The 240238-nt window shown below is 38.0% G+C and overlaps 2 protein-coding genes across 2 annotated transcripts; both read left to right on the top strand.

Annotated features, from left to right (window-relative positions):
• Positions 1–31522: 31522 nt before the first annotated feature.
• MYO3B (myosin IIIB) lies at positions 31523–200032 on the top strand. The gene is made up of 35 exons (XM_036386692.2): positions 31523–31533; positions 32743–32926; positions 34368–34502; positions 37688–37792; positions 38056–38155; positions 41659–41735; positions 53875–54020; positions 74947–75012; positions 86165–86320; positions 96439–96535; positions 97415–97531; positions 98357–98461; positions 100596–100679; positions 101349–101551; positions 101914–102012; positions 102617–102731; positions 103121–103247; positions 103391–103601; positions 104670–104817; positions 105054–105207; positions 107672–107760; positions 109281–109405; positions 123326–123410; positions 126491–126511; positions 127534–127611; positions 129552–129757; positions 138379–138490; positions 139577–139739; positions 140432–140512; positions 149187–149307; positions 156244–156307; positions 157191–157329; positions 197608–197714; positions 198089–198135; positions 199400–200032. The coding sequence occupies exons 1-35, from the start codon at positions 31523–31525 to the stop codon at positions 199530–199532; spliced, it is 4011 nt and encodes a 1336-aa protein (XP_036242585.1). The 3' UTR covers positions 199533–200032.
• A 20070-nt stretch (positions 200033–220102) lies between these two features.
• On the top strand, positions 220103–222407 carry SP5 (Sp5 transcription factor). The gene is made up of 2 exons (XM_036386862.2): positions 220103–220325; positions 220877–222407. The coding sequence occupies exons 1-2, from the start codon at positions 220275–220277 to the stop codon at positions 221927–221929; spliced, it is 1104 nt and encodes a 367-aa protein (XP_036242755.1). The 5' UTR covers positions 220103–220274; the 3' UTR covers positions 221930–222407.
• The last annotated feature ends 17831 nt before the right edge of the window (positions 222408–240238 follow it).

Raw genomic sequence — 240238 nt, 5'->3', positions numbered from 1 at the left:
CCAGTATTGCTGCTGCAAACTACTAAAGTTAAATTGTTGCATTGAGAAACTACTTTTGAGAAAACTGCTTGATCTTTTCTGTCAAGTCTTATTCTGGAATAACGATTACTTCAATTTGATGAATGTAATATTTATGTACTAAGTTTTTTCTTTTCCTTTGACCTTTGAGAGATTTGGTGGAACGGTCTTCTTTTGGCCTTGACCTTTGGATAACAGCATCTTTCCTTTTTCAGTGGTGGCCTGAATTTTTTTATTACTATTTTCATCACCCCTGCAATAGGAATCTTGTATAATCACAGTATTTCACAAGGAAATTACATTTTTCTTTTAAAAACAGGATATTTTCCTACAGTATCCCAGAAATGTTATTCTTTACTTCAGAATCCCATGAGATCAGTTCATGTTGTGTGCATAGCTGCCAGGGGACACTTGAGTTTTGTGGTGATTTTGATATAATTTCTATCTGATTTTCATCTAACCCAGATGAACAGGACAGATGCTGCTGTCCTGTTTTTCAATTTCTTTTCTCAGAGGTGGGGGCAGTGATGAATGGAGCCTGTCTGACTATTAGCATAGATGAGAATGAAATTATGCTGTTTGCAAAGAAACCCACAGGAATGACCTGAGCCAATGTGTGGAGGTTCACAGTTCTGAATTTCCAAGCACAGGAGATAAGGAAGTGCATGTAATCAGAGAAGGCTGGCTCTGTGTGACAATTTGTGTTGAGTTTGGTTTTGTTTGAGTGAGATTGCTCACTGCAGTCAGTGAGATCTGTACTGCTGGGCTGGTGGATGTCTCCTTTTGGTAGGGCACAGTGCCCAAAGCCCCTGCTTGCGTGTTGTCTCAGATGGGCAGTAGTTCCCCTGCAAATTCTCTTACACTGAGAGGCTGCTGTGAGTTCAGCCTTGTAGCTTACCCTGCTTCTTCTCCGACTGCAATCTCTAATACATTTCCCATTATAGGATACTTCTGACTCATTACTGCTAAGTTTTTTAATAATTTTAATTGAAAACAATTATGCTGGACTTATTCCTCATAGAAGGGTTTATTTTTTAATGTTATAACAAAACCAAGCAAGATAACTTTCAGAGATTAGAGCTGGAAAAAAACCAAGTATTCTTCATGCCCAATACTGAGAAAAGTATATATAATTCAAATATTTACTGTCCTTACATTTTGGCCTTAAATGTGGTGACCAGATATGCACAGGTCACATTTGAATGTAGAACACAAGTGCGTACTAAAGCATTGGCCAAATCAGAACAACATGTTCTCAGGGATTACTTGTAATACTGGCAAATACCTAAAGTAGATAATGAGCCTTTGTTTTTCAGGTGTCAAGGAATATACTTTGCACCTTGCAGTTGAAGCCACTAATACAGTTTGAAAAGTTACTTTCCTTCTGTTTCCTTGAAAGACTGGAGCTCTCCTTTCTTTCATGCCTTTGTTGTCTCCATGTTGTATATGAAACTGCTTTGTGTAGTACTGCACAACAAAAGAAGCCTAGACCAGCTGGAGAGCCCTCTGCAACTGTACAGCAATACTTTGTGAATAAATTGCATTTTCTCAGGGTACTAGAGATAGCTGGGGGTGCAGCTTGAACGTTAGTTTGTAGAGAGACTGGCTGCTTTCGTGCTGGTCATTTTAGATTTGTCACATATCAGCTTTGAAAATTTAAAATTAACATTGCATTTTTTCCAAGTATCTCCGCAGGCCCTAAAAGAAACTGCCTTTGTTCTAGGATAATTTCCCATTGTTCTCTAGAGAGTTTAGTATGGAACTGGTGTTTTAATCTCAGCTCTGCAACAAGGTACTTGGTGACAATGCTGGTGTAAACATACACATCATATAAAATACAGATATGTAGGTTTTGTTAAACTAAGATCTTCAGGACAGCTGAAGTCACTGTTAGGTATTGTTTCCTTTAGGTTTTCTAGCTGTCTGCTTTAACCTGCTTGTTTTGTCTCAACTTGTAAGCTCCTTTATCCAACAGGAACACCTCCTGTTTGGAACAGTAAGTCCTCTCTGTTGTAATGTTAGATCAACTGGTATTCGAGAAAATCCAGGTAGTAGGGTCTTCCATCATCAATAAATTTAAATGTGCACCCAGGACTTAATTGAGATACGGCCCTTTCATGTTGATGCTTTTTGCATTTTTTCAAACTGCTGCCTTCAACCTCAAATATCCCTCCTCACCTAGGTATGTTGGCAGTAATCAAAATCAACAGGAAACTAAAATGGGATTGTTTCCCATAATCAGACATGATTCTGGACAGAATAATACCTCTTCAATATCTCTATATCACCTTTTTTGTCCTGCCAAAAGCTGTTAGCTCAAGAAATAAGTACTTTCTGAGAGTTAAAGAAGCTTATTGCCTTTCAATACCTAGTGCAGTATTTGTATGACTAATAATCACAGCAGGTGACTGATGTGATTCAAATAACCTTCAGATACCTGGCTATTCAGAAATAGGTCACACTTCCACTTTCTCCCGACTTGGATTGGGTATTTTAGTTACATAACTTAACAGGAAGACTTCTTACAGAACATTTCCCTTATACAAGAATATTTAAAAATAAAAAAATTAGAAGGATGCTATTTTAGCAACACTTAATTCACAGACTGGTGTTCTTTCTCTTTTAATCCTGGGCAAAATTAGGGACTATTCATCAGATTACTGCATGTAGTTTTACAATTCCAGTCTAAACAAACAAGTAAGAAATCCACAGCAATCTGAAGCTAAGGTACTACAGCAGCAGTGCTCTTTTGTGGGAGAATATTTCCAAGAATGCTGCAGTATGTTTTTTTCACTGTATATTGCAGGGCTGTGTGCATCTTGTCCTCTGAAACATATGTCAAGAGACATGTTATGTGTGTGAATAGCAAGGTGGTTCCCTAGCAACAATAAATAGAAGAAAACTCAGCCCATTCAAGTGATTTACCTTGGTAAGTGTGTGGTAGCAAAGATGGATTTTGAATACTAAGGGAACTCATTAGCTGGAAGAAGAAAAGCAGCAAATAAAGAACAGTAGATACATCTTATCCAGCACTCCTATTGTGTACAGCATAATTGGGAATTTGCATAAGATATTCTTAATGTGAAATATCATCTCATTTTACTCTTTTCTCAGCAGCTTTTAATTTTCTGTACTAAAAGGGGGGGTAAAATGTTGCCTGTGGGAAAATGTAAGGAGAAGGTACTTTGGTTATTTGTATAAATTCACCTTCCAACTTCTTATTAATGTCCTGTGTGCTCAGACTGAGCATTGAGTGATACAGGACACTCGGTTGCTCAGATGTTCATCCACTAAGGGTAAAGGCATAGATTTAAATGTAACAACAGGCACATGGTGTGACTCATGGGGATGGTCCATCCAGACCTAAGAGTTGGACTCCGTGATCTTTGTGGGTCCCTCCCAAGCAGGATATTTTGTCAAAATGATTAAAAAATAATAATTAGCTATGAGATGTAATGGCACTCCCAGTTACACTACTGCTGCCTCTGTGAAGAAAGCTTCACAAAGAAGAGTAAGGATTACTCTTGGGAGCATCACTCCCAGCTCTGTAGAATAAAGAGAAATTTTATAGTATTTGGGTAATGTTACAGAATCACAGCATCACTGAGTTGGAAGAGACCTTCAACATCATCGAGTCCCACCCATGTGCTAACATCTCAACTGAACTGTGGAACCAAGTGCCACTTCCAGTCTTTTTTTAAACACATCCAGGGACGGTGACTCCACCACATCCCCAGGGAGACCATTTCAGTACTTTATCACTCTGTGTAAAAAACATTTTCCTCACATCCAACCTATATTTTCCTTGGTGCAGCTTAGGACTCTGTCCTCTTGTTCTGTCAGTTGCTGCCTGGAGAAAGAGACCAACCCCACCTTCTAGGGGAATAGAATATAAGCAAATAAAGATAGTCTAGAAAGTAATCTTACCCCTAAGGAGTTGCAGCTGGGCCAATTATCAAAGATTAGGAACAGGCCTGACTTTAACAGGCCACAGCTGTAACCAATGAGAAGAAGAGTGCTATAAAAGAGTGGTTTGGTGGTTGAAAAGGGAGCTGGAGCCAGTTAGCTGTTTTGTGAAGAAGAAAAAGTCAGCTCCCTGAGGAGCTGCCCATGAAAAACACTGAGAAGGTATGAAACTTTTGATAAGGAGACAACAGTATGGAACCCCTACAATAAGATGACAACACTACCTGACTACAACAACCTTTCAGGAAGTTGTAGAGAGTGATAAGGTCACCTCTGAGTCTCCTCCAGGCTAAACAACCCCAGCTCCCCCAGTTGTTCTTCATAGGGGGTACATGTTGCCAGCTAGACTCTGTGGCTATTGCTATCTAGAGTATTCACTGTGTAGGTTCTTCTGTATGTATTTTTGTTGTTGGCTTTTAAAGTCCTTTGAGTCACCTTCATCTGGAGTTTAGTTGGAATGAATCCAGTATAATTGTAAGTCACTTTAGCTCAGCAATACTATTTACATTTCACTGCTATCCTTCCACCAGGCGTTCCATCTCCCCCCTTCTGTTTCCTGGTGTCTGCCCGAGGTCTGCAGTCTGTGCTTGTGATTTGTAAGGGCTGGACTATGGTTATGCACCTTGCACTTCAGTCTTGGCTAGAACTGTTACATTATTGACCTGCTTCTCTGCTCTTTCCTGATGCAAGTGTATTTACTCTTCAGTGCTGGGCTGTTGCCTGTGTAGTTTTGAGTTTTGCTGTACTTCTGTAGCTGTTGGCTTCTTTAAATTATCTTTGCATATATGCATAAAGCGCCAATATTTTTCTCACTGCTTCCATTGATTTCAGAGATGTGGTGGAACCCACTCCTACACTAACATTGCTGATCATTTCCTTCACTACTGAAGAAGTTTTGAATAGAAGTTTTCTCCTTTTCAGTCCCCTTTACTGTTTTTTGCTTTGATCTATGCAGTAAAACTCAGTTGCTTTGCCCTTTCTGTCTTCAGTATTCAGGTAATGCAGTAGTTTCCTATTCTAGTTTTCTTCTCTTTTGAAATAGTAGAAGAAAAAATCCTGATGTCTCAGCTAGGGCAACAGTCTTTGTGTGCAGGTATGCACAGACTCATTAAAGGCAGATAATGCCATTTCAGATGTCAGTTTAAAAACATAACTGCCACAAGACCTTGGCTACCAAACCTCTTGCACAGTTTGTTTTCCTCAAAATGGTGGCAACCTTTAAACAAAGTGCATTTGCATTTATTTTAAAGCTAAAAAAGGAAAACTGGAGCAGCACCTGTGTGCATTTTAGAACATTTCATTTAATAATAGCTTTTCATCTTTTGGCATCTAGCCATGACCATATAAATGACACATGCTCTAATTTTCTAATGCAGTCTAAAGTAAGGCTAGGAAGGACTTGGATTAGTGCAGCAATTGTATAACAGTTCTATCAATAATTTTTTCAGTATGCATCCCATGTCACTCATATCTTCCCCTCGAGTTCAGTCTTCCACCTTGATTTTTTCCCCTGCTTTTGCAACATCTGTGAGGTTAGTTTTGGCATGTTTTGGTCCTTTGCACTGCACCTCATGTAATCCCAGGCTATTTTCTTGTAGTCACTAAGTGTCCCGATCTTCTGGGTTTTTCGGTTTTTTTTTGAATTGCATTTCATTTTATCATCTCTCCTTTCTGGAGTGTTTGTAAGGCTTTCTTTTCTGTTTGGCATGATTTTGTTTCCCTTCCTGGAAGTTCAGCTGTACTTACAAAGCCACTACAATGCAAATGGCTGCATCATGGAAGAGCACTGTGGGTTTGGAAATGCAGTATGGGATATAAGCATGGCACTTGTGTCACTGCAATCCAGTTTAGTCACCCATTGCCACTGTACCTGGACTGTAAATGGTTATGTTGAACAGGCTGGCAGAGTTTGGAAACACGATTCTAGCTGGACGGCAAGGGCCTAGTGAAAAGGGAATAAAAAGCCATCAGCATCAGAACAAAATAAGTAGGTACATGAAGATAAAGAAAATTATTAAACAAAGAGTTTTGTAACAACTCACAAAGGTCTAGATTGCATGAGCCAAAATTATGTAGCAATAAATGAGGAAATTTGTATGGTTCAAAAACTAACATAAGAATCTGGGAGAAATGTGGGAATAACTAGAGTTTCTGGATTTGATTATCAAGGAATATATATATACACATATATATATATATATAGCACTCCTTTTTTTTTTTTTTTTAATTTATGAAGATTACTTACAGCGTACTTGTTAAATGCAGATGAGAATGACAACCGTGTTTGAAGCGGTACCGGAGGCTGTGCAGTGAGTCAGCCCTTGTTGGAGCTGATGGATAGAGCAGCCGCTCTCTGTAACACTGAACGAGGCAGGCCATGGTCATGGTGGGCTGGCAAAGGGCAAAGAGAACTGGTGCAGGGAGCTGAGTGTGAGGGAGTCCCCGTGATGTGTTCGCTTGGAAAGGGCATCGGCATATCGAGCAAAAGAATAACCTCCCGGTTTTCTAAGATTTTTTGTAAACAAAGAAAAGTGTCAAAAGAGAAATACATACCTGCATTTCTTCTCATCAATCAACCTGAAAATTGGGTATGACCGAACTCAATTCAGTCAAATAGGTACAAAAGGAGAAGCCCAAGGACGGGAGTTAACCCCGTCCTCACGCCTTAACAGGAAGAAATGCTTTCTAAAACCGTTTCCTTCACCAGGACTCATTTCTCAGAGCACAGACGGAGCTGCGCTCGCAATTCATTGTTTTCCACAATGAAGTGAATGGACAGAGGGGACTGAGACGTTTACTCCCGGCGATGCTGCTAGCTATGCCTACCTACGCATCGCACTTATTTCCATCAAAGATCACTGCACCTTTCCTTTCCTTTCCCTTCCCTTCCCTTCCCTTCCCTTCCTTTCCCTTCCCTTCCCTTCTCCCGGGCCCCTCTCCGGAGCCCCGGGCCGCGCCCGCCCTGAGGGGCCGGCACGCGCCGCCCCACGGGGCCGAGCGCCGCCCCCGCCGCAGCTCACTCAGCGCGGGGCCGCTGCCGCCTCAACTCGGCCCGGCGGGCGAGCGGCGCTGCCCGCGTCCTCAGCCGTGCCGAGCTAGAGAGAACATTGTCTCTCTCAGGTGCGCCCAGCTCCGCGAGCTCTCCGGCCTTGCGGGGCCGTCCCGCCGCCAGTTGGGGTGGGAGTCGCGCCTCAGCCGAGAGGGGCTTCGAAATGGCGTTCGCCATTCGCCTTGCGGTCCTCTGGCCCTCAGAGCCGGACAGGGGTTGTCACCTCTCTAGCGAGTCGCTATTGGCAGGGCTTAGTGTCGCCGGGAGCCGGTCTTGGCCCCAGCGAAGTCTGCTCTCAGCCCCGCGGACTTAGGCGTGGAGGGAGGTGGCCTCAGCCCCGCTGAGCTGGGTTCTGGGCTCTCTGGGGACACGGGCGGCGCCTTGGGAGCGCCGCTGCTGAGGCTGTGCGAGTACCCCGCCTCCGGGGGGGCCGACCAGCTGTACCTGTTTTTCCAAAATCATAGGTGAGGAATGCTCAGGAAAAAAAAAATCTCCATGATTATAAATGGCAGAAGATACTACAAGGCAAGAAGTAGGCGTGACACGGGATTCAGGCCCATCGGGACAAGGCCATGAATAACTGAAGAAAAGTTTCTGTAAGTTCCCTAAATAGATCTAGCTCTAGTGTATAGTATTTCCTTAAGCGACCTATAGTAACTAGTGGACCATAATATACATTGCAAATACTATGATAACACTTGATAAATTCATATAAGCAAATCTTCCTCCTGGATGCATACAGGTATGCAATTATTAGCTAAAGAAAGGAAAGGTACCGTTATCCATAGGCACGCAGTCTGAGATAAGGCTAACTTAAAATGTCTTCCCATTTATTTCTCTGAAGTGGTGCATTTAGTTTTGTGAATACAAAATTGTTTTTAGTTTTCATTTTTAAAAGCCAGATTTTCTTACTTCATCTGCCCCTTCAAAAGCTGCACTCTGGAATTTCAATTTCATTGCACTGGAAACCAAGGATCAGTGTTTTGACGTTTTCTGCAGTTATTATGTGGAAAATTACGTTCTTGTACAGAAATTTCAGTTAGTGTGATGTATAGTAATGGAGGTCACTGTCAGCAAGTTAGATGCAGTAACTGAGTTTTTTTCTGTCAAAAGCTATAAATTGTTTCTTAACCTACTGTGGAGTCTTGCAGAATATGCTCTGAAAACACATAAAATCCTTTTTCAAGACCCTTTTTATATTCCCAAATTGAAGTCCAGCTCATTCTTATGTCAAATTCAAATTGTAATGCAGTTAATATTCCAGCTTTATATAATTTATTCCTTCAAATGTTAATCCAAGTTGGTGTTAATTATTGACATTGTAACACAAAAATGAAAATAGAGTTCACCCAAGTTTTATTCAAACAATAAAAATGGCTTGAACCAGGCAGAGCTATTTTTCCTTTGGGCTAAGATTTTCATATAGTAATCTGGCTAGGAGTCAAGGTGGATATAGATTTCTAAAAGCCATTTCAGACCCTTTTAAAAATGGAAGTCAGTTTAAGAGCAAATGGATTGTTTTAGAAAAAGGGAGTATATGAACTTCTGTGCTGACATGTGCTGCTTGGTGGTGTTCATGGTTAGGAAGCAGTGGGAACATTATCTGCAGCGCTGTGTGTGTGTGCATTGGAGAGGGGGCCACTGGGAGATTCCTTCCTCAGCCTTACATGCTGCCCTGTTGGGGTATGTGCAGAGTAAGTAAATCTCCCAGTACCATCCAAAATCCTTCATGTGAAGAAATATTGTATCTATAGTATTGACTTTCTAACTGCAGAGGAGAGGATTTAGTTAGCAGTGCTGAGGCTATTTGGTTGCTTTAAGAGCTTGCAGGACTGGTTTTGCAGTGCTTTTGCCAAATGCTTTCTCAATAAAAAGTTCATTGGACAAAGACAATGATTCTTGCTGTGCTAATGCCTGGAGAGGCTCACTAACAGGGGACTCCTGAGTGCAGGCTGTCTGGGGAGGAGAAACATTTTGTGTTACAAAGACAGAAGTTACTGTCATTACCAGCCTTCTGGCCGCTGAGAAACTGGAGAAGAAGAGGGTAATGAATTAAGTGCTGATGCACTGTGCCATGCTGTGAGAGTAATCAAAGAACATTTGTGTACAGGAAGGGGGTTTGAAGTCCTGAAAGTTATCATGAGGGTTTACTTTTGTTCTGCCTAAAGATTTGGTTTTTGTTGTTTGGGGTTTTTTTAACCTAGCCCTAGTTTTAAGTTATCATCTGAACACACTTAGTGAGATACATTCTGTGCCTGTAGCTTCTCTTTCATTAGTTTTTCCAAACTTACTGCCCCTAGAAGTGAATTCTCATGATCCAAGAAAATACAAGGGAGGAGTATGGATCAGTAACAGAAAAGGAGAAGGAGGAAAAAAGCCTCATACAAACCCTGAGCATAACTGGTCAGATGAACACTAAACTTTTTTTGTCCAGTCTACAGCTGAACTTCAGTAATGTAGAGAGCCAGGGAGCAGAGGGATGTCTTGGGCTTGATTGCTCTAGGGAAGTTGGGAATGCTCTGCACCTGCAGGAAGAATCAGCACTTCATTCAGTAGGAATTGTTCTTTTTGTTTCTGTTCTAATTTTCGTGAGTTTAAATTGAACTGTACTGCAGCAGAATAAACAACAATAAACAAGCAATAAACTGACTTTCCATTTTTAAAAGGGTCTGAGATGGCTTTTAGAAATCTATATCCGCCTTGACTCCTAGCCAGATTACTATATGGGGCTGGCAATCATCCAGGACACAAGTTCAGAGTGGCATTTTTTGTAAAGACTCCTGTGTTACATGTGAAAATATGGAGGCATATTCCTCGTAGTGCTAACCTGAGGAATCCAGCACCAGGACTCACTTGCTGTGATGGATTCTGTCTCTGCTGCTTGATAAAGCCATGTTGCTCCTGAAATGTGGAGGGGTGATAGGAAGAAGGTAAGGGAGCTGCAGCAGGAAAATCTAAAAGGACACAGTGAGGGTGATGTCACCTGGGGGGTTACAGTGTACAGCTGAGGGAAACATCCATTCCTCTGTGGACAGTGGGGTGACTGCTCTTCAGTAGAAATGGAGATGGATAAATAAAATGCATCAAATCAATCTTCTGCTAGTTCCTTCCTAACTTGTTCTGCTTTTCATAAATCTTTCACATCTCTGCACATGCCTTGTTTTGAGAGTTGAACATGTGACATAAATAGTGAAGAAACACAGCACCACATCAGAAATCTGGAAAATAATTTGAGAAACTTTTGTTGTTTATTTGTGCAAAATCGCTGCAAGGAATTTTTCCCTCTCTGGGAAAGAGAACTTCTCTGAATAATGCATTGTGTAGGGCCATACATGCTTCCCTGTTGCCAAAGCTGAAAAGCTGTATGGCAGTAGCTAGAATGACACTGCTCTGGGATAAATGACTGCCAGTGTAAGGCTGAGCTTCTTCATCTGAGTGCTATACAGTAGGGAAAAGCTCTGCTGAACACAGCTAAGAATTGGCCTGTGGTGAGGGGGGAGGAAGTACAGCATTTTTCATTTGCTGCTGGTGGTGCTTTGTAAGGAACAAGTTGTGTCATAGCTTCTTGCTGACTGGTCCTCTTTCCCTCCACCCCTCATCTAGTTTCTTCCTTAGACATGGCCTCTATCCTGCTGGGTGGAGAGGGAGTACTGACACTGTATGTGGAAAAAGGAGACATTGGCAGAACTACATGGATGAAAACAGTGGACTAAGCTAATTTTACAATATTTCTTATGAAATAGATGAAAATTGAGGAAAATTTATTCATGTCCTGAAGCATGGTAGCATACTGACTGTGGAGAGAGGTGCATTCAGTACAATGGGGAGTGTGGAATATGTTCAGCCCGCTTGAAATAACAGCATAATTACTGCTATCAGTCTCTTCAGCTGTTTTCCTAATATTTTGCATGGACTTTTTATTTGTTTGTTTTGCTTTGACCTTTCTCACATCACATACACTTTCCGAAGTTTACAAGAAAATTTCATCTCCTTCAGTCTCATGGCACTTCTGTGGCAGAAATAATAGCGATTCATTTGTCCCTCTGATTCACAGAGCAATGCTTGCAGTAACCCCTGGAGATTTCTGTAGTTTGCAAACTGAAACACTTGAAAGGGATATAATTTCCAGAGGGGTCAGTGTTCATGGCTGAAAGCTTCAACAATATATTAAGCTGGGCATTTTGATGGAAAAAAAAAAAAGATTACTTGTATTTAATCTGAGCAGAATTACTATTCTCACATTGTGTGCAATGACTGAAAATAGTGTATTAAATAGCAAGGTTGACTCTATAAAGCAGATAGTATCTCTGTTAATAAACACATGCTTCCTGCCTTGTATGTACCTGGAACTAATATTAATCTCTGTAATTCAGGAACTAATTGTTCATCTTCCTTTGTGTCTAAAGGTGGGAATCTGCCACTCTACTTTTGGCTGCCTGTGATTCAAACCTGTAGGGAGTTGAGATTAAGGTATAAGAAAGAAAGGTGAATTCCAGTTAAGGGGAAATATTTAAGTAAGGAAGTTAAATCTCTTGATTCCAGTTTCCCAGAGGCACCATGCAGACAAAGACTTTCTTTTCTGAGTGATGCTCCCCTCCCGGCCTCATATGCTGGTCCTATTTTCTCATTGTTGTGAATGTCAGTTTAAATGTCCAACTTCCATGTGGATATTCACATATTCACATTTGTGTACTTAAGATGAGTCCTGTGTCTCCCATCCCTAGAATTAGGAACCTAACCTTTAGATGGAACAGTATGAAGTGGCTGGACAGATAATGTAATTTTCTGAATGCTGTGCTAATCATTAGTGTCTTCTTCATGGCATTGAAAGTGATAATAAGAATTCTGCAGAACAGAATACAGAGGAACTAGAAAATTCTCTCTTGAGAGGATAACTTGGTCTCAATATCTCCTTTTGTCCTGGCAAGGTTTCTTATGTTGGTTGGTACTTTATAGTTGCTATCAGCACTATCCAAAGACACAAAGTTATGTGAAAGAAGTTCCAGCCTTTGCCTAGATATCTATAGCTTTCATTCCTGCTGTGCTGTGCCATGTTAAAAGTTAATTGGATGACCTAATTTTAAACCTGAAATAGAGTATGAACCTAGAGATGGTATCAGTGCAGTTGTAAGTTGCTTGAAGAGCACATCTACAATGTTTGGTACAAAAAGCTGGAGGCCAAAATAGAGTGTTGGAAGCACATTAGCAATTAATGACTGAAAAGAGAGGTGACCAGTGGAGTGGGAATGTTTACAACCACCATATAATAAAAATCAGATATTTCTATTATAGTCAAATTCTACATTGTGAGAGACTGGTAAGAAGACAGTTTAGGGGAGTGTGTTCACCCTTCCCCTGCATTACAGCAAAACACCATCCTGCTTCTTTCCGTGTGCCATTTACTGTTCAAAATAGATCAACTGAGCTAAGTTTCCTTTACAAACTAACTCAGACTGTAAGCTTTGTATTTCTGTTTCATTCATCGTGTGCTTTTAAGGCCTCCTCGTGTTCTTGTTAATAATTCAGCCTTTGCCTATTCTAGGTTTATTGCTCAGAGAGACAGTACATTTTGCTGCTTGAGCATATGGCTAACAGGAGCTATGTCAGGTAAGGAATTCAACCTTTACTTTTTCACCTATTCTCTTTTGTTGTTAGTCAGCTTTGGAATAAAATTATAATGCAGTCAGGTTTGTAACAACTACTAGCTTGGGTAGCCTGTTACTTTGAAATATCTGGAAAAACGCCAGAGATCTCAAGTGTCTTGAAGACTGTCAAGCCTTGGCTTTTTCTGTTTCTTGTTGCAACAGATGAGAACACAGCAAGTCCTGAAGCAAACCAGTTTAGGTAAGAAAGTTTTTAAATGTCATCATCTGTGGCACCCTGGAGAAAAACTAAATGTGTTGTTCTGACTTGCTTCCACAAAATAGACAAGTTCTTGTCTCATTCTGCTAACAAGTCATAATTGTCTTAGAGATGTCAGCTGGTAGCTGGGGACTGTTTCTCTGCTTGGAGTTGTATTTATTAATTTGTTTTTTGTTTTTGTTTCTCATGTAATGAAATTAAGCTAATGAGCCAGGCAAAACAGCTGATTCCTAATTTCATCTTAATGCCAAGAACACTGTGAAAGTTATGGAGAACATGTAATTAAATCTAACAGTTACTGACAGTTGTTGCTTTGCATTGAGGCTTTCATACTTTCCTGTATGCCCATACTTTTCTGTAACAGCCCAGCTATACTTGATAGGTTGCACTAGAGGTGTAATTCCATTTCTGAACACTCCCTGAGGGTAGAACTGCCCATGCAATTTTGGGCTTTTTCAGCCCTTCTCTTTCTAGTGCTGTTCAGAAACTACTTGCTGAAGTGAGACTTTTGAACTGAGTGGTATGGGGCATGATGAAATACAAATCTCTGTGACTGCTAAAATTCCTAGGTATGGTTTTTAGCTAACTCTAGTCTCACCTCTGAAAGGAAATTCAGTGCTTGGTTTCTACAGGCCTTACCTGTTGTCTTCCTTCAGAAGAATGATTGTTATAAACCACACCTTAAAGGCTATTAGTTTTGACTTAAAGTTTGTAGTGTTGATAGTTATGATGTGGGGCAGTGCCTAAAGTATTGGAGGAGGAGTAAGCTTTTACAGCCTTGATACAATAAGAAAGGATGGATTGTGGAGAGTGCAGCCTGTACTGCTTTCATTATAACTCCAGTCTGAAGAATTGACTCATGGTATACCTTTTCCTGCTTGGGTTCTTTGCCAAAGAAATAAAATGGTAGCTTTCTTTCTCATCAGGATTCATGGCCCTGTCAGTGTCAACCTATTGTGAAATGAAACCTGGGGATTTCATTATCAAAAATTTCTAAAAGCAGAATCAGTTCACTGAAAATATTAATGCTGTAGGTAACAATTTCCAGCTAAGGATTTGCATATTGTGTTAGCTCTTTTTGAAGAAGCCCAAAGTTCTTCCATGTATGTGTATAGTAACAGTAGTAGCTCTTTTTAAGTCGTTGTGATAATGGAGCTAATGACAGGACAGTTGGCACTGTCGCGCTGAGGTGATCTTCACCCTTGCAAGACAAAATCTAGTTAGATTAGCACAATTTTTGCAGAGATACACAGTTATCCATGTGTATGAAAGATTTGACTCCTGTTAGCTAGCAGATGCCTGTGTCCTTGACAAAGCTGTTTTTGCAAGATACATATATCTATAGAATGCACAGTGATTTCTAGTATATGTCACAGCTGCTTCTCCAAAATGCTTTGTGACTTGAAAACATATAAATGTTTTTTGGGGGCTGTGTGGAGGATCTTGTGGAGTGCAGTGATGGTACCTTTACTGTGAAGGCTCCTCTAAGGCCAAGGTGAATCAGATTGTCATAGTACCAAGTAAATCTTCTACTCTATCCTTGACACAGTTCCGACTCTACGATGGAGGCTGTACTGACCTTGTACAGTATGCAGATATGCCTTACCTTGGCTGTCTTCCCAGCCTTTCCTCTTTCTTACATTTGGACCCAGGTCTCAAATAGAGCTCTTAAACTGCATTCCTGCATCTCCTTGTTCCAGGTGTTCTATCTTCTACTTGTGACTTTAAGGAGATAGAAGTTTTTTGGAGAACAGTTCTTTAGGAGGACTCTGTGTCACTTATAAGCAGCATATTGTAAATGTTTTGGTAAAGGCTTTATAATATCCTACAGTGGGGGAGATATCTTGCAAAGGGGAGGTCACTTGTTTTACCATGGGCAGCTTAAGTACATCTATAAGCAGATACTAAATAGAGATTTGAGATTTATATGGAAATGATGTGTTGTATGTAAAAATAGATAGAAGGTAAAGGCATCTCTGGCACTTTTTTGTGGATAATAAAGGAAAATGTAGAAATATTTAAGGGACATTTTCTCATGGCACTGAAATCTGAAACAACAGAAAATGCTGCTTAAAACAGTTTGGAAGAATGCTGTCTCCACTCATGATTTCCTGGGTAGGTACAGAACTAGAACAGTGGTCCTGATCCCAAAGGGAATCTTGTCTTTGCATTTGACTGCTTCTTGGAAAAACAAAAATCCCATCCACTGTTTTGTTTCCTAAATACTTCCCTGCACAAGTAGAATTTACCGAACTCTTCCAGGTGAAAAGTTTCCTGATTTCTAGTGTTCTGTGCTGCTTCTTCCCTCAGCTTAGGCATTGTGCAAATGTGACAGCAAGAGGGAAAAGGTTCATGGTAATTCACTGTAAGAATAATTTGTTCTATTAGTCTTTACTGACCAATGCTGTTGAGAGTTGTAAATCTCGTCCATGGTCCTCGTCTTCTACTATTCTCTGTTACTCAGCCTGGCATGAACAGAGGGGTAGAAATGAACTGTGATTAATTTGGGCCTGAAAGACAGACGGGACAAACATTTTCAGTAACCCCCTCTCTCCTCTCTTTCTCCCTCTCTCTTTCACTCTCCTTTTTTTATTGTTTGTAAGTATGTACAGAATATATACAAAATTTTAACAAAAGTAAGAATTACTAGGAACAAGAAAAAATGGAAATGGAGAAGTAGCTTAGTGTGGGGCAGTGATTTTCAGAGTAAAGGTTTCCTATAGGACTAAGGTATCCTGAAGGTCAGTCCTCTGAACGTACCAATACTCTGGCTGATGGTAGAAAATTATTTTCATGAAATGCTTAGCAGCTCACTGTAGATTTTGCAGAATCTGTCATCCTACTGAGGCATTTGTTTTAAAAACATTTTTAAACCATGTTATTCCATATAGGTGAGGTTTTTTTATTCAGAAAAAAAAAATTGTTGCAAAATTTCCTGTCCTGGTTACTGCGTACTTTTTAATACGTTAACAAGTATTAAAGGTATATGCAGAGCAGATGCTGTCTTCAAGTTTCTGATCTGTAAATAGGTTACTGGACAGTTTGGATGTTGTAAATGAGTAAAATTCACTGACCCTCTCTCTGCCATGGGACAATTCTGTCATGTTGTGGTATGTCCATACAACTTGTCACTGAGCTGTTTGATACATCATTCTGTTTGCTCTACAGAATTGGTATAAAGTCTGTTCGGAAAGAAAAAAAAAAGCAGCCCTATTTCTGATACTGAAAGAATGCAAATATTGCCTTTGATTGCAGTTTTCCTGAATAAAGCAGGAGGAGTTGTAAAACATGTAGAGTGGGATAGCCTTTTCCATGTCTCCTGGTGTATTTTTTACACTGTTATTTTAAACCTACTGGAAGGATGAATGATAGATGCGATTAATTCCAATTCACTTGAAAGAAGAGGGCATGTTTGCTGCACATCTTGTTGGCTCCTCTTGTTCTCTCATCATTTCTGTCAGTTGTTACATGAATGATCTTTATAACTTGTGTTTAGCCTGTGGAATGGACATAAAGACCTGTCAGACTACCTTTTCCAATATATTTTCTTCTGAGGAAACAAATCTAACGTAAATGTCATCTGTGGTATGAGCAACTGCAGCAGATGGAGCATAGAATTAATGGTTCTGAGAGGCCAGCCAGGAGAGATGATGAGATAAGTACAGTAGATATAGTGCATAATTCAGAAAACTTCCTGTGATTAAAAACGAATTCAAGGAAAAAGAGTGTATCTTCAAAAGTCAAGAGTATTTAAAAATCACTATATCTTTTTTAGTTTTGGAAAATCGTTGAAAATCATTTGCTACTATATTAATGAGGAAAATTCCCCATTAGTTAAATTAAAAGGATATTTTTCAGCTGTTGATCTTGATTGTTTTGTAATGAACATTTTATACATGCCAAAAGGTAAGCAGTTTGCTTATAAGCTATATCTAGTATGATGCTTCATAGTTTGTGGTGAAACACTGTCTTAGTGAAGAATGATTATAAAACTAAACTGATTGCTGTATTGAACACCATGTGTATTGTCATTAAATGAGGAGGAAGGACTGGTGTTAGATTAAGTGACTTGAATTTAACAACTCCTAAGATGTAGGAAAGTGATGTTAGTGCAACTCCCTTGCTGATATGTTTGTTTTATAGCTCCAGAAGTAATTTATATGCTGGCAGAAGGTGTGGAGGCTCTGCAGAAGTCAGCTAATGATAAATTAAAGAAATATGTTGGTGATTCATATAAGACTTAAGTTGCTTCTCACTAGGGATAGTTTGACCTCTTTCCAGTTTCAAGAGTGAAGGACTATGGTGACTGATTGTAATAATAGATATTGTAATACAGAGAAACTAACTGATTTATTAGCTGGGCAAAAGGTGGTAATATGGTGATTTCTGATGGCTTAAGGTTGCTCAGCTGGGAACTTCACAGAATTCAGCAGCATTCGCAAGAAAATGTGTTTGGTTTCATGTTCCCTCATAGCAACAGATTGGCTGCTGTGAAAAGAGCACCTGTTGACTAATCTGCCAAAAGGCCTTTGGAATAGAAAATTCATCTGCTGTCTGAGCTGGAAAGTGAGTGAGCTCTTTGTGACAGGCTGAAAGACTGAGTATGAAATATATACGAGGAACACCTGAGAATGCAATTTTGTGTATGTGTTAAATCAGATAAAGTGCTTTCCCCATAAAAAGTTGTGGTGAAGAATCCATGCCCTACTTCCCCCTGCTTAAATTAAGGTCATTTTTCCACATGTAAAAATTCTGTGTCCAGGGCCACAACTTTTGATCTCTGACTAGTTCCACAAGAACTGAAATGGAAAAACCAGCGTTTTAGGCTTCAAGGTTATACTGTGGACAAGAAGGCTGCAATGATTCCATATCCTCAAGGTATGGTTTTTGATACAACTGTCTTAAAGTTTTGTTGCATTTGCCTCCCCATGCTGTGATGTAGCTTTTATTCTTTATTTAATCTGATTTTTATGATCTTAATGATACATCTGGAAACATGTAGAAAATATAGTGGTAGCTTGAAGTTTTAATGGTGAAAAACTACTGTAAGTTTTGGGTGATGCACGTATATAAACTTTATTTTTCTACCTGAAAATATGGAGTCATCTTTCTAAGTAAATTTTAAATGTATCTAGTATTGTGTTGTACAGGAAAAGGAAATTATTAGGAGTGGTTCAGGAGACATTCAGAATTAAACGAAGGAAAGATATTTGCTTGTCCTTTACAGACAGAAGTGAGAAGGCTGTATTCCTCCTTGTTAAAGTCTTGATGACAAATGAGTATGAATATTTCATGAGGCAGAAGAATACTTTGTTAGCATTAAAACTTGATCTTACTCTTGCATGAATTCCAGAGACATAAAAATCAGAATAATTTTATCATTTCTGGCAAAGACTAATTTTGTTAAATAATACATACTGAATTGCCAGGATTCTATAGGAGCTGTCTATTTAATAGAAGAAAGAAAATTATTAAATTTGAAATTAAGTTTTAGCAAAGATAATTTCTTTAAAAGCTATCTCTGAAATAAAGTTCTACTTTACAGTGTGGTTTTTGTGTAATTAAATATTGGTTGTCTAAATTATTATTTAACTAAGAACAGAATGTTCTTATGGCCTCAAATGCTTGCTTATTCTGTGTGAAGGAGGAAAAGAAAAAAATACAAAAAGGAGTTTGCTTGCTTTAAAATATTTGCATAACAATTTCTGGACTACATTCCTTTTTATTTCAACAAATGTTTTCTATAGAAACAGTGTTACCATGAGGAATGGACAATAAACATTTGTTTAAGAGTCTGTGAACCCTAACAGTTATAACCAGATAATGCTGTAGCATGTGCACCTTCATTTGTCTCCTTTTTTAGAAGATGAAAATAGTAATCATGAGAAAAATGTATCTGGCTCATGTGTTAATCAGGCTCTTTGGTCTCACTGGTTTTGTGTCTTGATACACAGATCTGTAGATCTGCAGGACTCACTACAGAGAGAGAAAAGTGTGCAAGCTTTTGCATGCTCTGAGGGAGGCTAGCAGGAAAAAGGCTTGAGTAAAGTACCAGGGGGCACTCTGCAGTGTGGGCTGGGCTGCCCTGGGAGGGCACATGAGCCAGGAGCCATGGGTGCCAGTGGCCACACTTAGCTGGGGCGTCCTGTAGGGACCACAGGCAGGCATGGGGTCAGGGATGGCAGCCAGTCAGCTGACAGTGCAGTGACGGGCAGCCCGTGTGGGGAAGCAAGGCAGACTCCAGGTCTGTTGGGAAGATCAAGTCCATGGGTTAGTGCCTGGATCTGGATGAATGGGGTACATGCTTGGGCAGAGACATGGCTGTAGGATAGCCTGGACAGTGACCAAGGACAATAGCCTCTGGTTAAATGCAGCTTCCATGAGAAGTAAATGCCCTGACACTGCAAGCTTTTGCAAAATAGCTGGGCATTATTCTGGGTTCATTGTTGTAGTTGATAAACTACATGCAGTTTTACATGCAGCTTTTTGCTTCAGTCAGAGCTCACATGCCTGTCTGCTGCAGGTCTGTTTTCTCCTAATGTTTTGAATTCATGAACACCTTCGTTATGTCAAAGTACAGCCCACTCAAGACTGGAGTCCTTCTGGCTGACTTCAGTTGCTAACACAATCTAATAGCCTTGTCAAGGATTAATTCTGGATTTTGCAGTATTTTCCTTAAGTTTTCTACCAGTGACCTATTTAAATTTAAAATTTGCATGATCATCTCTTCATCTTTTGACAGTCACATTCTTTAAGTGTTTTCTTTGTACATGTAGTGAAACTCAAATCTGTAATGGATTTTGTTTTTATGTGGAGTACCTTATGGCTTCTGATTTTGTGACTTTGCACTGTACTTCCTTTCTGCACCTGAATTAGCAAATACATCCACTGCTTTAGAATCTGTCATCTGAAAGATTTTTTCTTTCTTTTTCACTGACAATCAGTAGTTGAAGGTACAGAATGAACTGTGGCTTACATCTCCTCATTTTTTCTTCTACATTTTTTATTCCAGAAATCTAGGAGGCCTGTGAATAATTTCTGAAATAACTGTAGATTTGAGGTCCTTGAAAGAGTTATTGTTCAGAGAACAAGTCCAGCAGAATGTAGCTTTCCCTAACCTGTCTCTGTCAGATGGGTTGGTTTTTTCTCCCTAAAGCTAAGACACAAATTTGCAGTTTCAAAATCATTATTCATTTGTGGCTGGCCTTTCTCAGTAGTGATGAGAGCAAAGCAGCATGGGTAGTCTGGAATGTTGTTCCCTAATGTTTGCAGTAGTACCTTTGCTTTGTTACAGCATCCTTCAAAAATAGGATTGCATGCTAAACCACTGACTTCAGCAACATTCATTATTATCACATGCAGCTTCTGTTAAAAGACTTGTTTAACTATGAGACACATCTTGATTCCGTTTATGTGTGTACACAAATGTGTAAAAAGTAAATGTTACCATTTAGATAGGTTTTTTTTTTCCCTTGAGGTTTAGCCATTTTCCAGCTAATGTTATCCTTCACAATGGACTAATAGATTGTAAGAATTTGAGCCAAATGAGAATAATAAAAAAGCCAAATGAGACTTTTCACATGAGACTTAAAGCAGTCAACTTCTCCAGAAGGTGAAAAGCAGTTATTTGATGGACAACAGATTACTGCCTTCTTAGATAAATGATTGTAGTGTGTGCTTTAGAAAGTGCAGACATAGGTGAATTGCCCAAGAGACAGGGATGGATTATGAAGGGGGATATGACTCTGAATGGATGCAGACTTTTTTTTTTTCCTTCCAATTTTCTATTCTCTTTTGACTTTACAAACCTTGTCTTGTCTTACTATGAATGCAGTAAATAAACTCTTTTTCTAGCTGTTTATGTTGACCTGTTTTGGGTGTGGGGTGATACCAGTACAGCCAACTAACTTGAAGGAATTTGTGTCTGTAGACTTGCAGTCCATAGGTGGTACTGAACTACCTTCAGGCATCCAGCAACCCAAAATATTTCTTAGATGCTGTAAAGATAGTGGAGTTGCACAGGTCAATGGACAAACCAATAACTCCTTGTCTGAGATATTTCCATTGCTGAAGAGGAATCTCTCTGTAATGCTAGTGAGAAGCCCAGGGGTTGCAAAGGAGTATGGTTAGAGGATATTACCACTCGTTTTACCAATTGGAAGAACAGAGAGACAAGTGAGAATTTTTTTCTGGAATACACACAGAAATATTGATACCTTAGCCCATTGCTGTACCATGCTTTCAGGAGCAGGTTTCTTCCACCTCCTGTTGCTTCACACATAGTGGTTGTCTTCACTAATGAAAAAGTTGAGCAGACTGTAAGGTCCCCATGCCTCTGAGATAACATCCCATTTTAGAATTACTTCAGTTTTCATTAGTGAATTAACTGAACATATAAATATTTAAGACTGTCTTAGGTGTCTATTACTACAGGAAATAAATAATTCATTATAGAGAATTACCTTTGTAAAATTGTCAACACAAGGATATAAATCAGATATGGCAATTTCCAAAAATGCAGCACAATATATTGTTTTTGCTGAAACACCCTCAAGAGAATATCTTGTTGATGCAAGCATTGTTTTTCTAAGCTGGGTAACAAACCTTCCATTATGTGAGGAGTAGGGATGGGAGAAAGTCCATTTACAGAAATGAGTATGGTAAAAATACATTGACAGCTGGGACAATTCAAGGAATCTATATACAATATGTAATTTCTGTTTGACATTGGGAAGGTTTTTGTGTAAATCTGTCAGACTACAAGCATCATTTTGAATGTGGTTTTATTTGCCTTATTTGATATGCTTCTGCTTCTGTAGATTGGTTGAAATAAACTTTGCACCTGCCAAAAGCCAGAGGAAAAAAGAACAAAAGTAAAACAAATAGGAAAAATTAAATTTTGATGACTGAGTGGCATTAAATAAAGGATTCAATACTCAGTGTGACAAATCAATTATCAAACTTTAAACTTAAAGTGGGATGCTGAAATTCAGTGGGAGGTTTTGGTCACATAGTGTGTTTGAAGAGGAATGATGTAGCAAGGCAGGGCAGAAGATTAGAGGAAGGGGATTCTTATCAGCCATTTTGAAGGAAAATCAGCCTCTCTTTTCACAAAAAGCCAGCATGCTGCAGAGATCAGGAGGAGGGATTTAGAAAAGAAGAGCAAATATGTTTCAGAGTAAATGACACAAGCTTGAAATGAGGGACTGGGAGCTCCTGGTTATAGTAAAAAGCTGAAAGAGTTTGAGATGTCAGGAAGCTGAGATTGACAAGTCAAAACAAGATATCTGTTGTTTTTATTGTTTATGTTCCTTGCAATAGCTGAAGGGGTTTTCAGAAACCCTGTGAAGTCTATGCATATATTTATTTCACTTCACACATATGTTTAAAAATACCCTTGCTGTGGAGCTGAGAGGGTTTCAAGGCATGAGAGAAGAAGCTGCCAGCATGGCTCTGTGGCTAACTGAGATAGTCTACAAAGTCACACGTCTGATGAGAGTAGCCAAAATGTACCTGCTTGGAGCTTCAAGGGACACTTAGAGCAAACCACGGGGCTGCCTCTGCACTGGCACCTGGCAACAGCTGATGAGACTTCTGACAGGGCTGTTGCAGTGGGACATTGCTGTAATGTGTAGAGTTGTAGCTTGGGATGTCTGTGTAGGAGATACCTTTCAATGCAAGGTATTACTGTTGGAAGGTACTAGTTTGTCCAATTTGTAAATAGAACCTGAAGAATCATATAAATACGATTTCTGCAGTACAGGAGTGAGTTCTAGTCAAGAATTCTCTGAACTCTTAGGATTGTATTTGAAATGCAGGCTCTGTTTGTAATGCTATCTTGTAAAAGGAGCATCCTCATTGCACCATATCACTCACACTATATAAAGATATCCTTCTTAATTGGATCAAATTGGATCATGTCAGTTTCTGTTTTGCTGATCTTGCTTTTATGGTGCTTCAAACTTTGTTCTTTTAGCAGGTACTCCCTGCATAAACAGTAAGTTAGGAACTAGGGCTGTTTGCAAAGGGTGTCCTTACTAAAGGGGAAATGACCCACTGTCATATGAAGTGATAGAAAATGGCTGAAGGTGAAACATTGTTAAATATGTAATACAGTAGATCCTGTTTCATATTGTCTGTGCAATCTAATCTACTTTTAATCTGCCTTAACTGGTAGTTCAGTGCTGCTTGTGGTGACATACAACTATTTATCTCTTCTCTTTTTCTGTTTTTTTGAAGGGTATCACAAAATATTTTTCGAGTTCTGAAACTTCACAGTACTGAACACAGAGCTGTTATATAAACTGAACAGTATGTGTAAAAGAAAACTAAATAGCTGCTAATGAACTGCTGAAGGCTGATTATTCTAGGTCACAGTTACTGTACCCAGTGTGTGATACAGCATTCTTACCCGTCATATTTTCTCTTTGTAAATTAAGTTAAGGAATTCTCTTAAGTTTCTTCCAGACCATCTGCAGCAACCCAAGAGTTAATTTGGGGGAGAGGCTAGTTTGGTACTTTATTCTGTGTTTAAATTCTATTCTGGAAGTTCATGGACAATTTTGTTGTTATGAAATTGTTTCTCTTCAAGATCTCAGCTCTTGGAGGCATTAATCTCCTTCAAATCCCCTGAATCAGTAGGAATTGAAATTGATTAGTGCTCCTCAGTATGAAACAGCTGACAGGAGCAAGCTCTGAGAATTTTTGCTCCTGTTGGTATTGGCATCTATTGTTTCTCCTGGGGTGCTTGTATCTTTTCACTTAATAGGATAGCTGAGTATTTTGGGGATGTGTTTCTGTATTAGTGGACATCAGGCCTAAATGTCAATTGTGTAGACTTGTGTGATAAAGATAAATCAGATCTTTCGTATTGATGACCATATATCAGAATGTGTAGTAAAGTGGATCAAGGTCTAAATTACTCTTCAAAATTATAAGGTCAGACATTGTACTGGATTACTATCTGAGAGAATTGGAAAATTGCAGCAATATTATTTAGTATTCCCATTGTAGAAATGCATAAGCCAGGAAGATAAGAAAAGGTCCACCAGTAGTTATATCAGTATGTTAAGACACTGTTCTTCTTGCTTTATCTTAATATTAACAGGTGGTAAGGTCTCTTTCGGGTTCAGATCAGAACAAAAAGAAAAGTTGGTTTTGTAACTCTGTGTAGAATAAAGCATTATTTAATAACATACACAGGTATAACAGCTCTGAGTTGCTTCTGTGTTTATCACTCTCTGTCTTTTTTTATCTGTACCCCCAAAATCCTAACTGATTTTCAAGTTCACTGTGAGCAGCAGTGGGTACTGGCATTGTCCAGCTACCTTTAGACAGTCAAGAATCACAGAATATGCTGAGTTGGAAGGGACCCACACGATCATTGTGTCCAGCTCCTGGCCCTCCAGAGCACCATCCCCAAGAGTCACACCATGTGCCTGAGAGCATTGTCCAAATGCTTCTTGTACTCTGTCAAGCTTGGTGCTGTGACCACTTCCATGGGGACCCTGACCACCTGTTGTGAAAGATCTTTTCCTGATGTCCAACCTAAACCTCTCCTGACACAACTTCAGGCCATTCCCTTGGCTCCTGTCCCTGGTCACCAAGAGAAGAGATCAGTGCTGCCCCTCCTCTTCCCCTCACAAGGAAGTTGTAGACCTGTGATGTGGTCTCCCCTCAGTCTGTTCTGCAGGCTGAACAGGCCAAGTGACCTCAGCAGCTCATACAGCTCCCCCTCAAGGCCTTCACCATCTTCATTGTGCTTCTTTGGACATTTCTCTCTAGTTTAATACCTTACATTGTGGTGGCTAAAACCTCACACAGAACTGGAGGTGAGGCAGCCCCAGAGCAGAGTGAGACAGTCCCTCCCTTGCCCAGCTGGTGATGCTATGCCTGATGCCCACAGGACACACCCGACCCTCCTGGCTGCCAGGGCACTGCTGCCTCACATCCAGCTTGCCAGTGAGCAGGACCCCCAGGTCCCTGTGGCACTGCTCTCCAGCACCTCATTCCCCAGTCTGTACAGCCAGGGTTGCCCAAGCCCAGGTGCAGAATCCAGCACTTTCCCTTGCTAAACTTTATATGATTGATAATTGCCCAGCCTTCTAATTTGTTGATGCCTCTCTGCAGGGCCTCCCTGACTCTGAGGGAGTCAGCAGCTCTTCCCAGTTTTGTATCATCTGCAAACTTGCTTAGTATCCCAGTCCTGCCTCTTGTCTGGGAAGATGTCAAGCCAATTGCTTTGTGGTTTTGCCTTGGTCTTTGTTACAGAATTCAATGTACATGGCTATAGGCCCAGAAAGCATAACCTAAATAATACATTTATAATTTATTAAACTTAATTCTATAGAGCTTCTTCTGATAACTGCTCCTTGAAGATAGCTGCTGAAATTAGTTTAAAATAATGGATTCTATCTCATATGCCTGTTATTATTTTTGAAGACTGTTAGAGGAGAGAAATTATGCAAATTGGTGTCACACTAGGCTACTTCACACAAGCTGGTAATGCATAACAACTAGCTCACTGATGAAAATGCTTCATCCTAAGCAAGAAGTCATTGTCAGCACTAAGGGAGATTCTTCATATCATGATTAATAGTTTATTATTTTTCTTATGGATAAAAGAGTATCTCTTCTTATTAAAATCTGCATTAGAATAAAACTGCTGTAAAATAAATACTGGAGAATTATGGTGATGAATTAGGATTGATTGCATTATACAATTAAGGTATATTGTGAAACAATAGGAAGATCCCTTCAAAATATTAAGTAGTTATTGCTCACTCTGTGTGAATGACGAAGTGGCTTTAATTCTTCAGCTCCTGCTTGTAAAAGACTTGTTAAATAGATCAAGCTCAGTATCAATTAGTGTCACAACGATCTTTAGCATTAATGAAGTGAAGCTGTTAGGATTGGACCAATTTATTTGTAGCTCCATGACTGCATCTTAAGCTAACAGATACTACACACACTACTGTTGTCTAATACTGGGCATGAAAACCAGTGCATGGAACACAGTTCTGTGCAGCACTGACTGAAACAAGCTCTCCCTGTGAGGAAGCTGTCTTGGTGCTGAAGAATTCTGATATGCTTAGCAGGACAGAAATCCAATATAAGATAAGCTGGTTTCAGAAAATAGGTCACTAATGTAAGGTTGCAGTTATTTTCTTCCAAAGTTTATCCTACATCTGTCTTAGATTTCTTCTTCCTTGTCCGTGCACAAAGCTTATCAAACTTTCTGATTAACACTGCAGTGAAGAGCCTGGTTTTGGTCTGTGGGTCGCCATTCTATTGCAGCCCTTCATCCTTCCATTTTAGCACTAACACATGCATTTTGTTTGCCCTGGTAAATTGCTACCAAAGGAGGCAGAGAAAACCTTCTCAGGTATTGATTTTTCATGCATGGGGAGCGTACCTGGTAGCCACCTGATCTGCCATCTGCAGTTATAACTGAATGGGGTCATAGGATTATAAGCTTTAGTTTAGTGCTGAGTTCACAGCCTGAGATGGAACTGATGTGTTAGATGTTAGTTATTTGTAACTGCTTTAGTGTATTTAGCTTGTTGGAATTCTATTTCAATAGCTAATGTGAATAGCATTTCTGCAATAGGTGCACCAGTGATCAGAACTGATTGTTTGAGCTGTTCTTCTTAACAGGCTTTTAGATATTTGGATCTGGTCTTGGAAAATAATTTCTGCTTAATAATGTTTAATTAATTTAATAATAATGCTAAATTACTAGATACAGGATTTTATTCAGCATTTGGTCCTTGGAGTTGAAGATACGGAACTGATTAATTAGCATTCAAATAAATGTAATGTATTGTAGCTCTGTGTGAATGATCAGGGACTTTATTTTCAATGGTATTCAAAATTTCAAGTTTTTGTTGATTTCTGTTTTGTGACTCAGCAATGGAGTCAGGAGTTCCTCCTGATCTGACACAGTCCTGCTGAAAAGACTGAAAATGCACACCCAGTCAGAAGATTGCAGGGGAGCTGCTCAGGGCCAAAGCTGTACTTCACCTTTACCTTTATGCATCCTGGATCTGTTTGTTTATGAAACTGGCTGGTCAGGATAATGTATTCACCCCTTACCCTGAGTAGTTTGATTATATGGACAATACAAAAATGATCAAACGTTATTGGACAAAGGTTAAGGTTGCTCTCATAAGGGCCCAACACGAGTTTACTTACAAACATTTGTAATGCAGCACATTATTATGCAATGAATCTAAATGAAAACATGTACTGAATTGTCTGGACTAGGCACATATATATTTCTGACCATACATTTTCCAGGATATTAATGAAGAGTTTTCTGGTTTAGATTCAAATATTTGATCCAAAAATTTGAGTTAAGGTTATGATTTTAGAAGCACCTTCACTTCAGAACTGATTTAGGAGTGGTGGTGTGAAATTTTTACCATTTGACTAGGGTGTTCTTTGTTCTCTTTATTCTTAGAGAACTAGGTGACATTTAGATTTCTGTGCCACAATGGACAGTAGCTACTTTTGTGGTCAGATTATTATGGTTGATACTAGGAATGTGGTTGTGATTAATACTGTGATGAACTGGAAGCAGACAAGACAAGGGAGCAAGTAATCACGATGCTTTCATCAGAGCTGGCATCCAGACACAATCCATTGCCCCCAGTTATTGCTCAGCTCTGGCCCTGTGGCTAATACTGCAGGTCTAAAAGCCTGGAGTATCTAATCCATCCATACAAAGGAACCAAAAGAAAAGAAAATAGTGAAGATACTCCTGAATTTAAAGGACTTTATGTAGACAAAGAGAATGTATGTAAGCACAGATAATAAAAACTTCAAGTTAGAATATGTGGAGAGAACATGTATTCCCACTTATGTTCTCTCCATTTCCGATTTGAACACCCAGAGTTGATTTCATGGCTTGTGTATTCAAGTGAGACTTGTTCTGTGAACTGAATTTAGCTGGAGTGTTCTCGGAGATCTACCTTTCATCTATATATAGCAGCAGTTCTATTCTGGTTGTGTTGTTCTGTGCCTTATGTTTGCCTAGCGAAAATATGTGATCAGCTACAGTATGGTTCTCTTTTTGTTTATAAGTTTTATAGCATCAATAATAGCTTTTGAACATGCTTTTATCCTTCTCCTTCATCTTCTTTCATCATTAACTTTCATCTCAAAAAAACTATCCACAGCACATTCTGCAGTCTCTCTTTCTGGGTCCAACTGAGAACAGTTATAGGATGGTATCTTCATAGATTTTTTTTTTGTATGCTTAATTTCAAGATATTGACATTCTCTTTGTTTTAATGTAGCCAGTGAGAAATAGCAGGAGGAGAGTAGCAGAGGATGCTGTTCTGACTATTGATTTTCTTGTTGGTTCATTAATTCCTCTAACTATTGCTTCTGAGGTAGTTGTCTGTCTACTAGCCAACAGAATAGGGTGTGTCATGGCTAGGTGAGGCTGTAGCTAACAATGTCAACTTTAGCTTCTGAATTCTTCTGCCAGGGAGTTACAATTTAGTGTCCTGGGACCAATACTGAGTTCTCTGCAAAGAGTGAAATACCTTACTTTTGAATATGTCATTGTTACTCTTCCACAGTGCGCTTACACTGCATTTACTGAAGCCAGCTGTTTCATGAGAGAGACAAGAGGGCAAAGACAAATGGCGCATTGCAGAGAGGAGCCCTGTCCATGCATTATTTGTGTGGAAGCAGTGTTTTCACTACTTTCACTAGTATTGGCTGGTATTGCTATCATGTCCCTCCCAGCTATAAGAGAACTCAAGACTGTCTAGTACTGTGTATTATGATTGTTAGAAAGCACCAGGCTGAAGTGAGACTCTTACTAATTCTAAAATCTCTATAGATAATGCCTCTTGCTGTAAGTAGAAGAGGGTGCATTTTGGAATGCAGAAGGGATTCACTGTTGTGTGTAGGAGTTGAGTGAAGTGGTAGTGAAAATAGAACAATAATTGTGAAGCTGTTTCTCTGGCTTGTGAGTCCCTTTTCTTCCTGTAATTTTTGAGGAAGAGAGCTGTGATAATAAATTTGCAAGGAAAAGTTGCTGATTTTATTCCAGTTGTAATTATTTTATTAACAATATCTGCATGTTGAATATGGAGTTTGGAATTTTTTGTTTTGCTTTCACAGCCTAGGCACGAGTATCACAGTAGAACTTCTGGGACACCATGTATTTTTCTAGATGGCTTTTCTGAGGCTGTTTAGAGCCATGGAATACAGTTGAAAGGCTGTGGTTCACAGATAGAAAAGTGATTTGTGCACTGTCTGTAATCTGTACTTTTTTTTATGATATCCTATATCTTATATGATGTACATAATACATGTAGTCTCTTTATCATGGGGATACTGTTAAGGGATGATAATATCCAGTCATTGATTCTAATGTTGATCTTCAAGAGAAATATTTTATTTAAAAGTAGAAAAATGTTGCTTGCACATTTTCCTGACTGCCATTTAAGTTAGTCTGTCATGCCTGGTCTGATTTAATTTGTTCTGACAGTAAAGGTTTACAAAATAGAAGAAGTCAGGTGTTATGAGAGAATCATGAAATTTACTTGGATGGGGAATATCTCTTTTCATGGATAAAAGAAAGAAACGGTGTCAGTGGCTGAAGCCTATTAATAAATATTTATCTAATCCTATTATTTGTCTTTGTTGGTCAGCTTTTTCAAGATTTAAGTTACTATCTCTTAGAAGAAAAAATCATGCTCTTTGTCCCTCAGAGCAGCTTGAGTAGACTCCATCAGGTTGGCCTTGTGCTCTCATTCTGTCTTTACCCAAGTGTGCAAAACGTAGAGCACTAGGGGTTTGTTGATGGCATGTAGTCCTGCCTCAAATTGCATAAACATGTGCAGTCCCAAATAGCTTTGTGTAGCATGTTCCCTAGCCAGTAGAGTTAATTGCCAAAGTGTAGTTTTTCAGCATCTGGTGTTGTCTATTTTGCTTGCCTAGAAGAAACAAATTTAACTACTGAGAAGTTTTCTATAACTGATGGCAGAAATATTTGTAATTGGTAGGTCTCTAATATGTTGAGGCTTCTTCTGGGGAGGGTACTGCTGAGTTTTTTACAGCTAGAAGCCAATCTTTGTACATCATTTATTTCAAAGCCCAGAGCTATGTGAGGGGAGTAAAAGGAGAAGTTTTTTCATAAATTTCAGGTGCAATATTTTAGTGTTTAGGTCTTCTGAATGTGTGGTCGTTGCAGAAGTGGTTGGGTTCATACATAACTTTTCACTGTATAAATAAAAAGTGAATGGCAGCCTTTGTTAAAACAGGATGTTTTAATTTCTGAAGCTTAACAAATCAGGAAATAGAAAAAGAAAAGCACAAACTTACTTCACAACTTCAGCCATTCCCCATAATGTTTACATTTTGTGGTGGTTTCAGGTTTTTTAAATCCAGATTTTACATTATTGAAGATATAGCAGATACTGTTCTTTTGCTTTTTCGTACTGTAAAATAATGACTTCTGTTGTAGGAATGCAATGATGTCTTAGATGCAAAAGGTATTTTACTGATGACAGGTGTAGAGCCTTATTTAGATAGATATTACTTGATTTCAAGAGGAGCTTGTTTTGGTTTAAGCAGGCTTATGGTACAAATTTCACATCTCTGATTCCAAGTAATGCATAAATATGCCATCTGTAAATGCTGCCATGTTATCACAATGCACTAAAATGCTCAGAAAAATTTTTCTTCAGTCATCCATCATGATTCCATCTGTAAAAATTTTGCATTAGATTTTATTTTGCCAACATTTTCTTCTGGTAGAAAGAAATGTTAATGTAAATGAAATGTTTGTAAATGAAATTAAATGTTTGGATATACCATCTAAAGGGTTATAATTTTCAGAACCAAGAGCAAGCAATGACATCAGATTCTTTCTTTTTTTAAGGAAAGATGTATTTATGCACAACAATTGCTTTGAGGGACACATCATAATATGGTGTTGATACAAAGAGTGCCATGCATAATTTTCTGGCAAATCTCTGTGATAGGGTACATAGTTACAGAGATCTTATTTTCAATCTGTCTTTGTTTTCCTTGTAAGGTTGTATCAAAGCTATTTCCAGTCTATTCTCTTCTCTTTCTTTGCACATGAATGTCTTTAGCATTTTACTTAAAGCATTAAAACCATGTGTTCAATACCTTGTTGTGTTGCTTTTTTTGTGAGACGCAACTGTTCCCATCTTTGTGTTCTCCACCACACCCACCCTGCAAGCAAACCTTGTTTTTGAGGTTGGCTTATCAGGAGCTCCATATCTGTAGCTGCAGTTTCAATGCATGTAGTACAGTCTGTTCACTGATTTCAGAGAAGTCTTTCAGCTCACCTCCTTCTCTGTTTATGTGTTCAGAATACTGTTCTTTATTTGCAGCATGCTGGATTGGATCAAATATTGAGGAACTGTCTAATAACTTGCACTATTATAGCAGATAAATTATAACGATTCTGGCTTTTTTTTTTTAAACTTACTCCCTTTTTTTTCTTCTTTTTTTTGGCCTTCTTTTGGTGAAGAGACCAAAGCAGTTTCATACATTATTTGGCATCAGCTTTGGTGCAAATACAGGTTTACCAAGGAGGGAAGTAGAGGTTTTCTCTGGTTATCACTGATGCTAGAAATGGTGAAGAGGTAAGACAGCAAGTTTTAAAAATTATTTCAGGCAGATCTGCAGCTATCAGGTGTGCTTAGAAAGAAATGGCTCAAACCTTAAAGTGTAAGTGTATGTTTGAGGGGCTTGTTGGTCCATCTCCAAAGATTGGGAACTTTTGCAGTCAGTGATGGTGTTGCCTTCAGTTGCCTTTGTCACTGTCACACTCTTATGATCGGACACACTTGGACTTTATATCTCCTGGTTAAGCACACAGATAGCTAATATACCTACTGACAGCCACCAAATGGGCAAAAAATTTTCTTTCTCAGAGAAGCCATCAACCAGTGAGCTTCTCTAATAATGATTAATATGGGAAAGTTAAGTTAATACCATCTTAAATTTTATCTTTCCTTTCTATTATTCCAGTTCGGGACAAGATGAACTACTATTGCTTTACATGAAATCCTAAAATGGTACTGCCATTTTTGTAATTTCCAGAACTTGCCATATATGTAATTCCAGGGTGAAAAGGCACCCTTTGCAGTGGTCCATTCAGGAGTATCTGGGGAAACAAGTCCCCTCACCTGAAGATCTTGTGAGGTGTTTAGCCAGTGTAACAGACCATAGCACTCTCTGACATACAGAGAGCCAAGTGCAGTTGTTGAGAAACAGCCCAACAGTGATAGATCACCCCCGTGATGTCCCTGTTGCTCATTTACAAGTTGGCTTGTACTTTGATACCAACCAGCCAAGTCTTAACTTTTGTTAGCTGTATGTAGCCCTGTTTTATATATATCAGATATTATGAGGCTGTACCTACTGAATGCCTGTCTGGCAATCTCCAGGGGGCATTACACAAATTTATGGAAAAACCCTGACATGGCTTTTTAAAACCAGAAATAGGACCTCATTTAATGAGCTGTGTTAATTCAGTTGTGTAAAATGTCCATTGAAAGGTGTGCAGTAGAGGGCGGGTAGATTTTGTCAGAAGTTGTTAAAATGTGTTTAGAATGGTGCTGCGTATGGGACAATGTTTGAAGCAAATTATACACTAAGGAAAGAGAAGCAGTCTCCAGTGTTTTCTTTCCATTGAGTGATCTTACATTTCTGTCTGGTTTTCATTTGTGATTCTATCTGTGTTTCTTCCTTAATTAGGACAATATTTGATTTCTTTATCATATGATGCCTTCTTTAGTACCAAGTTACTTAGGGCTTCCCACTGTATGTATGTCTGCTTTATTTTCCAGGAAGCCATTGTATGGATTGTTTCAATATAATTCCAGTATGATTGGACTAGAATCATTAGCTGATCCCTCAGATACCTGGGAAATTATAGAGACTATTGGGAAAGGCACTTATGGTAAAGTCTATAAGGTTGCTAATAAGAAAGATGGAAGCTTGGCAGCAGTAAAGATTCTGGATCCTGTCAGTGTAAGTAAAAAATGTTAAACTGTAACTTCAATGTTAATTTAAAAGAATTCTTAAACTTGAAATGTAAATCAAATGTGTAACATATTGAGAGCATCCAGAAGGGAACAGTTTTACAGAATGCATTTACAGAGGAGTTTAGTACCAGCAATGGAATGGCAACTTAGAATTTCATAATCTTATCTGAGGACAGCATTTGCCTAGTTTCTGTTTTAGATCCATGTAATTCTTCTGCTACAAATTTAGTTATCTTTGCTTGGAGCATGCAAATCATGAGGAATGCCACAGAGGCATTCCTCATAGGGCCCACTGTAGCAGGGAAAATACAAGATGCAGTTAATCTTAATGTTCTTGTTTTATTCTGTGTACTCCCTAAGAGAATTAATTTTCACATCATAGAAACATTGTGAACTTTATGATATTTTACAGTTACCTTTTATAAGCAGATAATAGTGTGAGGCAATAATTAAGATAAAAAGAGAAGCGGACATCCCAGATCCTCAGAGGTAGTTCTGTGCCAGCTCTGGTTTTAGTGGGTATTAAATGCCTAGCTTCCCATGAGAACCAAGGCCCTAGTTTTCAATGGAAAATTTAACTGACAGCTGTTAGGTTGGATCAAGCTGGAGTTTGATCATGATAGCTGGGCTAAAATATTTACTAAAAAATGTTATGTTTCTGTCATCAACCACGACTGAAATTTATTGTGGTTTTCTCTTGTATGGATCTGAGGAAGGTACAGGCTTAAATTTTCTAATAGCTAAGTCTGTGCAGAAATGAGGGAAGTTTGAGCACTTAAGCACTGTTCTGAGTTGTGGCCTGTGTGCTGGTATAAACATTATTTTGTGACTGTCACAGAATTCTTTCATTAACAAGTACCTAGTAACCTTTTCTTATTTCATGGGTGGTTGTTTTGTATCTCTTTGATTGTTTCTGGTGTATGTCATTCATCATGAGACATATTTGGTTTTATTGATGGCCCCTTTGAGGCTTAGTGAAATGGTTCTCTGTTTAGTCCTATCTGATGACCGTAGAAAAAGGAATAAATCAACGGTTCATGTATTTAAGTTTAGCTCACATGTTAAAAACATGCATGATTAAAAACAGGTTAAAAGTCATACATGTGTAAATTTCTTACTTACACAACTGAGCAGAGTTAATTATAATTTTTAATTTTCTTATTAAGTATATTATGTACAGGAAGAATTCTTGAAGAACAACTGCTTGATTTACACAGGCTTTACTTTTTTATATATAAGAGCACAATTGTCACAATTCTGTATGCATTACATGTCCAGTATAGTGTACTTTTAGCTGCATTAAAGTAAAACTATTTAAAAGTACAAACTAAGAAAAATTAGTTCATTTTATCCATGACAGTTTGTTCTTGCTTTATTTGGAGTCACTGTCTTTATATGTTCTGTATGTTTGTTTTTTTTTTATTTAGGATGTAGATGAAGAAATTGAAGCTGAATATAATATTTTGCAGTTTCTTCCCAATCATCCTAATGTTGTTAGATTTTATGGAATGTTTTACAAAGCAGATCAATATGTGGGAGGACAGCTCTGGCTAGTACTTGAGGTAAAAACATTTTGACAATATTACATCTTACCTTAGCATATGTGGTTGGATTTTTGTTTGTTATTGCTAAAAGAGTCACAGGCTTTCATGATTTTCTGATAGGATGGTGTGTCCTAGCCTACTGTTGAAAATCACGTCCAAACTTCAAAATGTGTTTAATCAGAAATGGTCTTGCATTTAATTTCTGTTTGAGTTGCTAAATTCTGCCTCCAAAATAAGCAGCTCTTTTTTTTTCTTGTTAGAGGAAACATTAGATAAGACATTTATTTAAACTTTTTGGAGAACTCAAGCATTTGAGAGGAGTGCAAAGGATTATGAAGTAGTGATGTGGAGGGTAGTTAACAAATAAGCTGCCTACTGCAAAAGTGAACAGAGAAAGTGTAATGGGAAAGTCTGTTTTATGGTAATTTTAAACCAAGGGCTGGTTGTTGTTGGAAACCTAGCAACAGAAATGCCTTCTATTCACTCTTCTTTTTCAGTGCCAATCAGTACTCTTACAATGTCAAATGTATTTTGGTGGTCTTGTTTCCTCCAAAGTTAGGTGACTGCCAAAGGTGGTTGTAAAATGAGGATTTCTTTCTAGGCTTAATTGATGCAGAACTCTGCACAGGCAAACCATTCAAGCATTTCTTTCTTTCATAACTACACTGGTAAAAGCTAGGACTCACTTTTTAATTATTGATTGTTTTAAAAATTGCACTCCCCATTTTTCAATGGGGAATCTTTATTTCCACTACAACTTGTGGAATCCCAACAGAATATCCAACTTTTATGTACTGGAGCAATATGTAGCTTGAATAACAACTTTTGAATGTGTTTCCTCTTAAATTTCAGTAACTGTTGAAAAGTGACCTTAGTATTTTTGATTTGGTGTTGGTTTTTTTATATGCGTGCTGTCTTTGTGTTGAGTTTGGGCTTGGTTTCCTTTGTGTTTTCTTTTTTAATAAAAGAGTCTTGTGCCAAAGATCAAGTGCCAAATGACAGAATTTTATGGAACAAAATCCTCGTATACTCTGAAATAAAACTTAATGTAGAATTTGAACAAGTTGTAAGTGTGTGTACTTTATCAGTGTGCATTTCAGGTGGCTTTTGGTACACATAATCCAGATTTTGGAAGAAATTTGACATTATTAAAAATGTGTTTTCCTTATATGGAAGAATTTATCGGACAACCCAAACTATTCCTTGCCTTGGAATTTACAGCATATTTATCCATGCATAACAGTGACTTGTGATATTATAAATTAATGACTCATTTTCAGTAAAAGGGAATATACAAAGTATTCAGTCTTTGATCCCTAAGTCTTTGATGAAATAAAGTTATTTGATGTGTGACTTCCAAAATTTGTAATAAAAAGATGGATTTTTTTTTCCTTTAGGCACAATTTTGCCATGTTTACTCAGTACAAGCAGGAACTTAATTTGATAAATGCTTGTGATGAGGAAGGGTGGCAAAAGTGACAAAAAGGGTGACAAAAATACCTTAAGTATTTTTATGATGATGCAAGTCTTGGACAAATGTAAAGCAAACTTCTCAACTTTTTCATATAAATGTGCATCTCTCCACCTATTGAAGTATTACCATTAGGTGTAAAGTGGTAATGAAAGTTTCAGATTCATTCTGTTCAAAGTCTTTGCTGAGTTTCAAGAATAGTGGCACAGCTGCAGTAGTGTTTGTGGGATCTATTTTTGAGTCAGGCATTCATTTACCATATCCTACCAAACAGCTGTCAGTCTGTATTATTTTTCAATTGCAACCAGCTTGGGTTTTTTGTTTAAGTTTAGGCATACTTTTATATATTTTATGAGTATTTTATAGGCTAGAGATAAATTTAGTATAGTCTGTCTAAACAGAAGATTTAATGCAATGGAAGCAATACAAGGAAAACTTTAGCTTAATGAGTTGTCAGCAAATGGTTAACCATGGGAAGAATAACATGCAGTTTCATGTAAATACATCAAATTTCATTTGATAGTTGATACTGACTTGAATGCTCCCACAAATTTATGAAATATAAGAAAAACATTCCCTGCTAATGAATCAAAAAATAAGGCCAAATTCCTACTGAACTTGTCAATATTTTAAGTGATGAAATTTTGCTTCAAGGTCCTTTTCCATTTACTCAAACTTCTAGTCTAGTGAAATTTTTTTGATGCAAGGGGAAGTTAGTAGTAAGGTAAGGAAAGTATTAGCATATAACAGAAATTAGTGGTTGAATTCATAGACATTCATTCATAAAAGTTATTTGAAAGATGCAAATCTTGAGAGTTTGTATAACTTCATACTATTTTCCTGATTTATGCTGTGGTATTTTAAACTGATAATGTTAAATTAACTTGTGTTGCAATGCATGTGATTCTCTGGCAGGAACATTGGTAAGGGTGCTGGCCACAAAACCAGCATAGATGAGAAAATTCAGCAAAAGAAAGGCAGTCAATTCTCCCATCTTTTCTTTTTTGGTCAAACAATTGTGAATATCAAGGTAATTAAAGGAAAGAGAGAGGAGGAAGGATGGATATCAATACCTGCTTAGAATGGTATGGACAGTAAACTTAAGGTGTGGATGAGAACATGTTTTCAAAGATTCTAATTTTATCTTTTCTCCTCCTCTTTTGATGTTTAGGAGCCAATTAGTAGAAAATGCTTGCAAGAAGCTGCTTCTCTAGATTAGAATGTTTCTCTCTTGTTGACAGTATATGGCATCAAATCTGAGTATAGATATATGGCTTCTATCTATTTTATATTGCCTGCCATCAGGAGCATTGATGGAGTGAAAGTTTAAAATGACCAATTTGTTGCTTCCCAGTTATCAAGAGCATCAATCTTTTCTGTCTGGCCTTTGCACAGAAGGATTTTTTCAAAAAGACAATGCACGTATTGTGAAAATACTCAAATAATCTAAATTGGATTTATGAATCCTCTTTTGAGATACGGTCTTGTTCGTATTATTGTTATCTTTTTTGTTGCATTTTATAAATTGCACTTTACAATTTTCTGTTTTCTCTTCCCTCCCCTTACTCAGGCTGCTGTGATTTATATTAACATCACCAATAAAAGGAGTTGTGTTGTTCCCTGACTTGTGTCGTAGCACAGTTTTGCATGGTAGGTGTTTATAGCCTAAACAAATATATTGAGTAACTGAGGACTTGCTTTTTTCCCCTCCTCACAACTCCCCCCTTTCCAGCTGTGCAACGGAGGTTCTGTCACAGAGCTTGTCAAAGGCCTGCTGAAGTGTGGCCGAAGACTGGATGAAGCTGTCATCTCATACATCTTATATGGGGCTCTCTTGGTAAGGATCTTCATTGGGCTTGCAATGACAGCAGAGGCTGCAATTCACATACTGCATACATACATTCTCCATTTATAGAGTGTGGGAATGGGAACAATATTACATGGGCTGTTACAACAGCAGGGCTTGTATAAAGGCATGTCATCCAGTGGACAGCTGTTTCTGTAGAGTGTGTGCAGATTTTCTTCATTACATTCCCTAATAGCAGGGTAATTGTTTTTAAATAAGGGAATAAACTTATTTTTGTTACTGCTGGTATATAGGGCCTTCAGCATTTACACAATAACCGGATCATTCATCGTGATGTGAAAGGGAACAACATTCTCCTGACAACAGAAGGTGGAGTCAAGCTCGTTGACTTTGGTAATGACCACTTCCCCTTTGTTTTCTTGATACATGCAGTTTAGCCAAAGGCTCTGTTCACTTTCCCCTGGGAAGGCAGAATGTCACAGCGAGACTTTTTCAGAAGCATACTCAGAATTATTTTAAGAAGGAAAAATGCACAAAGAACCTGATTAGAGCAAGCATAAAACTTCTAACTAAAAATCAGTAATAGAGTTTTAATTTTTAAAAGCTTAAACATAATTTAATAATTTTTAAAATTCTGAAGCTAGCATTTTATTTACAAAGCTCTTTTGCATTTTAGAAGAAACGTCAGTTTCAGGGCAGTTGTCCTCCTAATTTAAATTTAGATATTCTGTCTTTTGCATATGAAAAGGAAACATTCTTTCTGAAATGGTTTTGATAGCCTTAAGCATATTTTTTCCCCTCTGAGCAGAAGGTAAAATAGTCCCTTGGGTCCAAAACCCAACATCCATTTAATTAGTGATGATTGCTCTTAGATTTGAGCATTACCAGTCTGGATATGTCATAAGAAACGAGAGAGAGAAAGGGAGAGAGGGTAGAAAGGCACTTGGCAATGGGTTTAAAGTCAGTTCAAATTTTATTCCTTTGAATGTGCACTTAGAAAAAAAAATAAACAAAACTTTTGCCCCTCAGATATGTATGCAAGGGAGTGGACAATTTTATTAAAAGTAACAGAAGCAGATCATTAGTAATATGATTTATTAATGAAACCATATAATGCATGAGGTAATGACCACTGAAAATAGTGAATGAATGATATGTTTGTTTAGCAGTGCATGAAGGTAAAGAAAAATGCTCACAAAATGAGAGTAGGGTAGAATGATACGTCAAAAAAATCTGCAAATAATATTTTTTAAAAATCCTAAAATCCTAAATTTATGCAGTGGAAAGAAAATTGTGTACTGGTGATGTCATGGTATTATAAATTTAACACACATATGTATTGAAGATGCTAAAGTAAGTTGTCACATAAGAGATTCCTTAGTATCTACTAGGGACCAAATTTCATTATTTGAATTATAAAGGCAGCAATTAAAATAGTGCTAGGAGAAACTTATCACCTGAAGCAAAACTTGGAGTGAGTCCCTGACCTAATAGAAGAGAGGAAGATCCCTTCTCATTTGGGGGAATTTTGGCAGCCTAATCTTTGTTTTTACTCCATTATGGGAAAAGTTAGCTTTTCTCCCCAGAGCAAAATGTTTTTATCAGATGTATTAAAGGCCTTAAAGACAGGCCAGTGTGCTCCACCCCCAAGTGGCACATTCAGTGAAACTGAGACTCCCAATCTTTCTGGTGTCCCATGGGTCTCTGAGTCTATATTTAGGTTTCAGGGGTTTTCTCTTACTTTTTATGTTAGGACAGTAGCACTAGAAAATTGCAACAAATGAGAGGCTCAGAAAAAAAATGAGACTTAAATCTCAAGTGTTCCCTACTGCTTAACAGTTAGGAAATGCCAAGAAATGCCAATATATCCATGGGCTTTCTGACTAAAGAAGTATCAGGTGCCAAGCTTTTATTAAGTTGCTCTTTTTTCTGTCTTAGTCCACTGCTATAGCCACAGAACCATCTCTGGGAGTTAGGACTGAGTCACAGGTGATACTGTTTGTAGAACTGTTTTGTCTCATTTTTTTGCAGAAAGTAGAAGATAAATAGTGAAATTCCAAGGAATTCAGGAAGGGAAGGGACTCGCAGTTGAGACAGTTGAATAACGTCAAATTGGAGATTATTCTTCTTCTGCTGGAGGGTCGCTTACATCAAACTCAGTTCCTCATTTTCCCAATAGTCAGTTTGAAACATCTTGTCCTGCTTTGCAGAAGAACTGTGTGTTCTTGAACTGCAGCTGAGATCTGTTATAGCTGTAGTTGAGGCTTGTGGAATGCCTGACAACTGAAAGATCTCAGATTAAGTACCCAAACACAGTGGATGCTTTGGATATTTTTAGGTTAATCCCTGGAACTAATAATCCTCTGCCATTTTTGTGGGAATGTTAAGTAGATTTGTTGCTTGGTGAGTGGGGAAGGAAATATGTCAAAAGAAAAAGAAAATAATTAAATTTAGTATAGGATTGGATATATTAAATAAGAAATGAGAATTCAAGTCAATGGGGTTAAAAAATTAAATTAGACCTATTCAGTGAATGTTATTCATTCAGTCGAGAGAATGAGGCACAATCTTGATTTTAAAAAAGCTGCTTCATATTCAAGGCTGTACATATGGATATTAGGTCATAGAGAGGGTTACACAGATATCTTTAATTGAGGCTTTTCTTTACTGGATGACTTTTTCAACATAACACACATTTCTTCCCTCAACTGCTGTCAACAGCATAATATATTTGAATAAATGATGGTCACAGTAAATTGACCTAAAATGTCTGCAACTTATCATTCATTTGTGCTCATGCTCACCCTCTCTCAGCTCTGGTATTCTGCACTGTTTTGGAATATCCCTAGATAGCAGCTGTGAATTAAGGTGGCTGCAGATAGATCACAGTGAAATGAACAGAAGCTTGTTGTATGTGCTAGCTGTTAACTGTTTCCCAGTGGTAGTCACAAAATCACTGAAGACTTGCAATTACGCTGAAAAATTAAAAACAAATATAAAATTGAATTTTGGAATCAGAAATCAAACAATTTAACTTATGAGTCTAATTTTTTTTATTTATTGGCAGCAGTCAATGCATGTTACATGTGTTTCTGCTCATTTTTGTCTCTGGGTAATGCCAAAAGAGCAAGCAACTGTGGCTTTTGTTTTAAAAAATGTTAAAGCAAAATGTATTTCTAAGTTATTATTGGCTTTGTGTCACCTCATTGGAATGCTACTGAACTGAACTCATTCAATTATATATTGACCAGAGCAGAGAAGATTTGCTGTCAAAGTTCATTCTGATTTGTTAACATTGTTTGATTGCACTCTAGTTCATTCTTTTGGTTCTTTTTTTTTTTCAGTTGTGCTTCAGTAGGTCCAGCCCCAGTCAGCAAAGCTCTGAAGCTAATGTTTTGTTTTAAGTATGTGTTTAATTCCCTAAGTACAAGCTGCAGTGTGAGCTTGAGCTTCTGAACTTTTCTCATTAGGGAAAGATTTAAGCAGATGCATAAGTGTTTTGTTGAACTAATGAACAAATTCCCAGTTTGTGATCTTCAAGCAGTACATTTCTGAAACAGAAGTTTTAAAGTCAAGTTGTAATTTTAATATTTCCCATTTATACTTACGAAAACAGCAGAAAGAAATCTGGGATATTTATGTGACAATGGAATTTTTGATTCTGAATAAAAGGGCTTCAAACTGAGAGTCATTAAAAAAAAACCAAAAAACCAACTCTGATAAACTCTGAAGAAGACAGCAAGCTGAAATCAATCAAACAAATAATTTACACCTACTTTGGCCAGGTATTCTGCAGCTGTGCTCAGGTTTGGGTTTTGTTTTCCAGATACTTAAAATAAACTTAGTGAAATGACAGTGAATTTGAAGCCAAGTTTCTTTGCTCTATGTTGTTGCAGGTGTTTCAGCCCAGCTCACCAGCACAAGGCTGCGTAGAAACACCTCAGTGGGAACCCCCTTTTGGATGGCACCTGAGGTAGGCAAATGTGCCTGTCTGGCTTCTCTCCATTCGTGGCAATACACACTTTGTTGCCACTTCCCCATGGTAGGAGGGATCTTTTCTTCCCTCTATTATGGCTGTCTTTCTGCTTTACATCTTGTCCTCTGTTCAGTAAAAGTAATATACTATTAGAGTATACAAAAATGGATTTCTAATAATCATTATTTTCTTCTCTGTAGGGTTTCCATAAAATTACAGGAAATCTACAAATAAGCAAGGGTCCTAAGAATGTTACAACTTTCCAGTTGAATATTGTATATTTTGGGGTGCTTGTCTGTGATGTAAATACAGACTGGGGGGAGAAGGAGGAATTCCTTCTTTCCAGTCTTGCTATAGTCTGGCACACTGCAAAACCCTGACTGACCGGTGTGTTCTTTAACCTTAATCATTATCTGGAGCCTTTAAAATTAGACACAGGGGCTTAAAAATTGATAAAGACACATCAATTTAAAAATTGATAAAATATACAGGTAGCTTAGCCCATTTTCAAGTATCTTACAGAATTTTACATATTACTATCCAGACATAACCCTTTGCCTTCTATTTCATGAAGCTCTAAAAAGTTTTAACACACTGTTGAACAAAAGCTTGTACTTTACCAAAGTAAAGTTTGTTCAACAATGTGTTTTACCTTTACAAGATATCAATCTTTGCACTCCCTGCTTTAAGGAGCACAAAGTACTTCTGAGAGATATGGATTGTGAAATTTAAAAACAAGGATTGAAACAGGAGTTGTCTGTAAGTTGTTCAGCCTTTGGAACAGAACAAGCCTCTTTTCTGGTAATTTTGGGGAATTTGGGATGGAATTTATCTATTACAAATGCACACTGGTCTATTTCTGTAGGTTGAAGAGTTAAAAGTATTGTGCAAACATTCATTTTAAAACATTTCATAATTTTTATGCATCTGTTTTTGTTGCTAAGGAAGGCTGATTATAGCTGAGCAGAGAAAATACACTGCAGTAAGGGGTCTAAAATTGATCTTGCACAGTCTCACAAAGGGTGGTTGATATTTCACCATCTCCATAACAACCAGTTTACGTCACAAAGGAGACACAAGATACCTTAGAAACCACTGTGAAAGCATTATTTATGGAATCACCTTGGTTGGAGACATTTCTAAAATGAGACCTCTATAAAATACTTCTCTAGATAATAATGGACATATTATGAAAGATTTTCTTGAACATGGATTATAATAGGTTATTTTCGTGGTACTGTTTTGCTTGAATAATTGCCATCAAGGGCAGTAATTGTACCAAATTTATTTTCCCTGTCATGTGGAACGTATTTATTCTTGTGGCAGAAAGCCAGAGAGATAAGCAGATATTTTGATCTGAAAAATTTTGACATTACACATGTAATCAAGGTATGTTATGTACATGGCATGTCAAACAGGATCAGGTGTATTTGAATTCTTCCTGTTTTGAAAAGATCTCTTGAAAGAACCAACTCAGTAGCATAACCATAGTAACCCATATTACATTTCCATGCCTGTGTGAGACACACCAGGCTCCATAGGTGTGCCAATCTGCACAACAGCTGTAAGGTGCTTAGATATCCATTATGCTGTTGTTGGAATGGCTTTTAAATGACAGGTTGCATAACATGCTTGCCCAAGTCACTGCAGTTGCTCATATAAATGACAGGTTTTGAGTGATGTGCAGGATGCATGCAATTTATTTTATTTCTGGGGAGATCGTTCTGGTACTTTTAAAATATGCACCCAAATTTTTATGTGAAAGATGGAAGATTAGGACTGCAATAAAATGAAAAGAAAATGAAAAGTTATGCTTGGGTAACAGTTTATTAGGAAGAGTGTTTTCTAGATGAGGTTGTGGTGAGATCAGTAATACGCTAGAATGGCACTTAACTCAGTTTTTTGCACTCATTTATAATAAATCTTCCTGCCTAAAGGTTTTTGACAGAGGATAGAATTTATTTCAAACCCCAAAATATCATAAAATAACTGAACAGGAATGAAATGTTACTAATCAGAGAAATAAAAAACATGAAGGATTTTTTTTAAATTGTCTTCATCTACATGTGAAACATAGGTACCTCAGTCAATGCATAAGGTAATCATGGGATCTCATGTGGCAATGAGAAGGATGGATTTAATCTGAAAGGGGAGTGAAGAGGGGAGATGAAAAGCTTGTCTTGGAGGAAGAGACTACAGTAGTGTTTCAGAGTAGAATAAAGCTGACAGGAAATATTGTGCAGTGTAAACCCCAAGAAAATAAAACCTGGAGAAGAATGATGCAGGATGTTTGAGGCTGACAAATAGGAATAACTGGATATAAGCAGGAGACAAACACACTGAAAACTGGAATCACTAGATCAACCTGGGTCACAAATGGTCTATAAAATGAAGAAAACCACCTTTTAAGATTAAGTTTGCAAAATATTTCAAAGGGATTATATGGCATGGTACTTGAAATAGCAGAAGCCCATAGGAAAATAGCACTGTGTGAGGGTGGTGTAAGGAAGGTGTTCAACTCAATGTTCTTACTGGCAGCATTGAAAGTAACAGCTTAACTGCTTAATATTTGAGTGACTCAAGCATCTTGGCTCCTTTTTTTTGATGACTCTGAGGCTTGCTTAGCAGTATCAGGACAAAAAAGATCTGTCCTTGAGCATTTGTTTTGAGCAGAGCTTGTGATTCACAAAAATTTTGCTGAAAAATGAAAATACAGGTAAAAATTAGGCTGTGAGGAAGCAACAGAGAGTGTGACAAGGATAAGTCAGTTTGAGAGCAGCTTTAAAATAGACTCACTGAAAATGAATAATATTTTTTTACCCTAATTAATATTTTTTCATGCTTACAAATGTAGACTCTCAGAAACTGAAACACTGAATACAAGCATACCAATAAAAGATAAATAAGGCAGGATAGTTGTTAGTATGTTTAAAGCTGCCTGTTATCAAACATTTAAGTTACCTAAAATCTGCTTCTGTTGTGCTGAAATAAATTGTATTATGTGCTAGCAGGATGAATCAGATTTGAGGCTTTTGTACTCAACTGCCTTAACATCTGTGGTTTTAAGCATTAACATGTCTTGTTTTCAACTTCCAGTGCACAACTGAACAAAACCTAGTTCAAGCAGAATTTCAGATTTCTTTTTCCACACATATGAGTAGATTATCATGATCTAGATGAAAACTTGACTCTTGAAACAAACTCAGAATGTCACAGACTAGCAGGGTTACAGACTCAAGTAGGTGGAAAAGACCTCTGAGATCATTGAGACCAGCCAATGACCAAATATTATGTCAACTAGACCAGGGCACTGAGTGCCACATGCCAGTCTTCCCTTAAGCACTTCTGGGGATTGTGCCTCCACCACCTCCCTGGGCAGTCCATGTTTCATGTTTATGTTTAATCACCCTTGCTGTGAAGAAATTCTTCCTAATGTCCAACCTAAACTGTCCCTGTCACAGTTTAAGACTATGACCTCTTGTCCTGGTTGAGATTGCCTTGAAAAAGAAGCTGCCCCCCACCTGGCTACACCTCCTTCCAGCAAGTTGTGGAGAGTGATGAGCCTCCTCTTCTCCAAGCTAAACACCCCCAGCTCCCTCAGCTGCTCCTCGTGGGATTTGTGCTCCACAGCCTTCACCAGCTTCAGTGCCCTTCTCTGGACCTGTTCCAGCACCTCAATGTCCTTTCTGAACTGAGGTGCCCAGGACTGGACACAGCACCCAAGGTGCGACCTCACCAGTGCTGAGTACAGGACAGTCATTGCCCCTGGCCCTTTTGGCCACACTATTCCTGATACAGGCCAGGATTGCCCCTGGCTTTCTTGGCCACCTGGGCACACACTGGTTTGTGTTCAGCTGCTGTTGACCAGCACCCCCACATCTTTTCCCACTGGGCCACTTTCCAATCATTCTGCTTCCATCCTGTAGTGCTGCATGCTCAATCCCCTTAATCAGCTCATCAGTAAAGATATTAAACAGGACTGGGCCCAGCACTGATCCCTGGAGGACACCACAAGTGAGCAGACACCCACTGGCTGCAGCACTGTTCTCCACCACTCTCTGGGCCCAGCCATCCAGCCAGTTCTTGATCCAGCAAAGAGTACTCCTGGCCAAGCCCTGTGCTGCCAGCTTTTCCAGGAGTGTGCTCTTGGAGATTGTGTCAAAGGACCATCTAGTCCAGGTAAACAGCATCCACAGCCTTTTCCTACCCACCAGGCAGATCATGTGGCCAAAAAAGGAGGTCAGGTTTATCAGGCAGGGCCTGCCCTTCCTGCTGGCTGGATAGGATCCCTTGCTTGTCCTATGTATGCCATGTGATCACACTCAAGATGATGTGCTCCATGTAGAGATATATGTACATGTTTGGCCCAAATTTAGTTTTAAGAATGGAAATAGAACAAGATACTTGAAGTCAGAAAGAACTGGAGAGATGCTGAAGATTATTTAAAATTGCAGGGTATATGCTGTTATAGTTTACTGATAACTGCTAAAACTTACACCGGTGAATGTATATTTATATTTTAAAAGGAACATAATTAAAACATAGTTGATCATTTGAAGGATTAGGTGTTGAAATATGACACATGAGTAGGAAAGGCTGTGATATTCTGGTAAAGATATACGAATTCTGTAATAATGAGTTAACCAGAGGTAAAATCTTGGGTCTATTTTCCTATTTTCAGAGATATTTCAGATGTCACAGTATTATTTAAAGCTGTTTCAACTCTGTGTTTTGAATATTTGTTACTGTGCTGGCAGGAGGTAACAATGATCAGTAAGATTGCCCCAGACACAGTTTCCCTTTCTTCTGCTGAATCAAGGCATTCTCCTGGGATAAAATTCAGTACATCTGAGGATCAGAATAAATTTCCAAAGTGTTAGAACAGTAGGTGAATAGCTTAAATTGCCTTTCTTTTCCCAATGTTCCTTTGTGTTCTTTTTAAACTTTAAATCTGATCATGTGTGTGTGAAATAAGTCTAATCCTGAAACAATGAATAATATTTGCATTGTTTCAGTGCAAAGTTGTTTGTCTGCATAGTATAATGAAAAACTAACAAAACTAGCTGGTAAAAAAGCACCCCAATAAGTGACTTGCATTAATATAGTTTAAAAACATACAAAAGAAAAATTCAGTTTTGCAAAAACCTCGCATCAACTTTTCTTCTGAAGCCAATATTTATTACAATAAGGGCTGTATTCAGGTCTTAGAATTTGGGAAAAATTAATTTAATTGTAAATATATTTAATGTGTAGTTTAAATACTGACTTTGGAAAACAGCATAGAAAAGATAATCCCATCACTAACCTGGGCTTATTGAATGATAGAATCATAGGTTTGGGTTGGAAGGGACCTGAAAGATCATATCTTTCCAAGTCCCCTGCCCTAGGAAGGGACACCTTCCACTCGACCGGGTTGCTCAGAGCCCCATCCAACCTGACCTTAGACACTTCCAGGGATGGGGCATCCACAGTTTCTGTGGGCAACCTGTTCCAGTGCCTCACCACCCTCACAGTAAAGAATTTTTTCCTAATCTAAAGCTACTCTCTCTCAGTTTGAATCCATTCCCTCATAATCTGTCATGCTATGCTCTTGTAAAAAGTCTCTCTCCATCTTTGCTTTCATGTTTTTAATTAACTCTAAACAGGTACAGTGATGCATTCCCATGAAGCCATTTAGTATAGTCTCATCTTCTCATATTTCAGCCTATTCTGTTTGTTAGCCCATGCTTACATCAAGAGATTCAAGGTCAATTTGCTAAAATTAGCTTTTCCATATGCACATCTTCACTATACTTTTAATTGCCACCTAAGCAAGGAGTTTTGTGCATGCTGATTTATAATGAACTGTAAGAATCTGCCACTTAGTTTAAATAGGATATAGATTTCAAGAATGGATATACCCTTACTTTTCTGTCTGAAAGCCATTTGAAAACAGTTGTACAGTGGAAAAGTATGCTTATTTTGTGATAAATAGTATTACACCTTCTCTAGTAAGGAAAGTTTTGAAAATATTTTAGTATCTTCTGTGAAAGTATAATAACAATTCTTGTATACCTAATAATAAGAGATAGATTATTAAATTAGCTCTTATTACAGTTTTTCAGTTTTATGGTCTTTTTACCTTGTAAATTACAGTACATGAGATAAGATTGAAAGCATAATTTAAAAACAAAACCCCCAAACAACTGTCCTCAGAATAAAACTTTACTGATAGAAACAAATCTGCTGCTGCTTTTATAGAACTTTTATAGAATCTGGCATCATGATTAATCAACAGTGAAATATTTAAAGATTCCACACATTTAAAGGGTAAAAATAATAAATACAATAAATAAATGTTAAAGTTGAAGGTAAGTAGCATTAAATAATTTGCCATGTAGGTGATACTATATTAAGCCTAGGGTGAAAAGGAATTTCCCTCATGACATACATTATGAAATTCCATCCTGGTTTTTGGGAGGTTAAGGTGCTGGGACACTGCAGTGTACTGGCAATTATTTTTAGGAAATACTAGCTGTCCTCTCAAAATGCAGCACTGCATTTGAGTGCAGAGCTGTGCTTCACGTGGAACTAGGAATAGGCATGCCAGAGAGGAACTGCAGAAGTGTAAGTGTGGGAAGGCATGGGGGAAGAGTGGGAACAGTTGCTCTAAATAGATAGGGCAAGAATGCATGGATGAACTGAGGGACATAGAAGTGATGTGATTTGCTTGAGAACTTAGAGCAGGTCAGTGGCAGAATGTGGGGTAGAATTAAGTCTCTAAATGGCTGCACATGGTTGAAATGCCTGTGACTCTGAGATGCCACCTTCTGAGAGTGACAGATGATTTTAAAATAGATTTCTTTTTCTGAATACAGATTTTTATTTCTTCAAAGAAATGAAGGAAATTGCCTTTACTCTCCTGGTTTTTCCCCTGCTTTCTTCTTTTCTGTGACTCTCAAACTGCAGCTTTAACAAACTGCTATAGTAAGGAGTTATACTGAAGTTACTTAAAGTCCATAACAAAAGCAGTGGATTTAGAAGTCTGAAATGGAATACAGCGGTTTCAAACTTTAAAGGACATTACATACAAGAGGGGCAGAGAGCACAGCAGGACAGCACCAGCAAGCTCTCCCTCAAAAGCAGGATCTAGCAGGATACATCCCCTCCTTTGCCTCCAGGAGAGCTGACCTCCACCTGGGCTAGCGTGGAAGTGAAAAGTACATGGCAGCTGGAGGAAACCTCAGGGAACACTGCCAGTAGCATTGATGACATAGCCGTAGTCTGGTGAAGGGGTGTGGAGGAGTTGCTTCTATTTTGTTTCAACAGCTATGGAGGGATTGTAAAGCTTTCATGTAGGGTGTTTAAAGATTTAAAAGACAAATCAAAACAACAAGCCCAAAACATCAGAGAAAATCAGTTCAATACCACGTGGGTCTGCACTGAGTTGCCTGCATGAAATACGTTTACTTAGGAGGGTGGAGGAGGAGGAGGTCTTAGTTTTTGCTTTCTGTGTGAAAGACCATTTGAAAATCTGTGTGAGGTGTGTAGTATATATACTTACTAGTCAGGAGTACATCTCTAGATCAGAAGCAAAATGTGCCAGTTGTATTATTATGAGTAGTATTGAGTTTGTAATGGTCTCATAGTATAAAGGCAAGATTTCTGTGCTTGAAAGCCTGTTTTTCCTTACTATATCATGTGGTCCAATAAAAGGTATTATGTTTCCCTACAAATGTAGCCTGTTGCCAGAGCAGTCTAATGGTCTCAGGAATATTTCCCTTGGGTGAGTTAAAAATAAAAATGGATTACTCACAGCTGGTAAAATTTGACTGCTTGACATGTAATTAATTTACAATAAATCAATATTAATTGTGATAACTACTTATAGAACTTGTTTTAAATGTTATTTACTACTTATTTTGGAAAAAATTATAACAATGAAATAATTTTCTGATATACTATGGAAACATTTGTATAATGTTACAAAATAAGCAACTGAAATCCAAATAAGAAAATGCAGGAATATGGAACCAATTTCAATCACAAAATTGCTTTTTATTCAATATATGAATGTGCTTGAAGAGTGGGAGGGAAAGAGGAAGTGATGGAGAGATAGAGATAGATAGTATCATTTTGGTTTGTCTAGTTCGGTATCCCCCAGTGCTGCTATGTGCTATCACGAAAGGCTTTTTTGGTTTTGGTACATAGGAGTTAGAAGAATATTTAATATTCTATTTCCAATGTAAACAAATGAAGTTGGGTTGTGTAGTGTCGGATGGAGCCCAGAAGTTCCGTGGGTTGATTTCACGTGACTGGCACAGCTGGCAGTCTTGTTTTCCTTGCAGCAAGGGTGCCAGCTTAGTGCCCCGTTCATTTTCCCTGTGCAGTGCTTCTCAGCAGCGCTCACAGCCACGTACGCTGCTTGCCTGGCTCTGTCAGCCGAGGCAGCCCCGCCTCGCCCCGCAGCTGCCGCGCTGCTGGCTCCAGGCTCCTTCCCGCGGGGTCAGCAGCGCTGGTTGTGCAGCACTCCTCTCCAGGTAGCACATCGGCACTGCTGTTGTTAGCAGCTCTGCTTTGTATTTACTGAGGCAAAGTGAAAGTAAGTTCACTTCTAATAATTCTGGGTAAACTTTAAAGGGTTTGATGTATTTTGCTTCACCTGAACATGTGTGTAGCTTCCTCTCTCTGTGCAAGTCAGTATGACCACTGTCCAAATAACAGGTAGTTCTTTGTATTAACTGTTTTCCTTCTTCTGAATCCACCTTTGATCTGCTGCTGCACTTGCTGAAGTTCAGAGAAATATTTATATTGATTTCAGAACAGGCAGAATTATATCCTTGAATATAAAATTTTCTTGTCAAGATATGTCATCTTGTCTGTCTCTGAATTTTTGTGTTTCTGTACAACTTATAAATTACACAGAATGCCTAGGCATTGACTTCTCTAAATTCCCTCCACTTAGTGTGACTGATTAGTTTATGTACAATTTTTCCAGACCTGTGAATTCCCTATCCCCTCATTCTGTACCATTTTGACCCTCAGCATAATTAGTGTTGACAACCACTTTCTGTTTCTCTGTCTGGTGTTTGAGTGCTTTTCAACCTACAGCAGTATGACTGGGCATGAAATCGTGATGAAATTACAACTAAAACAAAAGATGACAGCCTGTCTCCTTAGCAACCCAGGCCACTGTGTGCATGCAGCCAGCCCATGCTGAAGTGAAAGACTTGGTGTTTATTCCTGTGATGTTTTCTAGCAAATCTCAAGATTAGCTACATCATCCTCTGAGGCTTTGCCATGAACAAAATGTTTGCAGCAAAGCAAACTGTGTCTTCTGTTTCACTTTTACAAGCAGGGGAGGATTTTGCTGGATACCAAATTGGTAAAAATGTGCTGTCATTGCACAAGGAAAGAAAGGGAGAAGCATGTTCTGCAGTTTCAGATCATGTCTTCTGGGCTCTCTTTCTTCATACCCCACTGGGCAGAGCAGGCCTCAGCAGTGCTGAGTGGTACTCTCAGCTCCAAAACTCCAATGAAAAGTAGAGATGTTTCAAAAAAAAAGCGTCTCTGAGTTCCTGATAGAGACAGGAATATAAAGAAAGATAAGTCAGTAGCCCCTTTTGGTTTTGTCTCTTAGAGATTTTTGCTCTGCAGGGAGTAGCAATAGTTTTCAAGGAAATACAGGACTAGGGCATTCCTGAGGACTTGGCTGGCTTGGAAACTGTGACTTAAAGAACACTCTCTTCTTCACATTGCAAGAGAGTATGCTCTGCTACACTCTCTTGTCAACACATTAAGCAAACTGTTTATGCACACCTTTCATCAAGGAAAAAACTGAAAATTTTGATTTGTGTTTTAAAAATTGAAGTTAGTCGCATCTGCCTTTCTCCAAGGGGTACATAAATTGGCAAGATTCTAATAATAAGTTCCACAGAAATTAAATACTCGTTTCAAACCAAAGTGATTGTTACATGCATGTACATTCTGCATGTTGGGTGAAGACAGTGGTTAATTTTGTATCTCTTCTGTGAGGCTCATCTCACTATTGTCAAGCTAATGGTCTAAAACATGCTGGTTCATATGGTCCACTGGCTGAATGTCTTTTATAAAAGAATATATATTAAGGGGAATATTTTTTCTAAAATAATCACCATAGCCTCTATAATAGAATGGAGGAGAATCTAATGGTGTCCAATTCCCCTAGGTTAGAATGGCAGTATTTTGCCATAGTGTCATTATACTGCCATGTACTAGAGGTGTATCGGTTAGGTGTGGAGCAGAAGACACAAAGATGTGTTATACAGTCCTTTCTCTTTGGTAGGTAATACATTGTGAAGATGAAAAAAGCTCTAAGACTTACTAGTGTAGTTTGTTAAACTTTGTAAGACCAAGATATACAGCAAAGTTTGTCATTGTCCTGTAGTTAGAAGCAATTGTGATGTGCTTATAAGGAAAGATCATGATATCTTTGAATAGGGGAGACCAGCTATGTGTGTGGCATTGCTGATGAAGAGAAGGGAGGTGGAGAAATGATCTTTGTGTGACAATTTTGAAAAACACCAGATTAACTAACAAAGCTCTGCCTCTTCAAGTTGAAGGAAAAAATATTGGAATCCTATTTTGTGGTCATGACTTTCATTTTTCCCCTTTCTCTGGAATACTAACTGAAAAAAATGAGGAGAAGGAGTGATCTTAACACTTGTCAAAACATTGATAAAAAATTTGGAAGCATCTTCATTTTTCTTGACTGATTTGCCCTATGAAAAGAAAAGGAATTAACTGATGTGCAACTTTAATGCAAACCTCCCCCACCCCCAAACATTTCAGTATTATTTTAACTGTGTTCAACACCCTGATTTCTGTTCTGATAAAATAAATGATGAGTGCACTACAGTGGGGTCATGAGTCCCAAATAAGAGACAGAATTTCTATGGGCATGTTGGATAGAATCACTACCAGGGTCAGGAATGCCTTTGTTAGGTGCAGTTTATGGAGAAAGTAACTAAGAGCTTAAGATTGAATCAGCAGCTTCTCCAGGAAAGGTTTTCTTATAACAGGTGACTCTGCCAGCAGCTACTCACGTTGCTGACTTGCATGTTGCAATCTGTGCAAAGTGTTGTTCCAAGCTGAAGCCCGACCACAGGAATGGAGAAGTAATACAGAAGTTAAAAAAATATAAAATCTCTTCTGGAGCATAGGTACAGCCACCCTAGGACATGTTATTTTTATCTTAAGTACAAATGATTAAAGATACTTTATAAACTTCCATGGTTTTTCTCATAGCTTTTACTAGCAATGTGCCAGGATCCAACAAATTATTTTAAAGTAATTGTTTAATTGATGAGATTTGGGAAGACAAACTTGAGACACAATTCCAAATCACAATAAAATTACAATTTTATTGCAGTGAAGCTGCAATTTTTGTCTCATCCTTTTGTAAATATAAGGGCTAAATTTAAACTTTGATTTGAATCTGGCATTTAGATTCAGCTGACATGAATAGTTAGTGTATTAGAACATGATCACTGAGTTGGCCAGAAGTGTGCATTAAGTCTGTGATGTAAAACAGTTCTGATATCCAAGGAGAGATTCCTGCCTGCTTCCATTTTTCTTAGACAAGGTACATGGTTTTCTACCTAAGATTTTTTTAAACTACTCAAATGCAGTAATACAAAACAAAATGGAAAACAAACAAACAACAACGAAAAAGGGCAGAAATTTCTGATGGAATATCCTTATCTAAAAACCAGCTGTGCAAATCAGTCTATCCTCATGAATAGTCATGGAAGTTAATAAGAATAACAGCAATAGGGTTCTCTGCTTTTATAATAGGTCCCTGTAAGTCATTCTTTCAAAAAAGAATTTATTATTGATGTTCTTTGTATAGATATTTGAAGCATCCCGTGGAGCTTAATGTATTTTTTTAAAAAAAGAGAGAGATTGTTTTTAAAGAAAACAAACAAAGAGAAGTTCTAATTTGCTGTTACCTTTTTGTGATGTTTCTTTTGTCTGGTATATACAGGCAAAAATGATAGGGATTTGATAGCTGCATAGCATTTTAGACATGACTCAAAAAAGTACTTTCATGCTATATTGGATGACACGAGTTACAAATTAGATTAAAGCGTTGCTTTCTCTGCTTCTCCTCTGATAGGTCATTGCTTGTGAGCAGCAGTATGACTACTCATATGATGCTCGATGTGACGTGTGGTCCTTGGGAATAACAGCTATTGAACTGGGGGATGGAGACCCTCCTTTATTTGACATGCATCCGGTGAAAACCCTTTTTAAAATTCCAAGGTATGGCACTAGATGGCTCTCTTCACTCACTAGTTTGTTCAAAGGCAGTCTACTCAAAGGAGAACTATTTGACAATTTTTTTGCTTAAAATCCTGCGAATCTCTTCTACAAAAAGACAATAAAAATCTGTAATGTTAAAGGTTTTTTTTCAGTCTGTCTTCTACAATAATTTTTATTTAGAACTCCTTGAAATTATAAAGACTTATTTATTTTATTCTAATCTTAGAATATAAAATCATATAATATCCAGGTACCTTCCTTCCAACAGAACTTTTCTTACCTACTGCTGATGAAAACGTTTATTTCAAATGGAGAAGCCAACATTTGTTTATTTAACATTATTTGTTAAATAATGTTTTCAAATATTATTCCTTAGCCTTGGGCTTGTTTTACTGTAAAAGAAAAACATACAATTTTGACAGTGCTATGAAGCAGTCTGGCAGCAAACTGTAGTCATAATTTATTTTCTCCTTTACCTGAGGATGTTAAAATTTGAAGATTTGGATTGTCATCCATGGACAATCCAATATGAATTATATTAGATTAGCTTTGAAAAAGGGATATAAATTCCTTTCTATATATAGTCATATGTAAATTATCTGTATTATTTCATACTGTCTATATTTGATTTCATTTGTTTTCATTTCACTGAGTCTTCCTGAATAAGTGAGATTGACAGTGTGAACTAGAGTTTAGCAACAGAACAGTTGTAATAATAGAGGAAATATAGAAATTGTCCATCATTGATTAGGCTGGCATGTACTGGTGTTTTCCACATTTTGGCTAATGAAGAATCACCACTTACCTAACAGTTTAAAACCTTCAGCAATACAAGTATTTGACCTTTTGTTATCTACACAGTTATCATAGGCTTTTAAAATTTCATCTGATTGCAATTTGCATTTCTGATTAAGTCTATTTATATGCAGATGCAGTTGTGCTGAGTTCTGGCTCATACAGTTATCTCCTTCTCCCCAGCTCAGACATGAGCTACCACCACTCTCCAAAATTATTTATCCTGAAGCAGCAGTTATCTTCTTGCCTTTTCATGAGTGTAAAACGTATCTGGGCACTTAAAGGCAAGGGAGGCTTCAGATTACTAAAACAGTATTAAAAATTTTTATCAGTGCTCAAAACCATTTAAGAGGACGGAAGTGATACCAAAAGTAAGAGCAAGCAATAGGAAGATACAAAAAAAGAGAGCATGTAGAGTCTTTGATTTCTGTCTACAGATTACCTATTTCTCTATGTGCTGTTGCATCTCTGTATGACATAGTAAAACAAAGGTGAATTATCTATCTGATTAATCAAATAATGTGTACATTTACCAAATAGAATAGCATCATTTTTAAAGTTGAGATATTTTCCTCTGCTGTGCATTATATGAGCTTTGGCCCTGCTGCTTCTAACTATACATTCTTATTAGATGATGTGAACTATGATGAGTGTTGGATGGCATAAGAAATGTCTGTGTGTGTTTCTGTAGACTTCTTCCATTCTCAAATGGTCAAGTTTCCATGTCAGCTTAGTCATTTAGTCTCACTTTTTTTCTAGTGAGAGGCAATTGTGCTTTTAGCCTTGGCATTGAATTTCAACATAGTGAGCAGCAGAGCTAGACCTTAGTCTTAAATAAGTTTAATGTAAATCAATGAGTCTTTACTTCGACTTTATAGGATTTGAATCAACCATTAGATGAATAGTTTTGTACTGGCCGTCAGAGCAGTTGGATACCCTCAAGATCTTTGGAGATATCTTCTTGTGCAGAACTCAAGTCAAGGACTTCTGTTAAACTTAACTGCTTCCAGGTTCACGTCTGCGTTATGTAATTTGGACCAGGCATTGTGGGAAGAGAAGGTGTCTTATGCCCATTTAAATTCAGATTTTCTATCATTGGGTCAAGCAACATAAAATGTGATTGGGGACTGAATTTATCTCAACAAAATATCTTATTTATAGAGGACAGGTGAACCCTCAGAAATCACCAAGTACTTCAACTTGGCCATAAGAAAGGTGATGCCACTGTGCTGCACTTCCCTCAAAGCCTGACTAGTGTTTCACAACAGGAGATGCTGCCTGCTAAGTGTTTTTGAAAACATAATGGTTTTTTTAAGATATCTAAGTATTAGCTTCATACTTTTGATAATATGGCCTGAGCTGTGAACCAGATGTTTAAGCAACTTCCCATGGTTAAACTTTTCTTGTCCTACAAAATTTGTCTGCAGCAAATACCCAATAGCAAAAGTGGAGTGAAAAGGAAAATGTTAGTTAATTTTTAAGTTAGATGTTTCATTAGACTCTGGACCTTATTTCTATGTATGTTATGTAGGTTTAGAAGAGCAGGGGATACAAGTTCCTGGACTAATGCAGGTATAAAAAACCTCTTTCATTCATGAACATTTTGTTGTATGAAGGTGCAGTATCTTAGAAACAGTTGTGATAGCACATGCATGGGATTTTTCTTAAAACTAATGAGAAGGAGCCATTATCTTAGAGCAAATGTTAAGGTTCTGTTTTGCAGTAATGCACATATTTTCTCTCATCAAAATGGATTCTTGGCTCTAACTAATAAATCTCCTGAAAAGGGACCTCCAGTGCCTAGAGATGAGATAAATCATACTGCGAAGATACTGAACCATGAAATTATTCTGTTAACGTGTCATCTGCCTAGAATATATTTTCAAATCTCCAACAGAAGGGTCTAAATTATGAAAGGAAGGTGGCCTAGCAAAGTTGGTAATTTGGGAGTTGATACTTTTAACCTCTTCCATCTGCTGTCACTACTTAGGTGTGTCGGTTTTGGCAAAAATATTACAAAATAAAAGATTCTCAAATACCATTACACCTAAGCTTTTTAAAGTAAAATAGGTCCATAAATTCTTCAAACGGTGTTATCTTGTGAAAAATATTACATCATCTCAGTACTATCTCTTAGGGTATCACGACAAATCACAGCCAGTTGATTGAAATTTTGAAAAGTAATGGCTATAAAAAATCATGTGGCAAAGAGGAGATAAAGATGGCATGTTGTAGTCTGAAAAGGGTAGTTGGAGTGTATGTACTAGTATAAAGTGAGGATTTCAGATCATGTTGCAAAGATCCTGCTTTTCAGGATTTGTCTCTTTATATATAGTCTTTTTTACAGGGACATGGTAAAGAGCAATTTTTCTAGGTTACCCTAAGAGCTAACACTAACAGGAATTAACCCAAATTCTTCACTCATGTCTATCACTCAAGTGTTCTTCTGAGAGCAGTGGAAGGCACCTGTTTTAAAATTGATTGGTGATAAAAAAATGGCTATTTGATTTTCTAACTCACAAAATCTGAGAAATTTCATTTAAAATTATTATGCTTCATTAATTCATGTTAAATAGCCAGGAGTGAAATGGAATTGAGCTTGTGAGTAGTCATTGAATGGTGCAGTTCTTAACCTGTGTTGTACTGTGTTGAGACTTACAGCTCTTGGGAGTACTTATTAGTTTGAATTTACTGATGCTTGACTGTTTCAGCAGCTGATCTGCATCCAGCAGGATCAAACCACCTCCTACCCCATTGCAACTTCAGCTTCACGGTAGTTTGTAAATAGGCAGTATCTTCATACTTTCTGTGCCACCATACACTCACCTGTTATGTTGGTAAATAAACTCCAAAGAAGTTCTTCAAGAGTACTCGGTTACAGTCATTTTTAAGGTATGATCATGTCAAGAGAGAATAGACAATAGAATATAATTTCAGTAGATAGAGTGACTGTGATACAGCCCATTGCACCTTTACCTTGCTTTGGTGTGTACCTGTGAGGCATCTGGTGTACTGCAGGTAGTGTCATCCATCTGGGCAGCTAAGATCCATTGTGGGGACATTTGAAATACTAACATTTTCTAGCACAGCCTTTCATATTGCAGCCTCTCATATTCCAACTTTTCTGTAATTTTGCCATCTGCATTGGTATTGACATGATCGTGATATATCATGTAGCATACACTTTTATTGCTGCTGCTTGGAATGGTAAAGAAACATAAGCGTGTGTTGTAGGAGAATGTAGCTGAGAGTTGGTTGTTTTTGTAAAACAAAATCCAAAAGAATTAATACTATTTTAGTTACTTAATATGAAGTGTTTAAAGTAATTAAAGGAATAAGCTGAAAATAGTCTTATGGTAAATAATTTGACATCACGAATAGAAGTTTCAGAGCACAATGTTGTTTATTTCTGAATAGGAATGTGAAGTGTAGTTGCAGCAATGTGACTAACCGACTTCAGAAGACCAGATTCTGCCTATGGTTATAGGTAGGGCATCGTGGTGTCTGTAAAAGCTATGTTTAATTGTCTGAGGAATAAGCTGATTTTGAAACAATATGTTATTGGATCCCAATTATTTTGTGATTATGGTTTTACAGAAAATTCTAAATAATAAAAATGTAAGGTGACATGTTACATTTAGTGATGAGAACTAAATGTCCTTGGGATTCTCCTTAGTTGGTATATGAATAGTAAAGCAGTTCAAGAATAGTCTATCTCTAGCTGGAAAAAAAGGGATGGGTCTGTGACTAGGCATTGGAAAGACCACTACTAATTCTTCAGGAGGTTACAGACTTGTCATACAATCTCAACCCAGGGAAATATGACTAGATTTTCAAAATTATTTAAGTCCCCAAATGTGTTGTTGGCTAGCTAGTGGAATTTCCAAGAAGCTCTTTGTGTTTTATTTCTGTTACAATGCTTTAAATCTCCATTCTGTGTTTATTTTTCACTGGTTTCACAGCAAGTGAAGCATTGATATGTTTTTGAAAATGTCAGAAAGTCTGTGTGCTTGGCTGTATTTTCTTCCATAGAATCGCAGAATGGTTGAGGTTGGAGAGATGTCTGGAGGTCATTTTGTCCAGCTGTCCTGCTCAACCTGAGTTATCTGTAGCAGATTGCCCAGGACAGTGTCCATGCAGCTTTGAATATCTGCAAGGATGGAGACTCCCATCTTGTCTGGGCAACCTGTGCCAGTTCTCAGTCAGACTTACAATGAAAAAATATTTCCTGATGTTCAGGCTGAACCTTCTGTGTTTCAGTGTGCACACATCAACTCTTGCCCTGTCATCTGGGCACCACTGAAAAGAGCCTGACTCAGTTTTCTTTACACTCTCTCTTCATGTATTTCTACATTGATAATACCCATTTTGAGCTTTCTCTTTTCTGTGCTAAACCATCCTGCCTGTCTCAACCTCTCCTGATGTGAGAGATGCCCCAGTCCCCTGATCAATCTCAGTGACTGCTTGCTGGACTGTCTCCAGTAGCTTTGTGCCTCTCTGCTACTGGGGAGGCCAGAACTGGACAGTGCTCTGCATGTGGCCTCAGCAGGGCTGGTAGGAAGGCAGGGTCACCTGTCTGAGCCCACTGCCCACCCCCCTCCTAAGGCAGCCCAGGGTTCCAGCAGCCTTTGTTACCCCGAGGGCACAGAACTGGCTGATGTTCACCCCAGTGTCCACTGGAGCCTCCAGTTCCTGTGGTGCAAGGCTGCTTTCCTGGTGATCAGCCCCCAGAAAGTGCTGCAGGGCTCTGCACTGCTTTTGCTGAACTTCTGAGGTTCCTGTTTGCTGTATCTCCAGCCTGTCCTTCCCTTTGGATGGCAGCACAACCCTGTGGTGTATCAGCCATTCCTCACAGGTGGGAACATGAGCAAGCTTGCTGAGGGTGCACTCTGTCTCATCATTAATGAAGATGCTGAATGGGACTGGACCATTTTTACCCCTGCAGTACACCTCTAGTGGTGGAGGTAGGGATGTGGGTGTTTGTATGATTTGGCAGTACATGTGTTAAGTCCACAGAGAAACAGTTTTGTGCTAAGAGGACAATGTATTTTAGTATTGTTACTGTCACTGTTCCAGAGTATGCAGCAGTGCCAAAAGCCTTCAGGGCAAGGGCTCTGCCCTTATAAGGATGTGCAGGACTTACTCATTACTAATTCATTCTTAACAGGTATGTGAATTGATAAAACATCCAATGCATCCTTGGGTTTAAATATCAGATTCAAATAGATTTGTGCCAGGGTTTAACAGAGTAATGAGTACCTTGTAGTACTTTTACCTTCATTATATCATCTTTATTTAAGAAGCAGAGAGCAATTTCTAAGACTGTTCCAAGCATGCATCTATAACTGGGCTTTTAAGTCTGGCAGTAGATCTAGAAATTGAAGTGTATGCAGTTAGCAGCTATATCATAGCAAAATGGGGTCTGTTTTCCATTTACCTTATGACATTTTAATATATTTGAGAAAGTGGTAGAATATTACAAGTATTTTTATATATTACATAAGACAATAGGGAATTAGCCCTAAAATTAAATCATCTTGGTGCAATTTCTCTCCTTTCCTTCCTTTAACTGTCCAGTTATCACATAACTTATCTACAACTGCCTGTTTCTCATTGATTTTGTCTTTCTCTTCCTTTTTGTAAGTCATTTACAGATAGAATTTGATTTTGCAAGTGCACTCTTTGTTCATATGTATTCATAGCCTAATTTCAGCAAGTAATTCTAATTTGTGCTCTGTGCCTTGCTGTTGAATAGTCTGTTGTAAGCATTTACTGTTTTAGCTATTAAGGAGGACTTTGCCTGCACAGTATGTTTCTGATTTTTGATTCATTAAGAGTCTCTCCTCCAACTGGCTTCCTCATGAATAGAAGGGTACTGTTTTATAGGTATGTTCTTTGGTGCTTATTTAAAAGAGGCTGTTTCACCAAACATTTCCTGCCAGTATAGTTGTTCTAGAACACAGAAGAGCTAAAATGTATGCAGCTGAAATGAGTTCATCAAGAAACTTGAATAATTGTGAAAATAAATGTGCTCAGCTCTCAACCATTTTCTGAGCAAGTAAAAAATAATCTCTTCTGATGCTCTGTGTTACTCTCCATGCTGCACTCAACTGCCTCTAAACCCTAGGTAGAAGCTGAGATGCCTGACAGATGTTTTTAGTGACTCCATATGCAGTTAATTTTGTGCATTAAATGCACATAAACTGTTTTAGTCATCCAGTTTCTAAAGTAAATTATTACTTTTCAAAATCCATTGCATAAGTAATAACAGACTGCTAAGATACTGTGTATGCCATTTTGTTTTGCTCTAGTGGAAAATTTCTTGCTGACAAGGTCAAGCCTTGCAGTCTGAGAGCAATCATGTGATGAAAGGCACATCCAGCAGGAGGAGAGGTGGGAGATGGACATCTACAGTTGTCTCCTTCAGAAGTGAGGATTTGAAATATGTTTCAGTCAGATTTAGGGGATAGAGCTGACCTAGCAAGTCTTGCTTTTATTATTGTAGACTAAAATTATGTTTGTTTTAGTGTACTTTGAAAACTGCTCCCTGTTTCTTGACAGGACTGCAGTAGTTAACAGCATTGTCTGTAGTTGTCTTTTGGCAGTAATACTGTCAGTGTAATCCTTACACAGAGTATATACTGATTTTTAAGGAGATTCATGCTGTGGTGCACAGTAAAGTGGAGGTTGCAATGGAGAAGATGTAGCATGGCTGCTTTTTTATTTCTAGTGCAGCAAAATACTTGTGCTCTGCATTTAAAATGAGTTTGAAGATTGTGAGAAAATCTCACAACCAATTTTCCACTATTTACCCCAGGGAATAGCATACTTTCAGGTAGATAGCTCACATGTAATATTGCATTGCCCTGAGACATTTAATCTTCAGGTATTTTTTTATGATTGATTGATATACATTGTTATAGAGATAGATTTCTTAGGATAAAATAATTAAGATAGTCTAGGAGTCAAGTTGCTCAGCAAACAACTAGGTAGCTATATTTTCAACATATAAGCCTACATTGTTACCATAGGTTGCTGAGAGGCTGCTGATGCTTAATAGATAAGGTTTAGATAGATTACCTGCAGTACTAAACAATTTACTGGGTACAGAAAATGGGCTTCAAATACAGTCTAGAAATGAAACATCACAATTATTTTAGGTACTCTGTAACCTTGGAAACAATTGGGAGCAGTGACATCAGCAACAATTATGTGCTATTTTGTCTTCAGTTTATCACCAAGGTAACCAGAGCAGGTTTCCCTGCTTGAAATTTTAAGAATGTCATAGTCTGGTATTAAGTGAACATTCATGAAGCAGACTACTTAGGGTCTGTTAAAATTGCACTCTGCTTCCATTTTAAAATGATCCTTCAGGATTTAAATTGTGTGAACTCCTGTGGGTTTTTGTGTGTTTTTCCTTTCCCCTCCCCTTTTTTTTCCTATGAAACAGCTGCAAGCAAATAAAGCCTTAGTTACTGTGCTAAATTCTCTAAATACTGGAAAGAAGGAAAATTTATTTCCTTATTGATTCCTTTTTGTGGCCCCCAAATGCCAAGTATTGCAGCTGCATACAAAGGCTGCAAATAGCATGATGTTATTTTTGGGCATGGGATTTACCCACAGTGGAGGACACATGTTGTTCCTACACTGAACTTCCTTGAGGGGAGCTCTGCATTAAAGTCTAGTTTCACAAGAGACTTGTATTCAGTGCTGCCAGAGGAAAATACTGGATGAGTTACACTTCCTGGCTATCAAACATCCATAGTCTGCCTACCTCACCTTGTGGCTGTGCCACATGATAACCATCTTCATGCTTTAGTCCAGAGAGGTGTTTGGTTTTTTGCAGTGGATTTGGAAAAGGTGATGTTTGAATTAAAGTTTTGTTGCATGGCAGAAAACCTGTACTCCCCTTTTTAATTGCTTTCTGATTGGACAGTTCTGTGGTGTCAGAGCTGTAATGCTGACTGGCAAGTTACTCAGACCATACAGTCTCTTGTGTGTGTGACTAAATTTTAGTGAGAGGCATTTATAGGAAATGGTGATAAAGCTTATCTGTCAGTCATGAAGGAAAAAGAGGAGACTGCAAAAAAGTTGCTTTTTTTGGAAGTTTGGAACAGTGTCTTGGTTGAAAGTCATATCAAAGCTATAAATTTTCATTCATAAAACTTTAATATTTTGCCTACGATGTCTTACCTTGTCAAACATCTTTTTTTTTTTTCATATGTCTTTATCCCTAGATTGCTGCCCATGCAAAACACAGCCTCGTGTTCTGTTGAGTTATTGTTCATTTAACAGGTGGTTTTGCAGGGCCCTTGGTGTACAGGCAACTTCTTGTACTTGTGCCTTGGAAATACAAGTTAGAACTTAATGTTTGAAGGAAAGATATAAAATTCTGTTCTGGTTTGTAGTGCAGTCCTAAAGAAGTGAAACATCACTACATGCCATTAGCCTTGTGGGGTTCCAAAATAAGCTTTATAGCCTATGTTTAATATTGGAGTTCAGTAGCCCACATCATTTATAATGAATTGAGCCAAGTAAATGAAATTAGATTTTTGCATGAACAAAAGATAATCTCTTCACATAGTTTGGTATTGCTGAGTGAATAAGACACCTTGTACATTTGGCAGTTCCAGAGACTTTCATGGGAGGTAGTTGAAAAACAGATGCCTTTTCTCTATTCAAAATAGAATATTGATGTTCATTTTATAAAGGAATTAATTCACTGGCTGATAGAAGCAGAAGAACACGAAAGTGAACTTTTTAGGTACTAGCTACATTCTAGCAAGATTGTAATTATCCTTAGGATCATAATGAATGTGTGTTGGTTATCTTTTTGTAATAAAAAGACCAAATGCATATGTGCTTTGCTCTCTGAAGTAATTTTCAGAAATATGCAATAAAAAGCAATTTTTATTTGCAAACATATTTGGTGAAAAGGAGCTGGGCATTGAAAGGTATTGATTTACTCGTTGCATTTATCAGTTTGATTAATGTTAAGATTTTATGCAGTATATTTAATAATTACTCAAGATTAGTGCAGTAATAATGCACTACACATACATGCACATTTACTATTAACAATTAGCAGCTTATATTTCTTTCCTATCAGAGATATAGTCATAAGTTAGAACTCATAAAATTTTTAAAGAAATATTTATTGGAATAGGCATTGGTCATAAATCTTTATAACTCCAGTATTCAGGTAGTAATAATGATTTTAGTGGGTTTATTTCATGATCATGAAATGCCGTTTAGATTTCTCTTGTACTGCAGCTTCTCCCAAGAGTTCCTACAGGAGGTGCAAGTTTCCACAACTGGCATGAGGCCAAGGAAAAACTCCCTGGCAAGGCTCTAGGTACTGCATTCTCTGCAGAGAGGCCACATTTTACATGTGAACAAACTGGAATGTAGTCAGATTAAATGACTTTGCAATGCTAGGTTCACAAATGTTACAGTACTGTTGGAAGAAATAGCAAGCAGGGAATGGAGAAAGGAAATAGAAGAGGGGGAAAATGGTAAATAATGATGAAGGCCTGGTGCAATGGTCTGTAAGTTGGTTCTGTGCTGATTCAGTATTTATATATGGCTAAATCTGATCTTGGGAGGGTAGGGATACAAAGCAATGGCCATGTTCAAGGGCTGGGTTTCAAAGTGCTGACTTCCATGATAACTGAAGAGTCCCTACTGAAAATTGACTGAAAATGAATTTGAAGTGTGACGACCTGAGAAAATAAAGCCTTGAGAAACCTGAGCTGAGCTCATAAATAGTCCTGCTTTGAGCAGGAGGTTGGAATAGAGACCTTCTGAGGTCCTTTTCAGCCTGTGTTAGTCTGTGCTGTGGGGAAAAATGTTCACTTCACCCATATAGGGGTTTCAGGAGGAATTTAAGTAGTAAACAGGATAGTTTACTTACTTAGCCTGTCTGAATAAACAATTACTGGAATAATTTGTCTATTGTTGCTAGTAACCATTAAAAATTTGCATTGAAAGCATACAGATATAAAGGTATAAAAGGTTTGAAGACTGAAAAAAACCTGGTAAAACTTATCAAAACCAAGTGAATTTTCCAAGGCACATGTAATTTTTTTGCAGAGGTCTATATTTGCTTTATTGAAAAAGTGTCAGCATTTTCATAGTGTATCCAAAAAAAAGTTAAAGGTAACTTGAACATGGCCCTGCTTATCTCTAAGATCTTAGATCTCTAAGATATAAAGTAGATATCTAAGATCTTGAAGACTGGCATTTTAATCTACCTGGCAAATGAATGTTGAGATCCCATGAATAAGAGCTGTGTTTAAAAAAAAAAGAGAGAAAGGTATGTCTGTGAGAACAGAGCAAGCAACGAAGCAATTCTTGTGCTCCTGGAAAGGGAGCACTCACTTTTCTTTCTGTGCAAACCTTTCTTCAGTAGCTTGGACAGCGACAGGAGAAAGGAACATTTCTGCTTTTGAGTGAGTTGGTATCTCTGCTTTGGCATCCAGCACCACAGTCTCTGAGAGCATTAGGAAAAAAATAGTAGTAACATCTTTCATCTTTCTACTTGGCTGACTGAAGGGATTGACTTTATGCAGTTTAGTTCAGTTAATATAGCTAAATTGTGACTGCTAGGTTTCTTCGTTCCCAGTATAGTTATATCAGATTCCCTCTTATCAGACTGTTCACATATTAGTACAAGTGCTGGATAAAGATGTCTTGAATTACAATAAGGTAGATTCATTGGGCAAGTTGATGATCCATGATCTGTTGCCAGCTCACAAACATGTGAGACTTTTAGAGCAGGCAGCATCTGCTTGAACTGTCTGGGGTCACAAAATGAACAAAAAAGTCTTAAATTGCAACAAAACCAGAGATCTGAGTTTATGGAAGTATAATTTTCTTCTTTGTTTAGCCATTCTGTGTGTTATTTAAAATTGAGTGCTCATGTCATGTTAAAAAGTATGTAATCACCTTAGTTACTCATAATTAATTACTGAGAGGAAATTCAGAAGGAAGAAAGAATTGTGTTCTATCTTATACCCTCTATTTTTATTGTAGTTGTATTTGTACTTGTCTATCCTATATTTGCCTTTGGGGATTTTGGTTTGTTTGTCTTTATCATCTTTTTTGTCCCTCATTTTTACTTTTTGCTCTTCTCACTTTGTTAGTACTTTGATATTTTTCCCAATCTTGGCATTGTCTTTTTCCTTTTGCCAAGGTGCTGCTTCCCATCTTCAAAATGTTCCCTTGTCCTGTGTCTGTTATTCACCATTGCTTCTTTCAATTATTCATTTTCTCTGAATTCTTAAACTTATCTGGGAGATACTTCTTTTCAGAGCTTACCATAGAATATTCACCATGAGGTGAAGATTAAATCTTGCATTAAATAAAAAAATCACCCCTCTTGGTCTTCATGTGTTCCGTGATATTTTAATCGATCAGTTCTGTAGTGGTTGTTTTGGTCTCTTCTTGCATCACCAATTGCTCTGCTACACCTTACATCCATCAGTAGCAGCTCTTACCTTCCATGTGGTTGAGCTACCTTATCCTTTCCTAGATTCCCCAGCTTACATGAGTCAATATTTTCCCCAAGATATTTTCCATGGCCTGTCCAACTGTTTCAAGAAGCACATGAGTTTTAAATTAGCATCTTTACAGGTTTATTGGGATTCAGTCTTACTGTATTATTGTCATTTAATTCTGCCTAAGAGAGGGTTTATTGGAATTGCAGTCATGGGACCTTTTTGGTAATGAATAATTTTTTCATGTTTCTCATGCTATGTTTATTAGTCTCACCCTCGATATAATGTACAGGTATTCCTAAGCCTTACAGGTTGGGTTTTTTTCAAACAGACAAAATTTAACTATTTTAGAATAAAGCTTATTGGATGGAATAGGAGAGGGAACAAATAAATTTCATTCCACATCCAGTCCTCTTGCTCAGAAGACATATTCCCTTAAATGATAATTCCTTTTTTAAAAAAATTGTACTCTTACACATCTTGCACATTTCTTTAGGTTTCAGCATTTATTCAGTCTATTGCTTCAGAATATTTATAATGATCCTCCTAATGGTCCATTGGAAATGCGCCACCTTGAACTAATGTATTACTTCTGCAAGTGTTTATTTCTGAACTAGACTGGTAGAGCTATCAGAATAATACCAGTTCATACAATACTAAGCTGAAAAACGTAATAAAGTTTGAGTCATAACAGACAAAGATCCTTAATTCCTTTGAAAGTGCAGGGTTTAAGTGCTTGCTTTTGCTGAGTGTAATGATTGAATGGCATGTTCAGTACCAGTCACATCAATCGTGGTAATAAACTTCTTTTATGGGGTTACTGTTAGGTTTATTTGTACTTCTGTAGAGCCTCAACTAAGAAAATGCTTGTCTTTGTGAAATGGAAGGAGAAGAAGGTGTCTTCCTCTTTGAAAGTAAGAGTCACCATGGCATGACAGGGCCTTTGCTCTCCTTTGCCCTCCTGGGCAGAGGGAGATCTCAGCAGGAGCACAGGACTGTGGTACACTGTTCTGTGGCAGACTCCAAATGGTCTAGTTCTTCCCTTGGCAATCTTCCTATGCTTACAAGAAACAGTTTGTAGCATCCCTCTGTGTCTTTCTTGAGCCAACTTTTAGCTTTCCAAGAGTGGATCTGCTTCACTGGGCAGGGCTTTCAGGCAGGTCCCACTCACTCCACTGGCTAATGTACAGTGGGAGTGTGAAATACGCACAGTTCAGGAATTGTCCTTAGAAATTTGTCGGTGGGATTTTCACTTTAAGATGTAAGAAGATATTTTACTTCTCCATAAATTTCTACAAATATGCTGTGTAATTGCAGTATTTTAATATTCCAGCTACAGGAGTGTAGTGTCTAGACACCACCATATGTATTTCAGTCAGGCACAGAAGTATTGCTGTCCTATTTTCATTTCTTTGGCAACTGACATTCTACTGCTTTGCAAATTCACAGAGCAATGATTTTAATAGAAAAGCAAAATACTACATTGCACTAAAGATGAGAACTGGTTATAAATAAAAATTGTTACTATCACTTCCCCTGTTTCAATTGCTCTTAATTTGCTTGTGCCTCTTTAACTCTCTGAAACTTCTGTGAATAAATGAGATAACAAAGCATAATTATAAGTCAATTATGCTGAATTTTTGGTTGGAAGCTTGACCACTGGAATGCAAAGCTGTATGTTTTCCCCTCCGTCCAAAAATATTTCTGAAATGAAACACTTGTTTCTGTCTCAGTGAAGCCAGAAACTGAAACTGGAAACTGAAGAATAAATGACAGAAATAAATGATGCCATGTCAGGTTCTGAAAAAGGCTAATGAAACCTTGCAGATGCCAAATCTGACTGAAACCAGTGGCCTGTGAATTGCAGTGTTCGGGGGAAAAAGTCAAAGATAATCCAGATGTTCCCAAGCAGAACACTTTGCAATACTTTTTCATCTATTTCTTTCTGTTTTTATGGACTAAAAAAATTACATGACTGAGATTTGGTTTGATACATTTTCTGAAGGTCATTATTTGACCTTCAAGATAATTTAGAGTGCTTAGCACATTTTTCTGTCTGTACTCATTACTTTAAAGATGGTGTTTATCAGATACATAGCATTTTGAATCACAGATTGTTCCTGTGATGGAGGTTTCTTAGAAAGCCTCTTTTGACAGCCTGTTTTTAGTCTTCCTGAAGCACCTCTCTTTTGGCAATGCATAAAGTGAATCTTGACAGTCAAAAGGAGATTGTGCCTAATTCTGGAACTGACTACCTTTTACCATTTATTTTTGCTCATTATTTTTCTGCCTGATGAACTATTATTAGCAGGAGACTTGTGAATAAATTTTGATTTAAATGTGCTTTAAAGAGCTAGTTGATATTTTGTTCATTGGTGGGTTTGAATTTGTTTTGCAGCTTATCCCATATTTCATTGTTAATCTGCTAAGTCACCTACTTAGTGGCAACAAAATTAATAGTCATGTAAAAACATAAGCAAAAAGAAGCAAATGTGTTATAGATTACATAGCCATCATTCTCTTCTGAGAGAGGGAAAAACAGATAACCAGTCTGGTTTTTACTAGATCAGGAGCCTGTATTACAAAAAAAAGCAAAAAAACCAAAGCCAAAAAAGTGTGTTACTACCCTTGACCTTTCCAGGTAATTAGAATCCTGCAGTCTATTTAACTTTCAATTCAATATAAATTCCTCATATGCTGTTGGATTGAGTCCAGACTTCTGTAACTGTGTATAGCCTATGGAAAATTCCAGTGAAGGGGGAATATCAGATAACTCTGTTTCTGTAATTAAAAGATAGTAAAATACTTAAGCAAGGAGAATATTTTTGTTTCAGTAATGAGGCAGCAATGTCTTGTGTTCCACTTGGTTTTAACCAATTCTTTTCCCTCAGTAGATTTTGGTCTTGGTTTAAAACAGCACAGCCTTGCTAGAATTAAGGTGCTTAAACATTATTTGAATAGATATATATGGCTTTGATAATTCTAGAAGAGAGGTTGTAAGTTAACACTTTTGTATTAGATATTTACAGAAGAAAAGGAGTCCTCAGAGAAGAGGGGGGGAGGGAGAGTGAGAAAGGAGATGAGAGTGTTTAGAAGTGAATCAGTTGCTGGTGAAAAGGTGTCTGGAGAGCAAACTCAGCAGGAGCATACTCCTTCTTGCCCCTTTCCTCCAATCTTCCCCTAGGATGTACTGCATCTTTCATTTTCAGAGAACAAAGATAATTTTACCAGTGTTTCCTAGGGGCTCAGGAAAGGGACATTACTGGAAGACTTTCCAGTCTAGTAAGGACCTCTAATGGCTGTCCATTATTGGTTGCTCAAGCTGGCAGTGATGAAATAAAAAATAGAAATCTGAGGGCAGTCAAAAGAGATTTCAGGGCCTTGAGACATGATTGAAGGATCAGGAGCACAGATAGTGATTTTGTGAATCCTTCCAGTAACAAGGAATAATATTGATAAGAATAGGCAGATCCATCAGGTCAATGCATGGCTCTGAGACTGGTTTAATTGGAAAAAATGTGAGTTTATTGACCATGGGATGATCTGTTCAACACCTTGTCTACTATCACCTGAGGGGATATGCCTCTCTCAAAGGGGAAGAAAAGAGCTCTAGCAGAGGAGCTAGCAAGGACTCATTGACTGAACTTTAGCTTGAAAGAGGGAAAAGGAAAATACCAGTGATGAGTGATGGGATGGTGGGCCAAAACTCGGGAAAATGAGTAATCATGGGATCCCTCAATCTGCTTCATGAGACATTGGCTACAAAGTACAGCAGTGAAATGTTTCTAGACTGGTGCACTTTGGATCCCCCTAGACTACTCAGCTGGCAGACAATTGCACTGATCTGGAGCTATTTTGCTGCAGTCTCGTGCTTCTGATATAGCTTCCAGTTTTGTTGTAAATCCTGTGTTCTTTCTGATCTCCTGGTCTCTTGAGCCAATTGCTGCTGTGGCTCCCAGCCATGGAGGCTCCATTTAACAGCATTCAGATTGGTGATATCTTTCCACTAAGCAACCTAAAGCAACTTCAAAGGCCTGCCTCTATATACAGGGATGATTTTGTACTGATTCTCCACTTCTCCAAGTTTCTACAGTTTCTATCTTAACTTCACAGAGCTGATAACAGTACCCTGCTTCCTGCTGAGTGGACTTTGGTGAAATATATTAATGGAAGTCAGTTGAACTTCAGTGGACTTTAGTAGGAGACAGATGAATAGGAGAGTGTTTAGGGTCTGAAATTTTCTTTCAGATCAGTGAACGCCTCTTATTAATTTGAATGGGCCACAAACCAAGTGTATCAGGAAATCTTCTGAGCTCTTTTGAGAATTACCTGGTTATTTTTGGAGGATTACACAAGGTGGAGAGTCCTGCTCTGGAGTGGCAGGACTTTAAACTTGTAGGAGAATTTATATGGTATTAATTATTGTCAATTATTCATGTATTTTAATAAAATAATCCTTTTTCTTTTGTAAGGAAATCTTATTCACTTAGTGTTTTGAAATATGCCCAAAAAGTGTATTTTTATGTAAAAACTAGCTCTGTATAAACCTAGGAAACTGTCAACAGAACTGTAGTCTCTTCAGCTGGCTAGAAGAATAGTTCAGCTTATGGGGGGTGGTGATTGTCAGAGCCTGTAATGGTGACAGGTGTTGGTTATTCATCTGCTAATTTCTCATTAGAAACAATGTGGTGGGTTGATCAGTTGCAGTTTGGTAATTGGAGGCACTGTCGTGATTTCTGTTGGTAAAATTTATGAATGTGTTTACTGAAGTACTTTAAAAATAGTAGATGTGTTTTCAGTTTTTAAAATTTTATAATAAATGGAAATATTTCTTTTTTCTCATTATCAACAAATATTTATTATCCATGATCTGTAATTAGGTTCACAGTTTAACCTGTAAAGGATGAGTGGTGCTCACTGGACTGCATCATTTGCCTTACTGTGGTAAAATGACCAATTTTGCCTCACCAGCTGTGACTTTGGAGGCACTGACTTTGGAGCCAGTTTGAATGATGGGAACACATAAAGCTGTATAGATTAAAATATTTCCAGCGTACAGCTGTGTGTGTATCAGTCAGAATTCAGCGGCAGTTCTTGCTTGATAAGCTTGCCAATGTCTTCTTGTCCTTAGAAGGAGCATTGTTCCCCTGTATGGGTGTCTTGTACAGTCTCAACCCTGCTTTCTTTGCTGAAGCAAAACTCTCAGTGAAAAACAGCATTAGTGTGACCGTGGAGAGCACTGAATACAAGGATAGAAAAACTACTCACAAGGGCAGTGATTAGAGTAAGGAAATAGAGCATGTAGTTCTGTGACTAATTAGGAATTATAGAAAGAACTAAAGGAAAAAAGACAAAGTTGGGAAATAAATGGTTGATTACTCATCTTGCATCAAAAGAGGGCATTTTCAAAAGACAAACCCAATTATAGCTGCTTTTCCCAATAATATTCCTATCTACGTCTCACAATTTCCATCAAATATGATAGAAAATAAGACTGTATTGTGCTTGAGCTTGTGGCAAAAATGATTGAAAGATTGCATGCAGAGTGTTCTAATTTTACATTAAAAAAGTAGATTAAGTTATGTCAGCAAATTAATGAGAAGTAGGTTTTTAGTTTTTCTATGAATGTGTTTTGAGTGCTGCAGAAATAGTCAGGTGTTGACGAAATGCAATGATGTTGGCTGGTGCAAGTACACAAAAGCCACAAAACTCCAAATAATAGAATTAACACAGTCTGGAATCCAAAATGGCCCTAGTTTGATCCTTGAGCTGAAGTGATCAGGTAAATGTTGTTTCTCTGTGGTTTAGCATCTGATGATGCAAATGAGTTGTTTTACCTTTCTCTTTAATGAAATATGACTCAGGATATGAATTGGAGGGATCTTAATGGTTTATTAATTTCAAACTGCAAAAGACCGGGTGTGCTTATGGAAAAAGTTTAGAGTTACCTTTACATTTCTGCCTTTTCCTATTACCCTAGAACTTAGAGTCTTTACTGCAGAAGTGCCCCTCCAGAGGTGCCATGGAAGCAGTGGTGTTTTCTGGGATCACCACAAAACAGTTGCTAGTGTCTTAGGCAAAGCAAAGGTAGGAAGCTGATGTCCTTATACCTCTTTTTGGAAATCATTTATTCACGTGATACCAGAAAAGGATACACTGATTTTTTACTTTGTAGTTAAAGTAATGCTTTTCACCAAGGGAAACCAGTGTAATTACAGATGCTAATGAATTAAGGTTCTGACTTTATCAGCTTAATTTTGCACATGGAGTACCTGAAACATGAATTTTTAGTTGTCTAGGTACAGAGTTGAATGGTTTTGCTACAAAAGCACTAAGAATAACATAGTATCTTCTATCAACAAATACAAAAGTATCAAGATAACATCTGTAGTTACTCCTTCCTTGGTTGTGTTGATTTGGGTCAGCCAAAGAGAGTAGCTATCAGTGAGAGCTTAGTAGTTCAGTAATTTGTTAGATAAAAAATGTTCTGTATGGTTAAAAAATGGCTTTCTCCATTAATCATTAACCTGCAAATGACAAACTGTATTTCCTAAATGACATGTCCTCTGCTGACCTGTTCTTCCATGATGAAATCCCACTTGTTTCCATCATAACATCTGCAACTAATGTAAAGTATCTCTGCATCTTTTTTCAGAAAGTTCCTTGGGAAATTGTTAACAAAGCCTCCAAACCCATCTGCTTTTTTGTCAGCACTATTGTTACCATCTGGAAAACCTTTTGGAACATTGTAAATAGAAAAGGCAAAACTGTATACTTCATTAATAGTAATTGAGCTTTTGAAAAAGCAAATTGCTTTGCAATGAAATTCAAAACTTCACTGTAAATATTCAGTAGACAGTGCTAGTATAATTCTAAAAGGAAATACACTGTACTTCACAGCATAATAGAAGCTGGTTGTTCATCAGAATCCAGATGTCTGATAGAGTACCACTCCTTTAATGTAAAGACTGAAACATACAGTAACCCCAGCTGGCTGTTTCTTAAAACTCTTTGCAGTGGTCACATATGTGGGATGTCTGGGCTTATAACCATTTTTATTATAGAAAAAAAGATGTTTTTAAAGTTTACCTTTCTTTGATATAGGATTTTTTTTTTCTAGAAGTATACCTAGAATAGTCTTTTTTTTTTTTTATGCTGGTAAAAAAGTCACATTCTGTGATGTGCATAAACATATGAGCCTGGTGAAGGGGAGGCAACCATGAAGTGTTATTGTCATTGAAAATAACCAATGATATATTTTTTTCTTTAATAACACATTTGCTAAGTAATACACATCTCAGACTTTCTGGATTTCTTCACTTCATGAAGAAAATTCCTTTAGTCTTCTGAAGCAAAAGAGAAAGGTAATAAGATAGTAATTTCAGCAAACTTGTCATGCTGCAGTGCAATTTTTTGGCTGAATTTGTTTTGAAAAAATGCAGATGAACAAAATGGTCTATCTATTACAAAGCCATGTAGCAGGTTTTTTTTAACCAATTTGCTTGCATTTTTAGAGTAATTGTTCAATGTAGCTCATTTTTCGATGAATATGCATGAAAAGCTCCTGACTATTGAGCAAATCAGCACTAATTTATGTTGCTTATGCTGTTTTCCTTTTTGTTTTGTGAGATGTTTCCAAGCAATGCTATTCTGTGGAATGTGGCCACAGTATAAATGATGTGATTTGTTATATAATCCACAGTATTATTATGTGTTTCTGTTGTGGAAGAAGTCTTACTGTGATTGTTTTTCCCTGCCAGTTCAGTAATATGTGACCCTCAAATGCAGCAAAAGATAGATCATTAAGGTTTCATCAGAGACCTCTGCAAGTTTAATCTTAAAATGTTCAATTAGGCTTCAGTACTTAGCAAATTTTAAGGTGCTGAGGAAACCTCTGGAGGATAACATGGTAGAATATAATATATGATTTTATGAACGATTCCTGCTGTAAGTTGGTCCTCCTAAATTTGAGCCTCTTAAAATTTGGTTCACTTAATATAACCTGTAGGTTTTGCTTTGTATGTTTATGTAATTAAATTGTAAGGTAAAAATCAGGAAGGAAAGGAATTTTGTGTCAAATGGAATACCATGGAATGTATTAGAGTTGAAAAATTATTTTTACAAAGGCTGTCTTACTATTTAATATAAAACTACTGTCTGCTGGATGTCAGTTTAAAATTAGCATCTATTTTTAACAGCTCTAGAGTTTACAGTGTCATTCAAACTGAATACAGATTGAAAGCCAGACTGAAAATCCTACAGGTCGTTCTTATCCATACTTTAAAAGTTTTGATCAGAATAAGTGATCTTGGGCAAAGGGTTAAAGTAGTTTGATGGCTAGGTTAATATTGCATTTTCAGTCAGGCTGAATTGAAAGGGACAGGTTGGGAAGTACACTGAGAGGTGTACTGACTACCAGCTTCAAAGGTGTTGACATAAAAGGAGAAGGACAAGAAAAGAGAGCTGCCAGTGAATAAGCAACAGCAAGAAAAAACCAACATGCATCTCAAGGCATCACAGAGACAATTTAACTGTTACTTTCTCAAGTATCATTTTCTCCCTGCTGGAACCAGGAGCATCTTTGATCTGTGAGATAACATTAACATTTTTAAATTCAAATCTTTGTTTTACAGAAACCCTCCACCTACTTTGCTACATCCTGAAAAATGGTGCAGAGGATTCAACCATTTCATTTCACAGTGAGTTTTTTTTCCTTTTAAAACAGCTTATTCAGCAAGACCTATGTGTGCCAATCTGAAAACAGAATTTTCTCATGGAGTTAGTGCTTTTGTAGGTTTTTGACTACAGTTTTCTTTTCATAATTCTAGACCATGCTTCACTTTTCAAAAGCTTTACAGCACAGTTTGATCTTCTTATATAATTTTCTTCATTTGAGTGTCTCTTGATTTTGATGGACCTGGAACAGATTTATAAAATATACGTGATTTCCTTGATAGTTTTCCATTGAAATTTTGTGTTGAGGAAAAAAAGGATTAGTGAAAATAACTACTGGTCAATTCAAAATAAGAATGTGAAAGATAAGAAGGAAAAGAAATGCCTTTTTTCCACTTCAGTAAGGTTCAGTTGGTTATATATATATATATATATATATATATATATATATATATATAGGCACTATATGTATTTAGTTGAGCATCAATAGTATGGAGAGCATGATGAATGCAGCTGTCCTCAAACTAAAATATGCAAATATGCTTTTGCTTTCATTTTTTCTTTTTACAGTGACACTAGGAAATCATGGTTTAGTAGTTGCTAGCATTGTATTCAAAAATCTTACTGCCACTTTTATGAGTGATTTTTAATATTCTTCAATATTTCATTGGAACCAATTACAGCCCATATTGTGTAATGTGGTGAATACTACTATAACATCACTTGTCAGTACTGACTTTTCAAGATAGGTTTGTAAATATGCACATCTGCATTTTGAATCTGTTCTGTTCCTTGGTGTATCCAATTACTTGCAGAGTACAATATCCCTACCTGATACTTTTTTCAAGTAGTTGTGTAGTAATGTCCTTCCATTTTAGAAGAAGTTGAAAATAAAAACACGAATGCAAATTCTATTAGTAGTCTGTGAAAAATGCTGTTCTTTACTATGCTGATCTTTAAGTAGACAGGAAGGTGAGATACAGTGTAATGTTTGACCTACAGAGGAAGGATGTTATTATTATTGCTGCAGTGTAACTCAGAATCTCTTCAGTGTAGGCAGCAGAAGTACATTCCTCTAGAGCAGGTTGATCCAAGTTCTGATTCTCCATAATGCATGTCCTTGTTTACACAGGGTAACATTGGCATCTATGGCAGATTCTGTGTTTAAGTACAAGGGTCACCAAGTGGTGGATAAATTTCATTCTGTATAAAAAAACATTGGTTGCATTGTATTTAAAGGCTGTAGTCTATATTCTGGGGGGGCCAGTACTAATGGATTATATTCCACTTGTGCTTTAGAAAATCACTGCACCTGGTAAATAAGATTGCATTCCTGTGTCAGGAACATTGTGCATTAACCTTCAGCATTGTTATGTAAGTTTTCCTTTCTTGGTGTCTTCCCTTTTAGAAGTCCCTGCTGAGCCTTGGAACAATACAAAAAACTCTGTGAAACATTTCTTAGCATTTGTTCAGTCATTTAGTTCAACATGCACTGGTCATAAAACAAGTCAGATGTTAATACTTTATGGCTAAACTTGTTTTTAATCTTTTCTGTTGAGGTTTTTTATATATTGAAATTGTATCTTATTAATCATATGGATTATTATTTACTTTTGCATAATTACTTCCTCATCATCAACTTTTGCAGGTTCTCAAGCCTTGCTTTTCATTTTTACGGTGATGTGCATGGTGAAGTAAGGAAATATGCTCATACATGGTTCTCTTACCATGGAGAAATGCAACAATTGTAATAAATATCCTGTGCTATAGCTGCCTTTAGGAGACTACTGAAATTGAATTCTCTCTGACACTGTTCTATTCTTGGGCATGTGTTAGTAAAGTTGTAACGATGCAGAGGTTACAGGATGTTTTTATGGAGGCTTAGATTTACATTAGTGGACTTTCTAGAAAAATTTAGATAATGAAACATTGGATCATACAACTGCAAACCTTTTAGCCATTACTGATAATTGGCTCATTTATATGCATTAGTTATGCATTTATTGATGCCTGCCTTGTGACAGCCTAGTTATGATAAATTAAAAGCAGTGATTGTATAAATTCCATAGTGCCTTTTGTCCATATGTTAGGACCTTGCCTGATGTTTCTGTCACCCTTGTGATGAGTGGTTAGCTTTTGAATAATTTCATTATCTACCTCCTTCTTGATGCTAACATCATTTGCATAACAAGCTTATCTGTTCACGTTGCAGGCCAGACCTGTGTTGACCAAAACTGAGCACGTAGCTTTGGCTAAGCTTTTGATTTCAGTTTGGTTTATGCAATAATTTTCTTCATGCTAAGATTGCCAAACCTGGTCACTGTAGCTTTTTTTCACCCCATTTTGCCATCCCTTGAAATGCCATTGTCTTGAGAGGCATTTTTTATAAGTGGTCTCTAACATATTCCAGTGATTTACAACATTCTTGAGCTGGAAGTTTCATTGTTGGTAAATCTTTAGGATGCTAAAATCATGATCATATATTTTTCAGGAATAAAGTCTATATTGTAAATTATGATACTATTACCCCAAGAGATGAAGATTTTGCAGCAGCATTTTAGTCAGATGCAATGTTTACAAAATCTGAACTGGGAGTGTGAAGATGGCTTTTAGCTTGGTGAATCTGATTCCATTCCCAGCTCTGTTGACCTCGACTTGAGATGAAGACTGTAATGTGTTGTTCCCATAAGAATTTTTACAATGAAGACAGGGAATCTGAGTTAGATATTTTGTTTTTAAAAAATACAGAGAAGACACAATTTCAGCTCTCACTTCTGGCAACAGCCTAGTTTTGCATTTGGTACCTACTAAGATAAAGGCAGCACATATATACTTTATTGATACAAGGTCAGTAAGTTCTGTGTATGTGTACTCATCTAAACTGCTGTGATTGTGTATGAAAATTTGGCTCTCCAGTCATCATGTGAGGTATAATTAATTATCTTTATTTTATCTATATATCAATAGGACTTATACCATATCTGTAAGACCATGTTAACTACCATGGCAGTGGCAAATAATTTTCTTGGCTTGACTGATCTTGAAGGATAAATAAGAGAGTTAATATGTTCTTGTAGCAGAAGAATGCAATACATTTATTTACATTACATCACAAAATGGTAATTTTAATTAAAATTAGTAGTGGTATCTCCAGAGACAGACATTTTCCTTTTAAATTTATTTAACCAATGATGAGCTATTATGGTTCTTTGAATTAATTAGTCATTCTTGAGCTGGAGGGGATTAAAGAATTAAGAAATTCAGGAAGTAATAAAGTCAAAATGTGAACTTAAGGATTTATGGTCATGTCTATCATCAGAATGTAACTTCTAGCAATGACATTGCAAATACAGTACAAAGATAATTTTTTGTCCTGATAAACTCACTTTTTTGTACTTAATTTAAACACAGCTTAGCCAGCTGAATTTCATGTTGATGAGTCTACACTGAGTTATTCACTTAATAGATCATCTAGATTATATAGGTTTTAAGTGGTCCATTTATATTTAACTTCTCTGAATACAGATAAAGTTTTTTCACAATTTAAGCAATTGTTTAGTGACATTCTGTTCATGTTACATAAAGAATATTTTACATTTCTTTCACTGAGAACATGATATGCATTTGACATAACTTATTAATTTCACAGTGTCTGGGAAGGCAGAGGTTTGCAAATGTCAAAAAGATACAGACTGGGATGTGTAAGGTTATCACCAAATCTGTACATTTTTGCATTTCATTCATTGATGTAGACTCTCAGAATCTGTCTGCAGATGAACTTGAAATACTGAATTAAAGTACCTGACAAAAGATCTCTGCCACTTTTGAACATTGCATGAAACATATGGATTTATACAGAGGAATGGACATATACAATGAATACAGTTATCTTCAAGTTTCTAATGAGTAGTTATAGTAAAAATCCTGCCTCAAATCAGCTACATGCTATAGTGTCAAAGTGGGATGGGTACCTCAGGGAGAATATCTGGTACACATGCAAAACATACTGTTTCTAATAAAAAGCTTCAGTTGTCCAAGGTTCTGAAGGGATTTTGTTTTTCTGGGCCTTGAAAGAGAGAGCAAAGAAACAGAGCAGACCCATTTCTGGTGAAAGGCTATTCATAAATTTCATCATTCAAGAAATAAGTGTATTGTGGTTTTGAGATTCTCCCTAGAGTTGTTCTGATTGTATTTCTGTTGTCACTGGTAAGATTTCAACAAGAACAATTGTCAGATCCATGTTAAAGATCTGCAAGAGGTGCAACTCCATAGAGTTTCTGTTGTTTGTTCTCTAAACCATGTATATGAGCCCAAAAAAATTGTAATGCTTACTCAGCCTAAACAAGGCTGGGAAACCTACTGTAAGTTTTGAAGATTTAGAAGAGGTAAAGGTATTTACTACACCTTATTTTACAATTTCAGAGCAATAGAATCTTTGTTATGTTTCAGATGTGTGCTCTAAATTATACTATATGGTACTTGATGTTGAACATTAAACTGAAAGAAGATTTATTAAGAAAAAAGGTGATGGTGACATTTCAGTGTTTGAGTATTTGTCTCATTCCTAGGGAGGATTAGTAATTTACAGCATTTGCTGCCAAAAGGCAGATCAATAATGTTACAGATGTGTTCTGACCATCAGAATTTACACCATGCATGTGATGATTGAGTTCTTTGTCATTAATTCCGGCTTTCATCCTGATATCTAATTGTATCAGAATGAACAGTAAAATCCTCATTATTTATCATGGGATGCTGTGCAAGACAGGAGACCTATTTAACCTACACACATATCCCTAGTGCCCAGCATTTACTTTCTACAAAGGGACAGCTATATATAGTCCTGAAGATAAGGTTATTTCTACCCTGTGAATCCTGCTGAATTAGGACTGAAAACAGAAATGCTGTTGGCAAAGCTGTCACAGTTTTTTAGTTCACTTTTGTGAATTAGTGACCTGCAGCAGTGGGGGTTGGACAGGCCTGCAAGTGGAAAGCAGGGAAGTGTCAGAGAAGCAGGCACATTCCTGCATCTTATTACAGATGTAGTTTATGAAATGTCTTCTCCACCTCTTGGCTGCATGTAACTGACCAGTGCCTGCCACAGCTACATGTGGTACAGAGGTAGAAGGAGCACTCAGATACTGAGCATTTTAAGCAGCTAAAATAATCTCAGAGATTATTTTTTCCTTCCTTGACTGGAAAGTTTCTGGCCTAGATGATCCTGCTTGTCAGTGTCTGTCCTCCCATTTCTCTAAGCAGGGGGAGTCCACCCATTTGAGGTCATGGTCTTGATTTCATTAATCTTGCATCATGAATCAACCTTGTAATGTAAGTAATCAGGTAAATATGGAGAATAAAAAAAAAAGTCTTAGAACCTAGACACCTCATTCTCCCTGCTTAAGAGAGAATGCTCCCTCCTTTCAAGAGGATATGACCCTACTCTTTCCTTTCTTCCTCTGGGAAATTTCCACTCTAGAACCTCAGCTGAACCATTCTAGAACTTCTCTATCTTTGAGGGCAGTCTGGTAACTGTATTTTCTGGGACTGGGATGAGAGTATCTTAGTATTTTAGGATGACCTGGAGTCTGGTTCAAGACCCTGGAAAGTTCTTTTATCCTAATAGCAGAGTCCTGGAAAGATTCCTCACCGCCAGACAGCAGGTACTTGTGCAAGGAGTGAAATAATATGTCGAGGGCAGGGGAGATTGGTCTAGAGCTGTGAGAGGAACAGGTGATGGGGAAAGCACCCTGATGAGACAGAGAGTGGCAGGGAGATAAGGACCAGAGGAGTGGCAGTGAGGACTTTACCTAACAGATAACAGTTGAACAGCACAGGGACTTTATATCACTGTTACCCAGAGGCTGTTGTGTGAATTCCCCAGCTCTAATGTAGTCTAATATACACAGTCATCATTTCTTCCAAATATTAACCTATGTGTCTTCCATGCATGTAGGTATTAAATAGGTGTTTGAAGTCTGGTTGGACATTGGGGTTATGAGACAAAATGACTTCCAGCAATATACTTCTAGCAGATAAGAAATCACAAGAAAATGTAGCATTTACAAAATGTACTAATTGAAAAAAACCAAAATGCTGGTGATAAATCATAGTGTAACTAAGATGTGAGAGTTGCAGCTACTTGATTTCTTTCTCTTTAAAGAAAGTACTTGGGGTCAAATAGATCATAATAGATCAAATGAAAGAGAATTTCTGAAAGAAAGAACTGCTGCTGCTCTACTTAGATTTCGCTGCAATAGTGAGTGATGCTAGTAATTATTTTTCTATTTTTGAACACACAGAAGACTTAGACCACCACTGCAGTTCTTATGAAATCTGTTTCTTTCCACTTATTCGTTAGTAAATATTAGCTCATGAATGCTGATAAATATCTCTCCTTCTGAGCCATCTGATTCGCTCCTCGTGAAATGGCTGTTTACACTGTCGAGACCCAGCAATTCCAACAATGTTATCATCCGAGTGCAAGCAGCCAGTGAATTTTTAGAGGCTGCCTCAGATGGGCCTGTGTGGATGGGAGGCTGCTCTTATCCTCTGCTAATAAATGCTTCATCTTTGCTTGTAATTGTGGCAGAATGGAAATGGTGCTTAGGAGCCTGGCTGTGAGATTGCAGCAAATGGCTGCAACCTATGTTTAATGTAGTGACGCTAATGAATTCTGAGAATTAATTTTCTGCTAAGAAAGCGTGATGGAAGATACTAGAATTTCCAATTAGATAATGGATTGACTTTCATCAAGGCAAACCTACAATTTTTGTTTCTTTTTTCAATCTCTGCTTGCTTAGCCTTTCTATTATTTTAGATCAAAAAAATAGGAGACTAAATGTGATACTTTCATCATACCTTATTTGAAACAAATCTTGTAGTAGATTTTCTAGTCAATTTGCTCCATTCAAACTAATGCACCACCTTTTTTTTTTTTTTTAATTTCCACGAGCCAAACAATTTGGCTGAATTTGCAGGTGCAGCACATTTACTGGTTTTATGAATAATTGCAGTATGGTTGATGTTTGACAGTGTCTGAGCTAACTGTCCAAACTGGTTTTAAATGAATGCTCAGATGAGAAGCTGAAGATGTTTTTTTTTTCTTTTTTCCTCAGAAGCAAGTCCTTCATTAATAGGGCTTTTTATGTTGTATTTCACTTGTACAACGCATTGATTTCAGAATATTTTGTGATGAGGGAAATTGTAAAAGCTGTTTTCTTACTGTACTCTTCCAAATGTTGACATTACTGAATGTTTATTACTTTTTGATTTCTTTTTTTCTGGCATATATGTTGGATACATCTTCTTCCTGAATTTACTGTCAAGTTTGAACTCAGACACTCATATAGTTAACTTTTCCACACATTATAATTCTATGTCAGAGTGCAGGTCATTAGAAAATGTTGTGATAATTCTCACCTTTGTGCAGGCTTTAGAATTGTAAGAGCTGATACTCTATATTTGTTTTTTTCTGAAGAGCATTATAGTGTCAATACTGCTTCTAGTAGGGGATGATGACACCTTATTGAACACCTGCAGTGACACCAGCAGTCTGATGCATCATTTTTCATTAGCACTTAGGTGGTGGCCCAAGAATTTTTATTTTACAGATGATGTTTACTAAGAACAGCAGCAGCAGCAGGCATTCGTGTTGCACTAAAAGCAACACAGTTGAACTGACAGTGTGTAGAAGCAGAATATCAATAGGCCTTTCCTACACAGAGAAGAATAAGGACAAAGGAATATGCACTAAGAAACATAAGGGCTATGTTTTCAGTGTCACATGACAGCTTTCCATCCTACATTCCATCACAGCAAGCCTGGTGAGACATCAAATTGGCGCTGAATATTTGAGTACAGACTGAGCCCTCAGTACCTACAGTGACTAAGCTGCAAGCTGTTTACTGCATTTGAAACCTAGCAAGGGCTAATTTCTAGAAGTGACTGTGTCAAAACTTCTGCTGTTTAGAGGCAAAGGAGGGTGTGTGCCTCATACACTTCAATTCCCTATGGCCAACCTGCTCTTTCTGCTGCTGTGTTTTTGTGACACTGCTGCTAGGAACTTGCCATTTGACTTGATGGATTAAACCAACTCCAAATGTTCATTCTCCTGTTAGTCTCTTCCCTGAAGCTGAAGTACTCGCAGATGAAGCTACAGACATGAATTTAAGCAGCTCTCCCTCAGCCTTGCACAGCTGTTAGTTACTAGCTCTCTGCTTTGGTGTGTCATCTCGTTAACCATCTGAAAGGACTCTGTTCTTCCCATGCAGGCACAGACTTGGCACAAGAAGAGGTGTGCTCTGTCTGAGCTTGGAACAGAGAGAGTTTGATCACAGAATCATGTTGATGTGTCTTGTGTCATTAACTTAGTCATCCTGCAATTTAACAAAGTTTTGGTCGTGTTTCAAGCGAAATCCTACGTGAACACAGACTGCAGCAATATCCTACTGCCAGAGGATGAAGGCTGCATTTAGATGAAACAATAGATAAACATTGGTTGTTGCAAAGGGGAAGCATGCACACAAAGTGAATGGTCAGTGGGGGATTGGTAGGATTATGGACAGAAGCAGAGATAATCTGAAAGATCTCCAAGACCACTTCCTTCACAGAACTTACCTGTGCTCATTAAAACATCTTCCAGATCTAAAAGCTCACATTTCAGGCATGCTACAAAGAAGCTAAGAACTTTTTTCTCCAAAGTGCCTCTTCTTGTTAGGCTTCCGCAATGAGTGCAGTATCCTGGACATTTTGATGTCTCACCTAGGGGCCATCTATATAGAAAAACTCTCATGCAACTTCTGCATCCTGTCTGTAGAGTGGTTTCGTGAGTATTCAGAGCTCAGAGAATTCATATTAATAACTGCAGGCCACCAGGTCTAAGATTTGTATGTTCTTCACACTTTTGATAAACACAAGATATCCTGTCTGGAACTGTGTAATTTTTTGAAGATAATCCATTTAAACTGAAAAGTTAGTGCCTTTTGTGATAGGACAAGAGGTAATGGTTTTAAGCAAAAAGAGAGTGGATTCAGACTAGATCTCAGAAGGACGCTTTTTGGGTTGAGGTGGAATACTGACAGAGCTTGGCAGATGCCCCATCCCTGGAAAGAGTCAAGGTCAAGTTGAACAGGGTTCTGAGCAACTTGATACAGTTCATGTCCCTGTGCATTGCAGGGGGTTTGAGCTACATGACCTTGAAAGGTCCCTTCCAACACAAGCTATCCATGATCCTATGATGCAGATTCACTTGGATTCAGTTATAGTACTGAAAAACTCTAGATGAAATCAAATTTAATAAGAACATTTATTTATTAACAATAAAAGATAAATACTGTAAAATTGGAATCATTGATAGAATGGTAAAAATCATGAGTGCATGAGCTTTTTCAGACTGAAATCTCCACTTCAGGTACTTGCCATCAATCTGTGAATTTGTGTAATGCATAGCACTTATTGTTTTGTACTCTTTTCCTCTGTCTTCCTGATTAATGTTGTCTTTCTTTTCAAATGCTTTTTTCCTTTTTCTCAGGAAACATGAATTTAAACAGGATTGGCATAGATTGTATTGTCTGTGTGGGTGTATTGACTTTTAAAACTCCCAGATTACAAGAAAGAAAAGGGGTAGGGAGATTGTCAGAACCTGTTCAAGGCTAATGATGGATCTTTTCCTGGAGGGGAAGGACTGGTATTTATAGCCTTGTGCCCAGAGGGGTGGAGATAAAGCAGGTGGTGTTGCTTTAGTGTTTCTATCAGGAGGCTACAGTTCCAGCCTATAGCAAAATTCACCAAAACAGTTCCAAAACTGGTAACACATTTTACAGACTTTCTTTTCTGGAATAGATGTACAGAACAGGTTAGTAAAATGATTTTCAGGAACCTAAAGTATTAAAGTTATGTTCAAATATATTTCCAGGATCATTTTAAGACTAGACTTTAGTCTTCAGTAAAGTCTTTGAGGTGAGGCTAAACTTTAATAACTTGCTAATGTGTTTGGTAGTATTTGAAATCAATTAATGTGTATGATTTTTTGTAATATAGTTTAAATTTTGTACATTGTTACTTTTATTACTAGAATATAAATTCTAAAAGGTATTGAAGTTTCACTGAACTTTTGGCTAAAATAATAGTCTTGATTTGTGATATTTGGCCCTGCAAGGGAAGTACTTAGGTACTTATTCAGCAAATATGAAAGGAAATTGTAAAGTATGTAATATGAATGCCTCTCATCAAATAAATTCATCTTGAGCTATAATTTGCTAAAATTATAGATACCAGAAGGGAGGTATATACTGAATTGCAGCACTTCTTTTTCACATTCTCAAATAATACCAATATCATTATTATTTGAGCAAGATGAATAGAATGATTTAATATTATTAATTAGAGGATACTTGAAAGAAGTCTTATCCTGTTGGATCATTCTTGTGTTTGAATGGTATTATTTCAGCTTTATTACGCAGAAAATAATTCAGCTTGACTGATGGCTTCTCCAAACTTAAATCTCAATTATATAAATAAGTATGGTACTTTATTTCTTTACTCATTACTAGTTCACCTGTACTGCACCAGTTCACAGAAAGAACTTTGGTACCATTTAATTCTGACTGATTCCTTTCTCTTCCAGACTGAATTGTGCAGGTTTGCAGAATTTTCTGTGATTCTTATGCTAACACTCATCATTGTGATATAGAATATATACCCATTGCATTCATTTTAAAACCAAAGCTGTATGTCAAATCTTTTTGAGCAGTGTTGTACCACAGGTTTCAGTTGGGATTTTCAGTAGGCTGAAATCCTACAGTTCATGGTCAACCTCTCATCAGAGAAGAGATAGAAAATTAAAATGAAGTATTGTCTATTCCTCTTAATTTTTATGTCTATTAACTGTACAGCTCTTACAGGATACAATGTCATTTTTTTCCTTTTATCTAGTGACAGTTAAAAAGAGAGATAAAATAAGCTCAACTTTTTAGCCTTTATACTAGTATTCTTGTGGAGTGCATTCACTTAGCTAAGTATTTTATGCCGGATTTATTGCAGTATGGAAGAGTCTTGTAACATATTAAGGAACTCAAATTTGTGGAAAAAGAAAACAGAGTGACAGCCACAGAGTAAGCTGACTCAATTCATGCTGTAATGATAACATCATTGTCTGAGACCCCTACTTCTCTGTTACAGGTGTCTAATCAAAGATTTTGAGCAGCGTCCTTCAGTCACCCATCTTTTGGAACATCCGTTTATTAAGCAAGTACACGGTAAAGACATGTCTTTGCAAAAACAGCTGGCTGAGCTCATCCAAGAACAGCAGCAGCTAGGCTCCATAGCCAAAACAAGGTACTGTACAAGGTCCTGTATGTAGCAATATTTATGCTGCAGCCCTCTCCTTCCCCACAGTTTTACTGGAAGCACAAATTGAAACTTTGGATGTGACTTTTACTGTTTCAAATGATCACATTAATGTGTTGAATGCCAATATAATTAGCAACAAGTGCTGCTTGCCTTGTGAATGTAAGAGTCGTGTTGTCCCTTTGATACATTTTAAAGCTAGTTTGATCAGCCATAATGCAACTTTCTTTGCCTTTCTTTCACCCACTGAACTCTGTTCTATAGTTGTTCTCATTTGGCTCAATCAGAAGGGTGTTGTTAATTCCAGAATGTTCTGATTTGTGGAAATAAATGTTGGCACAAAACATAGAATCATACTTTGGTAACAGATCTTTAAAAATACAACTGTGAGCATTCAAGTGACTACTAGAAAAAGTTAAGAAAAGAAAATTTTAAAGTTTGCTGTTTTATTAAATCCTATTAGTAAGAAGGCTGTTCAGTACTGAAAGTAGTAGTTTTGCCTGTAGTTTAATAGTAACTTCTATTTTTCCATTCAGCCCAATAATTAATTTTAAAATGTGCTTAAAAAGCAACACATATGTATCGGCAGGAGTGGCATCTTTTGAGGCTGACTGTAAATGTGTCTTAGTTTAGTTGTTGTCCAGAGGGTGGCAGAATTTCACTGTTTCAAAAGAGAATTAATGCAAATGAACATATTGTCCCAAGCTCAGCAATCATTCTGTAATATGAAATTCTAGAGTTACATAAGCTCTGGCCCATTATTATACATAACCACCGACTAATGTTGATGAAGTAAATTAGATGTTATGATTTAGAAGTCATAAACATGTATATACTTACATTCCAGAAATCTCTGTAGCTGAAATGCTAAAGGCCCAAAAAAAAAAAGTACAAGTTAAAGTAAGGGAATGATTGTTAAGTATAGTTTCAAGGTGGAGCTGACTTGTGTGGGTCGTGAGGTTTTTTTTGTTTGGTTTCGTGGGGTGTGTGTGTTTGTTCTTGTTGGTTTCTTCATTTGTTTTCTGGGAAAACACACCTGGGAATGCTCACTGTGGGTGGGAGTTATACCAGCATTACAGTAGAAGTTACAGCTTTATCTCATTTCCTAAGATTCCTTCCCCATATAGCACCTGACAGATCACATTGCCTACAGCTATGGCATGGCTGGCCCAAGAGTATAAGAATTTTTCCAGCTGTTGACCTGATTGCACATTTAGACAGAGTGAAATGATCCTTGTGCTAAGAGAAGCTCTGAAATGGATTTGTCATGGTATTCCAATACATTCTTCTGGGATTGAGCTCCATAATGTGGAGTGACAAAGAACCAAGACCACGCCAGCATTTCTTTCCTCAAGCCTTTTCATGTATTAACTGGGTATGCTCTGACAGACAAGCTTCTGCACATTAGACATGACTGGACTGTAAGAAGGATTTTGCTTCCCAGCACCCTAGTATGAATCAGTGCTCATCTAAGAAAGTTTAGCTCCTTGTCTGTCCTGTCACCACCTAACCCAGCTTAAATACTTTATTTTCAAACAAAAATCTTTCTGATTGTTTTAGCATTATACTATGGTATCCTTACTTCTGTGAAGCACCAGCCCACTGTGATGGGGTTGAGAGCATGCTCAGTGAGGACAAAAATCTACTTATTGTTTACCTCTGAAATCTACAACATATTGTTCAGTGTGATATTCTAAAGATTTTAAGCTTGATCAAATTGGTACAAATTTAATGAGATAGCAAAAGTACATCCCTGCAAAATATTAAGTCCGTGGGCCAGACAGTTGATGCTGGACTAGAAACATGAGATTATTACAAAAGAACCAACCACTACGAGCATCTAATTAGAATTTTCCCCAGAGGGTTGGCATAGCCTCATAACAGTAAAAAACTTGGCTCTGTAATAGGGCTATTGTACCCTCTAGAAAAATTTTTACCCATTAAAGGCCTTTAAAACCTTTGCAATGCATCTACAACATAATTTTCAATACAAAATTTGACATGCAGAAGAACATATGACCAGATGGTACTGTAAAAAATTTACTGGCATTCATTTGTTATATCTGTAGAAGTCATCTGAATGTATAGTCACCACTTCAAAGTAAATAAGGCCAATTCAAATCCATGTTAGGTAAAACTTTTCTATTACAACATTGAACATAGTGCATGTTTTTTGCTAGGCTTAACTTCAGTACATTTCTTCAGACCTCTGAACTAAAGGGGCTCTTTCTTGACCTTGAGCTCAAAGAAGTCTGTTAACACACATTTGTTGCTATCATCACTTTGTTGCTGATGAACATACTGTTGTTACTTTTCCATGAAGCAACTTACTAGAAAATTTTATATTCTGATTTCCTTAGGTTAAAAATTATTAATAAAAATAAAATGCTTATGCTGGTAAAAGACCACTTTTAAAATTAAAAATAACATTAACATTAACAATTCATCCTGTCTTTTTACTGAAAAGGATACTCTTTGAAACTTTTCCACTAGTTCTGTTTTTCCCTAAATCATTTTCATTGGTGAGGTGCAGATATCTTTGATCCTTAGGCAAATAGGTGTTTTTAGAAAACCCAGCTGGAATATCCCTCTTTCCACACTTGTGAGGAGGGAGAAGATTCTTTTTTTCATCTATTGGCATCTTTTACACTGAAATTCTTGTGTTTTGGCATTTCAGCATTAGCTTTCCACTCCTGCATTGCCTGTGTCTTACACTCTCATGAGGAAATGCTTGGTGAGAAAGTCTAATGTCACAGCTGTGTAAAGATGAGCCCTGGGTCTTTTCTTTCTTATCCACATCCCTTTTATAAGCTATCAGTTAACTGTATTCGTTTTCTAACAATACCAACGCATAAATTGCTAATTAGCATCAATGCACTGTCCATTAACAGCTTTGACATAGTAACAATTATATGAAGTTTAATTCTAAGAAATGTATTCAGTGTTAAGTAGTCCACTAGTTCTATTTTTATAGAAGTTCTTCAATCCTTGAAAAATAAAGGTTAGTACATCAGAATGTTGCTTCACATGTAGTCATTCCAGCCATGCAGAATTTTTCTTCCCCATCTATTCTAAAGTCAAATACAGAATTCTTTTTTAACACATGGATACTGACTTCTAGGTCATCGTGGGAGTCAAAGCAGTCTTATTTCTATCAATATGTAGCTGCCTCTAGGCAGGAAGCATTTCTTAAAATCAGGGAGGATGCTTTCACAGGATCTCATTCAGTTTTTTCCTATTTTTCCTTCTTTTTTTTTTTTTACTTTCATGCTTCTGTATTCACACAAATACTATAAGGTGGTTGTTCACATAGTGTCCTTATGCATAGAAACATTGTGAGAACAAGAAATATCATTCATTCCTAAAGACTTGTACCTCATGTAGCATAAAATTGGAGAACGGAGGAAAAAAGAAGGAATCTAGGTACAGCAAGGTACATTGCTGAACCTCAATGTTCTGTGCCAACAGAACAAGCAAACATTGGTCAGGAATGATAAGCAGAACTATAAATATGTTTTTGTTACAAAAATAATAATGAAGTGTTGATATACTCAGTGTGTCTGAGTGTGATTAATAATGTATTCTCTAGGTAAGAAGGGTACACAAGTCAATCTTACCACAAACTTGCTGTACTTCAGGGGTAGGTTCCTCAAGAATTCATGTGATTGCTTGTCATTAAAATGCCAAGAATGTTTAGGCACCTCCTGAATTTAATACAATATCATAGTAATGGTTGTGTTCTGTTCCTGATTCTCACTCTGATTTGCTGTGTAATCTCTGTTCTATCACTTGTCCTCAATATTTCTCTGTTCCTTTCACTTATGAAATGGTTATTAATAGTTTTACTTAATATATCATACGTATGGAAAAGAGCAGTTTGCTGAGGCAAGAACTTTGTCTTGTTCTATAAAGCCATACTGTACTGTACTGTTAGGTTGCTGCAAACCTGGTAATGAGGAGAAACATGTATAATGCCTGGAGCTCTAGCCATTTTTATATTCATTCTTCCTGCCCTAGAGCCTGGGGAATGCTCTAAGCAGAGATATGTTACAAATTATGGCTATTATTCATTCTCATTTAACAGTAAACATTTTCTTTGTGGAGATTATATTGTTGTTAAATAATGTTTGAGTGGGTTTGATAATCCATTAAGGGAGGTTATGAGAGAGCTGCTCACTTTCCAAATACACCTTTTGATCTCTTGAACTTATTAGTGTGGTTGGTTGTTTTTTTGATTCATAGTACAAGGGATTCCAATATACAGCCTGCTTAAGGAGAAAGTCAGAAGAGATTTAGTGTGTTTCCTAACATTGCTAAATTTTAAATGACTCTTTGTGCTGTCTACACTGGCAAAAAGCACTGCAAAAAGTGGGTATACTCTCTGGTGTTTGCTTATAAACATCAAATATTTTCCCCATATTTTTGTCCTCGTCAGGACTTTATCTCAAGCTGGCAAAGCCAGCAGCTGCTTCAGTGTTGAAAAAGTTGAAAAACAGATGTAAAAACTTTCAAAGCCTTTTAAGCTAGGAATTACACCAAGTTCCATAAATAATGTTTAAAAATACAATGGAGCTTGTCATGGAGACATTTAAAAGGGAAGCTCACTTGGAACCCTGTATTCTGTCTGTTGTCCCAGCCCTTCCTTGCATAAATTATGATGATAAAATCTTGTGTCCTTTAGGAAAACTTTCTCCAAAAAAAGTAACCTTTCCATTTTATTCCATAAAAAACAAAAAAAACCTGTTTCGTGGCTTGTGAGTAGAACTAATGGAAAACTCTAGAATTTTAAATCTTTAACTGAAGGCCTTGAAAAGTACTGACCATCAGCAAAAGGAAATGAAATTAAAATGTTCTGATTTTTTCTTTTCCCATTTGAATGTACCACAATTAAGACATTATCTACTTGTGCTCAGTCTTAAAATAACAGATTGCTCTGTCCAGAATAGCACATAGGAGAAAATCTAAAAAAGAAATGTCATAACAGTACATGAGATGGAGAAATTCAAGTGTAGTAACAGATCTATTAGCTGCCTTTTTACTGTGGTGGGGAAGCAGAACATGAGGGAGGAAAATACCTGATTAAAAGCTTAGAACTGGAGACAGGGAAGAGTCTTCACAGAATGCACTCTAAAACTTTTACTCTTGGTAATATTCTTTGAAGCTGTCTTTCAAAATTTTAGATATTGTGGGTTTCTTTGTGGCATTTGGCTGTTCCTTCAGAGGAGGTAATGTGGAGCATCTGTATGAATTGCAGTAGATAAATCTATATTAATTTTGAAGTAATAAAATATTTAATAATCACCATTTGACATCTACATTTATTCAGTTAGCTCTGTCTATCAAATGTCGCTGGAGGTGAAGTTGAGAAAAAACAGGGTCCTCTGTATTTCCTCAATAACCTAATGTTATTAACCTAACTTTAAAAGTTATATAATGATTTGATGTTTGACAGTTAATGTTGATCAAGCATTGAATAGTTTGGGTTTTATGGTTCAAAGTGGCAGCTTCCCAGTTATCAGCAGGTTTAAAGAGGCCAGCTTCAGACATGGCTTATTCTTCTCTTGGATGTTTTCCTGCAGAATAAGTATCTTATGCTCCTGTCTGTAAATAGGTGTCTTCATAGGAATCAGAAAAGACCTACTAACCTCTGGTTTCAGTTTTTAAAAGCATGAAAAAGCTTCAACACTTGCATGAATATGGTTTTAAACAAGCTTAAGGTAGACTATTAATAAGGAGTTCAGAGATTACAGGTTTGGCTGATTCTGGGTCAGTGTGCTATTGCTGGGTCACCATTTAGAGTTTTGTTTCTGTAGTGGGGAACAGACACTTGTGAAACCTTGCATTTTGAAGGGAAAAAAGCAAATCTGTACTTCGAGAAGAATCAAACTTCAAGAAGCCTTGGGAAAAAAGTAGAAAAGGGGGAAAAAAAAAGAAAAGAGCATTTAATATTTGAGAAGGGCAGGAATATTCAGGCTACCTTGTCAGATATTAGAATGACAGTACCATGTCTTGGCAGCTTCCCCCTTCTCGTGAACCAGCTGGATTGCAGCAGCAGTCCAAGGAAGTAATTCTTACTAGCAGATATCAAGCTTCTCTGCCAGCTCACATTTCGTTTTGAAAGCAATTAACAGCAAGGAACTTGATTGCATCCAGCCAGTAATTTTCTTTGGACTCAAAGATAATAACAGAAACAGAACAAAAAACAGTTCTCTGATGCTATACACAATGTAATTTAAGGCAATTCTTCCAGCCTTCTTCTATATGAATATTAGGCAAATGACTTTAAAACTCCTTTTTCTCCCTTTTAATATATTTTTTAAAAATCTCAAAGCTCCTGTAGCCCCCCAGAAGTGATCCTGTTCTGAGTATAGTGCATGTGTTTTTTACTGGAGGTTGTAAAATATAGCTGTAGCATTTATATTGTAATTAAGGCTGTGTTGGTGTCTCTATAATGACCTTGCTTCAGCAAATTACTTCAGGCTGAAACTTGATGTAAAGGAGCAAAATTAAGTCTTTGCAATGCATGGAAAGTAGTCTGTGTATCTCTGTGTGGCAGTATCACACTGTCCCCTTTTTTGTTTTTCATTGCATTGAGTATTTTTCTTGTAAATCTCAGGAATTAATTTTAAAATTGGCAATAATCTAAAGAAGACCAAATACAGAAATTGTACCTTTGTGAATCCTAGAAACAAACAGTAAACATAAATGCTTAACTGCACCAAGAGGCCAAAGTAAAGGCCACTTGCAAGGCCCTAAAGATGTTAGGGGTGGAGGAGCGAGATTAGGGAAGAAACTTCCCAAAGAGGGCAAAAATTCTTGGTCTGTGTTGCTTTGTTGCTTAGGTTGGACCTGCCAGCAAAATGACTTTTTGATCTAGAAGTCAGTGTGATCCAGCTAGCTTTTCTTTCCCCATCCCTTGGTAGCAGGATAGAGGAGTGTACAGCTATTTACAGTGTACTTCTACTACTCTAACTGGTTACTTTCTTTCAAACTATATCTTTACCACCAGAGGAACAAATGAATGCTTCCTGCCTTTTCATGAAATGGTTCTCTCAAGGGAGAAATGCTTCTTGCCTTTTGCTCCTCCTACAAAAACTGTCCCTTCCAGCTACTCCTGCATGATAAAATGGTAACAGGAGGGTGCTTCAGAGCACAGAGCCTTTTTCAACAGACAGTGCTCAGCACTAGATTTCTGGAATCAATCTAATGCTGCTCTTCAGGTCTCTTCTGACCCAAACCATCCTGTGATGCTCTAATAAAGTTAGGTACCTTGAGTGACTGGCCCTTTGCACCCTTTATGGCAGTTGTTTTGTTTTGGGAAGAGACTGCATCTTGCAGGGATTGCTTCAGAAAATTACTGGAAGCTTAGGGAAGATAACATAACATCTTTGGTTTCCCTTTTGCTTAGAGTTTGTACTTTTTATATATTGCCAGAAAGGAAAGGTAATTGAAAAAATGGCTGATAATTCTACTTTATTGTAGAATTATCTAATATATTTATTATTAATGCAATAAATATACTGATAGTTATTTCCCCAATTAAGAGTTTTTCCTTCTGCTTTTTAAGAATTTTTAATGTATTTATTAAAAGCAGATTGTCTTTCTGGTGTAAAATTGTGGAAATAATTAAAGGTTACTGTCTGGTTTTTTCCTTCCCACTCTATCAATGCACTGGAGGACATAGGGTCAGTAGAAAACTGATGAGGCCAGCAGGAGATTGGAAGCTAATGTGATGTTATGCTCCTAATATCCTCTTCTTAATCATGTACTTAGGAAAATGAGTTCAGTGCTGGAAAATATTTACACAAAGGTACATACGTTTTACTTGTATTTAATGCAGACCGGTTTCCTTATATATTTACATAGTTTTAAAAGGAACCCTTTCCAATAAAAAAAATTGATTCGTTTATCACTTAAGGTGAACAAACAGCAGGAGTTTAATACACAATCAGATAACAGATTAGGTTACAAAGCCATTCTTCAATTAGACATGCTTAGGTTTGAATGTGCCCTCTTCCCCCTCCTCCTTGCACCTCTGGTAGATGTGTCCCTACTTGCAGTTTGTTGCAATTCAGTATTGTGGCTATGATGTTTTGCTCCAGGAAGCAAAAGCTTCACAGATGAGTTATGTTAGCTAAAATGTCTAGCCATTGCTTTGTTAGTTACATCCTCATGAAGTAAAGCAACTTTTAAAATATTTCCTTCTTTTATAGACTGAAGGGTGCTCCCATCTCTAACTGATTTACATTGCTTACAACATTATTTTTCTATGCAGTAAAATAAGAGCTTGAATTCTGGTTTGAAAGGGAAACAACACTTAAAACCCATAGTAGTACATCATGCATTCTAACTCCTTTGAGGAGTTGGCTTGTCAGCAAAGTGTAATAATTTTGCATATAGTGACTCAGAAAAAAAAAAAAAGCCAAAAAGAACCCACAACCCAATACCTAATCAAAGACCAGAAAAGGGAAGATTTAACTGAATGGAATTTTCAACAAATTCAAATGGCCTCCATACTGCCCACGGGAAATAATACCACTATAACAATTTTTCTTTCATAGCTTCTAGTCTTCTTGTGTCCTTCTTTCATTGTTTCATATGTACAACAGAAAGCAAACCACCATCTGTGGGAATGTAGTGGGACTGTCAGCAAAACCTGCTGTCTTCCCACTGTTTTATTTCCTAGCTGACAAAACAGTTTGCATGATTTTATTTAGTTTCAATTCAAATAAACCGTTATCGTTTTCTAAAACTCATTGAGTAGCCAAAAGGAAATGAGGAAAATGAATAAAAATAGACAGAAAAGTATGATCATTTGATGTGACTCACAGTTACCAGGCAAGCTGTATTCATGACTAACACTCTTCTCCTTCCTCTGTATTAGAGGCTTTCCTTACAATAATTCTTCTGATGATGTAATAGCTCTTGGATATGAAAACATTCTCTTTACTGAATGAAAGCTGATTAGCTTGAAATATAGAAGCATACATAAAGGGAGAAAATGAAAATGCCTCAATGTTTATTTTTAAAAAAGGATTCCAAGAGCATATGAAGATATGATTAAGGAAACCTGCTACATCTTCATATTAACCTTGAACATTATATAGATAAACAAGTATTTCCTGCCAAGTTACAGTGCTGTTCTGTTACTGCTTGGTATAATATTTAGCCTTGTTTTGGGATGCCTGATCATGTGGCTCTTACTTTCTACATGGCAACCACTGCAAAAACAATCTGTCAAGGACTGTCATTGAGGATCAATGCTAAATGTTACACAGCAGGATGCAGACTGTATCTCTGTGGGTGTCCTTCTACTATGCTTTGATTATGTTTGTTGTAAAGAAAAGCAGAGTTGTGCTTACAGCATTCATATTTCACACCCTCTGTGCAAGACATGTTACAGCCTTTAATTTGTTCCCTTTCCAACGTGATGTGTTGTTTAAAAACATTACACCACAGTTTCAAAGATTCCTTCAGTATAATCTGATTATAAAGGGGTTATGTGACAGTTTGTCTCTGCTGCTTGTTGTGTGGCTTAAATCTCTGGAGACAAGCTGACTGAACATCCATACAATTTAGAGTCTGATGGCAGCTGTGGTTCAAAAACGTTGTTTTGGGCCACATCTAGGGTCATCTGAGGAGGCACTTTGGCATACATCAAGGTAACAGTAGGATTTTATCCTACTTACTGCTTCTTATATCTTCTTTAGATGACAGTACTATGGCTGGGCACGTGGGGGTAGCATTTAATTAAACTGAGTGGTAGTTTATTAACTTAGAGCAGGGAGGGAAGGGAAAAGAGGAAGAATTTTTTAGTTTACTGAGTGTGAGTAAAGGAGTAGTGAGTATATAAGTAGTAAATCTTTGCTGGACATGGATAAATAGATAGGGTTATATATTGTGAAAGAGAGAACAGATAGTACACCAGACAGCAAGCTGACCTATTGCTTTTATAAAAGGATTCTGCAAGCAAAATTCCACATTTCAGAGAGCAGGTCTGTGTTTGTGCATGACAAAAACATTCACCCAGGACTTCCCTTTGCATCTTAATGTTTCCTGTCTCTAATACACTTTCATAACCCTGGTGCTCTGCTAACAACTTCCAGGCATGAAAGAATACATACTAGAAGACCCTACCATGTGGACAGAGCTGACAAGTTCTCTCTAGATGATGATCTGGTAAATCTAGAAGTCCTCAATGAGGTACTGTATTGTCTGGGTATCAGCTTCTGACAACTGCATCTCACATTCTTGCCTATTTCTGCTTTTTAGGAATCTCTTAGCAGAATGAGAATATTTCCTTCTTGCAATCTTTTGTCCCTTCAAGGCAAAAGAATTCTCACGTGACTGATCTGCTGCCCTCACTTTGTTAATTTATATAGTTGCATAAAAGTAGGAGCAGTGAATACTATAATGTGGAAAAGCTTTATTATGAATGATGCTAGTTTAAATTATTTTTGTGAGTTTCCTAAAATGCCAAGTTCAGTCATAAAGATGTAGTTTTAAGTGATTTTTTCTAAAATAATTGATTTATATAGGATATCATATTATCTACTGCTTCTGGCTAAAAAATGACAAAACTATCCATTTTATATTTCACTGTATCAGCTATTTGCAAAGTATCTGTAAATTTTTGTGTTGATAATCCTTAAATAACATGTCAGCAAGAAAAAGGCATAATACTAAATTGTGCTATTGTCCTGTTCAAACAGTTTTACCACTACTTAAAATTTAATCCTTGAAAAATTATTATCCTTGTTTCATGGCCAAATAAAAAACAAATTAAATGGACATGTACTGTGAAGTGCAGCAATAATGTCTTACCACCATTTTCTCTTCAAAAGATTTACTTCTCAGGCTAATATAAGGAAATATTCTAATTTCCATTTAGGACTTGCCATTTAAGTTAGTTTTATGACATTAGCAAGAATTTTGAAAACATTTTATTTTGTGCGCTTGGCATTTAAAATATAATTAGAAACACAATAAGTATTTCTTAAACAATGATCTCAGTATATTTATAAAAGTCTTCCTAAGTGGGAAAATACTCTATAACTATCAAACTTTCTGTAATTTTCTCAGGATACCATTATCCATCAGCTGCAAAAACGTTATGCTGACTTACAGATTTATACTTATGTTGGAGACATTTTAATAGCCTTGAACCCCTTCCAGAATCTCAGCATTTATTCTCCCCAGGTAAGAGAAATTCCAAGCTGAAGATGGAAGTTGCTTTACATTTTATATTAACACCACTAGTTAAAATACTTAAGTGATGCTGGAAGTTAGGAGCACAGACTAAACCTCAGCCTTTTCTTTTTCCAGAACAGTGTGGCTAAAAATGTGGTTTGTTTTGTTTGTTAAATTTGGTTTCATTTGATTTTATTCACTTCTTGGAGGCACAAATTCCACATGAGGGACAAAGATTACCCCAGGCACAGCTGTGCCTCTTGCCTAGCATTTAGGGCTTTCTTCTTGGAAACAGAAGATGGTTATATGAACCTCCTCATCCTGAGGTTTTTGCTTGCTGAAGAATTGCTCTGACTGAGGCTTATTATACGTTCTGTGCCATCAGTTCTGCCTTAAAATAAGCAAATGAATCAAATGTTGTAAGCATGAGTTTAATTCCGTATATGAAGAGAGGCAGAGCTAGAAAGAACTTAGTCCCCATGGATGCCAAAATCAGGGCTTCAGATAGGGGACCAGAATTCAGATTCACTGTAAGTTTCTTTTGTATGAACTGGTTATCTCCTTGATTGAAGGCTTGTGTTTGAAATTCTCTTCCTTGTGATACAGTTCTCTTCATTGTCTTGTGTGGGAAACATCAGTGTTGTAATTTGTGTTCTGGAAATTGGGTAGTGCCAAGAATTACCACTCCTGTTCCAGCTGATTCGGTGGAAATTCTGTGGTATAACAGGCAACTCCTTTCTGTTGAACAGATGATAGTCACTGTCTTCTTCTCAGTTCTTAGTTATGTAGCTGAGTTGCATGTTTTGACTATTGTGTGTATTTCTTTGAATTTAGTTCTCCAAGCTTTACCATGGTGTGAAGCGTTCATCAAATCCACCCCACATATTTGCCTCTGCAGATGCTGCCTACCAAAGCATGGTTACATTCAGCAAGGATCAGGTAAGGATCTGTTCATTGTGGTTTAGGTTTTGTATTAATCATACTGCCACTGTGCTACAGGGCTGTGAATAATGTTAAGTTGTATTTTGGGAATTTTTTTCTTTAAGCATTTTATTCCTAAATCAGCAAAACCAGAGTAGAAATCTGGTCAGATTTGGGAGTTCTGAAGAGGACACAGTGATATGAAAGGGACTGAAAGGTCAAATTAGATGATGGAGGTACCTGACCAATATAGTTTCCTGGACACCCATGAAATTCTGGCTGTTGACTCCAGCAGCAAAGTATTGCTGCACATTCTGATTCTAGGTCTGTCTTGACTTAGGTATTTCAGTAATTTATACTTGTGCTAAATAGAGGGTTCTCAATGCCATAACAGATTAACAGAGTGTTAACCACTTTTCTGCTGCAAAAAGACACTAAATCACAGAAAATAGGAACCAGTAGCAAAATTTTTTTGTAAAATAAAGTATGGTTCTATTATAAATGTAATAAAGACAAAAATCCAATTATATAGCAATGATTTTAATGCGAATAAAATACCACGTGGTAGAAGATTTTACTACATTCTTAAGATTATAACTTCATACTCTTTCTAATTTGATGTGCTGTGTGTACAAGAATATTGAAGGCTGATAATTATTTTTGTTTATAAAATTCTCCTTATTTTACCCTGGACATCACACAATAATTAATAGAAAATGTTCTCTTAAAGTCACAAAACCAGAATAAAGTAATAAAAAGCCTGAAATCAGAAAATGCCAAGAAAGTAAGACAAATAAAAGAGGAATTGAAGAGGAATTGAAAATTGAAGAAGAATAAAAAGGGAGTTTTACTGTTATATGAAAGTACACTGGCCTGGGAGATGGGTAATACTTCTTTAATGACTTACGTGTTCTTTGATGGAGGTATTAAAGAAAACAAATACTCATGTTAGAGTAACTTACGTGAGAATTTGTTATCTGAGGAAAAATATTGGTCACCCTAGGACAGTTAGGTAGTGTAATCAATGTGGTACCAATTTCCTAGAGCAAAAATAACTGACAGGAAGCAAATAAATGAGCTGCAAATGTCATATCGCATACATTACGTAGAGTTGGTTCTTCTATCTGCTGTCAGACACCACAGGGTACCACCAAGTGACTGCTGCAGCTTTCAAACCTTTTCACAAAATTCAGTTCTATATGAAGGGGCATTGCAACAAGTATTTTAGGACCTTGTATCTTTTCCTAGCAAAGAATCTTGTGTATACACAGTATCATGCAAATAGTTTTTGGATGTTTGCAGAAAAACCTGTGAATCTATGCAACTGCTCAGTGTTAACGTTTTAATTATATGTCAGTTGATAATGTGCCTTAAGTAGAATAATATTTGTACTAGTGGTCTGTAGAATATATGGGGGGAAAAGGGTAAATAATAAATGCTGTTAGAATTCAAACTTTCCATGATCTGCATTCTTCAGTGTTCAGGTGGGAACTGGTTTTCAACTTCCATTTTGCCCATGAAGCATAACAGCAGAGAGAAGGAAACTGATTTAGACCATTCTAGGTAGCCTCTTAAGTCTGGAAGCCTTTTGAAGAGCCTATAAAATACCATGTGTTAGGGACTGCTGGCACAGGAAAAAGGTGGATATGTCCTCCCAGAATCACCCAGTGAACAATTGCACATTTTTTCTGAAATGTTTAGGTGTGCTAGTTTGCTGTTCTGGCTTGAATATCAGCATCACCTACAGAATAGCCTCTCTACACAAGACCTATTATTTAAGATTATTTTTCAGAACAAGCATTTGGACAGTGTGTCAAAACCAGCTGTACCCTGTGACTCATGTTAATTCACATGAAGTCAATGTAGTGAGCTCAGACATGGTCACTTGTTTCTGTGCTCTAGCCCTTCAAAATTCAGTCACTGCTTCTCACGTGGACCTTGGGATCGGGCATTGCAAGATGCATTTTAGTAATCCAGGGAATAAATTACTACACTGAGCCTTTGCTGATGTCTCCTTTCAGAAGGGAGTTGACCCTTCAAGTATTCTGTAGTTTTGGTACTAAACATGAAATAACAGGTAGGAATAGTAATAGAAGAAAAAAACAACCATATGGTGAACTATGCACTTAAATATTTTGGTTTTTGTGTTCAGTGCATTATCATCAGTGGAGAAAGTGGTGCTGGAAAGACAGAAAGTGCCCATCTGATCGTCCAACATTTGACCTTCTTGGGAAAGGTATTTCCTAGCCAATTATGTAAAATTATGAAGAAATCCTCCCAACTCTATTCCAATGTTCACTTTATTTAATCTTTAATACTTAAAGCTGTTCATGTGAATTGTCACCCTTGATTTAGGGACATAGTAATCATGCATGTGAGAGTATTGAATTAAGATCTGAGAGTGTGACTCACACCAAGCCAGTCAATAGTTTTTTAAAGAGAAGGTTCCAGATTCTGAGTGTTCAGTACCTGTAGGTATGTACAGTGTTTATCACATATAACATTATTTATACAATAAAGAATGAAAAATATTATTTTGGCTCTAATCTTAAATGATCTTACACATTTAAATGTTATGAGTAGTTCTATTAACACAAAATAATTGGAAAATTAACCATGTCACCTTAGCCCTGAGTAGGCATCTTTAGTCCACTGTGCTTTTGGTACTCTTAACTAATTGTAAAACAGGTCAAAGGTGGAACAATTGCAGAAAAAGAAGTTTGCTACCTTTGGGAGATTTTATCAATTTGTTAGACCTCCTATTGTATAAATAGAAAGGTTAGCACAGTACCTCGTTCCATACAAGCATGAGAAAAGAATTCTTTGCTTCTGGAGCAAGAATTGGATTGGGGGTAAGCATTATATTATCCTAATTATCCTTCTGATTTGTATCCCTTCTGTCAAGGCCAATAACCGTGCTTTGCGTGAGAAAATTCTCCAGGTGAATCCTCTGGTTGAAGCATTTGGGAATGCCTGCACTGCCATCAACGACAACTCAAGTCGCTTTGGAAAATATCTGGAAATGATGTTTACACCTACAGGAGCTGTAATGGGGGCAAAGATTTCTGAATATCTACTTGAAAAATCAAGGGTCATAAAACAGGCTGTGTAGGTATATTAATTGTCTGTCCTATAGCATTTATGTAATGTTTGAATTGATTTAATTATCAAAAATTCTGTGGTTTAGATACTTTTCTGTTCTAAAATAAAATCCTTTGTACCAGCGCTATGACAACAGAACGGTCCTGTTCTTTTGGAGTTAAAACCAGAGCAGCTTAATTCTTTGGGATAATGTTGTGTTCAGTGGGTTTTCTGTGTTTCACAGTTGCTAATCCTACACTACTAAAACAAGTGGGAGATTTGCTACCTTGCTTCAGTGAGCTCATGATAAGAACTACTTTTACATTTGTTGTACAAGATGCCACAAGAATAAACACAGATGCTTTAAAAGGACACTTTTTCTTTTCCAGGGGAGAAAAAAATTTCCATATATTTTATTATATTTATGCTGGCCTTTATCATCAGAAGAAACTTTCTGAATATAGACTTCCTGATAAAAAGCCCCCTAGGTAACTATTGCTCACTTGTTTTAACTGCTCATTGTAATTAGCTATTGATCAGCACTTGCTTTCAGTATGATGCCTTCAAATCTCTCTTAATCCTTCTCCATTCCTTAAGGATCTTTTTTAATCCTCCCAAGGTGGGAAGAAGATGGACACTAAGGCATTATATTATTTGCATTTGTTTGAGAAGTTGAACTATTAAAACAGAAGGAGGAAGAACCAAGCTCATTATGTAGATATTTTGTCATACTTTCAAATGCAGACAACCCTCCTTATGATTTCTTACTGTAATGCTTCAGGTTCAGGAAGAACCCAGAATATGATTTGGAGGTTTTTAATTGATGTTTGTACTTGCAGTGCATCTGGTCTGTACTGGGTGGGGGGGGGATGTGTGTGAAATGTTGGTAACATAATTAGACATTAACAAAGAATAATGCAGACGTTAATGCAACAGAAACAAAAGCTTCTTATGAATTAGCATCAAAATAGATCATTGAAAGTTATTGAGATAAATGTTGTTTCCAGTTACTGAGGTACTTGCATTTCAGTCACTGGAGCTTGTATTGGCATATGTGGTAGTGTGATGCCTTCTTTCTCTCACTCTATTTAGATATATTGATAATGAAACTGGAAGAGTAATGCATGATATTGTTACTAAAGATTCCTATGGAAGACAATTTGAAGCAATTCAGCATTGTTTTAGAATTATAGGATTTACTGATGAGGTAAGAGATTCAGTTGCTAAACCATTATTGACCTTATTTAGGAAAACCACTACTAGTGCTGCCCTCTGATTTTGTGGATGTACAAAATCTCTGTTAGAGATATTTGTTTAGAGCCACAAAATCTCTGTTATGACAGAAGTGAACAGTGAAAGCATAACTCCCCACTCAGAAGGCAAGACCAGCCTGAGGTCCCAGTTAGTCCTCAGGCAATTCTGTTGTGCTATTTGGTGTGTAAATAGAAGCTTACTTGAACTTGTAGAACTTGATCTCAGAGAAGGCTACAAGCTTTAATATCCATTCCAGTATCCATTTTTTTTTCCTTCATAGCCTAAATATGATGTGTGGATCTTGCTGAATTCCTTTAAAGTGCTTCTTGTCATCTTTTACAGGAAGTGTATTCAGTGTACAGAATACTGACTGGAATCTTAAATACTGGAAATATTGAGTTTGCTGCTATTTCTTCCCAACACCAAACAGATAAAAGTGAGGTTCCTAACCCAGAAGCCTTAGATAATGGTATATACCTTTCAACATTGTCAGTTCTGTATATGCAATTTGACTCTATTTGTGATAATCTCTAGCTCATGGTAGCAGTTGGTCAATGCTGGTGGTTTCCACCGCATAACCACAATTGTGTGTCTTTTTCCACTGTCTTTCAGCTGCTGCACTGCTAAGCATTGGGTCAGAAGAACTTCAAGAAGCCCTAACATCCCACTGCGTTGTGACGCGGGGTGAGACCATTATCCGGACGAACACGGTGGACAAAGCCGCGGACGTGCGGGATGCCATGTCCAAAGCGCTTTATGGGCGGCTCTTCAGCTGGATCGTAAACCGCATTAATACGCTGCTTCAGCCAGATAAAAATATATGGCAAGTTACACATCACTGAAGCATGTGTACTTACTGTGCACGTGTTGGATGGGTTCATCCATTTGTATATTTTTGATTTTGCAGAAAAAGTGCTGTGTTTATTTTGGCTAAGGCTTCAAAATGGCTTTCATGCTGTGAGACTGAATCCTGTTTCCAGGACATTAAGCCCATCATTTTCAAAGAGCTGAATAGAATTTAGCTACTGAAGTCAATGGAAATTGGGTGGTTGAAGTGCTGTCCACTTTTTAAAAAGATGCTTCCTATGTAATGAACATGAAAATCATACAAAAGGCTGATAAATAATTGAAGTACACTGAAAAAAATTCAGTACAGTCCTTACAGTCCCCCTGCTTTTGTAAGCAAGTAATAAATGCAGATTTCAGATAATTATTGTGCTGCTACTTGAGATGTGATTATTTTTAAATTTTTTACAATTACAGAAACATTATATTGCACATCCTTATGATTTCATTGCCAAGCACTGATCTGGCTGGTTTGATCTTTTGAAGTAGCTGTAGAGATTTTAGAAACAAGGAACCTCTCAGCAAATGTGAAAATGCCTTTGATCTGAGATCTCTACTTGCTACTTCACTATGTCATATAGATATATTCTCATCCATTTCATGCAGTTCTGGTAGTGACTGAATGTACTTGAGTTAGCACATGGACAGTCCAGCTTGTAGCAGCAGCAGATTTGGTAATTACCTTCTGAATGAGTGTGGCAAAAATGTACCATTAAACCTTGACACCTTTTCTCTGCCTGGAGGAGCAGACAGTAGATTTTATTTGGGATATGCCTACTGAAACCCCTTGTTTCAATATGGCTGCTAAGTGTCTGTTACTCTGTATCTATGATTTTTCTGTCTTCTTCATTTGCAAGAAGCAAGTGGAAAACAGAAGTCTTAGCAATGCTTTACAAATGCACAAGTTGTCTTAGGTTCAGACACACTTTTCCTCCTTGATTTTTGCAGCAGAGTGAATCATTTATACAATGTTAGTTTAGCAAATTTATTTTTCTTTTAACTTGGTGTTGCCCATAATGAATTTTTTTTGTATCTTCACATGCAGCAGTGCTGAAAGTGGGATGAATGTTGGGATACTAGACATATTTGGATTTGAGAACTTCGCAAGAAATTCTTTTGAACAGCTGTGCATAAATATTGCTAATGAACAGATCCAGTTTTACTTCAATCAACATATTTTTGCACTGGAGCAGGTAAATTCAACTCTGTTGAGGTCTAGCTGAATTCAGCATCCTACACCATAATCCTATTCAGGACTACTTTATAAAATGAGTATGTGATTTAAATGTGAGATAATGACATCGTTCTGTTGAAGCTGTGTAAATAATGTTGTTGAGGCCTATAGAGCATTGCTGTGCATCATAAATGCCCTAATGATGATGTTGCTTTTACTGTTTGGCTATTAAAATTGTGCTGGTGACTTTTGTAGATGGAATATCAGAGTGAGGGAATTGATGCCACTACCGTGGAGTATGAGGACAACCGTCCACTTCTAGATATGTTCCTTCAGAAACCCATGGGTCTCCTGTCTCTGCTAGATGAAGAAAGTCGATTTCCTCAGGCAACAGACCTAACTTTAGTTGGTATGTACAAGTAAACCTCTGGGAAAGGTCTGGGAAATGACAAATGCATATACAAATGCAATGTCATCTTTATTCAAGTTTTCCTATCCTAACTGTCCTGAGGCTGTGTCATTTCATTTCACGTTCTAAGTATATTTTTCACTGTGCTTCATCATTTTTTTCTGCTTACATGTTTTCTATCCTTTTGAAATTGGAAAAGTTGTCTGAAATATCAGGTGGCAAGGGCTTATTGTTTTTTTCACTGTTACAAGGAAATGTCCTGTGTCTTGTCCATGTATGTAGTATTAGTGTTGAAAATAAAATTTGGATTTCCCAGGTTCCTAGGCCCATGTTTATCCACTTAGAAAATACTGCTTCACTCCAGATTATCTCATAATACATAGGAAGTGTTATTTCTGGTGTGCCATCTGGCTGAGTATTTCCTTGTCTTCATACATATTTTACATAAATTTTGACAAATTTTGGTGCCAACTTTAAATACACAGCACATGCCATGTTTAAAGCTGTTGTGTTATTTACTAGCGCTGCATTTTTCCCTGTGATATGACACAGAGTTCCATTTCCGTCAATGGAATGTGCTGCAGAGACCCAAACAGTTAGAGAAAAACAACAGTTTCCAGTTAAATTGCACAACACATTTTTCACTGCTGCTAGGCTGAGCTGAAACTGGAATTCAGGTCACAGACAGAATGAGTACTATGGTTTTATTCTGCTGCTTGTCTTGGTTTGAAACACCGGTGTCTGCCAAGGTAGGCAGGAACCTCCTTGGGAGTGGAAAATATGACCTCTTTCTCTCTGAGTTATAATAATAACTTTGAAATTAAGGAGTTTTCAGGCAAAGCAATGGGAAAAGGAATAGCAGTTCTTTATTAATATATATATACGCATGTAGATATGTGTAACAAGACAAACAGGCAACACCTCTGGCAGCAGCAGCAGCAGCAGCGAACCGAACCGAACCGGACCGGACCGGACCCCCGGGGCCGCCTTCTCTGGGCTGCGGGCGCTTCCCGTCTCTGCAGTTCCGCTCCCGGCCGCCAGGGGCGCTGCTGGCTCCGGCCCGGCGGGGCGGCTGCGGTGATTCCCCTGCGCCGGCAGGGGGCGCTGTGGCGCGAGCTCGGCCGCCTCCCCCTCACGGGGTAATGGCGGCGGGCTGGATGGGGAGTTGGGCTACAGGGGCGGCGGCTGGGGCCCCAGGAGCGGGCACACTCCAGGGTGGACCTCCAACACTCCTCCTTTGTGTGCTAAAGTTGTCTGCCTCCCTGTCGGCTTTATAAATCGGTTAATACTGAATACTGAACTTCTACTTCCAGAGGTACTTTCCCTTGTCCAGTGCTGCTGCGCCTTACTGTTGATGTGTACGCAGCACAGCAGGCTCCCTCAAGCAGGCAGCAAAGTGGGATATTTTGCCCTGTCCACGTGTGCCAGACAATCATTAATTCCACAACTCCGTCCCAACCTCTAGAAATTCCAAACTTAGTTATTTTTGCTTTAAATACAAGCTCAATTAAGTGGTAATAGACAGAAAAACCTAACAAAAATGTTACTGGATTCTAACATTAGAAAAAATATTTTAATAATATTTTCTGATGTACAGAGCATGACAGAGAATTTTATCAACTGATTCTGGTCTCAGGTCTCAAGTTGCTTGTTCAGGTAAATTAGTATAAAAGCAAGCTTCACAGTATAAACACTAATTCTTACTAAAATGGGTTTCTTGGGATCCTGCTTCTTTCAAGGAATGTTTCCTTGTCTCAGCAGGTGGGAATTGCTACCTGGGCCTTCAGTGTTGGACAGAGAGTACTAATTTAATTACAAAACATTAAAGAGCCTACAAATATCACAGGGCCTAATAAGACATTTTTCCTAGAAACCCGTGTTCCTTCTTCTCTCAGCTCTTTAGGGGTAATCACAGGAAGCAGAAAGTCTCCTTAGAAGGTGTTTTATAGAGAAGCTTCCTTTTTTCTGTAGAAATCCAAAGGTACATGAGGTACAATTTCAGACTGAGCACATAAATATATCCTTAAAACCTGATGCACAAAGCTAAATGGATGCAGAAAGGAAGGTAGAGAAAATACAAATAGTAGGCATTTAAGTGACTGTGATCTATGCACAGTTTTGAGTGTACGTATGTATAAGAAATAAACTCACCCCAAAACCTGCATATACATAAGTAAATTCATTGAAAAATATGAGAAATCATCACATCTTCTCGTTAGGTCTTCCTGCTTAATATTTTTCCATGTACAAAAGCATCCACAGTGATTTTTAAAGACAGTCTTACTGGGCTAGTTGAAAATGAACTGTTCCATTCAGATGTGACAGCTTGGTATTTCTGAGCAATCTGATAATATGTGTTTATAGCAGTTCTGACTTCCTGAGCAGCAATTTAGCCAGCTAATTAGGATGAAGATTGTAGTTAATCACTCTGTCACTTAAATCAACATCTTTTCTCAATGTCTAGATAAGTTTGAAGATAACTTACGATGCAAATACTTCTGGAGACCAAAAGGAGTGGAACTATCATTTGGAATTCAGCACTATGCTGGAAAGGTAAGGTCATGTGATTTTTATTTAGTTCAGATAATAGTGGTATGGTCATCACTTGTTTTTATCTGAAATTTCTGCTTTGTGGTTCTTTTCCCTCATTTTAATAGAAAAAAATGATAAAGTTTATGCAAACATACACTCCACAAGGAAACTTTTATGTGTAGCAGTCGATTTTGGAGCCTACCCTTAGGGCTCTTGCACAGATTCTGTAGACAGTAAGCATCCTCTTTCTGCAGGAAACGTGGCCTCAGAAATGCCATTACTGCAGTCATTTCAAAGGAGGGACTCCATGGAGCCAGGGCAGGCTGTGTCCTTGCTAACAGCATGTGAATGCCACAGTAGTTCTGTGTGAGAGTCTCTTGCAGAGTGTCATGCAAAGTACATGCATGAAAAGCAGTGTAAACCAGTATCTGTTACAGAACTTAAAGTCCCTATAGAGTGCATTGGAAAGACTGAGACTTGCTAGTAGAGGTGTTTTCTTGTACTTTGTATCTTTTGTTCTCAGAGGTTCACATTCACCTATTACTTTATATGGAGAGTAACATTCCAGTTTTCACCATAACGTGAACTTTGCTTGCAGTTTCAGGCCCAAATATTTGTTCATAGACAAAATCAAAATATCCATGTTTTATATAGTTATCAATTAAGTCTTATCTCTGGATCATTATAAGATTCCAAAATTTTAAGATGTATTCCAGTAACTTTGTCTAGTTAAGAATAACTATTAAAATACACACAGTTTTAGTTAATTCTTTGTACGCACATGGCCAAATAATAAAATACAATAAAATAATAAAAACAATACTGGCCAGTTTTCTATTGCCAGAGAACATTCAATTTCAGTGTAAATTAATGGACTTCAGAGAAATTGGGCTAGAGGAGAGTATTGCAAGTGATAATAACACAGCTCTAAAAAATCATTGCAATTAAACAAAATGAAACACTGATTCTTATATTAATACAAATATCCAGTCATTAATTTCTAATCAAAATGGTTAAAATATTGAAATAGAGGAATGTTTTGTTGTCCTAATATGGTTTTCCGTGCCATGAGAAGCTGATTTAACGTACCTACATTGTGTCCAACTTATTACCATTCCTCCAGCAGGTCTACTTATAGATCACAGGTTTGATGCAGAGAACCAATAGAAAGTGACCACCTGGGAACCATTTCTCACATCACAAGTAAATGATCAGCTGAAGCTTTCATGAAGTATCTCGGTTGTATTGCATCATGCTTAGAATCGTTTGACATGGCCAAGCATAGCACAACAGGATTTAAGCCATTTAACCCAATTTGATGTGCAATGGCATTCTATGAATATAGATACTCTGTATAGCCAATTAGCATTCTGAACACACTGCTGTAGTTCACTTTTAAGACCTTTGCAGGTAATTCATTTGCTTGTCAGACCAAGCTAACTGGTCTCCTTGGTCATCCTGACCATTCACATTTTAAAGAACATAGCAAGTTTTAGGTAACCCTTTTCATCAAAATTTCTAATTCTGTTTTTCCACACCAGGTATTATATGATGCCTCTGCATTCCTTGAGAAGAACAGAGACACTCTTCCTGCTGACATAGTGGTGGTGTTGCGAACTTCAGAGAACAAACTTCTTCAGCAGCTGTTCTCTAGCCCATTAACAAAAACAGGGTATGTTCTGCACAGCTTTGCTGACATTGTAACTTCTTCAGCTACCTGTTCCTCTCAAACTCTTACTTGATTCTGGACAGGTTTTTTTCGATGATTTTATCATATCTTCTTTCAGAGTGTTTGTTCTCTGATTTCAAGATTTCATTTTCTTTCATGAATCTTGTGCAGCAAGATTCTTCCCTGACTCCAGAGAAAGGAAAATTATCAGATGTGTAGGGCAAGAGCTCATTCTCAGAGCAGGATAAAAATATGGGAGTTTCTAGTTCTTAGTCCTTTACTAAGATCAGTACCCAGTTGGTAGATTCTTGTGTACTGGGTCTTACAGTTCATAAATCATGTGATATAGATCAAGGTGTTTTGGAGGTAATATCCAGCTATTTAGAAGCACTGATGTAATACATAGTTTCTTACAAATTATAAAAGCCATATACTAATAGGCTAGAAGTAATTCTGTTGATTTAAAGCTTGTTGACTTTGACTTACATGAAAGTGCCAGATCTGTAGCTAAATAAAACAGGAAGATGAAGTTTGATTACTCCATGGATAGATACCAGAATGCCAGTACCATATGCAAATGATAGTTCTGCAGTATCCATGCAAACAAACCAGCAAATGAATACTTCTCTCAATACTTTTAAAGCATCTTTTTCATAATGGGTGAGAAAAGTATGTAATACTAAATCTAAATATCATGGATTGTACTAGATTGAAAAACTATTGTGAGCTAACATATGGAGATGAGGTTGAATGTTTAGATAGAAATACTTGGTAGATGCATTAGATAGTTCTGGGTAGGCTTACTGTACATTGGCTGTAGATGCAATCCTATGTCTGTGCAGCAGCTCTCTGCCTTGAATTTCTTGACTGTCAGTAACCCAGCTGTAGCCTCTGGTGATGCATATAACCTCTCTTGGCATTTCTGTGTAGAAAAAGAACATCTGGAGAAAAAATTATATTGAGCTTTTTTTGCACATGTAAAATTGATATCATAATAGATGTTTATATACTACAGAGGATAGGTTCCTGTTACAGGGTAATTCTTCCTGCAATTGAAAGGCTTTCGACTACCCCGCCTCAAATCACACTTTCAGAGGTCCTTGAGAAGTGAGGATCCAGTGAGGAATCTGCTTCTCCTTTCAGCTGTAATGAGTTTAGATGGAAGGGAATATAGTTTATGATGGAGGATTGGTATGTGCCCAAGTGGAGAACAAAGGATCTTTCTAAGTATTACTACTTTACATTTGAGTCTGTGTTAAATTGATAAAAGAGATTCTGATCAAGCAGAGCAAGAAAGAAAGCTCACACATGGTCAAATGTGTGTCCACACCCCTCTTTACAAGCTGTTTTACACCTTGGAGTTATTTTCAGAATGAAACCGATTAGGTGCTTTTTCCCAGTTATCAGTCCAAATTATTGCAAATATACTTTTTATTTTATTGCTATTTTTAAATTGGAATGCTGATGCCTTCATGCAAATTCATCTTTTTCTGGCCTTACAGAGTTACTTTCAGTAGCAGCAGCACTCAACTTGAGTGTTTTGCCTGAGATGCATAGAAGATTCAGTAAGATATACTTTTCATTGCAGTTAATGTAAAGTTACTGTTGTATTGCACTAAATAGTTTGTTTAGTTGTTGTTTTGCACTGGGTGATGGGAAATTTGTACTGAGTTACCATGCTGGTGTATTTTACCTACTCTTTTAGGTCTCTTACATTCCTTCCTTGTTCCCTATTTACAATCACTGAGTGCTTTCTCCCTCTATTTACCATTCTATGAAGAGCACACAGCAAGTTAGGTGTTTTCTGTATTTCTCAAGTTGGTACAGGACATCCTGATAAAAAAATTATTGTGCATGTGCTTCTATGCATGGTGTTATAAGAATAGCTTCAAGCTCTTAGATAATTTTTATTTTTTAAAAGCCTTTCTGATTTTGCTCTTTTTTTCCAGCTGTCTGATATAATTGACATTCACATTCTGTGTTGGGGCCTCTGTGTTCTAAAATCAGATTGTTGCCCGGTTTAGTTTTTGGCAGCTTGCAAGATAAATGAAAGGTTTGGCTGCGAACAGAAGGCATTGCTGGCAATGCTACTTCATCTGCTCAGTGAAGAAAGATAGTGCTATTCTTTTAACTTTCTACAAAGATGCTTTTGTAAACAAAAGAGTAGTGAGTGTGCATGTATCCCATTGTACTCTGTCCCTGTCTCTTAGCCCTCTTCCCTCCTCGCAACATGTGCTTCATTCCTAAAGAAAACCAGAAAAAATACAGATTAAGCTTCATAATCTTGGTACAGCTTTGGTCAATTACTGACTAATGCAAAAGTTAGTAATTTACATGGGAAGCCATATTCCATCTTTCCAGGTAACCCTGACTTGAAATGGGCTTTCTAGCAGTATGTGTGATATTCTGTTTGAAGATGAGTGAGAGCACACTCTCACATCTGCTGGCAGCAATCTCTGGAACGTGCAGCGGAGCTGGGTTTTGCCAAGCGCGGTCTCCCGTACGTGCTGCGGCCACTGGGTGGTGCTGTCCCAGAGGCGTGAGGGAATGCCAGACTGAAATCATGGGGCTGACAAGGACTGAAAATGTAGTTCTTTAAATACCAAAAAGAACAAAAAGATGCCTTTCCCACCCTGAGATGATCCTCTGTTTGAAGTATATTTATATAACTTTCATATCTTCCCCTGTCAAAAACTGAGAAGCATCAAGAAAATAAATACTAAAAAGCTAAATTCTTTTACTAATTTAAGATCATGTTAATCCTTGTAATTTATCAAGTACATTTATCCCTTTTCAACAAATGCTTCTATTTCACAGTAGCAGTTTTTGCAGTTTAAAGGGCCAGAAATTAACAGCAGGACATTAAATATACATTTGTAATAGTAATTTATTGTTAATAAAGTATGCAACTACTCATATGAGACATTGGAACTTAAACATTCTGGAACTAATTTTGTAGCATATACAGCTTGTTTTTCATCTTTCAGTGGAAATTTAGTCATGTTCAGTGTGTTCTGAAATCTGCACTTTCTAGGGACCTCTAACTTCAAAATTGAATGAATGTATTCTGATTTAACCTAACAGTTCTCCCATTTGCTTCCATATCTGTCACTTTTTTTCTATAGACAGAGCTTCTTGTGCTGCCACTACTATAGATGAATATGCATGTTCCCATTTAGATAGAATATATTCCTGATTATCTCTGGGTTTAGTTTATCACTGTTGCTGGTAAAGCATCCAAGAGAAAAGGAATCACATGAAGTAGAAAATAGAGTCCCCTTGTAAAAATAGAGGATTTTTGTTGGAAAAATTAAAGACAGCCTTGGTACCTTCACCATTGAGGAGTCAGACCATTTTGCTCACTGTCCTGATATTCAATAATTTTTGCAGCATCACCTGTAAGGGGGTACTGTTGGATTACTTGGGCAAAGCACCCCCGGGGGTTTTTGAGAGTCTATCTTTTTAGAAAAGCTGCAAGATCTTCTACTCTTGAAACACAATCTCTGCAGACTTTTGTCCTTGCCATGACTCACAGACCTTTAGAACTTTGAGAAAGTTACCATCTGCAGGGAGGGGAAAGGGAAATCCTTCCCACCAGAAGAGTAGAGACACTGCAAAACATCCTTGTCCTTGCTCTGAGGATCGGTAGGGGTTTTGCTTGGCTACAGAGAGGAAATACAAGCAACAGAAGAAATACTACAGCAACATTATACCTAATAATTTTAATAGCATTGGGTATTGCTCACGCATTAGGGTAATGGAGTATCCATTATATCCATTATATTATATATAAAAGTATATCATTGCTTAAAAACACTCCTTATATGTGGTGCCTATATATTTAATCATAAATATAATATATATTTAAATGTAAATATAATTCTCTGTCAAAGAGAATTGGGATGAGTGTTTTCACAACTGGGATGAAGGGTTTGGTTAGTCATGTTTTAACCAGGTAATTTTTTTGTCCAAAGTAGAATTTTTTCCAGACACAAGTTATTTATAATTCACCTGTTTAAAGGTCATTTCGCCTCCTCAATATTGATTTTTAGTCTGTATTCTTTCTGCCTTTGAGTCTCTAATCTCGCTTACAAACATTAGATGAAAAGTAATTATAAATAGTGTATGTTTGTTTACCAAAACAAACAACTAACGGACCATGTGCTAAGAGAAAATGTGAAAAAATGTTTCAGGTTAGCTTTATGCACACTAAAGAACAAAAGAACTATGGTCTTTTGCAAAATCATTTTAGAGGACTGCTTTTCACCACTTCTTGGTGACAAGAGTACTATCTTTAACTTGTGTGTAGTTTTTGTGTAACTGTGATAGCACATGACTCCTCATGACAAGTCAGAAACCAAAGGAAAGAGATTTTCTTGCATTTCAGTCCCATGAACAGGTACTACTGGGCATACATGGAGTGTAATCCTGGGAAGTCAAAATCATAGGTGCTTTGCCACTGTTTTCAGTAGAACCTGGTAGGTTTGAGCTGTCATGGTTGTCACTGTGCACTCCTGTTGAGCACAGGCCCTTGCTCTGGCAATATGTAGTGGTAGGTCTCTTGGTTTGGTGTGTGTCATTCACTGAAATACCGAATGTTTCCATTTGGATTTAGTGTATTTCTTCCTCTTATTTCCATACATCACAATAGGACCAAAGGCTCAAATACATTTTAATTTTACTAATTTATTCCACAATAAAATCTTCTTATAATGGTACTTTTGTGTTAGTATTTTCACCTTTAAGAGATCAGGCACTCTTAAGTCAAATGAATTGGAAACAAAATCATTGTAAATACAGTATCTCTACTTAAAAATTAATCAGAATTTATATTTTGTAAGAATCTTGGTAAAGTTTATGGAAGCTGTGTATTTCACTCAGGACATGGAGGCTTTCATACTTCTAACTGGTCTGTATGTTAAAAACACAAAAATAGTTTTTGCTCTGCTGCCAATGAGTTGTATGCAAAGAGAAGCTTTAAACCACAGCTGTGCAGTGTAACAGTCATGAACTTTACTGGGTTGCAGATGTGGGACATCAATAAACTCAGTTAATTGTAGCTTTACTGATTTTGGGAGGTAGAGTGATGAATAACTTTTTAGAGTTCTGCACTTGAGCTTTTTACAGCTCAGTGTTTATTTTTCTTCGTGTCCTAAGGTTTTGCATCATAGGACAAATGCAGTACAGATACTCATAAAACTTACTAGCAATAGGATCCAAAAAAATGCTCTGAAATAGCCCTAAAAATGGAACTCATCCAGAAACAGAGCCATCTATCAGATCAAAGTTAAGGTCTCAGTCCTGCTAAAGCTTTATATAAAGCATAACAATTATTTACTGTTGAGAATTACTCCCTATAAATAGTGTCAGTGAATCTCTGGAATTGCACATGGCAGTAAGCACAACAGCTGAGAATTGTCAAGTTAGATTTACCACAGCTATGTTTGTTAAAGGGTGTTACCCAAACAGAATTATGCTGGGTTTTAATCTGAGACTTCACAGATTATATTGTACTGAAAATGAGCAAGGGGGCATAGATTTTTTTTGTCTCAAAGTGCTTCAAATTGAATTCTAATAAAAGTAGAAGTGGACAAGTTTAAGAATTGATCTTAATTAATTTACTGATTTGATTTATAATAGATCAATCTCTCTAGAACAAATCTTGAGAATAGTAATTCTTTACCTTTTTCTCAGAAGAGATACCTTTCCCAATTTTCATGTTTGTGGCCTAACTTCTCAATCCTATAATAAACGTGATTTCCCAGTAGTGCATAGTAATTAATCTCAACACTGCATTGTATACTAATTAAATTCAAAATCTATTGATATTGAGGAAACAAAAGATACATCACATAAAAGATGTTACTGTTTTTAATATTAATGAGCAGACTGTGGTGTTTCACTGTAGACCATATACAGAATTTAAATAGAGAAATATTCAGAGAATTATACCATTGTTTTAATGAGTAGTTTACTTGACAGTTTTAATAGGCACTGTGTGCTGTAAGGCCAAACAAATTATGTCAAAGATGCTCAGTATGTCATTGGAAGCATTCAGTAGCTCTGAAGATCAAATCCTAGAAGAGCATTATTTTTAAATTTCCTAGTGAGTTTTCAGAGCAGATAACTTTCTTGAATATTCAGATAATCTTACTCATATGAATATCCATGATGTTTTTTGGTGTGTCCTTAACAAAGAATGTGCTTATATTTCCCACTCCTTCAAAATAATTGCATTAAGGGATTAATATATCTAAAGGATGAATGTAGTGGGTGGAAAATAAATCTCTGAGTCTGTGCTAGAGCTTGTATATTCATTTCAGAGTATTTCATGCAGTCTTACTATGATTTTGTACTTTTATCATTTTCTTTATTCCTTCACCTTACAGCAAGCTGTAAAGGCCAGTGCTTTACTGAACCAGCATAACATATTATTATTTGACTTTGTCTTCCTTACTCCAACCTGACTTGTCTTGATGCAGGAGTGGTTAATTGAGCTGCCTGGATAGCAGGTCACAGTGTGTGACAAAGCAAATGTGTTTGTGGATATTTGTATGAATGAGTATTTGTTTCATTAAGAGCAGAGATACAAATATAATTAATGTTTTGCTTTACCGCAGAAGTAACTGATTTTGTATCAACTGTGATAATACACAGAAGTGCTGACATCCAGGGGAGCAATGGTTCAGTTGAGAAGCCTTTGAGACTTGATTAAATTAGTCGTCAACATCAATAATGCCTGCATTTCAGAAATGGGAAGGTCTGGGACTTTCATAGAAGTTCTGTAACCTTGTTTCATCTTAAATTAACACTTTAAAAAGACAGTTCTTGCCTTGTAGTTTCAAAACCTGGTTTTGACTGTCTAGCCTTAGGATCTTGATGACTGGGGATAGTGATAGTCACAGAGGTCAAAGAAAATGTTCCATAATTTTTTCCATGTGCTTTCAGTTGCATCTTTACACCTGAGTTTTTGTCACTGAATTCATTAGGAATCTTCACTGGCTTGGTAGGATTTTGACCAGAGTGTGTATGTAGTGTGTTCAGCAGCTGGTCCAGAGTGATGGAATATACACTGTAAAATGTTTAAACATTGTATGGAGAATTAACATACTCTGGATATACAAGCGAAGGGCTAGAAATCCCAGTTCTTGACTTCCCCTGGATTCCTGCTTATTTCTGCTTATTTACTGTTGTTGTAGAAACTTACTTTGGCTTCAAGTTAAACTGGGTGCTATAAAGCTTTATAGATAGAAGAATAACTACTATGTTCTTCCAAATCATACTTTTGCTTTTCTGGATAAAGCAAATACGATTGGGGGAGGAGGATTTCTTACATAACATGCAAGAGGAAATATATCAACTACATAAAACAATGAGGGATACTAGAGCTGAATCCGACTGTGGGATAACTGTATTTCCAGCCTGTGTATGGTTTCAGAACTATTCTTCTACATACCTCGGGAAGAAGAAATAAACTTGTCCAGCCTGAGTAGATGTAAGTAGAACAAGGTTATTTTGACCAATAAAATCGGTGAAGAATTCCTCAACGATGAAGTTTCACAGAAAATTCACCTCTGTAGTTTTTTTCTAATCTAGTTACAGATGTGGTAGCAGGCCAATCTGCTGGGGTAGCACAAAACCTCGTATTGATGGAGGGGTACTGTCCTGACAGCAGCAGTGTTCTGTCCTGTCTGCTGTTCCCCAGAGAACTCAAGGTTTGTTGTACCGAGCTGATTGCATACAATAGCATCAAACTGTGCACTACAAGAGATATGTGAGGAAATTGCTAAGGACCATATCTGAAAGAAATGGCCCATGTCTTCTGACAACAAAGAAATCATAAAAAGCAGAGCCAATTTGTTCTCTAATGCAGGAGCTGGAAGCCTGACTGGATCAGGCTGTGACCAGCCTCTCTTCAGCCAGCCAGTTGGTCAGGTGTCCAGCTAGTCAGGCTACAGACCTGACTAAAGAAAATGGTGAACATGAAGCAGTAGAAAATTGCAATATTGTTTATGCAAGAATTTTTCCTTTTCCAAACGTTTAAAGTGTATTTTATTTTTGTCTAGGTGCAGCTTCAGGTAGTTAGCACTCACTGTAACTAGTGTGCCACTCTTGTCCTTAGTCCTGTGTTTGGACAGAGGTGCCCAACCTATGCCCTCCTGCCTGTGGCCAGATGGCAATCTAGTCCCTGCTCTGCCACTCTGTTTTCCAGAACCACATGATCATTCCTTGGCCTGTGGCTAGGAACCTTTTTATCATGTTGTCAGGCTGTACCATACGTGTTTTGCCTACTGTGTGTAAGTTTGGTCATGTCCCAGGACTATGAGAATCATATAAGGTTTCTTGTATGTCCTCTGACCACATACTGTGCCCAGGAGAATTCAGGACAGGTCTGTGTTTCAGTGAACATACTCCCAGTCAAGTTGATGAATGCACATTTGGTTCAATTTAGCTAGAAAATTTGGCATGTTGCTTAAAGCAGCAGTTAGTACTCAAGGTTGTGTTAGAAAAATACCTTGGGCAGTACCATTAACTAGTTTAATTAGTACCATAAATTGTTCTTCTTTAGTAAGTAAGGGTAAAAGTTAAGACCTTTCTTACTGACATCATACATTCACAGATCTATAGTATGTATAGATACTATGTATGTAGATATGTACAGAATACAGTAGGCAGTTTGACCTTCATTCCATCTCAGCTGCTGTCCGTGTCTCTGTTCCAATCTACAAGAAGCCTACTAACCCACTGTGTTGAAACAATACTTTAACATGGCAGTGTTGATGGTTACAAGCAAGGTTTTATTTGTTGCTGTAGACATGGTGCTGTGTATTTGCCAGTGTGTGCCTTCCTAATGTGGGAAGTGACCACTGAAGTGCCTGCAATGTGTGCAATAGAAAGCATGACAGCACTGAACTTATACTCAAGTTATCCAATCCTAGTCTAGCAATGTAAAGTTTTTAGTTATCTGTAAATATGATTGGTGTCTCCTTCATGCTAAAAAGACTAAAGAAATCCTTAATCTAAGTGAGAATCAGTATCATAATTCCTCAGTTCACTGTGGCATGGATTTTTCATTTCAAATAATCTGGGCCAAAAACACACATATTTTTTCTCCTGAAGCAAATATTCATAATTAGATTATTCCCAGGTGGGCTTCACTATTACTAAGCTTTTATGCTGATTAGATTCTGTTTGGTTATATGTATCTGATTTTGGAGATAATATTTCTTGATTTTATTTTGAATAGAAAGTAAAGTAATTGTCTTTTCAGAAGAAGCAGTAGTTGAGGTCTATCTTTTTTGATAGTTGTGCTCTACAGACAGTATTTTTATAAATACATTCTTGTGTAAAACGTAAAGTATATGAGAAAATTGGATTCTTTGCTTTTTTATTGCACAAGATTAGCTTAAATTACTTCAATGACTCTCAATGACTCAAAAGAGCAGAGTTTTGATAGACAGATTCAAATTAGTACTCAATAGAAAAAGTACATGTATTCATTTGTACTTGAGCTAAAAGCTTAGTCTTACAGTAGCAGAAGATGAAAATGCATTATGGAGATAAGCAGTCGACTTCCTTTGGCCAGATAAAATGTACTGAAAGGAAAGACAGAGAAGATTCTGAGTATGTCAAAGACATTGTCTGGCCCTGTACCTCTTCTGGAGTGTGAGTGCTTAGCTGTGATTAGAAGTAACCTCAATGAAATATGAATGCATTGTAGCATTTCTGACCATATTACACTGTATCTAAATGGTGTTTGAAGTAACCCCTCTTTATCTGAACTAGAAGCATGAAAGAAATTAATAAAATGTATGAGGATAAGGAAAGAGCTTGTACTTGCCCTCTATACAATAGTAATATCCCTGGTGCAACATGCACAGTAAGGTGACATTGTCATTAGGCTTTTTCTCTGTAAGTCATTTGCACTTTACAAACTGAATGTTGTATCAAAGCTTAACATATTTCTTACCTGGCATGCTCTTACTTTGGGAGGAGTGATCTCTATTGCAGGCATAACCAAAATGAGATTATAAATACAGTGCTGATACTGCTAATATTTGCTTGGTACTGCTTACAGAACCCATCACCTGAGAATAAATGAAGCACAAACCATAGGTAACATCAGAACATTCAGCCAGAGTGTGTACTTTTCCTTAATAGTGCATAAAGTCAACAGCCAGACCAGTCATTAATTCAACCAGATCACACAGTGAGTAACTACCAGGAATGCAAATGAGAAGCCAGGAATGCTGACTAGTCCTTTTTGAGATCTGGAGACCACTTCCAAAGTCCAAAAAGAAAAAAAACACATCTCTTCTTTGTGTGTGTTGTAAAGACTTTGAAAACTTGTTCTGCTTGGCTTTGCATAATAAAAGAGATGCAGTTCTTTGATAATATGGTCTTTCTCACCTAGCTGAAATGAGGCATCAGTGAAGAACATTTTTGCAGAGATGTGAGATCTTCTAAACAGCTTCACGACAAAGGGAGGTTTGCTGAGCATTGACACTAAGCTTAGCAAGGAGTGCATAGATTTTGTGCTGCTACTCCTTTTTCCCTTGAAAACTGTAAGACCATTTCACAAACTTTTGAAACTTCTCAAAGCATTAAAGAGAATGCTTTAACTTAATTCTTAACTTTATTGAACAGAGGCAAAAAAGAGAAACACAAGTTCTGCCTGACTCCTCCATTGTCACAATGAATCCCAGACCTTAGTCTCTGATCCATGTGCATAGGTAGGAGCCTTAATTGTTCAGATGAGCAGTCCCATTGAACTGAAGTGCATGTGAGTAAAATTAAACATGTACAAGTTTAAAAGATGAATCCTAATTTTAACCATTAACCATTCTTTCCCCCCCAAGAAAAAAACCAACAACAAAAAAGAAAAAAAAAAAAAAAAAAAAAAAAAACAAAACAAAACAACAAACCAAACCAAAAGCCAAAAATGAAATCTACAAAACATAAGACAATTTTGAGAGGGTTTTATATTACTTAGTTGGTCCATTTTATGGACTTGGATTTAATGTAGGTAGCATTTGGTCTGCAGGGGTGTAATTTGTATTTTGTCTAAAGTTTTGACTATATAATTGGTGTGAAGCTGGATTTCTGAAAAGCACAGTGCAATCTTTCACCCTTTAACCAGTTTAACCTTTCAAAGTACCCATGACAGTTCAAGCTACCCATGTTATTACCTATAACCATTTGTTTTTTAAATATTGATGCTTTTCACAAAGTGGATTAACATTTAATTATTTTTGGTGTGTTAAGGTATAAATTACCTTGTAATTGAAAATCAAACGCAGGGATAGGTGCCAAATTTTACTGACTGTGAACACCATGCTAACCCTGGGTGAAACATTTCTTATTATGTAGACTAATTTTCAAACCACATTAATTCTGTTCATTAGTTTTAATGGCTTACACATGTTAAGATTGGTAGTTACTTTTCCTGAGCATGAGCTACATGGGATAAGTAATTCAGAAATTTTTATTGAAGTATCATTTTGTGTTTCAGCTGAGAAAGAAAATCCTAGTAATATTTTTTCCATGGATTCAATGTAAAGCTAGAAGTTATTACATAGGAATTCACTTGACACATGAAATAAGCACTGGTAAGAGTCCATTCCTAGAAGGAAGTAACTACTGAACAAAGGCATGATAGGTAAAGCATTTCTTTTTTTAAGTGGGCACTGAACACTTTGGGGTTTTTTGTTTGTTTGTTTGGTGGTTGTTTGTTTGTTGGTTTTGGTTTTTTTGTTTTGGTTTGGTTTTTGTTTGTTTGTGAAGTCATTAAAGATTTGTGATTAATTAAAAGGTTTATTTATTTGCTTGGCTTACCAGATCAGAAACGTTTTGTTTTAGTTTTGCATGAGAAACTAAGGGAGACCTCGGGGGTATTAATTATGAACCCTAGAAACCTAATGCCAGCAGTGAGCGTGGTGAACCTTGAGCAGTTATAAAACCATTCTAAATTTTATTTCATTATAAGAGTTTTTAAAGTTTTTACAAAATGCAACGAAATTTTAGTAATTTTAAACAGTCTGATTCAAAGTCCTTTCTTCTTCCAACTCTCCTCTTTTATCATGTGTTATCTGTTTTTCAGTGCGAGATTTTTAAGCTTTAGACTTGCTAATCTGAAACTTAGACAAAAACAACCTTTCCAAGCTATTTTAGCCAAAAGAAAGGCCCCAAAGAGTAATTTCTAACATACAAAAATAACAAAATTGCAACTAGGAGAAAAATTATTTCACCATCTACTTGTTCATTAAAGTCCTCATTTTAACTTTGGAGAGATACATGTATTTACAGTATGTACCATGCATGTGCATCAATATTCCAGATTTCCCAAACAGTTGTGGTTCTCATTAGCATACACAGTATAACAGCCTGAAGCAGTTTCCAAAATAGTGGCCATACCTTGTGTTCTGGACCATGATTTAAACTGTCAGGTAACAGACGATGTTAGGTCTGGAAATGACATGCCAGTTTTGCAGTATTGTGTCAATACCAGTGCTAGCAGCTTAAAAGATAAATACTTCTTTAAATGAATTCAGAATGTTGGAATGAAGAGTGCTGTGTTTGAGTGCTGGCCTCCAGATTATTTTCGGGGGTTTGGTATTTTTCTTGTTCAGAGGAAAGTAAGAGCAAAAGTTCCGTTCAGTGTTACAGTGGTCACTGGATTTGCTCTGCTCTCTTAGGGAATTATTACCAGCGTTTGGGTTTCTTTACCGGCGATTTGGTGTTCTTGGTTTTTGTTTTTCCCATCGTGCCTCCTTACTAGTTATGTAATGCAGAGTTTAGCAAAACTCTGAAGACTGTTTGGAGTTACTGCCTTTCTGTAAAGCTAACAGCTAAACACCGGAGTTGGGAGTTGATGCAAACAAGTCATTTAGCATCTGAAAGAAGTGTTAACACTTTATTTACATTTAAATTAAAATAGACACTTATTTATGTGTTCTGGTTCTGAAAGGTGTGTGGTACATCTGCAGAGGCCTATTGTTTATTCATGCTGTAAATCCTTTGAAATGTGTTAAAATGCTTCCCACTCATTATAAAAATCCTGCCACCCATGGATTAGGGCTTTGATGTCACCAATCCTGCTTCAAAGGGTTCTTTCAATGCTATTAATCACAGTTTAGCCTCTGAAGATATAGCCAGAGAAAACATTTGGACATCTTGTGCTAGACTTGCTAAAACTTTGAAATATACAGAGTGTCTTGCATATGCAAGTCCGATATCACTTCCTCTCTCTTCTCCAAGGCTTTATTTTGAAAAGCTATTTTGTGATGACTTTGGCTTTCTAGAAGTACAGAAGAAAAAGTTTAGGACACGTCATACCTTACATTTTAAAGAAGGCACTAGTCTTTTGCTTGACACCACAATATATTTTTGCCAGGGAAATTGAGTCAGTCTTTAAAAACCCAGAGTCACAATAAGATTGAGAATTATATGTCAAAAGGTCAAAAAATGGTGCTGTCTTATCATTTTCTCATCTCTCTTGTTAGTTTGTGAGTTTAAGATACTGTCTTAACACTTGAGTATCCCTGTGATTTCATAGAAACAAGATTGATTCTGTAGTCTTTTTGCTCTTTGAAATCTCTCAATGAGTCACAGAGAAATTGATTACTAGTGATTGAGCTGTATGCCTTTGTGCTGTCATTGTTTTCATCAGCTCGGTAGCTAAGGTCAGTGACATACCACCTTATCACTGACTTTTTCCTCCCCTCTAAATCAACACTGCACTCTGTCATGCCTGTGCTGAATGCTCTGCAGGCACAATTGGTAATGAGAGGGGTGTGGAAGAAGTGTGGTGGTGTCTGCTATTTTTAGTACTATTGTACAAACTGATTTTACACAGTAAAAATTTTTCTCTTCGAAGCTTCTTGAATAGTTTTTGCAGTATGAATTTCTTTCTTTTTGAACAGGTAATTTGGCACAAGCAAGAGCCAGAGTGACAGCAGCATCTCGGTCTCTGCCTCCGCAGCTCAGTGCTGGGCGTATCAAGGTTAGTAGTGTTCCCTTTGAGGACAGGCAGTTGTTTATAAACAGCTGTGAGTATTGTGTACAACAGTATAAACAGCTGTGAGTATTGTGTACAACAGTGAGACTGTGTTCACAATACTTAGCTGACGTGGGTATAGAGTGAGGTTATTACCATATACGAGTCTGCCTTTACCACCAGTAACATGCACCTTGTCTTGGAGCATGGTTCCCAGTTTTAGTGATGACCCTATTGTAGAATTCAGTGAAGAATCAATTTACTAATCTTTAAACCTTTGGAGTGGAATCTGTTACATCAATATAAATATCAGTCCTTTTGTTCCAAAGGGGTCAAGGTTCTCCTCTAACAATTTTGATCTAGGAAGAGGTCTTACTAGGTAAAATTTGAATAGTGTATTTAACACTATGAAAGGCAAAATAATTTTTTTACAAAATATATATTTCTTTTTTATTCAACTTGAAAGTGAAAAACCAGGAGATGTTTGTGACTGGTAGATAACTGGAAAAACATTACTCAGCAAAACCACTATTCTGTAAAAAGAGCTGTAGAATTTAAATGCTGCTGAATTTTGCCATGAAAGTACATGGCATAACTGCAAAAAGATAGGATAATTTCATGGCAGTTAGTAGGATTACAACTGAGTACACTTAATTTGTGAGGAAACTGTTGTCACTTGAAGCTGATGGTATGTACACTCCCTCCCTGCTTCCTAAGTGGTACTTGTTAGAGTTACCTTAGTTAAGGTTTGGGGTTTTTTTCAAAGCAAACAGTAATAAATTTTTAAAATAAGAGTGGTAACAGCAACTGTTCAAAAGTCTACAAAATTTTATGTTTTGAGTTTTCTATTTCTTCGTGTTATCTTTTGGTACTTGGAGCTCAGGTTCAAACATCAGTGTGGTGATTTATGTTATCCAGATGTCTATATCCTTCACTGTACCTGCAAATACAGATGTGGATTTCAGACTATTATTTCCGGTCTGGTGTAAATACTTTCAGTGCTGAAGGGTGACCTTTCCAATTTTCTTGTGTCACATACACATTGTCTTCTACATCCAGCTATATTCAGCACAAGCTTTCTAAGCAGGCATTTTAGTGATACAGCAGGATTGAAATAGAGCAGTTCACTTCAACAGCTTTACTAAACACAGTCAGTTAATAAGTACTGTTTAAGTGGGCTTTACTCATCCTTCAAACTTTTTAAAAGGAGCTAAAAGAAAAGACATGCAGAAGTGCAACACAAGTCAGAAAATGTTAGTTTCAATACTTTTTAGATAAAATAAACTATTTCTTAGAATTTTGTAAAGCACCTAATTAAAACAATTTCAGGAAACATATTTTAAATTATTATTTTAGAATTTGCTTTAAAAATTCAAATGTAATAATTTTGTTTGGAAGTTTTTTTATCATTATTTAATTTAAGAGGGTTTTTTGCTTAACATATTTGTTGTTTTTATAGTATTTCATACCATGCCAGCAGCAGGTGTGGTCAATATGTAGAAAGTCATAATTTGGAGTGACTTCATAAGGTAACATAATGTCATAAATTGTTCTTTTAATATTGTTTCAAAACTATTAGAAGGAATCTTTTTAGTGATGAAACAGTTTGACTTTTGTAGGTCAGGCTGTTTTCCATTACAGTTGTAATTATATGAATTCATATTGTAGGTCACTATGGCTGTCATGTAAAAATGTGACTTAATAGTTGAAATATCTTCATTTTTGTTTAAAAAGAGAAGCTAGTGATTTAAAATATGAGGTACCATGACATACTTATTCTTAGATCATGACATTCTTTTTATTGCCTGTCACTTTCTAGCAAGCCAGTTGAGAGAAGGCCTATTGTCTGTTGTATGTGAGGTTGTTGCCCTGCCATAAAATTGTGTGGCTTCACAGACAAGCAGTGTTGTACATTAATTAGAGACAAAACTTCTTAAAAAGTCTTACAAGAAAATCCCCTCAGCTTCAGGCTCTATCAGAATTTTTCTGATGAAAACTTCAAACGTTCCTTGTCAAAAAGATTTGGAAATTTATTCTAGTGCTTACATATTGCAGAGATCTGAATTTACAACTTCATTCATAGGAAGAGAAATCTAACAATACTGCTTTCAGCCTAATTTCCTGAGAAAAATTGTTTTACATCTCCTCTGTGAGTGTTTTTGACCATCTGTCTTTCTGTGCATTCATTCCCTTTGCCGCCCCAAAAAACCTCAAACCAAAACAAAACTCTTTGGAGCCCAGCAGTTGTAAGCCATATTTGATAGAGTGGCAGTCCCAAGATAGCCAGATTCTACAGTTTTGGTGAAAAAAAGCAGCTATGAAAAGGAGATGATACTGCCCTTTATTGACCAGTAGATATATGAGATATGGATATAGGAGGCTGTGAGTGGTCAATCTCCAAAAACATCACTGAGTCTCTGCTTTTCTAGACAGAGAAGAATCCTATTTAAAACCTCATTTCCATTGGCATTTGGGCTCAGATCAGTCCTCAAGCTATTTGTTCTTGTTCTTTATTTAATCTTATTTAAAATTAAATTGTGTGTCTTTTAACATTAAATATTACCAGTTATTCTGAACTTGCGGTCAGTGTTCACTGTTATGGCTTGTGTCTTCTACCTGACATCTACTAGAGATTTAGATAACAGTTCTCAGAAACTAGATGTCTTTCCAAGATAATCCTGAAACATTCCCATATCCTTCCCCATGGGCATGCCTGCTGTTTTGATTAGTTCATTGATACTTACTTTGTCACAGAAACTCGTAAGATGTTTGATGTTACCTTTGCAGATAGGGCATTTTTCCTGGAATATATTACAGAGTGTTCTGTTAACAAGCTGCATCTCTCTTTTTTATTCTTTTTTTAATGTATACCAGTGCATGTATGCCACTCAGGGCCAGAACGTCACAGATTACAAAAACATATTGAAATTTTTATGGTCATCCTTATTGAGCTCTGTCTTCATTTGTGCCATCTGTGTTCTGAATCTTGACCTCACTAGATTTCTTTGGATTTCTTCCCCAACACAAAATCCATTTTTTTATCTATTATTACTTAGTGCTTCATTTCCTTTATATTTTGCATGCAGTCTCCTAAATACCTCCTGAAGGTAAGAGTCTCAGTTACTTTATTGAGAACTGTAATCTTTCAGCAATTATTTTAGTGTCCAGAAGAGTGTTTTAAAGTCAGTGAGAGTTAGAAATGATTGTGTGGAGCAAAGTCCGGGGAGTGTAGCACAGGTGCTGACAACAGCATTATCTGGTTTATACAAATGCCACCTGGTCAGAGCAGATGGTAAACTGCCACAAAGTAAGTGAATGCTAAAATGCTGTTAATGCTCCATGCAAACAGGATGCTGGTTAATTTTCTTTAATTTTGTTGGGCTGTAATGTAGCAACACAATCTGCTTGTTATGGATAACCACAGTTATACTCATTCATAAATTCTGGTTTCATTTTGATATGAACAGCTGTACTAACAATATAACTGAAATCTATAAGGAGCAGTATGTTCACTGTCCATGTATATCCTCTAAAAATAATTCTTCTGCAATGCTGAAAAAGTGGTGTGCTGTGGCAGTTTGGTAGGATAAGATTGCTGAGATTCTTGGCATCAAAATGGCAATATAAAGTAATTAATAGTAACCACAGTAGGAGAAGGGAACAGACTTAGATGTTCTGAGACTACCTACTTTGTTTGCCACTCATTATCCTACCATATTTTTTCCATACATGAGCAAAATGAGGCAGTTCAATTTACTTCCCAGCTATTACAAATATAACTCTTCTTATAGATACAAGTCCTGTTGGAGTTCATTGTAATGGCAATAAAAGGAATACCTTTTAGAAATCAGTTCCTAAAGTGTTGCAACTTGACAGCTGTTTCACTGGCTGAGTATTATACTATCATAAATCTAGAGTGCTCTTACACTATAAAAAAAATTCAAAATGCTTAGAGACCTCTCCAAAATCAGTGTGTGTCCTGCATCTTGCTATCTCTGATAAAGTATTCTGAAGTACTCACACCTGAAGGAATGACTATAACAAAAACTGAACCCAACTTTCATAGGCAAGGTGGGGTGGGTCTGCAGTGTTTCTGGAACAGTCCTAACACCAGAGTTTTGTCTTCCAGGTTGACACAATGGAGGTTATGCGGCATCCTGAGGAAACAACTAACATGAAGCGGCAAACTATGGCTTCCTATTTTAGGGTACAAAAGTTAAAATTAAAACAAGCATTTTGATAATAAGACCAATAGATATATGTAAAATATTTGTGGAAAAGTAAGATCAAAGAGCAATATCAGAGAAATTTTTTATTCTGTTACAAGGCCTCTGTAGATTCTAAACTTTTTTTTACTTTTTTCTCTTTGTTTCCTCTAACTTTGTTTCCTCTAACTTTTTTTATTATTATTATTATTATTATTATTATTATTATTATTATTATTATTATTATTATTATTATTATTATTATTATTATTTCATTGATTACATTGATAACAGAATCTAGAGCCTAGACTATTTTCTGTCTAAAATGCTAGAGGTCTAGAACAGGTCTCGTTATAAGCAGAACACCAATTTTGTGCAAATAAAACAGATGCTATCACTAAAGTCTTCAAATTTTCTCACAAGCTGAGGCATACATACCTTTAAAGATTAAGATTTTTCATTTATGCTAATAAGTAAAAAACAATCAATCTTTTGGAAGTACTATTGTAAATCATACAGGTTGCCATTTTATCAGTAGTAATCCTGTCTGAGGTAATGCACATTCTGCTCATGTGTTTATATCAAAGAGGCAAGAAAAGGGCATTGAGAATGTTGGAACTGGAAGCTTAGGAGTCAAGAAAGTGCTAGTCTGAGACTCTTGGTTATTGTTTTTTTCTTGCAATCATTGCAAAGTGGAAGTTTTCAGCAGTTGGGTCTTGGGCTGCACTTGTGCCATGCAGAATAGGGAAGTTCACAGAGTTGTGCTAACCAATGTGAGTCAAAGCTTCAAGCTGATCAAGTTGTTTTGTAGAATAGTGTAAGGAAGGATATAGAGGAAGCTGGTGTGTACTGAGATGTTGCCTCACTGTGCAGAGTGCAAGGACACTGACATTCAGACTTGTCATACAGGTGTGCACTTAGAGTGCTCTTGCACAGAACCACACAACCACACAAATTCCAGCTCTGTAGAAACTGTAAAAAGAAAAAAAAAGTGTAATGGGGGAGGGAGTGTGGAACTAGACTGTAATACACATGCAACCTGCAGCAAGGTGATGACAATCAGCTTGGAATTGTATCTGATTTTGAGACACATATGGTTATATGAGATTGAACATAGTTGACAACACATGCTTATTGTGCAACAGCTCAATGAGATGAGTATGGAGCAGGAGTATCAGTATTCAGAGGAGTCAGTGGAAAGAAATATATATGCTCTGATCAAACATTTTTCATTTCACTTTAAAATGAAACAGAGTAAATTGTTTTGTGTGTCTAGGGTGGATAGAAAAAGAAGTAATGGACCTACATTTCAGTGGCAAGATTTATGTTAGATGCTAAGAACTTTATGAATAGTCGTGATAATATAGCAGAACAGATTTCTAGGGAGACTGTGCACTTTATATTCTAAGTGATTCTGAAAAATTCATGTAACAGAGATGTACCTGAAATGTTGAAGATACATCTGGTGTTCTCTGTGGACAGAACACTGAACTGATGACTTCTTGCTACCCTTTCCTGGGTTCAAAAATTCATTTGCTGTGAATTTCAGTGATTGTTTCATGGTAAAGCTTGTATTTCTGTTGAGGATATCTGATCAATCAAATGTGTCTACAATAGAATTGTAGTTAGGACAATTTTCAACTTCATTTTTTTTTAATGGACATTCTTCAATTACAAAAATGTTATGTAAGGAGAAGAGAAAGGTGTAAAAAGTAAGAGGTCAGATTCAGAATATTTAATTTTTTTTACCAGTGAAAATTTTTAATAGGTTCCATGTTTCAGCTGAAATCCTAAAAATGAATAAAAAGGCAATGTAGATTAACATTACAGATTAAAATATAATCAAGCATTACAAAGTGTTTACAAATATGAATCTCCTGCTTAAGTCATTCCATTGCAGTTTTTTGTCAAGTATGTGCATCTTCTTTATTTTCCTCACTAGTATTCCCTCATGGATCTTTTATCCAAAATGGTTGTTGGACAGCCTCACTTTATCCGCTGCATTAAACCTAACGATGATCGAGAAGCGCTGATGTTCTCTCATGAGAGAGTTCTGCTGCAGCTGCGATACACTGGAATTCTGGAAACTGTCAAGATCCGTCAGAAAGGGTATTCTCATCGCATCCTCTTTGAGGAGTTTGTAAAAAGGTAAGACTTGTCTCATAGGGCTCTTTTCCTAATATTCTATTCAGTTATATACATTCTATGTTTAAATACAGAAAGTTCTACAAATGTTGTTCATAGGTGTGTGGTCTCAATGTCTAATGAGGACAGGGACTTTCAGAGATAAAGACTACAAGAGATATCTGATCTCTAATGGAAAACAGTCAGTGTGAAACCTGCAGTGAGCACAAGTAGCAAGCCTGTCCCCATGGTTCTCTCTGTAGAGGCAACAAATGGAAATTATGCATCCTGCTCAGATAATTCAAGGATTTTGGAAGGTCAGTGACCTTCAGCCATCATATGAAGCCTAAGGTGCACATGTGTAAGAATGAACTGATATGAAAGCTTCAGATTTAGCTTTGCAGAGTAATTTATCTTAGAGATATCATGAACAATAATCAGATCTCTGTTCACACTAGCCCTTCTCATGGCTGCTATTACTGGCTTTAATACATATTCTCAATCTCAAAAAGTTATACATTTTATTCAGGAAATGCTATTGTCTTTATGATGGCAATGCAGCTTCATGATAATTATGGTTTCCTCTATATTTTAAATGTTTTTGTGTAGTATTTACTGGTTTTCAATGTGTAGGACTGGTGATTCAACAATGAGCAGAAGCACTACCATTAACCATTTAGGCAACAGTAGGAGCAAGTAGTGAATGGCTAGATCATGGTGTGATATTTTTTGAACTGGATGTTGCTTATCCAGACAATATAGAATTAATGACTCTACTGAAAGCAAGTCATTAGTCTCACTTCAGTGCCTGATAAAGTTAGGAGAAGATTATTCTGGGAGGTATTGAAAAACACCTGAAAGACAGTGCAGTCACTGGTCACAGCCAGCACAGATAAGCCTTGCTTATCAAACCTGATTTCCTTTTATGACAAAGTAACCCACCTGGCTAACCTAAGGAAGAAGCCAGCTGATGTCATCCTCTTGGATTTCAGTAAGGCTGTTGATGCTGCCTCTCACAGGATCCTTCAGGACAAAATGGCCAGCACACAGCTGGATAAACCAGTCAGTGCAATGGGGGAGCAGCTGGCTCACACTTTGGGCACAAAAGGGTTATAGTGAATGGGGTGACATCAGACTGGTGTCCAGTCACTCACGGGGTTCCACAGGATTCCATTCTCAGCTGTGTGCTCCTCAACATCCTCATAAATGGCTTGGATGAAGGCTGGAAGTGATACTAAGCAGATGATGCAAAATGGGGAGGAGCTGTTGACTCCTTGAAGTCAGGAAGGGACTGCAGAGAGACCTTGACAAATTAGAGGGCTGGGCAACACCAACCATATAAAGTTCAGCTAGAGAAAGTGCCAGGTTCTCCACCTGGGATTGGGCAACCCTGGATGTACAGACACACTGGGGAATGAGGTGCTGGGGAGCAGTGCCACAGAGAGGGACCTGGGGGTCCTGCTCACTGGCAAGTTGGATGTGAAGCAGCAGTGCCCTGGCAGCCAGGAGGGCCAAGCATGTCCTGGGGGCATCAGGCCACAGTATGGCCAGCTGGGCAAGGGAGGGATTGTCCCGCTCTGCTCTGCTCTGGGGCTGCCTCACCTTGAATATTACATGCACAATATAAGGCATTAAAACTATACAGAAGTCCAAAAAGCACAGCAAAGATAGTGAAGGGCCTTGAAGGGGAGCCATATGAGGAGCAGCTGATGTCACTTGGTCTTTTGTGATCTTACTAATTTTAGTAAGGTCACACCATTCTAGAGCGCATTTAACAGATTAATTTTTGTGATTGTTAATAAATGTAATCAATTTGCAATATCCTGAAAGAGGCCGAAAGCAGAATTATTAACCACAACTTTTATTCAATTTACACGTAAGTGAACTAAGATTAACTCCACAGGAATTAGTGTAAATTGAGAGGAAATTAAGCCTTCTCTAATCAGGAGATCCTTTTCTTTCAAAAATGTGCTGAATTTGAGAACAACCTTGAAAACTAATGGTAATAAAACCAGCATTGACTGTAGCTTAACATTCCTGCAGATAAGAGCAAGTTGTGGTTAACATCTTGTCAATTACTCCCCAAGTTTTTAGTCTAACTTGATGTAATTTGTTAAGGAAAGAAAATCAGCACAAAAAGGGTAGGAGAGGGGAGTAGATTTAATTTCCACAACGGTAAAAGACTTCTAAGTTCAGAATATAAGTGAAAGGAGGAGGAGGGAAAGGAGATGTTCTTGCTCCTTTGTTCAGCTCATGCTTTATTTTAAAACAAATTCTATTCTTTTTTGCTCTTTCAAATAAAATCAAACAATATTTTATAAAGCTATCAGTGAAACAAGAAACATTTTTCCTCAACTTACAGCTATGACTAGTCAAGTGTTTTTAGGAACTAAGTAGTTGAATACATAAAAATGTTTGAGAAAACAGGTCAAATGCTAAACAGATTGGCACTTCTTTGTTCATAATCAAAAAGACATTAGGCAAGTATGAAGAAGAGTTTCAAAATGTCAGTAAATGTAAGGATATCAAAGATTTTTTTAAGCCAGCAAGTTAATTGGTATTTTGATCCTTTTGAGCAACGGAACAACAAAATGGATGAGCCAGCATTTTTTCTCCCTTGATGTTATTAAACAAATAGGTGTGCTTCTTATCTGCCTGTTCAATAATGCTGTTTTGTAAACTCTTAGCAGGAAATATGAGGACAAAACAATCAAAGGCAGGGAGCAGACCCATTCAGAGTTTATCAGGTGGGAGGTAAACAAAAGATAAAGCTCTGTCTAACGTTACTCTTTACTGTCTTCTGTTTTCATGCAGAGCAGATTATTTGCAAACCTGGATGTAGTTTATTGGGTTAAAAAACAGATGGTGAGGAGAAGGCTTAATTGTAACTCATTCACACAATGTTTCTTCAGCCAAGTATATTACCATCTGTTTTATGTATACAAATATACATATTCTTTTACTTAAAGTAGGAAAAATGTAATCTGCAGTCCCTGTAAACACTGTATCCCTGTCAAATCTTAGACGCTTCGTCTCCCTTGGCCCTGTCTTGCACCCCGTGACATCATGCATCTGTCTTATGTTTGCTGTGAAGCAACATGGCTTTCAGGCTGGAATCTGAGATTTTAGGTTCAGGTAATTAAGTTGATCAGTCAACCAGGTGTGCCTGCAATGTGGGGTCATGTGGTGACCATGCACTGCACAGCAGTTTAAAGGAGCTGTGCTTTCTCATGGGGACCTGTACTGAAGGTCCCACTGGAAGGAACACTCCTTGCTGAGTGCCCCTGGAGCTTCACATGACATGATGTGGTGTGCAGGTATGTCCTCACCACACAGCCCCCAGCTGGATCCTTCTTTCATGTTGCATGTTCTGTGCAGTGGCTTGGAAGATAAGGGACTCAGTAGGCTGATGGTACTAAATGGTGTCATACTTGTGTTGCTTCATCGGCTTATAGGAATGTGTTGAGAACTTTTGCACAAGTTTCATTTAAGGATTATCTTTTTTTCTTTCCTGCCTGTTTATGTTAGACATCAAAACTTTTGTACTGCATTAAGATGCAGGATAAACTTTTACTATAAGCCATTTACCTATTCCACAGTAGTCAGATGATCTCTGATCATACAGTCATGGCAATACCAGTGTTATTACTGTAACAGTGATCCCAGTGAGGCTGCTTCTGCTTTTTCAATCTCACAGGACAAATTTACATAAGGTCACTGTAAGTACACATGGTATACACAATTTCTAAACCACCAGTGTTAGATTTCTCATGACCACATAAAGTCTCATTGGCCTTGGTAAGTCACATTTTACATAGAGTGGAGCTAGGAATTAAAACTGGTCAAACATTACAAAATCCTGTAAAACATATAACCTCAGTAAGTGCTTTCTTCTAATGCCAAAAATTTGGTGGTGATACACTTGCTTATGCAAAATCAGGGAAGCACTGAATTAAATGAGAAGTCAACAGACTTGCTACAGATAAATTCTTTCTTTATAAATGATGCATTTTTAATGCAAGCCTACTCTTAACACTAAACTTGCACTATATCAAAGTTTGTAAGTGATTTCTGTAAACAAAATTTTAACATTGCCTGATACCTTGATTTTACTATTATTTATGGAAATGTTTATTTGTTTCAGTGGCTTTAAGATTTCACCAGATTTATAGAATGTTCCCATGCACTTTAACTATGGTGAACTACTGTACCTTCCATATACACTTTCTAGATGTTTCCCATTCACAAAACACTGGTAAGTGGTTGCAGGATGGAGATGATAGGAAAACATTAGGAGTGGAAAGTCTGCTAGCTGCTTATGAATAGATTATGCACATTGCACCAAATTAGGCTTTTCTGAGAGTATTTCTGATTCTGTATAGATGATTTACAGCGTAAGTGCTAGGTATCTGTTACTAAATATCAAGAGTATCTTAGATGTTGTATCATTTTTATTTATAATTTTTAATTTATACTCTTAATTATTTTTGTGAATTCAGATTTGAAAGTTTCTGTAAGAGGTGAGATACAACCAATACAAGTTAGAAATTTTTTGAAGTAATTTTACAGCTCTTGTAGTTCTAAAAAAAGTGTATTTTTTTTAAAGTTTCTGGTTCCAGGGCTGAGAAGGAACAAATAATTTCATGATTCTGAGAATCTTCCTACTGTTTGTGGTCTGGCTAGAAAGGAATTTTGTACTTCATGCTTTTCTCGTACCATTATCCATTATCCACCTCAGGTCATTACATTTTAGTACAAAGATTTGTTTTAAAGAGAAAAAGGGTTAATCATTACTGTTTTGAGTTAATTATGTAGAATGGATGCAGCCTTTAAGTCTGAAATGTGATGGGAACTTCAGTAAGAGACACTGGTATAGTAGTTAATGGTGCTGTTTAAATGCATTTTATGGAACAGTTCCACAGTTTAGCCTTTAGGGAGGGGTGGGAAATGGAACCATTTGTTTGCAGTCAGTTTATTTAGTCTGAAACCAGCAGCACTAAAATGCCTGGTCCCTAAACAGATAGTTAATGCATAGCATCTTCCTGACATTTTCCATATCTTTGCATACTTTGATGTCTCTAGCATTTAACCTTACTTCTGCACATCCTAGCTTTGCATTCTAAGGTTAAATTCAACTTTTAAAAAAATGTTGGTTTATTTCTAATGACTAGCAAGTACAGTTAATCCCATTTTAATATAAGTTTTTTCTGAAATAATATTCACATCCATGAAGAATAGTATGTATTGCAGAGTAAAAACCACTAGTTAAGAAATGCAGAATTCCAGAGTTTCATCAGGTTTGAGAAATCAGTTCTTCTGAGGGGAAATTACTTTCATCTTACTTAGTCTTACTGCTAGTGAGAATGATTAATCAAGTACTTTTAGGAAACATGTAGATGAGTGTGTGCCAGGTGTAGGAAATTTTCAAGCAGGATATATAACCAGGAAAAGGATATGTTTTACACAAGTATGTGTGTGTTTATGAAATAGCACATGAAGCATCATAAACATATATTTTTAAAATGACAGTAAAAGTATTGGTTTAATGTAGGACACTGAAATATTCCTGGCTGCCATATTTCATGCTGAAATAACAAGTGCAAATATAGAAATAAAAAGGTGGAGTTGTGAAATTTTCATCTCATCTGAAAACAAATGTGATTTCTAGCTCTACTTTCCAGAAAATAAGTTTCTGGTTTCTTGGTTAGAGTTGCAAGTAGCGGTCACTCTGCGATCTCTGCACAGTAGATTTACATAAATATGACAGAGATTAAATTAGACCAGTAAATCAAAATGAACAGTTGTATATATCCCAAAGCTTTTTTTCAGACCATTCTCTGCCATTTCACCATGTAGAGTATTTGTATGCTTTTGCCAGATACATAAGGGTGAAGCATTTTACCTTCCTCCAAAATTTTCCATAGGGTCCATTGCTGTACAAAGATTTTTAATTACATAAAATAATTGGATGACCCTGTGTGGCACACACTGTGCTGCCATACAATTATTCTGAGCACATAATGACAAACTCCTTGGGTGTCTGTAGTTATGTGATTCAGTCATGAAAACAGGCACTAAACCAAAGTGTTTACTTAAAAATACCCACAAAACACATGGATTTGAGCTTTGGAACACAAATCCGTAGACCCAATGCGGTGCAGAATGCACACTACAAAAGGAGTTCTGGAGGAGAAAGAATTAAAAATAAATAGCCAGTCTCATATTGGTAGTCCTTATCTCTGATGAGTACAGTCATTTCTGCCTTACTTTTCTTGGGGGAATGGCCTGAAGTTGTGCCAGGGGAGGCTTAGGTTGGATATCAGGAAAAAGTTCTTCACCCAGAGGGTGGCTGGGCACTGGAATGGGCTCCCCATGGAAATGGTCACAGCACCAAACCAGACAGAATTCAAGAAGCATTTGCCAGTGCTTTTGGGCACATTGTGTGACTCTTGGGGATGTCCTGTGCAAGGCCAAGAGTTGGACTTCATGATCCTTGTGGATGCCTTCCAACTCAGAATATTCTGTGATTCTATGACATAACTGGAAAGCAACAGTAATTATGTTTAAACAGGCACAGATGTCTTCTGTGCAGTAGTTGGATCAATCAAAATGTTTGGAAAATCACCATTTAGAGGAAGTTTTTAATAAATATTGAGAGACAGTATGTTTACATACAGAATCAGTAGTTATTCCCATGTAGTTACTACCATGGTTTTTAAAGTTCTTGTCATTCTGAATAGCTTGCTTTCTTAGACTGTAGATACATTTAAATTTATAAAAACATTTGTTAAAATAGGATTTGATAAGAAAAATAACCATTGTTTTATTTATGGGTTTTTGTGGAGCACCAAAGCGACTACAGTCTAGATCATGAAAGAGAGCTATTGGAGAGGGTACTATCTATGACAGATAATGAAGTTTGTCATGAACAAAATGGTGTAGTCAGGCAGGTAAATCACACAGTTCAAGAATACTTTTTACTCAGATATTTGTCACAAATAAGTTGACTTTTCAGTAAGTGGAATGCTAATGATAAGATTAAAGAATTATAAGATTTCCCTTGAATATTTTATTGCATCAGTGCTATCTAAAAACTGTTCCATGGGTGTAAAATTCCCATCAATAACTACCTTAAAAGATACAAGAACAACCAGCGTCACTTCCTGCCTGCCTTCCTTCCCTCCCTCCCTCCCTCCCATATGTGTAACTCACATGGCCATCTGAACTGGCTTTTGAAGCAAACAGCAATTTACTATGAGTGTAACTTCCCTCATGTATTTGTCAGCTATCTGTTGAAATTGTATGACGTCAAAAAATATTTGTGATCCATATATTTTAAATCTGAGTTTTATTAGTGCAACTTAGTACTGTTTGTTTTGTGAAAACTGGCATCATTAACTTCAGTAATAAGGTGGAGGAAATGTACTTTTTTTCTTTTGAATACACCATGTTTCTCCAAACCTACTAAAAGGCATGAGTTGATATTTTGGAGACTTGCCACATGTAGTGACTTTCATGTAGTGACTGATATTAAATGTAGTGACTTTCTCAACACCACATTGTTGAGAAAGTCACTACATTTAATATAACTCAGTAATACATAGTCTCTTATCATTATTCAGAGTTAGCAATGTCTCCAGTTGGTGAATATCTATGTCTCTGGTCCAGAACTTATTCCAGTACTTCTCACTTCAGATGTCATTTTGTTCCTGTTTGATCTTAACTGACTGTTTTAGTGGGTTTTTTCTTTCTTGTGACAACTAGAGCTAATATATAGAGATTAACTGGAACTAATAATTGAAAATCATACGATTCTGACTTAAAAAAAATAAAATATTGCAGAATTCTAAATTTTCTAATTGCTTCTCCATATTTTCTTGAATCTGTGTGGCTACAGAGGAATCTGTCTATGAGATCACTGATGACATTCTTTTCATGTTTTAAAGAACATCTGATCACTCTTCCCTATGCTAATAATTAGTAGAATGATTTGCTCAACCAGCCACCTCCTCTCAATCCTAATGTACATAGAGTAGAACCTTTAGAAGTATAGCTTAATACCAATACAACACATGGCAGTTAATAAGAGAGCTGAGGTGGCAGTTGCTAGCATCCAAATGTACTTGTGCCAAAATATCCTTAAATTTGTAAACTAACTGACACATGTTCTAGCTGTTACTTAACATAATTGTTTGCAAGTAGGTTTCCTTAAATACTATAAAACCAGTCTTCATAAATGCATAATGGCTTTATAGGTAGGAAGGGACTGGATCTTAATTCAGTTTAAGCATGTTTGTATCCCTTTTTCATTAGCTATAGGTTATTTAACATAATTGTTAGGAGCTGTTCTTTGCAAGGGAACATGGACAGAAAAAAAAAGACAATATTGTTTAGTATGGGTCTGCTCCAGACTCCTAAAATTGATCATAATCATTCCAATTAATTGTTTATTATAATCATTTATATGTCCAAATATCTATTCATGACAGCTGTGTCATGATTTATGAAGACACAGCTGTCATGAAGTATGTATGAGGACAAGGAAGAATTTGGCCTATTCATTCTCTAGATAAAGCTTGGAGCTAGAGAAAACCAGTGGAAGTACATATTGCTTGTGATTCAATTCTTTCTTTGCCATTTTGCAGGTATTACTACCTTGCGTTCAAGGCACACGAGACTCCCCTTGGTAGCAGAGAAAACTGTCTTGCCATTTTGGAGAAATCTAAACTAGACAACTGGATTCTTGGGAAAACCAAGGTATAGGATGCTAACATTTTCTCAAGGATAGTATACCTTTATAAATCATGTCTAATAGGGGTTCAAAAAGTACTGCAGGAACAAAAGAGCAAATAATTTGCTCCAATTAGCTTGCCAGGTTATGGAAGTGCCCTCCCAAGCCAGCTGAGTTAGTGCTGCGAGAGGAGGGGTGCATTGGCTACCTCCCCAAAGTGCATTCGGCACATGAATGCCTTGATAAGGACAGTACCTCTGTCAGTGCCTGCTGTTGTGTGACTTCCTGAAGTTTCTCATTTTCTTAAGAATGCCATGGCTGAAATGTCACAATTTGACCCATCATATGAGCCTGGCTGGCATCATTATCCATTCATGGAGTTTCAGGTAAGCTCCTTCTCTCTCTCTCTCAAAAGCCTTTGTTGATGATTTAAAATGGAGCGATTGACTTCTTTTAAAAGGATGTTACACAGTACTTTGAGTTGTTTACATTACACAAAGGAAAAACTGTGAAAATTTTCTTGCCCAAGATCCAGAAAAAATGTCTGTAAGTGCCCATATGATTTGCCTCCTTAGGGAGAATGCTTTTAGACAATATTATATCAAAAACCAAATTCAATCCAGGATTTGTGTTTCCACTGACAAGAAAGGTCATCTTTCAAAATTGTTCATAACTGAAAAGATTTCACTGTCCAATTTACTTTGTAAAGGGGGTAAATGTGGGATTTATTTTCACAGGATCACGGAATATTCTGAGTTGGAAGGGACCAACAAGGATCATCAAGTCCAGCTCCTAAGTGAATGGCCCATACAGAGATTGAACCCCAACCTTGGTGTTATTAACACCTTGCTCTAAGCAACTAAGTTAATCTCACAGTTTGCAATGGGGTGATTATAATCAATGGAATAAAGAAGTTCCACAAGTACACAAGAGCAAATAATTGATTTACAAAATTGCTGTGATATGTACAATCAGTATTTTTCTAGTTTTCTCAGCAATTACACCCTTGAATAGGCTGCTGGAGGATTAATGAGAAGGCAAAATAAAAGAGGTTGTAATACTGATTATAATACTGATTTTTTTTGTTTTGTTTTGCTGTTGTTCCATTACAGGTTTTCCTTAAGTATTACCATATAGAGCAGTTAAATTTGTTCCTGAGAGAAGTTATAGGGAGGGTGGTGGTCATGCAAGCCTATATCAAGGGATGGCTCGGAGCAAGGAGGTACAAGAGAGTAAAAGATAAAAGAGAAAATAGTGCTATTACAATACAGTCAGGTAAATGTTCATAATCTCATTTTACTAAGTGTCTTTGTATTTCAGTCAGTTAAACTGCATGTACATTGTTAATTTATTAATTACAGTTTATTATGAAATGTAAATGACTGGATGTGTTTTCTCTCTTGCTCATTGATGCCGATGTTACTGATTTACTTCTACTAAAGTGTCATCTTAACATTTAGGAGTGTCTTTATTTAAATATTTTAATATTTTGAACGTGATGCCTGCATGCAAAATAGAAATATTGTTAGCTATGTCTATAATAACATGGAGCTTATAATTGAAATGCAGTAGCACATGTCCCTGCCCAGAATTGCAGGCATTCATCAAAAGATGGGCCTGAGAGGCTGATTATCAGTAATTTAGCAGGTTTCCTTGTATTGATTTAGGGAACTGTGTGAGCAAGAATGATGACACACCCTTTTTTTTTTGAGTTAGGATATCAGTCAGCACATGGTGGCAATTAAAATTTGAATGAGAGAGGAGGTGTTTGAAGTTGTGAGGAAGTGAGTACTGCAGTCATGAACCCAGAGTTCAACATGTGGGTGGGTGGGGAAGAGCTATTGGGGGTGGGGGCTGAAGTAGTTATGGCAGGAGAAATGAAAGTTTCAGCACATCTCTGACCCTGTAGACTCTGTAGCAATTCCTTAAGTAAATGTAATTTCCAGCACATGGTTTTGTATTTTTAGCCTGGAGAGGATATGAAGCTCGCAGGAAGTACAAGGAAATAAGGAACAGAAGAACTGATGCTGCTATACATATTCAGGCAGGTAATTAAAACAGTATTTCAATTGCCAACACCTATTTTTCTGTGGGTGATTTTTTGTGTCAGTGTTTATAGCCAAAAAAAAAAGTCCAAACAAAAGCTATCAAAACCATTACTTCTGATTATCTTTGCTTCAGTGTCAAATGATATCAGTGATAGGTATCACACACTTTAGACCTTTTATAAGTACTTCTCTGAAAGCAAAATATAGTAATGAAAAGCTGTTAAGTTAATTCTTGGCCAAAAATGTGGATGGAAGACACTAGACATGCATTTCTGTCTTTGTTTGGAGCACTGATCTTGGCAGGTTGCCAGGTTTTTGTTATGACTGCTTGCTGAGTTTGCCAGCTTTGACCAATCTTTTGACAGTCTGCCAGACTCCTATGCAGCCATATCAATATGAATTTGAATAAACTTTAAAGAGATTATTGGAGGAACAGGCCCATAGGGCTGTGTAGGTCTCTAGTAGAGAGCAGAGTACCATATGGCACAGAAATCTAAGAACCAGTGCTGTGAATGCTGTGAACTCAATGGTGTTTTCAGATGCTGCCAATATGAAGCAGCCTCCATATGATGCAGTGCAGTACACCTTCTCTGTCCAACTCCAGGTTCTAAGATTGGGACTGATAAAAAACCGTTGTAACTAATGGGTTTACACATAAACCAAGATATCACTTTTACCAGTTTCCTGTGCTACAATTCCTTACGCTTTGTCTCTTCTTGTTCTCTATCTTACGGTCTGAAATTTATATGAAAAATATTTGTTGTAATATTTTTTTACTTGTTCTCAAACCATTCTCAGTAAATTCATTGATTTTTGTGTTGTCTAGTTGGCTACTCTGAAATTAAGCATTGCTGTGACTTTCAGGAGAAAAGAGAATGCCATTCTTACCAAAAGAAACAGAATATCATTAGGATCAAATAATAATTTGTAGCTTTGCATATGTGCTGCTATGTAAAATCATGAAGCTGTAGGGTTAAAGGCAGTATATTCTATTGAATGGAAGAAAATTTTTCTTGCGTTAGCAACAAGCACCAAAGGATTGCACATGTACTCTCTCTCATTCTTCCTCTCCTTTATGTTGTCCTTTTCAGTTGTTTTCGTGATAGCTCAGAGAAAAGATCTTAAAGTACCCCCCTGCCACTATTTCCTGGAGTATTTGCTACCTTTACAAGTATATGCATACCTGAACTTTGATTACAGCAGCCTGTTGTTGAGGAAAGGAAAGTGAAACTGTTAACCCATGACAGTCTCACTATTACCAGCTCCTTAAGATGAGAGCTACCTCAGGTGCAGTGGGAAGCTTGTGTGTAGCATTATCACTTGGAGGCTGCAGGGGACATTCAACCTTAGAGTTTTATCCAGACAGATTTTTAGGTCTTTAGAGAAAGATAATGATGTATTCTGCTGTTAGCACACATGGGAGACATTCAGAGCTCTGTTGCTTCCTTCCATCTTTTAAATACTGTGTTAAACATGGCAGAGCAGAGGCAGTGGGAGTCAATTGGGACACTGTTGAGCCCTTTGGACCTAATGCTGGAGGAATGTTATTAGTACTCTTCCCTCCAACACACAGTGTTTTCCTTTGTAACCTGGCACTTGACTGTTTCAGTGATCAGCCTAGGTGAATAAACATTAGGGACTACAGGGTTAAGAGTGACACAGTGAACCTTTGTATTAATTAGGCTGGTTGCTCCTCCTGTCTTTGGTAGTAGAATGGGAATAATAATAGCAATAACAATAATAGCAATAATGATAGTAATCCTCAACACTTTTCTGTCTGCCTTTGGAAACCTATATTTAGGACTTCTTACTTGAAAATATTTCCTGTGCAGGTTTTCTCTTCTCAATATGCTAATTATTCTGTGTTTCAATCAAAGCTTATGCTTGCTAATCATGGCCATTTTCCAGGTTTTACAATACAGTGACAGTTTTTGTGTTGTTTACATAACATTGCACAGTCCAAGTGCCTAGTGACATGGAGACAAAAGGTACTCTAAATCTCTCCTTTCTCTGCACATCTTACAGTGTGGGGGTAGCTCAAGCCAGCTTTCTAGTAAAATAGAGTACAGTCATCTCTGTATTTGTTTTAAAGAGCCATTTCAGGCAGTGGGATAAATTGTTTGCATTCGTCATCCACATTAGCAAAACCATATAATTAAACTATATGTACTTCCCTCTCCTTTCCCTCCCCCCTGCCCCGCTCAAGCAGGCCTTGGAATTTAGGAAGCATTTGGCTTACATGTTTCTACAGAACAGCGCATATTGAAATTTGTTTTCCTTTCATCTCTTTCCCAATAAAAGCAGCCGCTCAGCTTATCCCTTTAGCTTCCTCAGAACTTCCTTTCAGAATTCCCGATCTATTACAGCACATTCACATACCAGAAACAAGATGCCTTTTCATGCTGTCAACCTTTTTCATCTGAAATGTAAATTAATTCTTGCTGGTACGCTTTGACAGAGATCAAAGTAGGGGTATTAACCTTATTGGGCCTTCTCCTCATCAGAATCAGTTCCAAAGACTGCAAGGGTAGTGTTAGGAGGCCAGTCTTCACTGTTATCTATGGCCCTCCTCCAGGCAGTCCTCTGTCTACAAGTCAGCATTTCAAAGGCGCTGATTTCTTTTGTAAATGACCTTATCATTACTTTAAACTGTGTGAAAAATGATTTGCCTGAATAATTCTTGCAGGATTATCCTGCTCATTTTAATTGTGGGGGGACTTCATTCAGGTTCCAGGATATTGTTTAAGTGGTTTTGACAGCAAGTGATCATAGCCCGATAAAAAGGAGGAACACAGCTCCTGATTGGAAACCTCTTGACTTGTTCAGATTGTTCATTTCTTGCGAGTCAGTCTTTGAGGTAGGCTGCATTTGCATTTTAAAAATAAACAAATGCCTTTCAAATACATGAGCTGGTGGTCTGGAGATCTCTGTGGGCCCAGCAGTTCACTATCCATTGAAGAAACGTTGGAAGAAAAAACAAACTTAGAAAAAAAACAACGCTCACAATATACATGAGGATAAAATTCCTGAGTGTATTATATTACAAGAAAAAAAGTCATTATTTCAGATGGGGGGAAACCCTCACTAGGAAACAAAATATTACTGAATTTAAATTAAATGGGGAAGAAAAAGCTACCCTACTTCAGCATATCTGCATCTCAGGTTCTCAGAATATAGAGATGTTATTAGACTCATGGCTAAAATGGTACACAGGATAAACAAGACCTTTCCTCCTACTTCAGTCACAATTTCTCAAACTGTGTGGGTTAGAAAATGCTACTTTTTAACTCGGAAACAAATTGTAAAGGATGATTTTGTGTTAAGTGTTTGAGTTGACAGTACTTTGCATTTCTGAGTATTTCTTTGTAATTGGAATTTACAGTGTTTCAATTCACATGAGAGGGCAATTCAATTCAATTCTACAAGAGGGAAAAATATATTTTCAAAGATTTTTTAAAATTATTTTCCAGATTCACAGCTGGTTTAAATCAGTGTATATCCACTGAATCATCTCACTGAAATATTGCTTCATTTATTTACCTCACATGCAAGTCTCGTAAAATGTTTATTTTAGAATAATTAGAATTTAGAATTAATTAGAATTTAAAGCAACAGATAATACAATTATGAAAGTATGTTTTCTAGTTATGATAGCATGTATTTCCATGCAGTGTGACTTGTCCCAAAAGACTTAAGGGAGGATTTTAATCTGGTTATTTTATTTGTGAACTGACATTGCCAAAATGCCAAATGAGTGGTGCATGCAATTCATTTAGATCTGAGGTGACATCACTGAATTCATTTTAATTAGGTCCACTTTAGCCATCTGGAATATACTGTGCAGCTCTGGTCAAGACTGAGTTTAACTATGCTTCCAGAGGTGAAAGGCAAATGATTAATCCACTGAGCCACCATCTCCTCCTCCAACACGTGCTCACACACTCACCATATGTCATACTGTATTAGAAAATTCTTTATCAAGAACTCTAGATTTGGGCTCTTTTCCTTAAATAAGAAGTGATGGATGTTCAGGAGGAATGACCCCTTGTAAATTGCTTTCTTTCTGTAACTTCTGCTTTTCTTTCTGTAACTTACATATCTCTAACTGTACTTCTGGCAAAATTTATTCCCTTTTAATAAAAAAGAGGGACAGAGAACAGCTGCAATTTACTGGTTTACATTTATAATAAATGTAATATTTTAATAAAAGCATTGCCTTTGGGACTTTCAGCAGCAAAAATATAATGTTAGTTTCAGTAGAAGACAAGGAAGTATTTTTTGCATGTTTATTCCAATATTTATTCATCTATTTGTATTACTATGTATATGTGTGTGTGTGTACATGCACTCAGCTAATACCATTGTATAGGTGTAAGAATTACACGAGTAAAATCTTCCAAAAACTTCTAAGCACTTGATAAATATATCAAAAAATTTTCTTTAAATTTTTCTTGAAAATGATTGCTAAGTAGCAGATTCATTTTCCTAATTTTTTTATCAGTAGTTTTCCTTCTTCTAACTACACTGTCAGTGTAAAAAACATTGAAGACATGTCTCTCCTAATGGCAGCTGAACTGATTTATCATATTATCCTAATTTCCCAGTCAGGGTAAACCAGACTAGTTTATACAGACTGCACAGCTATGGTTAACTTTACTTTCCTATCTCGTTGTGTCCTGTACTAGCTTACAGCATCCAGTAATTCTTCATGTTTAGTATGTCTCTAATGCTCGTATGCAGGGAGCATTTTAGAAAAGTGAGAAGGCATTACAGTTTTAAACTATAGGGGTTTATATTCCATCCCCATCTCTGAGCTAAGCTCTGTCAATCTCCAAATGTCTGATTTTTCTTCTGATTTTGAGGAGAAAAAATGGAGACTATTCTTACTGGATTTCATGCTAAAATCAGGAAGGGACAATGTACAATAAAATCTCTTCCTTTTCCTTGCTGATATTGCCAGAATTTCATAGTCATCTTCACTTTTTTATTTGACTAAGTCTCAAGATCAGAGACTGTGATACATGGTGGTCACAGCACCAAGCTTGACAAAGCTCAAGAAGCATTTGGACAGTGTTCTCAGGCACATGACATGACCTTTGAGGATGGTCCTGTGCTGAGCCAGGAGTTGAACTTGATGATCCTTGTTGGTCCCTTCCAACTCAGCACATTCTGTGATTCTGTGGATTCCTTGTCCAACTGTTGATGTGCATCAGTGACACCAGACCTGATGACAGCCTTAGTGAGTCTTGCTAATAGTCACTGTTAATGATAGTTACTGCTTGGACATGAGAATTCATAACTTCCTTCTCATAATACTTCTGCTGGAGAACTTAGGAGTTTTTTTCTGCTGTTAAACATGCATCACCCAGTATCCATCTAGAGAAGTGAAAGAGGGGAAGTATTCATGGCACCCAATAAAGGGTGTGACTCTATGCCATCTACTGCTTATTAGAATTAATTTGGCATGGAGTGAATAATCAGATTCATGGGCTCTAATTTCTCTCAGATGCTGTTAGTTAAGTTGCTGAATGCTCTTTTAACTAGACAAATTAAGAAAGTGATGTGCTGTTCCTAGGAAATCAACTACCTTCTCTTTAGCAAGCATGAGCTTTCACTTCTGAGTTGCTGTTATATGCTATTTTAGGTGATGTTAGAGAGTAAAAATGTGTATGTGTAGAAAAAGTCTGTTTCACATGATTTTTTAATGACTGAGAACTAATCCTTCTAATGTTTTAAAAATACTTCATCTCCTTTTTCCTTTCTTTATAGTTCTCTCATAGACCTGTGATTGTTTAGCTTTGATCTTTTTATACTGTGCTTCACAATTTGCTCTGTAATTCTATATTTCCTGTGGGACCCAGAAGGCAAATGCCTGGACTTTTTCTATCTGGAATTGTGCATTATTGTATGTAGTGTATATTGCCTTGGTATTTAGACATTAAAAGTTTGTAACTGCAAGATGCTACATTTCAGACTCCCTGAGGTAAATAGATTCTTGGTTTGCTAGGTGCTGAAACTGACAGAAAACTCTTTTTGTGTGAAAAATGATCAGTACAAGAAGTAAAAATTCATGTCCTAATTTGTGGCACATAAAGCATTTAACACCAATTACTAATAGAAGTGTTAAAATTAAGTTCAGTTCCTATGTTGCTTGTCAGATCCTGTCATCTTTGGCTATGTAAAGATCAGGGTTAAAGCTACTGTTGCTGTTTGGAAAGTTTGGAATATAGACTGAATAAGGTGAAAATGAGGTGACAGCTGGTAATCATTCTTCTTCAATGATGCAGTGATTGTTCATGGAGCAGTAGCAACATGAGTCTGCTAATTTCACACTCTTTGAGCCAAGTGCTTAGTGTCAAAACCAGCACCAGTCAGTAATGCAAATTGCTGTGATGGAGCGGCTTCCCAGCCTCTTAGACTCCCCCAGTAGAATTCTCTGCATATGTATTTCTTTTGAAGCATTATAGAGCCTGTTAATAAATGTTGAAAAGATGCAGCCCTACTAGTGCTTGATGAAGCTTTTGAGAGTCTTAAAGAAGTTTGTTTACCCTGTACTTCAGTTGTTCCAGGAGTCAAAAATAGGAAAAATACAGCTATTTACCTTTCAAATTCAAGGAAATTTGGAAGAAAGTTAGAAACCATCTTGTGGGAAGAGGAGTTGATTTTGAAAATACCTATGAAAACAGAAGATAGGGCAAAAACTGTGTTTATTAAGTCAGATATAGCAATTTTTACACAGTGGATGGGGCAAAGACCAAAATGGTTGTACTGACATTAGTAAGAATCTCTGATAAAAAGAAAAACAATATTTAAATATAAAATCACAGCAAGTATCAGGGTTGATTTTATAGACACACATGCAAAGAAGTACTAAAAGGTGAGAAACTACAAAGGATAAAACTGAAGTTTTATCTTATCAGTTCATTTGTTTCAGTGCTTCTTTATAGTAGTTCATTGAGTGATTGACACTCAGCATGTTTCAGCTGCAGAGAGCTGACTGCTGGCCAGCTGTCTCTGCTGCTGATAGCAGAGTGGGATCCTTGGCTGGTCAGTAGGGGATAGTTAAGGATTGGAAGCCTGATCACATGGGACAAGTGAGAGCTTGCCTCATCTCTGTCAGGTAGGAGACTTTCCTAGTTGGGAGTATCCAGGGTGGAAAGTTCCTCAAGCCTCAGGATACCTGAGCTCTGTATTTGGTTCAACACCTCAGCAGGTCGAACTTCTGTCATGACTTCTGTAAAGTGAATGGTTGTTTATTTTCATAACCTCTCATTAAAAGGCAACTTTTGTTGCTCCTTATCCCAGAAACCTCAGTGCTTGCATTAAAAAGTCAGAAGTGTGAGAGACAAAGAAATCTTGTTAATCTTCTGATCAATTTCTCCGTTCCTCAGTTTATTCAGTATTTGTCCTACCTTCTGATTTCCTTCAGTAATCTACAGTGTTGATCCTGATCCTACATGAGGTTGCCTTAGACCTTATTTCTGTGCCTATCAGTGCCTTTAATATGTAACCCTGGACCCCAGTGGGAGGGCTGCTCTTCTCCTTTGGGTATTTAATCTTCAGAATTACTCTGGTTTGTGTGCATTTAGTGTGCATAAAAGCTTTTCCTGGACAGGAAACATTTTTTTAAAAATCCTATCTCCTCAGCTTAGTTCCACTATTGGTTTACATACTGTCTCACTGTTAAAACTGCAGTCCTGCTGGACTAAGCTGGACACAGCTCCTTTCTCTCACAGCCCTCAGCCTTATTCAGCAACTGCTTGTTGTACACTGAAACAATGGCACTGATACTGTAGTTACTTTTTCATTATTAAGTCCTTTCTCCCCTTAGGTATTTCTACTTAAAATAATGCTTGAAATAAACCCTACAAAATCAAATCTTAAATTTTGTGAGTTTAAGTCTATATTGCAGCCTTTTTAGTCCTTTGTCCTAAGTGCAGTATGCATCACTATCTTTGGTTTGTGCTGGAGCTTTATTACTGCTCACAGGTGTAAAGAATGCAAGATAAAACTATAGAAATAATTATGGTATTCAGGTACCTGAACCCAGAGACAGTCTATGGAAATAAAGGATGTAGCTATCCTCAAAATGTTATTAATTGTCATTTTATTTACCATATCATTCCACTATGATTTTTTTTTCTTTTTTTAGGAATGGTATAAATTCTAATGTCTATAATTTTTTCCCTGATTTTATGAGAGAAAAGCATTTTAAATGTTTTATCATGGTTACAGTTAATTTAAAAAATAGGAGAAGGCTAAGTGAATATATCTGTCCCTGGCTCTGCACCCCATTGTCCCACAATAAAAGAAAGTAAAGCTTCTGATTCTGTAAAATTATGACTAAATCAAAGGGAAGTTGTGATTAAAGAAGTTGTTTTGGGAGTGATTTTATTTTAATACATTCTGAGTTGGATTCATGTTTAAATTAGACACATTCTCTTTTTGAGGCCTGTTTTCCTTGCCAGGACTGTGCCAAGTGGTCAACAGTGAGAGTGTAAGACCCCGTAGAATGTCTGGGTGTTGGTAACATTGCAAACATTGGAGTCACTCCTGTGGGCTGCTAAGTGTTCCTGTACACAAATTCAGTAAAAGCTGGGGACATTCAGGTCTGTGCTGCAGAGCCAGTTTCAGTTTCTACAGAATCTTCCTGATTCAAAACTATGTTTTTTAGCTTTTAGGGGATATGTTGTTCGTAAAAACTACGCAAGACTGAAAACCAGCACTGAGTGTGTAGCAGATCCTCAGCTTACAAGCAGCTGCTCTACTTCTGATTTTGGTTGTGAAGAAGACTGGTAAGTTGAATCCTTTACTACCTATTCTTTAATAAAAGTGATTTCCCATGCAATAAGATCTGAAAGGAGCAGATTTGTCATCATGATTCAGCCAGCTCTTATAAATCTGCCATATTCTGAGGATGAGCACCTGTAGGTTAGCAAGTTCTCCCTCCAGCTTAGTCATCTCAGTGATCTCCCAATTAGTGGAAATGTGTGGTTTGCTCTGGATTGCTCTCCTGGTTTTGTGCACTTCTTGTAAGTACCTAGAATACTGCAGATTGCAGACAGAATTGCAAGAGCTCAGCCTTTCAGCTTTCACTGCAGTGCATGTTATTAAATGTCCAAGAGAAGAAAGTTACCCTTCTGTGCCCAAAAAGCTCCATGCAGACCAGCAATGAGACAGGGAAAAGAGCTGTAAAGAGCAGATGGACACTTTCTGTCACTGACAGAAAGCCTAGGAATGCTGTAAACCATGGTGGTGCTCTCTTTCTTGAAGAGAAGAGGTATTTTACCACTTCAAGTGATGGATTCACTCCAGACAAATCTTCCTGTGACACTTCCTCAAGTATGAGAGGCAAAAGGGATCTGTTACGTTTGACTTACCAGCATTGTTCTAGGGCAGGTGGCTGCATTTGCAGGACTATTCCCTTTCATCAGTTTCAGTGACTGAGAGTTAGGAGATCTCTCCTGCTGAAGCCATTCTAGAGAAGTTAACAGTTATTTCTTTTTCCATGTATGCTCATAGAATTGAGTTTTGTTAGCTTCAATATATACACAGCACATATATACAGCCTTTAAAGACATTTAGCCACCAAACTGACGTTGAAGTCAGTGTCTAAATGCATTTAGATATCTGACCTGAAGATGTCCATGTAAAATACACTGGCGATTCAGTTCTTGCACCCAGTTCTGGTTGCAGTTTACAGTCAGACAGATAAATATCTTTTGCCTGGAGTTGGGAAAGTGCCATTACTGCTGGCAGTTCTTAATTAAAGAGAGATTAAAAGAGCAGCAACCTGCTGATCTTTTAAAGATCTGTGTAAAAGCTGAGTTATAGTGTTATATGTAAAGCACTCAGTTTTACTAAGTCATGAATTTCAAAGTGTTTGGAAGAAATGAGTACTTTAAAAAATTAATTCAGGAGAAGAAATTGAATCTCTACACCTAGTTCATGCTCTTCAGTCAGTGGATGCAGGACATAAGCAAACTGAAGCTAATAAATGACATGGCTTCCTAATTAAATGCACACATTTGTTCATTTAGTGTTACGTGTTAAAATGTTTCATGCATTTATGTGCTTGACTTGGTTATCAAGTTAAATGCAAAGCTGATGTCACAGGTAACTAAGGATGCATTGAGAGTTGGCAAATATCTCTGATTGGAGTAGAAATAGATGATGTAAATGTTAGCAGGGAAGTGGCTTTGTCTCATTGAAAACATGTTTTTCCATTCAGTTCCACAAATCTGTGGAAGTGTCTGTGACTCCTGCTGAAACAGGATCCTGGGAATAATTGTGCACCTGGGAAGCTGACACTAAGTTTTAATTATTCCCCAAAAAACATGCATGTATGAAACACTTGCCAAGCCTTTTCCTGACATCATCAGCCACTGAGAGGAAGCGGCAGGCCTGCGTGGCATCAAGGAACTGAATCACAATCAAAGCTTGAAAGGGGCAGTTATTTTAAAGTCAAACATGATCAAGACATGAGTAAAACGTGGTTCAAATGAGGAAAGTAGAAGCCTTTCTGAGCCATTTTTACAGCAGCTGAATAGCTGATTTACCATTCTGTATAGAGCTGAATAGGCAGCAGAAAAGGGAGGAGTGCGATGGGGTCTCCTGTTTCACAAGGAGAGCACAGACACCAACCTTAATTAATGTCTGCCTCCATTTTGCAATTGATCATTGCAGAAATCAAAAACGCTGCATTTTGCAATGGCGTAGCTAAAATTTCAAGTTAGTGTTAGGGATCTTTTGAGCTAATTAGGAATAAGTTATGGAGAAGTGAGAAGTAATTTTCTAAAACATCATGTGATTTGAACTTGTTAGATTGACATATCTGTAGTGAGTATATTTTTCATAAATTTTCTTGCTTGGCAGGATAATCTACAGTTCAGTGGCTAAAGACCTTAATCTATGCTACCTTGTTCATCTTCTTGTTCAGACAGAGCTGTCATTCTTAAATATCTTTAAATCCCTATAGAACCCCATCAAAGTATCTGTAACCTGCGTGTTCCACCATCATCATCCTTTCCGTTTCCTTCCCAAATGAGAATTGTTTTAAGTAATACTGATTTGGTACTTCCCCTGGAAAACACTTACTGCATTGTTAATTTTTTTTTTTATCTCACTGTACTATAGCTCAATGACTGCTAAACATCACAATATAAGTTAGTTACATGTACACAGTCAGTGCCATCATGCTGTGTTGTGTAGAAGAAGGCATCGTTTCCACATAGTGACTTTGTTATCAGTTGGGTCTTGTATCCCTTGCTCCTTGGTTTCCTTTGGAGCTCTGTGTGTTAAGAGTAGAAGATACCAGACATCAACTCCAGTTCACACTCTTGAACTGAGTTCATTGTGGTTTTTTTCTCTTGTATCTTTCTCTTTTTACTTATTTTCTGTCATGTCCAGGCTTTGATCAGCTTAGGTTCTCAAAACCATTCTTTTTAGTAATGACATTCATGTGAGCCTTACAGAACCAAGATTGTATAATAGTCAGTACAAAGCTACACAGGCACACCAACTTAGATGTTTAAAAATTATAGATGAAGAATAACTATCAGCATTTTTCTTTTCTACAGGAACTATGCATGTGAAAGTCAAGTTCTGGAATTGGGTCTATTTCTGCTTTCTATTGGCTTGACTGATAAAGCAGAATCTGATTACTAAATTTGTATCAGTACTAAGTCAGTGGTAGTCCAAGGGCTTGAGAGGGTAGTATTGAAATTAGAAGCAGTTACATGAAATGTAATGAACTGCAATATGAAAGTCAATAGTGCTCCAAAGTTTACATTGGGAGGTTTGCTAGCAGTGAGAATACATCAACTCACGTGTGCATCATAACATTTTGTCATCACTGCCAAGACTTGGTTAAGGTAGTATATTAGAGACTGCCCTTGAAGAAAATTAACAAGTCCTTTGGCATCAAAAATGATCACATATCTCTAAACCATGGTAAAGGAAGATGGCTAAGAAAGATGAAAAACTAAGGGTCATATGGTATCATTTCTCCTGTCATGGAAGGCTGATGTGAAAACAAACTGATGGTTCTCTGTTGAGAATCAAGAGAGAAATAGTGGGCTTGCATTGCAGCACAAGAATGTTAGGTTAGACATCAAGAAAAGCTTACTAATGGTAAGTTGAGTTAAACCCTGTGTAGGTTACCTTGAAGAGTTTTGACAGCTCCACCACTACAGGTTTTTAAAATGAGATTAAGCAAATATATGTGAAAAAAAATAGGTGTAGCTGATTTTTCTCTGAAAATGGGCGTGACTTAAATGATTGGTCAAAATTTTTTTTATGATTTGTAAACACATAGTGAGTTCTTGAACTGTAACATTTCTGAGCCAGTCGGTTTGGCATTGCAAGCCAGCTTTTATAGCATCGTAGTGCCACCAGCTGTTGCTGCATCAGTATGGGAAGTTAGTATAGAAATGGATCTAGAGGAATTCTCCACGTCTGCTTTACTTGCAGTGGCATTGTTGCTGTGCCTGAAAAATGAGTGAGGTTCATTTCTCAATGGTTTGCTAGAGCTGGAGGCCCATTGAAATAGCACACAGTATGGATTTACCTGCATGGGCACTGGTGGATTAGCACATAATCACAGTGTCCTGTGTATCACTGAGAGATTAAACATGATTTCAGTCACATGAGCACAAATTCATTTAGAAACTGGTTACATGTGCATTCTCCTGTTTTGTATAAAAGCTCCTCTGTCTTTGCTGTGGTTTCTTTGACTTGATCTGCAGCCTTCATCTCACTAAAGTGAGGTTCACTCTGTCAGTCAACAACAAAACTTTCCAAGAATTCTTTTGATGAAAACTAAAATAAAAATAATCACTATGTTGATGTGTTTCTATTCTTCATGGAAAGCTGATTGAAAGGGTCACATCTCTACATTTTAAATCTATTTTGTTCAGGATCTTCAGAAGAATGCCATTGGGTCCTGGTAATTTATGCCCTTACACCTTTCCCATACTTTCTCCTTGGGTGATTTCAGTTTTTGTCAAGATCACATTGCAATTTCTTGTATAAGGCATCTTTTGAATATGAATTTTCATTTCTTTCCACAAGAAAAGCTGGTATAAAGACATTCTGATTTCCTTTAATAGCTTCACTTTCCTATTTTTAATCATGGCAAACATTGAGATTATTGCTTGTGCTGAAAATAGGACGTCTGCAATCCTTGTGGCATGCAGTAGAATCCATGGGCCTGATTCTGATGTCATGTGAGCTTCTAATTACTTTACTGTTCCTAAGTTTAGTTACTCAGGATTTTTAAAGGTGTAGATGAGAATTTGAGCACAATTTTCCAGTGTCATCTGGTTTTTTGCTTGTTCCCACCCCTTTGGAATTTTTCCTCTACTCACGCTGGAAGGATTGAATTTTTTCTATTCCATAAAATATTGCTTTTGCAAAATGAACTGTATTGTTTCTAGTAGAATACCCAGTAGTGTTTCTAACATTTTCCAAGGCATTTAAATAATGAAAGTAAAAGGGCCATTACTTATACTGGTAATGGCCAGAGTAACTCCAAAACTAGGTATTTTTTCTCCAGCATAAGTTAATCTCCATTACTAGATTTATGTTGCCATGGTTCAACTGCTTTTAATGCTAAGGATAGTGAGTCTATACACTATACAGATGTGTAGACAGACCTTAAGAATCAATGTTTCTTTCTTTTTCCAATGCTTCTTGCTAGTGGAGTGATTTATGGACAGCCTGTATGTGAAGACTGAGGCGTATTACAGCTCAGTAGCTGAACAGTCAGCAGCAAATTGTTGAGTTGCCTGACTGAAACCAGGTCCATGAACCCAGATCTGCAGCTGATACCACATTTTCAGAAGTATTCCCTGCCAGTTTGACACTGTGGTGGGCTGACCTTGGCAGGCTGCCAGGTGTCCACCAAGCTGTTCTGCCATTCCCCATCTTGTCAGGACAAGGGAAGAAAAATGTAATGAGAGGCTCATGAGTAACAACTGGTACTCAAGTGCATACTTCTGGTAGCAACAGTAATTCTGTGCAAGGTTGGGCTCCCTTGCAGCTCATACAACCCAATTTAGGATTGTTTTAATCAGAAACAATGCATCACTGGGATCCTGACAGAGAGTTGGGGTTTAGGGGCTTCCAAATTGCAGAGGCTGATTTTTGCTAGCTTAAGCTGTACAGAAAGGAAGTAGTTGATTTTTGCCTTTATGCTTTAAACAATTATATAAGGTCCTAGCTGTGCAAGGTTGTGTATTTTTTTTTAGTAGAAGACAAAGATTATTTTCATGCTACTTATTTAGATCCAGATCCAAACCACTCCAAAATCTGAATATTTAAATTTATATGATGATTCAGTCTGGTTTTGGCATTGTAGGCCATTTGCAACATACTGATCTGACAGCAAATGTTGATTTTGACATCCACCACAGTGATATTTGAGGATTATTAATAATTTTGACCTTGTATTTGATTTATTTTCAGAAATACTGGGGAAAAGGGGAGTGCACCATCTCAAAAAATGCTTGAGGAAATTTTGGGGAAAAGTGGCAGGTTATCTAACCAGTGACACTAAATAAGTTATTATCTAAATAATATATATACAAGATAAATAGTAATAAAGAACTTTACAGATAATATAGTATATGCACAAATACAGTGTAAAATAAAGTACTAGACATATGTTTTACTTTCTACTTTAAGAAGTGTGCCAGTACTAAATGACAGTGCATTTCTAAAATGAATCCTTTCCTCCAAGGAAATCATAAGTTTAAATTCAATTTACATTTTAGGGAAAATGTTTTTCTTCTCTTTCTTTGTGTCAAAGAATAAAGGGGGACTTAAATTCCCCTTATCTGACATGCAAGTCCGAAGTTCCCTCATGAAATTGAAACATTACAGAAAGATGAATGTTTACCATGTTAATGAACTTCATTCTGTTTTGACAATGAAAAAGTCTTTGTTTGAATCCCAGTTTGAGGACCATGAGCATACCAAATAATTTCTATGAGCCTCAATTTTTTTAATCCACTGAATGAAATTGGTAGCAATTTTTTTGGTACTGCATAACTGAAGATTCTGAAACAAGTTCTGTCTGGGTGGACTTTACTGTTGAAGAAATCCATTGACTTCAAAGGCCTGACAACAAGGATCACGGTCTGCAGAAGGTTTTTATGTTACTTTAATCAGCATTAATGAAGTAGGAGTTGCCCTTTAATATTTTGATGGCAACATAATGTGATGGTAAAATAGTAACAGATATAGCCAAAGAATCTAAGACATCTTACTTCTTGCTCTGTCTTTCACCCACATGGCTTTAGGAGAGCACATGTGTTTCACTTCTTGCTCATCCATCAAATTTTGTGTGTCTAAGTTTGAATTCTCTGAAAATAGCTTTTCACAGTCCTGGAAAAAATATTTAATGTAAAATCTGAGCAAATTAATACATTACTTCAACTTCATTGAATTCTTGTAAACTCATTTTACACATCTGTACAGACACACAAATTTTTAATGACAAATTCATTGCTCATAACCTGTTGCTGTGTTTAACAGTATGCACTTTCTTACAAGGGGAAATGGGACTGGTCTGGGTTTTTTTTCTGAATTGGTTGTATGTGCATATTTAGAAATAGGGGGAGGGAGAAAAGGGAAAATCAAGACAAAAAGTGTGTGTGCCAGTAAGCCTTTTATAAGAGCAAAGAAATTACAAGACTTAATCTAATTTTTTTCTTTTTCTTTGCTTTTAGGCAGCAAACCAGTAACCAGTCTTCTCCCGTGGTGCCTGATTTTCTTGAGAAACAAACTAAAAAGGTACTACTATGTTTATATTCTAAAACAACATCCCATTATAACTTCAAATTCCTGAGTCCACAGTTCTGCAATGTGTTCATGTCTGCTTGGCATAGCCATCTGAACATGAAACCGTTAGTGATGTTTTGAAGTCTTTGAGACAAAAGCCTGCTTGCTAAGAACTTTAGTTCTGTAGAGAGACAGGGAGGTACAGTGAATAAGAGAATCAAAAGGCTGGAAATTTGCTGCTGAGAATAAATGCTAGCTGCTCCCTGAGGTGATTTGTCTGTGCACTTCACTTTCTACAGATGTTAGAGACTCTTTTTTAGTAAGGACCTGAGGTTCTTTGGTAGCACTTTGATATCCTGCTCGAATTCAATATGTGAAATGGAGGAGTCGCTCTGTGACTTGGAGCACAGCATAGTCTTTGAAGTCTGATCCAATTTTTGCTGCTTACCATTTGATGTTGAAAGGATGAAATGGAGAAAATGTACAGTTTTTGCCAGTAACTCTGCTGAGCATATGTAAGATTAAAAAAACAAAATCCCTTGGATGATGTACTTAGAAATGTTAAGCAGATTAATACCTTCCTATAGCTTTTTCTAAAGATACAAATTAACTATGAGAGGAAATCAGCATACAGTGCATGCTATGATTTAACTGCATGAGGAAAGGGGATAAATAAGTTAAATGGAAAAAAGTAAACAAATGTTTGTGACACGGGTGCTAAGTCGGTGTTGCTGAAAGCCACAAGAATCTTGTGTAACTTAAATCTAGCATTAGATGTTTCAGAGAGTCTTGGAAAATAACAAGTTGCTCTCTATGAGATCACAGCTGTAAGTTATCATAAGCAAGTGGAATCAATACATTTCTTATGCGCCTAAACCAGCATTCTTTATTCCAGAATAATTTGGATGAGATTTCTGCTTCTCCATTTATTCTAAAACATTCATTTGAAACGAATGATTCACAATCAATTAGCCAATCCCAGACAGTTGCAGACCATCAGTTGTCAAGTCTCTTGACATCCTGTAAAAAAGGAGGTAAGAAATATATTAAAGTAGCAGAGATATTTTGTGTACTGCTTATAAGCTACATGTTGCCAGCATGTAACTTGCTTTATATATTGATGAGATCATTTAACAATTCGTTGAAAGGCAGGAACATAATAGAAAAACTTTCTTCCATACACTTTCACTCTGGAAATATGAAAAAGCCCTTAAGTCTCTGTATTACTGAGGCAAAAGTAAAATGATTTTTAAAATACACTTTCTGTTAAAAGTGTCATTACTAATCTCAAAATACCCTTTTAATGAAATCAAATCTACCTTCAAGAGCTTCAGCTTCCTTTGCCTTCCAACCTCAGAAGTCAAAGACAGTAATGAAATCTCTCCTGTTGGGCAGAATGAAAGACGACTGGTTTGTTCACACACACAAAGATTCAGTCAGCAGTATGGGAATATCTGCAATACTTCTACAATCTATGGAGTGCAATTTTTTAATTTTTATTTGCTGTTATGTTACTTTTGCCATGTTCAGCAAGAGTTTCAAAACTTAAAGTAAAACATTTTGACATTTTTTGAATTTTACCTCGTTTATCTTTGGATATTCCAGGAAATCATTACTTATCAGAATACTTTTCTCTTATCATGGGTTTTATAATTATCCTATCTTTGCAAATCTATGAATACAGACTTTATTACTAGACTGTAGAATAACTTTCACAGTTTAAGATGAAGTACATTGATAATGTGATATCTGTAACCAGAGCCAAAAGGTATATGATAGTAAATTAATTTCTAGATTAATACTGAAAATTAGTTGTTTATAATGTCATGCTATTAATTAACATTACTGTTTATTTATTTGATGGGATACCTTTTGTCTCCTAAATCTATAAATATTTATCTGAATAATTAACTGCCATTTATGTGTTTAAATTTTACAGAGTTCAGTAAAACAATTTTCAATGTTTAATGTTTAATTTTCAATGTTTTACCTTTTCAATGTAAAGGTAAGATAGGTATTTATAGGGAACTTGTTCTGTTAATTCAATGGTTTTCCTATTTTAAACAGGTATAATGTGCTTTCCACGCTAAAAAGTGAATAGTATTTAAACAGAGCATATTGCGAAATCCATTCTTCCCTCCTCATACATTTCAGTCCATATTGGTTTTGAATCTGTAGTGTGGAACTGCAGGGGAAGTTTGCATTGCTATCTTAAATTATTGCATGTTAAATAATAAACCTGTCAAACAGAAATATCTTCATTGCAGCAAATCCTCTTGAGGAAAGCAGTCAAGGCCCAAATCCATCATCTTTACTCTCACTGCATATGGTATTTTACCTTGCAACTGGTCTCCTTGAAATCTAAGACCTTGTGTCTGAGGTAAAACAATTAGAGTAAAACTGGCAGAATTACACCCTTAGCAAACATAATTCAGAACCCTTACTCAGTAATTTAGAGTGTCTTCAAAAATGTGAAATGATAGGAGAATAAAATTTGAAGAGGAGATAAATGCAACATTGATCTGAACTATTCAGACATCTATATTTAAATGAATTAGCATGCAAATGCAGAGAAGTAAGGAGTTTCCTAGATAAGCATGAAAATATGCAGATAGATGATCATATAAATCACACTTCAATGAGTAACTATTAAGAAGTAAACCTGATGAGGAATAATAACTTCTTTGGGTGCTTTTAAAAGCACGGCTTGCATTCAGAGATGCAGATGCTTTCACCTGGTGCTTAGTCTGTATTCAGCTGTAGTGTATGAAGTACACTTTTAAGCAGGTAGTATTCCTACACCTACTGTGAAAACCAAGTGAAATAGGAAATATCTCTTTGGAAGAAGAAAGCATGTATAAAAATATGTGTGCTTTACAGTGTCAGGTGATACTACATGAGCTGCTATTCACACTAAAAAGCTGCCCACTAGGTAGTCCAAACAATGCAAAGACTGTTATTTTTCATAGTGAAAAATTTTTCTGCAATGTTAGAGACTGATTTTTAGTTCTCTGTGAGTTACATTACAGACAGCACTAGTCTGCCAGCTTGGTGGTGCTTGGACCTGAAATACAAAGGCCAGTGGGAAAGGGAATGTGACAGGTTTCTGCACTGGTCCGTGACCCAGTTATGAAGCAGTCTTGGTGTTTGCTTAAGGAATAAGTCTGTATGCTTAAGCACAAAAGGAAGGACAAGCTGCTTATTTGTCTTGAGGCCTTCATAGGTGAGGGTCTAGTTCAGTCAAGAGCGGACAGAACACAAAAGGACAAAATGGTTGATATCACTTTGCATGTTTTTGTATTAATCGAGCAGTCTGTTCTCTCATATCTTGTTATCTGGCTGTCTAATAGCACGGGCTGCCTGTTCTTAATAACAGATTGGCAAAGGAAGAATAGAGAAGGAAATTTCCACAAAAATCATGCAAAGACTATACTCTGTAATTAATACAGAGACAAAAGCCTCTTTTTCACATCAAAAGCCTTCTCACTGGGTCAAAGAAAGACTGAGCAGTATGGCCAAACTGCAAGCACAGCAAGTGCATGCATGTGCTATGGTTCTATAGAGTCACAGGGGCTGGCTTTACACTGCACAGACATTCCCCTGCACTCTGCCAGAGCACTGGGGCAAGACCAGTAAAAATGCTGAGGATTCCCTCCAATGTTTCTGCTGTACACAGTGCCTGGGCAGAGAGTCCAGTCATTAGTAACAATTAAGCCAGAAGTTAATTATTCTAGTCACAATATAGTACTGAAGGAATCGAAATAATATAATCTCCAGAGGCCAAGTAGTGGTATTCTCATAGATAAGATAGAAAGTGAGGATGTTTGAAATTATTAATGAAGAGTGCTTCATAGGGAATTGACCAATGTAACTTTGCTTCAAAGGTAAATGTGACAGATTTTCTGAGATGCAAAGGAAATATGTTTGCAAAAGGAAAGCTAATAGTAGCTCTGCATTGACCAAACGATGACGTATTTTTTTTTGCTTAGCACAGACATTTTGAACAAGTGAGAAAACACACAAAGAGTCTCTGGCCATGGACATTCTCTCATGGGAGAACAATGTGACTTATGGATATGTTCAGTTTATGCCTTGCACCCTACATTGCAATGCTGAAACTTTGTGAAAGGTAGAGAAATTTGCCAGGATTCTGTGAGGTCTGGAAGTATAGTCTTCAGTGTTGTCTGTAGCCACAGTGTGGGGCAGTCAATAGTCCATTTCAGTACAGCCTTTGATTTTAGATTCTTTAATCTTTTATATTTTCAAAATTAGTGGAAATTAGGGCTTGGTATGTTTCAAGCTGGAGTCCCATTAGTCAGTGACCCATTTTTTAATGTTTTTCTTGCAGTTTGTTGGGGTTTTTTTTAATGTTGATAATTTTTTCTCTTCCTTTCTGGTAAGCCAGTCATAAAATGGGGTTTGGTGAATGTAGCGGTGCTGGGTTTGGAAAAATGTATGAAGTCATTGGGTTTTGCACTGATGAAGGACAAGCAGATAATTAAACATGTCAAGTTACTGCTTGATGGGGAGGAAAGCTGCTGCCCACCTTGCCCACTGTGGACAGGTTTTGGTAGGGGCATTGTGGGCATTGGAGACATTTTTCCCAAAATGTTGCTCTGTGGTTGTCGTCACACAGATGATATTTACAGGTTCATCATCCTAAACAAGAAATTAAAAATAATGATGACTTCATTAGAAGTTCAGACTTAACTGCAGTTTTAAAGAAGTGATCCAACTTTAATGCTAAGAAGCATGATCCTGTTAAAATACCCAAGCCAAAAAGAACAGTGGCTTGGATGTTTGATCTTTGCTTCAGAGTACAGTTTTCTTTGTGCCAGACTTTATTATTGAAAATACTTTAAACTGCCTCAATTCAAAGTGCAGTCTTGATTCAATGTCTTGTGCTTGCAAGTGAAAGGTGCTTAAATATAGAGAAGTACGTTACACTACATGGTAGTTTAATGTTGCAGTAGAGTTTTAACTCTGTCTCATTTCATTCTTATTTTTACATTTTTTGAAAAAAAGTTAATGATGATGGCAAAGCAATAATCAGTAGTGACTTGGAAATGGGGGCACTTTTTATCCTTGTATTCACAGAAATTCAATATCCCAGCATGACTGTGATATCATAGTATTAAAGAACAGGAAGTATCTCACGCCAAATGTGGTATCAAGGTCTGGGTGTGCCTTGTAAGGAAAGATGCCACTTCAATTTGTGCAAATAGAGAGAGATCAATCCAAGCCATTCAGCTGTTTGTGTAACTCAGCTTCCTGTTTGATTTCATTATAACAAACCTTCCTTTTTAAGTAAAAACAAAACCACTGCTACGTGATGTACTGTGAGATACTGCATGAACTTTCACTAGTTTTCACTGGCAGATGGGATGATATTGACACATAATGCCATTCCTTTCAGGATCCTATCACTCAGGAATTTAAAGGAAGGAATTTGTAATCTATTTAGAATTACTTTTGGTTGTTTAAACAGGAGTTTAGTTTCATCATTTTTAAGCTCTCCACTGAGGCTAATCTTGCACTGAGGGAATATAAATCATGAAAAACTTGACCATAGTCAGTAAATCATAACAGTGAGCAGAATCAGGTCTCTTGGTTATAAAAAATTGACATGAAAAGTTTTCTACATATCTGGGGTTTAGGGGAGTTTGGGGCAAAAGGGTGTGGAGTGTGAGTCCTGTGAGGAGCAGCTGAGGGAGCTGGGTTGTTTAGCCTGGAGAAGAGGAGGCTTGGGGGGACTTTATCACTCTCTGCAACTTGCTGGAAGGAGGGTGTAGCCGGGGGTGAGGGGGGGGGGCAGGCTCTTCTCCCAGGTAACCAGCAACAGGACAAGTTTTAAGCTGTGCCAGCAAAGGTTTATGTTGGACATTAAGAAGAATTTCTTCACAGCAAGGGTGATTAAACATTGGAATGGACTGCCCAGGGAGGTGGTGGAGTCACTGTCCCTGGAGGTGTTTAAGGAAAAGACTGAATGTGGTACTCAGTGCTATGGTCTAGTTGACCAGGTGGTGTTCAGTCATAGGTTGGATTCAATCTCAGAGGTCTTTTCCAACCTAGTTGATTCTATGGTTGTGTTTCTGTCATTATAGGAAAGGATAATCACCTTTCTAGGCTTGTGAGGCTGCATGGTTATACAGGTGAATGCTCTTGGGGAGCCTGGTACTGTGCATTGCATTTCACATGGTGGGACCCTGCAGAAGCCCCTAGGAGGGACCATCACCTCCCACCCAGTGGAAACCCTGAATTTTTGCTTTCTGGAATTGTACAGGAGCCTTTTAGCTTCACGAGCCATTAGGGTGAGAAACAGTACTCATTTTCAGGATTTCAGTTCTTTACCATATAATTCAGTGGGAATTTAGAAAATCTAACTGCAAACATAAGTGACATCAGTTGCACTTCTCTTGGCCTTATGTAAATTTTTCAGCTGAGACTTGCAGTGATGATGTTTGCATTCTGAACTGGTTCACCCATCAGTGGTTTCTGTTAAATCTTTTGCTACTCTGTAATGGCATGATATGCAGCCTGAATTTTGCCAAAGTATCAGACCAACAAATCTGAAAAGAAATTGGCTGTTCATAAATCTTTCTTTACTGCACAGCTTCTTAATTGTTTTTTTCCCCTCCAACAGGCAAAGACACAAACAGTGGCAAGTGATAAATACAAGCTTTGATTTGTTAAACACATGTTAGCTCTATGTTTAGCCCTAGGCAGTGAATTTCATTATAGGCTGGTTTACTTCTGGATTCGTTATTGTGATTGCTTCCAATTCAAAAAGATTTGACCTGCAGCCATGACTGATTAGTATCAGAGGTGAGAGATAAAATAAGATGCAAGTAAACTGCAGAGATAAATTGCAATAGAGTTCTCCAGAGACAACTCAGTACTTGTTCTATGTAAAACAAGTTGAAATTCAGCTTGTAATGACTGCATTGTGATAAAAATGGATTGCAGAACTCTCTCATTGAAATATCAAAAAATACAATAAGAAATCCAAGAAATTTAATGGAGTTGAATAATAAGTACATGATAATGCTGTGCCAAAACCGTGTAGGTTTGAATAGGAGTTCAGTTTTTCCTCTTAACACATAATGTCCACTGGTCCAAGCTGCTGTTCAGCTGCTCTTTCTCTTCATTTTCCATCCACAACATACAGGTTTGTTTGAATACTTCTTTTTGTTGTATCTTTGTGAGTAGTTAAGTTTTTTGTCATGCAGCACTTCACTATCCTGTTGTTATTGTTTGAAAATTCTTTATTCCCTATCAGCCTTATTTTTGTTATTTTGCCACAGCTACTAGTGCTCTGAATCAGCAGCATATCTCAGATGACTGATGTACTCTGGCATATAGTGTTGCTCCTAATTCATTACTTTTCTGTTTCTAGAAAAACCACACCATTTTTTTAAGTAAACTTGTTTAGCGTTAGTACAGCAAAAATAACTCTAATAATATTTTCACAATGGCTTTTTTTTTTTTTTTTTGCAAATTGCAGAATTTTTAAACTTTTTCTTTATTTCTGGGTATTTTGTAAGAAAAAGACTAAGACCATTCATTGTTTGCTTTTATAGAGCTGTCATTTAATCTGCTAGCTGCATGTTACCAAACAATTTCTGGATGTTTGCTGGTATTTAAAAATCTGAATTCACTCTATTGAATTCCCCACAACTGAGTAGTAATAGCTGGGTTTCACATCTTTCTAGAAGACACTGCATCCTTTCACAAATTATTTTTATATTTTTTCATAGATACTGTGAAGAGATAACATGCTAGTAAAAGCAGTAACATAATTAATGTGATGTTGCAGAATGTTAGATGAGGTGTGTGGGATAGTTCAGAAAGTACCATAACAAATTAACTTCTACTGTATTTTGTACAGGTTTGGATCTTTTTCCTCTCTACTAAATTTGAGTTATTATTCTAGTGGATTGTGATTAGCTGCTGAAAATCATATACAGCTCAGTAGAAGCCCAAACCATGGCATATAAAATGCATGGCTGACCAATGCAAATAAAAAACCCCCAAAAACTGAAACAACTCTGACAAGTAAAGGATACTGAGGACAAAATGTTTGTAACCACATATGTGAAGATGTAGATACTACAAGTTACTCATAGATATGGTTTGATAAATAGATATTCCATGCACTAAATCATGAACTGGTTCTGAGGTGTTTGGGTGGAAAAAAAATTGCCTTATGTGACTTATTCATTAGCTCTGCTCATGACAATGACTGTATTACTTGGCTGTCCATCATTACTTCTCTCTACTCACTGGAAGTATTTAGTATTTCAGTTCTGTCATGGATAACCTCAGATGATTCTAATGATTATGCTGAGTAAAGCGATAGCCAATAGTAGCTTGTTGCAGTAATTGTGAGCTTACAGAGCTCCCTTCTGACCTGAGGCAAGGATAATCTTTCTGGAGGCTCTTCCTTGCCTATGGAGAGAATTCCAGGAAGAAGTTGTTGTGCTCGAGTGTTGGCAGTACAGCAGAATAATAATCCCACACCCCTACCTTCCTGGCTTATAACACCTTTCCCCTGAGGGAAGGTCAGAGTACCAAAATCACAGGAAGTATTGTTACTGATGCCAGTGGGAAAAAGAGAAGCTGCTTTCCTTTGTGTGGTCAGGCAGGCAACAAGCATATCTTAATCATAACACAACATGTGTAAAAGAAAAGTTTTATGAATTCTAATATTTCTTTTCCTAAAAATACCTCAGTACCTGTTCTTTGTCCTTAAGGTTTGTCCTGCCTTGTACATGTGAAAACAAGAAGCACAACTGTGTAATTACTACGTATTGCCTCTTGCTTGTCAGGTTGGTCTGCCCTACCAGGCTAAGTCTGACAGGGAGAATGCAGACATGACTAACAAGCTGAATAGCAGTAAGAATACCCATGAAGATTTGATCATCTTTAATATTGATATTTTATATGTCTTTAATATATCCTTCTTCATCTGACTGTCTTACATTTTGTTGAGAATCAAACATAGATAATGCATGTGATTGCCTGGTACTAAAAAGTTGGAAAGCTGTGCCAGCTCTTTACCTTCAGTTACAGCTAGTTTTTGTCCTAGGAGGAGCTTCTTCAATTCTTTGTCTGTGGCTTTGTGAGTGTAGTGCTATTCTTGGGACTCCGTCACACCAATGTGCTTATGTTGTATCCTGCACACACACAAAAGTTACATTCGAAATAGGGGAAAAATATTACATTGTTCCAGCCTCTTTTTATAGTTCTGGGATTTGCAAACACCAAAAATGCCCTGCAGCAAAGTGGTGCAATTGTTTTTTCTGCATTCTTTTAATGTTGTTCTTTACTGCATATTCTTAGTCACGATAAAGAGCATGACTTTCAAATGAATAACAGCAAGCTTGTCAGTTTTAAAGGGCTTACTTGGAAAGAAAAAAAACAAACCAACAAGTTTGCTGCAGGTCTTAAAAAAAAAAAGCTAATTTTAGTAGCAGCATAAGATAGGTGGAGTTTCAAAAATTCAGAACAGCTAGTTGCTATAGTTAAAAATTGGTAAAAGGGCTACTTGTGTAACAAAAATCTTTGACCTGTTGATTTGTTTTCAGAGACAGGAGAATTCAGGTCTGTATACTGTCTCACCTAATGTCCCAAAAGGGCACAGGAACAAGATTTCCGTTTGGGCTAGCCCCTCATATTTTGCTCATCAGACTTTGAGACTAAGTGATATCAATTTCTTTCATCTCTTTGTTGTCAATGTGCTTCCAATTAATATTTCATTCATAAGAAACTGATAAATTGGAAGTTCTTAATCTCCTCACGAGGATTTGCTCCTTGCAATGGTATTCAGAACAGCTGTAAGTTCAAGTCTATAGTATATATCAGTTTTCTGACTGCATATCCAGGCTCACACTTTGTGCCTTTTGATCATTGGTTTAGGGCCCAAGAAGAGTAAATTCCTCTAAATTCCTCAGCTTCATATCCAAAGGAGCTTAGGTGCTTTAGAAAAATGAAATTTTGCATGACTATATTTAGATATTTATTTGTAAACCATAGTCTACTTTAAAATATTCCCTGGGAAGAGCACAGTCATCAGACAGCCAGAGGCAGACATGTCTCAGGGCATTGCAAATGAAGTAGGGTTTTCATTATTGTCTTTCATCATCGTAAGCAACTTACAACCTAAAACTTTCAAAATCAGATTGCCTACATGGTAGTAGCATGCCACACAAGCTAATCATTGACACATATTGAAGAAAATCACTGTTAATTCACAGAACTCTCTCTTCTTGTCCCACCCACAAAATAAATATGCACAGTCAGAAAGCATCTGCCAATTTTCTGTAACTTGTTTGCAGAATTGTAGTCACTTTTGGTGTGACTTGCAAGGAAAAAAAAAAAAGAAAAAAAGAGGAACCAATCTAATTTTTTTTGAAAGAGATTATAACCGTAAGGCAGAAAATGGTGACCATGGTAGATGAAACAATGCTGAACTTCACATGTAGGGAAAACGTGTGACAGAAATGGACAGACATCATGGAATTAAAACCAAGCCAGAAGTGGAGGGAAGAGGGAATATGCCATCAAAGAAGAAAACCTGTGCAGACAAGCATGATAGAGGAAGAAGCAAATGAGATGAAAAATGAATGAGATACTGTTCAATTTCAGTAAGAACAGAAGGCTTGGTAGCCTTGGCAAATGTCCTGCTGCTTTCTGTAGCATTTCTTTGCTCATATCTAGTTTTTCAGGAAAAGTGTAATTCTAGTTTAGAGCATTTGAAAGGAGAATTACAATTCATTCTCTGTTTTAAAAGGTAAAATCTTTTTAAATGGCAATACTTACCCAACAATTTTCTTTGCTGTACTGCCCAGAGTATTGCATCCCAGTTTGCAACACTTTCTATCATTATTTGCAACATCGGGGGGTTTTTTTATGCTTAGGAAGCCTGTGTCTCTGAAAGGGTAGAGCATTAATTGGTCCAAAATCTTTGAAAATAAAGAAGAGACCAGATTAAATAAGGGAAATTTTCCCTTGTGTAATAACAACCTTTTCTTCAGTGATCCTTTTTTGTGTTCTGTTTATGAACTTTGGAAGCTAACCAAACAAACAAAAAAAAAGATAACAAAGAATGTAAGTATCTATCATCTCATCAGGAAAGAGACAAGGTAAAACACAATACTCTAGATAGTACAGTGAGTTACACAATTAATTCAGCCTTAAAACAAGTTTCTAGACGTTAACTGAGACAGGAGGAATTGAGATTGCCCCCGCTGGATTTCTAAGACTTACTGTCTTACATTATGTATTTCACTATTACATCCATTGCAGCTGTACAGCCATGATGTTTTTGTCTTTGCAGACAAGGACTGAAGACATTTTCATTGTTATTTCATAATGTTATTTTTACTTCCTCTGTTTGTGCCCATCTCCATGTTCAGTGTTTGACTTAAGTAAAAGCTTTACATTCTTAAATTTAGTGATGTTTAGTGTCAAGCCTAAATTCATTAATCTGTGACTTTATGACCTATGATTAAATATATGACTTTATTACTGTAAACCCTTGAGAAGGACTTGAGGGTTCTCATGGATGGAAAGCTGGACATCAGCCAACAGTGTGAGCTTGTAGCCCAGAAGGCATGGTTCCATCAGAAGAGGAGTGGCCAGCAGGTCGAGGAAGGAGATTTTTCTCTTTCACTCTGCTCTGATGAGGCCACACCTAGAGTGCTGCGTTCAGCTCTGGGGTGCTCAGCACAAGAAAGACATGGACATGCTGGGGTGAGTCCAGAGGTGGCCGTAAAGATGATGAGAGGGCAGGAGCGCCTCTTCGACTAAGACAGTCTGGGAGAACTGGGGTCATTCATCCTGGAAAGAGAAGGTTTCTGGGAAACCTCATTGCAGCCTTCCAGTGCTTTAGGGGGGCTTGTGAAAAAGAGGGAGAGCAACTTTTTGCATGGGCAGATAGCCATAGGAGAAGGGGGAACCATTTTAAACCAGAAAAGGACAGATTTCGATTAGAAGTTAGGAAGTTCTTTACTTACAGTGTGGTGAGGCACTGAACAGTCTGCCCAGAGAAGTTTTGGGTGTCCCTTCCCTGGAAGTGTTCAAGATCAGGTTGCACAGGGCCCTGGGCAATCTGGTCTGATGGGTGACGTCCCTGCCCGTGGCCGAAGATTGTAACTAGGTGATTTTTAAAATTCCTTCCAGCCCAAGCTTTCTATGATTCTATGGCTTTCTGCATCTTATCTATCTTTCCAAATGTAATGGAATGTTGGCAAGGGCTTTAAATCAAGTTCACACTATTCTAGAGCTTTTTGTGGTAGCTTCTTGACATCTTATGATTACACAGTGTGATCCACAGCAGAGGATATGGATGTGCCTTTCTTTCTGGATATAATTCTTTAAAAGTAACAGCCTTCAGCTCTATTGATAGTTGCTTTTGAGAACCAGAACCAGATTTATTGTTTGAGTTAACAATTTAGGATCGATATTTAAGGTCAGCCTTTACCAGTGGGTTATCAAGATCTTTTGTCCCTTGTTGCTGAATGAGTGTGTCCCAGATTGGTCTCTGGTTAAAGCCTTTAGCTAGTGAAGTAATAATACCAAAAAAAAGGAAACCCTTACTGGAAAAAAAAACTTTGTGTTCTTATGTTCTTTCTTTATGCTCTGTTAAAAAATAAAATAAAATAAAATTAGTGGCAGATGACATACATATTCCCTTAATATTGTCAAATGCTGCAAATAAGAAATCCCAGGAATAAGAGCTGCATTGTCTGCCTTTAGGTTTGTAGTTGCTTTACTGTAGTCAGAAAAAACCAAACTCAGGAAGTACATGTGCTCTGTAAGACAGCTGAGTTTAACTGTAAAGGAGTTAGAGTTATGTCTACCATGTGCTTTGCAAGCCAACTGGAAAATTGCAAGTGCTGAGTTGATGCAGGACGAATGTCTCTCATAACCTCTGAGAAGGTACAGCAGAGGAAGATGTCCCTATATCTGCAGAGGTTGCTCCAGTTCAACATCAGCTGAAAATGGGAAAGACTAGAAGATGTGGGAGAAATATTATTCCTCAGGGACTGCAACCCTTTATCCTGGTGGCTTTTGTTCAGGTTTGTGCTGCCCTGCCTTAGAATGATTCCTATCCTGAGACAAGTAGGAACAAAAAAATGGAGCTGGCTCTGCATGCAGTGAGCAGGCCCTCTGTGCTAGGGATGTTCTTCTCTGAAAAGGCCTCAGGGCAGCTCTAAATTGGGCCTATTATGCTCAACATCATCATGCATCTTCATGCTGCACCATGAACAAGCATGGCTGGTCTGTAAATCTAGCCCATTGTATCTGGACTACATTTGTTAAACTAATGCTTGGGGTTTTGTCTGGCTTTGCTTATACCAATACCGGAACATTGAGTAAGAACAGCAAATCAGAAACAAAAAACACAAGCGTTTTAAAATATTGCTCCCACAGATTTGAGCCCCAAGTGTGTTTTATATAAACATTTTGAATTGTGGCTGGATTTTTGACCAGATTGTTTCCCCTGAAGGATCTTGTGAAACAAAAACAAACTGAACAAAACAAGTTTTGGTGGGATGGGTCTGTGCTTGTTTTCATGTAAGCTGATGACAAAGCTCCGAGCAGAAAGGCAGCAGTGTGCTGGAGTCTGGTGTACATTGTGTTCTGCATATTGCCAGCTGACTTGCCAGGAGTGATCTAGAACTGAAACAAGAATCCATTTTCACTAGGGCAAAGGAAAAGAAGTCATCATTAATCTAAAACAATTTGGCTGTTTTAAAACAATAGACTTGGTTGACATGATATCCTGCTTGTGGCTACTTCTCATGTGAGTGTGTGGCCTGTGATAGGTCAGGAAGGTGAGCACTTTTGAGAACTATCCTATCTCTTGTATGACCCATGAAAGTAAAGAATATATCACTGTGCCCTCTGTGCTTCAGTGTGGGTATATAATCTCACAAAGGAGATGAGGAAGTGGTTTGCTTTAGCATGAAGCTGTTTCCAGTGGAATTCTAAGGTTATATTTATGTGAATGTGCCATGCATCATGGGATTGTAGTGAAGGAAGCAGAAGGTTTCCACATCCAAGTGATGGAAAAAAAAAAGGAAAGTGAGGAATGCTTTGCTTGTAATAGCTGTTTGAATTTATTTTAATGGGGTCACTTCCATGAAATACTGTAATGCAGTTTCTGTGGATGCTGTATCATTGAGCAAAGTCTGCTACCTGAAGCAGAGGTGAGAGTGAAGTCCCACTGTGTAGTGTTGTGCTTAAGTTTCAAGACAGGAGACTGGGAAATAGTGATACAGCTTGTTAATGGTATTGCTTGTCAGACTTTTTATTTAGCTTCAAATTTGAAAGAGCTACTCCTTTATTTCTAAACCTTCACATTTGCATCCCTTTGATATGAAATACTTGTGAACTAACTAGAGAACAGAGCTGTGAGTTCAGTAGCCAAGAGATCCTTCATTTATTAACATAGAATTTCACAGGCTTGTGTGCAACATCTCCTTGTTCTGCATATAACAAATGCAGCAGTCAGAGGCAGAGGTTCATCACAAAGGTCCCAGTACTTCAGGGTGTGGCAGTGGTTACCCACACATCTTGTTTAGCGTTATAACAATCATTGCCTAAGACCATTCAAATTTAAAAAAAAAATTGAAATCTGAATTCAAAGTAACTGCTTAGAATTAGATGTTTATAGTACAACTTGAAAGTACAACTTGAAAAGTAAATGGGTTGAAAAGTATAGACAATATAGCATGGCTGTGAACAGACTTTCCTACTTGATAATTTTCTTGTTTAAGACAAAGATAATATATATATATGTGTTGTGAAACAGTAATGAGCAGTAATTACGATTTAAGTACATAAAGCATTTAAACTGTAATAACTAACTGCTGCATTGTCCCCTACAGTGCCATTAAGACACTTAAAGGGGAAATTTAAATTACTTCTAAGACATTCTGTTACCTAGTTACTCTAAACACAGTTGGGGATATACAGTTGCTGCTTCAATTACTAGCACCTTACTAATTATGCTTTTGCAAGTAACTGTGGGAAAACATTTTAATTTAGTTGCATAGAAATTTCAAAATAATATTTGTGGTGCTTATCAGACTCCTGAAAATTTAAGAACTCTGATGTGCCCTCTTTTTGGTATATGTGTATGACTATGGCCTACAGATTTATGTGAAATATGTTGAATTTTTAGTGTGGTTTTTGCAAGATGGCATTTGGAAAAAGAAGTCTGCACTGAACTGGCAAGTTAGGCTATATCTGCAGTTAGAAGACTTTGAAACTGTAACTGTAGTGCAGATGTATGACAACAAATTTCCTTTGTGGAAAGACATGCATCATAGGAAAGTTCTTAAAGCAGTTTGCCAAATGGATTGAGTTGTCCAGGTCAAAAAAACAACTGTGTTTCTGGCTGAGGACTTCTGCCAATCCAGATGATGTCAAGAAATAAATGCATTGGTAGCCTTTGCTGGTATAGACTATGCCTTAAACTAGACTGTTATTCAGAGCAAGGGCCTTTTTTTTTTCTTTTTCTTTCACTGCCCTGACTGCTATGGACCTTCTGCTTGGTGTGCACTCAGGGAAGTCATGGTTTATACGTTGTACCATAGGATTAAAGAGCTCAGGCTCAGGTTTTCATTTTGAGTGGACCGTGCCAAGCATGGCCTCGTGATGCAATTTAAAGAGGAGTGATGTGTGCTCTTAGATGTATTTGAATAAGCACCAGTATTTTGTCCTGTAGATTCCTAAAATAACTGAAATAAAAATAAAGTTCTAAATATATCAGGCTGTCAGGTTTCTGTCCTGTACTCAGAGCTCAGTCAAGATACTGAAGAAGGTCCCAGTGGATTTTGGATAAGATCAGAAAAAAATAAAAATAAGAGGAACTAAATGGACCCTGCTGTGGCAAATTTCCCAAAATATGCCTTTTCTGATACTGAGGAATAATTTTTATTTTCCAAACAGTTTTCTTGTAGTATTTCTCAGCAGACACAGAGTTTTCAGGGCTGAAAGGTAGGGAATGGATACCTTACACAGGCACTGCACACATGCTCTGGGGCAGGCAATGTGCTTGCAGCTGGGCAGCATCCTCCCTCCACCTCTCAGAGCATGGTAGTACTGAGTAAGGTTTGGTTTCCACAACTACATTTGCTTAATTTTTCCTGAAAACTCTCGGCATACACTTCAGCAGTATAATGTAGGCAGAGAAATTTGACAGGGCTAGCTAAAAATATGATATATTATAGAAAGAGCAAATGTAAAATGATTGGCTAGACTTTTGTTTTCAGACTAATACATTCATGAACCATATTCATTCAACACTAAATCCAAATGCTTCCCATATCATTGGAGATTATGTACCGTGTGAACAGAGGCCAGTCTCGTGTATCCTCTTTGCCCTTTTTTTGTATTGATAAGTCCCATAAGTTTCTCCTTTCTGCTTAACCATAATGTGCAGACAAATGGAAATGCACGCAAATGCAAGTCTATTCATCAGCAGTGTGCTATGGTGTTGGAAAAACTATAGATTAATTAAGATAACAGGATATTCTGTAAACTTGAAAATAAATCACTCTGGTTTTAATGTCTTACATTGAAGGTGAGTTTTTTAAAAAAACGATAGTGTTCTTCTAAGGCAGTGCATCTCAATTAGCTCAACCTGTGGAAACATTCTTTTCCATACAGAAATTAAATTCATTGACCCCTTTTATGTACATGTTCTTTAATGGCCTTTTGCTACTTTTAATGTCAATTTTAGGTACAGCTGAAGCTTAACAACTGCAGTTTATGTGGTCATTATATAATTCATCCAGATTGATCAGTTTAATATCTGATTTTTCAAGATTTCCTCACAATTCTGGAATTTCAGCAATGCAGATATTTTCCTTTTGCCCAAGGCAATAATAGATGTGGTGTGCAAACACTGCTTTAAAGAGGGTGTCTGTCTGCTGATTTACATATTTTAAAAGTATTAAGATCAAAAGTAATGAGAATTTAATCCATATGGCATGTAAAAGATAAATAGGAATATTAATACTGTATCAAATACTAATTAAAGGAAACACCAGTCCTATTTTTAAAATCTTGCATGCAGATGAAAAAGAAGTCATTGCAAAGTTAAGATCTGGTTCTTAAAGAAATTAAGAATTTTTTTCAAGCCCAGATTGTAACTGAGACTGGGTTCGTATGCTGGGCTAAATTCTGTTTGCATAGTACTTCTCAGTGTCACTGGAGTACCCCTTTCTTTCAAAGTATCTCATGTGGTTCTAAAACTGAAAACTGCCATCAGCTTTACTACCAGCTTTTAATATGGAAATTCCCTTTCATTATCCAAGAAGCTGAAATACCAGTGTTTTCTAATGCCTAAGTGTACATGTCTAGGCTCTAAAATAGCTGATTCATGGGAACCCAGTTGGATTTTGATCAAGTCCTGTGTGCAGATTGTAGCAGGGGGTGAAGAAAATGTTGTCATCTCCTTCAGAGAAAACCTTAGACAAGAGTGGTCAAGATGAGCCGTAAGTTTTCTGTGTCTTTGGGCTAGACTTAACTTCTGTCCTTCACTGTTATGGAATTTGTAGGTGAAAGTACCTTGGGACGTGTGCTCCTGGTAGAGTAACAAGTACTCAGAAAAACTGGCACTGGTTGTACTGGAGTTAGAAGCTTTAGTGCTGTGCCAACCTAACACTCCACACACACACAAATCAGCCATAGCTAGACATGTATGTATCATGGAGATACATTTAGAGCTTCATTATTTCTAAGACTGTAGACCTTCAGATCTCTATTAAGCCTTCGTTATAAATATTAAAAGGTAGGGTATACTTTTAACAGAGGAGTTAGCTTGCAGTGAGAAGTTTCCTTTGAAATATGAGAAAAATAAACAGGGAGAGCTTATAACAAGTTTTGCTGGTACTGCAGAGTCTTGTAAATGAAAGAATAAATGTATCATTTGCTGTAGGAGGCTAAAAAAATCTTAGAGTGAATAACTAGAGTGATTTTTCTTCATTTGCCCCTTGCAGAATATGTGTACACCAAAGCTGTCTAGACACAGCTGAGCCTGCCAGAGTGGAGAGAAAAGTCTAGAATGTTAAATCTTGCTTAGTCTTGTGCATTACTTAAACTCTAATTCTTTCCTGTCTGTCTGTGGTTCCTATGTGTTTCTATGTAACTACAGCAAGTAGTTATATATCACTATAGAGTAAATCTTGCCCTCCACATTTCATTTGAGGAAATGGGCTATGATCAGTAGACTATTTTCTGCTTAGAGGTGGCAGTGACTCTACTGTAGATGGCAATAAGACACTCTGCAGATTGCATAACCTCCAGTGTTGCTGCTGCTTTCCCTTCAGCCAGATCAGAGTGGTCAGGACAAAGTTGTTTTGGCAGCGGATCAACAAATCACAATTCTTCTGCAACCTTCCATCCACTTTGAAAGTGCTACACCATTCTAAAGAAAATGGTACAGCCACACATCAAGCATGGGTCAGTTGTTCCATGCATGCATGGAGCAAAATTGTCCAGGAACTGTCCTCTTAATCCAAGGGGCAATTTGATGTAGAAGGAAAAATGCAGTCAACTAGAGAAAGGATGTGAAGGAGAGTGCTGTAAAACATTCCCAGATGCATGTATGTAAAGCCAGTTTAGCCAATCTGACAGATCATAAGTGGGGATATAGACCCATCTGCTTCTTGTCCTCTTCCAGGAAATATTAGGTAGATGCAGTAATTGCACACTGTGCCCCTTCTTTGCAGTCAGTCTAAGGATGATTTTGCAAAGGTACCAGCCCAGGTACATCTAGAAGAAGCTGAGCTTTGTCCTGGGTAAGTAAATGCTTTTTTCCCTCAGTTATAATTTCAAATATCTGGCAAGAGTGCATTGGCTCTGTGCCTTCTGAGTCACGGTCTCCCTGGGAAGGAAGGATGTGGTTAAGCTCACTGAAGTTGTTTTGTGGATTGCTGAGTGGCTACAGGGCTTTGTATCCCAGGGGTGGGTTTTTTTCTGTTCACTTTCCTGCAGAATAGCCCAGGTACTTTTTTTAGTAGTTTATGTGTATTTTGTAAAAGACCTTTTAAATATTGAATACATTTTCATTTTCAGTGGAAAATTAAAACATAGCAGTGTATCATCATGGTTCATTCAGTCTTGAAGCAATTTTGAAATGTTAACCGAAAAAAATCTATCTGCCTTGGAGCATTTTTTACTTCAAACATTCCATGAAAATATTTTCCTGAAACTCTTCAAGTATTTCCAAATATTGAAGAAGAGAGATGACTTTCTGAGTATTGGTGATGGGTAATGCAGATAGTATCAAGTTCACATTTAAAAAAAATAAAGTAATGTAAGCATTACAGTGGGGGGAGACTGACCAGCATCACTTGTCACTGGCACAGGCTGACACATTGCCAGTGCCAATTTACATTCTGACAGAGGTGTTGTAGACACCAAATAAACAGGTAAGCAGTTTTACAAGCAGAGACAAGAACCAAAGAGAAGTAATCAAGTGGCACAATGAGTAGTTTTGGAAATAAATGTACAGATAGGTATTTTCTTCCCTCCCCACTCCATTCCCTCCTCAGCCCCATCTTGGTTTAGATTTTGAAATGGTTTCTAGTAGCCATGCTTCATTGCCCTTTTGAGAGCTAGGGAAGAGTAAATTATGGTGATTGAAAGAGGGATAATCAGCTTTTCCCTTCAAGACAGGATGATTTCCTGGAAAAGGAAGATGTTTCATTCCTATAGTGTAGTACCTGTAGATATATTTGGAATGTACTGTTGCCTCTGTATCTATCAGATAATAAAACTCATCTTGGATCAGCATTAAGGTTAGCTTAGTGACCTCTAGAAATTTATTAGGCAGAAGTTTATTCTTGGAGTTTATTGTGGTTCTGAACCTAAATGCTTTCTTTACATCCTTCCTTGACTTTTGTAGTTTTTGTCTGGATAATTCTTAGCCCGTCCTCCAGCTGGAGGAGCAAAGTACTTCCTAATCCCTGCCTGTGGATGTAAAAGATCTCTGCTTCTTTCAGGGGGCAACTCAGAAATCTGAAGCCCTTATTCTCATCATATCCTCCTCTGTATTTATGATAGCTTTATATCTGTATTCCAGGAAAAAAAAAAATAGATTCTGGTGAACTTCTACTTGGAGATGAGCCCAAATGAGTAGAGCTGGATTGAAAAGATGCTAAATCCTAGAGCACACACTACTTCCTAAGGATGGTGCCTGTGTTGCCTTTGGGCTGTGGTTTCCAATCTAATTGCAAGACAAGGACAGTCTCCCAACAGCTCCAACACGTCTGTGTAGTAGAAGTTCCTTCTGTGAGCCTGGGTTGTGTAACACCTCATGTTTACAGGTCTGAATGCTAGGCTCTAGTATTTGCTGTGGATCAGTGTCATTGGGACAGCACTACTGAGCTGAGCAGCTGGGTCACTAAGGTAGCAAAGCAGCATCTCAGTCACTCAGATAATACTCAAGAACAAAAACTCATTCAAACTGTACTTGACACAGCCATTTCTTCCATACTCAGCCAGATCTTTTGCAGGACATGCTATCATTTTATTGGCCATTTTTGCACCTTTCCTGAAACCTGGGTTCTCAGTACAGACATGTGTGGATTTTTCTGCCTTTGAGATAAAAGGCTTCCAGAAGACTGTGACCACTAACTGGTAGCTATGTGTGTGATATGAGTATTACTGATTATTTGTAGAAGTCAATCTGTGCAAAGCATAGTCTGAGACATTTTTCATGAATCTCTGAGCATAAAAGAGGTTTTGAATATTGAAATGTTCCTGAGGTTCAGGTGCTATCCTGCTAGATGGACAGGATATTGTAGCTGGTGTCTGGTGCTGGAAGATGTCTTTCCTGGGTGTTACATGCCAGTTGACAGAGCAGCTCAGAGAAGCAGCCTGCAATTTCTTCAGCCTCCTCATCTTGTGCCTAGGCACTGCAAGATGCCTCTGTGTATGTTTAGGTTTATTGGTTTGTGGAGGATGTAATGCTTAAGAATGACAGCATGCCCAGAGAAGCTATGGATGCCCCATCCCTGGAAGTGATCAAGGCCAGGTTGGATGGGGCTTTGAGCAGCCTTGTGTAGCAGAAGATGTCCATGCCCATGGCAGAGGGGATGGAACTCAGTCTTCAAGGTTGCTTCCAACCCTAACCAGGCTATGATTCCCTAGAAACTTCCCTTAATGCAAGCTTTGACTTACGAAGTGAAGAACAAAGGTATTTTTGGGGAATGCAGGATATAATAAGCCTGTGCTTTATTTAATCATAGTTAAAGGAAAATTAAATGAAAAATTTTGATTTTATTTCAGCATACTGCCTAGTTCTCTTGACCAACAAAATCAGGGACAAAGGCTTTTCTGCCTTTATTCTCATTTCACAGCAGAATATCAGCTAAATGAAGTTTTTTTTAGTGACTTGATTGATCATTTCATATCTGTTACAATTTTTTATCTTTCTCTGATACCAGTCATGAATATACCTTTTGAATACCCCTCTCTGTTGATGGACTTCATCGGAACTGAAAAATCTAGGCATTATATCATAAGTCATTTTTCACTGGAAATGCCAGTTGCTGCAGGTGTTACTCCCTCCAGTGTTCACAGGTAATTCCTGTTACTACCACCACAATTGGGTTAAACACAAAAACAAAAGGCAAAGATTTCTTTTCCTAGCAGGCTGGGGATGGCATGGTATTTAACACAAATTTTAAAGGAGTGTAAACAAGAATACTAATGCATAACATTTCATAACATATGATTTCAAAATTATTTGTATACAAACAAAATAGGTCAATGAATTACTAGCATCTGAAGTAGACTAGAGATGGCAAAATGAATCAATTTAATAAACATCTTAAATGACCTTTAAAATGGGCATTGAGCTTCACTTTAATTACCAGGCATATAGCAATATATTCCATCTTAGGAGCACCTGAAGTTTGGAACAACCCAAAGATTCTTATTAAGATTAAGGGTTGTGCGAAAAGTTTTCCTTTTGTGTGCAAACAGAGATATCGCAGTGTGAAGTTACACCCATGTGGGTCAGCAATGAAAGCTGCAAGTGGGTACCTTAGCTCTAGGCAGCTTGGCTTTCCAGAGCTGTGAGGAGTCAACAGAACTGTGACTGCCTAACTACCCCCAGTAATTTGTTCACCTAGGCAGTTACCTGCTCAGTCCTGAGTAGTGCAGCCACCCAACATATGACAAAATTCCAATAATAATTATTATATTGCAGTTTAATTCAGAGCATTTAGATATGAGATGCTTTTATTGCTGGATAGATGTTTAACCAGTTGTGTTCAGCACACTTACAAAATCCATTTGCTAAGAGTATAAAACCTGTTGCCTGATTTTGTAGGCTTTTTCCTCTTTCACTCCCTCATCCAGGGAATGATGATCAGTGTAGGACCAGGAATTATGAGTAGAAATCCTGTATCTCAAAAACCTAAGGGCTGTAAAGTCATCACCAAAAAATGCTCAGAGCATAATTGCCCTGAGGATGTCTTATCAGCACCAACATGCAGCTTGCTATAGTTAAAACTTTTAAAGCAACTCCAGCTATGCTGCTGTCCTAGTATGATTCAGAAAGCTGAGCACATGGAGCACACTACAGAGAAAGTACACCCTGAGCAGACTCAGCCAAGCAGAAGAGATGAGGATGAGCCTATGCATCAGCAGTTATAATTACCTAGAAAAGGGTCAAAAAACATTATTGGTGCTGCTTCAAGCCATGGGTAAAATGGCAACTGCAGTGAAGTTGCTTCATAGTCTTCTCTTGTCTGTGTATGGAGGGAAGATGCTAGTCCTTCCTACATTCCTCTCAAGCAAATCTCAATTACTTGGAATTTGTTCAGGAGAAGGGTAAATTTTACCCTGAAGGAATTAGGAAGCATTATAGATTCAGCATATGAGACCATATGTCATTTGTATTGTTTCCAAATGTTTCTTTCTGAGCTTTTTCCCTCCATAGCAAACAGATTATTTCACCACACATTGTCTAGAGAAGGGGGTTTCATATTCCTATTTCTTTCATTTAGCCACTATTAAATCTATATCAGTTTCATAATACTGTTTTTCAACATTATTTCATCCTTTGTCTCAAACATGCACTCCATAAGTGTGGTTTGAGGCAAGTGCTTTTAATATGTTGTTCAGGCACTGCCAAAGTCAATGGCAGAAATAGAGAGTACAAGCAGAGATGGTCCTAAACCTATTTTGTTTGTATACAAATAATTTTGAAATCATATGTTATGAAATGTTATGCATTAGTATTCTTGTTTACACTCCTTTAAAATTTGTGTTAAATACCATGCCATCCCCAGCCTGCTAGGAAAAGAAATCTTTGCCTTTTGTTTTTGTGTTTAACCCAATTGTGGTGATAGTAACAGGAATTACCTGTGAACATTGGAGGGAGTAACACTGCAGCAACTGGCATTTCCAGTGAAAAATGACTTATGATATAATGCCTAGATTTTTCAGTTCCGATGAAGTCCATCAACAGAGAGGGGTATTCAAAAGGTATATTCATGACTGGTATCAGAGAAAGATAAAAAATTGTAACAGATATGAAATGATCAATCAAGTCACTAAAAAAAACTTCATTTAGCTGATATTCCACTTGTTTATATTCCACTTGTTTATAAGGCTGTTCAAAATCAAACCAAGCCTTTTGCTTGACCCTTAATAGAGGGAAACCAGCAGTGATGTTTGATTGTGAGTCTAATTAAACTAAAATTGGAGATGTGTAGATTCTTCTTTCTCTTTGCTATGCAGATCAATATTCTCATGTAATGTAAATTGAGCTGGTCTTTATCTCCCTCTTTTCCTGTTATGTTCTACTCCAGCCTTGGAGAAGAGCTCTGGTGTCCAGTGACATCTGTTCTAAATCGTGTTTTGGAAAAAATGTAAATACAGAAAACTTGAGGTCAGACCCAGACAAAGCACTGGGCTAGTTCCCAAGGCCTCTCTGCATCTGGGTTTGTTTGATGTCAGGAAGGCTGTCCACAGAGTCTTCAGTGGTGGTAGCAAAAGACCTTTCATTTAAAGCCTTCCATGGATTTTTGTACAGGTACTGTAAATATTAAAGCCTTTTGCTGCGCTCCCTATCTATAAAAATCTGTGACTGGCTGGATGCTGGCCTCCTCTGAAAAGGAGAAGGTCCTGAGGTGCATAAATTCTTCATCCTGTCCAAATGAACGGAGATGGTCTTCTGTGACATTCTCCAGCCTCAGGCACTCTCATACTTGTCATGTTCTTTGTAATTTTTTTTTTTTGTGTCTAATTCTGGTAGTGTTTTGTTGCCTTTCTGCACAGGCCTGCATAGTTCCCAGATCTTTCATTTATCAGAATTTATAGATTTAAAAGATGCAAAGTTTTGCTGGGCAGTGATTGCTTCATGTTGGACTACATGAGGGCAACATTGCAGAAGCAAGTGCTGAAGGTCACATTCATGAAAGAGTTGAAGTGACATAAATGGTCTGTTGAATTGTACAGAGCAGGCATCAGCAGACCTTAAATTCATGGGTGTTTTAGAAAATTGCCCTAGGCAGAGGATAGTAAGCTTCTTGGGCTCTGTAAACTTGATAGTTGCTTTTTGTTTTCCTATTCTAAGGCCTTTTGGCACTGTCTGGGCATTATTGTTTCCTTAAGATCAATAACTGTGAAAATCAAGCTCTGTTGGAAAAACCACAGAGAAGCAGAGACTTCTTAACTAGAAAACAGCTTTACAATGTGGTACAACTTGGAGTTGGCATACATTTTACATTTTTATCAAGTGTGTATTTACCAATTAGTCAGCAGCCTGAGCCAGTAGATTTAATGAACTTTGTGTGATTTATGCATAGCTTTTATTAATTGTGCCAATAGGGATAAACAGTGGATACAAATAGATGCAGATGTCTCACATCTTTCTCCTTTAAGTAATACTATTTCTTGTCATTACTTTATTTTTTTATCTGCTCTATGCATTAGAAAGTGATCATTTCTTACCTTCTATACTACTGTCCTTCCAAAGGTAAAGCTCAAAACTTTCACTAACCCATATTCTCACTGGTCTGGGCTATGCCCAAGGCCAATATAGAAGTTCAGAAAAGAAAGCATTTCTCCCCTTTCTCCCATCAGTGCAATGTATATTAAATAGTAAGTAGGCCACAGAAACAGAGAGCATGTGAATGACTTGAGATCCTGGTAATTTGAGCAGTCAGAGAAAAAGGGGCCAGCACCTGGCTTTCAATCTCTGTTTGAATGAATATTTAACTACTTTATGTAAAGTGGGACACTTTCAACAAATGAGGCTGAGAGAAAGTTACCTAAGAATATTTTCTAACCCAGCAGTTAGGCTGCTCTCCTGAGAAGCATGATGTTTGGGTTCAGATCCCTGTACCAAATCACTTTAAGGAGGTGCTTGAAGCTACATCTTTTACAATCTAAGAACATGGCCTAATCACTGAGCTTTTGGATATCAGGGGTGGCAGCACTACCTCCTCTGTTTTGGGAAAGGAGTCCCCTTGTGACAAAATCAAAATGTTTTGTTTTTTGAGATGCCAGAATGAATTCTTTCAACATCTCTGAAGTTTTTTCATGTTATTTCAGCTGAAACTGTTAGTTAATATGACCTGAATTCACAAAAAAAAAGTTTGTTGCCCTAAAATTTCAGTGTTAGTGAGGGAACAAATTGATAAAAAAGAAGTCTCATTAACTTCTAACTCAGGTTAGGTACTCTGCAGTTGTCTGGTTGTGGCACTTCCTGAATAGGGCCCATCAATGGCTGTGCTTGATGGTTTTTATTGAGGTGCTTCCCTTTCACATAGGTGGAAGTTCCTCCTCTTTAGAAGTAAGGAGGACTGTGATCTTGAGTACCCAGAATTGAAAGAAGATGTAAATTATCCTGCTGCAGAATGCTAACAGCCAAAATGTAGGAACACCTTTCAGAAATCTTTAGGCATTTTCATCCATTAAATGCCATTTGGAACTTACACAACTAAATACTAGGCTATTTTTAAAGATAAAACTCATTATGCACATTGGCAAGTGTAGTGAGATCATTTTATTGACTTTGTGTGCTACTTCAATAGTTTCTCATCTTCAAATGCTATCTTTTGAAACCATAAAAAAAAAAAGCAGAATCCAAAACAGTCAGTTTTTGTGATGTCATTCACTTTTTCTCCTCAGTGAGTGAGTACAATAAGCACATTTTTCTGATGTTCTAAGTTAAATTGCAAAGTTTTATTTTTATTAGATGTTAGAAATATTTGGGTTCCATTGTAGTTACACTTTAGCAGCAGCAGAGTACCTCTTATTCACAGGTTTGCCATAAATTCTTTAAAATTATGAGAAAAACAAAATTGCAGGCATGATTTTTGGTTTTGTCCTTTTGTTTCTACATGAAGGACAAACTTTGTTGCCTCTTTAGTGGTGTGATAAATGTTAGGACATTAAACATTTGCTTCTGAATATTTTCATTCCAGAAACAAAACTAGAAAAGGTAATCAGCCGTGCTCTCTCAGCTCCATGGTCACCTTGGACCCTCTCTGACCTTGGTGTTTCACTGAAGTCTGATGAGCTCAGCCTTCTTTTGGTGAGCCCAGGTTCCCAGCTGGTGTTTGGACACTCAAGTCTTTCTTGAACAGTGGCACAAGCTACTGCTGTTTCTTGTAAAAAAGGAGCAATATATCGTGGGGCTCTTCATAGTAGGAATTGCCCTCTCTTCCTCTCTGTGCATTGAGCTGCAGTGAAATAAGTAATGATAATGTTTAGAATGTCATCATCAGACATCTGAATTTAATACTTCAGCAGAGGTAACTGGGAAATTCGTCCCTCCCGTTCTGTGTGTGTTCAAACAGTTATCCTAGTCCTGGCTGTCTGCAGCCTTGGAGGAAAGAGAGAGAAGGACAATGTAATGAACCAATGGCCCTGTGCTGGCACTGTCAGATGGGACAGGCACCTCCTCCTCACAGGCCACACAGCAGCTGTGCAGCCAGCCTGCCCATATCCTACTCTGCAAGGGATTTTGTTGAAACCTAGCAACTCTCTGAAAACTTAGTACACAAAACATGTAAAGCTGAGACTTCATATGTCAAAACAGCTACCTAATATATTTTGTATCTCTGCACAAACTTTCCAGATCAAGCCCTAGTAGCAGAGATTGAATTGCAGAATGCAAAGAAAAGTATGATAAATATATTGACCTCTCCTATGTATTTTACAAATAAAAATAGAGATTTATAGTTCTGTATAAATAATATTGTGAACAATGCTAAAAAAACCCATGAAAGAACAGTAATTTGCTTTGGAAAAACATGTGTTATTGGTTGAGAGTAAGAAAAAAGGATAAATCACTAAAATTAACATATTTTAAGGAATATGGCTGCCATCTCATAAGACCTCACTTGATCCATCATTGTGCAGTGGGATAAAACATTGACTTCATGTATACTGCTGGCATGAATGAGTGTTTGCAGCAAAAACTGAAAATCTTGTTTTCCTGTATGTGGTGTTATAGATAGTTTTCTTCTATTAATTTCCATCTTCAGAGTAGAAACAATATCTTTGGGACCTCTTATTTTTGTGTCTGCATTTTAAAGTTTCTAATAATGTAAAATGACCTAATCAAAAATGAAATGTATGACAAGAGGGAGACAATTTTCTGCTGCTCTACCTTGTGAAAGCAAACAATGAATTGTAACTTAGTATCCACAAGTTATGTTCTTTCCTTGTTTTCTGTTATAATTTTTTTTCCAAAACTCATAGTTTTATGTGTCTCTTTGAAGTAATTTATGTGGTTTGTACATTATTTGAAAACATAAATTTTGCTAATTATCTTCAGTTTGCTTTTGCCCACCCAACAGTTTCATATTCATTTAATTTAGACAATGATGAGCAGCTACACATTGATTCATACTCTCCATGAAAGCACAAGTTATTCTTACATTTATTTTATTGAAGAACCCAGCATAAGAATTTTTCATCAAAGCTTAGCCTTAAGTACTCTTACATATTATTGTGGGTTGTTAGAAAGTATATGGCTCTCAGTTATCTCTGACTTATAACTGCTTCATGAGTTAATTTGAGTATTGTGTAGATAGACTGAGTGATGAACTTTAAAAATTTACTGCATCTTCTACAAGTGAGGAGAAATGCATATTTCTCTCTTCCCATAGCCTTTTACTTCACAGTGCTCTTTAATAATGGGAATAATTAAGCCAATCCTTTCTAAAGACTGGACTTAAAATTCTGTTGCACATTTTCATTTTAATCTTATTTCTCTAAGCCATGTTAATATCAAGGTGTTTTTCTGATACTTTCCAATTTTTCCCTTGTATTCATATGCCTAATGTTGGGACTGGCTTCAGAGGAACTTGTTCCAGTAGGGAAAGTGTGCACCCATGTTAGTGTTTTCAGGATATGAGCCTTCCTGCTGGGGCCAGGATATTGGCTTTAGTATTATGGCATTACTTCAGTAGGAGACTTTGGTGACTGTGTTCACAGGTAAAGCTGATTTTTGGGTTTTGTCTCCATTGGAAAGTTGGTAAAGGGCAAGGCTGATATTAATTTATGATATAGCAACTACTCAAGGCATGCCAGTGCTTTGCAAAGCTGTTCAGGCTAGATGTGAATCAGAGCCCGAGGCAGAATAGCTGGATGAGTGCAGTGCTGTGCCTAAGCTAATTAGTCCTACTGAGAAGTAGGATATGTTATGGAAGAGAGTTATGTTAATATGGCCATACTTCCTGGCTATCCAAAAGAGAGAAATCAGAAGTGGCATTCTGTGGCAATAGGTACACTTGCAATGCACCAGTTTGTTCATGTTGTAATTCTGTGGGGTCCTTTGTAGGTCATTCACACAAGGAATTAGTGCACAGTAGTTAATAAAGTGTTAATTCACAAACTTTGCATACTCTGCAATACCCACAGACCCAAGTACAGAATCAGGACACAAACAGATTTTGATGTTATATCACAAGCTATTCTATAGGGATATGCTATTCAATAGCAGCCAAGAATCTAATATAGACTTGTAAGAAAGGGGTTGAGAAAAAAACAGATATCTGTAGTAATTAGGAGGTAAAAAAGTATCCAAATCAACTCCACAAAAAAATTCCAGAAATCACTTAACCTGTATTTTCTGGAGTGACAAGAAATTCCATGTACCTGCAGTAACACACTATGGAAGAGCCTGATTTTCTAGAAGAGGTAAGCTATAATTGTTTAAAAATCAGCCTTTCCAATGCCTCAGTTTGGACCTTGAAATCAATGCTCATTTTTCTAAAAAAGTGTTCATCATGTTCTGAGGAATAAAATGTCATTAAAGTCACTTGAATTAGTCACATATTTATGAGAGAAATAAAGAATCTAATTCCATAGCATTTACCATTTTCAAAAAGTACACTCAGAACAAAGATTGTGTTCAGAGGGGAATATAATACAGTGAGCTGATATATTAATGCAAGCTGTGCCCTGTCAAGAACAAAACAACACACTGTCACGTAAGCAGGTCACTATAATACCAGCAGGTCAACTTACTTTATTTGTATGTGTGCACATATATGTACATCTTCCTCTGCCCCTATGAGCTGAAATCTTCACCAAAATTTTCTGTAGAAGCATTTAGGAAAGATCAGATGAAAATTACACATATTCTGTGTGCTTTGCACTCCCCAAACTCTTACTACAGGTAGTGTTGCTAAGTACTATGAAATACATAGCTTAAATTTGCTTTATTATTACTGAGATCCCAGGGTTGGAATTCTTTGCGGACCTCCCTCACTCTTCTTTAAATATCTCTTCTACATTTTCTGAATTTACTTTGGTATTACGGGACACTCCATCTACTACTTCAGGATGAAAGATAAGGAACTGCACCACTGAAAATGATGAGCCCTTATTTTTATATGTATCTAGCATGTTTCCACTAGGTTCATAGTGTGAGTTGTCAATAAAAGGTTGTGATTTGGATTTGGAAGTAGTTAAAAAAACCCCAAACCTAGATGCTCTTTCACAGGTTAACAGACATCTTTGAAGCCTGAAGGTTTTTTCTACTCCTGCTTATTTTTAAAAATCTGTCATTGACTGAATAGTTTGCTTATGCTTCTTAAGTTTTTCTTTCAAAATATTCTTTCAGAATTTAGTGGCCTTAGTTTTATCTGTAGATCAGTTCTGAACTATCACTAATTGAGGGTCCCAGTAGCACGTAACAACTCTAAAAAGAATCTACAGCAATCTGTAGTTCTAGTTCAAAGAAATGGATTGCTGTAGAACTTAGGTCAGCAGCATCAGTTTCCTTTATCTAGCCAAGGTACCTCCTTTAATTCCAGCATTTACGAATGTCAGACCAAAGTACTGTAGCAACCCCAGGAAGCAAATATCTAACTAGTGGTATTTTTACAAACTTCAGTCAAGCTTGCTTTCATACCCCCTTTAAAAGTTACTGCTGCCAACTACCTTGAATTCAGAAAAAGACCTTCTTTCTTAATGAAGAAATCTACTGAGAGTTTTATCTTGGGCTTCTACCATTTATTCTTTGAAATATATGCTGAATCTGCTACACTCAAATTTGAGATACTAGTTGTATCAATATGGACCCATGGTTTCAAGCCTTTAGATATGCAAATTGTGTTTCTGTAACGAACAAAACCTTAGAGACCATGCTGTTGTGGTTCCACAGAGCCTTTATTGCGCCTCATCATTATGCTAAATTAATACAAATTTCCTGTGTGTCCGGAATTCAAAGTCAATCAAGTGGCTTAATCTCTGAGGGCATGGGATAAAAATGCTATTATTACAGTTTGGAAGAAGGTGAGGGATTACCTTTAAATGTATCCAGGCTATATGCTACAACAGCAACTCTGAAACACAGGCCATTATGAACCACATCTTAATAGAGTGTGAACTTACAGATTGCCTCCTGCCCTACTTTTGATCGCACACACTGACTCCCCACGTTGTACTCTGCATTGTACGATGCGTTTTTGGCAATGCAGTAGTTGGCTCTGCAGCGAAGTAGTGCTAGGAAGGTATTTGTGATTTGTTACTCTTCTTTAATGCACTGAATGTTTTGACTATTTTTGAAAGTTAATCTCACTGTTTACTTTTCGTGTTTGTTTCATCTTTTCCCCCATATGCTTTCCTTTTCTTAGCATCCACAAGATGAACCAGTGCCAAGTGTCCAGTGAGTTTTCTGAAGCATATTAGCACATGAGATGCAGCTCTCAAGATCCACAATCTGCAGTTTGAAAACTTGTGTATTAGTAGCTCCAAATGTGTTTTGGAGACTATCTCTAAAATTGATGATACTGTCATGTTATTTAGGATTTGTATTTTAAAGTTGCCAAAGCTATTTATTTAATCATATTGACTAAATAATCATCCTAATTCTTCTTGAAGAAATAGCTGCCATTTAATTGTGCAGAAGTATCATGAGTTGCTCCACTGTTTGTGTTTGTAAGAATTTTTTTGAAAGCTTTTGTTTCTGAGCAATTTTGAAAATTTCTCATACCTCCAACATGCTGCATGGTTTTACTTTGGAAGACAGGGAAGGACAAAACATTCACTTGAGATTCTTTCTAATCCTCTTTTCTTTAACTTCACTAAATAAATAAACTGCATCAACAGTCTGAGTGCCAGCCATGGCCATAATGCTGAAGAGACAAGCTTCATGGCAAACCTCTGAGTGCACAGTGCCTGTGTAGGTGTCCCTGGGGTAGGTGTTTCTACTTTAGGACTAGTACCTCAGATAAAAACTCATGGAGAAGGGAAAATTTGGCATGTGCAGAAAACTGAAGAATTACTGGCTTTCCTTTGTCTTGATCTTTGCACAGAATTTCAGCTTCAGCTTCCCGAAACTCAGGCTGATCTGGTGCACTATTAGCAAAGAGGCAAGTGTAATACAACCTTCCTGCCATAAACAGTTGATCTTGAAATATCTTTACAGTGAAGATTCTGATATTGTTCTTGTGAAAAGTTACCTCAGCCTCCATTTCAGGTGCCTCTTAGGGATTTGTTCTGCTTGAATGAATTTATTTTAAGTTGATCTCTTTGCTGGTCATTCAAATATTATCCACCTTACACACACACACACACAAATCAACAAACATAAAAATCCACCACCCATAAAAAAGAACATTTCCAGTCCCATCCAAGTCTATTTATCCTAATTTTCTCTTTCTCACAGTAACCAAGAGGGATAGCCTAGGGTATAGTATAAAAGTAGGGCAAGCAAAGATATTTGCCCACAACACTCTCCAGCCAAACATGGTTTGTGGCTCAGGGATATCTTGATCTGGAAGTGATCTCTTCATATTTAATGGCTCTCTGTAGGCTTTTCTGCTGTGAAGTTCTTCATTAACTTGTAGTGATCATATGGCATTGCTCAAATGGTGAGAGAGACATCACTTAGCTAATATGATATATGAGATAGATATTTTTTATCATCTGGTGGCTGTTGTATTAACCAGGTCTTCTAGAACTAGGAAATAGGCCATGATATGTAGTAATTCCAGCATACCCAGAATGACCTGGTTTTCATCAATAACCATCTCTTCTGAAAAGATCACCAGCCAACTGCATTGTGGGATGCACTCTCAGCAGCATAGCCAGCAGATCATGGGAGGTGATTCTGTGCCTCTGCTCTGCTCTTGTGAGACCCCACCTGGAATGCTGCATTCAGCTCTGGGTTTCTGAGCACAGGAAAGGCATCAATATTTGGTACAAGTTCAGAGGAGGACCTATAGTCCAAGTTGACTATAGGTATGGAGCACCACTCCAATGAAGAAAGGATGGAACAATTGGGGTTGTTCCGCCTGGAGAAAAGGTGGCTTTGGAATTACCTAATTGCAGTCTTCTGTACCTAAAAAGGGGGCTCACAAGAAAGATAGAGAGGAACTTTTCACAAGGAAATGTAGTGTCAGGACAAAGGAAATAGCTTCAAACTGAAAGAGAATAGGTTTTGATTAAATATTAGGAAGAAATTCTTTATTCTGAGGCTGGTGAGGCACTGGAATAGGTTGCCCAGAGAATTTGTAGATGCCTTATCTGTGGAAGTGTTCCAGGCCAGGCTGGATGGAGCTCTGAGTGACCTGGTGTAATGGAAGATGTCCCTGCCCATATTAGGGGGGTTGACACTAGATGATCTTTAATGATCCTTCCAACTCAGGCCATTCTATGATTTTATGAATTAACCAAAAACTTCCACAACCACCTTGGGTTAAGTTTGAGAGCGAAAGAAAAATAACAATCAGTTAAGTCTTCTGCATTGTCCAGAAGTAGTTTCTGCCATTTAGATGGTTTAGCATGAATTATTTTCCCTGAAGTTAGTTGTATTTGTGTAAAACTCTTGGATTTTGACTAATTGCCACACCTCTGGAACCTGCTATTAGATATTATTATGTGCAGGGCTTATAAGGGCTTCTGTATATTCAACATCTAGGAGGACATCTTCAGGACCATACTTGTAGAAGTGTGCTGTTTGCTGACAGGTTTGAATCCTACCCGTGTTAGTCACTGGTAGTTTAGTTCTTTGGTATGCTTTGTTTAATCTCTGCCTTTTTTCCTCTGTAGTCAAATCACTCACAATAGAAACTGAAAGAACTGACAAATACTGAAGGATCAGAACTGTGCTGGAAAGAAAAAAAGCAGCAAAAGCCAAGATTCTAACTATTTATGGATCTTGTTTCCCAACAAAGTGTATCTAAAAGCCATTGTCTCAGGGTTCAGAGACAGCTAAATGATTGATTTCACATAAAATATTTGTTGTTCTAATTACAGTATCATCTGGGTCGTTGGCAACAAACAGATGCAAAACCAGCCTTTACATAGCATCTTGAAAAACTTATGATTTGCTCAGTGTGCTTTATAATCTAAAGCATATGGCTTTGCACATGACTGCAGTATCCAAAATGAAGCTGTACGTAATGAATCACTGGGTGGGAGAAAATGCATTGCTTCTGTTACAAGTTCTTTCAGCGTGTGTATTCAAATGGTTCTGTTTAGGGTTATAAACAAAAGGATATGCTCACAGATTCAGCAGTGTGTTACAGATTCTGGGATGCACATGACATCAAAGGGGCTACACTAATTTCCCTAGCAGTCTATGGCTCTTGGCACTATGAGCACACTCCATCTGAATAAACAGAATTCTAGTTCACCACAATTGTGTGGGGGATCCAAGGTGATAGTGAAGCTTGGTTTTGTTTTATTTTATATCTTTCTATAGGATTTTTTACTCCTTCAGATTCTGTGTGTTCAGTGAATTGAGTAACTACATTTGAGCTATAGACTACAAAGTACTTGACACTGAAAATTATTAAATCTAATATATTATTTTTATGTAATGAATCCAGGTAAGAGCTTTAAGTCCACTAGAGTTGCTAAGGATTAATCATTCTTTCAAAGCATTAATATATATATTTTTTAAGCTATTAGCATCCTTTCCATTAGCAACACTTATGTGAAGATTCAGTAAGATACTTTGTGAGTTAGCAAGGGCTGAGGTCTTGTAACTCCTCAAAGCACATCTGATTCATTGTTCTTTCCATGCTTGCTTGTCACTAGCAGCATGAAGAGTGCCAGCTCCTATAAATATTCCTGGACACTCTAATGTACAGGAAGGGACCAAGGGAATTTGGTGGCAGGAATGGTTCCCATCATACTTGATCTCATTATATCAACAGAATAGATGGCCTTATTGAACATTTGCAGACATCTGAAGTTACTGGTAGGTAAGCATGAAATATTCTGGAGAGAATTACAGTTGTTAATATATTATGTCAATATGCCTCCATGCTCCTGATGTTACTAGATTAATTTAATCCTCTGATGCCAGAACATAGGTTCTACTGCTGCACATTAATGGTTTTTATTCCCTTTTCTTATTTTCCTCCGTTTCTCAGTACCTTACTTAATCCTTTAATTTTTTTGTCTTTTTCCTTTTTTGTATAGTTTTCTCTTTTCCCTCTTACTAACTTCAAAAGGGAAAAAAACATAATGAAGACATACCTTATTACTGAAGTCACCAAAGAGTCTTGCTCTTTATTCTCACCTACCCTGTGTTGTTGTCTCTTGGTGTGGTTTTGCTGGACTGAGATTAAAATCTTAGAGAGACAGTGTGTTTATTTTCTGTCAGCCTCCAGCATTTTTGCAGAACTACCATAATATAATTGAATTTATAGTATGTCACATAGACACAGTAACTTCATTATTTCCAAATGAAGCTACAGATTACAGTATATGTTTAGTGAAGCCTATTAGACCTGTTATCCTGTCCTTGTTTCTGATACTTTTATAGTTGGTAGCATTCGCAGGCAATGTACACATGCCCTGTGATGTGAGCCAGGTATCTCTTAGTGTGTGCTCATAGTGAAGTCACACTGACTGCAGCTTAGTACAGGGATATGCAGCATAGTTCTGCACAACAGGATTGGGTATGGCAGGCAGACACAGCAGGAGCTCAGTGGGGACTAACTGCTTGTGTATTCACTCTGCTGCCCAGGCACATTTTTCATTTTACTCCTGTTTTACACTTAAGGTATGATAAAAATTTGTGCAAATGGTGGAGAATCATGGCAACAGAAAAGGAAGGAAAATACATTTGTATGAACAGTCATAGCCAAATAGCATTGTGTGCCCTTTGTAAATCACTCTTTTTAAAAACAAAGCTGAAATAATGAAAATTATGAAGTCTGTTAATTTGCAGCAGTTTTTACTGCATAAATGATGTTCAGTCAGTGCCATTTAACCCTGATATGAGTGGGACCAGAATCATTAGCCCCTTGAGTTCTCTCCTTGAACAGACTTGTGTAGCACACAGGAAAATGTAGCTGTTCCTTGAAGTCAACATGCTGCACATAATTATCCACTAGCATCCAGTCCAGGAGGAGGATGTATATTATCATTGTCTGTGAGGTCATTTCTGCATTTGCCTAAGACTTCAAGAGGAAAAGTGAAGTTAACTTGCTGCCTTGAAAAATGATTCAAAACTGGAAACTTGAAAATATCAAAATACATATAAATTATCAAAGGAGAACAAAGACAAGTTTTTTCACAAAAGTCTTCTCCCCAGGCTATAACAATGCTTTACATAGGCATGATCAATATATCCAGGCTTGAGAACCAAAGTCTTTTGGAATAAATTAGACTGGCAGGAAAAGAAACAAACAAAGAACAAATTAACATGATTTTAAACATTGCTTAAATTTTCATGAATGTAGACCTTGAGATGTTATGATGAGATCCCATGAGTCTGTGCTAATATTTGCTTATAATTAAGGGTTGCACTTTCATGTTTCATCTGATATTATAGATTGGAAATCAGCTACATGCTTACTATTTTTCTTGTCATAGTGATTTCTCTATTTATTTGCTTACTCTGTTAATCATATATATGATTCCTTAAATGGCCCCATTACCTTTCCTTTGACAAACTGCCCCTTCTCGTACTCTAAACCTCCTTGTTTGAGTAATTAGGGAAAAACTACCCTTCCTGTGTGTTCACCTGCAGCAGAAAAGGAGGTAAGACTAACCCCTCCCAAACTTGCCTGGGCAAATGGCTTCAGAAGGAAAATGAGTGTACTCAGCTCTACTCTTCAGTATGTGTTGTGGAGAATGAAGTCCCTTCAGCAAGGGAATTGGCAGCAAAGCCTCTTCAGGGCACTGACATATTGGCAAAGACCTCTTGTGTGCATTCCTTGCAAAAAAAGTAAGGTGTCAACCAGTGTTTAGAGCCCCAGGTGTGCTGCACCACCCTTAAAACAATCTGATTCACATAAGTTTATTTTTCATGTTCCAAATGCAATTAAGCCGCTTCCTCACCATTTCTGTGCAGAATTTTCCATACAGAAAAATTAGCAATGTTTGGCAAGACTATCAGCACCAAGACGTTTTTGAAGCAAGAGTTTAGTCATTAAGAGTTTATGGAGAGCCTTACTTCATTTCAGCAAGCAAAATCTGATGGTTCTGTTCTTCTGACATGGCTGCCTGGTACCCATGCTTTCAATACTAAGATAATCAGGACAATAAGGACACCTAAGATGAGATCTTCACTGAATATCAAGTGAAGTCAACTGCTCCAGGGGAAGTCATTAGAAAAATACATTTTTGCCACTACTGTTTTGAAAGTATTGGTCAGGGCCCAAATCCTAGATGCAGAAGTCCATGTGTCAGTGCTAAAGAGCAGTTTGAAGTCCTTTGTTAAATTTTACTGCTTGGCAGTTTGTGCGTTTCTGAAAGAGTCCTTTGCAGCTTAGGAAAAGGATGGGTTTTTAAACAGAAAAATCTTCTAAATAAGATAAAAGAAATGTGCTAATCATCTCCAAGCTAAGAGATATCATTAAAAATGTCAGTATAATGGATATGATGGCTAACTGAAGAAAAGTATTTCCATCCCATTCTTTTTCTTAAGAAAACAAAGAAGAAGAATCATGTGGAAATTCAGAAACTAATCCCAGAATTTAAAAGATGAATACAGATCTTCTGCAGACTGAGACTTCTGATAAAAATAACATTAGAGAAATTAATTTTTGTTAAAATAGACGTGATCTCTATCACATCTTCAATAGTTTTTGCTTAAGTCAAAACATGTCTTTCTAAAAGTTTGTAGTCTCAACAGGGAATTTCCATCATACTGCTAAATATTTTTTCTCCTAGTTGATTGCTTTCAGTATGTGCTGTAGTTCTGGTCTAAAATTTTATTCTGCTTCTGACCATTAATTAGTCTAGACTTTTGTTTTTGAATTTGAAAAAACCTCCACCTTCTATATAAGGGTTTACACTTGCTCTTCACCTTCTTTTGAAAAGAACGAAGTAGAACAATCTTATATTTCTCACCATGTGGCAGATTTTTCAGAGTTCAAATTGTTCCTGTTCTCAAAACATTCTGCACTTTATTCCATCCACTTTAAAATAATTCTGTACACAACAATAAGACTATTGTTTCTGTTTCTATTGAGTAGTCTTCCCTTCTTTGCACCCAGTCTATTTCATATTCAGCTGAATATCTGTAGCTCCCAAGTCTCTCCTGGAGACACTGCTTTCCAACTATGTAATTCCCAGTTCATAAAAATGTATCTCGAATGTTTGACTTCACATTTACTTGAAAAAAATAATCTCTTTTTAATCTGTCTGAGCTCTGCAAGTCCTGTTTTTTTGGCTTGGGCTCTTATGTATCAAACAAATAAAAAGGATAACCAACAGTGGTAATAGAGGACTAAACAGAAACACCATCAGTTTCTTTACTTTCTTTACCTTCTACTCCAACAGATTGATCCAGTAGCCAGTTTCTATTTCCCTTCCCTGTAAGCCACAACAGTTTTGTGGTGTTTTAAGGGAAGCATCCCCATGAGCCTGCTCACCCGTGTGTCAGCCTCTCTGAGCTCCAGTGAGATGAGGATGCCCAGAAGCTCAGCTATCCTGCACTTAGGTCAGCTGACATAGTGCACCTGGCAGAAAGCATTTTGCCTTCTCTCTGTTATTTCTGCACTGCAATAAGTGATTTATCAAATAAGAAATTGTAACCTAAGGAATTTCTGTGCTCAGAGATTCAAGAAAAGTTTTTCTTCCAGACAAAAAGGGGTCAGATCTCTTTCTTAAAGAGTGCTAAAGGACAACCTGAAGAAAGTGCATGTGCTCACCCTCTCATCTGGTTTTTAAATTTGTAGCAAACTAAGGAGCCTGGATATGCCAGAGTGACATGGCATAATTTCTGTGCAGTATAGACAATACCTTGTTAATAATAGTAGTGCTGCTACTATTTCTATTAAATTGCAAGTGACTTTTTTCTTATTGGTGGCTTTAAGTTTGTCATCAAAGCAAAATATTTTAGAGCAGCATTTAAAATGCCTATTCAACTGCTGAGTGTTGAGCACATGTTAATACCATTTTCTCCAGCTATGGTAGTTTATGATAAACGTTACCAGATTTTGTACTGTTCATGTAGTGTGCAACTAAGACAAATGGGCCCACTGAAAGGGTATTTCCTTTGGAGAACACAAGCTGCAGACCACCCGTAGGATACACAGAAATAATTAAGCGTCAGGATAAAAAGGTAGAGCAAAATATTAGTGACTCAGAATCCTAATGCATGAAAGACATTAAAAAACCAGCCTATGTATATGTGTGTGCTTTGAAAAAGAAAATATGTGAAGGCCTCAAGAGCACTTAGGGGAAAGGGAAAAAAAACCTACCCCATCACATTATTTTAATGTTTAAAACTTTCTAAATATTTTTGTGCTGTGGTTTTACTTCTGACAAGCTGCAGAGAGGTGTGTGAAATTATGCAGAACAGTGAGTACCTGAGTTCATACCAGCCTCTTTCTAGAATAAAAAAATCATAGAGAGGTATTCAAAAACTATATTGCTGTAAGAAAAAACTCAGCCAGCTCTCTGACTGAAAGTATTGTTTGCAAAAATTGCAGACCCTGCTGTCCTGAGGGAGGAAGCTCTAAGATCAATTTGAGTAACTTTCAGAGCAGAGAGAGGCTAGAATGTAGGTATGACAGGTTTTCTGCAACATTTTCAGACTTCAGAGAGAACAAAATTGCATTTATATCCTATCTGAATCATAGTGAAAAAAACTTTAAAAAAACCAGATATTATTTGGGCACCCAATTTCCTCATAAGTATTTTCTGGCACAGCTTCTGCCTTGTCTGTTGTATACAATATAGGCAAGTAGCAAAGGTTCTGGCTCAGCCATCACAATCTCTTTAGCAAAAATATAAAGTTTACTTTACTGGAAAGTATAAAGTATTGAAGCATTAGGTATTAAATTAGCAAACAGCATGAGTGTATTATTTTAAAGTTTTTTTGTGTTAGTGGGTAAATACAATCTTTCTCTATAAATCTGAGTTTGAATTTTAGACCCAGCTCTGGTGATTGTTTAAGCCACCATCCCTCCCAGGTGCTGTGATGGAATGGAACAAATGCTCGTCTCCCACACAGGCATTGCAGTTGCACACTGAGAGGAAATTAATATTTTTTAAATTTTATTGTTGAGCACAAGAAAGTGAAAGAGAGAAAATCTCTCAGAACAGTCAGTCTTTTGGCTGAAAAGGCCAAAGTTCAAACATCTCCTCTACCTTGTTCAGATTGCAGGTACAGACTAGAAGCCTGAGTGCATAATAAACCTCCTCTGTAATGTTACCTGCTTCTTAAGGCCAGATCTTGTCAATAGATTTGTGAGATTAGAGCCCTGCATCTGCAAAAGCCATATTAACTTCAGTTTTGAAGTGTTTAAAGGAATTCATGCTACTTGATCTTTGTGCTGATCTTTTGTATAGAAGCAGGTTCCTTTTGTGGTATGGAATGCAAATATATAAGATGTATATTTTTCCTTCAATGCTGCCAAACTCTGTTTTTATTCATACTGTCACTAAAATAATTTTTAACAGGGAGATATGAGAAAAGTCAAAGGCATGGGAAGAATCATCTGAAAAGTAAATCACCTTTCTTTACTCCCACAGTATCTTGTAGTAACTTACTAACTTAATGAAAATAGTTACCTTGTAATCCAAAATATGTACCATGGAAAATACCTGGTAAAATAAAATATAGCACACCATAATGTCTTTCCTCCATATTTCTGAAAAAGAAAATTTAAAAAACAACTAAATAACACAAAACAACTAAAACAACTAAATAACACCCCCTGCAAAAAAACCCAAAAATTAAAAACCACCAAAAATCCCCAAAACTTAGCAAGCTGTTAGTTCTTTTCAGAAACCCTTCTGAAATACTTCCTTCATCTTTAAACTCTGCTTTCCAGATGACTTTAAGCAACTGTTACTTTACAGCACATCACAAATTATATGAAGAAAGTGTAATTCCAAACTGATTCATTTAATCTGATTAAACAGAGAGCCATGTCAAGAAGGTAGCCTTTTTATATAAAGAAAATGATGATAATAGACCAAGTCTCATCAGTCAAGAGACTTTATTACTGTCTACTGAGGAAAAACTATTTTGTTGCTGCTGAATGATACGTTCCTAGCTAGTCACAATATACCTCATTTCCTGCTTAGATAACAGAAGATATTAAGAAAACGTGTGAAAGGAGTAAGGAACTGTGTGATATAGATATACAGAAGAATAAAAAATGTTAAAAAGTGAAAATTAAGTTCTGCATCAAAACTTGCATTTGAGCTAAATTTCAAAAGAGAAAACAAAGATTCCCAAGTTTCTGTTTGCTTACTTTGAATGGAACAGACTTGCTAATAAATCCAGGACCAAATAGGACAGAAGAAAAGACTGTTTACAGACTAAAATGTGCTAAGACGTTCACAGCACCTGGCACAGCTTAAAACTAAATTGTGTTATCTTACTGTAGGTTCAGAAAACTGTCTTGAACAGAAGCTGAGAACACCTCGTCGACGATGTCAGCAGCCCAAAATGCTGAATAGCCCTGAGGATAACATGTACTATAACCAGTTAAATGTGAGTTCAAAGTGGCAATAAAGCTGTTTTACTGGCTTTGTTTCCAGTTAATAATTCTGTTATTAATACCTGTTTCAGCCCCTCCAGCCCCACCCCCACGTTCTTCTGCTCTCGTCTTGAACATGTGCTTATGCTCTTTATCTGTTGCTTTCATGTCAGGATGTCTGCCTTCACGGTGAATAATTGATGTGGTTTATCAAAGACGAGCAAGATGCATGCTTCATCAGGCTCACTTGAGCCCTTTGATCAAAAAAATTATGCTGTGACTTCTGATATTATCAGCATCTGCTTGCATTCAACACAAAATCACTTTGAATTAAAAATTAACGACTTGCTGCTTTGCTTTGACTGTATGTTCTTGGCCCTCTCCACAGGGAACTCTAGAATATCAAGGGAGCAAGAGGAAGCCAAGAAAACTTGGGTAAATATCTATCTTCTTAGTTCTAAGCAACTGTAAACAGAAGAAGTCCTTTGTGATATTACAGAATATGCAAAACTTTCTAGAGAGGTTTCTAAAAATAAACAATTAACATATTTCTGTGCATTGACATTGGACATTTTCTGCAGAGGCAAATGTAAAACTTGCATGTACTGCTGTCTGCAGACACTAGAACTGATTCCTACAAAATATGCTCCCCAGCTCTCTCTGCATACTATTATTACCAAAAAAATAGCATTGTTCATATTTTGAAGTTTGTTTCCCACAAGTGGAAGGTGCCAGCTGAAGGGTGTTGGAACTGAAGGGCTGTGACCTAGAGCAGTGCCAGAAGCCCTGCCAGCCCCACAGCAGCACACTCACACTGGGCCTCTTTTCTTCCTGGGGAGCACATGGGAGGGGCTGACAGAGGCCACTGCACAAAAGGGAGTTGCTGCTTCTCTGTGAACTCAGTCAGCTCTCATTGCTACATGAGCAGTTACCTCCTGGAATAGGTAGAATAAACTAGGCTGGCTCCTCTACAATTGCCAAAATATTCACTTGCCTGATCACGTGGATCAGAGAGAACTGATGGGTGCTTACAGACACATATAGTCCAAAAATTTACCAGAACCTTCTGTGTTTTTTCCTTTGGTTTTTATTAATCTTCTGATTGTAACTGTATGAACAAGACGTCTTTGAGTCAAGCTCAAAGTCCAAATTTTTGCAGACTGTGCAAGATTTGGTTTATTTTCTCTCCTTCCCCTAGTTTAAAAAAGTTTGTATTCTGGGAATAAAAAAAATGACATCAGACTGCAGTGCTCATCATACATCACAGAAAAATGAAAACCCCTTGCTGTCAGTAGGGCTTTTCCCAAAATTTGATGCTGTAGTCCTTGGCTCATATTCATAGCAAACCATCATCTGAAATATGATACCAAAATCATATCCTACTTGTGGAACATACACAGACAAAAAAAAGCCACATTGCTTAAATTAAATGCCCATTTGGTGCAAGTAGTTGTTCTATCATTCTATACTCCCAATCTGTAAGGTGATATTGGATTTCCCTGATCCTCAGAACCTTTCAGAATATACAATATAATAGCAGTTGAAATATGTATAAAAGCTGTATCTTTCTCATCAAATCATCCCTTTTTTTTTCCATTCTTATAGTAGGGCTTTTCCTTTTTACATCCACAGTGTAGTTTTTATTTCTGAAGATATTGACAGTGTTTAACTTAAGGAGTGTTGTTTGTTTATTTTCAAGCCAAATCAAAGTACTGGATGGAGAGGATGAATATTATGAATCATTATCAGCTGTTGAATCTACCCCTGAAGATGACAGTTTTCTCAGCTCTCCATCTCCTCCTACAAGAGATGTGTCTTTTGCACAAAGCTGAACCTCACTCATTCTATTGACTAATACTGGTAAGAGTATTTTCCTGCTGATAAGCTCTTCCAGTTAACTTTGTTTATGTGTGTTCATATAATATATTAAAAATATCATGTTAGCCAGTTACTTTAGTTCACTGTTTAGACCTGGGTTTGCAGGTGTACACTGTCACATTTAGCTGTATTTCTATAAGCAATTGCAGTAAAGGGGAGCAACAGTACCTGTATGTGTTGATGTTGATAATGGACATACTTATTTAGCAGCAAGGTTAATTTATCCAATTCTAGCCTCTTCTTTCCTGCCTTCCCCTCCCCTGGCTGCTGTTCCCACCCTGTGCCATCCCTTCTGTTGTGCTGGCACAACTGCTGGTAGAGCTGTGTGAAAAGTAAGATGAAAGAACTGAACTAGATTAAAAGAACACTGTACTAAAAAATTTAATTTGGGGTCATAGTGAAAATGTTTTGTATTTCATTTGACTGATATTAAACATTGTCCTTTATAACTTTCTCTGCTGTGTATGGCTTTTAACACTAGAAAAATGTACAGAGTAAAATAATTTAAAATATAATTGTGTCTCAGTTTACCTTGCAAATAGTTTTCTTCTAAAGTATTTGTTTACTGTAAGCCTAACTCTAGGAATTATTTCAAATATAAGAAGTAAAACAGTTTTAAAGCTAATGTTTCGCACACTGCTTCATCTAGTCCTTGTGACTGAAACCATCATTATGACCTGCTATTCTTGTTATCCCTGCAAATATTTAATTTATTCCTTAAGCTCTATGTCTGGGCTTCAATGACTCCTACATTTCCACAGCCCTCTTGTACGTAGCAAAGGGGAAAAAGTCACCTGCAAATTTTTCTACTTGCTTTTCACTTTCTTTGAAAATCCTTAATGATAACAGTATGTGACTTTCTACAGAATACTGAGATTCTTTGACAGTTATTGTTTCCATGGCAGAAGCCAACTATTTCACCTTACTCTTTTTTTTCTGGTGCAGAAGCACCATTTTGACCCATGACCATTCTTTGCTTCTTTTCCAGACGTGCTCTTGTCAAAAACTTTTGGAAATAAAATGTTCACATTTACTGCCTTACACATTTGCTCAAAATTATTCATTTTTTCCTTTTTTAACAAACAATACTGATTAAATCTGACTGTGTATTTTACAGACCTGGTTATGATCCTTGTTTTTATCTCTGCTGCAATGAGTTTACCCTGATCTGTGCTAATAGATCTTCCTATTGGAGATGCACCTCACACCTGTTCCATAAGCTATATCATTTCTTACCATCAATGTTTACTGACATCATCTTATTGACTACAGGACAAGGAAAGGTAGCATGAGAAATGAGACCCAAGTGCAGTCACGATATCCCTAAGCTAGAATAGGGTTCAAAAGAAGAAAAAGTAATGAAATAGATAGTTCCACAAAAGCTTTGTTTCTCCTAACAAACACAGAAATTAAGTTAGGCAAGGTAGATGAGGATGAGCAAAGGAGTCCAGGAAGAATAATTCTTCAGTCATTCTTCACCCAAAATATGAGAGAAGGCTGAAGCTGGAAGTTCTAATCCTGACAGGCACTGAAGTCTTTCAGTTCACTCCTCATTCTCCTCTGATGTACATCTAGGTAGGTGTATTTTAAAGGCTTTAATTCAAGAGCTTTTGAAATTTAGGAACTCCTTCAACAACAGAGAATTGGTGACTAGCTGCAGATGAATTAATGGCATTGAAAAGTGCAGCATAAATAGAAATGGCAAATAATATGAATGCATGTGTACAGATCAATTTCTTTACATTTTGTCAAAATGTAACGAGAATGAGTATGTTATGATAACTCATCAAAAATTATGTCACTTTCCCTATGCAATGTGTACATTCTCAGTTAATTTGTAACATCTGGATAGAAAATAAGATTATTTTTAAACAGTCAAATTACCTGCTTTACTCTTCCATTGGCATAGATCACAGAGAGTTCTTGCAATATTGATGCCTTCTTGTTCCATCCTTCCTTTTTGAAAACTATTAGAGAAAATAGAGCTTTATTATGACTGCAGTTCACATCATTATGCATAGTTAAGTGTTTATCAGTTATTTTAATTGAATGACAGTGATGTTTCCAGATACTATGTCACCTGCCTAAAACCAGCAGTTTACCTTACACTGAGTAATACATTGTTCTGAGTAGTTAAGTTCAGAAAGAAGTAAGGTAAAGTGAAAAATAATAGAAAATTCAGTGGAGCACTTAATCCGAAACTGAAGTTCTATTGGAATCAATGAAATTTTGGCATGTGATAAGTGCTTTGCTGAATGGGGGCTCGAGTTAACAAGAGCGGCATCAGAACATTAAAGTACAGGCAAAATGCAAAAACTCTCCAAATACATCCCTTAGGTTTCTTCCTTTCTTCTCTTCCAATTGTTAAGCTTCTATCAATCTCAGCCATCAGAAATGGACTTCAGAGAGATTTTAAGCAGTCTTTAATTGCATAGAAAGGGTAGAATACAGTATTTTCCTTGTTTCATACAGTGCCACTGTCTACATCTGCTGTACTTTTTCGTATTAGTTAATGTCACTAATACTTTAATACTGAATTTACTACCTAAAAGCTGCTGTTGAGTAGTATGTATTCATTCTTGTTGCTTCTTAGCTAAACACTGTTCATGAAGTCAGTCTGTGTATTTTATTCTTTCCTAAGAAAGGAAAGAATTTACCCCCTTTCCTTATTTTTTGTGCTTTATCCTCAGCAGATGACCCTGTGAGGTGGTCTTCTCTCATCCTGATTTTAGGACACATGTATACCTTTTGATTATTAAAAGCCTTGCTGTAGAGCCAGGCAGTCACACTAAAACTGACCAAAGAGTTGAATTTCTGTTATCATATTGATAGAAGTGTGTGTTTGAGTTGATTGATTTGTGTGTGAAACAGGAGGTATCTCAGTGTGATGATCCTGGTCAGTGGAAGCGTATCAACAAGAATTGCTTGGATTGTCTTACTTGGCTTTCACAACCTTGAAGCATTGTTCTGATTTATTTCCTTTCATGTATATTATCCTGAAATATTAATGTATTTTGCTTAATAGTTCATAACATATCCTGTTCTTAATATTTTATAAAAGTAAAGAGTTTAAATCCTGTTAGGAAGAAGAAAATTTCTTAGTATGTAATATATTAAACAGTTTTCAGCAGATGGGAGAGAAAAGGATGAAGCTCAACAAGGGATTTTAGTAGATTTCTTCTGTAGACCTTAATGGCACTAAAACTGGTTCTTGCTAAGGACAATTTCTGCCTTTCAGTTATGGCAGCTGAAAAACTTGTCTCTGTGCCAAAAAAAAAAAAATCGGGCAGGGAGCTTTTGGAGATTAGCCCCTTTCATTTGGTAATTTTAAATGTGCTTCTGACTTAAACATTTACATCACTTTAGTAACATAAAGGGACCTTAGAATGGGAGTAAATTGCAACCATCTTAAATTTGCCCTTAACGTGACCTCCCTCACCCATACACTGTAAGAGTTGTGGAAAGGGTCTTTTGTGTACTGAAGGTCTTTTAAGTGGCCCCTATCAGACTATCCAAGGACTTGTTACTTAGAGGCTTATAAAATGTGGCTATAAATTATGTGAAACTGGGCGCTACTATCTGTTTTACACCATATAAAAATTGATATTAAAATGGGATTTAAGTCCAAATTTTAAAATTTCATCTTTAAAAAAATTATAATTGAATGTTTATACCCTTCTGTTCTAAGATTTGCAATTCTATAGGAATATTGCTTTTTTGTTGTAAAATAGCTAGCAATGAGATAATAACTCAAGTCTACCATACTCTTACTTCTCATTCCTTTTTTCATTGCCTCAAAACAGAAAGAGAATTTGGAGAGACAGCCAAACTCTGGCATTTTTAAATGTCTTCAGGTTAACCAGATAAATATAGTGCATACAATTGAAAATCAAGCCATATGGCACAAAAGGATCCTCCTATGAGAAGTGGGTAAATGGTTTAAGTACCGATATATGCATGAGACGTGGCACATACTAAACTTACCCATCCTGCTTTTAACTCTGACAACAAAATGTGAGAAGTAATGTCAGTTTTGTTGTTAACATTAAAAATACGTTTTGATAACACACCTTGTCTTTAACAGTACTCACCCTAGGAGGAGTTGTAGCAGAGTGCATTCTTAACAGAAACTGTTTCTGCTTGACAACAAAGCAGTTCTCCCAAACTGACAAAAGTAGCACAGGATGCTTTGAAAACCAAAGGCTGGGGAACAGCCCTCTGGGTCAGAGCTAAAGATTACAGAACTCAGTGAGAGGCTTTGTGTCTCATTTGTGATGGGCACTGGAACAGATAAAGGAGAACGTTGACAATTCATAATAATAGGGCCTGTGTCTTTAAATACACAGGCTGGTGCCTAACTCATCTTAATAGATTTGTCAAGAGTTACTGGATATTATTTTATTATGTCTATAAATCCAAGGTCAGCCAGAACAGTAAATATATACATTTTGTAATCATGGAACTGTTTATTGTAGTACTTATGCTGTGATGCTAAAGGACATAGAAGCAGATAAGTGAAAAGCAAATCTTGGACTAATGTTTCCAAAAACTAGATTACATATTATTGATCAGGCCAGTAATAGGTAATTTCCTCGCTTTTGTTTGGCAGGCTTATTTTTTACTTAAATTGCAGAGAGATATTATTTTTCAGTAACTTAACTAGGATTTTATAATATAGTTGGCAAATGGAGATGGCAAGTAGGTAGATCAACGTGTGTGCTTTTTTCTGCAAAAGATCCAAGCCTCAATTTCTAAGCCAGTACCAGTGAAAATCTCATCTCAACCTCTAAGTGAAGCAATATCACCACAATAAAGACTGGATGTCATCCATTGGGCTGGTGGAGTTCAGTGCTGGGAGGCAGGCCGGCCCGTCGCAAGTGTTTCCAAAAATTGTTGTGCTACTGATCATGGCAAGTCTCTGACAAAGACCTATCTAAAACTGGAATAGTAGAACTGGGGGTCCCATACTGTCTAATGCACTGGTGGAGATGGTTGAGGCCAGGACAGGGGTAGCAGAATCTTGAGGTTCTGGTGGAAGTGACCCTCAGAAAGCTGGGTTCTGGAGTACAGCATTGCAGTACAGCTCAGAAGGGGGTATGGAGAGGCTGCATTGGGGTCCCTAGCAAAGGAAGGGATTGGGCAGGAGGTACTTCCACAAAACTGTGTGACATGGTTTATTTACTGATTTTTGGTTTTGCTGCTGCTCCCTGTTATAAGTAATAAATCAACACAGTTGCACAACTGGAGAGATTATGTAAAGACTTCTGTGACAAAATGGCTCTTACTGAGATTGCAAAGTCTTTGAAACAGAAACTTTAGTTTTGTAATTTCTACTACCCCAGGAATGAACATTCAGTCCTTGTTCTGTAGGATTAGTTTGATGGAAGTTTACATCCAAATCCAAAGGTAAGTGCTGTACTTAAGGCAGACACAGACTTGATTTATTTGATTAAATTGACCTGTTAGAAATTAAGTTTTGAAAGAAAAACAAAATGTGAAGCTTCATAAAACTGTAAGTTTTGGTAGCTTGTTTTGCAATCTCAGTACAGATTTACAGCTGAGTTCCAATTGGAAATTGGTATTGATTGATTAGGTTGCTCATTTAACATTCCCGCATGCTACAACAATAATGCAACAGACCGTGATAAAATAGGATGTGATCTAACAGGACATGACCGATGGGATGAGAGTAAAACGCTGGGTTTGCTAGTAGTGCTGTGCAGTAGCTCAGATTGGCATCTTGTGTGCTTTGATTGTTCATTTCATTTTACTGTCATCCTACTGAGTTGAACATTTTAAAAGACAACGGTGTTTTTCCATCTGTAAGTCATGGAAAGACAGATGGATGTGGAGAATCTCCACCTACAGCTCCTTGACTGAATGCCACTGCCCACTTAGTGGTAGAGAAATCCCTTCTGGAAAACCAGAATGTCTTTAAATATATTATATTGTGACATGCTTTTTTAATATGGGAACTTAGAGTTATTGTTAATTCTTTTTAATGAGTACAAGTAAAACAAACCGGTTCTTATCAACATAGCTGCTATATTATAAACACTGCTTCTATTACACTGAAGTTAATCCCCAGTCCTTTTACAAGAAACTCATCCTTATTAAAGTAACATTAAGAGCTTCTTTTTATTGATCTGTTCCTTTCACTTAATGATAGGAACTTACTGATGTTTTAGTAATAACCTTGCAAGCTTTATCTCATTTTACTTCAATGTGTGTTACAGATAGATGCTGTGGAAACTAACTTAGCATAAACATTTTGCAGATGTCTTTAAAGGTTAAGGAAAAAAAGGTTTAGTTGCACTGCATGTTAACAAAGATGGCTGAAAAACTGCAAGATAAAAGAGAGCCTCGAGTATGAACATCAAAGAATTGTTAATGACAAGAAATACCATTAGGGTTAGCATCCCTTTTGTTTCAGCCCCCTCACACCTGCAGTGTGTTGCAGATTCTGTCTTTGTTGGCACATCTGAATTACTTCCATTAGCATTTATAGAAAAGTGGCTGCAAAACAACAGAAATGTACTCCTGATTTTCTCTGTTGCTCCAAAAAAGTAACATATTAGGTTCTCTGTGGGTTTCCTTCAAGGTACAGTATCTTATTGTAAAGGAGACTAGAGCCAGGATTCCGTTGATTGCAAATGAGCTAGGTTGAAAGGAGAGGGAGCTTTTGATACTGCTAGAGAACTAATATAAGCAACTACAAGAAGCACACATAAGAAGCTCAGACATTAGCAATAGCAAAATCAGAGCGTGAAATTCAGATTAGCCCTCCACAGGCTGTGAGAGGGAGGGGGTATTGGAAGACTTGGCATGGCTAAAGGTGTAACCTGTTTCATTTGGCCCCTGAAAATTTTTAACAGATGGTGGGACCAGCTGTCTTTTTCAGCCATTTAATAAACTCTTCGGTGGTAACAGTTTGGAAAGTGGGGGGTTTTGAGTTTTAGGCCAGAGGAAAAAATAAAGAAATCTGTCCCAATTGTCTTTGCCAAATAGAGAAGTCTGGAAACATTATGGAAAGTTAAAGTGAAAAATCTAATTGATGATATTGTCCTGATTATACATTTCAACAGAAGAGAAAAAAAGAACTGCTTGTGCCCAAGTGGACCAGTGCATTAAAAAATGCCTATTATGTTGTAATCTTTATCTGTCATTTTAATTTCAGCTCTTGCAAAGAGGCATATAATGAGAAATTTTAAATGAACTGTAGAATGAGAAACTGCCTTACTTTTTGAGACATGATACTATGTTAAAGAAACAGGCAGGGTGATTTCCCATATTAAAAATGAAAAATACCTTTTGGATAAGATTAGGTTTACACTGTCTGCCTAGGTGAGTACAGTAGTCTCTGAACTTGCATAACGCAGTGTTATAAAATGACAATAAACTGCTGTTTGAGGAACATACTATGTTGAGCCTCTAATAAAAGCCTTAGTGATATGTGGGATTTTATTTGAGAGTTTACAAAAAAAAATTCAGTGCAACTGTATTTCTTCAATGAAATTATTTTTTTTAAATTAACATTTCCAACACAACACTTAAATGGCAACTCTCAATTTTATGAGATGTTTTATTTAAAAAGCATGTCTAGTGTCTTTGAACAAAACAGTTCTTTTTGCACATTTACATGCTACCCAGCTGAGCAGCCAACCCTTCCATTTGACAAGGGCTTTGTTCTGCCTACAGGCCTATTATAAGCCCTAGATTGTTTGCCCTTAATAAATTGCAACAATAAGACAGAAACCTCTTTCAGGTTAAGAGAAATAAAACATGTTGCCTACATAGCAAAGCATATGAGGTTTAATAATGACAACAGAAACATATCTACTAAATCTCATTTGCTTTGCTCCCGGATCACTACAGTTAAGATAGTACAAAAAACGTTAGCATCTTTCCATGCATCAAACAAAAGATTAAAGAAAACAAGAGTGGGACAAAACAGCTCCAGCTACAAAATGTGGGTTTTTTCACAATAAAAAAGTCATACTGAATGCTATGTAATAGAAACTAGTGGGAACTAAACAGAAAGAAATATGAACCTGATTAAACATAGAGCAAAAAAATGTATTTAACTGAAACATATGATTTTGTATTATCAAGAGAAAGAAAAGAGTGCAAATTGTTTGAATTTAAGAATTTATAGTACTCTCCAATGTGTTGGTGCATCTGCTTGTATGTACCTTTCAGGCCCTCCCCTGAAACACAAAGCCCTACCAATTTCACTTTTATAACAGCTAATGAGCATTCTTCTGTGGCTCAAGTGTTGGTGGAGAACTTGTGATCTTAAACAAAATTGTTAAGCCCTGTTTCTGAGGCCCCACTGGTAACATTCAGCTGTCAGCTGTGTTGTGTTTGCTGAGATTGTTAGAGATGGCTACCTTTGTTGAACCTAGATGTGCATGAGTTTTACACTTAAGCTGGAAATTCCCAGTGGTTTTTAGAGTATATCTGCAAATTATGGAGAAAATAGAGGCAAAAAAGACAACATTCTGGACTCCCTGTGCAACAGTACAATTGAAGAAGGTGAGCATAAGTGTTATTAAACCACTAGGTATGAGCAGTAAGAAAGAGTTTTCTCTATTAGAAACTGATTAGTAACTCAATATAGTGCTTTCAGAAAGAAATTCCAGTCAGTGTTCCATTTATAGCTTACTTTTTTAAATTATTTTTTTAATTTGTACATGGAAGTTCTGAGAATATAAATATTTCCTTCCTTTGATTATAAGACAAGTGCATACTGGTAGTACTTGAAAATGTTGCTGACAGGCTAGAAGTGATACAAACTTTCAGAGGAAATACAGTGTTTATGACAGGTATTGATTCAACTGCATTAAAGGCTACTTTTCTTTCTTTTAAGGTATTTTTTGAGCTATGGACAATACTCTGAGGACTATAAGATACTTTCTTGGGAAATTTCAGTATATCCTACTGAAATTTCTCTTGCCATTTCTGCTCAATTACAGCATGCAGGAAACATGGTCATGGTTTTCTCTCTGTCTTCCTTTGTGTTAAAAGCATTAGAGGGGGATTCTTCACTGTCTGTGCCACAGTGCAGTGGTAAGGTGCCAGCTTCACTGCTTCTTCCAACTGCTGCATGGAACCAATGGAGAGCACATGATTTGTTATTTCTGAGGGGGCAGAGCTTGCTTGTTTCACCCTGTGGCTTCCCACAGTGTTAATCTCTGTTGTATCCAATTTCTGGGTGACACTTGGGGGAGAACTTTCAAAGGATGGGCATGAAGAGAGAGATATTAATGGTCTTTCATAAGGGAATTAATGGCCTTGGGGACAATGCAGTAGAAAACTTCTATGAGAGAGACTTAGAAGAAAAGAGAGGAAGCTACATGGGACAAGAAGAAAAAATACGTGAACCATGAGGCTTCATGGTAGACGCAACCTTTAGTAAATTTTTGAATATTTTTCTCATCGTATACTATAATAAGGCAGTAAATCATCTTGCAGAGTGTCTTAAAATGTATGTAATACCTGTAGGAGAAAACCACTTTAAGATGCTTTAGAAGCTTCTTGAGAAGCCAAGTGGTATAGTTTAGAACAAAATTACAAATGGACTAGTAATTCAAATTACAAAAGTAAAGGCAAATAAAATGTTCCCGATATAAAATTCCTCCCTTTTCTACAATGGGAAATTGCTGTAACACTGCAATCTGTATCTTGAGATCTGGTTCCTCTTTCAAAGATCAGGGAAAAAAATCTTCAATTTTTGATGGTTCAAAGTAAAACATTTTTTCTCCTCTAGACCTGCAGTACTTCATCAGTATCAAGTTTTTAAAGGATTATTTTATAATCATTATCTTCTATCTTACTGTAAGCTTTGGAAAAAGTATTTTCTGTCATAAGTTTACAGAAAATGTCAGCACAATAAAAAATCTGGAATTATTAATTTTCAAAAATAGTAATTGTTCAGTATGCTAGAAATTTAGTGGTTTTAACTTCAGAAAGACAGACTACGAAGCAGGTGATAAAAATCATAAGTGATGTATAGTATATATTATCAGCAAATATTTCTCCAGGTGTCTCTCTATAAATATGCTACTAGATGGTGTGATGGAAATATCTTTTCTTTGATTTCTCCATCATTTTTTAAGCATTTTGAAGCAAAAATAGTGGTAATCTTTCATCTGAGGAGATTGTTTTCTCTCTTTTCTTCATCATGAGAATGATGTAGTGTAAAAATAACTTACTTTTCTCCTTTTACTGAGGTTCATTACATTGCAAAAAATGATTGGCTTCTTTAGACAAACTGCACAAAGATGGATATTCCTAGCATATATTTTTCACCTTCAAATTAAACAGAGCAAGAGATCAGAAAAATACTCAACAATCAAAATACATCACTTCAATTTTTGCAGATTGGTCTTGTAAAAACCCTTGCTTCTCTCAAACATCTAAATATAGATACTATTAGTTTCTCCATTTATAAAGATCTCAGATATTTACAGCCCATTACAATTAAATATATAATCTGTCTGCTCAAACAGACTAAACCTGGGTACTTGTATTAAGATCACACTGGTTTTGGTTTTGACAAAATAATTAATCAGTAGCTGGAAATTTGTGTTTACCAGTAGCTCACATACACTCTTGACAGGCAGGAATACAAACTTCTCAATATCCTATGATCTTCATTTAGCTCTTTGTATATCAGCATATATTGGTAAAGGACAACAACAAAATCTGGATTGAATTTAGGACATCAAGGAAGGGTGCTGAACAAGGGATAGACATAAATAATTGTCCACATCCTCTAAATTCTTCTGAATGGTCAAGAGCAAAAAATAGCCTAAACTTTTATTTCCCTTTTGTACTCTCCAGACTTCCATTATGTGAACATGCTGCTTCCCTCATAACTAATGCCTGTAAGACTGTTAGAGGGAACCAGCCAAACATGAGTTGATGGTAAGGGCAAAAAGCCGTGTCCCAAAACTTAGCTGATCGAGCAATATAGTTGTGAGTTTGTGCCTCATGTGTTTGCAGAGGATCAGATTCACTATGTTTGACCATATACAGTAGTACAAGGATTCACTGGAAAAAGTTGGTGGAACACTTACAGGGGGCGAGAGAAAACTGGCATAGAAAAAGGGTCTACTTGAGGTGGAGAAAAAGTAGCTCTTCTAATTGCTCCCACGTGTGAGATCAATGAAATACAGATGATAGTGTTACTTGATTCCCAAAGCTGTTTCAGGAGCAAAGCTTGCAGATCTGTCCTCAAGGGAGGTCATCACCACTGAGAGTGGTTGTTTTCATGATTGGCAAGTGGAACTAGTGCCTTGGATAGACTCCTGTAGTGAGGAGTTTGCTAAAGCAGAGAAAGGATGGGCTGTTAAAGTAAGCAAATACCTAGTTATTTCTGCTCAGTATGTTCAGTATTAAGAGTTATAGAAGCATGTCTGGTTGTTAAGTACAGCCCACCTAATGTGTATTTTGTAAGCCAAAGGTGCTGGGCTCTGGTTTTTACCTATCATATGCTCTCGTCGCTGTCCACCAGGAAGAGTAGAAATATAGGTGTTGTGGGTGTGTTGGTTCATGCAGCTTTATTTGCAGAGGCTGCATGTTTGTCTCTTCATTGCCTCCACAGTCTCACTGTTGCCTCTCTGCATGTCCAAGTTTATGTGGGTTTTACTCTGTCTGAAAGATTAACAACTGCTCATAATTCAAAAGTTGCTAAGAGAGTGTGCAAGTGTCAGAAGAGACTGATGTGAAATCAGGGGGATGGGAGTGCTATAGAAGAGTTTGGATTTTGCAAGGGAAATAAGTTGCAACATGGTATTATTTGGTCCCAAGCTGTGTGCCTCTGCTCATCAGTCCAACTTCCTGCACTTCAGTAGGGTTAATATATGACATGGAACAAGGTATGTGATCCCCTGTGTTGCCTTTGATAAAAAAGCTATAATAACATAGTACATCTTTATAGAGCGGTTGTGAGATAGATGCTTTAAAGATGATGTGCTCAAAGTGACTAAAGCTCCTCCCAGTACGTTCACTGAAGTTTGACCTCGTTCTTACTCAGGACTGTCACAAGATTTTGCTTATTGATCCTATTTCGTATGTGCCTACCCAGCTCGGCAGCTGCCCTCCTGTTACTCAGAAAAATATCCTGAATACTCCTCTCACACCTGGCTGGTATATCCTTACATACCCTGTCACTGGTAAGCTTGGCAAGTTGACAGCTTACAAAAAGAAGAAAGGGAAACTGTGTAGTTGCTTTTCTGGCTGGTGGCAGGAGAGAGCAGGGAAGGGGAGACAAAGTTTCCACCCCTTATCTAGGTTGGATGTATGTATGAGTTGAATGTCAGAGGTGGCTGTATATGGCTGCATAGAGCGAAATGTTGAAGAACACCCCACAGAGATGAAAACAGCTTCAATCAATTGCTCAGGCTGAGCTGCTCCATTCATCTTGGTATTCTCATAATCAGTGTCACCAGTATTAACATGTGTAATTCCATGCTCATTCTTAGCTTCCGTAGTCAGTCTCAGCACTGATGTGCTGTCTGCTTGGAGGTTACCTTTTCTCTTCACCTAGATGGTTAGGCTTTTGCTTCTGACCCCTGCCAAAATGCTGGGCTACATTCAGACATCTGACCAGTGTAAGTTCAGAGTCTGTGCAGCTCTGTTTTTCATACATTCCTCCTCTGCTGTCTTCCAGTCGTTGATGCTTTACTTTGGAGCACTGCAAATAGTGTCTAAATTATAGTGGAGAAGCATATACCAAAAGAAAGAACAAAGCAGACTAGACTGTGCTATTTCTAAGTATTTATAAGAAAATACTGATCAGCTGGAGCTTGTCTGACTGGTAGAGCAACAGTAGGTAGAGGAAATGATTCGTTTTATAGGCAGTGTGATCAAGATCCTGTGAAGGCTGTAACATAGAGAGCAGCAGTTGAATTGATGACCAGTGAGGCATATGGTATCTAAATTAACAGCATAGGATCTCCCAGGAGGAGGAGGTCACCAGGGTATCAGAAGGCTCAAGCAGAAAGTTCATTTTGTCTCTTCCCATATTGAATTCCTGAGATGAATGCTATACTAATTTGGAAAACTAGATAAAACTGGAGATGTGACACCTTCTCTTGAGTCTTTGCAATAGACTTTAATGGATAAAGTTATGTACATTCCTAGAACTACCTCTAGCCTCACTGTGTACATTTCTAAAACTTTATTTAGAGGGATTTTGATTACTGTGTTCTCTTGTAAGCAGTCTTACTTCTAGAATGCAAATTACCTTATCCTTAATGAGAACAGGCAGCAGAAATTCATAAATCAACTGATAACTGTATCTCATTAAAGAGAAGCACTGGCACTACAGAGCAGCTTCTTTTTGAATCACTCTGTGTGCCAAGTACACTTAGCATGTGTAGCAATGGAAGTAGAAAAAAAGTAGTAAATCATGAGCCCAATTCAGTTTTTCTGGGCATCTACTCCAGTGCCTTCTGTAAGAATCTTGACAGAATATTATTTTTCAGCCCCATTGTGCATTGATAAGAATGGCAGCATTTTATAAAGTTAGTCTGATTACAGATTAAATTGCATGACTTGGCATTTGGATTTTTCTCCAAGCTTCTTTTTAAGACAAAAAATTTGGAAAATAGTTCTTTGTGGTTTAGTGTGACCTCCTAAGATGCAGTCAGTGGTTTTCAGTTGCAGATTTCTATATCATTTGGGCATTGGAGTGCCAGCACTGCAGCATCGTAGTCTCATTCCTATTTCCAGGCATAAGAACGAGGTAATTTAGACTAATAAATTTCCACTTTGTTGCAGTATCTGTGTTTTGCCATGTACTCTTCTTTCTTTCATATGTAATGTCAGCTCAATGCCAGTAGATTATGTGAGTTTTCTTCATGTAGTAGGAAAATAGGAGTGTGAGATTTACTGAGGGAGAAAAGCCCAAAAATGTAACAATTTGCAGATCTTATCTTTTTTCTCCCTCTGTCTCAGAGGTTCCAGAAGTGTGAGAAAAATTATACTGTTCATTAGACTAGTTCATGAGTCATGGCCGTGCTGATATACTCATCTCTGAGGAGAATATCCTTTCTCCTCATCTTGTCTGGGTTCTCAAACAGCTGGTCAAGCTGTTTGGCCCTGAGCAATAGGAGCTGATTGAAGACTGAAGTGAAAGGTGATTTATTCCCAGATTAGGGTTGTTTGCTTTCATTGGCATGGCCAGCCAGCCAGCAGAAGGTGCATGCCTCAGCCAATACTCCTGAGGTTTTGGCTGAGCTGGGGTAAGTTGTTCAAGTGTTTGGTGAGGAGCAGCCTCATAATCTATGTGCAGAACTGAGGCAAGGAGCTCCTCTTTTCAAGCCTGGAGCAGTTGTGTGTATGGCAAGGGTCATTCCCCTTGTAAAGAAGGGGAAGGAAGCTGACTCTAGCATGTAAGAGTATGGTTAGAATGACTTCACCTTTTTATAGCTCTATGAAGATGGAAAGCATAGTAAAAATATTGTGTATTTGAAATACATTTGAAATAATTTTATTGATTGTATTTTAATTTTCAGAATTGGAGGAGGGAAATTTATATTTGGGTAGTTAATGTAATTTATGCATTTAACTATTTATGTATTATTCTGCACCACTTAAGGTGTCAATTTATGAAATGACGCAGAAACATACTGTACACTGCTTTCCTGAAAAGACTTTTCTGCCAGTCTATGAGAGCACTGTTCAGCTAGGGAGAGATAAGTCATTTCAGAATTGTAATTTAATTTTCCCCAATCTTTCATGGGATCCTGAACCTCTGGTGGCAGTCAAGAAGACTGGCATTTAAAAAAAACCAAACACCTCAATTTAGAAATCTAGTTTTTCTAGGTGCTGTTCGAAAACTCTCCCCCTGTTGGGGGCACTCACCTATGTCATAGTTTATAGGCTGCCTTTCACTAATATGTACGCATAACTGGAAAAACCTACCTTGAAAGCATTATACAGAGAGGGTCTTCAGATTCTCTCCCATAGGGTGAAGACAATATCTCTTTCCTGAGACACCTTTAATGCCAGTCATGTACCATACCTGTGTCCCTGTTTTGATCCTCACAATGCAACTATTAGGCTTTTTCTTCCTATCTCTGGGCTTTTCCCCCCAGCTAAAGTGAAGTTGTTGAAGAGTTTATGTAGAGCACTTGCCTTTTATAACAAAGATTATGGACATTTTTATATATTCTTGTTCAGTAGTCCTTGAAGAGTGGGTTATTTCAAAAGTGCTTCTTGAAATATTGAAAAATACTTCCATTAGAAAATACTTAGTGTTTTCTCTACCAAAAGGTTCTAAAATTACAGCATGAGTTTGTTAAATAACAGGTGTATTTTTACAGTGTTGGATTGATCCACTCAGCCAAATCAACAGCAATGTGGCAGCCACGTGATCGTCCAGTATTTGTGTGTAAGTTAAACAAGGATCTTTCTGGATAAACTTTGTGCTGTTTCCAGTTCTAACACAGTGTAGACACAGACAGCTGTTTAATTTTTCAATAAGTATACTAAGTAACTAAAACTAATTATCATGAGACAAATTTTTAGATAATGCACTCTCTGTAGTTAAGAGGAAGTAAATAAAAATTTAATTACCTTTTCATTCTATACTAACTGCAATGTAAAAAAATTAGCTATATGTATCTGTAGTCATAAAATTAAAAGTTCCCATCCAGTCTTCCCCAAACAAATGCATTCCATCAAAAATACAGAGGCTTTTTTTACCTAGTGTTTCCCCAAAGGAGAGAACAAGCAGGATGCACACAGCAGATCCTTTTCAGCTGCTCACCAGAGTCTTGGGTTGCTTTCTGTTTTGTAGGAGTCCATTTCTAGCTGTTAGAGCTGTGACAAAAATGCAGCCATGTATGCCAGAGGCAGAGAGCATTTCCAGAAATACTGAAATTATCATCTTGAACTAAAAGTGTCCCAGGCATTCCAAGTAGAGCCAAGAATAACACTTTCAATATTGTTATGATTAAGAGTCTGATTCTTTTTTTAAAATATGGAAGCCAGGGAAGTAAGTATATCCAAAAATGTTCACCAGTGTTCCCCAAGACAGGAGGAAGAGTCACAAAGGGCCAGCCAAAGATAGAGCAGAAGATGAATACATTAAGATATTTAAAACTTCAACAACAATTTTGTGAGGCATTAAATTTTGTGAGGCATGAAGCTTGTTCTACTTCTCATAAAGGGCAACTCAGCTTTCAGAAGTTTGGGAAATCCTCTATTAATCTTTGTCAAATCTATACCTACACTGGGAAATGTTGAGGCAAGCCTTTAAATCCTAAATATGCCTTAACATGTGCCAATCTTGTCTAGAATTTTGTGGTTTTCCCTAAAGCACAGGAAAAAAAGCAGGAGATACCATAGCAGTTTTTAATGTTTTTAATTTTCATCTACTGATGTTCAAATTACACTGTGTGAACTGGTAATCATCTTATGCAGTCATGTTGTCTACTGTAAAAATGTGAATATGCTGAAGTAAATAAAAATAGTATTAATGGCATATAACTCAGAACTATTGGCGGTGTATCCACACGTGCCTGAAGCTACATACCTAGGGTAATTTACCTTCTGGTGAAACTTCTTGCTGTTGTGGATGGGTGGATTCTGTTAGTACATCTTTAAACCAGAAATGAGGGATGGTGTGAAGACACGGCCTTCTGGAGCAAGCTTATTAAAGCTTTTTCAGGTTTAAATTTTGCCACTCTTATGGACAACTTGACTAGGAGGTTTGGCTCAAAGTTAATGCAGCTGTTCACTTTAAAATGATCCTGTCTCTGATTCTTTGTCACAATTGCTAAAGAACAGCGTTTAGTGGAAAGCAATGCAGGAACCCCAGGCTGTGGACAGGCAGGCAGCCAGAGCCGATCAAAGTTTGATCATGGGGGGGGTCAAGGCAGATGACTGCAAATGACTTTGGAAAAGTGAATGTCATGAGAGGACCTGGCTGTGGCAGCATGAGCCATCACTGGGACAGGTTGTGGGGTAGGCTCCAGGGTGAGGTACTTGGGGCCCTGAAGTCAGAGGCACAGCAGAAACCATGGAGGGCACCACTGGCATGCAAGCAGCTGTTATTCCAGGTATGCTGCCTGCATTCAAACCAAGGTCCACAGAACCCTGCATGGTGGTACAGCCACTCTGGGATACCTGGATCATCGACAGTATCCATGCAGCCCAGTGCAGCCTGAGCCCCTCTGACCCCGGGGGCGGTAGGGGTCTCGCCGCCCGCCGTAGCAGGCAGGGTCCCATGGAGGCAGCGGGGCTCTGGGAGCTCCCTGCGCCTCAGCCCCGTGACTGGAGCAATTCAGGCTCCGGCTCTGCCTCGGGGCCGCCGGGCTGCCCACGGCGCTGCCCTGCCTCCCCGGTGGGCCCAAGAGCTGCTCCGGCCCCTACAGGCCCGCCGCTGGGGACCGGCCCCTTGGGCTGCGGGCCAAAGCTCCAGCAGGGCTGTGCTGTTCAGCGCCGCTCTCCGAGCTGCCCCTGGCCCGGCTGCGGCGCCGGGAGCAGCCCCCAGCGCCCCGGCCCCGCGCCTCCTCCCGCGCTGCAACTCAGCTCTGGTGTCCCTTTGCTTTACACTAGGACGTAGCGGCAGCCCATTTCTCATGGAAATCGTGCTTTGTGTAACTGAATTGACACTTGGCCTTGATACCTGTATCTCCTGATAACTGAAACAAATTTCTAAAATAAATATTGTACTTTGATCTTCCAGCCCTGCATTTTTAATGACAGCTCTGAACATCACTTCATTAAGAATACATTTCAGGAGACTGAAATGCTCCGAGTTTGAACACTAATTATTTGTACAGAAAATTATGACTGCAGCGTTTCATTTTTCAGCCCATTGGTTTCTTCCAGAAATGAGAATTTATTCTCGATTTTTAGGTAATGTACTTTCTAGGATGCAGATTTATGGCATTTGTAGTGTAGAAACTTATCCAGTTTTCCACTAACTTTTTTGCAACTTGACAAATAATTTTGGTTCGTCGAGATATATGGGGAAATACCGTACTTTAGAGAATGGAGAGAACCTCGGGGTGTTCAGTGTCTCCTGATCTACCTATCACCTCTCATTTCGTTTAGAAACATTGTTCTGAGTATTCATCTAGCAATTACTAGGTAAAACGAATTAACAAAAATCGAGGTAGTGGTTAAATCGGGCATCTCGCATATCTCTGGGTTTGACATAAGTTTGGAGATACGGAGGTTTAGGGACAACGCAAGCGCGAGCGCCGCCGTTCCGCTCGTCTAGCGAGTTATTGCTCCTCCGGGAAGCCGAGGTGCGGGTCGGGCTCCCCGCGTGGGGCTCCCCCTCGGCTCCGGCTGCCCCAGCTACAGCTTAGACTAGAGGGGACGACAAGTGCGCTCCTGCCCCGATGCGGCTCTAGGGGCGCGGCTGGAGCGTGGCAGTGAGCGGGGGGCACCCGAGGGCTGCGGGCGGGGGTGCGCGGGGTAGTGCCTGTGTGCGTGTCCTGCCGGCCGCGCTGTCGGCCGGGGCTCGCTGTGGTTCCCCGTTAGCCGCCATGTCCCGTGTTGACGCGGCGCAGCCGCCGGCAGATCGCTCAGCGGCGGTACTGGGAGGTGTTCGTGTTTGGTGGATGGAGGTGCCGGGCCGCGGGGTCCTGCAGCAGCGGCGAACCTTGTCTCGATGCATCAGTGCGTGGTAAAAGCGCTGGATGCGGGACCCATGTCTTCCTGTTGCCAACCTGGTGAAGCGGTCACCTGGCACATGGGAAGAGCTTGATATGGCTCCTGCGTAGTGTTACATGGGGTCGAGCTTTTATTTCTCCCCGGGACTCAATATGGAGCCGTGGGAGAGGACTTGGCACTTTAATCCCTTCAAAGAAACCGATCTAATTCAAGCCCTACAACTCTTGAAAGTCTTTGAGCGCACAGTGATTGTTTCCACAGGAAAGGCAGATAAAGATCTCTGTGTGCTGGCGTTTAAAGAGACTTCAGTGGCGGTGCGAATACAATTGAACCCAGCGACTGCGGGGAGGATCGAGTTACCTGTGCAAACAGCTCCAGAGGACCAGGGCCAGCCGGCATCTGCCCGAAAGAGTACCCCTACCTCCTCAAGACGGAGATGAACGTCCTGGTTTGGTACCTGGCCAAACAGGCCGGCGTTTGCGATGGCCTCGGAGCAGATGGGGAAGCGGGGAGGAGAGGAGCGCGTTTCCAGGGCCCCCGGCGGAGCGCGGAGCTGAGCGGGCCCGCGGAGAGGCGCGGGGCCCCGCCTGCCCCTTGCTGGGCGGCACATGCGAGGGGGCCCGCCAGATCTGCAGCCCACTGAGCTCAGCAGCCGACGGTGGCGGCAAGCTGTGACCCAGATGTGCCTGGTGCTGGTTAGAGGGTCAATAGCCTCACACATGGTCGAACGCAAGGCAGGTTAGATCCTTCATACACACATGCGTATAGAGATGTATAGACAGAGGCCGAAAGGTGCGGCATGAAGTAACAAAGCGCTTGGGGCCGACTTTGTCTTTGGGGCAGGAGGTGAGAGAGCAGGGGAGGCAGAGACCCGATAGCAGCGTTCATGCTCCCGAGGAGCCACCCCGATCTCTACTCCCCGCCGGCGCAAGACAGGCCGGCTCGGCAGGCCCGCCAAGAGAGACTCCGGTCTTCATTTAAAGAAATTATGCTCCTTACACCCGGCTCCCGCTAGGGAAGAGGAAACTTTTCCCTTCTGTTTCCCGGCTGCCCGGTTTGTCGGTGTGTCTGTCTGAGAGAACGCTTGCTGCTGGTGGCAGCCCGCTGCTCCTCCCCGGGCCCGGCTGGGCGCCTGGCCTGGCCCCGCGCCAGGCGGGGGCTCCCGGTAACAAGGGGGCAATGCCGGCTGAGCGAAGTGAAACAAATCCAGCTACCAGAGGAGAAAATGCGCGGTTATTTGCCGAGTCATATCGAGGGCATACCCCTCAGCCTCGGGGGAAGGGCGGGCGGAGGGAGGGAGCGGGGAGGAACCACCGACAATTACTCCAGGGAAGTTTGACGGCTGGGATTGACCAGCCCCGACCAGGTGAACTCCATGTGCTGTGTTACCTTCAGTCTTTAAACACTATCAGAGGAATCCGGAGGCAGATTCCTCGAGCGATAACAAAGACGCGTTGTCACTTTAGGGCTCTGCCACAAATTTAATTGCAAAAAAAAAAAAAAAAAAAAAAGGAGGGGAGATCCAGTGTCTTGCACATCCAACGCGAGGGTCTCTAGGCGGTAAGGGGTCCTTTGATCAAGAAAATCCAATTATTTGTGTATATACATTTCCCACATAGTGATTACTTCATTAATTGTCCCGCCTTTATCTCCTCCCTTCCCATCCCCCCTAATAATCAGTTCTTTTATCCAGACCAACAAACACACCATAGGAGCTTTGTGGATTCAAAGGATTTGCTTTCGCTTCTGAAAGAGCCGCTATTCTTTGATGATTGGGTAGCGGCAAACTTCAAAGCCATAAATCTTCCCTCTGACTGGTTGGCGGCCCGGCAAAGTCCTTATCAAATTCTTGGAGGTGATCCTGGCGCAGTCAGACAGTCCGCGGAGATCGCGCAGCGCGGGGGGGTGGGACGCGCACGGAGGCGAAGAGATCAGAAGGAAAGGGAGAGAGAGGGGGAGAGAGAAGGAAACTGGGCAGCTCCTCGTCTTCCCCTTGGCGTCCTCATGCCGCGGCAGTGCCCCGGCGCCTTCCCTTCGCCCCGGGCGCAGTAGCCATGGCCGCGGTGGCAGTCCTCCGGAACGATTCCCTTCAGGCTTTCCTCCAGGTCAGTACCCGCACCCGGTGTTCCTCGAACTGCGCCGAGTCCCACGGTTGTGACCCGCATTGCGCGGGGGCAGCTGGCGTCAGCCGCCTCCCTCCCGGGGCTTTTCCCGGCGGGCGACCCGGAGAGGTAGGTGGGGACCCCGCGGTAGTAGGAGGCCGGGCTCGGGCTTCTAGGGCCTGGAACTTCCCTCTCCTGCCAGCAGCCCGTTAGTAACTCCAGGCAGTGCTCCGTGGCAAGGGGTGTGGGGGGCGCGGGGGCTGCCTCCCTTGCCCACAGCGGCTGCTTCCCCGGCCCAGGAGCGGCGGCGGGGCCGGCAGCGCCGGCCGCAGGCGGGACCGGTCTCTGGGCGGAGCGGGGGGGCCGGGCACGTCCTGCCCTCTGGGTGCGCATTGTTTTCGGAAAGTTTACCGGCCGTGCGGGGGGCGGCGGGCCGGCCCTAGCCGCGCACGGGCAGTGGTGCGGGAAGTTTCTCGCAGGCCGGTGTCTGCGGGCGGCGAGTAACGCGCTCTCTTCCCTCCTTCCCTTCTCCCCTCCCTCCCGTTCCTGCGCAGGACCGCACCCCCAGCGCCTCCCCAGACTTGGCCAAGCACTCGCCCCTGGCTCTTCTGGCCGCTACTTGTAGCCGAATCGGGCAGCCGGGCGCAGCGCCCTCGGATTTCCTGCCGGTCTCCTACGACCCGACGCTGGGATCCCCCTCTAGGATCTTCCACCCGTGGAGCGGCGAGATGCCAGCGCACTCCCCGGGAGGGCTGCCGCCGCCGCATCCCAGCTTGGGGTTGACCCCTCAGAAGAACCACCTGCAACCCTCCTTCGGGGGTTCTCACGAACTGCCCCTCACCCCCCCGGCGGACCCCTCCTATCCCTACGAGTTCTCCCCTGTCAAGATGCTGCCCTCCTCCATGGCCGCCCTGCCGTCCAGCTGCCCGCCCGCCTACGTCCCCTACGCCGCCCAGGCCGCCCTGCCGCCCGGGTACTCCAACCTGCTTCCGCCCGCCCAGTCCTGCCGGCAACTGTCGCCCAACCCGCCGCCCGAGGACATCCCCTGGTGGAGCATCCAGCAGGCCAGCGCCCCGGGCGGCTGCGGCCACCGCTTCCCCGCAGCGGCGGCGCTGCCGCGGAGCCTGGTGCTGGGGCACTCGGACTTCGCTCAGTACCAGACGCAGATCGCCGCCCTGCTGCAGACCAAGTCTCCCCTGGCGGCAACGGCCAGGAGGTGCCGCCGCTGCCGCTGCCCCAACTGCCAGTCGGCCGCGGGCAGCGCCCCTGAGGCGGAGCCGGGCAAGAAGAAGCAGCACATCTGCCACATCCCCGGCTGCGGCAAGGTGTACGGCAAGACCTCGCACCTGAAGGCGCACCTGCGCTGGCACACGGGCGAGCGGCCCTTCGTCTGCAACTGGCTCTTCTGCGGGAAGAGCTTCACCCGCTCCGACGAGCTGCAGCGGCACCTGCGGACTCACACGGGCGAGAAGCGCTTCGTCTGCCCCGAGTGCGGGAAGCGCTTCATGCGCAGCGACCACCTGGCCAAGCACGTCAAGACTCACCAGAACAAGAAGCTGAAGGCGGCGGCGGACGGCGTCAAGCGGGAGGACAGCCGCGACCTGTGACCGCCGGGACAGCCGGCGGCTGCTGCCTCCGCGGGCCGAGCCGAGCCGCGGCGCGACCCGGGCGGGGGGCGTTTTCCGCCGGCGGCAGGGCTGCGGGGAGAGGGCGGCCGGCTCTCGGACTCTCGCCGGACACGGCGAGCAGTACCCCGGCTGGGGGCGGCCTCCGCGGACCCTCAGGCCCGGACTGGACGCTCATGGGGCCCCGGGGCCGTGCCTGCCCTGGAGCGCGGCTGAGGGGGGGACCCGGGCGCTGGGGCTCCAGCGGGGCCGGCCCGGGCCGGCCGCGGGGGTCGAGGCTTATAGACACCTGGGGGTGAGGTGGCAGCGCCGGTGTGGCCGTGCTGGGGCTCGGCCCTCGTGCTTTCAGGGTAACAGACTGAAGTTTTGTGTACAGGCTATTTAATAGTTACGTTTGAATACACGTGTTCCCCTCCGTCTTCGACCCCGCGCGGGGTCTAGCATGAGATGTTTCTGTAAAGCGACCCGCGACCGCAGCGTGAAATAAACACGTTCACACCGGGGTCAGCAGGGACGGTCCCGCCGCGTCGGTCTCGTTTGATCCTTCCCCGGGTGCCCCGCGCGCGGCCGCCGCCTTCCCGCCATTTCCCGCTGAGGCGGCGGGCCCGCTCCGGCCCCGGCTCCATCGCGGCGGCCGAGCGGAGCTCGGCGCACGGTGACCCGAGAGCTGCTCATGGTAAACACCTCTAAAATCCCGGGAGCTGCTTCGGACCGGTGTGTCTGTTGGCTTTGGTTGGTGGGTTGGGTTTTGGTTTAGGTTTTTTTAATTAGTTTCAATATTTTGTTTCCCACACATGAAGCCGAGGGAAAAAAGAGAAATGCATGGTGCCAGTACTGGGAATGAACATACAGGTCAGGTTCTAAGACCGGGATTTATATTTCTGCAGAAGTGGACAGCAGTCAGTGTTAGTGATGCCCCTTCTCAGAGAGGTCCAGGCCACAGGGCCAGCCCCAGACAGCCACTCTCAGCCCGAGCTCCTGTGGCACAGCAGAGCTAAAACCTGCTTCCCGAATGTTGACTTTCTGTAAAACTGCACAGTTGAGGGGCTGAGATACGTGTTACCCTGCCAGTACAACAAAATGGCAGTCACTGTCCTGCGAAGGGGAAGACCCTTGGCACAAAACTGTGTTTAGAAGTATCTAGTAGATAGTGACAGCCTTTTAGGGTTTCTTATCTCTCACTGGGCATCACGTAAGTATAGACGTATTTCTTTTAAAATAATAACTTTTCTTACTGCAGCGAGATCCCTATTTATTTTTTAAATTGAAATCTATGTAGCCAAATAAACTGAGCAACCTGATCAGTGATTTGCTGAATTTTGCATTCTAACATTGAGAATACTCCTTATTTGCTCCTTATATTTTTACAACATCAGCTTTATTTTCTGATTACCTAATGAGACAGTGAAATAAAAAGTGCCTTCAAAACTTCACCAGGACTAATCTGGAACTGTTCAGCTTCAGGTGAGATCCTCTGGTGGCAGTTGGCAAGCAAGCTTTGGCACAACTGTGTTAGTAGAAATACACTTTGCCATGGACTTCTGAATTAAGAAAAAATACAGCTCAATAGTGTTTGGAACTACAGGACATGTAAAACGAATGTGGTTGCATCTATGTCAAATAGCACCAAGAATCTCTTCTCCTGGGGAATAATGAGATGAGACAATAGCACGAGAACCCTCATATCTGAAGTAATGAGAAGTTAAAGGACAGTTACCATGGTACAGGTCATTAACAATATTTTAATATTTATTATTCTGAATTAATTTCCTACACCATTTTTAAGGGTCAGCTTACTGAATTAATAACTAAGCAGCTATCTTCTTTTCTACTGAAGAATCCTCTATAAACTGTTGTGTTATAGAAAACATTGAGAGGAATATGTTTACCTTCATCAGTTAGCATTTCTTTACCAAAGATTCAGGTGTCAGAAGCGTGTAGTAGAGGGATATTAAGTAGAAGATGTCTTTAGTGGTCCAGATGGAGTGACAGCAAGGCAAGAAATAAGCGATGGACCTGATCCAGAAGTCCTTAGTAAAAGAAATCTTTGAGACAAAAGTGCACCCTGTTTACTACTGATGTAGGATTGAAATATTTCATCAGAAATTACAGTGTTTCTGTAATTTTAAAATGTGTTTGTGCAAGTCTTTCTTGCTTTTAAAATGTTTCATGGCACACAGTGGCAATCTGGTTCCTTTTATTGATATTAAATTACACTAATAATGTAGAGTTAGAGAATTTCAGATTGCTTTAAAAGAGAGTTTATTTCACTAAATAGTCTTTCAATTCTGTGTATGGATCAAAACTACTTAAAATGGAGAGTCATGGAAAGTGCTTTTGTTGGTAGCAGTACAGGAGAAACAACAGTATCCCAGAGTAGGAGAGGTCTCTTACAGGACAGAATAATTCCCACATGGCAATGGCCTCTCCTTCTGAGTGCGTGCCAAGATGAAGATGAAGTATTCGTGTATTAGATGAAGTATTCATGTATTAGATGGAGTATTCGTGTATTGGATGGAGTATTCGTGTATTAGATGGAGTATTAGTGTATTAGATGGAGTATTCGTGTATTGGATGGAGTATTAGTGTATTAGATGGAGTATTCGTGTATTGGATGGAGTATTAGTGTATTAGATGAAGTATTCATGTATTAGATGAAGTATTAGTGTATTAGATGGAGTATTCGTGTATTGGATGGAGTATTAGTGTATTAGATGGAGTATTCGTGTATTGGATGGAGTATTAGTGTATTGGATGGAGTATTAGTGTATTAGATGGAGTATTAGTGTATTAGATGAAGTATTGGTGTGAGCTGAAGCAATGCCTTCGATGGCTTCTGGGGCAAGTCTAGCCTAAGAGCTACAGACCCATTCCTCTTAGAGCAGATGCAACTAGCAGAAATTAGCTTGATAATGGTAGATGTGGTGACTTCTAAGCTGGACCCTTATGGAAAGATTTTTCTCCAGTTTGATGACATGCTGAATTTGCTAAGCATGTATGTTGTCTGGTCTAGCAGACTATTTTGGGTTCTTATTCATTCTACAAGACTTTCAGTACTTCAGCTTGTACTGAAATACTGAAAGTTGTACCACTCACTTAAGTTTGAGCTTGCAAATAATCCAGGTTTGAGGCAAAAGACTGCAGCCCAGGCAGTGTCAGCACCATTTCAAAAGGGTGGTGGTATCTGATTTACCAAAAAAAAAACCCCCAAACCACCACAGTGATGTTGTGTTGTAGCCTATGCACCTTGTATATGTGTGTAATGACTACATTAAAGCTTGAAAGTGCACAGGTTAAAATACATACAGTCAAAATTAGTTAAAAGCCTGTCATGAGAGAGAGAAATGTATTTAAGTGAAAACCCATTGTATCAAATGCTAATGAAAATCTTAATCTCTAAGAATCACACACACACAAAAAATAAGGCAGAAAATTAAGGACTTGGAGACTTACTTAGGTAAGTGAAACTAACAGTTTATAATATAAAAAATATTTAATAAAACTATTTCTTTGTAAGCTTTTAAATAGTTCATTGGGCAAAGGAAGTATAAATGCATCATAGCTGCTTCATACTCATCTGTAAATAGCTAAATCATATGATAGTTTTTCAATTGAAATCATTAAACTTTTTTAGTAATATGGTATTTAAATATACATGTGACCTTTCTGATGTATAGGTAGAGCATTACAAAAATATATTGCTTACATCTCAAGAATTTATTTCTAGTTGCCAAATTGCACTCCATAATAAAATTAACTTTTAATTTTGCATTCACAAAATACATTTTATACTTTTAGCTGTTTCCAATCAACTAGAACAGCTGTTCATTTTATAAAATTAAATTATTAATATTCTTAATTATAAATTTTGAGTACATATGCTGCTCAAGGTCAATTCACTTCCTGATTTTAAAACTTAAATGTCATTAGTATAGTAGACATATCCTATAAACCAATTCATCTGGTATTTAATTCAAATAAGTTAACCTCAACAAAAAAATGGGATATAGTAAAAAAAGTTGAGATTTGGTCTTTAGGCAGCGAACATTTAAAAAAATCCACAACTAATCAACATTGTTTTTCAGATAGTTTGGGATTTTTTAATATGTTGTTAATCAAATTATTTTTAGTCAAAGGTCAAATAGAGTAAGACTTTCACCTGGCAGAAGGTTCCAGGATTGCCCTTTTGGTCCCAGCTGACCAGATTTTCATTGCAATAATCCAACAAATTTATAAAATTATGTTTCCTGCCTCCTCAACTACTATTACAGAAAAAAGATAAAGTTTTTTTAAGCTGTACTGGGAGATGTACTTCCTAAAACTATCATAGTGTAATTTTTCCTTCCATATTAAAATAAGGGTGTAATTTTTAAAAGAAATATTTAATCTTGAATTATTTGCAGATTTTGATAGATTGCATTTTAAAGTAACTACAACTTAACTATCTCATTTGGTAAATTCACATATCTAGTAATAGTGCTGAATACTGAAAAAATAGGGAATATAATATGCTGCTGTCTTGAAACTCTTAGATGAAAGATACCTTTTACTGTTCAGTGATATTCAATGACTCAGGAGACCACTCAGAAGTTCATAAATAGGTCAGGTTTGTGTCTCTGTGCAAGTACTTGCACAACTTCTGAGGCCCTTTTAAATGAGTCTTGTAATATTTATGGATCTTGTCAGCCTATTCTCATACTGAGCAGTAAGAAACAGAAGTATAATGTCCAGCTTATTGTCAGATTTTATAGTTTCCATAGAACATTGTTTTTCCTCTGTTACAGTTTTTGGCATTATTTCACACTTTTTATGAGATTCTTGTGAATGTGGGGTCTTCCACTCTGGCACATGATAGAATCAGCTCAAAGACCTATTAGATTTTTCTCAAAAACTTAAAAAAAAAAAAAAAACCAACTTTTTACCAAAGAGGATCCCTTAATCTTCAAGACTACTGAGCTTTCCTTCAAAGGAATTGCCTAACAGGTATCTTTAATAACTTTGTATTTAAATATTCAAGCCACCGAGGACCTGAAACTGTGCAGCACCCAGCAAGGCTCACTCTTGTCAGGTAAGTGTTAATATGCAGCATAGAGAAGAAGGATCCAAGGCTGATTGAAGGAATAAAAGTGCATGTAATCCAAAGGGTCTTTTAAATAACTTTATGGGTTTTATTCCCTGTTAATATTTACTCCAAACTGATTTGAAGTCATGTAGGTGTTTCAGTATGGATAATGAAAATCAGAGAAAACAAACATGTGTTTTGACCTTCTGACTGTGACAAGTCAGAAGGAGATGATGGATAGTGAAATTTGGCTTTTAGCCTGGAGGACATCAGTGCTGTTTTTCTTCTCATCATCTCTTAATATCTTTTGTGTTACACATTTACTTAAGGAGACACCAAATCCCATGATGTCCCTGACCCAGGCCTGGTGATTACATCATTGCTTAGCCATGTCAGCAGGAGCGAAGCTGGGGTGGTGTACAAAGCCTGTGTGCCCCTGAGAAGGGTTATGGATGTCCACTCAAGGGCATGTAGGGACATGTAGATATGTAGTAGGGCTCCATCTCCTCTTCAGGTGGCTCTGGGGTGCATCCTGTGCTGCAATGTACTGAAGTTAGTGGCCAAGACCTTCTGAAGAGCTGCCAAGTTTGTACTGAGGTACAAACGGAGCTGCTATTCACTGAACAATTAAAGTGAACTCTTAAAGGTGCAGAGCCCTTGTAGGGTGTCTGTATAAATTCAGATTCTACAGTGCTCCTGTCTTTGAAGCTCTTAGACGAAATATACCCTTCACTGTTCAGTGATATTCAATGAATGTAGCAGACCACTCAGAAGTTCACACATAGGACAGATGTGTGTCTCTGTGCACATGTTATCAAGGCACTTTTAAAGGAGCCTCGTACTAAGGCAGCTCATCTCAATCTGCCTTCTCTGGAGTATTGGTTGTGGCCATTAATGCCAGTAATGAGCAAGTAACTCCTGTCAACCTGTGCCATCATAAGGTGCAATCTTTTTTACATTTTTAATTTTGTGTTGCCACTGAATTATAGGCCTTTACCATGACAATGACTGACATGTCCTGAACTGAGTATATTACATAACCATAGCATTTAGTATGGAGGAATGATGAACCACAAGGAGGGAAAATAATACTCAAATGCCATAAGATGATATTTTTCACAAGTTAAACGTGTCAGTTTGCAAATACCAAAGTCAGCAGCTTTATCAGAAACGATAGTGTGTACCTGTGTTTTTGCATTTTTAAAAGGTAGTGTTGTCTGCAAAAGCAATATATTCCTATTATCTGTAAGTTCCTGTTCTTATAACAGTACTGGCTGTTTAAACAATGTTCCAGCATTACCCTGTATAGTACTTGAAAACATTTTTCATTTTCCTTTTTAATAGGAACCAGACATCACAGAGCACGCTTTCAAAACAGGCTCTAATTATAAAGCAGGTTAAAAGAAATTTTATTAGCCAAAGCCCATATCTTCACTTAGGGTCATATCCCACATGCTTTTTTCAGGATCAGATGGTGCGCCTGTGATCTCCACATGCAGATTTCTCATCTGTATGGAAAGGAGATGTCAGTCACACTGCCACATTCTTCTGTATTTCAGACAGCTCTCCACAGGTCTAGAATCCACATGTGAAGAAGAGAAAGGAAAATGCACTCTATTCACGCATTAAAGATTAGACAGGAAAGATAACACAGCCTGAGAATGTCAGGTGGTCTCAGCTATGATATGTTAACCCCAAAGGAGTGTGAAAACAGCTTCATTTCTTCCCCTCACATCTAAATAATTAGCTTTTCTTCTGAGCAGGAATAGTGGTAGTGCTTTGCTCTTGTTTAATTCTGCAAAGGACAGCCAAACACTTGACATCTGCTTGCTTTGCGTGTTCTAAAACATAGAACACGCAAAGCAGCCTAATACAGGAAGCCCATTCTTCACAGCATGACCTGACCCTTCAGCAGTGTGGCTCCACTGACTTCTTGCTATTAATTTGCTCTGAAAGAACTGAAAGAGTTTTAAGCTGGCAAAGATTACACTTTTATATTTTCCAAAATATTAACCAAATCTGCTTATGTGCCTACATGAGGCCTAAGGCTATGTCTGAGCTTCTTAATAAAATGCTTAAATAAATTGTATAATGACACTGAGAAGCTACTTGCAAAATACAGTAGTCAAAGCTGTGTTTGGTGGTTGAATACTTAGGTTGGAGAGAGCAAACTATGAGCAATCTTTTTAGGGGCAGTATGTTCTCTGTAACATTTTAAAACTGCATGTGAACACTGGAACTGTAACTCTGCTACCCCAGTGGGATCATGAATACACACAGAGCAACACTAAACATATTCAGCATATTCTGGCAGTCTACAGGAAATGTTTTTTTCTCATGAGAGGAAGGGCTTGTTTAAAGTTTTTTCCCACAAGAGGGGGAAGAAGACCTTCATGGATCTGAAGATTATTATGCTCTGTCAAGGAGGAGGGCAAGGGAAAAAAGAAAGTAGACAGGCAACCTTTCCTTTTCATGGGCCACCTTTGCTTGCCCTCACAACTCTCAACACTAGTAAGGAGTCTGGGTTCCCCTCACATCCTAGATGAAAAGAGGAAGCGTAAGACCCAAGAATTTTTTAGAAGCCTCAAGCTGCTTCACTTACCTCAGTTTCCTTTTACAACTCAGGAGAGGTTTCGGTACAACCCCAGAGTTTTCTGCAGGGTGTTCCACTATGCAGCTGTTATATTGCATTCATGTCCACAAAACTTCAAGTCTCTGTGCCTCACTACACGTGAAGATGAAAGTTTCCTAAGCTACATAAAGTGATTGTAAAGTACTGAAGTCACTGAGATTTAAATGTGGGAATTACCTTCTAGATTTATCATTCAATTATTTTTCTCATTAGAACCACAGTTTTAATCTGCTAAGAAATATTAAATATTAAACATCCAGTAAAGCAGAATAGTATGTTACATTAAACTAATTCCTTATAAAGTGCCTAAGTACATTAGAATCTCCTTTGTCTTTTTATTATATGCATTCATTCACCCTAGACTTAATTTAAAATGGGTGTCAAGTGTCAGATATAATACTGAGATCTAGATTCTGATCTAGTTGCTAGAACCTCTGACATTTAGTGAGTGTGTTCAAGGAAGGACAAGGAGGAGGGTAAGTTCAAGCCTGTTTTTAATTAGCTACAGCAATTAGATGTTTTTAATACCCGGAATGATATATTAGAATTACACAATTATTTGGTTTGTTTGGTTGCTTTTCAATACACTTGAGAACTAGCTCCTAATTAAGATACACACACTATCAAAGATTAAAAACTTAGATGATGGTAAAAACAATTAGAATGATGATGTAGGTTTAGATTCCCCATGGTTCTTGCACGGAGCTGCAAGACAGCATAGAGTGTGAACCCATAGAATTTGCTCTCTCTGCACAAGGTCAGAAACAGCTTCACTGTTTATGTGCCCTACAGGGGCATGGGCCACCCCAGAGCAGGTGTGATGGTTTTCCCTGAGCTGGCTGGGTCCTTTGACAACAGGAGCTTTAGCCTTCCTGGGAGCTGCTGCAATCATCCCATTGCCTCTGGATAAGGAGCTGTTCCTCTCTGCACAAGGCCTTCTTGGGTGCTACTGTCCTTACCCTGCTCCCAAGGCCAGACTACTAGATCACAGCAGAGCCTCTACCAGTTCAGAAAGCATTCTTTCCTATTTAAAAGGTGTAAAAGAAAAACACAGCATACAACAAAGCACATTTTTTAAAACAGAACCCAAGATCCAATGATTCAACCAAGATTACCTCCAATTACAGGTGTGCCTCACCCCTTTAAAATTAAATATGTAATATACCATACTTAGTATGTCCTGAATGTTTTGCTCTTGATCTCAAAAGCAGTAAGCACATTCTCTGATGAAATCTTGCTGCAGAAATGACCGAGTTCCTACCATCTCAATGCCATGTGATAACCTCAATTAAAGCAGCCAAATTTCTTGACTTGCTGCTGATTCCGCAGCTTTTTTTTTTTTTTTTAGTGATAACCACTTTTCTCTATCATCATTTATTCAAAAAGGTAAATCAAAAGCATAAAATAGTCTCATCTGAGTTCTTGCCTGCAGGAGATGTTCTTCTCATCAGTTAAGCCATGAAGTCTTACATCAGTCAGAGACAAATTATGGCTCACCTGACTTTCTCTTCTCCTTTTCCATGTATAGAGGCTTCTTATACACCAGTTACAATCTGGTCTTAGAATACGAATTTTTAAAAGGAAAATATTTTTCTTCAGCAGTTTGGCTGACACAAAGAGGTACTTGCTTTTAGAAAGCTGCAACATCTTTTTATTTGCTGACCAGAAAGGCAATCTTCCATTAATCCTAACAAAATAATCTGAATATATCACTAATGCCTGTTAGTGTGAGATGCATTTAGAGATATATTAATGATGATTAATACCAAGGATTTTACAATGTGAATTCTACAAATAAATTCTAACATTTGTGCGTGTAAAGTCACACTTTTTCACAGTGTGACTTTTACCAAGCTTATTTTCATTTAAAATAAGTCATTAGAAATTCACTTTGAACTAGACTGCAATAAGCAGCACTTCATCCAAAAAGGTTCACTAAATGATTGAATCAGCCCTGAAGACCTGCCCAGTGATAGGTGGCACGTCAGATTACAGAGCTTATGCCCCCAAGTTTTTGTGACAATGGATGAGTGTGGTTAAGATCACATCTTCCTGCCTTCAGCTCTCAGGCATCAGTAATTAGGCTCTCATTAGTACCTCTCCACCAAGTCTCAGCTTTTTCCTAACTTCTTGCGGGGGGGAGTTCTGATTCATATTTCTGGGATCAGAGTATTTTTCCCACTCCACTGTAACGCTCTCAGGAAAGACCTAACAGTATCCCAGCTACATCTGTTTAAAATCATTTTGGTGCCTTTGGGGGAGCATGTGTTTAAGGCCATAAGGAAACTGCAGAGCTGCACATGCCCCTGGAGCAAACCACATAATCATTAGAGAGTCCCAGAATGCAGGGTGAGCCCCTGCTACATGCAGGGCAAACAGGAATGGAGTTGCTTGAAATGGTTTTCTCAGGGGAAATGGTAAACATAATGGAGATGCACAGCTATCATGAGCCAGACCAAAGGTCTGTTTAACCTAGGAGCCTGTTTTCCAGTAACAGATGCCATGGAAAGTGAATTTAAAACAAGGCATATATAAAACACACATTTCCCTTGGCACAGCCTCTCAGCTTCTGGAGAACAGTGCTTCAGAAACTTCCTGAGCTGGAATAGCATTTTGTTTGTTGTGTTCAAAAGTCACAGGTTGGCCAATCCATCACAGATTTGTCTCACCCCGTTACGACTGAATTTACACTTTGTGAGTCTCAACATCCTTTGAGAGTTGTTTGAGCATCCATGATGACTTTATAACCATGTCAGAGTTGCCCGAATACCCCTTAAAACTGAGGAACGGCACAGAATCCCATTCTCCAGCCCGTTCCCACCCACACATCGCACTCCTCGGCGCATAACCCCAGTGGCAGCCGCGGGCAGCAGCGGCTCGCAGGCCGCCCCGCTGACCCCAGCCGGCCCTTCCCGCCCGGAGCAGCCGTGGGACACCGGGCCCCGCCCTGCGCCCGGCGGCGGCAGCAAATCCCGGCGGGGCGGGACAGCGGCAGGTGCCGGGGAGCAGCGCCCGGGCCCGGCTACACTGTGGCCCCGCGGGGGCGGCTGCCCCGGGCTCTCGGTGCACCCGTGCGGCCCGGGGCCAGTGCGGCTGCCCGGGCTCTCGGTGCACCCGTGCGGCCTGGGGCCAGTGCGGCTGCCCCGGGCTCTCGGTGCACCCGTGCGGCTGCCCGGGCTCTCGGTGCACCCGTGCGGCTCGGGGCCAGTGCGGCTGCCCCGGGCTCTCGGTGCACCCGTGCGGCTCGGGGCCAGTGCGGCTGCCCGGGCTCTCGGTGCACCCGTGCGGCTCGGGGCCAGCGCGGCTGCCCGGACTGTCGGTGCACCCGTGCGGCTGCCCGGGCTCTCGGTGCACCCGTGCGGCTCGGTGCCAGTGCGGCTGCCCGGGCTCTCGGTGCACCCGTGCGGCTGCCCCGGGCTCTCGGTGCACCCGTGCGGCTGCCCCGGGCTCTCGGTGCACCCGTGCGGCTGCCCGGGCTCTCGGTGCACCAGTGCGGCCTGGGGCCAGGCCGGCCGTGCCGCTGCGCTGGGCAGGTGGGCTCGCCCCGCTCTTCTCTGGGACCCGTGGTAGCCGTGGGGGCTTGGGGAAATAAACCTGACAGGAACCAGCTGGACACATTTCAGACTTTTTTTGCGGCAACTTGGAAATAATTTTGCAGAGTCATATGTCCAGTTGTAGATACCTAAACTTTTTTATATAGTGGCTTTTGGTGTGTTGTGTTTGGTTTTCTTTTGGGGTGTTTTTTGTTTTTTGGGGGTTTTTTGGTTTGTTTTTTTTTTTTTTTTGTGTGGAGGAGGGGGTGTTGGGGTTTTTTGGTTGATAGTTTGGTTTTCGTTTGATTTTTCTTTTGTTTTGTTTTAAATGCACATGGCCCTCAAGACTTCTGGCTTTCATTTCTGTAACGTGGGTTGTTCATCTTTCACTGCAGTGGGATAAGCTTTGACATTGTTATGGTTCATTTTTTCTGAGGGTCAGATGTGCAACAGCATTTCCACAGAGCTCTGTCCTCACAGCTTGTCCCTGGCCTACAAAATGTCCCTGTCTCTGAAGCAGGCTATGTGAATTCCAGAGAAGCTTTTCTCTCATTAGTGCACAACTTTGGAGTTAAAGGAGTGAGTTGAAATATAAGGTTTTTTGTCTTTGGGATTTTTTTTTTGTTATATGCCTGTATGGTATGAAAGCTGATTTAATTTAAAAATAAGACATGATTAGACAAGCAGTCTTGACCTCTATTTTTTCCCTTTATTACATCATACAGAAAGATGAAAGTATTTAAGATGGTAGCATCTGAAAGGTGATAGCCCTTCTGATACTTTCTTTTTACCAGGATAAATTTTGTGACATGTTATTATTGTCTGACATATATATTCTCAATGCAATGTACAAGACCTGTCAAGTTTCCTGAATGCTTCAGATGATGGATATTTATTGCAAAAGGCATGGCCAAATGTTTGGACTCTGTGCTACTTAGGTGAGGTTAAATAATTACTGGTCTTCTTTTTCTCTTCCCTTTGTCCGACTGTTTTGTTCCTACTCTTGAATTAGCCCACACAAAGCGTCTTTTAACCAGATCTAGCTAGTATGAGCTGACTGTAAAATAACCTACCTGGACTGAGTCTCATCAGTGCCCAAGTTACAAAAAGTAAAAGCAGGTGAGAATAAGGCAAGGGTAGAAGCAGCAGCTGTGTAGTGGTGCTGCCAGCTCTTGGGGCAGCCCTTAGGTGTAGGCAGAGTTGCACTAAGAAGTCTACTAATCACCTGTGCAGTGCTGGCATGGTTATTTCAGTGGCCTCTTCTCTCTGTTGTCAGAGGAGTGAGTAGGATCACACCCAGGGTGTTGGTGAGCCAGCTGAAGTTCAGCCATCTCCTCAGGAAGTAGCATTGTTTTCTGCCTGTTATTTCACCCCATTGAAATCCCCTCTGCTCCCCACCTGGAGCACTGTGTCCAGCTGTGGGCCTCCAACGTAGGAGTGAAGTGAACCTTTGGAGTGAATTCAGAGGAGGCCTCAAAGATGATCAGAGGGCTGGGGCACCTCTCCTGTGAGGAAGGGCTGAGAGAGTTGGAGATGTTCTGCCTGGAGAAGAGAAGGCTCCAAGGGAGACCTTAGAGCACCTTCCAGTACCCAAAGGAGCCTACAAAGAGTTGGAGAGGAACTTCTTGCAAGGCCAAGGAGGGACAGGACAAGAGGTAATAGGTTCAAACTAAAAGAGAGCAGGTTTCAACCAGATATTAGGAATAAATTCTTTACTGTGAGGGTGGTGAGGCAGTGGAACTGTTTGCCAAGAGAACTTGGGGCTGCCCCATCCCTGGAAGTGTTCAAGGCCAGGCTGGAGGGGGCTTTGAACTACCTGGTCTAGGGGAAAATGTCCCTGCTAATGGCAGAGGCTTTGAAACTAGATAATCTTTAATGTCCCTTTCAATCCAAACCTTTGTATGTTTCTATAAATACACACAATACTGAAGAAACTTGCTACTCAAGACCTCTTTCTGCTCCTCATTAACTTAAAGGAATAACTTTCTCTGACTTTTAAGGGGGCAGGGTCTGGCCCAGCAGTGGAATTCAAACATAAAACATTGTGCCTTCCTGACAGCTGTGTGCCTTCTGTGAGGGGAGCCCAAAACCCAGCAACAAAATCCAGCTTGCTTTAGCTGCTTCAAAGTGAGAGAGCAGCAAGGGGAAAACATTTATAAATGCCAGTACTGGCAAGGAGAGCAGGGAGATGTTGGTCTGTTGCTTTCAAGGATCAGCAACTACTGTGTGTTCAGGAATTCTGCTTTTTGTTATTGAGCTTCTGAACTTCTGATTTGTATGCTATAGAAAAAATGAAGGTATCCTTAAGACTGACCAGAAAAGTTGCAGATCTTTTTGTTTAATGTTCCTAGGGGTTATTTAGTATATGACTACTGTGTCACAGATCCTTTCAGCCTAAGATTAAAGGAAAACAGCTGATTCTGTTTATAGGAGCCTTCAGATCTCTACTAGATTTTATGTGGATATGGTTGTGAAACTTGTTTTAAAATTATTTCTTTATGTTTAATTTTATTTTTCAGGGGTTTGGAATGCCAGAAGAGATCATTTCAGTTGTATTTTCTTATGAAGTGTCTGTGACTACAAATAATGTGGTAGTATTTTTAGTAAGAGTTTTTAATTTCCAAGTCTGTTATTAAAATGTTGGAAAGTGTGTTTGCTATGATAGCATCAGTAACACATTTTAGTACCTAATGATTTTATTTTTGCTTTTTAATCAGTTTTTTAAGAAATATTATTGATATTTGTATCTTGTCTTTTGTGTGGCCAGGCAGACCCTGCTTAAAATTAATAATGGAATTGTAGTGTAGTATGTGGGGTTTATAATGAGCTGACATATCCACTTGCTGGAAAATTGCTCTGACAAGGGTATTCTACTTGAGATATCTATCATGATAACACACGTGTTCCCACTCATGTCCCAAATAAAAAATGAAATTTTTTCAAGACCTCATTCTAACACCTCCTTCTCATGTAAATGTATAACTACAAATACTATATTTCAGACTTTTGAATGACTTTGCATTATTTATTTATTTATTTATTTCTGTAAACCATGCCTTTTAAACTTTTATTGTCTCACATAAGATAATCATGTAATTTTTCCCCCATTCACTAATCCCTAACATTTAAAATAGTTTCTCTGTGTTTGTTTGTAAAGCTGAACACTTTTTCCTGAGGATGTTTTAGGAAAGAAAATAAACCCCACCCACCTTTAAAGTTTAGTATACATTATATTCTCAGTAGTATATGTAATTTGTTCTCTATTCAGCTATCACATATAACAGACCATTCAAGATTGTAGTTTCCAGTTTAAATACCATTTTAATTTTGTTTACATCTCATTTTACTGTTGCTACATAAAACCATTATGAGCATGTACTCTGAGAATTGCACAATGCCAGCCTTGTAAGCTCCTGTAAGTTGTATTTACCAATCATGGTCTCTACAAATGTGTGTGCATGCTGACACAAACATATATGTAGTTTATTTTAAAAAGATTTTGTATTAATAGGACTGCACAGCAGAGGTCTATATAGAACATCTTATGCTGTTAGGAATAATATCATGCATTAATGTTTCTAGTATGTTTTATGGATGATCTCTTAGCATGTGACCACTGGGGTAGTAGCTCAATTTTTACCACCTTTACACTTACCTTCCAAAGTATTTTCTTATATGATCATGAATCATCTCATAGACAAATATCTTTTGAAGTACATGGAAACTCCAAAAATGCAATTCTAACTTTATTTTTGTAAATTAATTAAAATGAGAAATAGAAATAGCAAATAAGAAAACATACATATATATAAATTATATTAAATATACTGTGCCAGTTGTTTAGATGAACTTATTCCAGAGACATCTATAACTGACAAGGCAAGAAAAGAAAGACACATAATGACAAAAGCTTTTAGAAAGCTTTCATTGTGTGAAGGCCATTGGTTATACTGATTTGGGAAAGTCCAGTGCTAGATGGTAGTCTGACTAAAACCAGCATTTATTTGTAAAAGTTTTTCCCCCAAAATGTGTGTTGTGTTATTTAAATGAGGGGTTTGTATAGCAATATGGAGCAATATATTATATTTGCAGTTAAAATGTTCCTCCTTTAGATTTTGATAATTTATGCCTTGCCTAATACCTACAGCAAATAAAAATGAATTGTTTTATTTGTTTACTGTGATTTGCAGGGATATTACTCCATGACAAGGTTACATTGACCTATCATTTCATGCATCAGCAGTTCTTCTATTGCACTGATTTGATCGCGCCTAGTGGATAAAAAAGGAGCAATCCACCCAGTGGACTAAGCTAGAATTATAATAAATAGAGCACATTCTGAAGGGCAAAGTAGGTTAAGTATGGTACTTACTGCACTGGGCATGATTTTTGTGATGTGTCAAAATTTAAGCTTTTTTTATTCCAATTTCTACATTCAAATTTTGTACTTTGATTTTATGCAGTTATGGAGGTCATGCTGTAGCTACAGTTGAGGAAAAATGTAGGGTTTTGTAGCTCCTGTAGAGTGGTTTTAGGTTAGGTACTCGTGAAAGTGCAATACATCTCCTGGAATTCACACTCCTTTCTGGATGAACAATTCTAGATACTGTTGTTGCTCCTCATGCTGGAGAATTTCCCCATTGTACAGTCATATGATGTCAAATAACCCTTCCAGTCATGGTTTGACATCTGCTAGACTGAGGAAAAGGGGCTGCATGGCTTACAGCTTCACTCTGCTTCTAGAACTGTCTTGTTCCAAGCTTGCTCTCCTTGAATTCCAGCAGTAGCTCAGTGATCAGGAGGGGCTCCCTCCTGGCTGTTCTCTCCCAGGTAAGTTTTTTAACTCCTGTTATCCAAGGCCTGGGCCAAGGTGCCTGTTGTATGCAAGAGGTGAAATAACTGGTAAATTTAAATGTTATTTTAATAAGACATACCAAATCAGAGTTTAAAATTACTCTAGAGTAAGATTTCTGGTTATTAAAAATAGAAGCTTAATTTTTTGCTTCTCTAATGATGAAGAGTAGACATTAGACACATTTTTAAAATCTCTGCATGTTTGTTCCATGTTGCTTTGTTGTGGTGATGTGCTAGGACTACAGAAATCTACCTGTAGTGTGTGAGGGTTTAATAACAGTGGAAAAGCAAGGCCATCAAAAATTATAATCACAAATTCTAGAAAATCTGAAATGCTAAAGAGCATAATTGTTGCATTCATGTGGTTTGCTGACTGAAGAATCCCCAGAGAAATTCATTTAAGCACACATGTAAGTTTTAGTGATCTCAGTAGGATGTGAGAACAAGCTGTGGGTGTTTACATAATCAGGTAGATCATGAGCTGTATATCAGAGTTTTGCTGGATAGATGACTTATAATAGTGATGGAGACCCCAGCAAAGGAGCCCACCTCAAGAACTTGTAGGAAAGGAAACCCTGTTACAGTCCTCACTGGTTTACTTTCTTTTTGTTTGTTGGATTTTTTCTTTGTTTAAGTCAATATGAATTAATTGTTTCAGTAATTGAAGTAAAAATGTGCTGTCTCAAGACTTCTTTAAAAGAAAAGGAAAAGGGTGTTCTGTTTGTTCTGCTGTTCATTGTCTGTTCAGACAAATTCTGATGGTCTGCTGTAAAGAAAAAGACATAGTTGGTCTTTTGTTTTGTCATTTCATTTTCTACTAGAGACAGTTGTTTAAAAAGGACAGAGACCAACAAGGTAAGCATCAGCTTAGTCAAGAATCTAATATACACCTCCTTTGGTGAAATAGATTATTGAATATTTTACATTCCATTGCTTCACATATTCATGCAGTTAATTAAGTCATTCCAAAATTTCAGGTTATCCTTACATGGATTTCTGTTGAAACTGGTGAAAATTTTCACTACCTCAAGGACTTAAGTAATACCATGAATATAAATTTAAACTTTTTAAAGTTACTATCTCTATTTTGGAAGCAAACACAATGAAAAATGATGTGTTTAGGGGCCAAAAGATAAATTATTTAATTAACTTTTATAATACTGTTTGTTTTAACATACTCATCACTTAATCAGGGAAATTGAACAAAGCATGGGGTTGAACAATTTGATAGTGTATATTTGAAGTGGAACTTTAAAAAATTTCACCATAAACTTCAAGTCAAAGAAATATTTGATTTGAGAAACAAAATTCCATCAGGTGAACCAAAATGTGAAACAACTGTTTTGAATTTGCTTTTCAGAAGTGGCAGTTCAAGCAGTACCATGGTAATATGTCTTCAGTTTTGCAGCTGATCTATTACATGCTTTTTTAAGCAATTAGAGCTCAATAATACAACAATTTGTCACCCAATTAATTTTGAAAGACTGGAAATGCATGGATGAACTATTTAACCTGTGGTTCACTTGGCACCATTGTAATTTAGATCAAATAAAACATAGTATTGGGTGAGCTACATTATGGGAACTCAGCATCTTCATGTTCTGTGACTTGTCCTATAATCTGTTTTTATATTTCTATTTTAACTATAGGTGAATGTATAGATAAATAAATATAACATGCCTTTGTTTTGTATAGAATGTTTAAATTCATTACAATTAGAACCAGTAGTTGAAAAAACATTTGTGAAAGTGTTTCTCCAGGGACCATTCTGTGCCCCAGCAACAACAGAAAGTGTATCAGGAGCATTAATGTATGTGGACTTGTGAATTGTATTTCCCTTACAACTTGGAAAACTTAAGCACTGCAGCTAAAATTCTTACAAGGCTAAGAGAAAGCTATGAGCATGTCAAGTATAAACCATACTATGTGGTTTTTTATCCTTCTGGTCTTGAAGTCATGTGTGTATATGTCCTGTTATTTCAGTGCACCAGAATGCTGCTTCATTACAAGGTTCTACTCCTCCTGGGGAGTCACAGTGTAAGGGAAATTTCAATATAGGCAATGTACTGAGGCCTAATTTCCAGAATTTCTGCACTTGTATTCACAGCACATGCTGACTCAGATTTTGGTAATTTTGAAAAGAGGTGTATGAATTGTGGAATAATACAATAGAATCATAGGATAGTCTTAGTTTGGATGGACCTTAAAGA

This window comes from Molothrus ater, chromosome 7, assembly GCF_012460135.2.
Source record: "Molothrus ater isolate BHLD 08-10-18 breed brown headed cowbird chromosome 7, BPBGC_Mater_1.1, whole genome shotgun sequence".
NCBI classification, from domain to species: Eukaryota; Metazoa; Chordata; class Aves; order Passeriformes; family Icteridae; genus Molothrus; species Molothrus ater.
The sequence above is the reverse complement of the archived record's forward strand: the minus strand, read 5'-3'. Positions and strand labels throughout refer to the sequence as shown.

Excerpts from the sequence above, each read along its gene's own strand:
- MYO3B (XM_036386692.2), top strand. Across the intron at positions 75,013-86,164 it reads TTCAACCATTTCATTTCACA|GTGTCTAATCAAAGATTTTG; the intron begins GTGAGTTTTTTT and ends TCTCTGTTACAG. Across the intron at positions 156,308-157,190 it reads TTGAGAAACAAACTAAAAAG|AATAATTTGGATGAGATTTC; the intron begins GTACTACTATGT and ends TCTTTATTCCAG.
- SP5 (XM_036386862.2), top strand. The coding sequence starts at position 220,275 with ATGGCCGCGGTGGCAGTCCTCCGGAACGATTCCCTTCAGGCTTTCCTC. Across the intron at positions 220,326-220,876 it reads CCCTTCAGGCTTTCCTCCAG|GACCGCACCCCCAGCGCCTC; the intron begins GTCAGTACCCGC and ends GTTCCTGCGCAG.